Source organism: Streptopelia decaocto (assembly GCF_964273445.1).
Source record: "Streptopelia decaocto genome assembly, chromosome: 11".
In the NCBI taxonomy this organism is placed as follows: domain Eukaryota; kingdom Metazoa; phylum Chordata; class Aves; order Columbiformes; family Columbidae; genus Streptopelia; species Streptopelia decaocto.
Genome location: NC_138666.1, coordinates 12,151,593 through 12,423,308, shown reverse-complemented (window position 1 = coordinate 12,423,308; position 271,716 = coordinate 12,151,593). Strand labels below are relative to the sequence as shown.

At 53.1% G+C, this 271,716-nt stretch overlaps 18 protein-coding genes across 46 annotated transcripts in view; 11 read left to right on the top strand and 7 right to left on the bottom strand.

Annotated features, from left to right (window-relative positions):
- Positions 1-7,109, top strand: part of EDC4 (enhancer of mRNA decapping 4) — a 35,701-nt gene extending 28,592 nt beyond the window's left edge. The window contains exons 23-29 of the mRNA XM_082062438.1: positions 1-54; positions 787-902; positions 1,587-1,752; positions 2,253-2,439; positions 3,705-3,924; positions 4,623-4,786; positions 6,110-7,109. The exon at positions 1-54 is cut by the window's left edge and continues 102 nt beyond it. Coding sequence (XP_081918564.1) covers positions 1-54; positions 787-902; positions 1,587-1,752; positions 2,253-2,439; positions 3,705-3,924; positions 4,623-4,786; positions 6,110-6,302 — 1,100 coding nt within the window. The 3' untranslated portion in view covers positions 6,303-7,109. The remainder of the gene's footprint in view (positions 55-786; positions 903-1,586; positions 1,753-2,252; positions 2,440-3,704; positions 3,925-4,622; positions 4,787-6,109) is intronic.
- A 410-nt stretch (positions 7,110-7,519) lies between these two features.
- NRN1L (neuritin 1 like) lies at positions 7,520-10,424 on the top strand. The gene is made up of 3 exons (XM_082062619.1): positions 7,520-7,623; positions 9,772-9,931; positions 10,007-10,424. Exons 1-3 carry the CDS (start codon positions 7,566-7,568, stop codon positions 10,278-10,280), a joined length of 492 nt encoding a protein of 163 aa, XP_081918745.1. The 5' UTR covers positions 7,520-7,565; the 3' UTR covers positions 10,281-10,424.
- A 7,804-nt stretch (positions 10,425-18,228) lies between these two features.
- Positions 18,229-42,541, top strand: PSKH1 (protein serine kinase H1). Of its 2 annotated transcripts, none has more exons than XM_082062436.1 (3): positions 18,229-18,276; positions 19,662-21,237; positions 41,477-42,541. In XM_082062436.1, the coding sequence occupies exons 2-3, from the start codon at positions 20,293-20,295 to the stop codon at positions 41,792-41,794; spliced, it is 1,263 nt and encodes a 420-aa protein (XP_081918562.1). In that variant the 5' UTR covers positions 18,229-18,276; positions 19,662-20,292; the 3' UTR covers positions 41,795-42,541. The 2 variants fall into 2 exon arrangements, with proteins under 2 accessions (XP_081918562.1, XP_081918563.1); XM_082062437.1 differs by lacking the exon at positions 18,229-18,276 and adding an exon at positions 18,595-18,893.
- Positions 42,542-50,252: 7,711 nt separating this feature from the next.
- On the bottom strand, positions 50,253-60,201 carry EXOC3L1 (exocyst complex component 3 like 1). 2 transcript variants are annotated; one of them, XM_082062783.1, is made up of 14 exons: positions 59,448-60,201; positions 58,251-58,411; positions 57,137-57,356; positions 56,191-56,851; positions 55,911-56,028; positions 55,586-55,711; positions 55,377-55,477; positions 54,844-54,954; positions 54,572-54,701; positions 53,404-53,526; positions 52,912-53,067; positions 52,016-52,140; positions 51,328-51,500; positions 50,253-51,209 (listed from the first exon to the last, which is right to left on the bottom strand). In XM_082062783.1, the coding sequence occupies exons 1-14, from the start codon at positions 59,488-59,490 to the stop codon at positions 51,187-51,189; spliced, it is 2,271 nt and encodes a 756-aa protein (XP_081918909.1). In that variant the 5' UTR covers positions 59,491-60,201; the 3' UTR covers positions 50,253-51,186. The 2 variants fall into 2 exon arrangements, with proteins under 2 accessions (XP_081918909.1, XP_081918910.1); XM_082062784.1 differs by having other exon boundaries at positions 53,404-53,511.
- Positions 60,202-60,257: 56 nt separating this feature from the next.
- Positions 60,258-73,912, top strand: E2F4 (E2F transcription factor 4). The gene is made up of 10 exons (XM_082063221.1): positions 60,258-60,438; positions 62,252-62,361; positions 62,856-63,019; positions 63,522-63,563; positions 66,453-66,514; positions 66,871-67,156; positions 68,249-68,428; positions 69,157-69,204; positions 71,272-71,316; positions 71,653-73,912. Exons 1-10 carry the CDS (start codon positions 60,292-60,294, stop codon positions 71,766-71,768), a joined length of 1,200 nt encoding a protein of 399 aa, XP_081919347.1. The 5' UTR covers positions 60,258-60,291; the 3' UTR covers positions 71,769-73,912.
- A 231-nt stretch (positions 73,913-74,143) lies between these two features.
- On the top strand, positions 74,144-83,283 carry ELMO3 (engulfment and cell motility 3). 3 transcript variants are annotated; one of them, XM_082062677.1, is made up of 20 exons: positions 74,146-74,335; positions 74,407-74,447; positions 74,566-74,638; positions 74,714-74,809; positions 75,220-75,389; positions 76,240-76,339; positions 76,444-76,595; positions 77,451-77,529; positions 78,178-78,228; positions 78,588-78,710; positions 78,880-79,011; positions 79,285-79,389; positions 79,903-80,011; positions 80,234-80,370; positions 80,464-80,627; positions 80,733-80,845; positions 81,467-81,571; positions 81,721-81,803; positions 82,021-82,101; positions 82,283-83,283. In XM_082062677.1, exons 1-20 carry the CDS (start codon positions 74,258-74,260, stop codon positions 82,493-82,495), a joined length of 2,205 nt encoding a protein of 734 aa, XP_081918803.1. In that variant the 5' UTR covers positions 74,146-74,257; the 3' UTR covers positions 82,496-83,283. The 3 variants fall into 3 exon arrangements, with proteins under 3 accessions (XP_081918805.1, XP_081918803.1, XP_081918804.1); XM_082062678.1 differs by having other exon boundaries at positions 74,148-74,335; positions 74,714-74,764; XM_082062679.1 differs by lacking the exon at positions 81,467-81,571 and having other exon boundaries at positions 74,144-74,335.
- Positions 83,284-84,324: 1,041 nt separating this feature from the next.
- TMEM208 (transmembrane protein 208) lies at positions 84,325-89,751 on the top strand. The gene is made up of 6 exons (XM_082062999.1): positions 84,325-84,386; positions 84,471-84,566; positions 84,659-84,718; positions 84,873-85,009; positions 88,216-88,300; positions 89,298-89,751. The coding sequence occupies exons 1-6, from the start codon at positions 84,381-84,383 to the stop codon at positions 89,433-89,435; spliced, it is 522 nt and encodes a 173-aa protein (XP_081919125.1). The 5' UTR covers positions 84,325-84,380; the 3' UTR covers positions 89,436-89,751.
- A 131-nt stretch (positions 89,752-89,882) lies between these two features.
- On the bottom strand, positions 89,883-101,729 carry MATCAP1 (microtubule associated tyrosine carboxypeptidase 1). Its single transcript, XM_082062998.1, has 6 exons — positions 101,218-101,729; positions 98,322-98,465; positions 92,812-92,944; positions 91,917-92,222; positions 91,610-91,707; positions 89,883-91,148 (listed from the first exon to the last, which is right to left on the bottom strand). The coding sequence occupies exons 1-6, from the start codon at positions 101,653-101,655 to the stop codon at positions 90,984-90,986; spliced, it is 1,284 nt and encodes a 427-aa protein (XP_081919124.1). The 5' UTR covers positions 101,656-101,729; the 3' UTR covers positions 89,883-90,983.
- Positions 101,730-102,498: 769 nt separating this feature from the next.
- On the bottom strand, positions 102,499-109,842 carry LCAT (lecithin-cholesterol acyltransferase). Of its 2 annotated transcripts, XM_082062320.1 has the most exons (6): positions 109,605-109,841; positions 106,554-106,710; positions 105,995-106,110; positions 105,557-105,652; positions 105,055-105,279; positions 102,499-103,656 (listed from the first exon to the last, which is right to left on the bottom strand). In XM_082062320.1, the coding sequence occupies exons 1-6, from the start codon at positions 109,750-109,752 to the stop codon at positions 103,034-103,036; spliced, it is 1,365 nt and encodes a 454-aa protein (XP_081918446.1). In that variant the 5' UTR covers positions 109,753-109,841; the 3' UTR covers positions 102,499-103,033. The 2 variants fall into 2 exon arrangements, with proteins under 2 accessions (XP_081918446.1, XP_081918447.1); XM_082062321.1 differs by lacking the exon at positions 105,055-105,279 and having other exon boundaries at positions 109,605-109,842.
- A 13,852-nt stretch (positions 109,843-123,694) lies between these two features.
- LOC309444531 (C-signal-like) lies at positions 123,695-126,424 on the bottom strand (the record flags this gene model as incomplete). The annotated part of the gene is made up of 6 exons (XM_082062434.1): positions 123,695-124,340; positions 124,623-124,742; positions 125,090-125,248; positions 125,519-125,706; positions 125,885-125,936; positions 126,278-126,424. 6 exons carry the CDS (start codon positions 126,422-126,424, stop codon positions 124,236-124,238), a joined length of 771 nt encoding a protein of 256 aa, XP_081918560.1. The 3' UTR covers positions 123,695-124,235.
- Positions 126,425-131,953: 5,529 nt separating this feature from the next.
- LOC309444530 (C-signal-like) lies at positions 131,954-136,867 on the bottom strand. The gene is made up of 6 exons (XM_082062433.1): positions 136,636-136,867; positions 136,243-136,294; positions 135,877-136,064; positions 135,448-135,606; positions 134,981-135,100; positions 131,954-134,699 (listed from the first exon to the last, which is right to left on the bottom strand). The coding sequence occupies exons 1-6, from the start codon at positions 136,780-136,782 to the stop codon at positions 134,595-134,597; spliced, it is 771 nt and encodes a 256-aa protein (XP_081918559.1). The 5' UTR covers positions 136,783-136,867; the 3' UTR covers positions 131,954-134,594.
- A 4,164-nt stretch (positions 136,868-141,031) lies between these two features.
- Positions 141,032-146,853, top strand: LOC309444529 (C-signal-like). Its single transcript, XM_082062432.1, has 6 exons — positions 141,032-141,191; positions 143,330-143,381; positions 144,232-144,422; positions 145,280-145,438; positions 145,733-145,843; positions 146,555-146,853. The coding sequence occupies exons 1-6, from the start codon at positions 141,045-141,047 to the stop codon at positions 146,666-146,668; spliced, it is 774 nt and encodes a 257-aa protein (XP_081918558.1). The 5' UTR covers positions 141,032-141,044; the 3' UTR covers positions 146,669-146,853.
- A 2,104-nt stretch (positions 146,854-148,957) lies between these two features.
- On the top strand, positions 148,958-181,593 carry RIPOR1 (RHO family interacting cell polarization regulator 1). Of its 5 annotated transcripts, none has more exons than XM_082062406.1 (23): positions 148,958-149,128; positions 149,910-150,143; positions 168,789-168,915; positions 171,092-171,241; positions 171,557-171,635; positions 171,912-171,935; positions 172,527-172,580; positions 173,450-173,602; positions 173,689-173,752; positions 173,835-173,878; positions 174,071-174,196; positions 174,407-174,555; positions 174,770-174,899; positions 175,873-176,676; positions 176,889-177,028; positions 177,399-177,573; positions 177,735-177,870; positions 178,041-178,202; positions 178,342-178,500; positions 178,848-179,044; positions 179,125-179,208; positions 179,510-179,600; positions 180,626-181,593. In XM_082062406.1, exons 3-23 carry the CDS (start codon positions 168,815-168,817, stop codon positions 180,721-180,723), a joined length of 3,120 nt encoding a protein of 1,039 aa, XP_081918532.1. In that variant the 5' UTR covers positions 148,958-149,128; positions 149,910-150,143; positions 168,789-168,814; the 3' UTR covers positions 180,724-181,593. The 5 variants fall into 5 exon arrangements, with proteins under 5 accessions (XP_081918532.1, XP_081918533.1, XP_081918531.1 ...); XM_082062405.1 differs by lacking the exons at positions 148,958-149,128; positions 149,910-150,143 and adding exons at positions 157,307-157,429; positions 179,825-179,888; XM_082062407.1 differs by lacking the exons at positions 148,958-149,128; positions 149,910-150,143 and adding an exon at positions 152,784-152,803.
- A 5,938-nt stretch (positions 181,594-187,531) lies between these two features.
- CTCF (CCCTC-binding factor) lies at positions 187,532-220,782 on the top strand. Of its 17 annotated transcripts, none has more exons than XM_082062419.1 (15): positions 187,567-187,624; positions 191,127-191,276; positions 191,719-191,868; positions 195,890-196,002; positions 199,280-199,374; positions 208,887-209,667; positions 210,321-210,491; positions 211,348-211,481; positions 212,957-213,077; positions 213,899-214,048; positions 215,291-215,451; positions 215,865-216,047; positions 216,448-216,583; positions 218,021-218,191; positions 219,188-220,782. In XM_082062419.1, the coding sequence occupies exons 5-15, from the start codon at positions 199,321-199,323 to the stop codon at positions 219,367-219,369; spliced, it is 2,244 nt and encodes a 747-aa protein (XP_081918545.1). In that variant the 5' UTR covers positions 187,567-187,624; positions 191,127-191,276; positions 191,719-191,868; positions 195,890-196,002; positions 199,280-199,320; the 3' UTR covers positions 219,370-220,782. The 17 variants fall into 17 exon arrangements, with proteins under 17 accessions (XP_081918539.1, XP_081918545.1, XP_081918544.1 ...); XM_082062418.1 differs by having other exon boundaries at positions 199,247-199,374; XM_082062421.1 differs by lacking the exon at positions 191,719-191,868.
- A 3,899-nt stretch (positions 220,783-224,681) lies between these two features.
- On the top strand, positions 224,682-250,606 carry CARMIL2 (capping protein regulator and myosin 1 linker 2). Its single transcript, XM_082062402.1, has 40 exons — positions 224,682-224,770; positions 226,138-226,229; positions 226,353-226,403; positions 226,705-226,764; positions 228,031-228,152; positions 228,410-228,507; positions 229,045-229,115; positions 229,754-229,827; positions 230,749-230,824; positions 230,901-230,989; positions 231,353-231,447; positions 231,611-231,697; positions 231,934-232,043; positions 232,840-232,917; positions 233,193-233,269; positions 233,366-233,470; positions 233,719-233,788; positions 233,992-234,073; positions 235,812-235,908; positions 236,440-236,497; positions 237,025-237,197; positions 237,855-237,923; positions 238,253-238,346; positions 238,433-238,528; positions 239,312-239,440; positions 240,426-240,539; positions 240,681-240,856; positions 241,294-241,381; positions 241,825-241,941; positions 242,455-242,521; positions 243,550-243,824; positions 246,405-246,508; positions 246,932-247,337; positions 247,589-247,708; positions 248,036-248,072; positions 248,237-248,305; positions 248,566-248,880; positions 249,062-249,169; positions 249,701-249,811; positions 249,915-250,606. Exons 1-40 carry the CDS (start codon positions 224,731-224,733, stop codon positions 250,088-250,090), a joined length of 4,476 nt encoding a protein of 1,491 aa, XP_081918528.1. The 5' UTR covers positions 224,682-224,730; the 3' UTR covers positions 250,091-250,606.
- Positions 250,607-250,713: 107 nt separating this feature from the next.
- On the bottom strand, positions 250,714-259,467 carry ACD (ACD shelterin complex subunit and telomerase recruitment factor). Of its 4 annotated transcripts, none has more exons than XM_082062429.1 (14): positions 259,355-259,467; positions 258,704-258,833; positions 257,326-257,450; positions 256,704-256,794; positions 256,086-256,165; positions 255,844-255,888; positions 254,916-254,950; positions 254,372-254,535; positions 254,090-254,180; positions 253,855-253,935; positions 253,093-253,191; positions 251,882-252,561; positions 251,437-251,513; positions 250,714-251,236 (listed from the first exon to the last, which is right to left on the bottom strand). In XM_082062429.1, the coding sequence occupies exons 1-14, from the start codon at positions 259,435-259,437 to the stop codon at positions 251,173-251,175; spliced, it is 1,845 nt and encodes a 614-aa protein (XP_081918555.1). In that variant the 5' UTR covers positions 259,438-259,467; the 3' UTR covers positions 250,714-251,172. The 4 variants fall into 4 exon arrangements, with proteins under 4 accessions (XP_081918555.1, XP_081918553.1, XP_081918554.1 ...); XM_082062427.1 differs by having other exon boundaries at positions 259,337-259,460; XM_082062428.1 differs by having other exon boundaries at positions 254,090-254,177; positions 259,337-259,460.
- A 1,809-nt stretch (positions 259,468-261,276) lies between these two features.
- LOC309444528 (C-signal-like) lies at positions 261,277-263,286 on the top strand. The gene is made up of 6 exons (XM_082062431.1): positions 261,277-261,486; positions 261,829-261,880; positions 262,059-262,246; positions 262,528-262,686; positions 262,811-262,930; positions 263,159-263,286. The coding sequence occupies exons 1-6, from the start codon at positions 261,340-261,342 to the stop codon at positions 263,270-263,272; spliced, it is 780 nt and encodes a 259-aa protein (XP_081918557.1). The 5' UTR covers positions 261,277-261,339; the 3' UTR covers positions 263,273-263,286.
- Positions 263,287-264,035: 749 nt separating this feature from the next.
- Positions 264,036-269,612, bottom strand: LOC309444532 (C-signal-like; the record flags this gene model as incomplete). Its single annotated transcript, XM_082062435.1, has 6 exons — positions 269,345-269,612; positions 268,805-268,856; positions 265,683-265,870; positions 264,899-265,057; positions 264,481-264,591; positions 264,036-264,149 (listed from the first exon to the last, which is right to left on the bottom strand). The coding sequence occupies exons 1-6, from the start codon at positions 269,486-269,488 to the stop codon at positions 264,036-264,038; spliced, it is 768 nt and encodes a 255-aa protein (XP_081918561.1). The 5' UTR covers positions 269,489-269,612.
- Positions 269,613-271,716: the final 2,104 nt, after the last annotated feature.

The window sequence follows — 271,716 nt, the reverse complement described above, 5'->3', positions numbered from 1 at the left end:
GTAACCGCCTGGAGAGGACCGTTCGCGAGGAGATGAAGAAGACCGTACCCCAGTGTGAGTGGTGCTACCTCGGTTTTGAAGGTGGATCCCTACAGTTATCCCTGTGGGGATTGAAAGCATCCTGCCTCAAAGTGTTGGCACTGTGTGAAGTAGGAGTTAGGTTATGTGAGGTGCACTCATTGCACTTTAAACTGCTGTGGGACTCACTGTAAGGTGAGGAGTTGTGGTTGGGAAGAAGTGTGAGGCTCCCAGAGGGGATGCCTGTCCAGAGAGCGCGGTCTGACCTCCCATTGTAATCCATAAAGCTCCTGGGGTCTGTTTGGTGGATGAAGGCAAAAGACGCTATTGAGTTTGGAAATATTTAGACCTGACTGGAGCAAATTTAAACTTGTCTTTGCCCTTCCTTGGTGCACGGGTACCATCTGTGTAAGGAAACTTTCAAAGAAATGCTGGTGGGAAAGCCTTGTGCAGCCATTAGTGTCCACCATTCTGCTTGAGGCAGGGCTACCCACTGTTCCAGATCAGTTCAGCTATGACTTTGGGCAAGTCCTGAAAACATTCAAAGCTGAGATTCCACAGCCTCTCTGGTGACTTCCGGAGCTGTATCACCTTCCTGGCAAAAAGTTTCTCCTAATGTCCAGCCTTAGCTTTCCAAGCCAGAGCTTGTGACTGTTGTCTCTTGCTGTGTCCTATCCAAGAAGAGCTTGACTCCATCTTCTTTTTTGGCTTTTGAAGTGTGACTCCAGGCTTAAAGCTGCAACTTTGACATGTTTGTGTTGTGCCTAGGCATTTCCAAGAGCATGGACCCTGTTGCTGGCCAGCTAAGTAACACTATTACTGCCAAGCTCACTGCTGTTGAGGGGACACTGAAAGAGAGTATCACCAAGCTGGTGAAATCAAAGGTAAGGAGAACCAGCCTGTAGCTTTTCCTGGGGACACTGAGTTGTCACCTGCTTGAGTAGTGGCTCCTCATACCTCCTCCCCTCACCTGTATCTCCATGTAAGGTCAGTTTAGCTGCCAACAGTTAAAACTCTTTTCTGATTTCATCAGGAGAGTGAGCTTGTTGTGTACTCCGCTGCCTGCTTTGCCTCATTAGCCCTTTTTTTCATTTACCAAGTTGTTCATTTTCTACTAGAGCAGAGATTCTCAGTACAGCAGTGGTTTTTAGGGCCTGCTCAATCAACCAAGTGATGGAAGTTTGACTGGTTCTTCTGTGCTCCACTCTGTTCTCCATTTCTACATTGTTAGGGGGGAGAAGCTTGTTACCTTGGCAAGGGGCATGGTGGGTTGTAGGAGGGAAGCTGGAGAAGGGGAAAGGAGCTGTGCTTGTCTGTGCTGCCTTCCCTTGCTCTGCAGCTGAACTCCAGGGCAATGGTGAAGCTCTCGGGCAGCCCTTCACCAAGCGGGTGCTCTGACCCCTGGAGTCACAGTGCAGCCTGGTCAGCAGAAAGACTTGGGCTTCTAACACTGGGCTGTCCTTTTCTGGTGTGGGTGTGTTGCAGGGACCTACAGTGTTTGTTCACATCTTTATCCTGCAGCAGGCTGTTGTTAATTTTCTGGAATCTGTTCTGTGTGTGCTTGGAAGAACCTTACAGATAGTGTTGTGAGAGCAACGGCCGATACCCTGCAGGGGCCGATCCAGTCAGCTTACAGGGAAGCGTTTCAGAGCGTCGTGTTGCCGGCCTTTGAGAAGAGCTGCCAGTCCATGTTCCAGCAAATCAATGACACCTTCAAGCAGGGCACACAGGAATGTGAGTAGGTTTTCTCCAAGTTTTCTCTGCATTAGTGGCTGACAACAAGTGGGCCTTTTCTTAGGTTCATAAAATATTTTTAAATACAGATTTTTGACCTCTGCAGACTTTTGTTTTTCCCCAGAAATCTTCCTTCTGTTTCTTCATTGGCATTGAACTCCATCACTAATGCAGATCACAACTGACACTGTTTATGAAATAAAGTACCCTCATTCCCACCTTTATCTTGCCCTGAACAAACAGCACCTGTAAAGGTCTGTTGCAAGAGAGCTCATGGTTTTGTTGCTGTGTCATGTAATCCTGCGTGATGGGGAGGCTGAAGGCAGGGTTCCTAGGTTAGTGTAACACAGTCAAAACAAGGCTTGTGTATTCTTCACTTTCTCCTGCACTCGTATGCTGGCTCAGTAAACTATTCTCCTGGAGAACATGTAGAGCCTGTCAGCTGAATTTCTCTCTGCAGGTACCAGTGGCGCAAACATCCTCCTTTCTCGTTGTTGCAGATATCCAGCAGCTTGAGAATCACTTGAAGAACAAGAAGGTACGAGAACAGGAGGCCCGGGACCCGCTGCTGAATCAGCTTCGACAGCTCATCAGCACCTTCCAGAGCACCACCGAGCAGCTGGCTTCCACCATCGCAGCCAGCGTCCATGCTGAAGTGCAGCACCAGCTGCATATTATTGTGGGCAAGTAAGTTGGCAGCTGGGCTTGTGGAGAGAGATGTCAGTGGGAGGCATATGTGTGTAACAAAAACCTCTCCCTGCTTGTTGTGGAACAAGCCATTTGCTGCTGTAGGGCTGCTTGTTGGCTCTGTGCACAGTAGGACAAAGCTTGTGGGCTGGTGTAACTTGCCCTGTAGGGCACAAAATGAAAGACCACGGAAGGTTTCTAACAACCAGGTGTATCGCTGCTGCGTGTGGGAGCTCAGGGCCTGCTTTTCACACTGTCCTGTGTGCATGTTGCAGAGCAGAAGGACCTAAGGCAGCCCAAAAGCTCACTCAATTCTCACTAGCCTTCCTGTTCTGAAATATTCTTCTGGTCTTTGAGAGCTTTTCTTCTTTACTCTGTGTCCACTGGCACACCAACAGTTTCTGCAAGCTACTCTGTCCTCCCAGCTGCTCTGCAACAGCTTGTGTTTGGCCATTCTGGTTTCAAGATGGTGGTGCCTTCAGTATGTTCGCACCATGAAGCTGGTGGCAGGTTGCCAGGCTGGTCAGTGGTCACCTGTGGGGCAGAATGCCCCTGTCTATTTTAAGCCAGTAGAATGTATGTAAGAGCCCATTAGGGTCTTTGATGCATAGCAGACTTGCCAGGAATGCTACCAGTCTAAATTCTGGTCTCATTGCACGGGCCGTGTGTGCTCCCAGGGAAGTCCTGCTGTTCCGCCTGTGGTAGAGCAAGTTGGATGCTTTTTACCCTTTATAAATGGGGAAGATCCATCCCATGGGGGGAAAAGGTGTGACACACAACAGCAGAGCCTATGCTATGAACTGATCTTGTGTGGAGAAGTCAGCAGCTCAGTGGAAACTTGTTCTCATACTAAAGGTGTCATTTGCAGGCAAGGGAACTGCATCTAGCAGATCCGATGTAGAAAACTGGGTCCATTCAGGGCTGAACCTCAAGCTCAGTACCCATGCTTGTAAGCCAGAGACATTAAAGACTTAAAATGCTGTGCAATGAGAGACTTAGTTCCCACACTTTCCCACACAGAAACCCAATGTCTTCCACATGCACCCTGGGACATGTTGGTGTTGGCCACAGAGCTACCTCACGCAGCATATTTCTTGTGCCTGTGTCTCAGAGCAATTTGTATTAACTCTTTGGTAGCCACAGTGCAATAAGCAAGCAAGCCTGTGCATTCTCACTGGTACAAGCTTTGTGCAATGTTTTTCTTCAGCTCCTGATTTTCAGAGATGCCCATTTGTTGTGCTTTTTTTTTTTTTTCCTTTTTTTAGCTTGCAGGAATCTATTTTGGCCCAGGTGCAGAGAGTCATTAAAGGAGAAGTAAGCCTGGCCATGAAGGAGCAGCAAGCAGCTGTCACCTCGAGCATCGTCCAGGCAATGCGCTCTGCAGCCGGGACTCCAATCCCCTCCGCTCACTTGGATTTCCAGTCACAGCAAACTCACATCCTTCAGCTGCTCCAGCAGGGACACCTCAACCAAGCTTTCCAGCAGGTACCGAGGCTGCCTGGTAGTGTGCAGCGCTGCTTGTTGGGGAGTGGAGTGGGGGCAAAAGGTGCTCTTTGAGCTGGGGACATAATCCTACAACTCACACAGGAGTTGCTTGAGAAGACCTGTGGCAGCTCACTGCTCCAGGGATGCAGCTGGACTCTCATGCAGGTAGAGCCAGAGCTGTGCAAATCCCATTATTTCCTTGCTGGTGCCCTGTCAGGACAGTGTCACCGCTCCAGTAAACCAGAGTGTTTTGCCATCAGCGGTGGCACGTGGTGCACCCCTAAAGAGCAACAGCTCCATAAGCCTCTCCAGGCAGATCTACCAGCTGGGGCCTGACCTTGCCTTTGTCTTTGAATACATAGGCAGATCCATTTGAGCTGCTGCAGGCAAACTCCTCTGGGAATAACAGCAGTGCTGTCCCAGTGGGCTGGCAGGGGATGCAAACACGGCCCTGCTCTGTGCTGCCACCTGTAACCTGCACCCCTCTATCTGGTTGTGGTCTGTTCAGCTTAGAACAGGTGTCCTCTGAGCATAGACTGAGCCTAAACACAGTCCTGCTTGCAGGCACAGCAGGGTTTGCAGAGACCTTGACTTCCAGAGGAGGCTGGTGAGCTGTTGAGCTGCCCCAAGGCCGCTCTGTCCCATGTCCCTCACCTGCTGTTGTGTCCTCTGCATTTCTGGATGTATCTTCTTTGCAGGCTCTAACAGCAGCTGATCTCAACCTGGTCCTGTATGTCTGTGAGACCGTGGATACTCAGCAAGTATTTGGGCAGCATCCGTGCCCGCTGTCCCAGCCTGTGCTGCTCTCTCTCATTCAGCAGCTCTCCTCGGATCTGGGTACTCGTACAGAACTGAAGTTGAAGTGAGTATGATTAGAGCACCGGGTCTGAAAGTGTGCAGACCTGTTCTAAGCTCTGGCTTTAAATTCACTGCCTGGAAGTGGAATGTGGTGCTTTGATGAAGGTTGGAGCTTCTGTAGCCTGTTACTGGCTTGCAAACAACCGCTAGTGACTTGGAAAAAGATGTAGGCATTGCCACGGTAAGCTTTGCTGCCCAGAGGTTGTAGTAGAAGGGGTACCCAGCTGTAGGTGCTGTTACCTCCTGGATTGTAGTCTGTAAATGTTTGTGGTCTGTGCGGCAATCTCCTTAAGCCAAGGAACAATTCCCCTGTGGAAGCAGAAGGAGGGGCAGTGCCATGTTTCCCGAGCAGCTCACTATCTGGAGCAAATGCACTCTGTCCTCTGTTCTTAAGTTGTCACTGGACTTTGTTTCGGCAATTTCTCATCGTGACTACCAGACAGGTTCAGTGGGAGGTGGCAGCAGGAGCTACTGGAAGTAATGGGTTCAATGTTCTGAGCAAAGCTCCTGTGACAAAATAGTGACTGTGCTGATAGTTGCCATGAACATTTTTAGCGAGTGAGTCAAAACCCTTTATCTGCCCTAAAAAACTAACTTGTTGGGTACCTGCAGGTTTTGACTGTGGCTTGGATGGAAAATTACTTGAATTGAGTTTTTAACTCAACAATAGGGATAAAACAAGCTAGCAAAACTGAAAAAGAGCTTTAAGTTACAGATGAGCTGGTAACCTGAGTTAAAGTTGCTGCTATTAAGTTCAAGCTGGTCTTTTAGGGAAAACCATTTGCAGTGAGCATGTTGCAGTGCTCAGGCTGCGGTTTGAAAGTCTGTGGATGGTCTGAATTTCAGAACAGCTTGTTGGTAAAATTCTTCCTCTTCCCCCACCCCTTCCTGCATAGGTGAGAGGAGACCTTAAAGACATCCCTATGTGAAATAAGCCTCACTGCTGAGCATTTTTACTGTCTAATAAGTAACTAATTCTGCTTATGCTAAAAAGGCATCAAAGAAAATATCTACAGAGCTGTGACCAGGTGTGGCCTGTGGCCAAATGCCACCTCCAGCTCTGCAGGGAGCTCTGGCTGGTTGTTGGGCCTCTTGCTCCACGCAGCCAGGCTGTGTTGCACAGGTTGGGGGCTGCCCTTATGTGTTGAAGAAGGGAGCGGTGGGCTCTGCTGTGAGTCAGTAACGTTTATTTTCTGATGGTTGAACATACTGCAGTGAGTTTGGGTGGGTGGGGGAGCAGAATCGTGCACTTTCGGTGCTAAAATGAACTGAATCAGATTGGGATTGCAGGCTGGGTTTGGTTCTAACCCTGGTCTCTCTCCTTCAGTTACTTGGAGGAAGCAGTGATGCACCTGGACCACAGTGACCCCATCACCCGAGACCACATGGGGTCAGTCATGAACCAGGTGCGGCAGAAGCTCTTCCAGTTCCTCCAGGTGGAACCCCACAACACGCTGAGCAAGCCTGCCCGTCGCCTCATGATCATGCTCCAGGGCCTGGTCACCCCTGGCATGTCCTAGGAGGACCTGGCTATTTCGTGGGTTGCTCCGTGGAAGCCCACCCAGCAGATCCAGTAGTTACTAACCACGTATGGCTTGTGTTAAGAGCTCTTGCCAGGAAATCTATCAACATATGTGTGATGTCTCTAAGGCAAACGCCATCTGTGTATAGTTCCAAATAGTCACTGAACGCTCACTTGGCTTATTTTTCCTAAATAGCCTCTTTTTGAGAGAGTTAAGTCTCTTCTTCACCTGCCCATCCGTCCCTGAGGCCTGGCTGGCAGTCCAGGCCGCATTCAGCAGAAGCTCGTGGATTTCTTACCCTCTTAGTTCAGATTCTGCTGCTGTGAGCAGAGGAGAAGGGAGGTGTGTGCTGAGCCCTGAGCAAGGGGGCTGCCAGGGACACATGCTCCTTGTTGACCAGAAACTAGTACCTGTATCTTAGTCAAGGACTCAAAGTCACCCCTGGTGGGGTGAGTAGCTGGGAGGATGTTGGCTGAGCAGGGAGAAGGGGGTTCATTAACTTCAAATCTGCTCTGCACAATGCCCAGCCTGTTCTACAGGGTGCAGGCAGTTTTGGGCAGGGGGGGGAGTGTGTAGGTGCCACTGGAGTGACCCGAGGAGGGGCTCTGGGTGGGGATGGTCAGGCAGCACAAGCTGTGCCAGCCCCTGGGGCCATCGGTTCTGTTGTGTATCAGAGCATGCCCATGGTTCAGATGTTAGTTTTGATTTTACACCAGGGTTTTTCTTTTTATCTAAATTTTGAATTTTTTTTTTTTTTTGAAATAACATTAAGAACAATTCAATAAACTTTTTGAGAAAAAACATGGGGACTTGTGTCTGTTGTACCATGGAGGGAAGACTATGTAGCCTTTGGAACCAGACCTGGAGCACATTAAACCTATTCGTGGAATGCTCTGTGAGCTGGAGCCTCAGTCAAGGAGCTGGGATCCTCTCTTTTCCCAGGTCTTCCCCTGAGTCTCTGCTGGAGCTTTCCTGGGTGAGTCCAGGCAAGCGTATCACTTTTCCATCCTGGGAGAGCTGGGGGGGCTTTGCTCTAATTCTTTTCACAGCAAAAGCGTCTCCTGCTGCTGTTTCCCCCCGGCGCTGCGCGGTTTGGGCTTCAGCTCCGGGGCTCCTCCAGCAGCCGCGGGGGCGGGCGGGGAGGGCTCAGCCGGGGCTGGGAGTGGCGGGGGGCCGGGGTGGGGCTGGGGGCGGTGCGGCGGGGCCGGGGCTGCCGCTGGCGGCGGAGCACACGGAGCACACGGCGGCGGGGTCCGCATCATGGACTGCGGCTGCTGGCGGCTGCTGGGCGTCGTGTGGCCGCTGCTCCTGCACCTCGGTGAGTGTCGCCGGGGCGGCCGGGGAAACGGGACCCCGGGAGCCGCTCCGTGCCGGGGGCTGCGGGTCGGGCATCCCCGGGCTGTCCCCGCGAGGGGTGGGGGAGGTTGGCGGGTGGGAGCGGGACCTCCGGCTTCATTGCTCTCTAGCTGCGGGGAGCGGGGTGCCCGGTTGCCCCGAGGCTCGGCGATCCATCATCACCCCGTCCTGCAGTGCTGGGCAAGGAGGAAAGAGGCTTCGCAGCACTGCCCGCGGGTCCCTCTGCCCCGGCTGGGATGGTCCTCGGGTCCGGCTCTCCAGCCTGGAGCGCTGTCCCGAGTCAGCCCTGCCCGCCGACCCCCTGCCTGCCCTTCCTCACCTGGGGCTCGGAGGGTTCCCGCTGGGGAACGGTCGATCCTGCATCTTGTCACCGCCGATGTGCCACCTCCACGTTCTGCTCCTCCCGGAGCCAAGAGAAGACACCGTCCGGCTCCGGGCACAGTGCTGTCCAGCGACGTCCCTGCCCCAAAGAGGGATGCAGGAGCCTGGGGGCTAATCTGGTCTGGTGCTGCACAGAGGGTGGAGGACAGAGACCACCAGCCTGGGATAGTTTTCAGGCTTGGAGGGTGGGTGGTTCAGGCTCTTCCCCAGAAGCAGGACGGCTGCATCAGTGCTCACTTGGAGCCAGCGATGCTGTGCAGCACCCTGGAAACTCCCTCCCTGCGTTTTCCTCGGGGCTCTTGCTCTGCCCGAGCCAGGGACAGGCTTTTCCCACCTGGGTTTGTGGTGGGCTAGCAGAGGTGATTTGCTCTCCTGGCTTCTCCTCCCTGCCTGCCCTGCTCAGCCTCGCACCGAGGGAGCTGGGCGGAGGGGAGGGCTCACACTGGGTGCTGGAGCAGCCCGGGAGGTGGAAAATCAGCCTGTGGCAGGGACCAGCCAGCTGAGGGAAGGCATCTGCTGCTGTGACCAGTGAACGTGCCCATGGGCTGACTGGACATGTGCTTATTGCCTGGCTGGGTCAAAAGAGGAGCAACGGATCCAGCTTTCTCCATTGATACCTGCGGTATTTGTGACCCATGTGGCTGACATCAATTCAAGACTTTCCTCGGTGATATGGTCAAGGCGTTTCTTGTCACGAACACCCACCATGCTCCATGATGGGCTGAGGTTTGAGGCTTGCCCTGTTGTTAGTCTTGGCCAAAGCCACTTTACTCAAGGCCTTGTTCCAGGGGCACAGGCATGGGATGCCAGTGGCATGGCACACAGCTCCCTGGAGACATCCTGGCTGCCTTGGCAACTGCTTCTGAGGGCTTCTTCTTGCAGGGGACCCCTCCAGGACAGTCCTCATGCTTTTTTAGCATCCCAAAAATCTTGCAGCTCCTGTGACGTGCCCTGCAGGACCCCTGGGGCTGAGCCCAGTCAACCACACAGTGTTTCCCTGTGATCCAGCCACACACCAGCTCTTTCTGAGCTTCCCCCTGGCCATGGATGGCCCTTGTAGTGATCCCTAACACACCCTGTCACCCATCGGCTCATGGCCAGCACTGGGGTTCAGCCAGTCCTGGTGGTGCATCCCTTGTGGAGTAGAGCAGGGAACTGGAGATTCCCAGGGTGAAGCAGCTGGAGTTGCACGTGTGCCTCTTCCTTTCTGCTTTTCCATCCCCTTCTCCTTTTCCTTCGCCTTCCCTTTTTTCTTTCCTTTTCCCTTCCCTTTTCCCCCTCATCTTCCTCCTTCCCCCTTTCCCTTTCCTCCTTCCCCTTCCCTCGCACTGCAGGGCCTCCAGTTTGTCGAGTCTTTGCTTTTGTTTGGATTTTTTTTTTTCTGTTGTAGTCACAAATTAATCTTTGCTGTTAGGGGATAAAAGCCGAGACAGATGGCCCTGGGGAGCGCCCGGGAGGCTCGAGGTGAAGCGGCCGGCACACCGCTTGTCCCCTGCGGCTAAGGGCAGCATTGCTTGCGGGGTGATCACATTGTGCCATGTTGGACTCCCGGGCCAGGAGTTCACTCTGAGTGCCTGGGGAGAGGATGTTGGGGGCTCTGGTGGGATGTGGAAGGGGGTGTCAACCCCTCGCCACATTTTGGAACCCAGTGTCACTCCTGCCTGGTGACACCTGCCCCTGATGGTTGTTGGGGGGTCCGTGAGGGCTCAGCTCTGTTTCTCCCCCGCAGCTGCGAGCCAGGAGCCCGTCAGCATGGCATGGCAGTGTGACACCATCTACAAGGGCTTTGCCAGCTGCCTCATCAGCCTGGGGGACAGCATGGCCGAGAGCGTCAGGCAGCAGCGGGAGGAGGGCGGCGAGGAGGCGCAGGAGCTGGACACCATCTGCAAGTGAGTGTCCCCGTCTCTGGGGGAGCTGCCGGGACGGCCACCAGCGGTCCCCCTCACTCCTACCCTTCTCCCCAGGTCCTGGGACGACTTCCATGCCTGCGCCACCGAGGTGCTGTCAAACTGCCCCGAGGAAGCGGCCGCCATCTGGGAATCACTGCGCCAGGAATCCCGCAAGATCCAGTTCCAGGGGAACCTGCAGGAGCTGTGCAGCGCCCGGGGACGCCTGGCCAGCGCCCGCGGCTCGCCGGCCGCCGAAACCAACCAGGCCACGCTGCGCGGCTCGGCCACCCCCCCGCGGCCCCGGCTGCTGGCCCTGCTGGCCCTGCCGCTGCTGCTGCCGCGGCTCTAGCCCTGCCCGCCCACAGGGTGCCCAGCCGATGCCCCGTGGTCCCCAGGCACTGGCGCCCATGGTCCCCACCGAGCCCACTGGGCATCCCTGGCAGGGCACGGTCCCCTCCTGGAGCCCTTCAGATGGATTTATATTTATATTAAAAGACGCTTTTACATTTCTCCTGCCTCTCTGCCGTGGGATGCCCCTCACGCCCTTCCCAAGCTCCAGGTTTGCTCCGGGGACTGGAGGAGAGATGGTGCCTGGACCAGCCCCCAGGGAGGGTCACCGGGGGGGTCTGCGGCTCTGCGACCCCGGTGCATCCCCTGCAGCCACACCAGGCGGCCCATGGGACCCCAATAGCATCAGGGAGGGCAGTACTGGGGATTCCCACCGCCCTGCCATCACCTGACAGCTGCTTTTCAAGGCCAGGCATAAAGGACATTTCCTTTAGACATGGCTCAAATGGTTTATTTAGGAAAACATGGATAGCTTGTTCACTGATTAGCAACTCCAGCAGCATCAGACAATTTTCTGAATGAAATCCTATTTTCCATCACTTGTATTTTGATCCTGCTATATTCAGTCCTATTAATGGTAATGAAGGAAATTGCTGTTTGCAGGGAAGAGATGGGTGTTTTAGCTGAGATTATATAGGTGAAAAACCAGGGAACTGAAGCTGTCATCCAGATCCAAGTAGGACTTGTTGAAATTAAACCATGAAGGAGTTTAACTTACTTAAACTTACGTCTGTCGGTGGAAGACATTCTTATTCCCACCCCTGTTACTGTTACGCTGCAAACTTCAGATTTTTTTCCTAGCATGCTGTGGAGGGTTAAGATTGTGGGGTGACAATCAAATCCTGGCAGATGTATTGTTAACCCCCTCTCCCCCCCCACTTCCCCCTTTTTCCCCTCCCTCTCCCCCCTTCCCACTCAGGACAGGTGATCGGAAGGAAAAGAAGGACAGAGAGAAGAGAGTTGGAAAAATTAAAGATGTTTTACTAATGCTACTAATAAGAATAGAGAAAATAATACAAAATATACAAAACCCATCTTGAAAGTCTCAGCAACTGCAGAGCCGGCACCCGAAGTCCTGGATTAGACTCTGCAGCCAACTGGAGCTGGATTCAGTCTCTCACTAGGCTCAGTTCACAGGGATGACTCGCAAGGTCCTCTCCTAATGTCGGCCATAAGGAAAAAAGGGAAAAGGGACAAGGTCCTTGTGATCCCCCACTTTTATATGAAGTAATCACGTGAATGGAATGTTATACACAGTTGGTCAGTTTCTTAGTCACTTGTTTCTCGTTGACCCTCTCGCGAGATGTCCATCCATGCTTATCAATAAGTTTGCATTCCATTGCTAGGTTTACCAAAACATGGGTCTGGTTCTCCAGGAAAGTGTAGTTAATATGAAGGCTTTAGCTGACAGGCAGAATTCACTGAAAGAGAAACTTGTTTTTAACAAAACCAGGACACATGCTACAACCCGTTGCGGCAAACCAGTTCCCTTAGATGCAGATTGATGAGGTAACAACCTCCCCTCTCTCCATGGAGGAGCCACCTCCCCTTGTCCATCACCTAAAGGGACATTAAAATTGCAAATGGGCCACCCCATCTATTGCACAGATCAGCGGCTCCATGACAGTGAGTAGATCTGGCTTTAACTTGAGACACCATCCCATTTGGTAAAAGCAATGGCGCTCAACAGCCAAAATCCTCCGGCTGAAGTGTCACCATGTCCTGGGCCTGTGACGGCCCCATCTGCTGTGCAAGGCTCAGCTGCGAGCAGGAGTGATGAGAAAAGCAGCTCTGCGCTGTGAATAGTGAGTTGCTGCCATGTCTTTGATTCCTGGGGTGACTTCAAGGCTGTCCCAAAAACTTCCCCATGGCCGGTGACAGAGCACGGTGGTGGGTTTGGTCTTGGGAGGTGTTTGAACACCGGCCCATGTCTGGAAGCCTTCAGTGTGCAAGAATTTTCATTGTTGCTGTCCTCATCGAGCTGGGGAAAATTATTACTCTTTTCATTGCAGAACCTCTTCCTACGAGGTCTGGTCACGTAAACATGTGATCCCCAACCCCTGGGGTGTCACCGCGGCTGCCCTGGGCCAGGAGACGCTGCAGGGATTGCTGTATCGTGGCTCAGCCCAGGGGCTGGGCAGTCGCTGCTGATCCATGAGCTTTACAGGAGGACCCCGTATTTATTTCACGCTGCTTATTTCATCAGCCAGTGTAGACCTTGCTTGGGAGGGGGCACAAAACATTGCGTGGGGATGAGTGGGGACGGGTCACTGGCAGCCTTTTCTGGGGAATGTCACCCAACCCAGGGTGGGGACCCCCACGGGACACAACACCGTCCTAGCTCTCTTGGCCGGCAGCTGCCGCTCCCCATGTTTAACGCTGGTGCTGGGGGGATAATCCGCCGATTCTTTCCTTTCCAGTTCCTGACAATCCTGTGTTTAAGGATGAATTAGTGCTGAATCCCCACAGGGTGGCTAAGAGGATAAACGCTGGATGGGTCCAGCGCCCATCACCCCGCCGGCACCTCCGCAGGGCGGTGGGGGTGTTTGTCACTGCGACTGCTCCCCTTTGTCCTCCAGTGGGGTGGCAGGAGGTGGCTGGGGAGCTGGAGGGCCAGCCAAGCGGTGCTCTGCCAGGCCATCACCATAATGGTGACACCGGCGTGTACCAAACCACGCCACTTCGATCCAGCCCCGAGCTGGGGAGTGCTTGGGAAGATCCGCAAACACGCACCAGACATGCACACAGAAAGATGTCCCGCAAGTGTCCCACACCCTTGGCAATGTCACCATGTGTCCTGCACATACCAGTGCATGTCACCTCACGCAGCCCACACCCTTGGCTGTGCTATCACACACGTCCTGCAGCTGGAAGGCGTCACCATACATGACACCAGAGTATGTCACCGCACAGCCTGCTGACACTGACAGCTGTGGGGAGATGGGGATGAGGCTTGGGGACACTGGGCTTGGATGTGTGGGATGCTGCTGCTTAGTGGCACCCCATGGGCAAGGGTCAATAGCAAAGCAGTGCTCTAAACCCACTGTCACTGTGTCACCCCTAGTCCTCCTTCAAGGAGGTGCCCTCAAGGCAAGGACAGGCATGTTGACCCCCCGGAACGCTCACCAGGTGCTCTAAATTGGGACAAGCAGATGGTGTCTGTCCCCACATTGGGTTCAAGGGTTTGCAGCAAGGATTTGGGACAGTCCTGCAACTGTGTCCCGCTGTGGGAAGGGACAACATCCTCATTCCTGCCCCCAAAACAAAGAGCTGGCTCCCCACATGCTGGCCGGCGTCTTAAAGCAACTGCCCAGGCTGACACCTGCGGCAGCTGAAAGGAGGGACAGGGACCTGTGGCTGCCGACACTGGGCGCCTCTGAGCACCCGTCATGCTGTGAAAACCCATTGCTGCGGTTATGAAACTCCAGCGACCTACTTTACACTCCCCGCTTTTGTTCTTAATTCCCAGATATGGCCGCTCTCCAGATTTTGCCCATCAAGGCAAATTAATTGGAGTAGATCCTAATTTGCTCTCTGCTATTCTTTGGGCAGAAGATTAAATGCTCTGCAGACATTATCTCCCTTTCTCTTTTCTAAGAGACAAACCTGAATTATTAAAAAAAAAAAAAGGGGGATAAAGGAAGGCTGAGTGAGGTTGAGTTGACGTCTGAATTCACTTTTTGTAATCACAGAAGGGGCTGGGAAGGACCCTGTGTCCCCGGGCAGCTGGAACCAGATGGTGACACTATTCGGGGCAGCTGTGTGAGCGAGACAGCACACGTGGCACAGTGACATGAGGGCCAACCTCCCAGCCATGCCACCCACCGCCACATGATGGTTGAATCCTCCTGTCCTTTGCCCAGGGAAATTCCTGCCGGCAAAGGCACCAGCTGGGGAATGGCTGCTGGTCTGCAGGGACACACTTGGGTTTCTCCAACAGGATGGGCTGAAGCTGTGCCAGGGCCGCCGGTGGCAGTGGGACAGCTCCTTGCCCTCTCACGGTCCCCAGTGCCACTGTCCCAACCCCGTGCCCCTATGGAGGGGCACACCCAGGCACCAGCCGTGCCAGGCAGAACTGCCTCCAGCATCGTGGGGGCAGAGGGAGCATCAGAGCTGTGCATAGCCTGGAGGACACCGTGTCACAGGACTGGCTGCCGTCCGAGCTCATGCAGGGATTTCTGACAAGCCAAATGTCCAACTTTCCATAAGGAAACACCAAAAGGCAACCTCAATCCCCATCGATTGGACACAGCAGGAACAGCTGAGCCGGAGTCACCTCTGCTGCCGGGGCCATGCTCACCCCCCAGCCTGGCACCTGTCTCGCTCAGCTTTGGGGCTTTTTTTCTCCAGAGAGGCATATGGAAAGTTGGATTTCTATTTTTAAGCAGCTTTAATTGAACATCCTGAGCTCAGCCTTGCTGGGACAACCTTGAGCTCTGGCCCAGCATGGCCGCTGAGGCACGGGCTCACCGCCACGTGGGGCTGGGATGTGGCTGGGGGGAAATCCAGGTTTGCTGCTTCACTGCATGTCTGTTTGACGACAGACAAGAGATGTTGTTCTGCTCTGTCACCTTGCCACGGCCTGGTGCAGCAGGAAGCCCCGGGGTCCATGAACTGCCCTGTGCCCTGGATGTGCAGCAGTGTCCCAGGCAGCTTGGGGATGCTGGAGGTGGTGCTGGCCCTTCCCATCACTCCGCAGGGAATTACAGTTCGTTGCACTCCAGTGAGATGCTGGATTTGATGGCAGGCGAGTGCTGGATGCAAAGGGAGCTCCAGAGGTCTCTTCTCCAAGCTCCAGCTTAAGTGGGGTTCACCCTGGTGCTGAAGAAGCTGCTCCAAGCTGTCTCTGGGTGAGCCGCACATCTCCAAGGATGGAGAATTCTCCACCTCACTGGGTTCCCAACCTGCCTTTAGCAGCTTCCATGGGAGAAGCTGTGAGGAAGCAGCTGATGGGAGATGCAGAACACTATGGGGAACCTGTCCTTGCAGCGGGATGGTGGTTCCCAGGAGGGAGCAGCCAGGCTGCGGGGCCACCTCTGCTGCTGCCCCGCCATGGAGATCCCTGCCTCGATGGGCTGAATCCTTCCCACAGCACTGGATGGGCTGCGGTCCTGGGGGTCAGAGCTGGCAGATTTCTGAAAAGGGAAGTGAGGAGGAGCAGGGTGAGGCTCCTCTCTCATGAGAGCAACATCCTGGGAGGAAGGAGGCAGAACCAGGTGGAAGTCAATCAAGACACAAGAAGTTGACAGCCCATTCGGCAGCAGCCAGCAAAGCGAGCTGCTAGACCACGACCAAATACAGCGCTGCTGTATGAACACACCAAAAAACTGTTGTTAAAACCAGTGAGGCTTGGCTGGAGCGTTGCTGGTAGGAGCCCCGGCACCCAGAGCCCGGTGGGGCGAGAGGCTGCGGGACCTCCCCAGCACTCGGGGATTCATGTCCGACAACGGCACCCTCAGCTGCAAGATACTTATCCTGGTCATGAAACATTTCTTGTTGGAGAAATGACTCTGGGCTGAATAACAGGTTTCAGGGCTTAGCTGTGCCCAAACACAAATCAGGTGCCCAAACCCTCAGGCAGTGGATCACATAGATGAGAGGAGGGTTCCCCAAGGTCTCTGCCCGCTCTCAAGCTCCTTCACAGGTTTCACACTTCCCCGGACCTTCTGCAGTGAGTGACAGATCCTTCCTGGCCTCACCCGTGGGTAGTTTGCCAGGTGGATGTGTTTGTTTCACTCGGATGTCTGATGTGACGTTCTCTGGGCTCCCATGGGTCTCGGAGCATTACCACGGCATAAATAATACAAGAAAGAGCCGCTCTGATGGAAGTTCTCAGAAATCCATGGTTCTGGCCCAAGAGTTCGATATGTATTGGCTCTTAAACAGTTTTATCCTGACAATTAGCAGCGGTGATGGACCTGTAACTCCTCATTTGGTGTTCTCATGGGCCAGGCAGGAAGCAAAGCTGTGAGGAAGCAACTAATGGAAGATGCAAAACCCTGAGGGAAACCCGTCCTGGCAGAGCAGTTGTCTCTGTCCCAGCAGCTGTGGCCAAGGTGAGGCTGCCCAGAGCTGCACATCCAGCCGTAGCAACCAGGCTGATGAGGAGAGGTGCACACTTTGTAATTTGCTGGTGGCACCAAGCTGGGATGGCCTTGAGAAATGGCCTAAAATGACAGGATCAACATGAATGGAGACACGTGCAAGGTTTGACATGTTGGGTGCAGGCTAAGCCACCTCCCAGGGACACAGCGGGGGACGTGTGGCTGTGGAAATATGCCCAGAAAGAAAAAGTGGAGGTTATAGGGCTGAAAATGCACCAGCAGCACCATTAGTATGTGAAAAAACAAGAACAGGCTCATTTCCCTTGAAGGACACTGCACAAATCACCGAATCTGCTGAGTGCAGCCTGCACAGCTCCTTCTCAGACCCATCACACACTTCTGTGTCTCATCGTGAATTGCATGGAAAACGGACTGATGACAGTAGCATGCATCAGCAGGTATAACTTTTGTTACAGTAGGACTTAGCAAGCATTTTAAAGAGCAGAAGAGCCCAGGACTGTTAAAATAAGCCCAGCTATTTTAAACAAGCACGGTAGGAGTGTGAAAATAGCCCCTGTTCACTCGAACCGCATTGGGAATGACGCAACAGCCAGGCTGGAAAACAAGCCTGACAGTATCGTGTTTGTGTCTTCCCCGGAGAAAGAAGTGCTGCCAGCACCTCTGCAAGCAGGTGTCGTCCCTCGTCCCTCTGCTGTCGGGTCACCTAGGGCTGAAATGCCGAGTGTTTGGTTTAAGGATGGGGAAAGGGTGAGAGGAAGAAATTCCACCAGCAGTTACCAAGCAAGCCTGGAGGGTTTTGTGGCGCTTAGTAGCCAGGGAGAGCAGAAAGGAATGTGCCTCCTTATTCTGCTGTGCACAAGAACTCACCCGCAGGGACCGGATTTTCCCTGCCAAGGAAAGGGGCTGACTCTTCCGGGTGATTTCCTTGCAAAAGGAGCACTTTCCCCGAGCCCCGCAGCCCAGCAGGAGCTCTCGGCAGGAGCAGCTCTCCCAGGCACCGCTGTGGATCCGGTTGGGCTGTGTTTGGCTCTGAAAAGCAGGCAAATTGTCTCTCCTCAGGCTGTGGGTCACCATGGCTGCCCCACAGAGGCAGGAGTGTGGGGAGCGGGCATGCTGGGGCCATGCAGAGGCCTCTGCTCAGCCGTGGGGCTGTGGGCATCCAGGGCCCCGTGGGGATGAGGGGGATCCCAGTGTAAGGAGCCATTGAAGGAGGAATGTTCTTACAACCGATCTGGCACCTGACGCCAGAGGGGCTGGAAGGACTGAGAGACATCAGACTATGAATCCTTAATGTAAAACAAAGTCTCTTCGAACTAATTCCGGAGTGCAAACTGATTTCTGTATTTTAAAAAAGTTAATCTAGGGGAAGGGTGGCCAAAGAGCCAGGAATCCATATTTTAAATAGATCGATAAGGGGAAGGGGTTTGTTAGAATTAGATGAATTAAATATGTAAACAGAGGCAGGCGTCAGGTAGTCTGTAAACCCTGATGTACCCAACAAACGGGGAACAGGGGAGGGAATTTGCAGCTGGGATTTGGGGTGGATGTAAGCAGGGGCTTTTCGCCCTATTCCGTGTGCCTGCCTTTAGGTAGAACAACAACCGGTCTTGCAAAATCGTTAATAAAATATGCTTTGCTGAGAGATCCTGCCAGGGACTATTAAATTGGCAAGATGACTGTGTCCTACACCGGGACCTGGGGGGTCTCGGGGCTCGTGTGGCCAACTGAGGTCCCGGGGGCGGGGCGGGAGTTCGTGGCGGCCCCAGCAGGGGGCGGTAGAGCGCGGGACGGTAGAACCGCGCCCTCCTCGCCCCGCCCACCGCCACCTCCGCCAATCGCCGGCCGCGGTTTCCCAGCCCCACCCCTCCCCTCCCCGGCGCTTAGGGATGACGTCAGGAGGCGGTGCCGAGCCGCGGGCCGGAGCGGGCCCAGGTGAGTGCGGGACCGGCCGCTCCACCCCGGGCTGGGGGCAGCGCTTCCCTCCCTCCTCCTCACTCCCTCCCGGGCCGTTGGCGGCTCAGGCCCCCGGCTCGGCAGCCCCGTGGCCCGGGAGGCGCGGCGGGCTCCGGAGTCACAGCCCCGCTGGTGCCCGGGCCGCTGGGCCGCGGTGCGGGCGGGTCGGGGACGGAAGCCTGGCCGCGGCCCGGAGCGGCCCTTCGCCGGGCCCGTTCCGCTGGGGTGCGGTGCTTCCCTGACCGCGGGACGAGCTTCGGCACTGGCCCGGCCCTGGGGCCTCTCCCTGAGGGGAAAACTGGCTGTTTTGGGCCGGGTGATGAAAAACAATCAGAGTTTTGGAAACCCCGGTTGGTTCCACCGATTCTGGCCTGTTCCCGGCTCTGGCACAGCGGCCTGGAGTGCGGCAGCAGCCCGAGCCCCGGGGCTCCCCTTAGAAACCCCCCAAAGGCTTCCACTGCCCGTCAATACCAGGTGTATGTCAGGCAATAAGATGAACTTTAAACTTTATTAGTAAAACTAAAGAGATGGTGCTTTCAGGCCTCTTTTCCCCATTATGCTGTGTTGGCATAGGTGTGATCTGAAGATTGCCATGTGTGAGTATTTCTTATGCTGATATATTCAAATTTCCCTACTGGCATCTCATAGAAAAGTGAAATTAAGTATTTTCAAGTTGTGAGATGTTTAATTGGTGGTGAAGGGCCTCCTCGGCCTATGGTGGATTAGTCAGGTGGCCTGGAGACACCCCCAGGTGTGAAGCTGTTCAGGGCGTGATGTTTTTGTAGAGATGGAGGATGCTTCTGGATCAGCAGGGCTGAGGTGTTCCCTGCAGAACCATGGGATATAACATGCAGCGGGCACGTGTTGAAGCATAAACCCCGTGTTACTTCTCACCACTGCAGCTCAGGCTTTGTGTAAGGGTGGGACCTTTAACACAAGTGGTTCTCTTCATCTGGAATTACTCTAATAAATTATTGTTTGTAGATACTGTCATTCCATTTATCTGTTAACCGAATATGCTTTAAGGTACAATAACGCTGGCAAAAACTGTCTGTGTGAGGCATGAGTACAGGAATAGCTATGGGTTGGTTTGTTTGTTTTTGGCATGGTATTTCGATCTGAATGAACACCTAATTACAGGACAGCCCTTGGTGAAATTCAGATTTCAGTTAAGCTTTCTATGAAGTTGTTTTTCAGTTCTACTGCTCGTACCCTCGTATAAGTATGTCCCTTGTTTAAGCAGGTTTGTGCGTGGTTTGTGTGCTTGTCTTCATGGTACTACCAGGAGGTTTTACCTGAGAAGTTACTTTATTGATGTCTGATTTTGAAATTGAATCTTAACTTGGCTCTTGTTTTCTTTCCAGGTTGGATGTAGAGTCTAAACTTCTTGCAGGTGTCCCTCTAAAACATTTCTTGTTTGTCCACATCATTCTCCTGATGGAAGACCAGCTGAGGTTCCCTTTCTGCTGTTAGTGCTGAACAGTTGCTTGGAGAGGTAGTGAATGAGTGAAGATATGCTCAGTGATGGTAACGTGTATGATTACATTTCAGCTCTAATAGCTTTTCTGTAGCCTTCTGTGAAGACTCAGGCACCATATTGATGGGCTCTGAGCCAAAGAGTAGAAACCTAAAACTGCTTGGCTGGCTGCCAGAGCATGTATAGACAGTTTCTCTGTCTCCTTGCCAACACTATTATTTTAATCAGCACCTAAAGACTCGTCGAAGTGCAGCTGATTTGGTTCTGCTGGAATACAGTGTGAGGAGCAAGAGCTCCCTTTGCTCTAGTCTGGAGCAGCTGGTGGGAATTCCACTTTGTACACCCAGCTCCATGTGGGAAAAAGAGAAGTGCTACTCGGTACCTGAAGATGCGAAAGCAAGCAAAGCAGAGTCAGGACGTTAAGAGATGTCAAAGCCCACCTTGATTTCTTAGGGACGTGGTTGTTGCTGCCGCTGCCCTGGGAAAATGCCTTGACAGGGAATTAACACCAGTCAGTGATGGGCTGTGGGACAAGCAAAGTGCTTCCCGAGCCCCCCAAAGATGTGCAGCTGGACCTGGTCAAAAAAGTGGAACCTTACACAGGCCACAATGACATATATAAGCATTTCATCAAAGATGACTGTGGGACTATCATCAAAGCTGGCTCTCCTTCACCTCCGCGTCACGCAAACCCTTGTCCTGGCAACCACCTGCCTGCCCACGTGGACCAGCCTGAACCCCGCAAAAACAAAGTGGCTAAATACCGCGCCAAATTTGACCCCCGAGTGACGGCCAAGTACGACATTAAAGCTCTGATCGGGCGAGGGAGTTTTAGCCGCGTTGTGCGGGTGGAACACAAGGCCACGAAGCAGCCCTATGCAATCAAGATGATAGAGACAAAATACCGGGAGGGGAGGGAAGTGTGCGAGTCAGAGCTCAGCGTGCTACGGCGCGTTCGTCACACCAATATCATCCAGCTTATTGAGGTGTTTGAGACCCAGGACCGTGTGTACATGGTGATGGAATTAGCAACAGGAGGAGAACTGTTTGATAGAATCATCGCTAAAGGTTCCTTTACTGAGAGAGACGCTACACGTGTGCTGCAGATGGTGTTGGATGGTGTGAAGTACTTGCATACGTTGGGTATCACGCACCGGGACTTAAAACCAGAGAATCTGCTGTACTATCACCCAGGAACAGATTCCAAAATCATGATTACAGACTTTGGGCTGGCCAGTGCTCGGAAGAAGGGGGACGACTGCCTGATGAAAACCACATGTGGGACCCCAGAGTACATTGCTCCTGAGATCCTGGTCAGGAAGCCGTACACTAACTCTGTGGACATGTGGGCACTGGGTGTGATCTCGTACATTCTCCTGAGTGGCACTATGCCCTTTGAAGATGACAACCGCACACGCTTGTATCGGCAGATCCTGAAAGGAAAATACAGTTACTCAGGCGAGGTGAGTACGATGAAGGGTATGGTGAGGGGAAGGCAAAGAAGCAGCTCTGCCCAGGTGGGTCTTTGTGATGACCAGAAGCTGCCTGTCCTGTACCAGGTGGTAACTTTACCAGGGTTAAAAAAGAATATCTGTGATTCTGGGTTTTAAAATCCTTTCCTGTTTTCTGTCTACTTTCCAAAACTGCTTCCAGTGCAGCATAGTGAGCTCCTTTAAAAAATGTGTGTGTAAAGAAAGAAGAGATCTCTTCCTGTAGAGCTGGGATGCTTCTGGGTATCAACCCGGGGAGACATCAGCTCTGGTGAACTGTGGTTTGACGCTTCACTGTTGAAACTCGTGCTAGGGCGAGTGTTTGAAGTGTAGTGTGTACGTACCTACTCTGATTTCTGGTACAAATCCAAGTGTAGTCTGAAAAACACCTCTGCTGAAAGACAAGATTATGGCAGACAAAGGGACACTTACTTCTTAGATCTGGCAATGTGAGCATTTCTGGAATTGACCTGCATTGTCTCTTGAGCTTAGTATGACAAAATTGAGGGTTGAGGGATAATTTTCTTAGGTAACTCCGGGAAGAGGAATCTTGGGTAGATTTTAGGCAGAAGATGGGTACCCCTACCCTCCCAGAGCCCTGTCACTCAGCAGAATGGTGGGTGCCAGGCTGGCACAGCTCCTGCTGCTTTGCTTCTGGTCACGGTGGGAGATCTCAGTTACCAGCACAGCTGCCGAGTGTCAGCATAACCTCACTGAGAATCATGCTGATAGAAAGTGAGGGTATCCATATTTGCAAGTTGTGTTTTCTGCTTGTATCCCTCACTGAAAATATTAAAAAATGAAGCTTTTATAACTTCTTCTTCTTTAATAAGAGAGGAGAGGTCTAGATTACTGAATGCCATGACTTTGTGCGATGAAGCCCACTGGGAGAGTGTTAATGAATGGCTAAGTTTATGATTCTGAAACAACAGTAATATAACTGTCAAAAAAACTGAATAAATTAATGATTGTTCTCATGTTTTTAGATGTGACAGGTACGTTGGCATTTTAATGATGAATGGAAGGAGTATAAAATGTTATGTTTTTAAACATATTAGGCTGCTTAAGGATTGTGTTTAAAAAAAAAAACAATTACTCTCTGAAGGATTTTCAGAGGCGTCGGTACATCTTTTATACTTTAAAGTCATCAGGCCAGCTTGTGTTAATAGTTGGAATATCCAAGTTAGATGAAACTGAGGAATAATTGCATTTGCATAGGAGGCCACAGAGGAGAGCACTGGAACAGGCTGCCCAGGGAGGTTGTGGAGTCTCCTTCTCTGGAGACGTTCAAAACCTGCCTGGACATGTTCCTGTGCGACCTCACCTATGCGTTCCTGCTCCAGCAGGGGGATTGCACTAGATGATCTTTTGAGGTCCCTTCCAATCCCAAACATACTGTGATACTGTGAGAGTCTACATTTGACAGTGTAGTGAGTGTTGTTGATTCTTCCCGTGGCCACTTGTCAGTCCCCATTATGCAGAGGAGACACAAAACTCAGAAGTCATAAACCCCCAAATTTGGCACTTTCCAGACCGAGTGTTACTGCCTTCAGAACCTGCGGTGCTTGAGCGGTTTCCTGCTAGAAGTGTTTTATCAGCTGCTACCTTGAACTCCGAGCTTCAGCTGACTTTGGCAGCCTCTGCTGTTTTTGTTAACTTGCTGTGTTAATGAGATTTATTAACCAGTTGCAGAGTTTTAAGAATGCAATTGGGTTTTCCTAATGCAGAAATAGATTAATTACCAGCAACAATGTTATATCTGCAGGGTCACACTGAAAGGCAAAGCCCTGGTTACTTAGTTTACCTTAGTTTACCACAGGCAGTGGATACATTAGATTATTTTTCTTACATGAAAAGGCAGTGTTCTCTGGGGTAATTTAATTTGATGTCCTCTGGTTCTTGTGCCAGAACTGAATTATTTTGAGAAGTTTTGTGACTTCGTAGCAACTAGGGCCACTGGATGCTTGTAGGTTGTGTCCCCAAAGGTAGCACATGTGCCACACAGAAAGCATTAGATTTTATATTTTGAAAGTGACACTGCAGAAGCCTGAAGCATTTCACATACACAAATTTTGTAGTTCAGGAGCCTGTTAGGGATACAATGTGTGACATGAGTGATTGTTTTGGAAAGCTGTAGATGTTTTATTGCTTGGAAAGCAAATCTGCGTCAGCCAGTAGCCTGCATCTTTTGCCCAGATGATTTGTTTTTTTCCAGAGCCAGGGAAAACGGATGCTTTAATTTACTGGTGTAATTAAGCCTATGCCCCTAGACTGCAGACGAGTTTGACTGTAGTCAGATATTGGCAGGAGATGCATTAACAGGCTGCTTACTTTGTGAATAAATTCTTGGTGGAAACAATGTGATCCAGAGATGTAGAGGTGCCTGGCATGTTTCCCCACAATCTTGCCAGCTTTCATAAAGCCATCTTCTGGACTTAAAAATGCTTCCAAATTTCCAATGTTCACAGAAAATTGCTGTTCTTTTTTTGTGTTACACTCAAAGAAGTGGGAAGATGTCAGAAACGAGGCTGTTGATAAGTTTGTCAGACCAATGGGAATGGTAGGAGCTGTACATCCTGGTTTATTAGCAACAAGAATGGGCAGAATACTTGATGCCGCTGCAGAAAGTGTGTATCTCAGATGCAGGAGCAGAGATTTCACGGGAACGACTGCTTTTCTTTTCTGTAATGTGAACTTTGAAGATCTGAAATGGAAGAGGAAATGTTAAAAGATGCCTGTGAAGTAAAGTGCCAAGAGCTGGCAACTTGAGCTGGGCAGCTCAGACAAGTTTTGGTAGGAAAGGAGAGGACCGTCCTCCAAACCATGTTGCTGTGCTGTGTCACGCAGTGGCAGTGCCGTGAGTTTGCCGAGAATCGGCGCTGAGTCCCGCTTTTTAAAAGGTCTGGCCCCAAAACCCGGTCAGAGAGAACAAAGCTCTATTGAGAGAGGAATAAAAGCCAAGATGCACGCTGACCTGAGAAGTAGCTCCATCTTCTCGAAAAACAAGTGAGCTCATGTCCAGCTAATGTAATTGCTTTTCTGACTGGGACACTCTTACCGCCGCTCTCCTGCTCCTGGAGTGTGAGGTCTGTTTGAAGAGGCCATTAGCAGATCGATAGGAGAGGTCTCCCATAATAGCTAATTCAGGGACTGCTGACGTCACTGCTCTGATTACCTCTTGTATCTCCTTCTGTACTTTCTGATCTGCTCGGCATAATGGGTAGGGTGAGGAACGAAGAAAAGCCGGCTTTGTAACTTGGCATGCTTTTTTCTGAGCATCTCTGAGTACGGGTTATGTGGGCTGTTGAGGCTGCATTTGATGTAGCCGGCTACAAGTCACTCTTTCACTTGGTTTGTTATGACTCAATAAAAAGAAAATTTGGCAATATTTTAATACAAATCTTGGGGATAAAACTGATTTCTGGGGGTCTCTTTGTAGGTTGAAAAGTTGTCTGAGGAATAAAGCTGGAATTCCATTCACAGTATCCTTTGAATTTGAAAGTGCAGAAGTGAATATCAGAGCATTGTTACCCTGCTAAGACAGGCTTGCTCTGGTTCCATTTCAAAGCTTGTCCTTCTCTTGAATACTGGTACTTTAATGTTGCTTTACACACCTGGGACATTTGCTGGAAGTGAAAGATAATAAATGTGGATAAATTGGGAAAGTGAGCTAGGGGTTGTTCTGGTTTTGATACCTGATCTGGGCAAATATTTTCCCCTTGTGGTCTGTTTTCCTGGTCATAAAACAGAATCAGCTTTTTCTGCTCTTTTCACCGTGGGTGACACTGGTGGGTGCTGGTGTGGAAACATCTCTTAATCAGCTTAAAACCAAAAAGCTTGTTGATCAATGTGACTTAAGGAGAGACATGTTTGATATATGGGGGAACTTGGGCATTGCAGTTCTGTAGGAGCTCTGCAAGGGTCTCAGCAGCCATGTGGAGAGATGATCTGGTTTTGTGTGGCTTGCTTAGATTTTCCAGTGATGTTTAATAAAGTTCCTCACCAAAGGCTCTAGAAGGAATTTTGCAGCTCTAATGCGATTGTGGGCTTTGCATGGATCAGCAATCTGCTGAAGGTAAGCATGAAATTGAAATAGAGAGTTAGTTCCATGAGGAGGGAAAAAACAGTGAGGTCTGAAGGATCTGTTCCCTTCTGCCCAAAAGTGATCAAGACAAAGTTTGCTAACAAAGCTGCATGATCTCTGATGATACCAAGTCCTTCAGATGGTGAAAACGAGGGCTGTGGACCTCCTGGATGCAGGCTGCTGTGGGCCTTAGAAGTTTGCCTGCAAGGAGCAACTGGACAAATTCATGGAAGATAAATCAGTGGAGAGAATGATGCTGAAAAGTCAGAAGTATGGCTAAAGAGGTCTCTAATCCACACATTTTTGAGGCTTGAGAGCATGGAGAGTCTTAATTGTAACATAGGGACTGTTTTCTTGGCCTTTCCCTCTGTATCTGCTCTTGGCTGATGTTGGGGGCACCACACTGGCCTGGCTGGATCTTTGGTCTGGTAACTTCCAGCCCTGTTCGAGGTGCTGGTCTTTCCTTCTCTCATTTCATCCCTCAGTTGGGGCTTCATCCACTCCCAAGAGTTCTTGAGCTGAATATCAGGCAGCCTGCAGAGCAGACAGTGCTCCCAGCTTGTATGTGCAGCATCTGGGACACCTGGGGGTGTTCAGCCATCCCGTCGGACACTGACGGAGCAGGTACTGCATGTCTCGTGTGCTTTTGAGTTGTGCTTTGGTGACAGTGTTATTGTAACGGAGCATGAGAATCAGAAATCCATCCCAAGGCTTATCAACTCCCATGGGCTAATTTCATTTGCTGTATAATACTCCTTTGGAAAGGCTTGACATGTAAAAAGTGAGAAGGGTAAACATTTTCTATTAGACAGAAATGTTCTTGAACTCTTCAGTCACAACCCAGTGCTAGAGATCCCCTGTAGGTAGGTGAAAAAGCAGGCAGGGTATACAGACTGAGTGGTAATAAAAAGTGCATTTTGCAGATGATAAAATCAGTTTAAAATTCCCTTTCTCCTGCAGAATAGTTTGTTGTGTTGCTATTTTTTTTATTTTTGTCCTTGGGAGAAATGAGTCTGTTTTGACGTTATACATCTATAAAGGAAAATGTGTTGTGAATTGCATTCTGCTTGTGACTCTGCCCATCTCTGTTTGGTGACTCATCCAAATTTGAAGCATAAATGCAGAACCGATCTAGTCGTCCTGCCTGGCTGGCTTCTGCCTGGTGTCCTTAACATGATGCTTTCATTCTTTGCCAGCTCCCCTTGCTAGTTAGTGTTGCTGTTTAGAGTTCTGCTTACTTAATTTCTTTGCACTCCCAGCAGCATCCCAAGGTTCTGTTTTCCCTGTTGCTTCCACTGGCAGATGCGCAAGGGTGACGGCAGGTTTACCTTAGCGCGGTACCTATGCTGCCGTGTCCTCTCAGAGATGTTCCATGCAAAGCCACCACCTTCCTCTGGAAGTTCTCCCTTTGCTCTGTGCCTGGGAGGGTCCAGATGCAGCAGGACTCTTCTCTCCTGGGGACCCCGGCCAGTCCCGCTGACGATGGTGTTGCCCTCCCTGGCTACACCGGTCGGTCATTAGATGCCTTTGAGGCTTTTGCAAGACGTGGTCATCACCTTGGCCTCTGATCTTCCTGCCAGAAGACAGAACAGATTTCAAACCAGAAGGGTGGCAATTTTTTTCAGTCTTTTCCCTGGAGTCTGAGCGTCCCAAGCTGTTGAAATGTAAAATAATGAGGAAAATGGGCACAGGGAAGTTGAAGGCAAGGTTTTAAACCCCATTTGCGTGATTGTACAAGTCTCTGGGGCCATGTTTTAGCCTCCTTGGGGGAAGACAGACTTTTTTTCTTATAGCAGCTTCTATGTGTTTTTCCTCTGAGCCACATTAGATGGTAGAAGTGTTTTACAATAGTCCTGTTGTTAGAGAAATTAATGCATTTTTTTTTCTATTTTCCCACGTAAGGAAAAGTTGTTTTTTATATAAGTTGCTGATCCCTTTGCCTGGAAAAAAAAGAAAAAAAAAGAAAAAAATATCAATTTACAGAGGAATGTGCTTTTGCATTTCATACGGCTGTAAGAACGTAGTGATTTTTGAGCAGAACTACAAGAGTGTTGGCGAGATGCGGTCAGATGGCTCCCTGTTGAAAAGGGCACTATGCTCTGCTTTGAAGAGCTGAAGCACTTGAGCAGGATGAAAGTGTGCCTCTCCTAGCCTGGCACAAAACACCGAGGCCAGCCCTCTAAAAGTACTTCTCTTAGCTTCTGCTCTTTCTTTTCTTTTGATGCACCACTTGGTGGGTGTGAGGATGGTGGATTTGTGTTGCTCCATCTGTATCTGAGAGCTGAAGTGTTTGTCCAGATCTCTCCTGCTGCAGGAACGGACATCTTAGGCTCTCGGAAACATGATAATTAAAACCTGGATCATCTTCCAACCTCCTGCATGTACCAGTGACAATGGTCCTGCAAAACTTTAGTGTGCTGTGTTAGAAAACACTATTTGCAGGTAAAGAAAGACCTTATCCAGTAAAAGGGCTTTGAAACCAATGTATGCATTTAAAAATCAATTCACCTTTGCTTTGGATGCTTCTGGAGGTTTTTTTTTTAAAAAAAAAAGGGTTGTTTCCTCTGATGGAAATGGTGTGTCACGAGGCCCTTTCCCAAAATCATTCCTTTTGCTTTTTTACTTTTTTTTTTTTTGCTTTTTTACTATGTTCTTCATCTTAGGTTGCAAATCTGAGGGCAGGGTAAGCAAGGAGAGGGGTGATCTTTCTCTGCACACATCTTCCATTTCCATACAGCTACAGCCTGCAACACCCATTAAGAGCTGATATTTCACAGAATCGTGCATGTCATCAGGTCAGTGAATTTCCTGAGCCAGTGGCTTGCCGCAGGGTTGGCTGGGCTCTCCCGTAGTGTGGATTTGTGGTTTCTGTGGCTGGAAGCATCTATTGAAACAATGAGCTGGAGACACCACGTGCTTCACTGTGTGGCTGGTTTGTGCTGGAATGCTCGGATTTGCTCCGGTGTGTCAAGTGGAGGAGCCTGGGGTGGAAACTCTGCCTAAGGAAATGAAGTGGGCAGTGGATCTCCATGGAGAAGGGGATGGTGATTCTTTTTCACCAGTAGTTTCATTCACAGCCCCTTGTCCCTGGAGCTGCTCTCTGTACCAGTAACAGCTGCGCGTTCAAGGCAGGGTGAGGGGCAGCAGCTGAGCGTTTTGGTTATGATTTTGGGGTGAATGACTGGGTTTGGGAAAGTTGTGCACAGCGTATGGCACATAATTATTGCAAGGATAGAGGAAGGCAGGACTCACATCTGAGGGAAAGGAAGTTGTGATAATGCTGTGATTTGATACATTGTATTTTCATTCCTGCATTGCTGGGCCCTATAAAATCCTGTTAATGGCAGAATAGCATTTCTGCAGAATTAGGGATGTAGGGATAAAGGGACATTGGTAGGGTAGAAGAAGAATATTAAGCTGCCTTTGTGCGGACTATACATTATTAACAGAAAGGATTTGAACTATCAACTACCACTGATGTCTTTGACTCCTTTACAGTTCCCTAAAAATAGACTAAGCAGTTTCCTCTTTTACCTTTGGCTGGTTTAATCCTTTCTACCTGTGGCTCAGAGGTGTTCCCAATACCTTAGTGGAGCTATATTTTGAGTGGTGAGACATTCTGTTGCATGCTCGTTTCATTAGGACCAAGGTTCAGCAAGTGAGAATATATGTTAATTCTGCAATGGAAAGAGCTGTGATCTGTAAGAAACCAACTCTTACTTGCTGTGAGGATGGTTTAAGCTCGTCTGCACCCAGTGCTTCACTTGGGCTTGTAAATGAGCTTATGTTTCACTAAGGATGCAGGAGGACTGATGGCACCTTGCTGCCTTCTTGTATTTCCACCAGTGGGTGGGGTAGAAAAGTTGAGTCTCCTGCAAGACTGTGGGAGGGAGAAAGAGTAACTGCTTAACTGCAGCTCTGTGGGCTTTGGGAGGTGATCTCTGCAAACCTGGCCTGTTCTAAATACATCTTTCCTCTCTTCCCCTCCCTGTTGCTGGAGATGATCACCAAGGGGTGGGAGATGGTGCTTCTGAGTAAAGCTGGGTTTGAAGTTCAGCTGCTCCTGGAGTAGCGTTGAGCTGGGCGCAACCCTTGAGTGGGGTGTGAGGGCTTGTCTGGTTCTGTCATTGCTGTGACACCTGGGAGTTCATCACAGGTCGTGGGGTGAGTGGATGGGGGTAACATCTGAAACTGCTTCAGCTGCACTTGCTAGACCTGGTCTACTGAAGACCTGAGGCTGGTATGGCTCCAGAAGATCGTATGGAAATACAAAACTAGAACAGCTGTGTGACTCTAGAGACACAGGGAGCCCTGACTGACACCTGTAAAACATTTTCAAAGTGAGTTTTCAGGTGGGTGCACTCTGGAGAAAGCTACAGCATCTTTCTATCTCCCAGTGAGCACCAGACTGAAGTTTGGAAGAGCTGACACCAGGCCCTAGTTCCAGCTGCTGTCCCTACTGCAGGTTAAAAGCTAGTTTTAATTAATCAAAACTGAACTCTGCAGAGAAGGGCTGTGAACACGCATCTTGTTGCACATCATTTTGTGGCCTGTAATTGACTCTGCCATACAGCGAGGCTGTTTGACCTGACCTGGTGTATTTGGAACAACCTGATGTTTAAAGGTGTCTCAGATTTCCTCTGACGAAAATTTGGGACTTCTCTAGCAGTTGCAGGGTGCTCCTGCCCTGGGATGAGACAAAGGAGGAGTTAACTTCATACAAGGCTTAGGTAGGAAGTCAAGATTTGGATTTCGGATAGTTAAGATCTCTTGGGGGGTTTCTGTTGGTGCTGAGCTGGAGGGTTAAAAATGTGCTTCCTGAGCCTGGTGTTTTTCTTGGTATTGTCTTTATCTAATCCCTGAAATCCCTAAATCTGATGAGATTGCAATTGAAGCTTTCAGCCTGGTAGACACAAGGGAGCTGGGTTTGTTTTGAGCTGGAAGAGGTGGCTCAAACCAAGAGCCATGTGTCCGAGTTCCCTGGTTTGGAGCAGGAGCTTCAGGGCTGGTTCTGCTCCCTCCGTTCTCCCCACCCTGCTGCTTTGCCCTCCTGCTGCCCCGAGCAAGTGCCCAGATAGAAATCCCAGGCATGTTTTCCAATACGTTTGTTATTTAAATGGATACTTTTATGGATTTTCCTGAAAACTGAGCTTTTACTAATACACCAAATTAGTGTTGATTGGTGCAGTGGGAGCCGTGCAGATGAGTTGAGGAGAGGCAGAATGTTCTGCTGGTGGCTATTAAGAGATCCCTGCTGTTAATGCAGCATATGCCTGACTGCTGTGGACATATGTGTGTCTATAGCTTGTGAACTTCCATCAGTACGATACACCCTATGCATCAAATACACTCCGTGTTTCAGACACTTTGAGTGATTAACTGAAGAGTTTGATTTTTGTACCTAATGAAAGGTAGAACTGAGCTGTCTGAGAAGGAAAGTATTTGCATGTTTTCTACCTTTGTCCGTGTCTGAAGAATAATTTCTAAGGAATTCTTTCACGCTCTGATCACTTTGAGAATGGGTATGTAGCTCAGATGTAGGAAAGGTTTCTCATTATACCTGGGATGACTCAAAAGACTTTATATACTTTTATATCACATACTGATAGGAATGCCTGAGTGACAGTTTCTTATCCCTTTCCACTTAGTCCTCCATTATTTTTTGTTTGCTTTTAGCTTTACAAGCTTCGGGAATTCTTAGTGACATTCTTAAGCTACCTTTTTGCTCAAGAGGCTGATTTTGAAAAGATTAGGAAAACTAGCTTGGCTCTTGGATGAGAATGTAAAATAATTTCATGACATGCTCATCTTCCAAAATTCATAGGAGTTCCTGTACCTCCGGTGTTTGGCACAGGGGCCCGGCAAGGCTGGATCTGGCTTTGGAGGTATCTTTAGCTGGTTCATGGAAGTGTTCCATGGTCTCTGAAAAAACCCTGTTTGGAAATGCGTGGTAGCGCTTGGCAGCCTTGCTTTGGAAACCTTCCATGTGCGCTGGACGCGTGCCAAGCACGTGGAGCTCCTGAATAGCTGTTATGGGTTAATCCTGTGAATAAGTGTGATAAGCCGTACTTAACAAACGAGGATGGTGAATTAACCACATCTTCAGGCAAAGGAAAGGCAGGATTTGAAGTATTCCTTGTGTTCTGAAGCAGGGAGCCTTCTCCTCTCCCTGCCTCGCCGTCCTCTACATCAGCTGGTATCTGCGGTGGCGATGGGCAAGAAGTACTTTGAGAGAGGGGCTTTGGCACTAGGAGAAACTGTGCTTCCCCACTTCAGTGCTGCAAGTCATTTTGTCCTCAGCTGCCCTTCATGCTGAGCAAAACTTCTTTGCCTAGAAGCTCAGAAAATCATGTTCTCCAGTCTTTCTGGGGGCAGAAGCCAGCAGGCGGATTCTGCAAGTACAGCACTTCAACATCTGCCACAGGTGAAGCGGGGGGAGCACGGGGACCAAATCTTGGATATCCCCAAACCTATTGTGTTAGAATTAGTGTTTACTTACCAGTGGCTCATCAACAAAGCGGGATATGAAGTGAGAATGGTTCTCTAGATGTTGAAAGAGGTCCAGTGGTATTTGGGGCTGTATTGATTAACCCAGCTGAGGGAGGGGAGGGTATGTTCATTATATTTGCAGAGGACATTGAATTGGTGAAAGGGCTGCAAAGTGTGTTGAATTCCAGGTGGCCCTAACAAATCTGAGCAATTAATAGCAGGCGTGAATTTTTAAAAAATGAGAATAAGTTTATGCACAAAAACAGGTGAAAAATGGAAAATGGTGTTGGCTTCTCAGAAAAGGATCTGCCTATGAATCACAAATTATTATGTGAGAATGCAATATCACACTGGTGGAAAAAGACAAACGTACTGAGGTGTTTGAACAGAAAGACGGGCTGCGTGTGGTGTAATCCTGCTGTGTTTGGTGGTTGGTGCAGCTTGCCAAACTGAAGCTCCGACACTTCTGGGCAGTGGACGTCAAAAACACCGCAGGCCGAGCAGAGAGACTGAGCAGAAGATCAGCAAAAACAATGAGTCAAAAAACCACTGTCTCCAGAAGACTGGAACTTTTTTGACTGGCATAAAGAAGGTGTAGTCATAGTTTGCAAATATGCACAAGGCTGTTCTGAAGAGGAAAAGGAATAATCTCTTTTCCAGGTGATGGCAAACAGGAGCCTTAAATTGCACTTAGATTCACATTGGGCTTTTTACAACACTTTATTAGTGTCTCCTGAAAAAAATACCTACCAGGAGGATTGCTGAAGCTGTTTTGAAGAACAAGTTAGGCAGCCAGGAGTGATGCATCTGTGGTGGATCCTCAGGGACTGTGGGATGGATTGGACAATCCCTGGATGTTCCCTGCAGCCCTGTTTTTACCCTGATTTCCCAAGGAAACAAGGTTTATGGAACTGTGCCATCTGTCTTTTAGTCTCCCACAATTGACTTCTAAGGTCAACTTCAGCCACATCAGAGCAATGTGGAGAATTCAAAGGCCTGAAGTTCTGTGAATTTTATAAAAGTCAGTGGCTCAGTAGGAAAGAGAGCTAAATTCACATCCTTGCTGCAGGAAAGGTAATTAAATATCAGTCTAGATTTATCCAGAGAGCTGATTGACACGTGTTTATTTCTGAACCATTCATGGCACGGTTGACCCTGTGAAGCGTGTGGGCTGGAGCTCGGGCAGTGGAGTGTGTGGGAAGGAGGGATTTGCTGCTGCCATGCACAGGAGGTGACAGTACTGGCTGGGGACAGGGGGGAGAACACTGGGATCATAGAAACCTTGGTTACAGGAGCTGTTTGGGAATCTCTAATCCCATTCAGTTTGAGATGGGGCTGTTGCCAATATGAGAACCAGCTGGCTGTGACTTTGTCTTCCTGAGTCTTAAAAGGCTTCAAAGGTGGAGATCGCCCACCTCCCTGGTCACCCCTTCCAGGGCTGCACCACCCTTGCCACTGATTTTTGGTTTGATTTTTTTTTTTTTTCCTCTTTCCTCCCCCAAGTATTTCCTGATACAAACCTTCTAAGGTGCAGCTTCTCCCTGTTTGCTCTTGTATCACTTGTGTGACTCTGTAATCCTTGTAACTACTTTCAAATAGATGTAGTCTGCTATTAGGTTGCCCTTAGACTTCTCTTTGCCTCCTCTTCTCAAAGGCCGTGTGCCACAGAGCCCTGGCCAGCTTGGCAGCCCTCGCCTGGATCCTCTCCAAATCCTTCTGGAACTGGGGCATGGCCAGGCTCAGCAGTGGTGAGTGTGATTCCACATAGCAAACCGAAAACTTTTGATCTTCTTTTTGGAAAAAAATATGGTGTAGGAAAGGACAGAGTAGGATATAATAGAAAAAAAGAGATCACTCAGTATAAGGTAGTAGCTGTGAAATGAGGTATGTGTAAGGTGGAGATGTTTGAGTTGTCCTTGCAACTTGAGTGTTTCATTCCTGTGTGTGTGCAGTTTGGTGCAGTTTCAATGATATATTGTTGTTCAGCAGGATCTGTGTCTCCTTCACTGAATAGTTTGGGTGCTGAAAGAGGCTGAGAAGATATTAGAGAGAAATGTGGCAGGGTGGGATCCTTGCCTACCCAAACCAGTGCTTTCTGGGAGAGAAATTAGATTGGACCATACTGGCCTAACTTGGGCAGCACTTAAATACTTAAACCTGGGCTTTTAGGACATGCTGAGACAGAAGGGGCATTGCACCTCCTCTGACCTGTGCCTGATTCTGATTAAAATGGGAAGGGTGACTATAGGGAGGAAAGGCAAGTGGGGCAGGTGCTGCTGTTCTGCTGGAGCCTGGGCAGTGCTGGTGTCTCCGGCACACTCCTCACCACGTCCTACCCTTGGTGCTTGGCCTCGAGGGGGTTACAGGAGCCTCTGTGCTGGCCCGAGCAGCCGAGGAGAGCTGGTGCCATCCGGGGAGCAGGGCACGGTTGGACTAACAGCTAAGACTGTCTTAGGATTTACTCCCCCTTTTTCGTTCTCTTGTAAGCACCCAGGGCTTGTGGATCAACAGCTTGAAGCCCGCAGGAGGGGGGTTGTGTATGCAGAAGGTTATAAGCTTATCTGTTCATCCCCCCTGCTGCACTAATCAGTGTGATAAAAGATATTCTTCCTCCCTGGGGAAGATGTTTCCTCCCTATTGGGGCCACCATTTCGTAGTTAAACTGTTACTCTGAATTGGTACGTTGAAACACGTTAGCTTCAGTTCCAGTTCTCAGCCAATACATCTCTTAGGATAATAATTCAGAATGAGAGAACATAATTCAGATCAAATTTGAGTTTTCCTTTTGAGAATAAAAGCACTGAAGATGTCAGGATACTCAGGATTTTATGAACAGACTGGGAAGGGTATTTCCCAGTTTAGCTACTGCAAATACTGCTGTGACCTGGTGCTGTAACAAACACCTTTGGAAATTTCTGACTGTTTCCCCTCCTTGCCTTTTTGATGTCAGTCTCTAGCAATCTGTACTTGCTGATCTTGTCTTATCACCTGTACTCTTCTGAGTCCAGGTCTCTTGACCCTGAGCTTTCTCAATATACAGTTTCTCAGCCAAGGTGCTGGTTAGAGTCCCCTATGTTTAACTGTAACTTGCTGATACATTTTTAAGAGATGGATGTGAGGCGATCCAAGCTAAAATGTGGTTTTACCCCATTTTAACATGCCAGTTATCTCCCTAGGCATTGCGGTTAGAAGAGCCATCCCTGGCTGTAGAGAAAAGCTCTGTGTTTATTGTTTTGGTAGCTGCTGTAATTTTACTGCATGATTCTAGCTGAATACCCAATGCTTGTACAGGGAAAATCGGCTGGCTATTTCCATTCGAAAAGCTGGGTTATAGGAGTTCACAGCACCAGATGGCCACGCATACTTATAACGTTGTGGATTATTAAAGGGCTGTTGTATTTTCCTCTTTCATCTTTCCTTTATTCCTCCTCTCCACATCAACAAATTAATGCGGGGTGCTTGGGAATCTGTCCTGCGCAGACTTTAGCACATTATATCTTTTTGTTGGAAACTTTTTGTTCCAGCCCTTTTGAAGCGCTTGGTTTTGATCGCCTCTTTGCGACTGCTCGTGGGCTGAACGCTGCCCAGGACTGCGCAAACCTCTGTTACTGGAGCCCCAGCGCTGTCCCAGGCTGGTTCAGCATGTGGTGTCTCAGAGTTGCTGTCCCCAACCTGCTCCAAAAGATTGGAAAGTTGACGCTTTGTTTTCCGAAGTCGTGCAGGAACCTCCTAAATTAGACACAACTACCATGTTAGCGTGAATATGCGAAAGATGCAATGCAAAGAGTACTTGGGCACCTCTAATTTATTTTTAAAAACTAACAGCATGTCATTTGTCTACCACCAAAGACATCTGAATTTTAAAGTGCAGCTAGTCTGAAAAATGACAGAAGATAGAGAGATGTGCCTTGCCCTGCAACACCGTACAAATGTATTAGATTGAGTCATTTTTGGAGGAAAAAAAAAGCCTTTGCTGTTCATATTTGTGATACCTGGGTGCCATCTGTGTCCAGATTGACTTTCTTGTTAATGATTTTTAGTGGTCAGGTGTCTTCAGTGGAATTGCAAACAGCAGCAGTTGGTGAACATAGCGTGGAGATGTATATATAGGGACATGTACACAATTCCCAGCAGTGTCTATAGGATAGAGGGCAGCTCTTGCAAGCTCTGCATCCCACACAGGTTCTGAAGGCAAGAAAAGCTCATCATGATGTATATCATCAACATATAGAACAAACTCCTTTATGTTAAAAGTTCTGCCTGCCCAGGTCAGGGGTGGTCTTTGCAAGTTGTTGAATTTGTATCCGCATGGCTTCTTCGCACAGGGGAGTGTGTGTATCTGGGGGAAGATGCACTGCTGAGATCTAGAGACTTCTGATTAAAAAAAACCCATACTTGTGGGGGGAAAGTAACTTAGAAACATGAATACAATAGAAATAGAGGAACTAGTGTCCAGCAGGAAAATGGATCAGAAACACCTTCACCATGTATTTTAAGGTAAAAACAAGTAAAAATCAGCAGAAAATGGTCATCTTCATAGCGTGTTTGCAGTGCAGGCTTCGGTGACTGCCTGCCAGCAGCTACTCCCATTGCCGGCAGAGTAAAATCTGGGGACTCTGCCCTGGTACCTGAAACCAGCCTGTGCGTGCTGGCTCCCGCCCCCACCGGGGTTTGGTTTTGTTAGGCGAGAAAACTCACGTTGGTAACACAGGTCAGTGTTTTATTTCAGAGGTGCGCCCCGTCCCGGCGCCCCGGCTTCAGCTCTCAGCGAAACACGGGGGTTGGTTGTTCGAGCTGGAGAACAACATGGTGGTTGTTCCCCCCATGCTGGTGTGGACGGTGCCTCAATAGCTTTTATACCGATGTGAATAAAAAGCGGAGGCGGTGATGGATTTAATCACGGAGAGCCCAGTGCCGCATGCAATCCCCTCCTCTAAGGGACACTCATAGGAGGATCTCTTGCTTTTCCTCCTCCAGACTCAGAGCCCGAGTCTGAATAAAACACAGCACACTTGAGAGCTCTTTAAAGCTTTATAAGTGAGGCTGCTTTCTCCTGGGTTTGTTATCTAGAAGAGTTGAAATCGCAGGTTGGTGATGTGCCACATGTTTTATGCAGCTTAGTAGTTCAGGAGATGCTTTTGTAGGAAATGCTGGTGCACCTGGGAAGCAGCAGCTGACATTCCTGAGGGGCCAGAGCTACAAATCTGCACGGCCGGAGTTTCTCTTGTTGCTGTTAAGGCTGTAAGACAAGACTGTGGCAGTGGCTTCGTACTTGGTTCAAGTGCTGCTAATTCTGGCCTTTGCGCCTGTTGCTCACTTGAGTTGATGTAGCTGCTTCTGCAGCCACCTGGTGAATCACAACAGAGAGGAATTTGTCCCTGCAGCAGCGGGGTTAAAGGCAAGGCTGTCTGATGGGGTTTAGTTGATGTGATGTTTCATGGCCTCTGGATGGAGCCATTCTCTGTTTCTCCTTGGCGAATCTCCTCTAGGTCCCGTCAGCCCTGTCATGTCCAGTGCACCTCGTGTCCTGCGCTCGTGTCCTCCTTGCGGTTCCCCAAACACACCAGTGTCGACCTTCCTCAGCTCTTACACAAACTCCAGCTGCTGCCTTGCAGTATTAATTGGGAGGGTTCCTGAGGTTTTGCTGAGTTAAAACTGCCATATTGCCAACTGAAGCAAGGTTTCTGGAGACTGGATACATTTCTCCACGAACTGGGGTTGAAAATTGCAAAATTCATTCCTCTCAGTGCTTCAGCAGAATGTATCCTTTCCTATTTTTGAAGAAAAGGCTTCAGAGAAATAAAACCAAAGATGTGTTTGGTGCAGCAGATGAGACCTCCAGCTGTGTAAACAGATCAATGAAGTGATTTGTGTTTGCTGACCAGAAGAAAATCCTAATTGCAAGTGCTCCATATTCAATGTTTGTGGTGAAACTAGAGTAATTGGAATAATGAGAAATCCAATTTACTTTTGTTTGGAGTTTATTCTACTTTAGGTTTCATTAAACCAGACTGGTGCAATGCACAGACCTTGCAAGGCTCGGGCTGGTGATGTATTCGCTGTTTCTAGGTCTTCAAACTGATGTGTTCTTCATGGATTTCTTAAAATTCTAAATCATCACATTTTCCATCTTTTAATATGACTTGAAATGATTGAATTAATATTTTTCTTGGTGTCTAGAGGCTCGTTTCACCTCCCAGAATCTCTTGCTTCATGTTGCGCAGTTGACTGAACTTTGAACGTATCTGAACGGCAAAATGACTCTTGGGTTGCCTCTGTTTCCAGACCTGTGCAGTTACTGACACCTGCAAGAGGAAATAAATAATGCTTTCCTGAATGTCCTGGGGATGTATTTCCAAGAAAAGCATTGCTGTGTCAGCCCTCAAGTATTTTTCATTTAAATGCATCTCTTGCTTCTCTTTGGATTTAGGTGAAAAAGAGAGGATGGAGATCCTGGCATGGTTGTATCTCTGTGAGGGACAACATTCAGAAGGGTAAAGGATTTTAGATAGCTGGGGAGAAATACTGCAGGAAAAACAATAAGGCTGGAGTTGTGTGAATATGTTTTCTTCATTTGAGTGAGACAAAAGCTGTTTCAAGGCATCTAAGTCATCTTGATTGCTGGTAACAGTAATGAAGACAGTAGTAAAGAGTTCTTAGAGAGTTATTGCAGGGAGAGTAAAATTGTCACCAGCATTTAATAGCACTTTGAGTTATAATCGGTAAATTAGATAGACATATTGTTAGCTTAGGCGTCTCATTTGGAGAGTGGAAAATGAGTCCTCTGCGAAGAAAACTGAATGGGGTGAGCTCTGTGTCTGCGAGGAGGAGGGAAGAAGTGGTGGGAGGTTAATCGGGTGGGATTTCAACTGTATAAGTAGCTGATAACTTAAATGACTCAAAAAAAAAAAAAAAAAAGCTACAGAAAATAGTTCTTTAAAAGCTTTCGAAGGCAAGCCTGGTAAACTTAGAGGCAAAATCTCCAACTGCCAACAGACTAAACCATGCAAGTTGGTTCCCTTTGCTGCTATTTAACAAAGGAAGCTCCTTATCCAGAAGTCTGGTAGGAAATCTATAGGCTTGAAACGTGATTTATATCTCCCTATGGCAGAGGCAGGTTTGACTCTTTGGTTCTAATATTATAAATAACATAAAGGCTGAGCTCTTCGAAGCATCCCTAGTTCTGCAAAAACCCCCAGTGTGTTCAATTGCAGTTATTGTGATTTTACTACATTTCAAAAGATATTTTGCTATTTTAATTATCTTCTTTATAAACAAACATTTTAATGAGTCTCTGATCAAAGATTGTCCATGTTCTATTCTAACAAGCATCTGTTCTTTTCTTACCATTCCTTGTCAAGATGTGTTTCATCAGGTAAGAAGTGATTTAAGGCAGGTCCTGACAAACTAATTGTATTTGAAAGCAGTAGACAGAAAAGCTTGAATTGCGGGAAATTTTTTTTGTTAACTGATTTTGTTGAGGAAACACATTGGGGAGCGGATCATGGATGTGATTTCAAAGCGCAGAGGTGGTGTCTGATCCCCTGGAGAAGGCTGTGCTTCCTTCCCGAGCACTCTGGCTCTAAATACTCCCATTTCTATCCTGAATACCTTCAGGAACATTTATATTTTTTTATCCATGTGCAGGTATTTTCTTTATATCAAGTGGTTCATATCGTTTTCACTCTCTTCTCTTGCACAGTTGCTGCTGGTGATCATATATCCCACTTCAGCTAAGCTGAGCAAGCCAGACTGATTTAGTCATTGCTTGTAAAGTAAGACTTTCTGAACTCTGACCATCCTGGCGGCCGGTTCCTTAACTCAAGCTGGAGTTCACCCTTCCTGGCCGTACCACAGGCTGTCCAGGGCCAGGAGTGGTGCTGGAACGCTCAGAACATTACATTAGAAAAGGCCCCTGTGGATTAGCTCTCTCGCTGGTGCCTTTCAGTCTTTCGAAAGAGAAAATTGCTTTTGGTAGCCATAAATTTGCAGGCCTCAAAAAAATCAGGACATACCTTTTTTAAGACCTTTTGTACAAGAAAACGGCGTTAGATCTGACTGCGCGGTTGGTGGACCCCAAATTTTAAAGTAGCTGGGTTCTTTTCTTCCTCACCAAATGAAAAGAGGAATAAGACACAGAATAGCAGCCTTTCTCTTTTTTAGCCACACAGTTAACACCTGTGTGTTTGTGCATGGCCTTAATTATTGTATCGAAACATTCACTCTGTTGCATGAATGTACTCAGGCTTTTTTTAATGCTGCTTGGGATGTGGTCTCCATGTATTTGAAAAATTCAGCATTGGTGGTTTCAGGATGGGTGAGACCTCACGGTGGATTTTGCTGTGGTTTTCTTCCCAGCTTTGTCCACAGCCCAACCTTCAGTCATGCTCAAGGAAATGTTCTCACTCCTCACGTTACTGCAAATACGATATTTTGTCAGAAATTACACAATTCCAGTGTGCATGGCTGTAGGTGTTTGTCTCATAGGTTATTGTGGCTATACTTCAGTGTATGGGGGGGATATAGGAGGAATTCATTATAGGAGTAAATTAATTAATTTGGGCTTGTTTCTTTAAAACTAGTGTTTTGTAAAATAAATAAGTAAAATTCCTTCTTTTTTCTTTGGTAAGCATTCCTGAAAATTCCTTATCTAACATTTATATATATTCAGAATGTTTTATGGGGTTGTTTCCAGCCAGGCTGAGCTGGCTGTTCCAGGATTGACCCAGTAGCAACATCTCCCAGATTTCCACATCAGAGTGAGACCGAGCACCACAGCCAAAAAACCTTCCTAGGCTTGGCTTCAGGATTGATGCAGAGATTGATGCTTGTAGATGTGTGCCCTAAGATGAAGAGTCAGAAGAGATCCAGGGGTCTGGTGTCAGGACCCATCCTCTGTGAGTGACATGACCCGATTTGAGCAGTGGCAGCTTCATGGGGTACAAAGCACTTGGGCTGGGGAGGGTCTTCAGCAGGATACAGTCACTGTTTGTCATAGCTGTATGGGTCTGGAAGACAAGGTGAGAAGATGAGGTGGGAGGACTCAGGGCCAGCACCTGGAGCAGGATGTAAGTCCAGGAGCCTGTGTGTGTCCGTGGAGCATCAACTGCAGCAAGTGTGTGACCAAGGGTGTGACTGCTGGTGGAGATGGAGCCGGACAAGGGAGTGAAGGGACCTGGATGCTGGGGATGTCTCTGTGTGTCTGTTAAGGACAAGGGTGGGACCACAGGAGGATCTGGGGACCAGGGAAGTCCCAGCCAGCTGCTGGAGAGATGGTTGAGTCTGGGGGTTGACTGAGATCACGTGTATGTGTGTGTGCACACGTATGTAGGGGTCTGTAGGCATGAGGCACCTGGGAAGACTGGGATCCAGGCTCCCCTGCTGGATGGATCTGCACTGCACCTATGTACATGTAGACATTTCCCACTAATTCAGCCTCTCCTCTAACAGTGTCTTGAAGTAATTGTGTCTCCTTCTCCTTGGGCAGACGCTGTTAGTTACAACTTGGAAGATTTGAGGATGAAAGAGAGAGTGGAAGAAGCTGAATGCCCTGAAGCACCTTTTGGGGATGGGAGGAATGAATTAACCAGCAAAGCTGTGCCAGGACGGTTCATTCTAATTATCTCTTTTGTGTTTCAGCCATGGCCCAGTGTGTCCAACCTGGCCAAGGATTTCATTGATCGTCTGCTCACAGTGGACCCCAGTGACAGGATGACAGCCCTTCAGGCCCTGAAGCACCCGTGGGTGGTCAGCATGGCAGCCTCGTCCTCCATGAAGAACCTACACCGTTCCATCTCACAAAACCTTCTCAAGAGAGCGTCTTCCCGCTGCCAGAGCACCAAATCCGCGCAGTCCACCCGCTCCAGCCGCTCCACCAAATCCAACAAATCCCGACGGGTTCGGGAGCGGGAGCTGCGGGAGCTCAACCTGCGCTACCAGCAGCAGTACACTGGCTGAGCGCCGGCTGGGACCTGCCGGGTGGCTTTCCCAATGTCTTCTCTGCGGTGTAGGAACATCCAGGTTCCTCCCTCCCTCCCTCGAGGTGTCCCCCCCATCCATGAGGAGGTATGCCCCCCTGTGCAGAGGAAAGGGAACCTCGTGGTGGCCATCACACCCTGCGAGCTGTGCCACAGGAAACGGGGGAGCATTTGTGGGCTCAGAGTGCAGTTCAGAGCCTCAAGTCATACACAAATTAAGGAGCCACATGGGGAGAAGAGCTCTTTCTGTAGCCCAGGAGCTTGGTTGCTCATAGTTATTTATTAATTCCAGAGTGTTAAGTTTCTCTCACTTGCATATGAAAAAAAAAAAGAAATCACTTTATGTGTATGTACATCTGCGTATGTGTGTGCAATACACGTGTGGGTGTGTATATGTATTTTAGAATTACATATACACAAATTTTGAGCTGGTTTAGTCAGACTGTGGTCCCTTTGCAGTGAAGGAGGTATGAGTCACATGCAGTTAGAATTAGGATAGCTCTGACTCACTGGCGTGCTGCCCACCAGCTCTTCATCTCTGTACAGCTCCGAGGAGATGCCAGACAGCAGTTTTCCGTGACAACTGGGAAGCTGCGAGGTTTCCCCCGAGGGCTGCCATCCGCCTGATGACATCAAGGGTTTACTCAAGCTGTGCGAGAGCTGCCCTGCGAATTGGCAACACAGGATGAAGTGCTGCGAGCTCTGAGCTGGAGTTTGGTTCCTTTGATCTGGATGGGGTGGGTGCTCCTGAGGGAGGGGTGGGAAGAGGATCATGGTCCTGTAGAATTTAATGGTATGCAAAGGGTTGTCTTTAGCAAGGCAGGATTTTTAGAGGTTCTGTGCTGTCCCCCTTGAGTTGTCCTTCCCCTGTTTGCAGCAAGACCAGTGCCTACCATGCAGGGCTTGTTGTTGCTGTGACCTGGCCCTGTCATGTCTGTGACCAGACACACCTTGTGCCCTTCACACTAGTGTTACCGATCGTGTTGCTTCACTAAAACTTTGGGGGTTCCAGGTATTGCTCCTTGTCTGCAGGTTTTTGTGGGGCTCCTCTGCTTTGCGTGCCTGTTCTGCCCCAGTCTTGCTGTCCCTGCTCTGGGATGGTGAAGTGGTGGTGGGAGCCGTTGGGATGGCCACAAATGACTCCGTAGCATCAGAGTAGGGGCTTGAGCAGCAGAGATCCAATCCTGGAGAGTCAGCAGAGATAATACTCTAGAGACAGTGCAGAAAAACTTTAGAGCTGTTAGGTGTGACTTAAATCCAACAGGAAAAAGCTGCCTTTCAGGTCTTCTTGTGCTGGATGGGTGATGTGGGGGCCTCTTGTGAAGAACCTCTCAGGTGAGGTGTGTGCTGTAGGGCTGAGGTTTGTGCAAGCTTGCTGAGACATCTTCCCAGCTGGTCTGAGCAACAGAGTGGGGCTGTTGGCACAATCTCAGGGTGGATTTGGCTTCTTGTGATAGCAGAGCCAAGATCTGCAGTGACGGCGAATGCTGTTCTTTGAAGCTTTTCAGACAAAGCCGTACGGTTTGCTTCACGCTGGGTACTTGGGAAGTGCTGGCATAGCTCCGGGCTGGAAACGCAGGCTCTGCCAGCTCAATGGGCTGGCGAGCGTGGCCTTTCCGCCCAGGATTGATGTCTGTGCCGCTGTGTTTCGGTGCCAGCAAGGTTTTAAGTGGTTGGTCACATCTCCAGGGAGCTGTAACTGTACTGGCCGCAGCCCCTCATGGTCAGCAAACAGCAAAGCAGGGCAGCTGCAGTGGGAGAAGAGTTTTCTGTGCTAAGGAGTGGGGGGGAAGTAATTTCTAGGGGTGTGCTTCCCACCCCGAGGCTGGGCCAGGCCCTGACTGCTGTGAGCACAGCCCGGTGCACCCAGGCGGCCATGGGAATGTGGCAGAGGAAACCTGAGGGCAGCCAGTATGTTGCAGGGGTGAATTCTAAATCCTTGGCATGGTTTTGCATATTATTTTGAAAACTCCAAATCGTTTGCAGGCTGCCCTTTCTCTGAGTGGCCATCCTACCATATCATAGAATCATTTTGATTGGAAAAGACCTTTAAGATTGAGTCCAACCATTAACCCAACCCAGTCAAGTCCTTCTCTAAACCATGTCCCTAAGAACCTCATCTGCACATCTTTTAAACCCCTCTGGGAATGGTGCCTCCACCACTGCCCTGTGCCAATGCCCAACAATGCTTTCTGTGAAGAAATTTTTCCTAATATCCAATCTAAACCTGCCCTGGTGCAACTCGAGGCTGTTTCCTCTCATCCTGTCGCTAGTTACTTGCCCAACACTCTCCATGCTACAACCTCCACACACGGTCTTTCTTCCGTCACCATTAATGGATGCCACAGAATTACCAAAAATTGTTCTTTTCAACTCTGTGGACTGCAAAAAAAAGTTTCTTCAGCTTCTTTTGCTTTCTCATGTCGTTTTCTGTGGTTCTTTACCATGAACCATAAACCAGGTGGAATTTCTGTCAAAACAGGCAGCTCCATAAACAATTCAGTGCCCCTTGTATTACTGCCAACAGCTCTCCAAAAGCTGCAATGACTAAGACAAGAATTGACTGGAACTTTGTACTTCCCTTGTATGTTACACACTGGCAGGATGCTTTCTGGTTTTGAGCCATTATTCATAGAGTCTCCTGCATATGTGGAACATCGCACCCAGATGCTGTGATCTCTCTTACCTCCTGGTTCTTCCATGGCCCTCCCCAGATTACCTGGTGTGTTTATCCTCAAGACAGGTGGTTTTGCCTGTGCAAGGAGGTCAAACTGATTAACTGAGCCAAGACCTGTAGAACCCTTCCCTTTAACCACTAGACCATCACAATGTGCAGGAGTGTAGGTGTCTGCCCAGCCTGTTCCTTCGTGCCTTCTCCTGTGGGTGGGGGGTGGATGAAGGTGAAGAGGAGGTCAGGATGGTGAGCTCTGGTCTGACCAGGCTTATTTCTCCACCTTCACAAAGCAGAGCAAGAATCTTCTCATCTGGGACAATTTTTGCTTTGCTGCTCTTTTCAGCAATTACGTTTTCACCCACAAAAGTTAACTCATAGTGTGTTTGGGGTGGAATATGTTTTGGGAAGTGAGGTCTTGCTGTGTATGTTCTCCTAACAGTGTCAGTTTTCTGTGATAATGCTCTAATGGCTGGGGGGTGAATTGGCAGAAGGGAGGATCCTTCACACTCATGGGCGATGCTGGATAGCTGCTATGAGAGAATTGCACCAAAGAGGACCACATCCATCCCATAAGGGGCCTTGGCTTTTCTAGAAAAAGAACTGAAAAATCAATGTAAACATGAGGAACATCTTTATAGGCTTCCCTTCCATCATTTGATTGTGACTCTCCTGGCTCAATCCCTCTTCTTTTTCTAAATTCAGTGTTTGCAGGAACTCTCACATCCAGAACAATAACGTGTGGGCAGAGGCGAGACGAGCAGAGCTCCGACCAAGTGTCCCTTGGAGTCCTCAGTGATCTTCCTGTTTTCACTCTGTCTGAAAAACTGTGATGTCCAAACACTACATTGCAAGAACAATTCCTCAGGTGCTTTTACCCTTGCAATGGGGGCACGTTTTCAGCTGGGTCTGCTGGGAGGGGAACAGGCAAAGTGCTGGAATTTTGAGCCGTAGTTTAGGTGCCTTCAATCTGTCCTCTAAGAAGCTCTTCACTGTGAATTATCTCGATCATCTGTCTTCATATATATTCCACAGGAGTATGTCAGTGCTCAGTTTATCTTAAGTCTCAGGAGTTTACACTTTTCAAGTGTGCCTTGTTTGGGGATTTTAGAAGCTAAAATACCCAGATTTCTTTTTTTTCCTGCTCTTTTGTTTAATTGTTTAAATCCCCTTCTGTGGCTCTTCATGGTGGTTCTTAATTCAGCTCGTGGGGTTTTTTGGAAGGTTTCTGCTGGTACTGAATTAGCCAGGAGAATGCAGGTAACAAACGCATGTTCCAGACCATTGCTGAGTTGCAGTCTTTATATTAGCTGGGCTGCACATCTCAGAGTACTTTTGTTCACGCAATGAAAGCGAAGCTGGAATGACACCTAGTGGCAATTGTTGTGTGTCCTTGTCCAAGTACAGCCATCTGCTGGGTGCGTTCCCACTGTTCCTGGGCGAGATGCTCTGACAAAGAGGAATCTGGGTTTGCTGAGTGATGCTCCTGGACCACACCTGCAGTCCCAGCTGTTTAACAGCTCGCTCAATGGGACACTGTTTTCTCCTTTACTGATCCCAAAGAACAGCATCTGACCCCATGCAGGGGAGCGTGAGTCCACGTGCATGAACTGGAAGGGATGCTCAGTGCTGGGGAAAAGACACGTGCGGCCAACCCACCAGTGTCTCAAGGCGATGCTCACCAGCACCCTGCCTTGGGGAGACATCTCAGGGCTCACTAGGAGAAAGCAAAACCCAAAGACTCTGAGGTTGGAATCAGTAGGTTTGGGACTTTCTCCCACCTTGAGACATGATGGAGCAGCTCAGTGTGTTGCTTCCCAGCATATTCTGTTTCAGGGAAAAGCAATTTTAAGGAGTAGAGGGAATTATGGTTGGTAGTATTTTGGAACTTAGCTGTACTGTGTAAAATAATCCCCGTGTTTTGTCCCTGAGAGTTTGGCTGCTCTCTTGGGAAAGAGAACTATGGCTTTAAAGAATGTGGCCTGTTGATTCCTTGATTTCTTCTTTTTTTAATTTTTTTTTAAGGGTTATTGGAAATGAATGTGAAAAGGTCTTCCAGGAATAACATCAGGTGGTCTACATACTTGTGAAGCTTTGCATCCAGATTTTTGAGTATGTGATGTATTTTTCCATGCGTTTTGCTAAAACAGCAGTTACTTGTCCATGTTTGATTTACTTCCCACCCTTCTCAGGCTTCTAAAAACATTAATATGTCAACCCAGTGGTGGTAGAAACTCCCTTTCCTTCAATCCAGAAGAAGTCTGTGCTGTTTAACACTGAGATTGTGGTAACATCCAGATGCTTCTACCAGTTCCTGGACTGCGTTGTTCTTGGAAATGTGCAGCTGGACGTGGGGGACAGCTTTATGTGATGAGAGTCAGCCCAGGCAGAAGGGCTCTGACCTGCTGCTTCAGTAGCGATGTGGAAACCAGCTGCAGTGTAGGGCCTGCCTTACATATTTATTTTGGAAATTATAAACCCTCAAACTCTTAACTTCTTTGGAATTGGGGGATTTTCTTCTTTAAGGTCAGATATTTTCTCCTCTGCTAATTTCCATTCTTTCTCATACCCTGCTCCGTTTCTCAGTCCTGTTTACTACCCTGGTGTTTGGCTGAAGTACTGATACAGTCAACTTATATGTCATTCACAAATGGGAATGGGGTTGTGGTTGACTCGACTACTGGGCAGCAACTCTGGGTTTGGCTCTGCAGGAGCCGTGGTGAGTCCTGGGGCCAGGTAAGAGTGTCTGTATGGTGGGAGGGGGCTCGGAGGACCCTGTGGCACAGGCTCAGCTCAAAATGATCTTGTACAACATAGAAGGAGCGCCTGGCTGTTCCAGGCCTCTTATCAGACTGCATGAGGCCCATAGTCCTAGTTTAAGTGATGATGCTAAAGATTCAGACGGTTTGAGGCAGGGTAAACAAAAATCTCAATTATTTGACTTAATTTAGTTTTCTAAATGAAGCAAAGCAACACAGAGATTGGCTTTTTGGGGGCATCACACCCTCTGAAGGAGTCACAGTCTGTTCTCCAGCAGCAGTGTGAGCCCTGGGATTTGCAGGGATGGTGTTTGTGTCCCGGCCTCTCACCAGCTCGGTTTCATCCTGGAAAATACCACAAAGTGCCTGTACCACTGGGTGCCAGATGCCCAGCCCCAAGTTGCCTGCACCTCTCTTGGGAGGTTTTTGGTGCTTTTTTGTGACCACTCAGTCTCTCCTTGTTCAGCCTGGATTAGAAAAGCAGCTCTCAGGTGCTGCGGAGGCAGGTGCCTGCATGTCAGTTGTGCCTTACTGAGCAGTACATTTGCAAAAAATTTGAAAAAAAAAAATGTGAAGCAGCAGGGATGTGCAGTGGCAACAACATCATGGAGCTCGGTACCCTGCACACTTGGTGTCCCTGCGTGAGGGAGCTCTGCCTGCCTGGTGACACTTTTTCCTTCTCCTGCTGCGGTGACACTGTAGATCCCTCGTGTGTGACGGGCGAGCTCCTCGCTGCTGTTGCAGGTCACGTTGCACTGTGTTTGTCTGCTGAACGTGGGGGAGACCCACAGCCCCAACACGGCGCGTTGGACACGAGCAGCTCCTGCCAGCACACCCAGATGCTCTGAGCTTTCCTGTTGCCTTTCACTACGGAAAGACACCTCCCGGGAAGCTCTCGGGACCGGAGCTGTTCCGGCACTTGCTGTTATTTTTGGTCACCAAATTTCCGGTGCTGGGTTGGAACGGTTTGGAAGTAACTCTGGTTGCATCCTGTTCATCTCACAACGGGGCTGTTTTGAGAAGCCTCCAGTTCTGTGACTTGCCTTTTGAATCCTGTCTCTACACTAAGGGCTGTTGTAGGATGAGGTCTGAACCATTGTAATTAGTCTGTAATGTTACAATTAGAGTGTACAGAATTATTTATTTTGTGTACTCAGTCTGCTAAACATGTTAAATGTATTCTGTGTACCCCATCGCTCTGCTGTCGTTATTTCTGGCTGGCGGGCTGACTGCTGACAGGTGCCGCCTTCCCGGCTCTGAACCAGTAAATGCATCAAGAGCCAGGAGCTGCTCACCCCTCTGACATATTCTTGGAGCACAGCGGGAAGGTACTGAAGTGCCCCTAGAAGAGTTTCCTGGTTTCTTTAATGCAGCTGCCAGGCCAGGAGAGCTGGGATGCCCTTGGGGATGCTCTGGAGGAGTCAGGCGCTCAGTCTCTTGCTGCAAGGCAGGATTTGGGGGGTGAACAGACACTTTGGGACATTTTTTCAGCTGTCTTTGGCTGCAAGGTCCCTGGAAGTACCCTGGTATGCCCACAGCAGTGGGCGGCCGTGACGACCCAGTTCTCGTTGATCAAGGAGCCACCGCAGAAGTGGGATCCCAGACGGCTCTGGGGAGGAAAAAGGAACGAAGAGCTGGGCTGGGCAGGCTGGGCCCCCTCAAAACTGGGGACAGACAGAGTGTCACAGGTCCCCTTGGTGCCTGCCCACCTCACTGTGCCATGTCACTGCAGTGCTTATGGCACCAACCCTGCCTGGGGAGTGGGGAAGTGCCATACCTGCAGGGACACCGCATCGTACCCATTGATGATCCTCTCACTGTCATGCACCCAGGGGCTGATGATCGGCAGCCCACAGCCTGCAGAAGAGCCAGAGGGGCACAGGGGGGACCCTGACAGCTCAGGGCTCATGCCCGGGGGCTGTCTGTGCCAGCACGGGTGGCTTTGTGTCACCATCCCCAGGGTGCCCCGGTCCTGCTGTACCCTGAGGACCTCCCCACACCTGCAGGCAGCACTTACCTGAGACGGTGCTGGCAAGGGCGAGGCAGGCAACTGCCCACAGAAGCGCCATCCTGGGAAGACATGGCTGTGCCCCAGGGGCCACCAGCTTTATAGAGCAGCTGGGAACCGTGTGGCTCGTAGCCCAGCAGGGCAAGGTCACCCTCCTGCTTTCTGCCAGCTGCAGCAGTGATGACAGGCCACAGCTGGCACCTACCTTGCCCCATGCACGTGGCGATGTGGGAACATGCTGTCAAAAGGTACACTGGGGTGCTTGGGCTATCGCTGCAGTGAGTCGTGTCAGCTCTCATGGCAGCTGGTGGAGCTGGAGAGGGAGAGCACTGCGGGGCTGTGATGGGGGACACAGGGGCTGCTTGTGGGCACATGGCTGGGGTAGCAGTGGGGCCGGATGTGCTGGGACAGGCAGCCATGCCTGCGGTGTGGGAGGTCACCCTGTCCCCAGGCCCGTTTCAGAGCTGTTGGCACCAGGGCTGTTGTTTCCTGTGGCCATGAAGCCCCGGCCTCCGACAGCGCTGGTCACAGATGGATATTCCCAGGGCCACCCCTTGAACCACAGCCCTGGTGCAGGTGAGTGTGTCCCAGAGCGAGTGGGGCAGGTGGGGAGGGCGGACACCTTCCCAGACACCTTCCCAGGAGATAGCGTGGAGAGGTGGGCAAGCACAGCATGAGGACCAGGAGGACAGTGAGCAGCTGTGACTGACCCCTCCACCTGAGCATCCCCCCACCTCTGCTGCTGCCTGACCCCTCGCCCCAGGGCTGCATGCTGGGGAACAGCATGGTCCTCTCCAGCCTGGACACAGAGGGTACGTAGTGTCTCCACCATCCCCATGTCCCTGGGTGATGCTCCCGGGGTGGTACTGGGTGCGGGGAGCCATCCTTGGGGTGATGCTGAGCATGGGGATGGATTCCCCCCTATATCTGTGCCAGCCCCCTGCCCTCATCCCTGCCCCGACCCCACGGAGAGCGGAGCCTGGACACCAGTGAGTGATTGCAGAGCTCAGGCCTTTATTTCTGGCAGCAGTGCCACGCAGGGACAGCAGGATCCAGCCCACATGGCAGAGTGTGGAGCCTTCCCAGGGTGCTGGAGTGGTTGGACACAAGGATGGAGCACAGCAACAGGCTTTGCTTCTGATCTTGGTATGGCACCTGGGGAGGAGATGACCATCACCTCTGGACAGCAGCAGCGCATGGAGGGATAGCCAGGGCACAGGGTGGTGCTGCCCATCATGGAGGAACCTTGGGGCAGGAGAATGCTCAGCACACCAGACGCAACTCAGTTCATGCTCTCCAAGAGGCTCAAACGTCTTGGACTCCAGTCCTGTCTGGGGCCAGCAGTTGGGCAGGTCAGCAGAACTCAGAGCTGTCCCTTCACGCCAGCAGGAACAGAGTTGGCAGCACCAGCCAGGGCAGTGAGACCACCTTGTCCCTCCTCCTCCACGGCCGTGAGCCACGGTGAGCTGGCTGAGCTGCTCTCCACTGTCCGTGCGGGGCCCAGGCTGGTGCGGCAGCACCACCAGACCTCTGGGCTGAGCCAAAACAGAGCAAGACCTCCCATGGCTAAAACCCTCCTGCAAGCCCAGGTCTAGCAAGGCTCCGGTCTGCCCTGGAGCTGGGGTGGTAACAGACTCCATGGCCAGGACACACTGGTTCAGAGGGCTGTTTGGAGACTCAGGGAAACCCAAATATCTCTGCAGCCCCTGGAGATGTGGACTCACCCCAGCTGCAGAATCCTGTCCTTTGCTCTGTGGCTCCTCTTTCTCCTGCAGGCAATAGGCCAGGCCTGAGCAGCCTCAATTCCTGCCTTCGCAGGCCAGAAAAATCGCTATGGGTCGATTTTCTCCTGACACAGGTATCCCAGGACTGGTGCTCGCAGGGGACAGTCAGTTCAGCGAGGTAAGACCAGAGCAGGTTGGCACGTGTCCAGACTATCCCAACACAGGGCAAGGCACTGTGCATAGGAGATGCCACATGTCATTTCCACTCTCCTCAGAGATGTCCTGCATGGTCCGTACATCCGTGGGGACAGCAGGGAGCAGGCTATGGGGCGCAGCATCAGGCACACTTGCCCTTGCGAATGCAGAAAGGCAGCTCCGGCGCGGGGACCAGGATGGTGCTGAAGATGGGCCGGTAGCTCTCGGGCAGGACCTGGGGGTGCTGTGCCATCATTTCCAGCACCATGTGCCGCACCTCCTTGGAGACGTCACCCCGCAGATCCAGCAAGGTGGAGATGTGCTCGTCGCTGGGCAGAGAGCAAGAGGTGAGTCCGGGTGCTGCTGGCCCATGGCACCATCCACAGGGCTCATGTCCCAGAAACCTCCCATGATCCAGAAAAGCTGAGCTGAGGCCAGGGAAGAGCTGGTATTTCGCACCAGCCAACTTTAAAATTTGCTTGAAAATAACCCCACAAACCTTGTGAATTTGTTTTTGACATTTCATGGATTTCAGCTGACACTTATTTCCAATTTGGTGTGATTTCTCATGCTTTTTTTGGCCACCAAAGATGGGTGAATGCCACAGCACAACTGCTCTTTCCTTTATATCTTTGCCCTTGGGACTTTGCAAGAACCCCTTAAATCTGGAGCATGGGAGAATGAAACCTCAGGGAAGAGGAGGAAAAACCCAGGCTTCTGCCTGCTCTGCAGCATAACCTCAAAGGGTCCAGCCCAAACCTGGCACCCCTGGGTGGACTCACACCTACATACATACCTATATACATACCTACACCTCATAGGAGGGCAGAGCTGGGCTTCTTACCTGACATCGGGGTACTTGGTGGTGAAGCCCAGAACCTCCAGGCTGAGTAGGGCCGGGTCCTTGAGGCAGATCAGCTCCCGCAGGGCAAAAACGGCCTCCAGGCTCTGCTGGCTCCGGTCCAGACCCTGGGAGGGAGAGTGGCCGCATGTGAGACCGGGACAAGGCCGCGGCGGTGGCTGCTGAGACACAGCCTGGTCCTCAGTGCCCATGTGGGGACCTGGCTCCTTGCAGCTGGTGTCTTCCCATTCAGTGTGTCCCATTGTTCAGGGCCAGCTCACCCCAAGGTAAGCCAAGGCTCTGCAGCCTCACTGATCTGCGCTGGGCAGGGTGGATGGCCCCCCGAGCCACAGAATTACAGAATGGCTGGGTTGGAAGGGACCTCTGGAGACCATCCAGTCCAACCCACCTGCTAAAGCAGGTTCACCAGAGCAGATCACACAGGAATGTGTCCAGGCGTGTTTGAATGTCTCCAGAGAAGGAGACTCCACAACCTCTCTGGGCAGCCTGTGCCAGGGCTTTGGCACCCTCAGAGTAAAGAAGTTTCTCCTCATGTTTAGATGGAACTTCCTGTGCTTCAGTATGTGCCTGTTGCCCCTCATCCTATCGTTGGGCACCACTGAAAAGAGTCTGGTCTCAACCTCTTGACATCCACCCTTCAGATATTCATCAACATAGTTCCTCCCTAAGCCAATTCCTCCCATCTTGGCCTCACAGCTACCCAAGTGTAACAGCTCCATCTTGTTCATGGGCTGATGGACCCACCCCATCTGCTGCGGGCTGGAGGGGAGCAGGGGGATGACAGAGGGGAGCTCTGAGCTCCTCGCACAGACCTCGCCCTGTGATGCTCCCCACCCACAGCCCAGCCCGGCTCCCCATCGCACCCGGGCACCTCTTACCAGGCCACAGAAGAGCTCCCGGAGCTGCGTGGCGTCCTGCAGCAGGCGGTCGCAGAGCTGGCGCCGCTCCTCGTTGCTCTTGCACACCATCTTCTTCTGCATGAGCGCCCGCAGGTACTGGCTCGTCACCAGGAGCTCGCTCTCCGTCAGCAGGAGCTGGGCAGGGGAGAGCTGTTAGTGCCGGGCATCGCCTGGGTGTCGGACCCCAGTTGCCCATGGAAAGACAGAGGGGAAAGGGGCTGGATGCAACACCGTGCTGTGGGGACAACCTGCTGGGGAGCCCCTTGGCCAGAAGGGCAGAGAAGGTACCTGAATTTGGAGGGAAACCCTGAACATCTCTGCATGATGGTGTCCTCAGGGCTGCTCCAGAGGATATGGGCTCTCCAGCAAACCCAGCAGCGACTGCAGCGACTGCACCCCAGCTTGACACCCAACCGCCCAACCTCCTAACAGTCAAGCAGCTATTTGAAGGATGCCTCACAGCACCCCTACCATGAAGACGGGTTTCCTGACACGGGAGAAGTCCTTTGCGTACTTGTCAATCACTTCGCACATGCTGCTGACGAGCTGGGACCCGGAGAGCCACTTGCGGGAAGGCAGCTGCAGGCAGAGGGGCTGGAAGAAGCAGAGGAGCAGCGTAGGGCACCCCACATCGCATCGCTCTCGCAGCAGCTGTGGGGCAGGATGACACCCCCAGCGCTGCCCGTCCGCTGCCTGGCAGCAGGTCCGCTTTGCCTTGCAAAACCCCCAAGGCCCTGCTGCCAGCCAAAAGTCAGCATAAAAATACAGGAGTGGTCCAGATTAGGAAATTATGGAAATACACTGCAGCTGCTCCTCCTTGACACTCTGAAATTCACATTTTGGGGCTTTTTCTGGGTCATGATGCCCCATCGTGGGCAGCACCTGAGGTCTGGGCAGCAAGTTACTCTCTACACACTCACTTTCTGCTTGTCCTGCTGTGATTTGCTTTTTAATTTCCATTCCTCTCCACTTCCCTTGTGTAGACATAACATGTTTTTGACTGAGGGCTTTGACCTCCTCCTGCCCTGCTGTCCTTGCCCGCCTTCCTGCCTGCAGGCAGACATTCCCTCTCTGCTGGGGCCACAGTGGCCTCCACGCTGCCTGTGAGTGTTTCACCCTTTTTTAGCTGCTCCTTTGTTTATATGGCATTCAAGCCCTAAATAGCAATGCTGTTAATTATTCTAGATTTTTGGTTCAGACTCCAGGAAAGCTAAATTTGACTACACCGGCAGGAAAAAACTCGGGCAGTCATACATGGGCTTGTATCCTCTGCACGGATGTTGCCTCTCTCCTGTTGGTTTTCTGCCATGAAATAACCATAAAAAGGAGCATGAGGCAGCCCTGGGGGGCTGTGGCTCCCGGTCCCTGTCTGTTAGTGATTTGGGGGCCCAAACCATGTGCCCCAGTGATACAGGGTGGTGCTGGCTGGTGACAGACATGGGGTGAGCTGCGGGCGGTTTATCGAGGTCTGGGAGCCAAGCTGGCAGAGACGTCTGCAGGATGATAGGAGGCCACAGGGTACGTCGCGGGGATCCTGGGCAGGAATAAGCCCATGCCTGGGCGTGTAGCAGGGGGCTGGTCTTGCTGAGGCTGACTTTGCTGCAGCCCTGCCAGCTGCAGGGGCTGGGGACAAACATACCTGCAGGTCCAGGAGCAGCTCCTCCAGCAGCAGCTGGCAGGTTTTCTTCTGCGTCCTGTCTAGAGCAGCCTGGAGGGACGCGGGGACTTCTCTGCAGGCAGTGTCAGAGTGCAGGGAGGAGACAGAGGAGCTGCGAGAGAGAAGCAAGGGAGGGGACCAGTAGCCTGGGAAGCTTAGTGGGGACGTTGATCCCATAGGGGGATGGGGAAGATGTGGCTTCCTTGTGGGTGGTGGGGTTGTTACAACAGCTATGAGGTGCTGGTGGATGTTACCTGAGAGCCAGGTTGTTGTTGAGCATGGCCAGCAGGTAGGAGACATAGTACTTGGGGGTGGTACGGTCCTTCTGGTGCTCCTTCCCACATTGCACAAGGGCTTCCCGCAGGCTGCAACACAGCGAGTCAACAGTGATGGGTGGGCAGAGCCCTGGACATCTTACCACAAGGACCTGGAGCTGAGATGCAATTGGGGGCACATGAACCTCCCACAACCCTCACGGCTCACTCGGCTCCTTCCAGGTCCTGCTGCCAGCTGGAGAGTGACAAGTTGTTGGGGAGGGTGGGACAGTGGGACCCATTCTGGACCCCTCAGGAGAGCAGGGTCCAGAAGCATTTGGGACAGCAAGCCCAGGGAGCTGATGGCCCCAAGGGCTGAGACAGTAGCCCCATGGGTAGCCCCTGCTGAGCCTGCTGGGACCTGGATGAGTGCAGGGTTCCCCATGGCAGATCTCCACCATCAGCCTATGGTGCTCGGACAAGGGAACCCAGGCTCTGGGAAGATGGGCAGGGGTGCGAGGGCCTCCACTGACCGGCCCAGAAACACCTCCAGCTCCTCCAAGGCCATGTTGTAGACCTTCTGCTGCAAAGAGTCGGTGATCAAGGAGGCTACCTGGATATTCTCATTCAGCATCTGCAGAGGGAGAAGAGAGCAGAGGTAAGTTGGCGAGAGGCTGCAGGTCAAGACCCCCTTTTTGGGGGGCTCTCAGCATGGCCATGCCACATGGTTCTGGGGACCCACCTGCATGACAATGACAGGCAGAGCTGACTGGAAAAAGCCCTGATGGTCTGTCTCAGGTTCCTCTTCCCTGAACCACTCCTTGAACTCCACCTCCAGGGTCCTCTGCATCCACTCAAGCACGCTAGCCTGTGGGATGGACACCCACCACGCTCAGCCTCAGAAATCAGGTACCAACTCCCTGGAGACCCAACACACAGCACAGCAGCGAGTCCCAGGCCTTGTCCCACAGGCTCATGGTCTCCTGCTGCTGTCAGAGCAGTTGCCAACACAGTGGTGGCGGTTGGGTCCCCGTACCCATTGCACACGTGCTGTCCCACTCACCCACCTTGACTTTCACAACATATTTCCTCTCTGTCTGATCCACAAGCTCAGGAGACATCAAGGGACCCAGAGCAGAAACGTCCACTTCTGGGAGAAGGTCAGGGTGACCCATCATGTCTGGGCTGGAAGGCAGAGGTGGGACAGTCTTGGAAAACCTGTGTTTTCCAACAGTTCCTACCTCTCCCTCTGCCCTCCCAGTGGCCACTCCCAGGCAGCCAGAACTGCCTTCCCAACCCCCATGTGTGCTGGTGGACAACCCAGTGGGTGCTGGGGCTGCTGCTGACCTGGGGTACACACGAAGTGCCCACTCAAGGAGGAGGAAAAGTGCCTGTTTGTCCAGATCCTCTCGGAGGATGTCCTGGAGGTGGCTGGTGAGAGCCTGGTGGTATGTGGTGGTGCAGATGCTGAGGATGTTGTAGTGAGCTGGGACACACTGGACCATCAGGTCCTTCACCACAAGCAGATTGGACACGATGTCCTTCTGCAGTGCTGCCAGGTGCCTGGCCAGCCCTGACCCCTCAGCGTCCATGGGGGTGGCGCGGAAGTGGGCTCCTGTGATGGTCTCCTGAAGAACATGGTAAAACTTCTGCCTCCAGCCCTTTGGGCGGCCAGGGGGCAGGAAGGTGGCCTCTAGGAGCAGAGAATCATCTATTTTCTCCTCCCGCTCGATGATCCTTACAGCGGTGACAAAGAGAACTGGGTCATCGCGTACCAGCTGCAGGCTGCTGCCCACAATGTCCCACAGCTGCTTGGCCAGGCTCTCATTGAGCTCCTGTAGGCCACCGAAGTAGGACAGCACAGTCGCCTGGGCGCTGGAGAGCCCACGGAGGTGCAGCTGGGAGAGGATGTTGTCCCGGAGGTGCTCCATCATCATGAGCTCTGCATGGGCCTCCAGGAGGTTCTGCTCACAGAGGAGCTGCAGGGTGTGGGAAAAAACCTCGTGGACTGTGGGAGAGGGAGGAGAGATGCCAGGATTGAGTGTGGGGAGCAAAGGGGCTCAGCACAGGGGTCATAGTGAGGGAAAGGGTCTGAGATCTGGGGACACCATGCTGGATTTGGCCCTCGGGGGTGGTGGCATTTCCATCCACGGAGACTTTCCAAACCCAACCAGCAAAGCCAGAGCAAACTGCTTGAGCTTTGCTGCCAGCCCTGCATGGAGCCCAGGGGTGGACTGGAGTTCTCCCCAGTGCCTTCCGGCCCAAATCCATGAGGACTAGGCCACTGCCTTACCTGAGAAGAGCTGGGGCAGCACCTGGACCACCGAGGCCAGCTGCACGTGCTCTGCCATCAGTGCCCGCATCTGCTGGAGGCCCTGGAAGTGGCCTGTGCTGTCGAGCAGTGCCCAGCGCGCAGCCCCCAGGTCCTGGGACACGTTCCGCACCTCCCGGGCCGCCGACCGCAGCTGCTCCAGCCCCGCACTTACCCCCTCCAGGTAGGACTGGACAGTTGACTGGGGAGCAGAAGAGGACAGAGGGGCAGTGTGGAAGCTCTCAAAGGCTGGAGGACTCACACACCGTTTGACCCAGTCTTGCCAGGTCTCTCTTGCATGCACTCGCCCAGCCCCACAAAGTCACATCTGCCATCATACCAGCATATCTCCCATATCTTCCGCCATGACTCCATCCCACCAGACCCAAGCACACACAGCTTCAGGAAAGCCGCTCCAGCAGCGGGCATGGCTCACTGCATCCCCTTTGGGGTAAACTGAGTCACGGTGACTATTTATGGGGTGGGGGGCAATGGCTGCTGTGCAGGAGGTGGGAGCATCCCTTTGGGGTGACTAAGGCAGCAGGGTGAGCAGGAAACAGATGTCTGCTTTCCATTTTAAAAGTTTGTTTCGGCAATAACATTGCAGGCCAGAGGGTCCCCATGTGCCCCACAAGGCAGATTAATGGCATAAAACACCTCAGTGGCCATATGAACCCTCCTCCAAAATCCCTGAGGTGACATCACTTAAAAGAAGTTGCCTTCTGGACAATTCACCCACATTCAGGGTAGGTGAAACCATCTCCAAAATAATCAAAAGAAGGTTGGGGTGCTCAGGCTGATCGAATCTGGAGGTTAATCAATCATTCCTTGGGTGATGTAAAAAGGGCTGCCCTGAGGGGTGCACACAGGGCAACAGCCCTTATGGGGGTGTGTAGAGATGGAGTTTCTCCTGCGGGACCTGCAGGTGGGGGCAGATCTTTTACCAGATCTTTTCCACACAAAACAATTGCGTTTCTCCCACCGAGCACCAGCTGAAGGACAAGATTTTGCCGGAAGTGGGCACAAAGAGGACTAGAGGCAGAAGAGGGGACCCTGGCAGGGAACCCCGCTTTGAGAGGCTGTGGCAAACACCCACCTTCAGTCGGGACTGGATGGAGCTGTTCCTCTGCCTCTCTCGGTTCCGGTACTGCCCAAGCCCCTCCAGTTTCTCGGGGCGATAGAATACCCCTGAAGCCCATTTCAGAGCGGCTCCTCTCGCCAATTTCTCAGCCTTCTCTGCTTCTGGCCACTCCTCCTCTGGGGACGAAGCCGGGTGTTAAGGAGTGAAAAAAAGCGGGGCAGGAGGGGCCCCTGAGGCCAGCGGCAGGAAGCTGGTCGCCAGCGATGTCCAAGCACAGCCAGATGTGGGAAGCTGGACAGCATGGCAGCAAGTGAGTCCTTCCATGGGGAAGCCCCCAAGATGCCACTGCCACAGACTGGGGTTGTGACAGTGGCTGTGGCAGTGAGACGGCTGCCGGTGGAGCTGTCACCCAGCCTGGCAGCTCGGGCTGTCCCCCGCGCTGAGCACACATCCCCGTTGCTCCCATCCCAAACACAACGCTGGGTTGTCTGAGGGGGCTCTCATGGCACCTGGGGAACCCTCAGCAGGGCTGAGGCTTCAGCAGTGAGTCAGCAGCAGGGATGGAGAGGTGGCAGGTCCCGCGTTAAGGAGAGGCAGGCTGAGATCAGGCTGGGAGGCTCCTGCTCTCCCAAAGTCACCCATGCAGCTGGGGGGAATCAGGGTGTCCCCCTTGGCACAGCGTGCGAAGCCGTCCCACTGGCCTTCTGGCCAGCGCAGGGGGCTGAAAACCGGCACAGTTATCACATGCCAGCCCCCATCCCCAGCACCCGTTTCATAGAATCATTCTGGTTGGTAAAGACCCTCTAGATCACCGAGTCCAACCGATAACCCAACCCTGGCACTAACCCATGTCCCTGAGAACCTCATCTTCGAGTCTGTTCAGCCCCTTCAGGGGTTTCCTAGTTTCCCCACAGCAATTTCCCAGCTTGGGGCTCACCAGTCCCAAGCTCCTGCCATGTTGGGGACCCTGCCTGCACGGGCGCCCTCGGGGGGCGGGGAGATTCGAGGGGGGCAGCGATTTGGGGGATGAACAGCAGGTCAGGAGGCACAGCCGGGCTCGCACCCCCCGCAAAGAGCACAAAGCACCGGCCCTAGCACAGGGAAAAGCTAAAGCAGGGGGTGGGCAGCCCCCAAAACATGCAGCCAGCAGCATCATCCCTCCCCTGCCCAGCACCGCCGGCTCGCCGGGAGCGGCCGCCCCGTCCCCGTTACCTCTGGGGCTCGCAGCGCGCTCGCCCTCCGCAGACATGCCCATGGCGCCGGGGCCGGGCAGGGCAGCGCGGAGGAAGCCGCAGCCGCTTCCTCAGGCCGGAGCAGCCGCGTTCCTCAGGGCCCCATTGTGTTCCCGCAGCCGCGCTCAGGACGTCAGGGCCGGGGGGCGGAGGGGGTACACGGGGGAAGGTGTCGCGGCTGCCGCGGGGCTGGGCAGGGGAAATCGCGCCCTGCGTGTCCTCCCCGGCATCCCACGGACGCTCGGCTCCGCTGCAGCCCCCGCCCGTTCCCCAGCCCGGTCCCGGCGTGCCCCTGCCTGGCGGACACCGGCCCGGGCCGGCGCTTCCACCGTCCCCACCGCAGCGGGAGCCCGGCCGGGGGTGGAGCGGCTGGGACGGGGTGTCAGCGACAGCCGGACCCGAGGGCAGCGGGACGGACCCTGCTGGGCTGGACACGGGGTAGTGACATCCCCCCGCCACAAACCGCCTCCCGCGGGGGCGGGTCAGGGGGTTCATCCCCCGCACCGGGTGCTTTGGAGCGGACGAATGTAACGGGCAGCACCGAACAGCCCGGGCGGTGTGAGGGACGCCGGTGGTCACGCACGGGGTGCCAGCTTATTGTAACAGCTTCGCTACCACGGGACGGCGCGGGGCAGATACACACCCCACGTTCACCCGAGCTCCCGGGCTGGCAGCCGGGGCCCGACGGGCTCCCTGCGCCCGGTACCCGGAGGAGCGTCCGTTGGCTCCGCCACCGCCCCCCGCCCGCCCCTCCCGTCGTGCCCCGCGGGCCGGAAGCGGAAGCGCGGCGGGGTTGAGCCGGGGCCGGAGCCGGCGGCGGGCAGATGGCGGAGTGCGGGCCGCAGCCCCCCGGGGGTGGGAGCGGGGCTGCGGGGGCGCCCAGCCGGCACGAGAAGAGCCTGGGGCTGCTCACCACCAAGTTCGTGTCGCTGCTGCAGGAGGCCAAGGACGGCGTGCTCGACCTCAAGCTGGTGCGGGGGCTGCCGGCGGCTGGGGAGGGCCTGCGAGGTGGGGGGGCGGCTTCACCGTTCTGCGGGGAGACCGGCGCTTCGGGCGCTGGAGCGGGTGTGGTGCGGAATCGGGGCACAGCGGTGCCCGGTGCAGCAGGTGCAGGGCCCCCGGTTCCCTTGCCGCCCTCCGCCGCTCCCCTCCGGGCGGTTCCCCCCCGGCCGAGCTGTCCCGGCCGCTCCCCCGCCTCAGCGAACCTCGCCGGGTGTTTCAAGCCCCGTTTGGCCGCCTTGTCTTCTGCCTGCCCCACGCCCAGGTGCTGCTTGATCTCTTTTCAGTGGTGCCCAACAGTAGGATGAGGGGCAGCGGGCACAGACTGAAACAGGAGGTTCCATCTGAATATGAGGAATGAGGGGAAACTTCTTTACATTGAGGTGCCAGAGCCCTGGGACAGGCTGCCCAGAGAGGCTGTGGAGTGTCCTCTGGAGACATTCAAACACGCCTGGACACATTCCTGTGTGATCTGCTCTGGTGAACCTGCTTTAGCAGGTGGGTTGGACTGGATGATATCCAGAGGTCCTTTCCCACCCCAAGCAGTCTGTGATTCTGTGATCACCGGCACCATCATGATCCTGCCCTGTAAAGCCTCCAAGACCTATAGAAACAGATACCTATAGGAACTGTGCCTCTCTGCTGTGCTTTGGCCCTCTGGCCTGCAGCAGGGTGGGGGGTGCGGGCAGGTTCATCTCTGCCAAAGGTTGTCCCTGAAGCCCTGAGGCTGTGGAGAGGTGCCCTGTGAACGTGCCTTACTTCTGCGTTTTGAAGATCTTCACGTAAAAGGGGTATATAAAGCATGTAAACCTAGGCCTTTCCTATAGGTGAAGTTCCTTTGCTGTGGTTTTTACAAACACCTCTGACCCTTTGCAGGCAGCAGACAAGTGCCAGAAAGTCCTGAAGATGCAGGGCTGGAGGAATCTCCTGGCTGTCGGCATCTCCTGGCTGTCGGCTTCTGTCCTCCCCTGTACCAAACTGTTGTGTCTTTGGATTTGGGCAGAATACCAATAATTTCCTGCTTGAAATGTCTGTTGAGTGGGATTCATATTTGTTAGCGTGATTTGATCAGTTGTGTGGTGCAGGGTCTACTAAGTCCCATTACTGGTAGGCGAGAGGGAACATTGTTCCTGTGCTGAGCTGCTGTGTCTGCAGTGCCGCTGACATTGGTGCTCCTGGCTACACCAGTGTGCCGGTGTGTGCCGGTGCTCGGTTGCCATGTGGCAGTGGAAACAGTTGTGAGCAAGGCAGGGAAGTCCCTGGGCTGCTCAGGAGCTCCGCCTTACAGCTGTGGTTACTCCTCCCGGCGTGGTGTCTTTCAAACAGAGGAATCTGCCCCTTGAAAAGGTGTCAATTCTCTCTCAAGCGGCATCAGATCAGATTTAGAAAAGACCTTTAGAATGTCAGTTTCGGTAAACTGCTGTCAGTTGTACAGATGGCTCTCTGTGTTCCTCTTCCCATCTCTTTTGCCCCAAAGGAGCACTCAATTTTTAGGCTGCCAAACTAGTGTCTTCTAGCACTGCTTTACTGCTGAGGATTGGTGATTTTTGGACCCACCGCAAGCGAGATGGCTGAAATTTGGTTTGTGCTTAGTTGGGAGGTTGCTGGGTAAGAAAAGGAATGAAGTCGGGGCAGTGGCTTCTTTTCATGGTCGTAATGACATTGAGAACATGCCTTTGTAATTTGAGGCACTGGGAGAAGAGAGGTGTGAGACAGCGAGCAGACAGGCAGGAAAGAGCGAAACATGACTGAGAGTTTGGAGTTAAGTGTTTAACCTTTTTGCAGGCTGCCGATACCTTGGCTGTGCGTCAGAAGCGACGGATCTACGATATCACAAATGTCCTGGAAGGCATCGGGTTGATCGAGAAGAAATCCAAGAACAGTATCCAGTGGAAGTGAGTGACAGAGAAGATTTAAATTGTTCACAGGTCCCTTTTAGTCCTGGTCTAAATGACACTGGGGTTAAAACGCCCTGCTCAGAGCAAAATGCCTGGGCATTTTGTGCATGCCTGTACTTCCCCCAGCTGGGCTATGCTGATGGTAGTAATGAGGAAAGCTCAAGTACGTATGGCATGTCTCTTTTACAGCAGAGCTTTTATTTTGGTACAAACTAAATGTTTGCAGGGCCTTGGGCCAGAAAAGATGCTTCTAAAGGCAGTGGAGATGGGAAAGAGCCCTGCCAGTCTGTGGGTTGTAGGAAGATGTACCAAATGTTGCTGTACTGGAAGGTGGGGATCTAGAGCAGGTACAGATGAGGCTTTCTGGCCGATCTGCCCTTGATGTGTGACAGGGGTGGCAGTAAGGGGGAGTGACAACCTCCCTGAGAGGCTCGGGCTGGTCTGTGTGCCTGCAGAGGCTGATGCGTGTCCCTCCTTCTTACCTCTCCCAGAGGTGTGGGTCCTGGCTGCAACACACGTGAAATAGCTCACAAACTTATTGAGCTGAAGGCAGATATAGAGGACCTGGAGCAGCGGGAACAGGAGCTGGAGCAGCAGAAGATGTGGGTTCAGCAGAGCATCAAAAATGTGACAGAAGACGTGCAGAACAGTCGATATCCTTGGTGTGAACTGATGACTCTGTCTCTGTGTTTGCTTGGCGGGCTGGAGCACAGAGAGCTGAGGGCGGGGTGGGCACTGCCCTGCTCAGGGCACAGTGTGGTTGTTGGCGAGCTGGCGTTGCTGGAGGATCTGCACTGACAGGGGTAAGAGGCAGCACCTGCCTTTGAAATTTGGGTAACTGTCCAGCCTGGGAAACAGCTTTCTCAGCAGTGCCTGGCTTCTCTGGCTCTTTGAAGTAAAAACTACCATAATATTTACAGTGATGAGGAAAGTGCTTCTCCCCAAGCCACAGGTCCTGCTTTCTTGAGTGCAGAGATGCTCTTGTGGCCTGTCTCAGGGTGTCAGCTTTGAAGAATACGTGGCTTGCAGACCAGAGCGTGGCATGGAGGACCTTCTGGGAATGACATTTGTTGTGCTTGGGAAGGAAACACCAGGTGTCCTTTGAGTTCTCTGTCTTTGCAGGAAGTTGCAGCCTTTCTCCTTAACCTTGGAAACATTAGCATATGTGACACATGAAGATATCTGCAAGTGCTTCACAGGTGAGGAAATGGGGCTCCATTGTACAGATGTGACGCTGCTGTCCAGCCACTCTCCTCTCTCCAGGACAGAGGAGGCAGCACACCATGGGCTGCCCAACAGCATCAAGTTCAGTGTTGTGTGAGCTCTGATGCCATCCTGGCTTTGTGTACCCCCTGAGGCTTGCAGAGGTTCTTCGTTGGTTTGCTTGTGTTTTGGAACTGTGGTGCAGGCTGAATTTCAGCTCCTGTTTTTTCTCATTGACGACTATTGAACTCGCTTTCTCAAAAGTGAGTTAGGGCTTGAAGATTTCCATGCTCGGAGTCTTGTCAAATATGGATTTGTTGTTTGGATTCATAAAAAAAAGGCAAGAATACATGTTTAAAGGAATGTAGCTGCTACTCCTAAGGAAGTCTTTTTGTTGGATGTCACTACGTGGGTGTGAGTGCATTACATTAGAAGCTTTTGAGGGCTTAGGTAGGCAACGTTCTAATAATAGGAATCAAGTTTTATTGCATGGTAGAAATCTGGGTGTAAGCAGAGTATATAAAAAGCGGTCCCTTAGCTGCATCCTGCCTTCTACCAACAAGAGGGATGTAGTGAGTGCTAGAGGGAGGTAGTGAAGGGCAGGGCAGAAGAGAATACACGGCTTGCTGTGACCTCACTCCCTGTGGACTGCCTTCCTAAGGCTGTGAGGTGTCTGTATAAAAAGCCACATGTTCTGTCTCTGTGGGGCAAAACTGAAGAAAACCCACAGATGTCTCTGTTTCTTCTCTATTGCCAATTTTAATGATAACTGTAGGACTGAAAAAAAATAATCCCTGGTGGCCAGTGTGTAGTACAGCAGCTGGCAGGACATAAACTGTTCTTCTCAGCTGTGTCGGTGTGCGTTCACAGCTCCTCTCTGCTTCGGTGGACGCCTCACCTCTCCTGACCTTGTACAACCTGCATCTGTGTGCATGCAGCAGAGACTGAGGGTGTTTGTCCTGACCTCCCCCGAGCATGCCTCACCTCACCCTTCTCTCACTCTCTCCTCATATCTTCTCACGCTTCTCTTCATCAGCTCTTCTGTTTTTTGTCTTTGCCTCTGTGTGCGTTCCTTGTTCACCAGACTTTATACTGCTTGAGGACCTGCTGGTAACTTATGCATCACCACCCCCTCTGCTTTACTGAGTCTTTGTTCTTCTGATTTAAGCTCGGACTTTCTGGGGGCAGGGATTGGGTTTTCAGTTTGACAGTGCTTGGGGCCAGATAACTTTTAACAGTCTGGAAGAGTTTACTGGAGACCAGCAGACAGCTTATTGCTTGGTTGATTGGGTATTTTGCATATTATTGCACCTGTTTTTTGTAAACTGGTTTGTGTCTGAAGTCAGACCTTGCCAAAACGTACGGAGGTTAGATATTACTGAGGAGAGACCTGAATTCCTTCTAGAGCAGAGGCTTGATCCATGTTTTTTTTGTTGTCTCTTCAATTTTCCTGTATGAATATGCCTTACCTGACTTTTTTTCCCTCTCCTGAGTACCTGAGGCTTGCAGACGTTCTTTGTTGGATCTCTTGTGTTTTGGAACTGTGGTGGAAGCTGAATTTCAGCTCCTGGTTTTTCTGATTGACTGCTATTGAACTTGCTTTCTCAAAGTGAGTTAGGGCTGGAAGATTTCCGTTCTTGGAGTCTTGTCAAATATGGATTCATTATTTGGATTCATTTTAAAAAGTGGTAATATATTAACCTTTAGTGACCGGGAAACATAATTTTCCCATCTGTTGCTGTGATGCATTTTGCACTTGCAGAATCAAAAGGGAAGTGGGAACACCATACACTGGCTTGTAAAAGTATTTGGGATGTAGCTATCAAGGGAGATAGAAATTCAGCACCTATATTGTTAGAGCTTACCGGTCCCAAAGCTTGAGCTTCTGTCTTTGAGCTTTGTTATGCATTTTTAATGTCTTTTAACAATATTTTTCTTAAGTGCAGATTTGCTAAAAGAATCCATCTTTCTGACAAATCCTTTGGTGTTTTTAATCCCTGTACCTTTTCCTGATCTGACCTTTATTTGCCTGCCTGTAACTAAAGGGTGTTCCTCTCTGCTGTCCACTCTGTCTCATCACTCTGGGGAATGTCCTGTGTTAATTATGGTGTGAAGCTTAAAGCAGAATACCGGTGAAGTGTGAATACTAACCACACCAAAGCTTAAACATTCAAAGTGAAAGCTGCTGACTGCTCAGTTTGAATATGTCTAATGTTCACAGCAGTGGTGTTTCTCTCTTCACGTTTCTCTAAACCCAGATATGGAATGGAAGCTGCTGACCCATGACTGTTGCATTATTAGGGGCGCAGGTCTTAAGGAACTGCCAAACTTGTAAAGGAAAGATGCTGTCAGCCTGGCCCCCAGCCCCACGTGCGCTGGGCTCTCTGCGGGGTCCAGGACAACTAACGACAGGCAGCTCTTGCCAGCAGAGGTTGGGGAGTGTTGGTTTGGGGTGCTGGTACTCCAGCACAGGGTTCCTGCGCCTAGTTTGACACCATCTCTCCATTGACAGGCTCTTTGAGTTGTGCCCTCTTTTGTTTATGATTCACATCTAAAAGCTTGTGACAGCTGAATGAAGGATCCTCCCCTTAGAATTCAGATGTTCCTAAGAGTGAATTTAGGCCAGCCTTTCTGAGACAAAGAAAGGTTAGTCCTGCTAAGGATTCTGCTCAAAACCTTTAGGATTGCTTTGGGACAGACTTGGCAGGTTCTTTGTGCCCTGGGCAGTTGGCGCATTGGCAGCTGCACCACATATTTAGCAGTGCAGGAGGGTGTCAATGGCAAGGGGGCGCAAGAGATGGGGGGCTTTGAGGAGGGGCTCTTTGCCAGTGCTTAATTATCACCAGAACAGTGCCCACTGAGTGCTGACCAGTCTGTTTTCACAGGAGACACCCTCCTTGCAATTCGAGCCCCATCAGGTACACGTCTGGAGGTTCCCATCCCCGAGGTGAGTGATAAATGCGAGGTGAGTGATGAATGCGTGGGCAGAGAGGAGGAGTGTTTGCCAGTGTGGGCTGGGGGTTGTTGCTGGATTGACCAGGCTCGGAGCTGGCAGTCAGGGGTTTGATGGAGTTGGAGGAACCGGCAAACCCAAGAAAGGCTCCAGATGTTAAATAATTGCCAGGAAACTCTGATGTTTGGAAGTACGTGAGTAATGGCGGGAGCACCCTGGGGGAGGGTGGTCCTGGGCATCAGTGGAATTGTGTGTGGAACTGTCACAGCACATCTTCCCTCTGGGAAATTCCTGTTCTGTTTGAAAGGGGCATTTCATGTCTGGTTGTGTTTTGCTTTGACTTTTCTTAGGGCCTAAATGGTCAGAAGAAATATCAGATCCATCTGAAGAGCACAAGTGGTCCCATTGATGTTCTCTTAGTAAACAAAGATGCTTGGAGCTCTCCTCCTGTTGTACTACCTGTCCCTCCCCCCGAAGACCTCATTCAGTGCCAGGCAGTTGCACCCTCAAAACCGCAGATACCACCGCTCACCCACTTCCAGGAGGCATCAGTTCCCAGCAGCACCCAGCCCTCTACGCCGACACCCAGCAGCACGCAGGACCACAGCCCTCCCGCGCAGAAAGCCCCGAGCACAGGTGAGAGGGAGGTTCCAGGAGGCAGAAACAGGATGGTGACTGAGAAAGGGGAGCACATTCCTTGGCCTGGCTGGTCATGCAGCATCATCAGCTCCTGGCAAAGGGGACACCTCTCCCTTGCTGCAGTGAGCCTTTTCTTTTGTCTTGGTTAGTGGGATGGACTCGGTGTGCTTGTGGAAATAATACAGTTAGCTTATGGAGATTGAGGGGGCAGCGCTGGGGGAGACACTAATCATGCAGATTCATCCATTAGCTGAAGTTTGTAAAACAGTCTTCTCAAGTCTCCTGTTCACCTTGCAGCTTGAAAAAAGACTTGAAAAAATACCAGATTAGGTTGGTTGTAGCTTTGTCCAGTCAAACTTTGAAAGCCTCCAGCAGTGAAGATCACCATCTTCCTTGGTGAGCTCTTCCAGGGCTGCAGCATCCTCTCAGTGAATTCCATTTTCCTGATGTCTGGATCCCTTGAGCTTCATCTTGTACATGTTACGTCCTTGGGCACCACTGAGAAGTTCTTAATTTTTGTAACTGCCTTTCAGGTAGCTGCATGCTGCTGTTAGTTTGCCCTTAGGCTTCTCTTTGCCTGGCTGAACAAGCCCATCTCCCTCCACCCCTCCTGCAGGCCATGTGCCACAGACCCCTGGCCAGCTTGGTAGCTCTCAGCTGGATCTTTTCCATGTCTTCTGTGAACTGGAGGATGGCCAAAGCTGGACACAGAATTCCAAGCGCAGCCTTAACCCCAAGCAGGAGGATAGTAACTTCCCGCAGCGCACTGGCCACGCTTCTCCTGGTGTAGCTTACTTTGTGTTAACTGCTGTGAGAGTGTGCTCTTGGCTTATGTGCAGCCTGGCACCATCGAGACTGCTCTCCAGCAGAGCTGCAACAGGACCAGGGAGTGTTTACTGGGTGAAAGCAAGAAGCAGAGCTGCAGCAGGACCAGGGAGTTTTTACTGGGTGAAAGCAAGAAGCCTTCTTCCTATGAAGCTGTCTGTGCTCGGCCAGTGCTGCCAGTGACGGTTCAGTCTGTGCCACAGCTGCTTTGCTTTGGGGCTGGTGGGAGATGATGTTCTTGTGTGTGTCTGTGACCCTCTCCAGAATGCGGCGTCTCCACGGCAGAGTCCAAGAGCAGCAGTGACTTTGACCCCATCAGCAACGCGTCGGCGTCAGCTGGGTTAGATACCCAACCGCTCCAGTCCTCTGCATCGCTGGACAGCAGCTCCGTCCTACCCAGCCCCTCTACCTCCTTTGAGCCCATCAAGCCAGATCCCACAGGAAGTGAGTATGCACTCTGCTTTCCTCTGCTGCTCCAAGACTCTGCTGCTTGGAGCGAGGGAGAGGCTGCCGGCCTCTGAGGAAGGAGCTGAACTCAATTCTGCCTCTGCTCTCAGCCAGGCTTTGTGAGGGATGAGCAGGCAATTCCCTGCCAGGGTGCTGGGGAACCTGGAGAGAAGGTGACTGTGTCATGTCTAGTGTCCTACTGCTTTCTGTGATGTCAGTACTAGAAAATTTGCAAGGGACACTCACATGACACACATCTCTGCTGTTATACGTAGGATTATTCCCTTTCAGTCCCAGTCTTCATGTTGGAGTAGTCTTGATTGTGGAATTAGGCCTTTGGTGTGCGTGTAACTTATCGTATCCCCGTGGGCCTGTGCTGCCTCTCTAAGGGCCTGTCCTCACCCTGCATGAGGTAAACCAAGGTGGGGTACAGCAGCTGATGCCATGTGAGGCTTACACACAGGCAATAATTCCTCCAGAGCCACTGTCTGTGATAACATGTTCATGTCCTGGGGCTCCCACAGATCTATTTTAAAGTAGCCAAGTTTAAGTATTTTATTACTGCTCATTTCAGCAGAAATACATCACACAGGCTGTGGGAGCAGAATTTCTGGATGGCGTATGATGATTTGGGTGCATAAGGAGTACAGTAGGACAGCAGGTGATTGAAGCGTTTCAGACTCTTCACGTAACGATGCAAACCATGTGGTTGTTTGTATTTGCAGTACTGGAACTTCCCAAAGAGCTGTCAGAAATGTTTGATCCAACGAGAGGTATGTTCACTCCCTGACCACGGCTTTGTCCTGTGCCCATCTACACACAGAAGTGGAACACTTTTATTTGCTCCCTTTTGGATTATTTTGGGGATTTGGTTTTGTAAGGTGTTTGTGTTCATTGAGCTACTGGCTCTCTATTTGTAGTTAGACACTCTTAAAATCGCTGGTTTCTGTCTGTTTGTGAAGGTGAAGGACTTTGGTCTAACATAAGCCTAAACTTGGAAACTCTGGGGTTTTTTTTATCTGCACATTTATTTCCCTTCAATGCTGGTGTAATACTGCAGCGAGGCAGAGCTGAGCACACACAAGCACTTTTGTGGTGGTGACAGGATATGTACAACAGTCCCCAGTTCTGTGCTCTAGCAGGTGCTTTGTGAAAGCGCTGCCTCTGTTAAAAACCCCACAGTCCCCAGTGCACGTGTGCAACCGTCCAATCTGTGCTGGGAGCCCTGGAGAACACCCTTCCTTCCTCCTTGCTCAGCACCCGCTGCTGTAATGACCAAGTACCTCTGAAGAGTGAATTTGAATTTGCAATGTGAAACATAAACTGCTGCAAGGCCCCAGCCTGTGCAGAAGATCTAGTTTAACCCAAACTAGCTGCACTATGTGACTGTGTGGACACTACTATAAAGGAGATGTTTGCTGTCTGTGGCAATGTATCTTGTTTTATGTTGCCAGTTTGGAGGATGAAGATAGAGATCCAGGAGTGAAGGACAACGTAACGTGGCAAAGTCAGATTTTAACCGCGATCCACTACTGAATTCACACAAAAGCTGCGTTCTGCAAAATAGAGCCTACAGTTACTTAGGCAAAGCTGAGGACTGTAAAAAAAGCAACACCTCAGAGCTCAGAGAAATGAGCCTTGCAGCGTGTTCCCTGCAGCCTCTTCCATCCCTGTGTGAGCGCAGTAATGTTGCGCTGGCAGCTGCTTTAAGGCTGTACAGCTTAAGCTGCAAGAGCCTGGAGTTCTTAGTGTTTTGTATTGGAATTACTTTTTCTGCATGGTTTTCCCTGTCCTAAATGAGCAGCTAAAAACCGCTTGTTTTAAACTCAAATCCTGTATAAAAACTGAATTTCAACACACACATATACACACCCTGCTATATTCCCAGCCCCGATCTAAGAATGCAGGTTCTGCATTTAACTGCTATTTATTGAAGCTGGTATTAGTCCTGGCTAGTTGCTTGGTGTTGAAAATCCCTCATCTCATGGCACTGAATTAGGCATGTAGGTTCCTGTCCTTTAGGAACCAGCCTGCTGTGGATAAGCGTCTTGAAAATGGGCTGATCTGAGTTTATTTTGTGAAATCTTATTTCAAGTGTGGGTCAGGTCTCATCAACCCAGTTAGACTGAGTTAGATCTTAACTTGGTGAAGTGAGAGGGTTGGTTTCAAATGCTCGACTTCTTAAATAGAAGAGACAACACTAGAGGAAGGAATGACATTTCAGGGAGAATTAATGATTTTGGAGTTTTGTGTGGGCAGTAGAGGGAGAGCAGAGTTAATGGGCCGTGAAGGAAGGACAGGCAGAGCTCAGATGTTCGTTCTGTTTGGCAGTGGGCAAGCAGTGAATCTGCCAGGGAGTGGGGCTGGATTAGTGGGCTGAGGGGAACTGATTAGGGAGACAACTGGAGGTTCATTAGTTCTACTGCTCATTTGTTTTTTAATTTTTTCTCCTCTTCTGGCAAAGCTGGTGGGTAATTGAGGACCATGAATACGTCAGGCCTTACCAGCTCAGTTTCAGCTGCATGTTGAAGCGCTTCCTCTGGAGAAGCTTGGGGCACCAGCTCAGATGCCAGTGCAAGGGGAAGGCACAGCCAGAGATGATGGAGACTGGTGTGTGGTTGAGCTAAGCTGGCAGAAACCTGCACAATTTTTTTTATGGTGCTTGAATTGTCTGACACAGATTTCCCATCCTCCTTTGGCCACTGGCAGCTGCACACGCTGTGCCTTGGCCAGAGAACGGGTAACAAGGGTGAGGAGCACCCTGGGAAGGGTGGGACGCTGCAGAGGAACAGGCCAGGAAAGCAGAGTGCATTGCTTAACCATGCTTGTCTGTTCCCCAGAATGCATGAACTCGGAGCTGCTGGAAGAGCTGATGTCATCCGAAGGTGAGTCTTGGAGTCTCCCCCTCATGGTGTGGCCTTTCTGGGGGAGGAAAACAGTATTGTGTGACATTACCCACTTGACAGTCTTGTGACTGCAGGCTTGCCCTCATCCTTTCTGGGCTCTGGACACAGACTGTTCTCACTGTCCTGCCAGTCCCTGTGAGGTGTGAGGACCAGGAGAGCCTCTCTTCCCTACCACAAGGCTGATCTGAACAGCCTTCAGGGCTGTGACTGTGGGGTGGCCTCTGTGTGGCTCCGCAGCTCCGTGCCCACTGGCAGCACTTGGCTGGGGTGGGAGTGCAGAGTTTTGTAACCAACCATGGGCTTTTCTTTCCCCAGTGTTTGCTCCCTTGCTCCGCCTCTCCCCTCCACCTGGAGATCACGACTACATTTATAACCTGGATGAGAGCGAAGGCGTCTGTGACCTCTTTGACGTGCCTATCCTCAACCTCTGACTTCTCAGTGCGGCTGTGAGCCTCGTGAACACAGACCGTTTTGTAACTCTTTGGAAAGTGTCTATTTTTGGATTCCTTTTGTGCTAGAGCTCAATGAGTGAGCAATTCAGAGATGCTCTCATATGGACTCAGAACCAAGAGATGTGGACAATACAGGCTGGGAGCCTCCCCGTAGCTTCTTCTTCTGTTGCACGTGCAACTCGCTCTGCTGCATCTCTCTCTCCACTGGATCCAGGGCCTCAATTCAAGGGGTCTTGTGTTTTGAGTGTTCCCAGTTCACCCGTAGAGTTTGCCCACGTGCCTCTCTGAGCTTCTTCAAATCTGCATGCCTTGGTTTTTCCTGCACTCCTAGAGGCACTTTGCACCTCCTAGGTACCAGCTGCTACAAGGAGCCCTAATATTGTGGTCAGTTCACAAGCCTGGCCGTAGTTAGCTAGATTTTCTCAATGTGAGCAGTTCAGATTGGTGTGTTTATATTTCTGAAAGACAACGAGGAGAGGAGAAAAGAAAAATGGCACCAAAGTGTCCATTTCTGCCAGTGACTCCAGACCAAGTTAGTATGTTTTACAAGAAAAAGCACTTTTTCTAGCCAGCTGTGCCTCCTAGTGGGACTCGGGAGTCGAGCATCCCTAGTAGGACCCAGGAGCTGAGTGTTCACCTGTGTGTGCACCAGCAGCGATGCTGGCTTGGCATTCACCAGTCTGCTGATACACGAGCCCAGGTGCTCCAGCTCCTTGTACAGCAGCTGTGCTGTTTCTACAGGGCTAAAGAATAGGTGCCAGTATGTTTTTTGGGGTTTTTTTGTTGTTTTATTTTCCTGAGTGAGGAAATGTTTGAAAAGACTGCTCCAGCTGGTGCCTGTAAGGTACTCCAGGTACATCAGAGCCTGCTCATATTTGTGAATAGCTGTCTTCTCCAGCCATTGCACTTGAACCTTCAGCTCTCTAAAAGGCAACCAAGCAGTAACAACTCAGTAGTACTTTCTGTGACAAGTTACATAGGTGTTGTCAAAATAGTGCTTTCTCCCCCTCCCCTGCCTTTTTCTCTCTTAGTGTCTGCTCAGGATCAGGCTTTCTGTATATTTGAATTTGCTCCTCTGGTGTCCATACCCACACTCCCAGTTCCTGATCCTGTGGGCAGGTCGCTACCTAGTGTGATGCTTTCTCTGCATCATTTGTCCACAAGATTTTCTTCGCTGCTTTGTAATGGAAGGTCTGCTGTTGGGTTTATGATGATCAAGTGTTAGCAGTCTTCGACTCTGGAGTAAAATGCCCTGATGGATGTGTGTTGTACTTTGCAAGCCCCAACGTGGGTTTTTGGTCAGATCCTGTATCTGTGTGTCTTCAGTTTTGCACATCTTCCTGCTGACGTGGTGACAGCGGCCGTCCTGCCTCCCCTGCTCCGCAAACTGCCGAAGAGAGGGCCAGGCCAGGAGCACGGCCGGCTGCTGCAGCCGTCCATGTCGCCAGCTGGTGTTTAACGTCTCAACTTTAGCCGCTCGCTGCCTGTGAACCACACAACCAGCTGGAGCACCAGGACTAAGGGATGTAAAGTCACCAGTTCTTGGAACCTTGCAGAGGTGAAGAGGATGTGCTTGAGACCTACGTCCCCGAGGTGGCTCCTTGGGCCATCCTGCTCTGTGTGGGACTCTTCCAGAAGAGCCATTCCTGTCTGCGGCCCTAAAGCACCAGCGTCCTCTGTGGGAAAAGCGTGAAGAATTCAGGAGGAACAACAGGACATTGTCTGTTTCTGGTGCTGGCGAGACAGCCGTGGCACGGGACCCTGCCGGGGTGAACTGCCAGCCCGCACGCAGCCGGTCCCGAAATGTCCCCCCTTCGCATGGAAGCTGACCCAAAGCCCTCAGTCCTGTGTGCGTTAGGTGGGCTCCCTGGCTTTGGTGTAGCTCGAGCTCTTTGTGTACTGCCTGGCCCTTGCCCTCCTTCCAAGTATTTGTGTTCGCCACCAGTTAGTTAACCTTCAGAAAAGGATACCTAGAGAAAAATTTACAGTCGCAAATGAACTTTTGATTCATATATAAAGATTATTTTTATACTTTTTTTGCAAAAAGAGAAAATTGCCTGTAATATTTGTACAGTGTTCTCTGTCATGAATAAACAAAAAAACTTTCCAGTTTCCCACCCTTCCCCAGCCTGCGCCTCCTCTGTGCTGAGCCCGGAGGGACTGGGTGTCTCCGAAACGTGGGGTGCCGGCCATGCCCCCAGGGCCAGGCCCTTTCCTGGCGCAAGGCCCCATCCTTGCCGTGGAGGTGGGTCCTGCCAAACCTGCGTCAGCTCAGGTGAGGGGGCCGGGCCGGGCCTGCTCGGGGCTGGGTCCGGCACTGCCATTGAGTCCGGTGGCGGTGGCAGCGGCTGGGCCCTGGGGCCGGCGGCAGGGCCCCCCGGGAGGCGGGGAAGCGGCGGCAGCGACCCGGAACTGCGGCGGGGCAGGGAGCCGTGCTAAGCGGCGGTGACGGTGCCGTCGCGGGAGCCATGCCGCCGCCCAAGGACGTGGTGAAGATTGCCATCCAGATGGTGGGAGCCATCCCGCAGCTCATCGAGCTCCACCAGGTACCACCCGGCACCCCCAAACCCCTCCCCGCACCCCTCGCCGCAGCTCATGGCCGCTCTCTCGCTCGCAGACCAAGCCGCTCACCTCGGTGCTCAAGGACGTCTGCGATGCGTGAGTACCGCACCCGTTGCCCACCTCCTGTTTGTGACAGCCCATGACTGGGCCACTGCTGGCCTGGTGGTGACCAGCACTAGCCATACGGCGCTGTGACCAGTCCCTGTCGCCGCAGGTGGAGCCTGCCCAACGCCGAGCGCTACGCCCTGCAGTACGCGGATGGGCGGCAGACCTACATCACCGAGTCGGTGAGACGCCCCCCGAGCTCTCCCCAGCCCCCCGGCACAGTGCTCCCCAGCTGAGCAGTTCCTTTCTCCTTACAGAACCGCAGGGAGATTAAGAATGGGAGCATTTTACGGCTGACCACCTCTCCGGTACATCCCTCTGTGTCCCCGTCTCCTCCTCTGCCGCATGCTCTGGTGGGATGTCCCCCTGTGACGGGCGATGTGGTGCTCCGAGCCCTCTGCCGCTGCCTTCCTCAGCCACTTCTGGCTCCTGACGGCTCCTCTGGCCTCAGACCCAGCAGACTTGTCTCAGCCTTCATTCTCCCTCAGCACAGCTTGGGGGAGTTTGAAGAGAAACTAAATCATCTTTGGACACATGGGCCAACTCATCAAGTGTTCTGAGCGTTGTTCCAGCTTCACCTCCTCCCTCAGTTCCTCCTGCTCTCGGCTCTGGTGGCTCTGTCTCTCAGTCCAGCTCCTCACTGGGGCTGCTCTAGCCTGAGCCTCCTTCCAAAACTTGTGCTTAAGCTCTTCCAGCCTCTACTTCCAAGCTTTTTGCTGTCTTTCGATGAGCTGCTTTCACTTCAATCTTTCCTTCCTGGTAGGATCAAGAAGCAGAGAGGTTGTACAGTGGGATCCAGAGCAACAACTCGGATGTGAAGACTGACTCACTGAAGAAGCTTGCAAGCCTCTCCCAAGACGTTACCTTTGCTCAGGAATTCATCAACAGGAACGGCTTGAAACAAATCTTCTATATTGTGGAAGAAGGGAATGCGTGAGTATCAGGAGAGGACTTTCCTTGTGATTCTTGACTTTTCTTCTCCCTTGCTAATGCTGCATGAGCTCTAAGCTGGGTGTTGGAGTGGACTCTGTTCGTGTTCCTGGCGTGTTGATCCCTGTGCTGCACTGGCAGCAGGACGCATGGCTCTGCATGTTCCTTACCCGCAGGTACATGTCCCCACAGGCTGGCAGCTGGGGAAGGTCCCCAGGGCTCTGTGCTCCTGACTGCTCACAAGCGCGCCCAGACTTGAACCTCGCAGCCCTTTGCTGGCTGGGTCATCTGCTGCCCCATGGGTCTTGCTGCCAGGAAACCTCCTGTGGTGATGCCAGCCTCTGCTGCTGCTTGTTCCTGCCTCCCCAAATAACCCATCTGCCCTGCAGTGTTAGCTGTGAGAGATCTGCAGGCATCTTAAGAAAACCCGGGTGGCCAAATACTAGCACCTGCTTGACTCTGTCAGGATGTGATTGTGCATCTCCTCCAAACTCCTGCCTCACAGAGGATGTGGAGCCTAAAACCAGGCAGCGCAGCACAGTTTCTTGGAAGTAGGAGGAGGGATTTGGGGTGGCTTTGCTTTTCTGAGGGCTTGTCTGCAGTGATCTTTGTACCGTAGTAACACAGCTTTCCAGATACTGTTGAACTTCCCCTGCCTCAGCTTCCTGGGATGACTAAGCGAGGGTCCAATTTCTTACCCAACACTTTCTCTTTCCTTTCTTCTCCTGCTCACTGTTCTCTGATTCTCTGTTTCTAACTTACCCACCAATATGCACCTGTACCCCCATCTTCTGGTGGCAACTGTGGGGTATCTGGACCCATCCTCACTGTGTTTGCCCATCTGTTCCCCCAGGACAGGGGAAATGCTTGCTCACACCCTGAAGGCCTTCATGGAGCTGATGGAGCATGATTTTGTTTCCTGGGAGACTCTCAGCGCAGCCTTCATCAGGAAGGTAAGTGCCTCCTGCAGGCTCCACAGCCTGTGCTCTTGGGAGTCCTTGTTGTCCTCATCACCCAGGCTCGGCCTCCTGTCAACAGATGGTTTTGTGTCTCGTAGATAGTGAGTTACGTGAATATGAACGCAGTGGATGCATCTGTCCAGCAGCTCTCCTTGTCTATCTTGGAGAACATGGTGCCCACCAGTCGCCTCCTCTTTGAGCTAGTGAAAAAAGAAGTGACACTGGATCGTCTGCTTACCCACCTGCAGGTGTAAGTGGGGAGCCCAGAGCACCATTCACCCCATCCCAAGGCTGGAAGGGATTTCTCTGGGTTTTGCTGACTACACCCTCAGACACATGGTGCGAATTTTGGGGCTGGGACAGGAGTTGGACTCTATCATCCTTGTGGGTCCCTTCCAACTCAGGACATTCTATGATTTTATGACTATCCCTGGCACAACACTGTGCTGTCCCTTCCTAAATAACTTGTGGGAGATCAGCCTGTCTTGTCCCCGATGCCAGGAGTTGGAAACCACTCCATCTCCAGGTCAGATTCCTTCATGGATTCATTCATGCCAGCTTCATCCAGATATTTTGGTTCTCTAGCTGACCAGCACTTTTTCTGGCAGTAGCCATTCCTTCCCATTCCCCAGTGTATTTAAGAGCCATAGTCTGTTCCCTGCAACTTGGGGTGGTGGTATTGTACTGACCAAACAGAGTTTGTTAAGTTCCTCAGCTAAGGTGGGTTCTTCATTCCCTCTTCTTCCTCATACCTCTGCATTTCTTGAGTTTGGGGGTTTTCTTCCTTAGAAAATGGAGAGGCTTGTGCCCAGGGCTCCTGCCAGACAGGAGGCTGCTGCTCACCCTACGTTGTCCTCTGGCTCCAAAATGCTGCACCCAGGGGTGTGTGCAGAGCAATATCTGATTCATTCCTGGGTGCTTTGTGGTCACAGTTGCAGGGAGCACCCACCCTTGGCGCCGCTGGCAGCAGCTGTTCACTCCTGGCTCTGGCCTCTCTGGGTTCCCCAGCTCCATGCAGTGAAGCAGGGAGAGGAGTCTGCTTGGGGGGGCAAGACCATCCTCAGAACTGGGGACTGTGCCCATCTCACTCCTCCTCCTTCTGCAGGACAAATGCCCAGCTGCAGCTGAAGGCGATGGCCCTGCTCATTGCGCTGCTGCTGGCTGCCACCGACGCGGAGCGGCGGGTAAGGGGCCGCTTGCTGTCCACGGGCAGGGTGACGGCAGGGTGGTGGCATTGCAGATCCGAGCACCGTGGTGTCCCTGTCACAGAGATGCTCTGCTGTCTCACACCCTTTGGAGTAGTTTTGGGGGGATGCAAGATCTCAAAGGACAGGAGAAGTGTCACGGCTGGTGGTGGCACAGTAACCAAGATGGCCCAGCCCCAGTGCCTGGCACGTCTGGGCCATCATGGCTGGAGCCCAATGATGGGGTCTTGGGCAGCTGTGTCCTCCACAGTAGCGTTTGTGCTGTCTGGGTGGTGGGGCTGTGAGAAGTGGCTGCAGATGTTTCAAGTCAGTGTCCTCACTCTGACTCTTCTCCTTGACTGACACAACCTGTCCTGGCAGTCTGGTGGGGCAGGATCTTGTCTGAGCCCCTTTGGGGTGGGCTGGTCCTGGCTGCCAGGGCAGTGGAAGCTGGGGACAGGTCTCCAGCTCGTCGGTGTCAGAAGTGACTGGTGGTTCCAGACTGCTGGTTCCTTTCTGTCCCCACTCTGCCTGTGGCCCAAAGCCAGGCATAGCGGGGCAGCGGGTCTGCAGAGAGAACACTGGCTTTTTCTGGGAAATGGTGGTGTGCTGAGCTGGGGAATGTCTCACAGCCTCCCCCCTTCCTAGGACATGATGGACTACCTGAGGGAGAAGAACATCAGGCAGTTTATCCACAAGGTGAGGAGCTAGGGTTGTGCAATGGTCTGCTCTGCGCTTCATCCTCTGTCCTTCCTCCCCAGCCCCTGTCCCCTCAGCCCTTGGTGACCGTGCTTGGCCGCACTGCCTGTGTGCCCCACACCCCTTTCTTGATGCCTCCAGTGGGTGCTGCTGCTCTGGCACCCCTGTGCCCAGGGTTGCTCCCCTGGCTGCCTGCGGTTCAGCGCACCCAGCACTCGCCCAGCCTCGAGGGGAGCTGCTGGCTTCCTAAAGCCGCTTCAAGCAGCAGGACCTGCCCGGCTTTGGCTGCTTCGCCCTGGGCTTGGAGGAACCAGGAACAGCAGCCTGGGGGGAACCTGCTCACTCACGGTCTCCTGTAGAACATCATCCACAGCTCTGAGCCACTGGGGGATGAGATGGCCCATTACCTGTACGTGCTGCAGTCTGTCAGCCTCAACCTGTGCGAGCGCCGCATGAGGAGCTCCATGGATCCCTACTCACAGGTTAGAGTGCTCTCCTGACAAGCCTGGCCCTGCTCTCTTCCACCTCTGGGTGTAGAGGCAGGTGAAGGTTTGCCTTTGAGTGAACATTTGATTTAATTGTTGGTTTGTACTGGGAGAACCTGCTTGTGTGGGGCTCATCAGCATCCCTTCTTCTCTGCTTTCCCTCCAGGAGCAGCGGGAGCTCCTCCATTCTCTGCGCCAAACCGCCTTTGAGTCGGAGGGTGAGGTCCCTGCCAGCAACTTCAGCACCGAGCGCCGGCGATCCCTGTGCGCCAAGGAGTTCCGCAAGCTGGGCTTCACGGTGCGTCCTCTCTCCATCCCCTCCCCAGTCCCACGCTGCTTCTGTCACCAGCCTCAGCAGCACCTTCTGGTGGCTCCCCTAAGCCTGGTGTCCTTTTGATGTGATGGGCCACCGGGCAGAACCTCCCTTCTGCTCCCTCAGCACCGCTAAGCAGTGGGTGCTGTGGAGCTGCTGGGACTCAGAAGGCAAAAACCCCATGGGTGAGTCAGGAGGACTGTGCTGCTCGGAGAAGAAAGGAGCAGTTGCTGAATTGCATCCTTTGTGTCCTCCTAGAACAACAGCAACCCAGCAGAGGACTTCCGCCGTGCCCCGCCGGGACTCCTTGCCCTCGACAACATGGTGTATTTCGCCAGGCACACCCCCAGCGCCTACAGCAGGGTGCGTGCCCCCTCCCAGAGATGTGCTGGTGGATCTCCACCTTCTTTTCCTTTCCTTGTGACCTGTGCTTGGCCAAACTCACCTTTTGGGCAGGTGTCCTACTGTTGCACTGTTTCAGATGGAGCAAAGTCCTTCCTGGGGGTAGGAGCAGCCATTTGAGGCTGGTGGCACTGAAGGGTCCCCATAATTTTTAGTATTTTGCCCACAGCTTGGTTTCTAGGGTTGAGCAGATCTGGGCAGATCAGGAAAATTTGGGCAAAACCAGCCAGTGGCTGCAGAGCATGAGCCACGCTCCCCGTGCCGTGCCTGGGATCAGCTCCCGCACTGAGGCAGGGGAAGGATGCTGGGGCTGCTTTCTGGTGAAAGCTGACTCCTTCTGTGAGGGATGGCTTAACCTGGGGGAACACCTCGAGTAGGACGTTCAAGAGGAGTGTGACACATCTGAGCCCCACCATTTGCACATACTTTGCGTCCACGGCCCATGTAACATGATGCACTGGCCCTCTCCTCCAGTTTGTCCTCGAGAACAGCAGCCGGGAAGACAAACACGAATGTCCCTTTGCTCGAAGCAGCATCCAGCTCACCCTGATCCTCTGCGAGATCCTGCACATCGGAGAGCCGTGTATGTCTGTGCTCCAGCTTCTCCCTCTCCCTGCCCTGCTGCCTGCTGGCTGGCAGGAGCTGGGGACAAGCTGCCAGGGCTGCGGCTGTGACGCCACCAGGCTCTGGCATGGCCGACAGCAGGGGAAGGGAGGGAGGGCTGGGAAATGTCCTGGTTCTCCTGGACACTGAAACCCTCTGGAAAAAACGGGGAGTCTGGCATCATCTGTCCTTCTCACTGCAGGCTCGGAGACGGCTCAGGCCTTTTACCCTATGTTCTTCGGGCAGGATCATTTCTTTGAAGAGCTCTTCTGCATCTGCATCCAGCTGGTGAACAAGACCTGGAAGGAGATGCGTGCTACCCAGGAGGACTTTGACAAGGTGCGAGGGGATGCTCGACCAGTGGGCTGTGCACAAATTCAAGGGCTCTGGGGAATGTCACCAAGAGTGGGGGTGACGTCCTGTGCCCTGCAGGTGCTGCAGGTGGTGCGGGAGCAGATCACAAGGACCCTGTCCCTCAAGCCCACCTCCCTGGAGCTATTCAAGATCCGGGTGAACACGCTGAACTACAGTGAGATCCTGAAGCTGCGGCAGACAGAGCGGCTGCACCAGGAGGAGACACTGGCTGTACCTGTGCTGTGAGTGGGCTCTGGGGCTGTAGCAGGGGATACTGTGGGGCTGGGGGAGGTCGGCGAGCACCCACTGAAGTGGTTGAGCTCCTCTTCTGCTGGCTCTCACCCCAGGGAGCTGCGCGAGAGGCTGAAGCCGGAACTCCTGGAGCTGATCCGCCAGCAGCGCCTGCTGCACCTCTGCGAGGGCACCTTGTTCCGCAAGATCAGCAGCCGCCGCAGGCAGGGTGAGTGCCCGGTAGGGTCGCAGAGCCTTGTCCCCATAGAATCACAGACTGCATGGGCTTGGAAGGGACCTCTGGAGATCATCTAGTCTAACCCCCTGCTAAAGCAGGTTCACCAGAGCAGATCACACAGGATCGTGTCCAGGTGGGTTTTGAATGTCTTCAGAGAAGGAGACTCCACACCCTCTCTGGGCAGCCTGTCTCAGGGTTCTGGCGCCTTAAAGTAAATAAGTTTCTCCTCATGTTTAGACAGAACCTCATGTGTTTCAGTCTGTGCCCATTGCCCCTCATCCTATCGTTGGGCAACACTGAAAAGAGTCTGGTCCACCTTCTTGACACCTACACTTGAGATATTTATCAGCGTTGATAAGATCTGCTCTCAGCCTGCTCTTGTCCAGGCTGAGCAGACCCAGCTCCCTCAGCCCTTCCTTGTAAGAAAGATGTCCCCTCCACTAGAGAAGTCACAATGAGATTGTGAGGAGTAGCATTTTTGGCTGGTGTGGGCTCCCGCATGGGGTGGGAGCAAGTGGGGTGTGTGCTGGTGTGGGGGCAGCTCCATCCACCCAGGGAATGGGACATCAGCAGGGCAATGCTGATCACCTCCCGCTGGCCCTTCTGCCGCAGACAAGCTCTGGTACTGCCGCCTGTCACCCAACCACAAGGTGCTGCACTACGGTGATGTGGAGGAGGGGGTGCACTCTGCCCCCATCGAGAGCCTGCTGGAAAAAAGTAGGTGATGGGGAGAAAGAAGAGGGATGGGAAGGAGCAGGAAATGCTCTGCCCAAGTGGCAGGTGGCTGTGAGCTCGGGCTCTGAGTGCCAGGGACCTGGGGGAGAGGAGAAGAGAGCGGGTGCTCATGGCTCCTTGACTTGCGCCAGTTCCCGTGGTGGACATGAAGATGCTGCTGGTGGGAAAGGAGTGTCCACACACCAAGGAGAAGAGCTCCGGGAAGCAGAACAAGGTCAGCACCTCCCACCCCACTCTGCACAGCTGGTGGTGGTTTGTGGTGGTGGGTGGTGGTTTCATGGACTGTGGCAGGTTTTTGATGTGGTTTGAGACTGGAGACCTCTTGGGTCTTGTGGGGCGCAGAGACGGAGCAGGCAGCTCCTGCTTGGAAACCTGCCAGGCTGGGAAGAGCCTGGCTGAGCAGCCAGCTGCCCGCTGTGCTGTCCCTGCAGGACGTCCTGGAGCTGGCCTTCTCCCTCGTGTACGATGTGGAGGAATACTGCCTCAACTTCGTTGCCCCCACCCGCTATGAGGTGAGCCCTGAGGACTGACTGGGGAGGCACGTGGTGGCCGAGTGTCCTGGCCAGGGGACATCAGGCAGGGGAGGGAGTCATGTGTGTGTATGTCCCCGTGGTGGGAGCCACAGCGTGAGACAGGGGGGCTCTCAGTCTGCCCAGCGCTGGTGGCTGAGATGCCTGTGTTCTGTCTCCCCAGTTCTGCCTCTGGACGGATGGGCTGAACGTGCTCCTGGGCAAGGAGATGACAAGCGAGCGAATGCAGACAGACCTTGATGTTCTGCTGTCCATGGAGCTCAAGCTGCGGCTCCTGGACCTGGAGAACATCAGCATCCCCGACACCCCCCCTCCCATCCCAAAGCCCCCCAGCAATTTGAACTTCTGCTACGACTTCAGCCACGCAGAGCAGTGAGTTCCTCCCTGTGCCCTGTCCCCCCGCCAAAATCAAACCCCTTCCTCCACGCTCTGTCCTCCATCTCCTGCCCAAAGGGATGAGCTCAGGCGCTGCCTGTGCCTTGCACAACCTGGGGCGAGCTGCCACCCCTGCCCATATCCTGCCCTCCTGCGGGAGCCTGGGGATGATCCACAGAGCTTTCGGCTCCTCTGTGAGGGGGGTGACCCCTCCGTGGTGGTGCTGCCACCCCCTGCAGCCAGGCTTTGGGCAGGGAGGGCAAGAATGGGGGCAGGAATAAAGGTGTAGGGAGCACTACACAGGTACGAATCTGCACTGCCCGACTCTCCCTGCCAGCGTAGGGAATCCTTTCTGGACAAGAAGGGGTTTAGAAAAAGGATGAAATACCCTTTCTGCTCAGTTTGGTGAGCAGACAGCATCTCTAGAGCACATTGTGCCAGCCCAGCCAGGCCTCTTCTGCACTGAAAGGTTTTTGTGCTGAGCCCTGTGCTCCCCCCGTGTGCCCCCGCTTTGGGAACTGGGGTGTTTAGGGTACAAGCCGCCTCTCCCAGCACCGTTTCAGCTGGGCAGGGGCTGGTTGTGCCAGTCCTGGTGCCTTCCCCCGTCCCAGGCGGGTACTTGCACACTTCAAGCCCTGCTGCTGCACTACTGCACCACAAGCTACCTCCTGCCCGGCCCCCACCCGCTGCCCCACACCCCCTCGTGCCAACAGCTTCTCCTTGGGGGGCTGCAGTAAAATCTGCAGCTGCAGGTCGCCAGGGCTCCAACCGTGCCTCTGCCTCCCACCCACTGGGACAATAAACACTTGTGGGGAACTCGGGGCTGTCTCCTTTCCAAAGGTTTGGGGAAGGGGCCAATGTGAGTGGGAGCTTCAGCACAGAGTGCGAAGGAGCTGGGAGAGCCAGCAGGAAGGTTTAGTTCCTGCCGCTGGCAGGTGTGAAGTCAAGTCCCCTCCGAGGACGGCGGCTGTGGGGCTGCAGCTCAGGCTGTTTCCAGCCTGGGAAGGGTTCAGAGCGCTGCTCGTGGCCCCCGTGGCAGGCTGGACCGGCTCAGCTCCTGCAAGTGGGCCAGTGCCTCTTGGGCTTGGAGCTTGGAGAGCAGTGTCCTGGCCAGACAAAGGCTGTGACACAGAGAGATGAGGCTGGGACAGGTGGTTGCTGTGGGGCTGCTGCCATACAGGGCCAGGCTCTGCAGCCCCAGCTCTTGTCACATCCCCTGAACCACCAGGAGCCAGCGGAGCTGCTGAGGGAGTTAAGGGCGATGTGGCTTGGTGTTGGGTCAGCCACTTAGAATCACAGAATCACTGTGGCTGGAAGAGACCCTCAAGATCAGGTCCAACTGTTAACACTGGCACTAACCCATGTCCTTAAGAGCCTCGTCTACGTGTCTTTTAAACCCCTCCAGGGATGGTGACCCCACCACTGCCCTGGGCAGCCCATTCCAATGCCCGACAGCCCTTTCCTGTAAGACATTTTTCCTGATATCCAATCTGAACCTTCCCTGGCACAACTTGAGGAAATCGCTCATCCTTCATAGCCACGAAGGGCACCAGAAGTGCTGGGCTGCTGTAGGGCAGCGGGACTCAGAAGGGAGGGTCGAGCAGCTGCCCCCAGAGCCCCTGGGCTGGGTGAGGGGCTCAGGGTCCTGCACAAAGCCCCTGGATCCCGGCGGGGAAGATGAGGAAGGGGACTGGGGAGACACCGGGCCCGGGTGGGGCACCCAGGAGGAACCTCGGGAAGGGGACCTGGGCACCCCCGGGAAGGGGAACGGCGGAACGCCCGCCCAGACCCGCCCCCGCCTCAGGTAGGCCCCGCCCTTCCGGCCGTGCCACTTCGCATGTCACTTCCGGTGTGCGCCGGAAGCGGAGCGCGGAGCCGGCGCGGCCATGGCGGTGAGTGGCGGGGCCGGGGCGCGGGGGGGCGAGGCCGCCGGCCGCCTCTCTGGGCTCCGCTGACCGCCTCTCTTGGCTCCGCAGCCCAAGGGGAAGGCGGGCACCAAAGGCAAGAAGCAGATCTTCGAGGAGAACCGGGAGACACTGCGCTTCTACCTCCGCATCATCCTGGGGGCCTCCGTGAGTGCGGCCGGGCGGGCTCGGGGAGGTCCCGGCGGGGCGGACGGGCCCCGCAGGGCTGACGGCCGTGCCGCGCTGTGCTCTCTCCGCAGGCTGTCTACGCCGTGGTGAACCTGGTGATCTTCTACCCCGCCGCCTCCGCCTGGACGTGGGTGAGCGCCCGGCCCGCTGCGGGCACCGGCTCCGGGCCTGGCCGGCGGGAACCCGGGGCCTTTCCCGGTTGCTGCGACAGGCGAGCCCGGCGGGCCCCGCCGCTCCGCCCGCGGGTCGTGGCGTTTGCGGCTGGCAGCTCTTTCCTTGTTGCAGCTGGCGTTCGTCTTCAGCTTGGTGGTCTACGGCACCAGCTACCGGACCATGAACTCCATGGCAAAGCCGTCTTTCACAGACGATGGCAGCCTTGCCGACGGGGGAATTGACCTGAATATGGAGCAGGGGATGGCAGAGTGAGTGTCCACACCTGCACGAGTCCAGGTGAGCAGGACCTGCTGCCTGAGCGTGCACGCAGAGCCAGGAGAAAGCCAGGCCACAGCTCCCACCTTTGCTCGCCCACCGGTGAGGGCATGAGGGGAACTGGAAGCCTGTTGCCATTTTTTCCAAGAACGTACCTAAACGGTCATAGTTATCTGCATGCTCAGCCCGGTGCGCACTAGTCGCGAGCCGCCACGTGGGTCTGTCAGCCTGGAACAGTCACTGTCCCTAGGGCTGGGGTGCATGAGTAGGAGATTCCACATGGTTCAGTGGAGCAGGTTAGTGAAGGGACAGCACTGACACTGTGCACGCTTTGGGAACAGAGGAATTTATATTTTCTTTTCAAGTGCAGGCAGCTCTTGGCAGAGCAGAAGGGCATGTGCTGCCAGCCACCCCATCCTGGCTGCAAACTGCCTTGCACTGTTCCACACACTAAAAATCCTCCCCACTGTCCGAGGTGGTTCCTTTCACGTCCTCAGTTATTTCTGCCTCCTCTGTTTGTGCATTCCCCGTGTCTGTCTGCAGACAGTGCCAAGTGTTTGCCTGTCCAGTGTTTTTGGTGGTGCCGGTGGTGGTTCCTTGGTCAGGGAACAAACAACAGTAATTCTTGCAAAGCGCTTTTAAATAAAATAAGGAGGCAATGGTACAGAAACAGCATTTATTTCTGGGGCTCACTGTTGGAAAACACTAGTTACAGAAAACTTCCTGGCAGTCTTGGACACATCAGGCTTTGCTGTCCGTCCTCCCTGCCCTCAGCCTCCATCTGTTGGCCCAGCCTTTGCTGGGTTTCCACAGCATGTGCTCAGCAAGGTACCGGGGGTCTTTGGCGTACAATTTATGGTTTGACCCCATCTTTCACTTGCTGCCAGGCTTTTGAAGAAAGTCAGTAGGGCCTCTGCATCACGTCAAGTGTTCTAATGCTGAAAGTGCCATGTATTGGTGTATATATTCTTTCTTCACATAAGTCTTATTTCTGCAGCCAGAAGATGCCAGGGGATGCTATCAGCTGGCAGAGTGACTTGTACGTCACAGAACCTGCTGTCTCTGCACAGGATGAGCTCTTATCTGGGGCATTTGTTAGTGGAGTAGTAAATTTTATACCTGCAGCCAGAGTGCCTTAGGTGTCCGGTATGAGGGACAGCCAAGGGACAAGGTGGCCAGGAAGAGAGGAAGTTATTAGTTATTTCTAGTTGTTAGTTACTTCTAGTTAGTTATTTGTAGTTAGTTAGTTATTTCTAGTGCTTCAGACTCTCTTCATCCTATAACGACTTCTTTTTCCTGCGGGTCAGCCGAGCATTTTTCTCCCGTTTTGCACTGTTCTGACTCTCCTGAGTAGAACTGGGGGGGATGGAAAATATTTTGGATTCCTTTCTTGTGAAATGCGACATGGGACAGTGCAGTAAGGAAAATACTGAAGTTTGATGCTGTCTGGGGTATCCTCTTAGCTGTGGGAGGTGTGTAGGGCACCGAAGCAGAGTGAGTGCCCTGATAACTGCCCCGTGCACACGTGGGATGGTGCTGTCAAGGGCAGGGACTGAGAGGAGCTGGCACAGGGATCCTGCTGACCTGTGGAAAGGTGTCAGGTGCAGCTGTAGCACAGCTGTAGTCCTGCTTGTAGACATAGAACTTCCCTTCGTGCTGGGGCTCCGAGGTTTTTCTGCCTAAGCGATATGTCCTTGGAGTAAGTTTTATGACACGTTATAATTAACTGATACTTGTCTGAGGCACGGACTGCATGAAACACAATGCAGTGTGAAGGCAGAGCTGTAAAAGCAAAACCTGTACAGCTGCAATTCCCATCCTTACTCTGGACCTTTGTACCTGAGCCTGTGCAGAGCCCTCAGTGACCCTGAGAGTCTCATTAGTTTAACCCCATTTGTATGTGAATGCAAAGTGTTAACGAACACTCAGTAACACTCAGTACTCCTCCGGCTGACTGCTCAACATCAGTTTATCAGGTGAAGCCTCTAAATTGCCACTTTGGGGACCAGGAATCCACTCCAGGCTACCAATTCCTTTCAGAAAGCAGTGGATGTTTTTCTGTCACTCAGCTGACTGTGCCACAAGTCAGTTAGCGCAGGCTGTCATGGAGCTGCTTCTGGACAGCCACGAATCTGACGGCATTTCCCTCGTGCTGTCTGTAGCCGAACCAGATGCTGTGTGGTGCTTTGGGGCTGAGGAAAACCAGTCTTGCTGATCCCTGGGAGCGCTGGGTTCGGTGGGAGCTCTGCTGTCACCCCTTGGTGATGCATGAGGTTTCTGAACCTTGGCTGTTAGTGGAAGATGGTGTGGTGTCTTGAGTTGATGGTGGTGTTTCCAGCTTGAACCAGTTGTTTCTGGTCACTTTGTTTAGTGCAGTGGCGCCCAGAATGAGACAAGCTCTTTCATTACCCTTACGCTGTTTCATCACCACTCCCTCTGCCTCTGTTTTCTCTACCACATTCTCGGATGTGACTTGAATGTTTCTTATTCCAGCAGCTGACAATTTAATGGGAGTGAAGGAGCTGGTGGTTTTCTAACCCATTGTGGCACTCCCCATGGCTTGTGTTGCCAAACCAACAGCTATTTGTGTCTCCTGGGTGTCCGGTCCGGCCCGAGGGGGCTGGTTGAGGTTTGGGCAGCTTGTCCCTGTCCATAGTGGCTCTCAGCTCTGCCTCAGGCTGGTGTGGAAGATCCCACAGTTGGATAATGAGGAGCGGAGGGGGAGCTGTCTGGGTGTGCTTGTCCTTGTGGCACCCCAGCCCGTTGGTGACGGTGTGTGTCTGTCAGCTGGTGCAGTGGCACAGGAAGATCCCCGCTTCCCCACTTGCCACCAGCCGTGAGCTTTATAGATAAAGTACAGACTTTGTGCTGTGAGATGTGTTGCATCAGCGGGTGCTGGCACAGGCTGCCTGGGTGGTGGTTTTGCTGCTGATTTCCATCCTCCGGCATTCCTCAGCTTTCTCGGTGTCCTTTTCAGAGGGAGCCTGGCTCTTTAACTCAGCAGATTAAATTATTTTTTCTGTTTACTGTTCTGGCTCTTCCGCGTCTTTTGCGTGGCAAAGCGCAGCTGCAGGGACAGTCCCTGAGTTGGGCTGGGGGGCTCCCTGCAGGTGCTGCGGATGGGCTGTGTTGGCAGAGGAGCTGGTGTGTTTAGCAGGGGCTGGAATGGAACGTTCATGTTTTGCTTTTCTTCCTTCAGGCACCTCAAGGATGTGATCCTGCTGACAGCCATGGTCCAAGTGCTGAGCTGCTTCTCACTCTACGTCTGGTACTTCTGGCTCTTGGTAAGCCTCTGCAGTTTTCTTTGTTGTCCCTGTCTTCAGTACTAAGGACATCATTTATCTATTTCATTTCATAGCATCATGTTTTAGGCCAAAACTGTTTTCTGATTTTTTTTTTTAATCTCCCTGTCAAATCTTGTTAAAAATGAGGCCTTACAGGGAAAGAAGTCCTGATCCCTTTGAGTCAACTACACAAAAAATAGGCTGGCCTTGGCCTTTCTGGTCCTGTGAAAGGGCAATGAGAAACCTGAGGCACATCAAAGCCATCTTTGTGTGCGGAGCCTTTTTGTGACTGTGGCAAACAGACCGTGTTTGGTTTTCTGTCATTTACCAGCACAAACCAGGGCTGGGAACTGCTGGACACTCTGCCGCTTGGTAGATCAAACACTATGGGCTTTGATTTCTCCTGAACACACCAGACTTTCTACTCATGAGACATTTGTCATGTGCCTCCAGCTAAAACTGCTTTTTGCAGGAGGACAAAAAAATCTCCAGTTAGTTAAAAAATCCCACAGTTGCTTTGAGTATATCCCAAAAATGGATAAAAGATGATGATGGGAGCCTAGAAAGTTCTCTCATTTGAGTCCTTCCTCACAAGTTCTTTCTAGCTGAGCGGCCAGAGGGCAGCCTGGGCTCTGACTGGCCCCTGGAGACCATCTGGATCACTTGTTATTTTTTAAAATTCAGAAACGTGGGTGTGTTTTCTGAAGGAGGGAGGGGCAGGATGTCTGGGCAGTTGGATCTCTCTGGGTAATTCAGACCTGATGCTGGGATTTCTATAAATGAAGCCTGCGTGCTGTATACATATGAATGTTCCTAATCCATATGAAATCAGGCCATTTATTTTGGATGCCTGCCACTGCCTTTGATTTCTGCACAGCCTGTGATGCCCCCAATCCAGCCTGTAGAGATATTGCAGCTCCCTTGGCTCCCTCAGTAGCACCACCCCTGCCAGAGCTGTCCCCAAAGTGACCGCGTTTGTGCCACGCGTGTTTCGCAGGCTCCGGGGCGTGCGCTTTACCTCCTGTGGGTGAACATCCTGGGGCCCTGGTTTACAGCTGAGTCTTCGCCCGCCAGTCAAGAACCAAACGAGAAGAAGCAACGCCGACAGGAACGCCGCCAGATGAAACGCTTCTAGCCCTGGCTGAGGAGACAGATTGACGCTGTGTCTCATCTCCATGCTGTTATTTCATCAGGGATGCAACTGAAACCAACCCCAAACCATCGCAGTAGCTCTGGTACCCTCTCATTGCTGCCATTCCGCTACAAAGGCCGCAAGAGACTTTCCTTGGTTGGTTCTTGGCGCCAGTCAAGGCCTTGCTCTTTGGGATGATGAGGAGGGTGATGCTGGGATGTGTGTAAATAACCTTTTTAAAGCAGCGCTGTATCATGTTTGAGGTTGGGAGTTGCAATGTTGGAGGAAATGGTACATTAAAGAGCAGAGTCTGACCGTGCTGCAGTGTGTTTGTGCAGGGCTGCTTGCAGAGCGGGGCTGTTAGAAATACCAGCGTGTTCTTGGAGACCTGGACCAGAGGGAAGCAAAATCCCCCAAGACAAGTGGTCTCATCCCTTCCCAAGCTGCTCTGTGCTGCCCTGCCTGCCGCAGCATCTGCCACCAGCTGAGGGGCTGCAGCTGCCCTGCGAGATGGGGAGCGTGTGGCAGCTGGGGGGCTGAGAATAGGGCTGGCAGCCAACCTCAGAGCTGTTGGAATTGAGCCTGGGCTCTCTGGAGCCACAAATTGGCCTGTGCTACCTCTGCAGGAGCGCAGTGGGATGAAAGGCAACAGCTACAAGAAGCCAAAACTAAATTGTGCCTTTTTTTTTTTTTTTTTTTTCCCTTTTTCTTTTAAATCACCTCTCGCAGCTGGAGTGCCATGACTGCTGCAGAGACCATGTGTCAGAGACCAGGAGCAGCTCGGGGCAGCTTCTGCTTTTACCTACTTTGATTTATTAATGTTGTCCCTGCCCAGCGTGTTGTTTTACACACTCTGGTGACCCCTTCCTGCTCCTGACGCACCAGCTCGGAGCCACGCAGCTCCACTCAGTCGGTGTTAGTGGTGCCAGCCTGGCTTTTGACGCCATCCACAACCTTTTGCCCACACATTGTTTCCATTACATCACTTTTATTACACACTTTTTCCTAACATCAAGCCCCCTCCCCACGCTGCATCCTCCTGTATGTCAGAGCTGGGCAGAGCACCCATAGTTAGGGTGCAGAGCAATGGTTAATTGTGGGCAGATATTGAGGAGGGAGGGGGAAAGCAGAGATTGGGATTTGGGGAATTAAAGTCCTTCCCCACTCTGCTAGGAGCACACCATGGCACCCTAAGGACATCCCCCCAAAACTGCAACCCCCCCCCAGCCCAGCCTTCTGCTCCTCTGGGGGACCAGTGCATCTCCCCAGCTCTGCCCTCGCTCCCTCTGAACCCTCTTCTCCAGCTCCCCAAAGCCACGTGGAGCTGCACAGTGGTCCCCAAAATGCACAGGGGACGGTACAGGGGACACACATCGACACTAACCAGCCCGGCCCTCTTGGCCACGCTACCCTACACATGGTACATGCACAGCGGGCACGGGGCAGGAGGCCCACGCTCTGCCCTCCTCCAGGCTCCAGCCCCAATAAATATCCAATAAATGGCACCAGTTACAGCCGCAGGGCACTGGTTTTGGGGTGCGGGGATGCCCCTCAGTCAGGCAGCAGCTGCTCCAGCTCCTCCTCGTTCAGGCCATTGGTGGTGACAATGTGGTCTAGCTGCTTCATGTATCGCTCCAGGTCCTGCATGAAATGGGGAATGCGTGTCTTCTCCAGGACCCCAAATTTCTTCAGCCGATTCACATCTTCGTAGGAGACCTGATGGGAAGCAGGGAGACAGGGATCAGCATCCCCATCCAGAAATGGAGGGTTTTGGCCCGCCCTGCAGCCCACCCACCCCCTCTCCAAACCCCGCTCCTGCCTGCGGGGAGGTACAGGCAGAGCCACTCACGGAGGATTTGCAAGGATTTGTGTTTTCAGTCATTCTTCTGTGGCAGTGGTGGCAGGACCACTGTGGCCAAGGGCCAACAGAACCAAACCCATTGGATTACGCCTCCCCTCACAGGTCTCCCACAGGGGAGGCAGGACTGTCCCGTCCCTCCTCGCATCCCACCCAGCACAGCCTTTCCCTGCTGCACCGAGGCCTCTGAGTGCAGGGCCATGCAAAGAGCAGACAGGCAGCCAGCCAAGGGCTTGTTTTTTGGGAAAAAGTGGGACCAAGGGAGCCCACATGAGCTTTGGGATGGGGTAGGGCTCATCCACCTTCCCCCAGCCCTTACCTTTCCAAGAGCAGCCAGCAGCGGGAAGTCAATGGTCTGTCGATGGCGCAGGATGCGGAGAATCCCGTCCAGGTAGACCTGGTCCTTACTGAAACAGCCTGGAAGAGTGGGAGAGGATGGGGAGTGTGAGCCCAGCTCACCCACGTCTGCCCACCACAATAACCAAGGTGCTGGTGCTGGATTGGGGTGACGTGAGTGCACCAGGGCTCAGGTGTTGCTGGTGCCATGGCCAGGACTGTTTTTTCTTTTAAAAAAAGAAATACAGTCCCTTCCAAAACTCAGTGTCTCTTCCCTCCCCGAGTGGTACCTGGCTGTGAGGTGTCGGTCTGGCCCCGCTTTGCCCGCACACAGTATTCCCACCGCACACTGGCGTCCTGGACGTACTGCTCCAGGTCCTGGAAGAGGGCAGAGAAGGAGAGGCGGCTGGCGCGCTCGATGGTGTAGTAGAGCAGGGCTGCCCGCCAGAGGAAGGGCTGCTTGCGGAAGAGGACGCTGTGCAGGCTGGCCAAGCCTTCCTCGGTGGGGTTGGCGGGCTTCAGGCTGTACTGCTTGCGGCCCTCAGAGCTGTGCCAGGGCTGGCGGGTGTTGTTCACCCCCCGGATGTAGTGGGTGCCTGGGGAGGGGGGATGGGAGCGAGCGCTGTCAGCTGCAACCTCCAAAAAGCTCAAACCTCACCCCTCCCTGTGTCCCTGCGGTTGGGGCTGAGACCCAGCACCCATGGGTGCCAGCTCCAGCCTCAGCTTGAGATGCTGCCATGGGGTATGGTGACTCCACCACTGCCCTGGGCAGCCTGTTCCAGTGCCTGACAACCCTTTCTAGGAAGAAATTTTTCCTAATATCCAATCTAAACCTCCCCTCGTGCAACTTGATGCCACTTCCTTTTGTCCTATCGCTTGTTACTTGGGAGACCAACACCCTCCATGCTACAACCTCCTTGGAGGTCTTTAAAAGACACATAGATGAGGCTCTTAGGGACATGGTTTAATGAAAGAGTTAGGTTAACGGTTGGACTTGATCATCTTGAGGGCCTCTTCCATCCAAAATTATCCTATGATTCTGACATCTGCTTGCCCTAGTGCCCAGGTACATGGCTGGCTGCCCAACACCTCCTGCCCCACCTGCCGAGAGGGATCCAGGCAGCCTCAGCCCCTTCCCAAACCTGCCCAGGAGCACCCTCCGCGACGCCTCCTTGCCCCGCTGACCTATCTCGTGGCGCAGCATCCCCTCCAGCCAGTGCTGCCGGGCTCCGGCCAGGTTGATGGCCAGTGTTGGCCGGCTGTCCTCCACCATCATCACCGCCTGGGACAGGAGGTCGTCGGTGAGCTGCACCACCACCTGCCGAGGAAAAGGAGGGAAATGGCATCAGCGCTGCCGCGGGAGGAGATGGTCCATGAGGCCTTGGCTCTAAGTAGAGGCTGAGATGGTGGTGGGCGGTCAGAAAAAGCCACGGAGGCCGTGGGTGGCACCATCACCACCCTGTGCTCCCCAGAGAAAGCACAGGCAGCAGCAGCAGGCAGGAGGGCACTGCCAGTGCTGAGGGGGGACTGAGAGGAAACGGATGATCCCATGAGGGGGATAAAATAACTTCTTTAACCTTTTTACAGCCAGCAAACCTGAGCAGGCACCATGGTGGGGAGTAGGCAGCTCCTGAGCAGCCTGGCTCCACCATCTCCCCATTCTCCACCAGCTCTTTCCCATGGTCTCCCCATGATTTTATGGCCACATATGAAGGGCATCCTCTGGAGACCTGCTTGGTCCCACTCCCACATCCCCATTAGTGTGTGATAGCACAGTAAATTCAGTCATCAAATCAGCCCCACTGTAAACAAATGACAGCACCCACTTCGTTGCGGGTCCAACCTCTAGACCCCCCAATAAACATCCCACAAGGGAACAAAGGCTCTCACTCCATTTTCATGGACTCACCTGTGGATTCTCCCTTTCAAGGCTCCAAAACAAGAGCAGCAAGGATGGATCCGTGCCAACTCACCCTCACATACTGGCCACAATTCACAACAGCGATGGGCAACGCACGCACAGGACTGGAGAACATCTTCATACAGGAAAAGAACATCTATTTTGGGCAACGTGGCTATTGCAAGTGCTGGAGCCAAGACAGCTGCTCTACATTAATGTGAATTAATGTGCCAGCCAAGCAGCATTTTCTGGCCATCCGACTTCAGACCTGTAGCGACTTGGAGTCGCAGCATTGCTGGAGGAAACACGTGGCTCTGCTGCATCCCCGGGAGCTCTCGCATCCAAGGTTCAGCCACAGCAATACTTGGGACCTTCAGGCACATACCAATTTTAACTCAAAACCCTTCCCCCGTGTACATATGAACACTAAAACCCATCTATTATTTCACAGCTGGCAGTTTTCAGGATGAAAACTTGCACACACATTACTATGCGGCAATTCTTTTCTTTAAAAAAAGGAGAGGAGACCCAACAAGTTTGCTTTAATACAGATTTATTATTGTGCAAAGCTGTCTCTTAAAGCCGTAAGTGCAACACAACAGAGCAGGATCTACAACTAGGCAGGCGAACAGCATAGAAACACTGACAGCGCAATTACTTACCCGGATTAAAACACATCAGCGTGAAACAGAATCCATGTAACTTCGAGAAAAGACTTGCCAGTTCACTTCTGACTTGTGTACATCTCTCATAAGCAAATCAAAATAAATAACAGCAGTTTCGCTGCCCTCTGCCATGTCCAGCCATGGACATGGTGACCTGGGACAAACTGAGGTAGGGAACTGATCCAGACTAAAACTGATTTTATGCTTTAGAGTTAGTTTCAAGCAAGGTTCTCACATGGGTTGGGGCAATCCCAAGCACAAATACAAGCTGAGCAGAGAACGGGTTGAGAGGAGCCCTGGAGAGAAGGTTGATGAGAAGCTCAACACAACCCAGCAATGTGGGCTTGCAGCCCAGAAAACCAGCTGTGCCCTGGGCTGCATCCAAAGGAGCGTGGCCAGCAGGTTGCGGGAGGTGATTCTGCCCCTCTGCTCCACTCTAGCGAGACCCCACCTGTAGTGCTGGATCCAGCTCTGGGGTCCTCAGCACAAGAAGGACATTAACTTGTTGGAGAGGGCCCATGGGAGGGGCAAGAAGGTGATCAGAGGGCTGGAGCACCTCTGCTTCATAGCAGACAGGCTGAGAGAGTTGGTTGTTGTTCAGCCTGGAGGAGGCTCTGGGGAGCCTTGTAACAGCCTTCCAGTACCTAAAGGGGACCTACAAGAAAGCTGGAGCGGGACTTTTTACCAGGGCATGTAGCGATAGGACAAGGGGTAATGGCTTTAAATTGAAAGAGGGGAGATTTGGATTAGATACAAGGAAGATACAAGCCCTGGCACAGGCTGCCCAGAGAAGCTGTGGATGCCCCATCCCTTGGAATGTCCAAGGTCAGGCTGGATGGTGCTCCGAGCAACCTGCTGTAGTGGCAGGTGTCCCTACCCGAGGCAAGGGGGTTGGAACCTGGGTTGGCATTCCTGTCCAGAGAGGGATGAAGCCACAGCATTAATGATCCACTCACGCAATTCACTGTGAGCATCCAACAAGTCCAGCCAAATTGTGCAAAGACAGTCCCTCAATCTTCATCATCATGCCTGAACAGAAGGCAGACAGAACAGTCCAAACCCAAATCCTTTTATTTTTTTCCTATGTGATATCACCATGGGTAGGGTGAGAAAAGACAAATGCAGCAAACAGCTGGAAAACAAGAGGCAGCCAAGGATGCAGAGGATGCAATGCTTGGCACTGAAACGGGCTATTGCACAAGCCCTTTGTAGGTAAGGCAGCAAGAGCTGAAGATAGAAGCATTGCCTGGCATATGGCGTTTGGAGAAAGATTAAAGGACATGGAAAAAATCAGTTTGCAATAAGATGGGACACTGAATATGGAGGGGAGGGCGCAGCTGAAATAACCAGTCTGTGTTTTCAAGAATGATGGAAAACTCCAAGCAGCAACAACCCAGAACCTTCAGAGGAAGAACTGAGTCAGATAGAGCTCTGCTGATTTCTTCCCCTCTCTCATAGTGAAGAGAGGGTAAAGGCAACACAGTAACAGCAACACTCACCTCAATTACATGGAGTAGAAATTATTTTTCCCTGTACAAGAGCTCGATGGCATCAAGCAAAACAATTAGGAAGCAGATTTGGGACAAAGAAGCATCAGCAAGTGGTACAACCTGCCACGTGAGGTTTGCGATGGTTCATGGTCAGGTAGGCAAATTAAAGGCAGGAGTTTTGCAGACAGAAACGCACCATGACTTGGGAAGACACCGCGGCCTGGAGAAAAATGCTCTCTTTCTAAGCAGGATCCCCAGCACATCCTTGTGGTCCATGAAGCTTCTGCTCAGCTTTTGTGGATGCAATGATGGAGAAAGAGCCCCAGGAACCAAGGGATGACTGCTGGCACCACCAGGGCAGGGGCTCCTGCCTCTCCCCAGCTGCCTGTCTGTCTGCTCAGGACCTTGCACACCAAGAAAGCAGCAGCACTGAGCAGCTCCAGGGTGGAGAGGCACCACCGATGGGATCCCAGGAGATGCCAGCTAGCGCTGTTTAGGCTAACAACATTTCACAACTGCATGGACTTCCATGCAGCACTTACCAACAGGACTGAGAGCTCCTTTGCTGCAAGCTGGGAGCTTGCCAAAATCCGTATGGAGACCTCTGAGCTCTGGCAGCGTCGCCTTGGTCCTGAGCCAGAAGAAAAAGCGCAAAAGCTTCAGGATCTTCAGCTCAGACCGCAACAAAGCAGCTTTTCAAGACGCAAAGTTAATTATAGTGCAAACACTTACCCACAAGCGCGCCGCCCGCGGTGCCGGGAAGCGGGATCCTGCCTTTGCGGATGGGCGCTGGGGACAAAGGGCAGCGGCCCGCAGTGACGGCCACCGGCCTGGCCACGCTGCCCGCGGGCAGCACAAGCGGCTGCCACGTCGACGGGTCGGTCTCCTGGCTAACACCACCCTCTGCGGCACAGTTTCTTCCTTTTTTTTTTACTTTTTTTTGTTTGCTTGCTTGCTTGTTTGTTTTAGGAAAGCCATCACAATTAATACATAACAGGGAAACGAACGGCACAGCAGCACAGACAGGGCACAGCAGGTGAAAGTCAGGAATTGCAGATACAGGTGCAGGCAGAGAGACACACGTCTGAAACCACCCACTTCCCCGACAGCTCGTTGTTGTATTATCAGCGACACAGAAGTTTCAGCAAGTTTTTTGTCCTGTACGTGGAACAAGCTTTGCCAACATCGCTGTAGCAGGTGGCAACAAACAAACAAATGCTTTTAAAAGCGCTTATCAAAAGTTTTAGATAAAAGAGCTATGTATCTCACACTCGGATGTGTAAGCGTATTTGCTGAACCTTGCGTTCCCTTGAGCAAAGGGGAAAAACTGCCCAGGGCTGGAAGAAAGCCAGTTGTATGCCAATATGTAAGAAAAAAGATGGCTTTCTGCCCAGCCAGAGCTCAATTCCAGTTTAGATTAACAGAGAAGAGAAAAATAACTGAATTTAAGGAATAAAAATCAAGAGATAGACCACAACTAGCAAGTCCTAAGTGTGTGCCTGTAAGTGTGACTGGCCAGCTGCTCCGCTGGGTATTGGGACTGGTTCTGGGTACTAAGAGGAAGCTTAATTATAGCAAGAGCTCTGCAGATATCCTTTCTGACCCAAGCAAAGGCTTAGGAGGAGCAAAGTGCCAAATCCACATCCCAGGGACTCCCCTGGGAGGGATCATGACAAACCAAAGCAGGAACGCCGCCTGGCCAGGCAGGATCTGAGGGAACCAGTCGCTCCTGCAGGCATGAAATGTGCTGGGTACCACCGAGCAAGGTGATGCTTCAGAGAGATACTTGTGAATATCCCTGTTTGGGGATGGAGGTGAAAAATCAGGGCCAGGAGAAATCGTCTGGCCAAGAGGCAGCAGCGAGGAAGCTCCCGCAGCGCTGCGTGGCCACCTGCTCTGCAGCCAACAGCCGGAGGCAGCCCCGTGAGCCAAAAAACCCAAAGCCAGGTCCAGAAATCCTTCTCACCGCTTGCACCCTGGACAGTGGAAGTGTTTTGCCCACACATTGCTGGCATGAAGAGGAAAAAAAAAAATCCCCTTAACCAAAGGTGTGGGACATCCCACACCAGGTGCTGTTCGGGGCACAGAGGGATTAAGATTAACAGATTATGAACTCCCCCCCCACTGCCATCCCGCATTGCTGCCATCGTATCTTAACCACATAGTTCCCAGCCTTAAAACCCGAGCTTGGGGTTTCAAAGAGCCATAACCCGGCACATCCCACAGGACAACAGGAAATCTCTGCCCTTGACTTTGCCTTTGGACATATGAGCACAGGCAGCTGTTGGAGACATCTGTCATACCATGGCTAACAGCAGGAACTGAAGCCTCATGCACACAGCAAAAGGCTCCCTGCATGACCACATGGACAAGCAGCAGCTCCTCTCTCTCTTTCTCTCAAGCATAAAAAGGAGATATACACTGAAAAAACACATGGGAAACTGGTGAGGAACCAGCACTCACATCCTAACGCTGGGACACAGCAAGCGCAGCCAAACCAGAGATGAAAGGAGACCATGGCTCAGAGTAGTTAAGTTTCCTATTTGTACCCAAAACAGTTCTTAATCTGAGTCCTTTTTATCAGAAAATAAATATTTTGCAGCCGTATTTTACAAGAGATAAAACAGGGACTCGGATTACCTCTCCCACGCAGCCTTCCTTCTGCATGTACTTTCGGATCACAGACCAGATCTGGCACTTGCTCAGCAGCCTCCCGCCCGTGGCGACTTCGAAGCTCTCGTAGGTCCCATATTTCTCCAGGACAGTACGAATGATCCGGATCGCCTGTCACACGCAGAAACGAAACACGAGTGCTGACACCCTTCCCACTTATAAACACATCCTCAAAGAAAACCCAGCGGAGATAATCACTGGTAAAGCAAGACATGGTTTTGCAATATTTAAAAGAACAAGGGGACTGAGCCAGCTGGAGGTGGCCACCAGGACAGATGGATATGTAACGCACTGTGTCTTCCCAGGGGTAGCTGTGTGGGGCTTTTTGTGTTGTTGTTTTATAGGAGGTTTTTTGCCCTCTTTGTTTGTTTGTTTTGTTTGGGTTTTTTTGTTTTGTTTGCTGACCAATCAGGATTGTTTTTGCAGTGCCACAAGGTACCTCCTGCTGACAGTGGCAGAAAAAGGACCATTTCTTGCTCTCTCCTCCCAGGGGACCTAAAGGGCTGAGCCAAGACAAACCCAGCACAGCTGGTGCCCAGGAGTGGGATGACCAAAGGACATGCTCCCTGACGACCTCCAGCACATGTCCCGGCGAGCAAAATTCCGAAGATACCAAGTTTAGTTTCCTAAGAGGCTGCTGAGCATCCCCGAGCAGCCTGAAATCATGCACCCACTATATGCAGAGGGATAACAAATCCTCCAGCCCCAGCTCCGCAAGATGTTCCCTTAACAAATAGGGGACGTGATCGATATGAGGAGCCTCCATAGGGCTAGAAGAATCCTTTAGTTAATTTTATACTAAAAAAAATAAGCCCCCAAGCATGTGCAAAGCAGCTGGTGGAGCAGCAAACTGGAAGCGGGGAGCTCGTGTTGGTTTCTCTGCTCTTGTCCAAGGATGCTGGTTTAGCAAAATAGCTCCATGATTAATGCATGCTTTTAAAATAAAACCAGTTTATCGTTAATACTTGGCAAGGAAAAAGTTTCACAAAACAAAACAGACTGGAAGGAGGTTACTGCAGGGCACAAGAAAACGAACAGTGACGCAAATTCCATCCCATCGCACTGTCACTGAAGAACTAGGAAACACTGGTAGAAGCACTCAACACTTGCAAATGGTTTTAGGATCCAGGATGAGACGATTCACACTGCTTGTGAACACTTAATTTCATTCATTCAAAATAACGCACAGAAAAAAATAATCTCAATTATTCATTTTTTAACTATATTGTAAGTCAACTGTGCCAAAGGAGAAAGCAAGTGGGGAAATAGCTCTGAACAACTCATTCTAGCGCATTATTCGGAGAATGACACACACTTAAATGTGGAAAGAAAACATTGAAAAGCCAGCAAGGTCCTTCCAGAGGTCAGACAGTCTCCCCTGCAACAGCATTGCTGGCACCAGTTTATCTGGGGCAGAGGTACGGCAGGCACTGGAAATGACTAACTGCTCAGAAAGCTGTTTACAGAAAGAGCCTGAATCATCTGGATAATAATTCATGCAGAGATATAGGAAGTAATGCAAGAATAAGTAAACATTCAAAGAACAGTAAGTCGGCGAAGAAGCTGTTATTTGAAATAGCAGATGGAAGCTCCCAACTAGGAAGAGACGCCTCTGGTGTGCACGTCTGAATTTATTGTGAGAGTTATTCATCTGCTGCCTCAGACACAGCTAGAAGGGTCCCTGTGGCACAAAGGATGCTCTTGCCAGAGGCGGGATGCTCAACCTGAGGAGCAAACTGGTTTTGGGGAATCACCGGCCTCCTGGCTCCGAACCCAGAGCAAAGGGTCAGAACATTCCGGTCCTGCCAGGCTCTGCCTGTGCCCATGAAAAGGCTCGTTTGCAGGCAGAGCATCAGGCAGCTCCTGACTGTTTCCTCCTGTTTGAGCAGCCGGGTGCTGTTTGCTCACTGCCCTCCACACATTGTTATTACCGGTGCCAGAGAGCAAGTTGGGAATATGGCAGCAGTGTATGAGTGATGGAAACAGTTAAGTAAAATAATACCAACTCCTTAAGCAAAGCCTACACCAACTATTATAATTACTGACCACATTAGCTGATGGTTAAGGAGGCTGCCGCACCAGACAACCTTTAGGCCTCCCAGAAAACAAGCCAGACTTAACCACCAGCACATTCAGACTAATGTCCATTTCCCATGCTGTCATCCACTCACTTCAGCTCCTTGTCTGCTATTTCTACAGCAACAAGTGAAAAAAAAAATCACAGCAAGGTGTCCCTGATGGAGCATCAGCTCCCACCCACTGCTGTGCATCTGTGAGCAAGTGCTACTCTGAGGCTGGAAGCATCACCCAGCACCAGTATGACCATCGCCCACAACAACCACGTACTGGTCCTGTGAGCAGACCAAGAAACTAAAGAATTTAAGAAAGAACAGGGTGAGGGTGCTGAAGGCAGAATACAAAAGATGTCGAGTGGAGCAAGAGTAGCCCGGCAGCACAAGTTGAGAAGGAAAACACGCCAGGGGGCTTCATGTGGACCATGGACCAGCTCCTGGCTGGCTCAACCTGGGAACGGCCCCACCATGGTACACCCCTTGGACACCAAGCCGGTGACACTGTCCCACGTGAGGACACCCACAGTTTCACACCCGCCGCGTTATTGTCCTCACGGGCTGGGAAGAAGGTGGGGAGCGGGCGGTCAGGGGTCCTCCAGCTCCGCCTCCTCCCAGGCCGAGCATCCCTTCGAGAACCGCCCTGACGCGCATCCCTCGCCCGGGCGCAGCCGGCAGCGGTACCGGCAGCGGAATCAATCACGGCACCGGCCGCTGCCCGCCCCCCGCCCGCCGCGCGGGCAGGCGGCCACACCCAGGAGCGGGCAGCGCGTGACCCACCGGCCCCGCCTCACCTGAGCAACGAAGCGATCGGAGGCGGCTCCGTACTTATCCAGCACGGCGGCGGGCACCGGCTCGGCGTACTCGAACTGCGGGTCGTAGGCGAAGCTGGCGCGGAAGAACCGCTCCCGTTCCGCCTCCACGTTCCGGGGCCGCAGCGCCACGAGCAGGCAGGGGCTCCGCCGCCCGCCGCCGCCCTCGTCGCCCCCTCGCCCCCGCGCGATGTGGGGCAGGGAGGCGGCGGCGCGCATGCCCCCGCGCCCCCCCGCGCTTTCGCTCCGCCGCATCCCGGCGCCGGTTTCCGACAGGCGCCGGGTTCCCCGCGGGCAACGGGGCGCGGGTCCCGGTGCCGGTGGGGACGGGCAGGAGCAGAGCGGCGGGCCATGGCGGTGGGGCAGGCGCGGGGCGGCGCTGGCCCCCAGCCCCCCGGCCGCCCCCGGGTCCAGCACCATGGCCTCCAGCGCGGCGCCGGCACGTGGGCTGCGCCGGGGCGACCCCCGCGCTACCGGCCCCGGGCACGCGCCGCCCCCCGCCAATCGGCGCCGCGCCCTGCGAGCCAGAGCCAATGGGAGAGGAGCGTTTAGGGAGAGCCCCGCCCTTTTCTCCGGCGGTTGCGTTGCGCCCCGCCCCGCGCCGAGCGTGTGCTGCCGGCGGTGCGGAGCGGCGGGGGCGGAGCGCAGCGATCCGTAACGGCGGCTCGGGGCACCCGGGCGATGTCGGCGGCCCCGGTTGCATCCCCAGCCGCGCTCGCATCTCTGGTCCCAGTTGCATCACCGGTCCCAGTTGCATCACCAGTCCCGGTTGCATCGCCAATCTCATCTGCATCACCAGCCCCTGCTCCATCACCAGCCCTGATTGCACTGCTGCTTCAGCTGCATCGCCAACCCCAGCTGTGCCACTGATCCTGGTTGTGTGGCCACTCCCAGGTGCAGTGCCAAACCCGGTTGCGTTGCCATCCCATTTGCTTTGCCAGCCCCAGTTGCATCACCAAGGCAGTTGCACCGCCGAGCTGACTGCATCACCAGGCCCAGCTGTGTCACCAGCCCCAGCTGCATTGCCACCCTGGTTGTGTCACCAACCCCAATCACATTGTCACACTGATGGTGTTGCCAGCACCAGTCACATCGCCAGCTCCAGTTACATTGCCAACTCCAGTTGCATTGCCAACCTCAGTTGCATCACCAAGCATGTGGTTTTTCCCAAAGCCTTGGCTCCTGGGCTGCATCTGGGACCTCAGTTTTTGGTTAGGGCTGCCTTTACTGATCCTCTGCACAGGGACAAGACAGGCTGAGCACTCAGAAGCAAAGTGTGTTTATTATTTTGTAAATCTGCTGATTTCTAGTTGGTCTTGCCTGGGGAGCCTCACTTGCTGCCTGCACGCTGGTGTCTGGCAGAAGTGGTCTTGCAAGCCATACCTGCCATGCCATTCCCATGCCACCCCCATGAGCACCCCGGTAAGTAAGAGCCTGCACTCGTTACACAAGTTTCTCTGTCCCAAGTGAGCAGAGGCTACAGCACCGCAGCCTCCACAGCCTAAACACATGCCTAAACATGGCTTACTAGCAAGGAGGGCTTGCATGTATGCCAGAATTTGCAAGTGTGATGTTAATGAGCTAGCAGCGCAGTTAATTATCCACCCGCTAGTGGGAAGTGACAAGCCTCTGAAGTATAATTAATTGCTGTTCCCAAAAGAAAAACCAATCAGAGTGGAAGTGGGTGCCAGCCCATCCACCTGAGCTCTTGCTCCTTTTCCTTCCATACTCAGCTCCAAGTCCTTCATGGCAGTTTGTTGTGGATACCAGCATGGAGGGAAGGTGGCCCTCATTCCTTTCAGTTCTTTTTGGGCTCCCTAAGGACTTTCCGTCCAGGTAGGGTCTTTCCCCGCTTCCCTGCCTCTGGGCTGGATCTCATCTGCTGCAGCTCCCGCTGCTCCTGTGGGCTCCCCAGCAGGATTTCGTTGATGGAACTGAGCGTCAGGTTGCTGAAGACCATGTTGAGGTGATCGATGCCTCGCAGCTCCTGGACATGCACCTTTTGCTTTTGCTGATTGCGCCATCGCTTGCACAACTCTGAACTGCGTGTGCTGACAGTGTCATCCCCATCGCCATAAATCATGTCCACGGGGTCCTCGTAAGGGAAATGCTCGTCGTATATGTAAGTCTCCACAGTGGGGTAACCCGTGCCATAGAGGCAATATGTGTCCACCCCAGGAGGGGGTAAGTCCTTCAGTAAGTCCTTCATGTCCTCCCACATGTACCAGCCATCCTCCAAGTTGACATCGGTGAAGAAGCGCTGGTAGTCCCGGTAGGTGTAGTTGTAGGAGGGTGTGGAGATGAAAACGTGGGTCTCGGGCCAGGCCAGGCTTGTTGGAAACATCCAGGGGCTGGTGGTGGTCATGCGCTGCTCTTCACGGAGCTTGATGTTGGACATGAGTGGGATACCCTGATTGTCACCTGCAGGACACACAGGCAGTCATCAGAAACAGCACCAAAAAGTACCCTCGCAAATGGTGCCCCTTGAGTGGCTGCACTGGGATCAGCCCGTCCAGCAGTGGCTCCCAGCTGTTTCTGGGGTTTGGTTCAACCACAGATCTTCCTCTGCTTACCCCTGCCCTGCCTGCATCTTCTCCTCACCCCTTTGGCTGCAGATATCCAGAGCAACCTTCCAAACTCTTCTCTTCAGTATCACATCTCTAGCTGCTAGAAGGGGTGAGTGTGGACAAACCTGGATGTGTGATGGTCCTGATCAATCCCACCCTGGACTTTCTCTGCAACCCCAGCAACTCCACACCCTGCAGGGACAGGAGGGAGCTGAGCCCACTAAGGGTGCTGATAACAGGTGGCCAACCCACATGTTTCCTGCAAGCCTTGGCATTTTTAGTCTGTCTGGAGTCCTAAGACCACACAATGACCTCAGGTTACCTTAAAATGTCTCTGGCCCTTGTAGTAACAAAGAAAAATATGAAGAGGTGACCTAAGGGTGATGATGCAAGGGGCCAGCTGTTAAACTCTTCAAGCACATGATTTTAATTCCATGCATTTTTGGAGGCTCAGCTTGTGACTTGTAGATATTCTGGGCTGTCAGCATTAGGCAAGTGACTGTGGCTTTCTGGGCTGCAAAGAGACTAAAGAGGAACTTGGATGAAAGAAGATTAAAGCCTGAAGACCGCAGAGTTTGTGGGGGATGGGCTTTTAGATGTAGACACATCCAAGCAAGTGGCGCAGGAGAGCATGAGTGTCCCTTGGGTGGCCTCTACGTCCTCTGCTGCAGAAGGGCTGTGTGATTTGGAGTGAAGGTCCAGCAGCCTGCATGGATGGAGGTGATGCAGGTGTCTGGAGAGGCAGTGAGAAGGGGGTGAGCAGGCTCCAAACCTCTTCCCTGGCCCCACGATTTTTGGCTGAGCCCTTTTCTAGTCCAGTATGGGTGTTGCAGTATAGGTGCACCCTAGCCCAGGAGTCAGCCCTGGGCATGGTGCAGGCTGTGCTGCAGGCTGTCTGATGAGAGCTGGTGTGGAGGAAGGGGGATGGCCAGGCTGCAGGTGGACTTTTCTGGCAGCAGTTTTCCAGACACACAAGCCCACCAACCCCAATCATAGAAACCAGAGCATGTTCTGGGTCACTCTCCTGCTGCTGGGGCTGTGGCAGGAACCTCCATGGTGCTTTCTGCACCACCGGCTGCAGTGGGATGTAGCAGCATCAGCACCAGAGCATGAAAGCTGCCCCCACAGACCCCTTGTTTGTCTGTCCCCCACCTCTTCCACCACCACGTCCTGTCCCTGCCCACCACCACCCTTCCGTTTCTGCAGGAGGGAGAGAAAGCAAAGAGCTGGCTGCACACAAGGGGTCACCCACCAGATGCCAGGACACGCAGGGGCTTGACGGCCCCTCCCCACGGAGCACCCAGGGAGATGAAACCCCCAATGTACTGATCTTTCCAGGCTTGCGTCTGCTGTAGCAAGAAGTAGAGGACGTTCAGGTTGCCCATGCTGTGCCCGATGAGGAAGATGCGTCGCTGGTACTCATCGTGCATCTCCTCGATCAGTGCCTTCAGGTTCTGGAAATATTCAGGCTGCTCCTCTGTGGACAAGAGGGACACCAGGTCTTGGCCATCTCACTCATGGGTGCAGAGCTCCAGGGCTGACTCTTTGAGCCCTGACCAGAGAGAGCTGTGGGTGCAGAGGCCACAAGTGCCACCATGCATTCACATGAGAGCACCATGAATGGCTGAGTGACTGCCAACATGGGCAACTGTCCCTGTCCAGGGGTTCCTCTACACCATCTGGCTCACCCACCCCATGAGAGCCATCCTGCTTCCCTCCCTGTGTGGTGGTCTGGCCACAAACCCCAAACTTACGGGGCCCAACCCTCCAGTCGTAGGGGGCTGCACGAACTGTCTGATCCCTCACGTAGCCGTTGTTCACCAGGTTCTGCACCAGGGTGTGCAGGTAACCTACGGGCAGAGAGAACAGGCAGGAATTAGGTCTGTGGTCTTCTCCTGTCAACCTTTTTCCACCCTGATCCTGATCATGGTCACAATGTCCTGTGGTAAGCCCTGTCACTTGGTGGGTCCAGCCAGAGGTAACATCTCCATGCATCCCATATGTGCCGGGGTCAAGGATAGGGTGGTTCCTGCTGACACTCGAAGGCAGGGTGTCCGTGAGGTCAACGTCCTTCACTCACAGATGACCTGGGCTCTCCACAGAACTGGTTTCCCCTGGAGACATGGGAACCCCTCTCCACTTGCAGGGAGCCCGTGGGCTACCTGGACATCCCACCCCTCTTCTCCTCTCACCTGCCAGCTTGCTCTGATCCAGGTATTCCACGGAATAGGTCTTGCCGAAGCCAGGCACGCGGATGTGCACCCCAGGGGCATTGGACATTTTCCGAGAGGTTCGGTTGTAAACTACCCTGCGGAGACAGGGCAGAAAGTAGGAGAAGAGCCATGTCCCCAGGGGATGAGGTGGAGATCACAGGGCGGCAGCCTGGATCTTGGTGGCTGTTTCTAAGGCTTGTGTGGGTGAGGAGGTGGACTGGTGCCAAGCCAGCATTGCCCAGCATCTCAGGGCAGGAGGCTCTGATGGGCTGTGGCTGTCCCCTCGTCCTGCTGCCCTGGGCAGGGTGGCAGCTTCTCCAGTGGGTGCTGAGGACAGGCTGGCTGGCACGACCACATGGCAGGGACACGGGAAAAGGATGGGCACTCAGAACAGGAACCATCCAGAATGTGTTCCCAAACAGTTCCCTGGTGTTCCCGTGGTTTTCCACGTGTGCTGGGTCATGGCCGGGGGGGAGGAGAGGGGGAGGGAGATCCCTGGTAGGTCATTTCCCTGGGGAGCTCCTGGTGCGAGTGGTACCTCGTGTTATCGATCCAGCAGTCAACTCCCACTGGCAGAAAGGTGTTGAGGTTGAGCCAGATGGTGAAATAGTCCTCTGTTTTGCGGTAGCACATCCAGTTCACCACATCCGGCTTGTCCAGCTTTGCTTCCAGCTGGTTCCCGAGGCAACCAGGCACTGGTGGCACCACAGAAGGAGAGCAGAGCCAGTTACCGACCCCATCCCACTGGCCCAGGGCTTCCTCCAGCCCCTCAAGCAGGGCTCCCCTGGGGTTAGTGACACCAGGGGACCTGCTAGAAGAGCATCCCTGGAGAACAGCCTGCTCCATGCAGGAGTAAGAGCCTGGGAGCTGAGATGCAAGGTGAGCATGGAAGCAGAGATACAAATGCATCCTCGAGGATCCCCAAACTGCCTTTCCCACAGGGTGATCCCCAGAGGTGCCACCCTCAGCCCAAACCTGCTCATCCCCACCAGCACGAAGCATCCCAGATTATTGCCCCTGCCTGGCTGGGTTTCCATCCGCGCCTGGCTGCAGCCTGGGGAAAGGAGTCAGTGCTGCTCGGGGCTGCTCCCAGCTCTACCGCACCCCCAGCATCTTGTCCTGGGGTGGCAGGACAGCTCAGGGATGCGCAGAGTCCCCAGGGAGATGAAAGTCACCCCAGTGCTGGCACCCAAGGCCCATGTGCTGTTTTCCTGAACTTTAAACCCTCAGCACACACTCAACAAGGCCCCTGAAATGGCTTGGAGCTGAGCGGAACTGTACCCCGTGAGAATTCAGTGCAAATAGTTTGTACAGTAAACACAGCGTGGTTTTACGCAATTTCACTGTCTGTCACGTGTGACCTGGGCTCCTGTGATGGAGGGTAGCCATCCTCTGGGACTTCTGGCAGGGATGGGACACTCATCCCAGTGCCACCCTGGTATGTGTGCCTGTGCCAGGGGCAGATGCTGGGGAGAGCATTCCCAGCTGGTGTGCAGGAAATGCCAGCTCCTGGTGCCAATGCTGACCCTGAAGGCGAGGACAAGAGGTGAAGAGACTGCAGGGGACAGTGGCTGTGAGACTGGTAGGATAGGAGCACTGGGTGATGAACCCCATGGCCCCAGTGAGTCCAGGGACTGGCTTGAGGTGCATGAATGGGGACAACGTGGACCTTTAGTGCCGCTGCAGGCACTGTCTACTATGTGGCTTGTCACATGTCACACATAAGGACACCACGAGCTGTGTTGTGTCCTGCAGTCCCTATAGGTGCCTGTGCTGCTCTGGGATCTGGCGATGGGCTCTGCTGTGGCTGTGGGACCCCACAGGCACAGCAAAGTGGGAGCCACACTGCCTGGGGCAGGGGATGAAGGATGCACGAGGAGCACTTTTGACCTGAGAAGGATGACCCCATTTTTCCTTGTCCACACCAACCACAGGTGTCCCTGCACCCTGGGGTCCATGGCAGTTGGGGGAGCCACAGCACTGTCCCCATTGCATACATTGCATACCCCCATCCCACCCACCACAGCACCAGCTCCTGCAGTATGGCAGGGTCACAGCTGTAGCCTCCAAAAGCCTCATCCCATGCAAGAGGTGAAGGGAATGTAGTGGTTGCCTCCCTCAACCTGCTTCACAGCTTCCTCACCTCTGTGCCATCTCCCCAAGGATACAGGGAGTGTCTAATCCTGCCTTCAAAACACCTTATTGAGGATCAGACCAGTGGACCCAGGCATGGAGTGGGCAGAGATGACCTCCCCAGCCAACAAGAAGAGTGAGACCATGAGCTGCTCTATTGGCTCCTGGGAGTGCCAGGGCAGCTGAGAGTGCCGGTGCCCGGCTGGACCCCGCGGCACAGCCAACAGCCTCGGCACACAGCCCTGAGCTCTGCCTCCTTTTCCAGAGGACATTAGGTAATTATTAAGGGAGTTCCTGCGGAGGCAGAGGGGTTATCGGTGTCCCAAGGGCACTGGGGGATTCCAGAACGCCCGGCCCAAGGGGATGGGCTACATGCGGATGCTGAGCGGCACATGGGGCAGCCGGACCCAGCTGGGTGCTGGTACTGGGGCATGGGGAGATGCTCCAACCATTACAGGTCATCCTGAGAAAAGGCACCCAGTGACAGCCACTTGCGCCTTCTGGCCACCAGCATGGCCAAGAAGGACCTGCCACAGGGCACTACAGCTCTAGACCTGTCCCCTGCTCTTTGATGCCTCTGGGGAGGGAGTTGGCGGGATCAGCCCTTGGCATTGCAACAGGGAGGTTCTGCTTTTCCTCTTCTCTTTTTAAAGGGGAAATGGCTTAATTAAAAAAAAAAAAAAAAAAAAAAAAAAAAAAAAAAAAAAGAGAGAGAGAGAAGAAAAAAAAAGGAGGAAAAACACAGCTCTGCTCAGGAGAGGTCTCATGGCAAAACCCCAGCTTGAGTCCCCAGTGATGGCACGGGGACAAATGAACATAGGAGCTATGCAGGATGGTGGCTTCTGCTTCCACCTCCGTGAGATAATGCCCCAACCTCTCCTTTCATTGCCCTGAGCACCTCTGCCAAAGGCTCTCTCTCCTCTGTGCCATCCCCCAGGCAGGGCAGATGTTTGGTGGGATGTGAGATGGACGCCCCACTGCAGCAGCAGAGGATGACTTAACCATCACCAGGGAGTGGCAGAAGACACAGGACAGGGTGGGCTTTGGGGGACCAAGGAAGGGGTGGTGAGTGCTGGCCCATGGTACTGCGAGCAGCAGCCATGGGAAGAGGCAGACAAGGATGCTCTGCAGCCCCTGTCCCTCTGCCAGCAGAGCACCCCCTGAACCGAGCAAGCCCAAAAACACCCTCTGGGCCAGCTGTGAGATACTAGAACCCCATTTGCTTTCTGGGGTGCCCAGCCTGTCCCCCCAGTTCTGAACAGCTGTGGCCAAGCATCACCAGCCCTGCATCCCCAGCCTGGTTGATGGGAGGGAACCTGGGAGCCATGTGTCACCCCTGGGTTGATGGCTCCAACTGCAGACTGCAAAGGGCCACCTCAGCCAAGGGACACCGAGGGCACGACACCTGGGGGACCCACCCGTACCCTGCACGGTGCCAGTGCTGGCGTCACCTTACCGAGTACCACAGGCGGCGTGCTGTTGGTCGGGGGAGCTTCTGGGGTGCTGGTGGGTGGAAAGAGGACGTTGAAGAGCCAGAACTGGGACGTGGGCTGCAGGAGCAGCAACAGCGTCAGCAACACAACCCCGGTGCCGCTGCTCCCCATGGCAAGCTCGGCCAGGATCTTCCGGACGTCTCCAAGCAAAACAGCCTTTTATATTTTTTTACGCAAGTCCAGCCAAAGAGGCACCCGGGCTGCAGGGGAGGGGAGAGCTGCAAGGGGCTGGCCGTGATGGGGAGGAGGGACGGGGAGGGACGAAGGACTGGCCTTGGGGACATGCCATGCCCTGCAGTGCCCCCGGCCTCTCTGCACACCAAGAGCCCTGCCCGGGTGAGCCAGCAGAGTGGGAATGTAATCTTAGCAGATTCCCGGCGCCTTGATGTCCTTCTGCTGTGTGCTGGGGTTGTGACTGCCACACACGTCCCCCTGCACCAGACTCCCGGGATAACCCACGGGGCTGCGCAGCGCTGCCTGCTCCCTGCCTGGGTGGACACAGCACCTCTTTGCTCCTCCTGCCCTTGGCGGGGGGAGCTGGGGCTACTGACGTGGCCAGGTGGACCCCAAACATCTCAGCCCCCCTGTGACACTGAGTGAGTGCTGAACAAACTGATAGAGGAGACAAAGGGGTTGGATCTGGGATGTGGGGGCGTCCTCATCCCATTTCAGGGATGTCACCCTTGGGCTGAGCTCAGTTCACCAGAAGAGCACATGGGGCTCAGGAGAAGAAGGATCTGGGGATGCATCTCCATCATGCTCTTCTTGGCGGACAGAAGCCCAGGGACACCCTGGGAGCATGAACAAGAGAGATCAGAAATCTCTGCTTGTCCTGAGTCTTGCCACATCCTCTGCCTTTGTCAGGCTCTCTGCCTTGCAGCCCCTCACTTAGGGGGGGTGTCTACTTACCCCAAGGCTTATTATGGCATAATTAAACTTTTCTCCTTAAAATCACTTCTCTTGGCTTTCAGCCCGGTATGTTGAGCCCAGCAGTGCTGCCAGCACGGGGTGGGGGCTGGGGGCAGAGATGCAGGGGTTTTACAGCCACCCCTGCTTGCCCTCCCCGCCAGCACATCCCTGTGGCACTGACACTTTGCCATGGCACGTCCCTGTGCCAGGATCAGTCCCTGGCGGGTGGCTGGGCCAGCCCGTGGCCAAGAGCTGGGTGCTGAGCCTGGCGTGTACTGGCAGCCCCACCAGGGCAGTGTGGGGTGGAAGAGTCAATGTGAGTCCCCACCCTGTCCCTCTGGTGCCACAGTGAAGCAGGGTTCTTGCTGTGCATCTAAGACACCCCCTGAACCCCCAAATAGGAGCCTGGATAGCTCAGCTGGTAGAGCATCAGACTTTTAATCTGAGGGTCCAGGGTTCAAGCCCCTGTTCAGGCAAAGTGTTTATCCTTTAGGAGCCTGTGGGCAGAAACAGCATCATCCCTTTGGGGACTGCTGAGATGGGGATGAAGCTGTGGAGTGCCCAAACCAGCTCCCTCCTAGCACCTCCTTTTTCACAATCTCCATGAGGATAATGAAAGGTTTGGGGTATCTCTACCAGGTGGGAAGGTAGGCTCTTCTCAGTGGTGCCCAGTGTCAGGACCAGAGGCAATGGGCACAAAACGGAACACAGGAGGCTCTGTCTTAACATCAGGAGACACTTCTTCACTGGGAGGGTGACCAAACACTTGCACAGACTGCCCAGGGAGGTTGTGGAGTCTCCATCTGTGGAGGTGTTCAGCAGTCAACACGGTCATAGGGCAACAGCTCTGGGTGACCCTGCGACCATACGACCTCCAGAGATGCCTCCAACCTCAACCGTCCTATATTTCTCTTGATGGTCATCCCAAACCCACCCCAGCCAAAGCAGAGCTCTGTGTTGTTTCAAGGGAAGATGGTTCCTGTGAGAGCAGGGGTTGAAGCCACCCATGGGGCCACCACACTGCTTCAGCCAAGCCCTGGTTGCACTGTGTACGTGTATATACACTTCGGGATGTTTTTACAAACTAGGAACCCTTCTAACAGAAATATGAGTAATTTTGGATGGAAAATATCCTCTTTCGTATTTTGACTTTTTTTAACCTGAACATACATCAGTTACTCAAGCATGGTACATCCTTCTTCAGATAAACTTAGTGGCTGTATACCCCAAAGTGACATTCTGGGGAATTTAAAACAAACAAACAAACAAACAACAAAAACAAACAATGGAAAAGTTGTGTATTTCCTTGTGTTTCTGCTTCTCAGCTGTGCAAAAGTGGGACAGGTACTCCTGCTGCTAAAGGACAACTTATCTAGATGTTTGTGTTCTCTTCCTCCTGTGTCATCTTTAGAAGGGAAAACACTTTTTGAGCTTTCTCTGGGTAAGAAATATGTATGTTTAGTAAAAGAGTCAATGAAGATCAGAGGAGTGTGAAGTTGTGCAAGTTGTGCCCTATAAGCTGCAACTCCGAAAGGTAAATATATAATGAATTTTGCTCTCCATTTCCTGCTACGGATAAGGTAAGAAAAATATAATTTATTTAATGCGATAAAAATCCTCCCTCTCCCCTTCCCATGCACAAACCCTGCAGACACCTGAGCCTGGGCTCTGCCAGCCTCTGCCACCCCCAGTTACCCCTGTGGTGGTGAATAAATTGAGACCCCGCTGCTTGGGTAGTGTCTTCTCCACCCGCTGAGCCCCGAGGACGACCCCTGTGACATTTTACGCAGCTGGTTGCAATTTCTATTCTGAAAGCTGCCGTCCAGAGTGAGTTCTGCAATGCTGTCAGAAGAGGGCACCAAGACCAAGCAAACAGGGGGTCTCCACGGTCTGGGGGCTCCTGAAGAGTAAAGGCGACAGTTTAAAACGCTTCCTCAAGCGGAAGCACCTCCCGGTCCACCCCGGAGATCTCCACCTGCCTCTTGGTGCCCAGGAGACCTCTGGTGCCCAAGCCCGCAGTGTGTCAGTGTCATTCCTCAACGCTGATGGGTTTTTTCCTCTGGAAGTGCTGCAGCCAAAATCCTGTTCCCCAGGAGCTGGGACCGCTGACAGTGGGGCTTCATCAGCCTGATCTTCCTTCTTCTTCAGGTGGTGGCTGTGGCAGAGCCTTCCTACCCTACAGGGGTAGGCTGTTTCCCTATGATCGTGTTGACTGCTGAACACCTCCACAGATGGAGACTCCACAACCTCCCTGGGCAGTCTGTGCAAGTGTTTGGTCACCCTCCCAGTGAAAAAGTGTCTCCTGATGTTAAGACAGAGCCTCCTGTGTTCCATTTTGTGCTCGTTAGCTGTGTTTTGTGCTGTGTTCCTCTTGGCTCGTTAGCGCTGAGCCTGGGACATCAGGCTGCTGCCTCCCACTGCTTCTCACTCTGTGGGGCTGCCACAGCATCTTCTGGTCTCTTTTTTTGCAGAACTGGGAGGAAGGGTGAGGGAAAGGTGGGAAGCCAGGTGATTTCTTCTAAACTCTCAAGCTTTGCCTGAAAAATTGTGAAGCTGGAGTGCTTTCCCAGACATGTCACTGCAGCCCCACTGGAGAGACCCTGTGCAGTGACTCCATGTCGGGAAATCATTGTAGGTGTGAATCCAGTCACTTTTAGGAGCAGAGAGCACAGCAGAGCTTGTTGCTGCCTCTTGTTGCTGGCATCTTTGCAAACCACCCTCTTTGCAGATGCCTCCCTTCAATCTGACCTTTTTGTGCAGCAGCAAAAGCTGTTGCTGTGACTCGGATTCGAACCGAGGTTGCTGCGGCCACAACGCAGAGTACTGACCACTATACGATCACAGCAGAAGACATCCTGCCACACACCAGGACCACGGGAGGAAAGCGCCTGCACTGTCCCTTCTCCTGGCATGGGGAACCCCACATGGCCTGGGGAACAAAACCCCACTATTTTATTAAGGCAGCTACAAATGAACTTGGATGCTGCTGCTCGGAGCCTCAGCAATCTGGAACGGGGCCCTAAATTGTGCAAAATTCTGGCAATGCTGGGATGGCACCTGGAGACCGAGCGTGCTGCAAAGGACAACTCTGTGGAGGGGATATCGTGACATGGAGCCATCATGCAGTGGGGGGCAGCGTCACATTATAATACAGCAAATTTAGGCTTATAATACTTTCAGCTAAGTATAAGTTATACAAGAGGTGTGTAATTAGAGTAATTTTATGGAATTGTAAGTGCACAATGTAAAAAGTTTGTGGCAACTCAGTTTAAAATACAACAAATGGCATTAAGATCTCCACAGGGAACTGAGGGATGCTGTGGGAAGGCCCTGGACAGGGAGGTCCAGGTAACCTAGGATGTCCCCAGGGCCCTTCATCCAACATCCCCAGACCCCACTGTCACCTCCCTAGCTGGCCACAGTCTCTGCGGAGAAATCCCTCCCTGGCAGCATTGCTTTGGCATGGGGATCCTGGGGCAGCTTCTGGGAGGGCTCAGCCTTGTGGGGCTCCTTGGTTTGGGGTCTCTGTCCTTCAAGCTCATGTCTCCAGAGTCTGTGCTGACACTGAGGTCTGCCTTCCAGCCCTTGGTTTTCACCCAAACCCACGCTTCCAACTGCTTCTGTGACATTTTTAATTCTCCCCCATCCCATTTTTGCCCTCCGGTAGCCCAGCTAATGGAGTGTCAGTGCTGTCAATTCTTTCTTCCTCTAAGCTTTTTGCTCCTGCCTTGTTTGGAGAGGAAACCTCATTTTCTATCCTTTTTATGACTGGGTCTACACCACAGAGGTGTGAATGGATGGAACAAGATGGCCCCAGGGTAGAAATTGGCCAAGAGAGATGGATCCAAGGCTACTCTGATCCCCTCTTCTCTTGCTCTCCGTCACAGTGTTCTCCTCCCTTGGGCATGACAAAACAGCCTCACCTCTGGTGAGGATGGTGAGGGCCAGGAGTTTTTGCTCCCACAGCTGTCCTACTCCTGCCTTCCTCTCCCCTGGTGGTGCTTGCAGGCTCCCAAAACACCCCAGGTGCCCAAACAGGGACAAAAAAATGGTCCCATATACCCTGAATTGGGACCACCCTGTCTACATCCCACTCTGCCAAAGTGGGTGGGATGGTTGGGGTTCCCGTCTTCTTCATCCCTAGGTTAAAACACAACCTTTGTATTCATTATTGATGAAAAAAACACCTCTAAATTACTCCCAACTTTACACTTTCAAGGAGGTGCTTTGGTGACTCCAGAGCTGCTTTTGCTGTTGGACTTGGTGTGGGTCAGAGCTCCCTGCTCCATGTCCTGCGCAGCCCACAGCCGCCTGGGTAACATCCCTCCCCCTCCTCCCCCCCATCCCTCCACGTGCCAAAGGATTTGCAATGGGTGGTCCCTGGTTGCCCCAAGCCCTGCATGGAGCCCAGGGCCCCCATGTGCCCATGAGGTCCCTCACCCCACTCCATCAGCCCCATGGTGAGTCTCAGAGCACCCCTGGGAATCTCTGCTCAGAGTGGAGCACCCAGTGCCACGTGTTTCCCGTGGAAACATACACAGCACCAAGAGCTCATCCTGACTCCACATACTGGCTCAGAAGAAGGAGGACAGCCACCCAGAAGAGAGATGGAGACAAGATTTAATAGAAATATAGATGAGACAGTGATGGGGGGTGCTCTCCAGCTTCTGTCCCCTGCAGTGTGACCAGCAGGGCTGGCGCTGAGGATGATTTCTCCTGACACCTGTTTTCCCCCAGCCTGTCCGTAGGTGCCAAGAGTGTCACTGGATATGAAATGCTGCTTGGGGCTGACAGCTGTGCCTGGGGTGCTCCTGGTGACCTTCTGGGCCAGCCCCACTACTGGCACAGCCTCTGGATGTGGAGCTCCAGGGCCTCCTGCACCTTCTCCAGTAGGAACAGGTTCTCCAGCATCTCAGTGTAGATGGGGACAGCATTGGAGTGCAGCAGTGTGGGAGCTGGAGACAATATGGAGAGCAGTCATGGGAGCTTCCACATGGACATACCTTCACTTGGCCATGGAGGGGTGGCCCTATAGGGCTGGACACTCTTCAGGTCCTGGCAGGTTTCGGGAGGTGGCCGATGGCCACGTCTGCAGACTTCTCCATCATATTCATGTGTTCTCTGTTCTGCCAGAAGTCCAGATACCTTTCCCTTGGATCTCTGAGAATCATCTGCCGCCCAATGCTGTGGTGTTAAGAAGGAACAGTTTGACATTATTGCACAGAGAGGAGAGTGCAGAAATGCTACAGGTTCCGTTCAGACTGGATATTAAAGGATCTGCTTCCTCTCACATTTCTATACATTCCATCATGGGACACAGACCCTGGCATCTGAGGCAATGACAAGGTCCCCTGTGCAAGCAGCCTGGGGATGGGTTGGGCAAAGCATGAGACTTTGAACCAAAGAGGCATTGACCCATAGGGCTAGGTGTCTTGGTGTCTAGTGAGAAAACACTGGAGGAATCTTTCACCCACAACTTTCTGGTCCCATCTAGAAATTCTACTGGAGTGCTCAACAGCTGGACCTTACATGTCAGGGTTCCTCTTCCCAGGTGCCATCCTTCCAAGCCTGATACCCTCCCACAAGGGTGCCAGTGAGAGACCCCCTTCCCCTGAGTCCTGGTTGTGGAGGGAAGGGCACTGCAAGGGATGGGGAGACACCATCCATAGCTGGAGAGATTTACCAGACTAGCTGATTCTGATCGAAATTCCTCTGCCAATTCAGCTCTACTTTCTTTCTCCACTCTTTCCGACGGATGTGGTAAGTCTTCAGGAGTTGCAAGGTGTAGTTTGCTCGTGCAGAAAACTGGCTGCTACAGAAAGGGAAAAGTCTCTCTAACCTTCTGGCTGAGACTCTCCGGCCTCCTTCCTGCCTTCAACTTGGAGGCAGTTTGGGGCTGCCTGGTGTCAGGGTCTAAGCCAGGTCACAGGAAAGGGGAGGATGCCATACCCAGCGTCAGAGCTCAGGGTCTGAAGTCCTTCACACCTCGAGCATCTGGTGCTGCTCCTCAAGTTTCTCCAGTTGAGGTTGGTGAGCACATTCAGTCTGAGTAGCTCCCGTGGACTCTTCAGGTCCCTTTTCACCATGGCTTTGGTCAGGGAGGGAGCAGTCCTCTCCTCTTTCCCAGTCAGTGACAGTGGCGAGTGTGATGGAATCTCTGTCAGTGTTTCATGAGACCACCTAGTCTGCATTGGCACCAGAGGACGATTTTTAGGAAGCTTCGCACCTCCTTTGGGTGCTTTGAACATTCAGCAGTGGAGATGCCAGCGGCTATAGGGTCTGTGCAGGCCTCCAGCATGGTCTGTTCCACCCTCAGAAACCCCCATGAGATGAATGAGAGTCACCCCAACACAGCACTGGGGGTACATCAGTTCCCCACTGGCCCCATGCTCTTATGTTGATATCACTCATGACAAGGTAAATGAGGCGGGGGAATGGCTGTTTTTCAGAGAGGGAACCGTGAGGTAAAAATGTCCAGTGGGGCTGAGCAGGTCAGAGCACATCACTGAACCACAAAGATGGCTGAGCTGGAGGCCCTGAGGGCACCATTAGCCCTCAATAACCCTGCCCAGTATCCTCCAGGACCTTCACCCACATCCCATTTCAGCCCCTGCCAGAGCTGATCCAGACCCTGACCTGCAGACTGGTTTCCTGGTGTGACAGGGACATCCTCTTCTTGCTTCTGAAAATGGGAAGTGAGGTTTGAGGTCTGGCACTGAGAGTTTGCTTGTGCTTGCCAGCCTTCTCCTCCAACTCCTGAATTCTTGGCAGAAAGCTGCAATTACCCAAGAGGGTGAGCTGATATGAGTGGAGGAAGAAAACACTGAGTAGTAGCACCCACATGAGCCACAAACACCCACGTGTCGTCCCTGTCTTGAGAGAACAAAGAGAACAACAGTGACTTTTGCCACAATCAGAGCCTGGAGGACCTCCTTCTGTGAATGGCACTCTGGTGGCCAGACACTAAAGGCTATGTTTTGGGGGCACCTGCTGCAGGAGAAGGAGGAAGGGGAAAAGCCATGTTGGCAATTAGCTCTCTCTGGCACCCCTTCTGTGCCAGACAACCTCCTACAACCACCAGATTTGGAATTAAATCTGAGTCTTCCAGTTGGCTAAACCCAAGGTAGAAAGCAGTGAACACAGACACCACTCTGTCCTACTGGGGAAGGATGTTCTGAATTTCATTTTTCTGTGAAAAGTGGCTTCATTTTGACTGAAATGAGAAGAGGTTCACAGACATCAAAAGAGAAGGATAAAAATTTCCTCAGGTCTTGGAGTAATTCTTCACAGAAACATCAGTACTGTGAAAAATCTGAACAATCCTTCAGAGACAACACTGACACTGCGTACAAAGGGAGCAACTCATTCAAGAAATCCAAGAGCACAGGGTCACCCTTACCCATTTCTCCACAATGCTTACCTGCTAGGTGACTGTTTTTCTTTGCCTTTCTGCCCCTTTCCTTTCTTCAGGCCAGATAGTGTGGATGGAGACCGAGACCACCTTCTTCGAGACAGGAGGCATTCAGTAGAAGGACTCTCTGGAACTGTACAAGAGGAAGAGTCCTCAGAGAACATCTTTGGGGTTATTTAACAAGAATAACAGGGAAATCAGCTCCAGCATCTGATAAAACAATCCAGTTCCCTTGACACCATGATCTCAAAGATGTCTCACTCCCTAGGAGGTCTTTGGCACAGCTTAGTACCTTTTAAAAGTCATCTCTGGGCAATTTTTCTCCCCACTTTCAAGTGCACAGGATCTGTGGGACAGGTAGACCCCTCTACCTTGGCAGCTCAAGGCAGAGCTTTCTGAAATGAAGGAGCAGCTCGGAATATATATCAGGGTACAGGGCTCTGGGGAAAAGTTGGTTGCCATGAGGTCTTCCGTAGCAGGTGACTTGAGCTTTGCTGTATGCAGCAAACAACAAGAGATGCAGTCTTCCCTGCCAGGGCACCACTTTTTGTCCTTATCTTCAACCACCTACTGCTTGAGGACACACACATATATACACAAGCACCCATGCCCACCCCAGCCCCCTAGTCAAATGTGACATTACCGTTGGTCTCAATTTGCTTTTCACCCTCTTCCTCCTCCTTTTCCTTCTCTTTCTCCTTCTCCTTCTCCTCCTTTTTCTCCCTCTCCTCTTTTTCTTTCTCCTTCTCCTCCTTCTCTTTCTCCTCCTCCTCCTTCTCCTTGTCCTTGTCCTCCTTGTCCTTGTCCTTGTCCTTGTCCTTCTCCTTCTTCCTGTCTTCTGTTATCTTCAGAGGTCCTACAGAGGGACACTTCACAGTTTCTTTCTCAGAAGGAAATGTAAAATCAAACCTGGAAATGAAAGGGCACCAGATTGAAGACAGGACACCACATTCCTGTTGCATCTTCCATTAACAATGCAGTTATGGAGAGACTTGAGGAAGTCTCTCAAGGCTGCTACTTTCCAAAGTAGAATATGCAACGTCCTTGAGAGCTGTGTTAGGAAATGGAGTGACACAAGACCTCCATGACCTGGGAGCACACAAGAGGCCCCATCAGTCTGCTCCAGACTTCCCAGTCCCAACTCTGAAAAGGTTGATTCCCTCTCTGAAGACTGTCTCTTAGCTCTTCTTCCTGTTCATGGACATGGAGAACAGACTACTCTTTCTTTATCCAAATAGTCAAGGTTGGTTTTAATTCTAACACTGCCTAACAACTTCCTTACAGACCCTTTCACGTTCATGTCAGAGCATCTGTAATGCAGAACCACCACCCCTGTGGCCATTAAGCCCACTACTGAGCAGCCCCAGCTCAGGTCAAGGCTCTGAGGAAACCCACTCAAGCACACGAGGAGAAATCACTCCTCCTGTCCCCCAGGGATGCAAGAAGCAGGCATTTAGGGACACTTGGGACCTTTGAGTCTCACCAAAGGCGTGACTATGTCACAAAGACAGGACTTGTATGAATCTAATACCCACTCAGGAAAACTTTTCCTGTACAATCCATGTGCAGGAAATTCTGGGATCTTTCCATTTTGAAATTGTACCCAGAAGAAAGAGGTGAATCAAGGGAACCTTATGGAAAATGTTGTCCAAGTTCCTTAAACAACAAGAAGTGAACATACTGTGGCAAGACAAAGACACCACCAGGATCCACACGAAAATCAGGACTTTCTCCACCCAATACGACCAGATATCTCCTCCCTGGGGTCTGAAACAAAGACAAAAATATGTGAGAGCATTCCATGGACATTTTTACCTTGTTTATAAAGTCTTTCTTCTGCTCAGAGAAGACACAGCCACTCAGATATCCTATAACAAATTTTTCTTTGACTAACGTGAGTCCCTCAGCTTTTCAGGTAGAAGCTGCAGAGATCAGAGGTGAAAAGGAGCAAAGAAACTGCCATGAGCTGCCCCACGCAAGTGCCATCTCTCAGGTTCACAACACGAATATGGGGAACTGAAGCTGCTGCACCTGCTGCCCCAGCATCCCAAACGTGGTCCAAGGTGTTTCAAAAGCAGTAAGATCACCCCACAGCTGTTAAGACGCAGGGGAACTAAACCTCGACTCTCTGTGAGAGATGAAGTAGGATGGGACATGTAATAGGCAGGTTGCCATGTCTTGGACTCAGACAGCATCTACTTTTGAATCCATCAAAACCCCACCATTACAATTTCTAGGACAGACAGTGCGATGCTGAGATAGGTCTAACTATCTCTTGATCTAACTCTGTGTGACCCTTCCTGGATTCTTCTGCATCAACTAGACCACTGTGTAGGAGAACAGGACACTAGAGAGTTGGCACTGCTGTAGACCATGACTGCCACAGTGGCCATGGGGTTCCTAAAGGGTCAGCAGAAATTAATTCAGTCATCCTTTGACAGGTGTCCAGAAAGACAAGGTGTAGTACAAGGAAAGGAGCAACTTACACTGAGAAGGGCTTCCAGCAACTTGCCAGTGACATCCACACTGAGGAGAAAGTCCTCAAAAAATCTCATAGTGACGTCTCTGTTTCGTATGGAAAGAATGCCAATGGCCTTGAAGACAAAGTCCGTGTTCTGTCTTTTACAAGTAGCCCGAAAGAATGATGCTGCAGTCTCATACACACAACACTGTACGGTTGTAAAAGGTAGCTGGGCACACACGGAGAGCTCCTCACACCTCAGAGGGACAATGGTTACATCAGCTAGGGAACAGAACAAGAGGAACAAAACGTCACTTCTGCAGCAGGACAATGGCATAAGCTCCAAGCAGCCGCAGGCAGGACATTGTTCCAGCACAATCTATTGAATCCCATGCTAACAGCTCCCAGGAGTGCCTGGGGGATGAATATCGTGTGAGAGGGAGACAGGTGCAGATCCCATGGCAAAGTCCATGGCACTCGAGCACAACCATGCCCACAGCCGGTGCACTCCGGCTAAGTCTGCCAGACTCATGGAGAAGCCATGGAGGAGCAAACCGCAAGACCTGCACATCAACCTGTAGCATCTATCAGACCCCCTGCCCCTCATCCCCAGCAAGTGGCCCCACGGACATCCACTTGACGTTTCAGTCACCTGGAAGATGTGGTATGTGAAAGAGAAGAACCCCTCCAGACAGACCCAAGCTCTTCCTGCCCCACGGCATCATTCATGTCACACTGCAGCTGCACTGACGAGAACTCATGGCAGATACGACCATCCCCGAGTTCTTCCACAGATTCTTGTCCTTGTCTTCAGCTCTGGCCTGTCTACAAGTGGCTTGTACCCGCTTTGCTCTAGAAGGATCCTGTAAGAACCAGCAGGAGCTCTGGCCTTTGCCCTTACAAGTAGGTGCACATTGCCATGAAGGCAGAGCATGAGCTTTATCTGTTTCATTGATAAAAGCAGCTCCAATAATTACAGCCCAGGAGCAGTAGACCTAACATTGCATAATCGTGACTGATGTGGAGCCAAGCACGAGAGCAATTAAAGAAGAGATCCTCTAGGTGAAGGTGTATTGTTAAAAAAGGACACCCAAGGGGTCTTTCTGAGAAACTGCTCCTTGTTGGTCTGTCCAGCTTGAACAAGCCGAGGTGGCTCTCAGAGCTCTTTAGGCATTCAGTCATGCTTTAACAGTGGCTAGCATGGACCTCAAGGGTGGTGCAAGGACAAGCAAAGGTTTTAATCCATCTGCTTACCAGGAACGTCTTCTTTAGCATAGCTGAGGTTACATTCATCTGCAATCACCTTGGACATACGAAACACAGGTCTCCAAACAATCGAATCCTTGCTGTTCACAGTGCATGTGAAGTCTTTAAGAACATAGAATGTGCCGATTCCTAAGAGCTGGACACCCTGAGAACAGTGGAGGTAAAAAGAAGGAACAATTGTAAGCGTCCTGGAGAGGAAAACACTCAGCAGTGATTTGTCAGAGCATGGGGATGCTGCCTTGCGCCTTGCCCACCCCGAGCCTATGAAGACCAAGATGGGACAGAGACAAAGCACGTGCTCAAGGCCTTTTTTGCTCTTTGGTCCTCTGCTCAAGAAAGCTATTGGGAAAAGTAACAGCAGAGCCAACATCCCACCCCCAGATATAACTGGAGGAGTTTCCAATGACAAGGTGAAACCCTAAAAGAGGCACCAGGGTATGGTCTTCCCGTTCTGGTGGTGTCGATGAGAAATACTAGAAAGTGCTTAACACTTTCTTGTACTTTATCTGGACTTCCATTTTTATCGCAGGTGCCACAGAAGCTGGTCTGTGGCACCTTGGTCGACAGCAGTGTCCTGCTGGGTGACTGATTCTGCTTTCAGAGCGCAGAAGCGATGACAATCGATGGCAAAGCATTGTCCAGACAAGGCAAGCTCTCAGGGGTTCTTGAGGGGAGGAACAGGATGCAAGACCCACCCTCTCCTGTGCCAAGTGCTCTCTAATGCATTCAGACACGCTGTCCCAAATCATAAGGATCTCTGGAAAGCAAGAGAAAGATGTGTCACACTCGAGGTCAGCAAGCTCACAACCCTTCAGCACGCTCTTACCCGAGGAGATGGTGAGCCAGATTAAACGTATTGGCACCCCAATTGAGAACAGGTAAGGTGCTCCACATGACAAATGATGTGGAATAGTGGTGCACACCAGTGAGAGGATGCTGTGGTGCCCACGTAGGGCTCAGGGGTTCCGGGGACCCCCTGGTGTCTCCCCCGCAGGGACCCCTGTCAGCCCTCTCTGTGCTCATTGACAACCACGGCTGGGAGCTCTGGTGGGCAATCTCCTCTGCAGGGCAAGTTGCTGCCTTTGGTGGTAGGGACTTTGACCTGGGGAGTAGGCAGCAAGACAAGGGCAGAACAAGTCCTTGGGAAGAGGACCCAGGAATCCTGGCTGCCAAACTGATCCCTAGTCAGGAAGAGATAACCAGACAGGGCTCTTTTTGCACCCTTCAGCCCTGTCCAGCCTTCCCCCAAAACCCCCATGTTTCCACAGCTACATTCACAGCTAACGCTGCCTACAACATGCAGGAACCCCCTCTGCAAGCCTCACCGTTAGAAGTGAGATTCCTGAGCGTTGGGAATGCACCTGGGCCCAGGTTTTCCATCTTTGTCTGCCACCCCTCTCGGTTAACCCCTGTAGCAGGAGGATGAGAAGGAAACATCTCCTCCATGATCTCTGTCTCCTTCTCTGACTTCACCCAAGGGCCTCGAACTCTGTCCGGACATGGAATGTTCCACTGTGACCCCAGACAATGTCACAGAGATCCTGCCAGGTTTTGCCCTACAAGAGGGAGGGGAGATGTTTGGTGTGCTAATCCCACCTTGTTGCCCACTCCCAAGGAGAATGGGGAGGCACTGAGGTCCTTGGGGTTTGGTCCAGATGGGAGCTGACTTTGTGCACTCCAGATGTGCTGGTCAGCTGGTCGGTCCCAACTGCAGAGGCTGTGCCACCATTGCTGATGTGGGGCTGTGCACACAGAGACATTCCAGTTCCTGGGATACAGACAAGGCTTGGAGAACAATGCACAGAGCAGCATCCCTGCTCCTGGGACAACAGCTGGGCTCCAGGCCTCCTTTGTAGGGTTTCCCTTTGTGTGAGAGAGCAGCAGGAGCACAAGGAGCTCTGCCTGATGATGAGCCAACGGGGAGTTCTTAGGTTAGGATAAGGGAGAAGACTGGGATGGGCGTCACTGTAGTGGCTGTCTGCTATAGGCTGCCTGAGCAGGAGGAACGAGTGCATGAGGCCTTCTAGAGACAGCTGGAAGTAGCCCCATGTTTGCTGGTCCTCATGGGGTATTTTAACCAGCCTGGTCTCTGCTGGGGGGACAACGCAGCAGGACATAGGCAACCCAGGAGATTCCCAGAGGGCATCAGTGATAACTTTGTGACATAGGTCCTACTTATAAACAAGAAAGGGTTCACTGGGAGGGACAACTGATGCATCAGAAGGTTGTGCTGGCCTTCAGAGGGAGAGCTGTGGGATGAGCCTCTCTGTGCCTGGGGAAAAAGCCCTTCCAGGATGATGGCCAGGACCCCAGTCAGAGGAAATCAGACATCCAGACATACTTAGCTGAATTATATTGAGAAACAACTCTGAGAAGTTGTCTCAAAGCATCAGTGAAGACTCCCACAATGACAGTTGAAAAGGAGACCAAGAGGAAGGTTCAAACAGAGCTACTCATTGTTTACTGACACAAATTTATTTATTAAGACACAGGCATAGCTCGGTGCAGCATCAAAGGGACCTTCTGTCAGGATCTTGGGCTGACATCTCACCAGGGCACAACCTTCCCCTCCCAGCTCAAGAAGGTCCCGGTGTCCTTCTCAGAGAGGGAGGAGAGCAGCTTCAGCATCCCTTTCACACTCTCCTCCACCGTCTGCAGGGGCAGAAGGAGAAACACAGCCGTGTGTCAAAGGCCTGGCTGAGGTCTGCCCTGGAGCAGATCATTGCTCAGGGCTTGGGGCTCTCTGGAGTGAGCGAGGAGAGGCCGGCACAGGGCAAGAAGAATTCCCCATTTCTCATCCCCTCCCCTCATGTGCCCCCAGCTCAGAGCATCTGCCGCATTGCTCTCCCAGTGCCCAGCATGTCCAGGACTGCTCAGTCCTCTGCATTCCCAAATAAAGAAGTTCTTACAGAACTCAACCAAAAGCTTTCTTACTATTTGTGATCCTGGGCCCCCCATGTCCGTTTGTACCCAGCCAGGGTGGAGAGTGACGCAGAGGATGCCGTGTTCCCGGTACCCCAGGGACTGGCACTTGGTCAGCATGTTGAGAGCAGCCTGTGGGGAGACAGGGCAGGGATGGTGATGGGAGGGGAAGGGTGGCTGCGAGGGACATGTGCAGAGCCCGTGGCTGGGACAGGGAAGGGCAGGTGGAGCCAGCTCCCTGGGGCACACGATGCTGCTGCACTGTACCCATGTGGATGACCAGCCCAGGTGAAGGTCCCTCTGAGGTGGGACCTGGGTCCAGACACGGGAGCGTGCCATCAGAGGGACCCAATGGGTGGTGGGAGCTCAGGAGCTCAGTCACAGTGCAGAGAGGTGCAGGGACTGAGGGCGAGGTTGGAAGGCATGCAAGATCAGAGAGGAAAATACCTGGGCTCACACCCAGTGCAGCGTGGCCGTACCTTGCTGCAGCGATAGGAGACAGCCTGTGCCAGTTCCCATACATAGACTTCCTTGATGGAGCCCCCTATGCTGGATATGTTGACAATGGCTGCCTTGCTGCAGCTCAGCGCTGAGCCCGGGCTCCCCTGCGCAGCCTTCTTCAGCAAGGGCAGGAACGCCTGAGTGGAGAGAAGGGGAAGAAAGGAAATGGGGTTGTGCACAGGGAACAGGACAAGCTCTTTCCACAGTGGCAACATTAGCGCCAGCACTGGAGCATCCTCCCTCTCGTTCCCACTGCCCCAGCCCATCAGGCTCCAGCTCCAGAGCTCCAGCCCGTGGCTCCATGAGCTCCATTGACCACGAGCCCGTCAAGCACTGGAGCAGCAGCAGGACCCCCTCCCACCAGCCCTTTGTCCCCCAGCACAGCCCAGTTGGGGTGAGGGTCTCACCTGGCCCAGCAGCAGCGGCCCAGCGGTGTTGGTGGTGTAAACCTGGATCATGTCCTCCAGCGTCTCGCCATCAAGCGTGCTCATCTTGAGAATCGCAGCGTTGTTGATGAGGAGGTTCAGCCCTGAGCCCCCCAGCTGTTCCTCCACTCTGGCTGCAGCCGCCTTGATGCTGCTGGGGTCATTGACATCTGCAGAACACAGGGGAGGTGGGTGCCCGTGTCCCCATGCTGGCTTGGAGCCCCCCGTGTTCCCGGCACTGGGCTCCCAGGGTGTCTCAGCACCCAGGCCCTCGCCAGGGCTGTGGGAGCCGTGGTGCTGCGCAGAAAGGGGAACCGGGGCCAGGGACCCCCACCTCGGGGTACTTACCGAGTTGGGTGATCACCAGGTTGGGGTGCCTGGAGGCCAGATTCTGTAACTCCTGCAAAAGAGGGGACCACGTGGGCACGGAGAGGCAGGAGGGGCTGTGCAGAGGCTCAGCCTTTCCCAGGCAAACCCGTGTTGCTCCAGCTCGTCCCTGCACCGCCTGGCGCCCAGCACCCCGCTCTGGCTGCCCTGCTCCCATCAGAGGGGGCTGTGTGCCTCCTGCACACGCCACGAGCCACTGTCCCCTCTGCACATCCCACGCACAGCTGGTCCCACAGCTGTCCCAGCCCAGCTGCAGCTCCAGCCCTTTGCAAACCCCTCCCTGCTCAACCTGCTGCCCTGGCACCGAGTCCTCCCATCCCCCAGCACCACCCACCCCCCCCAGCCCAGCCCCACCTGTGCTCGCTGTCCCTTGGGGTCCCGACAAGCTGCAAAGACCCACTCAGGTGGCTTTGGCATCTGCAGGAACTGCCGGACAAACCCCAGGCCGATTCCCCGGTTGGCCCCAGTCACCAGAACGGAGCGGATGCTGAGCTCTCCCATATCGCTTCTCTTCCCTCTGCGCCAGTTTGCATTGTTTGATCGGCTCCCTAATGCTTCTTTATAGCATGTTCCACGTCCACCACACCCACTCAGAGCTTGCACAAACCATTGGCTCCGGCTACAACATCTCCAGCTCTTCTGACTCTCCAGGACACAGTTCCTGGCTGGGAACTGTTCCCTCATTACCAAAGTGCAAAGGTCATGTGGCTTTATCAGTCAAACTCTGCTGAGCACAGGAAACCTGGCCCCTTAATGCAGGCACTATGGGCCAGCTGGGCCAGGAGAGCCTGTTGTGGGTGAGCAGGGAGGGAGCAGCACGTGGGAGGGATGCAGGATGCCCCAGGGCTCAGGTGGGCTTCACAGCTTCACAAGCATCCCGTGGGCTGTTGGGCTTTCCACATTGTACCAGGTGGTGCCTCAGAGGGCCGTGAGCAGACGTCCTCTGCCTTCCTCTTGCCTCTTCCAAGCCAATGCCCATTCACTGGTTGTCCCGTGAAAGACTCATGGAGGAGATCAAACCCAGTGTGGTCACCTGGCAGAAGGAAATGGACCTACCTGGCCTGCACATCACATGTCTGCTGCTCAGGCACTCCAGCCCTTTGGGTGCAATCCTACGTTGAGTGGTCACTCAGCTCAGAAAGCACAGACAGCTCAGGTGCCCGGGATGTTCTCCTGCAAAGAGAAATGCCTTGGTGAAAGCCCCATTGTCCACATCCCCCAGAGCCATGGCGCACGGGCAGTTCTGCACTAGCGCCAGTGAAGCCCAGTGCTGCCCAACACCTCAAGTGAACATATCCCAGATTTGCAGCATGGGGAGTGGTACGTGTGCACATCGTGTGTTCCTGCTCCAGCGCAAGTGCAGACCTATCCCCAGAAACCTCCCGGCAAGCCTTATGACACAAATCACAGCAGAAAGCTCCTCCAGTTCATTTTTGCGAGCCTCCCAAGAGGCACATTCACAGTTTCTGCTGTGGTGGTGTTGAAATATCTCCACATACCTGCTTGAGAGAGAACTGAATTTTGCCCATCCCATCACAGCATCTCAGCATGAGATACTAGATCCACGGCAATGCTCCTATTTGTGGAGCCGCTGTTCTTTCTGTACCAGCATCCCACGACCCGTTCTTGCTTCGCTGGCCACCTAGTGCTGTGCTGTCCAGCTTCTCGGTGAGATATTCCTCTGTGGGAACACGGCTGCAGCAGCCGGCTCCTGCCCTCCTGTGCATCTGCAGCGTGTGTGTGGGAGCACATCACAGATCTTCCCTCTTCCTTGACTCTGACAAGTCTCGGCTTCTCCTTAAGCTCTACGCATTTCATTTTTTTCCCCATTTTCTTTCCTGGGGCCAATCAGCCCTACTTCTGCTTTTCTGATTCTCCACATTGGGTTGAGAGGTTTCTTTTGCCTGTGAATTCCCACCACTCATCAATCGTACAAAGCTCTGGCTATTCCAGCTGTCCAGCTCAGACCCATCTCCCTGAGAACCCTGACAATTCTCCCCACCTCAGCACAGCTCCCAGATTGCAGGACTGGTTTGCAGGCTCTCATGGATCAATTCAATAAGTTTTTCTATACATTTTACATTTTATGACCACAACTATAGTTGCCAGTATCTGCCATTTGCACGAGACCTCTGCTCCTCCAGCCTTCCACAGTTTTCTTCTAGGCGGAGGGTGAGGCCATCACACACAGCCTGTTAGAAACCTCTGCCCTGCCTCAGAACCAGATAGCATCAGCAACAAAGCATTAATGTTTTAGATCTCCTGTTTTTGCTGTGTCACCACCGGTTTGTAGCCTTCAGTGGTTCCGGAGTTGTATCTTTATCAGGTTGACTTTGCTCTGGGGCCACGTGCTGCATTGTTGATCGTTAGAGTTTAAACAAGCACTGCTTCTCCAGGAGCCAGAGTCCAACCTGGCACCAAGAGAGGGAGGAGCGATGGTCTACACCTTGAGATGAGCATTAAGGTCCTTCTGTTCACCCCTCTCCCGTAACTCCTGACAGCCGTATTTCACATGTGGATGTTTTCCACCCCACCACACTAGGAAAATTCAGAGCCAGTTTTCCAAGATGCTGTCGCATCTCCTCCGCTCTCCTTTGCTGAACGATCATGTGTGCTCACCTTCACCTGCATGTTGCACAAAGGGCAATGACGAGAACATTGAGAAACCTGCTTTTTTTCTGCCAGCTAGGGAAACGGGCAAATGGCCCAATTATCTTTAATACATTGAATCTACTATGTAAGGAAGAATAAGGATACTGCTATCTATCAAGGCTCTTTGTTTGCCATTGTATTCAGGGCTGGTTTGGGCCATGTCATCACATCTTAGTCACTTGATGAAGAATGAATACTGATGAAGGAACTGCTAATCGAGGGGTTGGGTGAGACTTACCCAGCCCTGTAACTGTGTTGTGAAGCCCGGCAGGTCATGGCCACCCTCCCTGACTTATTTTCATTTTGGCTGCAGAGCACTGGTGAAAGCCCATTGTGATGGGATGGTGCAGGGACTAAGAGTGAGAGCCTGAGCTCAAACATAGCTTTCTTAAAACCAAAATCTATGACCTTCCTCCTAAAACTGGCTGCTCAGTGCTGACAGCTCAGCCTCTCCACTGATAGGACCTGGACGTGTGACTGACACCCTAAGAAACACAACAACGTAAGATATGGGAGAAATTCTTAAGCCTGCACTGGGACTTGTTCCTCCGCAAGGATCATCTCAGCTTCACGTCCTGCGTCTGAGGGATGCAGGAGGATGGGATGTTATTGTGAGGGTCAAGTGGACCACACCAGGACTGGTGCATGGAGAGGTGGCTCTCACAGCGGGCCGTGAGGAGTCAGCAGAGACAGCAAAGCTGTGCCCACAGGACACCAGAGCTCACCAAGGCCCGGTGGGGGCTGAGGGCAGCAAACAGGTGGGACATTTGCATATTGATGCATTCAAGAGCTCCAAAACTCAGTAATATCAGATTCAAGCTTTACCAGTCAGTAGGATGTTACCAAGGCCTGTAAAGAAACTAAAGTACTTGGGTAAGCTTTGTGATTGTGGTGGGGTTTTTTTTGTTTTGTTTTGTGTGTTGGTTTGGTGTTTGTTTTTTTTTTTTTTTCCAATTGTTTGCATTTCTCTTTTTTACCTTCTGGAAGCCTCACAACATTTAACTAACAAGGGCTGACAATGCCTGGTTTTGTGGATGACTGAAGCACAAAAGTGAATCAAGCAAGGCCCCCGTGGGAAGTATCCAATAGCAGATGCTTAAAGCCCATCTCTTTTCATGGTTCACATTTATATTCTGAACAGCCAAACCAGGTGCATTTCTGGGCAGGCAATAAAGAGCAGCTGGGAAGGATTTGGTACCTCTCTGATAAATTGGGTTGATGGGTGTGAGAAATGCAGTTGTGATTCATGCTAAGATGTATAATGTTTACAGATACAACCAAATGAGGCATGGTTGACTTGGCAACTTGGGTTCCAGCCAATTCATCGTCATCAGCCAAAAAGGTAAAAAGTTCACTGTGACAAAGCTGAAGGAGCCTTCATCCAAAGGCCCTCAAAGACCCCTCCTCAAAATCACCAAGTGACACTGCGCAGGTGCAACAGGGGAGGGTCAGGGAGGAGACAATGAAAATGGTTATCTGAGACTCATTTTAACAAGAAGCGGGGAAAGGTTATGAATATGTATAGGCGTTCCTGGGGTTATTATGAATATGTAATACCTTACTGTATTTAAGCACACTTCTTATTGCTAGAAAGTGTGCGTGGTGGGCAGAGCGAATCCTCCACGCACCCAGCGCTGTTCTGCTTATGCTCTAATGAACACGTGTTTAAGGAATACACTTAAGGAATTGGATTAAACGTTGTTTATCCATAGAAAAAGCGTAAGTTTTTTATTTCAATGGGGGTATTTAGTTTTGGGTTTCCTTCCTTTCCTTCTCCCTATCTGGGGGAAAAATTGCATTGCTGTGCTGAAGATACCAACTCAGAAATACTGTAAGCCTTCTCCCCTGCACCCCAGCCTTGGGAAGAGGTGGGGGTCCCTGCAGCCCCCCAGCATCCCCCCGGGAGCCGTCGCTCCTTCCCGCGGGGATTCCGGGGCAGTCGGGGCCCCCAAGATGGGGGTGCGTTTGTACTGCATGTTAGCTGGGAGGGATAATGCATACACACACACACATATACACACACGCACGGCCCCATGGGTGGCTGGGAAGCCCTTCCCGGGCAGCCCGGGCCGGGGAGGCGGTACCGGGCCGGTTCCGCCCCGCTGGGGGCGGGCGGCGATGGCGGCGGGGCGGGCGCGCACGGTGCTGCTGACCGGCTGCAACCGCGGCATCGGGCTGGAGCTGGTGAAACAGCTGCTGGCGACACCGCGGCCACCCGCCTGGATCTTCGCGACATGTCGGGACCCCGAGGGGCCGCGGGCCCAGGTGAGAGCGGGGCGGGGATCGGGGCGGGCAGGTGCCGTTGGTTACACGCTCGAGTAACTTCACCAACGTGAAGAAAAGCATTGTGTTCGCAAGGGACGGCGGGTTTGCACCGGTGTGAAGGTCCTCTGAAGGTTTGCTGTGCAGAAGAAGCTGTGTCCCGTCCCCCCCAACCGTGCTGCTGGGAGATTTGAGGCTGCCTTGGCCATGTCCCAGCTGGCCCTCCCCTGCCAAACCTTTGCCCGTGGCCCATGGGCACGATGCCAGCTCGCGCAAAGTTTGGTCTGAGCAGGGTTGGACTTGGTGGTTGGGACTGGCTGAGCTGGGGGGATTTGCGGCAATGCTGCTCTGGACGGTTCTGTGATGTGTTACTGGTGTCCATAAAAGCTCGGAGTCCATTAGCGAGCGGAGCCTGAAGGCTGCGGTGGGATCCTCCCTCCCCTGCTTTCCACTGCACTGAAATGTGACTTTCACGTGTTGCTTCAGCAGGAAATCTCAGGAGCAAAGCATGGCCATGCTTCCAGCTTTCCTGAGGCCCAGCTTTGGTTTCCCGCTGCTTAGCTGACCCACTGAAGTAGCAGCATGCAGACATTTGCTCTCTGATAGATCCCACCTCCAGCTGATTGGTTTGCTGCATCTGCTCGCAGCTTGGCTGTGTGCAGGGCTCACACCTTAGGAAGTCCTCTGAATGGTTGTTGTGTGGTCACCGCCAGTGTTGTTCCGGCTCAGGAGTAATACCAGTGTGGTGAGAATCCACCCTGCCACCAGCCCGGGGTGCCCAAGCTGGTGAGACAAAACTATCTCGGGTCTCTTCGTTTTGCCCTGTTCTTCCCCCGACAACTTGCTGGTATCAGGCACTGATGAGATCAGAGGACATTTTGCAGGGCTGGGCTGGCACTGCTTTCCCCCAGGTGATCCTTGCACATTGCTCTCAACCATGGGATGCCTCTCTGAGCCTTGTCCGGCTACAGTAGGACAAGGGCAGCGTCTTCACGGTGTTGCTGCTTTGAAGACAAAGTCCCTGTTTCTGTCTTTTACAAGCAGCCCCAAAAATGATGCTGCAGTCTCATACACACAACACTGTACGGTTGTAAAAGGTAGCTGGGCACACACGGAGAGCTCCTCACACCTCAGAGGGACAATGGTTACATCAGCTAGGGAACAGAACAAGAGGAACAAAACGTCACTTCTGCAGCAGGACAATGGCATAAGCTCCAAGCAGCTGCAGGCAGGACATTGTTCCAGCACAGTCTTTTGAATCCCATGCTAACAGCTCCTGGGGGATGAATATCGTGTGAGAGGGAGACAGGTGCAGATCCCATGGCAAAGTCCATGGCACTCGAGCACAACCATGCCCACAGCCGGTGCACTCCGGCTAAGTCTGCCAGACTCATGGAGAAGCCATGGAGGAGCAAACTGCAAGGCCTGCACATCAACCTGTAGCATCTATCAGACCCCCTGCCCCTCATCCCCAGTAAGTGGCCCCACAGGCGTTTCAGTCACCTGGAAGATGTGGTATGTGAAAGAGAAGAACCCCTCCAGACACAGACCCAAGCTCTTCCTGCCCCACGGCATCATTCATGTCACACTGCAGCTGCACTGACCAGAACTCATGGCAGATACGACCATCCCTGAGTTCTTCCACAGATTCTTGTCCTTGTCTTCAGCTCTGGCCTGTCTACAAGTGGCTTGTACCCGCTTTGCTCTAGAAGGATCCTGTTAAGAACCAGCAGGAGCTCTGGCCTTTGCCCTCACAAGTAGGTGCACATTGCCATGAAGGCGGAGCATGAGCTTTATCTCAGTTTCATTGATAAAAGCAGCTCCAATAATTACAGCCCAGAAGCAGTAGACCTAACATTGCATAATCGTGACTGATGTGGAGCCAAGCACGAGAGCAATTAAAGAAGAGATCCTCTAGGTGAAGGTGTATTGTTAAAAAAGGACACCCAAGGGGTCTTTCTGAGAAACTGCTCCTTGTTGGTCTGTCCAGCTTGAACAAGCCGAGGTGGCTCTCAGAGCTCTTTAGGCATTCAGTCATGCTTTAACAGTGGCTAGCATGGACCTCAAGGGTGGTGCAAGGACAAGCAAAGCTTTTAATCCATCTGCTTACCAGGAACGTCTTCTTTAGCATAGCTGAGGTTGCATTCATCTGCAATCACCTTGGACATACGAAACACAGGTCTCCAAACAATCGAATCCTTGCTGTTCACAGTGCATGTGAAGTCTTTAAGAACATAGAATGTGCCGATTCCTAAGAGCTGGACGCCCTGAGAACAGTGGAGGTAAAAAGAAGGAACAATTGTAAGCATCCTGGAGAGGAAAACACTCAGCAGTGATTTGTCAGAGCATGGGGATGCTGCCTTGCGCCTTGCCCACCCCGAGCCTACGAAGACCAAGATGGGACAGAGACAAAGCACGTACTCGAGGCCTTTTTTGCTCTTTGGTCCTCTGCTCAAGAAAGCTATTGGGAAAAGTAACAGGAGAGCCAACATCCCACCCCCAGATATAACTGGAGGAGTTTCCAATGACAAGGTGAAACCCTAAGAGAGGCACCAGGGTGTGGTCTTCCCGTTCTGGTGGTGTCGATGAGAAATACTAGAAAGTGCTTAACACTTTCTTCTACTTTATCTGGACTTTCATTTTTATCGCAGGTGCCACAGAAGCTGGTCTGTGGCACCTTGGTCGACAGCAGTGTCCTGCTGGGTGACTGATTCTGCTTTCAGAGCGCAGAAGCGATGACAATCGATGGCAAAGCGTTGTCCATTCAAGGCAAGCTCTCAGGGGTTCTTGAGGGGAGGAACAGGATGCAAGACCCACCCTCTCCTGTGCCAAGTGCTCTCTAATGCATTCAGACACGCTGTCCCAAATCATAAGGATCTCTGGAAAGCAAGAGAAAGATGTGTCATACTCGAGGTCAGCAAGCTCACAACCCTTCAGCACGCTCTTACCCGAGGAGATGGTGAGCCAGATTAAACGTATTGGCACCCCAATTGAGAACAGGTAAGGTGCTCCACATGACAAATGATGTGGAATAGTGGTGCACACCAGTGAGAGGATGCTGTGGTGCCCACGGAGGGCTCAGGGGTTCCGGGGACCCCTTGGTGTCTCCCCCGCAGGGACCCCTGTCAGCCCTCTCTGTGCTCATTGACAGCCACGGCCGGGAGCTCTGGTGGGCGATCTCCTCTGCAGGGCAAGTCGCTGCCTGAGCAGGAGGAACGAGTGCATGAGGCCTTCTAGAGACAGCTAGAAGTAGGCCCATGTTTGCTGGTCCTCATGGGGTATTTTAACCAGCCTGGTCTCTGCTGGGGGGACAACGCAGCAGGACGTAGGCAACCCAGGAGATTCCCAGAGGGCATCAGTGATAACTTTGTGACATAGGTCCTACTTATAAACAAGAAAGGGTTCACTGGGAGGGACAACTGATGCATCAGAAGGTTGTGCTGGCCTTCAGAGGGAGAGCTGTGGGATGAGCCTCTCTGTGCCTGGGGAAAAAGCCCTTCCAGGATGATGGCCAGGACCCCAGTCAGAGGAAATCAGACATCCAGACATACTTAGCTGAATTATATTGAGAAACAACTCTGAGAAGTTGTCTCAAAGCATCAGTGAAGACTCCCACAATGACAGTTGAAAAGGAGACCAAGAGGAAGGTTCAAACAGAGCTACTCATTGTTTACTGACACAAATTTATTTATTAAGACACAGGCATAGCTCGGTGCAGCATCAAAGGGACCTTCTGTCAGGATCTTGGGCTGACATCTCACCAGGGCACAACCTTCCCCTCCCAGCTCAAGAAGGTCCCGGTGTCCTTCTCAGAGAGGGAGGAGAGCAGCTTCAGCATCCCTTTCACACTCTCCTCCACCGTCTGCAGGGGCAGAGGAGAAACACAGCCGTGTGTCAAAGGCTGGGCTGAGGTCTGCCCTGGAGCAGATCATTGCTCAGGGCTTGGGGCTCTCTGGAGTGAGCGAGGAGAGGCCGGCACAGGGCAAGAAGAATTCCCCATTTCTCATCCCCTCCCCTCATGTGCCCCCAGCTCAGAGCATCTGCCGCATTGCTCTCCCGGTGCCCAGCATGTCCAGGACTGCTCAGTCCTCTGCATTCCCAAATAAAGAAGTTCTTACAGAACTCAACCAAAAGCTTTCTTACTATTTGTGATCCTGGGCCCCCCATGTCCGTTTGTACCCAGCCAGGGTGGAGAGTGACGCAGAGGATGCCGTGTTCCCGGTACCCCAGGGACTGGCACTTGGTCAGCATGTTGAGAGCAGCCTGTGGGGAGACAGGGCAGGGATGGTGATGGGAGGGGAAGGGTGGCTGCGAGGGACATGTACAGAGCCCGTGGCTGGGACAGGGGAGGGCAGGTGGAGCCAGCTCCCTGGGGCACACGATGCTGCTGCACTGTACCCATGTGGATGACCAGCCCAGGTGAAGGTCCCTCTGAGGTGGGACCTGGGTCCAGACACGGGAGCGTGCCATCAGAGGGACCCAATGGGTGGTGGGAGCTCAGGAGCTCAGTCACAGTGCAGAGAGGTGCAGGGACTGAGGGCGAGGTTGGAAGGCATGCAAGATCAGAGAGGAAAATACCTGGGCTCACACCCAGTGCAGCGTGGCCGTACCTTGCTGCAGCGATAGGAGACAACTTGTCCCAGATTCCATACATAGACTTCCTCAATGGAGCCTGCAGAGCTGGACATGTTGACAATGGCCGCCCTGCTGCAGCTCAGCGCTGAGCCCGGGCTCCCCTGGGCAGCCTTCTTCAGCAAGGGCAGGAACGCCTGAGAGGAGAGAAGGGGAGGAAAGGAAATAGGGTTGTGCACAGAGAACAGGACAAGCTCCTTCCACAGTGGCAACATTAGCGCCAGCACTGGAGCATCCTCCCTCTCGTTCCCACTGCCCCAGCCCATCAGGCTTCAGCTCCTGAGCTCCAGCCTGTGGCTCCATGAGCTCCATTGACCATGAGCCCATCAAGCACTGGAGCAGCAGCAGGACCCCCTCCCACCAGCCCTTTGTCCCCCAGCACAGCCCAGCTGGGGTGAGGGTCTCACCTGGCCCAGCAGCAGCGGCCCAGCGGTGTTGGTGGTGTAAACCTGGATCATGTCCTCCAGCGTCTCGCCATCAAGCGTGCTCATCTTAGCAATCGCAGCGTTGTTGATGAGGAGGTTCAGCCCTGAGCCCCCCAGCTGTTCCTCCACTCTGGCTGCAGCCGCCTTGATGCTGTTGGGGTCAGCGACATCTGCAGAACACAGGGGAGGTGGGTGCCCGTGTCCCCATGCTGGCTTGGAGCCCCCCGTGTTCCCGGCACTGGGCTCCCAGGGTGTCTCGGCACCCGGGCCCTCACCAGGGCTGTGGGAGCCGTGGTGCTGCGCAGAAAGGGGAACCGGGGCCAGGGACCCCCACCTCGGGGTACTTACCGAGTTGGGTGATCACCAGGTTGGGGTGCCTGGAGGCCAGATTCTGTAACTCCTGCAAAAGAGGGGACCACGTGGGCACGGAGAGGCAGGAGGGGCTGTGCAGAGGCTCAGCCTTTCCCAGGCAAACCCGTGTTGCTCCAGCTCGTCCCTGCACCGCCTGGCGCCCAGCACCCTGCTCTGGCTGCCCTGCTCCCATCAGAGGGGGCTGTGTGCCTCCTGCACACGCCACGAGCCACTGTCCCCTCTGCACATCCCACGCACAGCTGGTCCCACAGCTGTCCCAGCCCAGCTGCAGCTCCAGCCCTTTGCAAACCCCTCCCTGCTCAACCTGCTGCCCTGGCACCGAGTCCTCCCATCCCCCAGCACCACCCACCCCCGCCAGCCCAGCCCCACCTGTGCTCGCTGTCCCTTGGGGTCCCGACAAGCTGCAAAGACCCACTCAGGTGGCTTTGGCATCTGCAGGAACTGCCGGACAAACCCCAGGCCGATTCCCCGGTTGGCCCCAGTCACCAGAACGGAGCGGATGCTGAGCTCTCCCATATCGCTTCTCTTCCCTCTGCTCCAGTTTGCATTGTTTGATCGGCTCCCTAATGCTTCTTTATAGCATGTTCCACGTCCACCACACCCACTCAGAGCTTGCACAAACCATTGGCTCCGGCTACAACATCTCCAGCTCTTCTGACTCTCCAGGACACAGTTCCTGGCTGGGAACTGTTCCCTCATTACCAAAGTGCAAAGGTCATGTGGCTTTATCAGTCAAACTCTGCTGAGCACAGGAAACCTGGCCCCTTAATGCAGGCACTATGGGCCAGCTGGGCCAGGAGAGCCTGTTGTGGGTGAGCAGGGAGGGAGCAGCACGTGGGAGGGATGCAGGATGCCCCAGGGCTCAGGTGGGCTTCACAGCTTCACAAGCATCCCGTGGGCTGTTGGGCTTTCCACATTGTACCAGGTGGTGCCTCAGAGGGCCGTGAGCAGACGTCCTCTGCCTTCCTCTTGCCTCTTCCAAGCCAATGCCCATTCACTGGTTGTCCCGTGAAAGACTCATGGAGGAGATCAAACCCAGTGTGGTCACCTGGCAGAAGGAAATGGACCTACCTGGCCTGCACATCACATGTCTGCTGCTCAGGCACTCCAGCCCTTTGGGTGCAATCCTACGTTGAGTGGCCACTCAGCTCAGAAAGCACAGACAGCTCAGGTGCCCGGGATGTTCTCCTGCAAAGAGAAATGCCTTGGTGAAAGCCCCATTGTCCACATCCCCCAGAGCCATGGCGCACGGGCAGTTCTGCACTAGCGCCAGTGAAGCCCAGTGCTGCCCAACACCTCAAGTGAACATATCCCAGATTTGCAGCATGGGGAGTGGTACGTGTGCACATCGTGTGTTCCTGCTCCAGCGCAAGTGCAGACCTATCCCCAGAAACCTCCCGGCAAGCCTTATGACACAAATCACAGCAGAAAGCTCCTCCAGTTCATTTTTGCGAGCCTCCCAAGAGGCACATTCACAGTTTCTGCTGTGGTGGTGTTGAAATATCTCCACATACCTGCTTGAGAGAGAACTGAATTTTGCCCATCCCATCACAGCATCTCAGCATGAGATACTAGATCCACGGCAATGCTCCTATTTGTGGAGCCGCTGTTCTTTCTGTACCAGCATCCCACGACCCGTTCTTGCTTCGCTGGCCACCTAGTGCTGTGCTGTCCAGCTTCTCGGTGAGATATTCCTCTGTGGGAACACGGCTGCAGCAGCCGGCTCCTGCCCTCCTGTGCATCTGCAGCGTGTGTGTGGGAGCACATCACAGATCTTCCCTCTTCCTTGACTCTGACAAGTCTCGGCCTCTCCTTAAGCTCTACGCATTTCATTTTTTTCCCCATTTTCTTTCCTGGGGCCAATCAGCCCTACTTCTGCTTTTCTGATTCTCCACATTGGGTTGAGAGGTTTCTTTTGCCTTGTGAATTCCCACCACTCATCAATCGTACAAAGCTCTGGCTATTCCAGCTGTCCAGCTCAGACCCATCTCCCTGAGAACCCTGACAATTCTCCCCACCTCAGCACAGCTCCCAGATTGCAGGACTGGTTTGCAGGCTCTCATGGATCAATTCAATAAGTTTTTCTATACATTTTACATTTTATGACCACAACTATAGTTGCCAGTATCTGCCATTTGCACGAGACCTCTGCTCCTCCAGCCTTCCACAGTTTTCTTCTAGGCGGAGGGTGAGGCCATCACACACAGCCTGTTAGAAACCTCTGCGCTGCCTCAGAACCAGATAGCATCAGCAACAAAGCATTAACGTTTTAGATCTCCTGTTTTTGCTGTGTCACCACCAGTTTGTAGCCTTCCGTGGTTCCGGAGTTGTATCTTTATCAGGTTGACTTTGCTCTGGGGCCACGTGCTGCATTGTTGATTGTTAGAGTTTAAACAAGCACTGCTTCTCCAGGAGCCAGAGTCCAACCTGGCACCAAGACAGGGAGGAGCGATGGTCTACACCTTGAGATGAGCATTAAGGTCCTTCTGTTCACCCCTCTCCTGTAACTCCTGACAGCCGTATTTCACATGTGGATGTTTTCCACCCCACCACACTAGGAAAATTCAGAGCCAGTTTTCCAAGATGCTGTCGCATCTCCTCCGCTCTCCTTTGCTGAACGATCATGTGTGCTCACCTTCACCTGCATGTTGCACAAAGGGCAATGACGAGAACATTGAGAAACCTGCTTTTTTTCTGCCAGCTAGGGAAATGGGCAAATGGCCCAATTATTTTTAATACATTTAATCTACTATGTAAGGAAGAATAAGGATACTGCTATCTATCAAGGCTCTTTGTTTGACATTGTATTCAGGGCTGGTTTGGGCCATGTCATCACATCTTAGTCACTTGATGAAGAATGAATACTGATGAAGGAACTGCTAATCGAGGGGTTGGGTGAGACTTACCCAGCCCTGTAACTGTGTTGTGAAGCCCGGCAGGTCATGGCCACCCTCCCTGACTCATTTTCATTTTGGCTGCAGAGCACTGGTGAAAGCCCATTGTGATGGGATGGTGCAGAGACTAAGGGTGAGAGCCTGAGCTCAAACACAGCTTTCTTAAAACCAAAATATATGACCTTCCTCCTAAAACTGGCTGCTCGTTGCTGACAGCTCAGCCTCTCCACTGATAGGACCTGGACATTGACTGACACCCTAAGAAACACAACAACGTAAGATATGGGAGAAATTCTTAAGCCTGCATTGGGACTTGTTCCTCCGCAAGGATCATCTCAGCTTCATGTCCTGCGTCTGAGGGATGCAGGAGGATGGGATGTTATTGTGAGGGTCAAGTGGACCACACCAGGACTGGTGCATGGAGAGGTGGCTCTCACAGCGGGCCGTGAGGAGTCAGCAGAGACAGCAAAGCTGTGCCCACAGGACACCAGAGCTCACCAAGGCCTGGTGGGGGCTGAGGGCAGCAAACAGGTGGGACATTTGCATATTGATGCATTCAAGAGCTCCAAAATTCAGTAATATCAGATTCAAGCTTTACCAGTCAGTAGGATGTTACCAAGGCCTGTAAAGAAACTAAAGCACTTGGGTAAGCTTTGTGATTGTGGTGGGTTTTTTTTTGTTTTGTGTGTTGGTTTGGTGTTTTTTTTTTTTTTTTTTTCCAATTGTTTGCATTTCTCTTTTTTACCTTCTGGAAGCCTCACAACATTTAACTAACAAGGGCTGACAATGCCCTGTTTTGTGGATGACTGAAGCACAAAAGTGAATCAAGCAAGGCCCCCATGGGAGGTATCCAATAGCAGATGCTTAAAGCCCATCTCTTTTCATGGTTCACATTTATATTCTGAACAGCCAAACCAGGTGCATTTCTGGGCAGGCAATAAAGAGCAGCTGGGAAGGATTTGGTACCTCCCTGATAAATTGGGTTGATGGGTGTGAGAAATGCAGTTGTGATTCATGCTAAGATGTATAATGTTTACAGATACAACCAAATGAGGCATGGTTGACTTGGCAACTTGGGTTCCAGCCAATTCATCGTCATCAGCCAAAAAGGTAAAAAGTTCACTGTGACAAAGCTGAAGGAGCCTTCATCCAAAGGCCCTCAAAGACCCCTCCTCAAAATCACCAAGTGACACTGCGCAGGCGCAACAGGGGAGGGTCAGGGAGGAGACAATGAAAATGGTTATCTGAGACTCATTTTAACAAGAAGCGGGGAAAGGTTATGAATATGTATAGGCGTTCCTGGGGTTATTATGAATATGTAATACCTTACTGTATTTAAGCACACTTCTTATTGCTAGAAAGTGTGCGTGGTGGGCAGAGCGAATCCTCCACCCACCCAGCGCTGTTCTGCTTATGCTCTAATGAACACGTGTTTAAGGAATACACTTAAGGAATTGGATTAAACGTTGTTTATCCATAGAAAAAGCGTAAGTTTTTTATTTCAATGGGGGTATTTAGTTTTGGGTTTCCTTCCTTTCCTTCTCCCTATCTGGGGGAAAAATTGCATTGCTGTGCTGAAGATACCAACTCAGAAATACTGTAAGCCTTCTCCCCTGCACCCCAGCCTTGGGAAGAGGTGGGGGTCCCTGCAGCCCCCCAGCATCCCTCCGGGAGCCGTCGCTCCTTCCCGCGGGGATTCCGGGGCAGTCGGGGCCCCCAAGATGGGGGTGCGTTTGTACTGCATGTTAGCTGGGAGGGATAATGCATACACACACACATATACACACACGCACGGCCCCATGGGTGGCTGGGAAGCCCTTCCCGGGCAGCCCGGGCCGGGGAGGCGGTACCGGGCCGGTTCCGCCCCGCTGGGGGCGGGCGGCGATGGCGGCGGGGCGGGCGCGCACGGTGCTGCTGACCGGCTGCAACCGCGGCATCGGGCTGGAGCTGGTGAAACAGCTGCTGGCGACACCGCGGCCACCCGCCTGGATCTTCGCGACATGTCGGGACCCCGAGGGGCCGCGGGCCCAGGTGAGAGCGGGGCGGGGATCGGGGCGGGCAGGTGCCGTTGGTTACACGCTCGAGTAACTTCACCAACGTGAAGAAAAGCATTGTGTTCGCAAGGGACGGCGGGTTTGCACCGGTGTGAAGGTCCTCTGAAGGTTTGCTGTGCAGTGGGTGCAGAAGAAGCTGTGTCCCGTCCCCCCCAACCGTGCTGCTGGGAGATTTGAGGCTGCCTTGGCCATGTCCCAGCTGGCCCTCCCCTGCCAAAGCTTTGCCCGTGGCCAGTGGGCACGATGCCAGCTCACGCAAAGTTTGGTCTGAGCAGGGTTGGACTTGGTGGTTGGGACTGGCTGAGCTGGGGGGATTTGCAGCAATGCTGCTCTGGACGGTTCTGTGATGTGTTACTGGTGTCCATAAAAGCTGGGCGTCCATTAGCGAGCAGAGCCTGAAAGCTGCGGTGGGATCCTCCCTCCCCTGCTTTCCACTGCACTGAAATGTGACTTTCACGTGTTGCTTCAGCAGGAAATCTCAGGAGCAAAGCATGGCCATGCTTCCAGCTTTCCTGAGGCCCAGCTTTGGTTTCCCGCTGCTTAGCTGACCCACTGAAATAGCAGCATGCAGACATTTGCTCTCTGATAGATCCCACCTCCAGCTGATTGGTTTGCTGCATCTGCTCGCAGCTTGGCTGTGTGCAGGGCTCACACCTTAGGAAGTCCTCTGAATGGTTGTTGTGTGGTCACCGCCAGTGTTGTTCCGGCTCAGGAGTAATACCAGTGTGGTGAGAATCCACCCTGCCACCAGCCCGGGGTGCCCAAGCTGGTGAGACAAAACTATCTTGGGTCTCTTCGTTTTGCCCTGTTCTTCCCCCGACAACTTGCTGGTATCAGGCACTGATAAGATCAGAGGACTTTTTGCAGGGCTGGGCTGGCACCACTTTCCCCTGGGTGATCCTTGCACATTGCTCTCAACCATGGGATGCCTCTCTGAGCCTTGTCCAGCCACAGCAGGACAAGGGCAGCGTCTTCACGGTGTTGCTGCTGAAGTCCATGACCACAGGAGACTGTGGACAGAGTGACTCTCCATCAGGCTTGTGCCACTGCAAGAGCCACATCGCTTCTTCTGCCCCTTTGTGCCTGGATCACGTGCTGGAGGGCGTGAGGCTACCTTATGCTTGGTGCAAGGCCATAGAGACTAGCAGCTGGGCAAAACAGGGGAGGAGAAGTGCCTGTTGGCAATCACAAACCGTTTAGATGGATTTTTCCGTAATTTCCTGAGCCCAGAGGGAATGTGGGAACATGGGGCACGGTGGGGAAGCCCGGAGGTGACTGAATGTGAACCACAGCCAGCAGCAGCAGCTCTCCTGCTCCACGTTCATAGGACAACTCCTAGGAGAAGTGTCACTTCACAAGAAGCCACTGATTTGTGTTTCCCCTGTAGCATTCTCTGTGGGATTGTTTGTAAGAGGTTTTTAGTTCTAAAAGTAATAGTTTTGGACACTTTGAATATAGTCTTTACATTTCTGTCATCTGAAACCTGCTATAGGTGAAAAAAGCTTAGAGCAAGAGCTGCTTGGAACTGTAGAGCGGAAAGTTTCAGCTTTTATCCCTTTTGGATTCTGAATCCTCTGCGTTTGGTGAAAATAATAAATAAAAAAAAGTGCAAAGTGCTTAATTTCGTTTGAGTAGGTGAGATGTAGTGTCCAGAGCAGAGTAGGTCCTGGGATTGGGCTGTTTGGATCCAGATGCAACTTCCCTAAACTTCAAGCCTGATGTTGGTGCTCACAGCCGTTCCTCCTCCATCTCACTTCCAGCAGCCTCTGGGAAACATTTTTGGCCGTATCTCCTGCCAGTTTACACCATTTACCCAGGTCCTTAATGGTTTGCTTTGCTGTGGCTCTGCCTGGTTTGTGTGCATAGACCCTTTGGGAGAGTGGCTGTAGTATCTTGCAGCTGTGGCTGTGTCACACTCCAAGGAGACAGATGCATGTTGCTTTGTGGACCCTAGAAGAGGCCTGAGAACCTCAGTAGGTCCCCAGTCCAGGCATTCACAGGCTCTGAGTAACATCCAGAATGTGTTTCCCTTAGGGTAGACCATTGCTGATGCCCCAGGATGATACTTGGCATCTCTTCTGGCTTGCGCTCACTGTTTCTTGTTTCTTTTTGTAGGAGCTGAGAGATCTGGCATCCAAACACCCAAACCTGGTTCTTGTAAAGCTGGGTAGGTACGCTCCACCTCTGAGCTAGTGAACTTGTGGCTGCTGGCCACACTCGCTGCAGTTCTTCTTCCCTCCCTGCCTTCAGGCTCTACATGGGAATCCAGTTCTTCAGACCTGCTTCAGGTCCTGCTGCCAAAAGCTCAGCTTTTCCAGACCGGTCTCAGCCCCAGTGCCCCATTCCCCAGAGCCTTCTTGCCCTGTGGCTGCAGGACCAGGAGGTTCTTGAGACCCATCCTGTGTGGCCTCCCTATCCCCCAGCCAAGTGACCACATCCTTGCTCTGCCACGCAGCTGAGCTGCCTTGATCTCAAATCCCAGGCAAGGCTAGGAGGGCTCCAGGAGGAAGGCAGCTCCCATGGAAATGCTTGTACAACTGACCCAGAGTCTGGGCAGGAGCCTTAGGGCCTTGCACAGCCATCCCACAGCAGGTCCCAGCACAGCCCCCGTGGGGACCGTTCCCCACTGCCGTGACTGCTCTGGGTTCTCCAGAGTTTGCTCAGGCCTGGACTTCATCCACTGACAGGACGCTGTGCCTGCTGGTCCCTGACACAGCTTGGGAGTCACAGCAGCGTTTTGCCACCGCAGGGCTGTCCCCAGGGTGGCTTTGCCCACTGAGCTGCCCCAGGGCAGGGTCCTTCAGCTGCTGGTGGAGGGGAACTGCGCGTGGTGGAGGAGGCAATTTTGGGAAGGGTTGGGGCTTTGGGTGCCGGGGTGCTCAGAGGTGGTTGCACAGCGCCATCTGGTGCCCACACATGGAAGGCCATGTGAGATGCATCGCTGTTCCTCATCATCTTAACCCCCCTCCTCTTCCAGGCCCCCCGCGGCTCTCAAACCCTGTTCTCTTCCACCACAGATATTTCGAATCCCTCGGCTATTACTGATGCAGCGAAGATCGTAGAGGGGAAGCTGGGCGGCTTGGGCTTGAACCTGCTAATCAACAATGCTGCCATCTACACCCCCACGGCGTCGCTGGCAACAGCAGATGCTGAAGATATGATAAGTGTGTACAAGACTAACACAGTGGGGCCAATGCTGATGGCCCAGGTATGGATGAAGCTCTGGGGATGGAGCTCACCATGCAGGGGGAATTTAGGCCAGTTTAAGGGTAGACTGGGCTGTCTGTGGTGACGATGGATACACTTCACCTTGTATCCTGTGTTCGGTTTTGGGTTCCTCACTACAAGAAAGACATTGAGGCACTGGTGTAAGTTCAGAGAGGGACAACAAAGATGGTGAAGTGTCTGGAGCACAAGTCTGATGAGGAATAGCTGAGGGAACTGGAGGGGTTCAGCCTGGAGAAAAGGAGGCTGAGGGGAGACCTTCTCGCTCTCCACTAGTACCTGAAAGGAGGTTGTAGCATGGAGGGTGTTGGTCTCTTCTTCCAAGTAATAAGTGATAGGACAAGAGGAAATGGCCTCAAGTTGTCTGTGAGGTTCAGATTCGATAGCAGGGAAAATTTCTTTCTGGAAAGGGTTATCGGGCATTGGAACAGGCTGCCTGGGGCAGTGGTGGAGTCACCATCCCTGGAGGGGTTTAAAAGATGTGTAGATAAGGTTCTTAGGGACATGGTGTAGTGTTAGTGTTGGGTTAATGGTTAGACCTGATGATCTTGAGGGTGTCTACCAACCAAAATGATTCTATGATTCTATCTCAGGGAGCTTTGCCAGGTTTCCTGGGGCAGTGCTGGGGCTGTGCTCCCAGCCCAGGCACCCTGTAGCCCCACTGCACTGTGCTGGGCTAACTAGGAGCAGGCAGGGCCATTGCAGCAAAACACCTGGGCTCTCTTGGCTTCCCACTGTTCCTCCTCATCCTCCCTGCCATAGGCAGGCAGGGTTGCAGTTGCCCTAAGTTGCAGTTGCTGGCTGAAGGCACAGGCATCTCACAAGGATGCTTTTCCCCAGGCGTTCCTGCCCCTGTTGAAGAAGGCTGCCAAGGAGAGCACAGAAGAGGGACTGAGTTGCAGCAAGGCAGCCATTATCAACATCTCCAGCATCATGGGGTCCATCCAGAAAACTCCTGAGTCCTTCTTCAAGCCGGTCATCTCCTACCGCTGCAGCAAGGTACAGAGACTGGGGACCTGCCCGTGCTCGTGAGCTCGGTGGCAGTTGGAGCTGCCCCTTGCCAGGGCAGCACCTGGGATTGTGAGATGGAGGGACTTATCCCTGCTGATCACTGCCCGAGCTCCCTGGCCATCTCCATGCCCAGCTGGTGCCCACCTAGGGGACACAGGTACTGTCTCTTGAAGACCTGGCATTGCTATTTCTTCCTTGCCATGTGGCAGGGATGGGAAAGGGAGTCTGAGGTATGGAGCTTTCTACTACCCGTGGCTGATCCTTCCTTCCTTCCTTCCCCAGGCTGCACTCAACATGCTCACCCAGTGCCAGGCTCTGACCTACGGGGCAGCCGGGATCCTCTGTGTGGCACTTCACCCCGGCTGGGTGAAAACCGACATGGGCACCCAGGAGGTGGGTTTTGGCTGAGCAAGTTGAGGTGGGGAACCCACAGGTGGGACCCGAGCCTTCAAGACAAACTTGCAGTGGCATGGGAGGTGCCTTGGGTGGCTGGGATGTCTCTCAGGAGGAGGGATCCGTGTGCGAATGAGTTGCCTCTCAGGCTGTGAGTTTACTGCATCTGTGCTGGGCCCCTGCAGACCATGTGGGTGCTCTCTGGGAAATAGCATCAGCACATGGCTGTGGTGAGCAGGAGGGACAAATGGCTTTGGGCAGCCTGGAGATGCGTAGAGAACCTGAATCCAACAAAGCAGGGAGGAGAGGAGCAACACCATCCCATCCTGTGCTGCCTTCCCCGAAGAGCTGCAGTTCCATGAGATCTCACCTCATTCTGCAAAATCTGTGGGTTTGGGGTGGTCCCTGCAACCCTGGAGTTTTGAGAAGGCTGCGTGTAGCATCATGCTTTCATCAGGGATCTTTTATGTGTCCTGTTGTTTTAAACCTGTAATTGGCTTCCCAGCCCAAGGCACCTCCATCCAAACCATCAGTTAGCATGCAGACACGCAACCATCCCCTGTACCAGACCCACTCCACCTTCTGTGGCTCTCCGCTTGGTCTGGGTGGAAGGAGCCCAGCTGCCAACATGCACAAGCTGAGTGGGTGCCGGTGGGGTGTCTGGGAATGCCGGTGGGGTCTCAGTCCTTCTCCTCACTTGTGCCCGTTTAGGCTGAGCTGACAGTGGACACAAGCGTGCAGGGGCTGCTGTCTGTACTGCCCATCCTCTCTGAGAAACACAGCGGGACCCTGCTCAACTGGAAAGGGCAAGCCATTCCTTGGTAACTGCTCTCTGTCCCTGTGAGGACACCTCACAGTGCCAGGGGGCTCACCAGGTGCCCCAAAACACCAGGATGCTCAGCTCTCTGGGGTCTGCAAGGGTCTTATTTGGGACTCCACTACTGGGTGTGCAGGGCAGCCTGTAATCTTTGCCTTCACCTTGCTAATAAATAAAGTCAATTAGTACTCGTGCCTTCTCCCAGCTGCAATGGCTGCACTGAGACTGACTCTGTCCTGGCCTGGAGCTGGCTCCATGGCCATCTGGCTCCATGGCCATCTGGCTCCATGTTTCTCCTTTCTGCCCATGTCATGTGCTGGATCCTATCACCGCTTGCAGGCAGCCTGTAGCGCCACCCCCCGCCTCCATTGCCAGCCCCGAGAGATGGACGCAGCTGCCCTGGGAATGTGAGGTGAAACGGGACTGCTGAAAGCTGGGACAAGCTCCATCTTCTTGGCTGGTGGTCTGCAGTGCTGATGACATGGGACAGTTGCCCACCTGCTGTGGCAGTGAGGTTTTGGCTGAGGCTGGCAAATCTGTATCTCCAGCCCTCTGGGAAGTGGGACATCACAGTGTGGGCAGGTCACCTGGGACGTGGGTGGCCTTGTGTGACCCAGTTGTGTCAAAAGTTGTGGGAAGAGAAATGGGAAGCTCTGCAGGTGAGGTCTGCTCTGGCATTACTAGAAGCCTAGGTGCTAGGGATGAGAACAAACCTCGAGGGGCTGCTGGACATTGAAGCACCATGAGCTTCAGCTAGTGGGAAGCCAAGTGCAGTGGCCTTCCCTTCGGGTGCTGGGACAACAGGTTGATTGCTGTGCCAGAGCCAAATGGCATCAGGTCAGTCAATCCCATTTTTCAAGCCAGTATGTCCCACCGTGGACCTCTGCAATTTGGAATCACCATTGGTGAGTGCTTTCCTTTCCCAAGTGAGGCCAGCTGCTCCCCAGTAGCCCATCCTGCCCCCCAAGACAAGGCTTATCCCAGGGACGTGCTGGCACTGAGCTGCCAGGGACTGCGCCAGTCCTGGTAACTTGGTGGCCAGGGATGCCCAAGAACCTTACGGTGCTCCAGGGCATGTGTTCCTCAAGAAGCCACAGTGAGATGGCAGAAGGGCAGGTCTCTCTCTCCAGTGCTTGCCAAGTGGTGTCGGCTTTTCCTTTGCACAAGTTTCCGGTGTTTGCGCTCATGCAGCTGATTATCTCCCTGTTTCCTCTTCTGCCTGATGTTTCCTGCCTTGCTTACTCCCTTTTGCTGGTTTTGCCCTTTGTGTCAGGCTTATCTTCCGGCTCTGGGCAGTGTCAGATCTCAGCGTCCCCCCTGCCCACCATGATGGCAATGCACAGACCTGAGCACCCTGCCCTGGGTCCTTCCCTTGGGCTGCAGCACAGGGAAATGCCAGCTCCCTGGGAGCATGGGCAAACTGGGACAGAGCAAGGATAGTTTAGGATACATCTGCTTTTTAGCAGCTGATCCATCTCTATTCTGAAGCTGGGGACCAGGTACCAATTGGACCTTGGGGAGCTGCTGGGTCCAGTAGTAGGGAGCATTTCAGGTACCCTTCACATAGGGGCTGCAAAAGGACACAGGGACACATCTGGGGACTTCCAGGGAGCATGGGTGGGAAGGTTGTCACCCAGAGCAGCTCAGACTGCCTCCACCAGCCCCTGTGGGGCCACAGTAGTATCTGGGGTAAACACAGAATCATAGAATAGTTTCAGTTGTAAGGGACCTTCAAAGCTTATCCAATCCAAACCCTGCCATGAGCAGGGACATCTTCACCAGGTCAGGTTGCTCAGAGCCCCGTCCAGCCTGGCCTGGGATGTCTCCAGGGAAGGGGCATCCACCACCTCTCTGGGCAACATGGGCCAATGTTTCACCACCCTCAGCATATCTCTCTGCTCTGGGGAGCTCAGCAGTTCTCCAGGCTCCAGGGATTGACTTCAGTGATGGGAAAGGCCCATATTTTCCAGGGTCTTTCACCAGCTGACACCTTTCAGACCAACAGCCACCAGAAAAGACTTGTTGCACCAGCAGCTGGTGTCAGACATGTCCATGGGTCAAGGCAGGAGTGGGGAGGACATGGAGAGTCCTGGCAGGACTTGCCAGAATCAGGCCAAGTGAGGGGCACCCCACCATGCTCAAGTGGGGCAAACAGAGCCCCCGTGACAGGCTCCAGGAGCAGGGCGGGGGCAGAAGAGGAGGCAGGGAACGGAAAAGGGCTGCTCCTGTGACACGGCTGCGGAGGTGGAGCAGGAGGCAGGTCACAAACAGGCAGCACACGAGGAAGCGCTGGGACACCAGCCCGTGTGGCCAGGGTGGCTGCAGCAGCTCCAGGTGCAGCAGGACCTTCACTGGCTGGGGAAGGACCAGGAGCAGAGGCAACCAGAACTGCAGGGACCTCATCAAGACCTGGAGATCCTCTCGGCAGGAGTCTCCTTCCAGCCAGAACAGCTCTTCATTCTGCCAAGGTGCGGGCACTGTCCATGGCATGGGGGGGACAGGGAAGCAGGATGGTCACAGTGGGGGCATCTCCGTGCTGGGTGGCACTGCAGTCCTGTGGCTCAGAGCCCCAGGTGACCATTGCCAGAGCCACCAGCAGTGGGGTAAACCAACGCTGGGAAGGCTGGATCATCTGGGCAACTGCAGCTCTCTGCAGGGTGCAATGCTGGGAGGGTCCCGGGGTTCAGGGCTGCCACCGAAGTACTGGGACCCCAGCCTGGGTGCATGAGAAATGTGGCTCAGGAGGAAGCAGGTCCTGGCCCCCGCAGCCCAAGAGCTGCCAAAGAAGCCAAGTGGGGCCAGCAGATAATGTGCCGAGGCTTCCTCTAGCACCGCCGCAGCTGCGGGGCCAGGGTTGCTCCGTCGCTATCTGACCCTGCAGAGCCCCATGAATCCCTTTTCCCTCTAGCTGGGTTATTGTTAGTGGGGAGGAAGCAGCTCACCAAGTTCCACCTCAAGCTTTTAACCCGCTGCTGCCTGACCTGCTGCTCGCTGCTCCCGTTGGCCAGAGCCAGGTAGGCTCCATGGCTGCCCTGGGAGGATGGTTTGGTTTGGCACCAGGAGCTTGCTGCAGCCTTTACCTCCTTGGGGACAAGCAGCACCCCCTGACAGGTCTTCCCCAAGCCCTGTTGTCTCGCACAGCCACCTTTGCAGAGGGCGGATACTGCCATTGTCATCTCTCAGTGTGGAGAGGTCCTGAAGTCTTCAGGTGCTGATGATTTCCTCCTTGTTCTTTCTTCCCTCTTTTAGCTGGTTGAATCCTGCCTGGTGCTTCCTTGGGAAGCCTCTCCGGTCTGCTATGGGGGGCACCATGGAAGTGGAAGCTTTACCAGCTTGGCACAGATTTAACCCAAATACCTAATAAAAGGTTTGGAGGAAATCCATCCTGGGGAAGAAAATTGCAGCACTTCACCAGCTTCATTTGATGAACTGGGGTTTAATCAAACCCCAGGGTCTCCAGAGGTGCTACCTGCTGCTCCCTGGGTAAGTGGAAACCAGATGGATATCTCAGCAATGTTCTCCATGTCGTCTTCTCATGCAACTGAACTCGGCCAAATTGTCCCCCACTTCTCATGTGGCAGGGAGGGGACCTCAGTGCCTTAGTGTCCTGCCAGCACTGGCCACATGGGACATATTTCCCAAGCATTAGTGTCCATGCAGGAGCAGAGGTAGGTCACCCAGCCGGGGAGCCTGCCAGGGTGATGCAGAGATGCTCCGGGCTCTCCTGCAAATGCATCACATATGTTCGTGTGCCCGTTGCACACCCTGGTGCTGCATGTGCACCCCCAGCATCAACCAGAGGTTTGCCTGGGCCAGCCTGCCCCATGCCCTGGGGACCTGACACAGCCAACACACGCGTGTCTTCCAAAAAAACCCATCTGGGAGCTCTACAAGCTGTGCAGTCGCCTGAACTCGGCTTAGGAGCATGCACACGTGGGTTGCAGCGAGGTGCTCGCCCTCCCTCCCACAGCCAAGGCTTCTCCCCACGCCTTTGTGCCCAGCGGTGCCCACAAAAGGGATGACACTGCCAGAGCGGGTCTTTGGCTGTGGGACCTGGTCCCGCTTTGAAGAGTCCTGATGGGGGATTTGGTGCAGGCAGGTCAGCCTCTCCCTGTCTGTCCCCTGGCACCAGCTGCGCCTGAATTTCCAGCTGTTGTAGAACAAGTTCCTGGGAGGCTGTACCCGGAGCCGGCATGGCACTGAGCTGCTCGCATGTCTGTCTGGTGTTTTGATGACACAGGGGGCTGTGGGGATGGGGTTAAGCTGCCCAGGGCATGCCCGGGGCTGGGGAAGCCTTCCTGCTGCTCTCCTGTGCAACAGGGCTTGCTAGAGGGGTTGTCCCCTCCGTCCTCCGCACATCAGCACCCAAATGCACCTGTGCAAACACAGTGAGAGGCACAGGGACTTCAGGGATGTCCCTGGGGACCAGCAGGTACCATCCCATCCTCTCCAGCCACCTGGTTTGTGTCCCAGCCTTTGCCTGGAATGCAGAGGCTGGACCTGAGTGGCCAGGATGCCTACTCAGGTGCCAGCCCTACTCCCCTGGAGCATCCTTCCACTCTTGTTTGCTCTAGGGAGAAGACTTGAGCTCCAGTGATGGCAAGAACAAGGATTCAGGCTCATTTTGATGAGCTCTCTCTCCCCTGTGTCCCTCTCCTTGGAGCCAGGGAAGTGACGCTGGGGAGGAACTTGGCTCCTCTTGTTTGTTATTACAGGATAAAGTTACCCTTTAAAGCAGAGCCAGTGCTGTCAGGGCTGCATACCATCCCAGAACATCGCTCCTTCCCAACGGTTCCAACACACTTCTTGTTATTGTGCTCGTGTGGAGCCAGCCCGCTCCCAGCCCTGGGCACAGCGAGGGGAATGCAGGTGGGGGGGACCCGAAATGGAGCCTCAAGGCTCTTTTCGCACTCTGGGAAAGCTGGAAGCAAAGGGAAAAGGTCTCTCTCTGGAGAGGGAGAGCTCTCCGGAATCTGGGATATGTGGGGTAGAAGGAGCAGAAGGTCCCCCAGGCAGGATGAGGCTGGAGGTATCTGCTGTCCCCCTGGAGAAGGGCCAGGGATGCTGCCCTCACTGCGGCTCAGCTGGGGACCCTCTTGAGGGGACAGACCACTGTTTTCCACTGGAGAAACTGCACCAGGCAGGGCAGTGGTATGGGGCTGGCACCCATCTTGCCACCCCACAAGTCCAGTGCTGGCTTGACCAGCAGCACAAGGTCCTGGGGTGGCACAAAAGAGGGCTGGCTTCCCCTTCGGGCCCTACCTCTGTCCCCAATGGTCCCAAATCCAGGACACCTCCCTCTCTTGTGAGCTGGCGCCCCAGGAGCCACCTCAGCACCCCAAGACTTTGCAGACATAGGCATTCCTCAGCAGCACCCCGGCCATCCCACCCACACTAGACCTTCTGAAAGGGGCTGGGGGCTTGTGGGGCTTGACTCCCCCCAAACATGCTGAGCTGTGACGTGCTTGTGGGGTGGAGGGGAAGGAAACCGGCCTGGTGGAGCCGAGCCAGGGAAAGCTTCCTGGCAGCCAGCTCCAGCCTCCAGTGCCGGCCGTGCTGCTGCAGATGGCTGGGAGCAGGATGGAAAGCCAATGGCTGTGCGAGCCCTTTCCAGCCCTGTGCCGGCAGGGAGGCAAACGCCAGCTGGTGACACAGCGCTGGGGCTCTGACACTGCCGCCCCGGCAGGGTGTTGGAGGGAAGCCTGACTCATCCCCGGCAGGAGAATCTGAGACGTGCAGATGTAAACAGAGCTGGCCCCAACGCGCCAAGGCATGTGACAGATACAGGAGAGACTGGCTGGAGCCACAGCCCGGGGCTGGTGGCATCAACACATGTGCTAGAGGCACATGAAAGGGGGCTTGACCTGCAGAGAGCCCACTGCCCTCAAGCTCAGGGGAGCATCACTTGGGTGGGGAGGAAGGGGCAGGATCCGGATTATCAGCATGTCCCCTCTCTCCCCGCACAGCAGCTTTAGCAACTAGTTTTACCCCTGGTCTGGCTGTTTGCCTGCTGTGACTTTTCTCCAGGGACACCCTTCTCATTGGGACCAGTTTGAACCAGCAGCTCAGGACAGGCAGAAGAGGCATGAGATGAGGGCAAAGCTCCTGAGATGCCATCTCGTGGTGCCAGCTTCAGGAGCAGAGTGAGTGCAGCTCATGGAGTCATGTTTCCCTGCATCTTCTCTTCCGCAGGGTTGGAGTGAGCAGAGAAGTGCCAGGCTGGGGTGCATGGAGGGTCACCAGGTGCCTGTTCCCATCCAGGGACCAGTTGTTCAGTTGTCTGATGCACTTGCTAGCACATGATTTCCCGTTGGGTTTATATGTGCCGTGCTGCAGGATCTGGGCTGGGAGAGCTGCAGGCCAACGGGGACAGGAGATGATTACAGCCACTTCCTATCCTTGCTTACCCCGTGCAGCTGGTTTCATTTCCTTAATCCCCATCCCAGCATTTTCTTTGTTGCTTTCTTTGTTGTTTTCTTTGGAGGGATCATTTGCTGAAGGCTGGTGCTTGCTGCAGGCAGCATTTTCATGCTCTGGGAGACCAACGTGGGTGCCCGCTGGCTGCTTCCCACGGAGCTGCTCTGTGCTTCTGGGTGCAGTGGGTGCTGCTCGCAGGGGAATGGGGACCCCACATCGGTCAGGGTAGGCGTGGGGTCCTCTGCGCTGCTTGGGGAGGACCACATTGGCATGTGTTTGCAAACAGCCCTGCCAAAGCACCTCCTGTTCCAAATTGCCTTTTCCTCTTGCATCCCCTGCGGCACCGGCGTGCTTGGCCTGGGCCAGCTTTGGGACAAGTTATTCCTGCAGCAGCCGACCCGCTGGGCTGAGCTTTACTGGGCGCAATGCCGAATCCCCAGGTTGCTGTTGCCGCACCGTGATCTGGCCATGTGTGTTGAGCGGGGCTGGTTGCTGGGCTTGTCCATGACCTCAGCTTTCCTGCTCTGTGTCAGATGGTCCCTGAGGGGGCTGCAGGAATCCTGTGAATCATGAATACTTTTGGAGTGATTCCTCTGGGGTGTGTGTGAGATGGTTCCTACCATGCTGAGGCAGGGACGGCTGCCTGTTTGCAGGAGGTGATGTGGTCCCAGGGGATGGGCAGCCTCTTAAGCTGAGCCAGGGTAGGGGTTGGAGGTGCTGCCTGCCACCTTCCCAGGGTGGAGAAGGAAGTTAGAGGGGAGAGCTGGGTGGTGGCTAGGGAGCCTGGATTAGTCCACAGTGTCCTTCAGCAGCTCCTTGCCCTCCTTGGCCCGTGCTGGGGCTGAAGCTCATGCAGTTGCAATCTGTGTGTTCTGGCTTTGGACTTGGGTCCCTGCTTGCCAGACAGACAGTCTGGGCAAGCTGATCGGCACCCAGCACCGGCCAATGCCGAGCAGGTTTGTGACCACTCTGAGGATGCCCTCACCTCTCCTCTTCTAGCCCTGCAGGCAGGCAAAGTGCCGGGACAGGCAGCTCTGCCCCATGGAGAGGGACAGGCTGGGTCAGGGCTGTGCCCGTGCCACTATGGACGGCCCTGAGCGCTCCGGGGAATGGTTCCCAGCAGAGCTCAGAGGACCTGCTGGCACAGCCTCTCCCCGCTGCCGGCCAGTTCCCAGCACGGCTGGGGCCCCGGTGAGTCAGCTGGAGCGGCGGCTCACGTCGCTCATGCTGCACCAGCTCTTCGCTTTTTCCCCAGTTGAGTTCCCCCAAAAATGTGCAGCTGGAGGGATGAGGAGCCTGGCGCCGGGATGCTCAACTCTGAGCCTGCAGAAGATTCTGCTGAGCCGAGGCACCTCGGCTGCTCCTGGGGACGATGACCAGGCTCTAAGTGTGCCCAGCACGCGTGGCTGTCCCGGCACAAGGCTTGAAGCCCTGGCCCACTTTTACTGCCTTGCTCCAACGCTGAGCAGGAATGCTGAGCACGCAGCAGTGGAGGGAGGCAGGCCTGGAGCCAACAGCTGGCCTCCTGCCCTCCAGAGAGAGGGGAGAGAGGAAGACGTGGCTCCAGGCCCAGCCTGCAGTGAGAAGTGCAATTTGGGCAGAGACCTGCGGCGCAGGGGTCCGCTGATGGCTCAGAACTTTCTCTGCATCGCAGCAGGCAGCTGCAGGCAGCTGGCATAGCCGGTTGCTGAAGCTGCCAGGGAGAGATGAATATACTGAGGGTGGTCCCAGGTCATCAGGCTCCAGCAAGGTGCGATCCTGTGCTGAGAGGTGCTGGGTGATGCCAGCTGGTGCTCAGACAGGGTGTCCTTGTGCTCGGGGACTCCTGCCTGCACCAGCACCTGGGGACTGCCGGGAAGCCTCCTTCAGTGGCTGGGCTCCAGGAGTATTTGTATCTGTGCTGGGAAGGTTAACCCCTGCCTGCCGGTGGGCATCGTCCCTCCTTAAAACCAGGAGGGGACTTTGCAAAGCAGGCAGGGGGGTGCTATGCGGACTCGGATGCCAAGCCTGCCTTTGCTTTTGTTTGCAAAGCTGGTCTGTGCCGAGCAAGCTCCCGGTGACCTAGAATAGCCGGTGTGGTGTGCCAGACTGAGCCTTGGCAGAGGGAGTGTTGAGCTCAACATCTCCAATCTGGCAGGGCAGGCAGGCATGTGGCTGCAGGCAGGAGTGCTGCAGGCAGCACCGCTGGCCCTGGCCTTGCCGCGGGCTCATCTCCTGATGTCTGCAGAGGGATACAGCTGCTCCCCATCTGCCAAGGGTTTAGAATGGTGTTTTACCTTGCAATGGTGGTGCACAGGTAAGCAAAATGTGGTGGTGTGGGTCAGTCCATCTACAGGCATCCCAAATCTTTACCAAGAGGGTGATCAAACTTTGGAACAGACTTCATAGAGAAGTAGTCAATGCTTCAAGCCTGTCTGTTTTTAAGAGACATTTGGATAATACCCTTAATAACATGATTTAACTTTTGGTCAGACTTGAGGTGGTCAGGCAGTTGGGCCAGATGATTGTTGTAGGTCACTTCCAACTGAAAATTTATCCTACCCTACCCTACCCTACCCTACCCTACCCTACCCTACCCTACCCTATCCCATCCCATTCCATCCCATTCCAAATGCTCAGTATCTGAAGACCCACCTTGCTGTGAAGGAGTGGGTAGGTGGTGACACCATCCACAGGGTGTGGGTGGGATCCAGCCCCCAACCCGATCCCCATGGGATGCTGGATCAGGTGATGACAGCGTAGCACGGTGGTGCTGAGCACACCTTGCACGTGGTGGGCCATCCTGATGGGACAAGGACCACGTGCCTCATGGTGCTGGGACAGGGGTTGATTGATCAGCCATCTGGCTTGATGGATCCACACATCCTCTCTACCTGTGTTAGCCCTTTGGTTTGGCTTTTCCCTGGTGGCTGCAGGACCTGCTGTCCTCTCTCCCATCTTTGCAGAACTTCTCCTTCCACATAACCAGGCCAGTCTGGAGAGATGAGCTGGGAGCTGGGACGCCCTGGTTCTTGCTGAGTGTCCTTGGCAGCAACGCTCCACTCCTTGGTGTGACCCCAGGAGAGCAACACTGGTGCAATGATTTCCTCATCGCTGATGTTGCCCTGCTGTGCTGAGCTCTGAGACCTGGAGATGGTCTAATTAGTGCTTTTGCATCACAGGGCTGGCTGGAGCGCTGCACTGTCTCGTCCTTGCATGGAGGATGTCTCACTGGGGCCACAAAGGCATCAGACCCATTTAAAACTGGGTCAATTCAACATGATCTAGGACAGGTAGGAGAAAGATGGGCTTGGGAGAAAGGAGAGGAGCGGGGTGCATTGCCTCAGCAGGCATGGTGCTGGAGAAGCATGGCTTCCTCCCTCCTCTCCACCCACAGCTTTGGGGATGCTCAGAGCTGTCAGGGTTTTGGACTTGGACTTGGACTGGCAGGGCAGGGTCTGACCAGGGCAGCCATAATGCTCCATGAGGAAGCCAGTGCCATGTAACGTCAGCATCTGTTAGGTGGCAGCCTGCGTTTGCACCAGGGCTGCCCATCCCGTAGCTGTGGATGCTGAGAACAGTCCTGCACTCCTTCCATATGGAGCCTGGAGGCTGGTGGGTGTGGGGTATGCGGGTCGGTGCCTGTGTTTTGCTCTCCCGTGGTGGACGTGCCATTTGGCTTAGGTCAGAGAATGGCTCCTGCTTGCAACAGCTAGGGTCAGGAGGTGGGGGGAAGGCAGAGTGAGGTGTTGGGTACCGCAGAGCTGGGAGCAAGGATGTCTCTGCCACCGACCAACTGCACAGCCTTGGTCATGTCACTTCACCGCCCAGAGATGCTGTCCCCGCCATCTCCGGGCTGTGCAACCTGCTCGGGGTGTTTCAGGGAATGTTGAAGCCCGGGGGGACTATCGTGGCCCTTGGTGGTTGGGGGAGCTACAGCCATTTGCTTTCCGGAGCGAGTTTCCCCCGGGGGCGAGTGCTGGCTGCCTGTACGGGCGGGGCTGGGAATGGGGCGCAGGCAACTTTCGGGGGAGACTGGCGGACCCCCGGGAGATGCCGATGCACCGGCGGGCTGGGGCGGTGTGGACGGGAGCCCCGCACGGCGGTGGCGGGGATGGCCGTGGCGGTCGCGGTCTCCTCGGGGAGGGAGGCGCTCCCGGGCCGTGTGGCCGCCATTGCCGCTGGCGGGGCCGTGGTTTCCTGCCGAAATCACATGGCTCCCGCGTTTCCATGGAGAGAGCCGGGGTGGGCGCTGCCAAGAGCCTGCACGAACTCCCCGCTTTGCTCCCCGTCCATGGGAGTGGAACAAAGGGGATGCACCGAGCCAGGCCCGCTCTCGCCCCGCGCCTCGTCCCCCGCCTCTCCTGGGACATGTGAGTGTCACCGGCACCTCCGCACCCCGGGCGACGCCGCCTGCCCCCGGGGAGACGCCGGTCACGGCGGGGGGGGATGAAGGGGAAGCGGGGTTGGTGGATTTAGCAGGGCTACACCCTTGGGGAGGGGGACGGACACGTCGCCTGCTAGCGACCTCGTCTGCCGCCCACCGCCCAGCCCCCGGGTGGGCCACCGAAGGGGCGCGGGGGGTGCCCGGTCACGGCGGGGACGCGGCCGAGGGGGCTCCGCTCCCCCGCCCCAGCGCCCCGCGGCTCCGCACCCCGCGGCAGGGCCGGGACCGGGGCCGGAGACACCCGGAGAAGGAACCGCCCGACTGCGGGATAGCAGGGCGGACACCACCCCAGAGCCACCCGGTCCCCTCCGGCGCCTGGTCGGGGTCCCTGGGCTCCTCCGGCCGCTGCTTCGCACCCGGCTCGGGGAGGGCGCCGGTTGTTTGACTCTGCGGAGGAGCCGGTGCCCGGCCCCGCTCCCCCGGGACGGGTACGGCAGGGAAGGGGAAGCTGCCCGTGGCCATACAGGGCCCTCCCCGAGCCGCTGCCGGGGCCGTGGGTCCCCGCCCCATCACACCCCTGCACCCAAGCAGGACCCCGGGGGGGTGCTCCCGAGGGACCTGGGTGCACCCTGTCAGCTGGGTGCTGCCTCCTCCTCCTCCTGGGTGACAGAGGGAGGAATGCTCGGAGGAATTAATGAGACAGATCTCGCTTTGTTGCTGGCCCGATCCTCCTATCTCCCAGCCCTCCCCAGCCTGCCAAGAAGTGCTCGGGAAGGCCTCGCGCCATTAACTCTTTCCCTGCGGCACCTCCAGCTGTCCCAGGGCTTGCAAACAGCCTCAGCGGTGTTTTACTCTTGCCAGATTCCCAAAGGAGGCTACTCAGGCGACCTGGAAGTCTTGGGTTTCCTAAAAATACTGTGTTGGCCAAGGGTCTATCTCTTGGCTGATGGCTGAGGAGCACCCTTGCTGCGTCCCCAGGGCAGGACTGGGACATGAGGCTATGACACCGCACAAATTCAGGCAGCACAGGGCTTGCTGCCGGTGGTGTTGCCTGCTCTCCGCTGGTGGAGGTCCCTGATGCATCGCTGCAGCCCCTCGGGCGGAGAGGAGCCGTGGTGGGAGCTGGCGTGGTGGTGGCAGAGCCCCTGTGGAGGACTCGTGGTGGAGTTGAGTGTGGGAATGCAGGCAGCGATGGGCAGGGCAGGGATGGGCAGCTGGTGAGGTGGGTGTTTGGAGTGCAACCAGGAGATGACCTGACCTGCAGTGGGGACAGGATAGGGGCATATCTTCCCAATCCTGGCACGAGGCTTCTGACCAGTGCTCCAGCTTTGCCCAGGAATCTGCAGCCTGGGTTGCTGCGGGGTGCCTGGGGTTGGCATCATCCGGTGGCTGCTGCTACCCTGAGAGGAGCTGGGCAGGGGCATGTGGACATCCCCTGGGGATGTCACTGTGCTGGGCTCCAGCCTGCACTGGTGACCAAGGCTCAGTGGGTTCCTTGAAGCTCCTACCATGGCTCTGACTTAAAGGACAGGACCTGGGAGACCCGTTGCAGGCACAAAGCTGGGATTTGGGGTCCCCAGGGGATGGTGAAGGCAGACCAAGCCCTGGCTTTGCGTGGGTTGAGGCCATTGCCAGGCTGGGACGAGCGCCGCGCCTCGTGCTTTGGGGTTATTTATAGGGCTGCCATTTATATCGCTTCTATTTCTGCTGCTATATGGGGATGATGTGAGGAAGCAAAGGGGGAGGGCTTGAGTCTCCTGCAGCCCTGGTGTCCGGATGCGGGGTGCCCAGCCCCTCTGGTGGTATTGGTGCCAGCCTGGCTGCGGGTAGAGCCTGACCTGGCACAAGGGCTGGTCCAGCCCTCGGATCATCAACCCTGCAGAAAAAAAACCTCCGCATATCATCTGCAGCATTGGGCTGCCAGGGTTTTTTGGAGCTGGCTTTGTTGGTTTCTGCAAAAGATAAAGTCAGAGGAGACGGCTGTTGCACTGTGGTGAGGGTGACCACCTGCCACTCTGGAACTGGGCCTGGTCTGGCCACAAGTCACTTGGCCATGCACCGTGGTTCTCCTTCAAGCCATGATGTTGGGACTTTTTGCCATAATTGTCATCTCCTGCCCGCTCCTAGCTCTCCCCATTGACCAGGAGCTCTTTGGCCCCTCACCAGGCTGGTGCTTACATACTGGCACTCATCTCCGCTCGCTCTGCACCTGCAGAGGCTGGTCTGTGCCCTTTCGCGCCATGTTTCCACCTGTGGTGACGTTCCCAGCTGTGCAAGGGTGTCCGTGTCCAGGGAGTGCTTGTCTAGGAACAACCTGAAGTAGCTTCTTCATCACCTTGGTCTTTGGTGCTGGTGGCACCAGGAGAGCGTGCTCCTGGGGTGGGTGGCTTCTCTGGGGACTGGGTGATGCTGGTGGGCACAGCCTCAGAGCTGGTGGTCCCAGGGCCAGCAGGGAGCAGCTGGGGAACCTCCCCAGGACTTGGTGCTGGCAGAACACGGGGTCCCTGGGATGCCAGTCCTGTGTCCCACAGAGGGCAGGGAAGTGGCAACGTCCTCCTGGGGTGTCTGAAGTTTTCTTCTGCCTGCACATGGACTGGCCATGGCTGTACGTGTGTGTCTGAGCACAGCTGCCTATGGAGGGGTTTGTTTGCATATTCAGCTGTTGTGGTTGGAGTGGGGATGCTCCGGACAACTCCCGAGGCCTGGTGAGAGGATGGCATGACAGGGACGCCCCCAACAAGGGTGCGGTTGGGATGTTATGCCCATGTCCCTGCTGTGTAGGAGCAGAGGCAGCTGCCGTGGCTGTTTGTGCTGAGCCAGCATGGTGAGCACCCAGGGAAGTGTCCTTTCCTGGTGGAGGTGACTGGTGGCTGTGAGGCTGTCCCCTTCACTGTGCCCCGTCCACAGCCAGGCCAGGGACAGAGATTCATTTAACTCAATTACCACCCAGGCCCTGGCAGTGTTGGCTCAGCTCGTGCCCTTCCTCTGCCCTCCCTTGGCAAGGTGTCCCTGTGCTGGCAAGCCCTGCCGGGTGCTGTGCAGGGTGCCACGAGGTGCTCGGAGATGTCTGACACCACATGCCCATGGCCTCCTCCGGCATCCTCCACCACCTTTTGAATGCTTGGCCCCCCTCCTACCTGCTCCTGGTGATCTCCTGGTGGGTGATGCCCAGGATGGTGCTGTGCCAGGCAGCTTGTCTGCACATCAGCTGCCCCGCAGCCCTTGGTGGGGCCACAGGCGGGGCTATGGAGAGCCAGAGTCCCTACAAGTGGCACAGCCTGGCAGTCACCCTTCTGTCAGGGAAGCCTGGATGTCCCTTCACTCTGTGTGGCGCTGGGACTCCACACAGCTTTAGCGTGGCTTTCTCGTTAACCTTTAATGAGAACAAACGAGCTGGCATGGGCCGTGGCTGCAGGCACGCTGCCTGGCCGTGCGCTGGGCATTGGCTCTGCAGGCTGCCAGCGCGGCAGAGGCTTTGCAGAGGGCTGGTCGTTCCCGGGGCGGTGCCGGGAGCGATGCTTTCCCATGGGGAGAAGCCACAAGCAGTGAAGAGCCGGGCAGTGGACCCCTGCCCACGGCAGCTGCCAGGTCAGGACTCTGCCTGTTGGTGAGGAGAGCTGAGGGGCACATCCTGGCTGGGCGAGGTAGCAGACGTGATCTTCATGCAAGTTCTTGAAGGCTGGCATGGAGGTGGGTCCCCCCGGGCCATGCTTTGCAGCATGCTGGGCTTCTGGCTCCCCTCCATGCCCATGGCACTGGCATGGAGGTTGCAGGCAGGTGGGAGACAAGACACCTCTGTTTGCCAGTGCTGGGGTGGTTTTTTTGCCAGATGCTGCTTGGGGACAGCCCAGTCTCACCAGCTCTTCCCCCATCTGCTCTCCCAATGGGGCTGGTGCTGTGTACCCACCCGGACACCAGGACAAGGGGGTGTCCTGGGACACAGTGCTCTTTGGTGACACCTCTGAAAGCTCCAGCTCACTGAGCTTGGCCGTGGCTGGCTCTGGACCCACATGTGTGTGTGCCCATGGTGGGGGAGCCATGCAACCCTACAAAGGAGCCCCATGTGCTTCTCCCCTGCAGTGTGCTTGTCCCATTGTGCAAAGGAACCAGCAAGGAGGGGACCAGCTCTGGGCTGGGGAAGCAGCCCCACAGGTGGCTCACCCTCTAGAGAGGGGGTTATCTGTGTCTGGGAGCCCCCCATATTTGTGAACACCCCCCCAAGGCTCTACCCCAATGCTTTTCCTCTTGAACCTGCCCTGACCTCGCTCTAAAAGCAGCACCAAACAGGAAAGGAGCCCGGGAGGGAGGTGTCTTTTCCTGCCTCGGTGACGTGGTGATGGCAGTCGGTCCCAGCCTGGATGGGCTGGCTGCTCCAGCCTCCTCTGTCGGAGCTGGGGTGTGGAGCTAGGCCCAGGTGCCCCAGGACCCATGCAGGGACCTACAGTGCTGGAAGGGAGGTCACGTCTGTGCCACAGGGTCCTCTGGTTGCTAAGGGCATCCCTGTGCTTTCTGCCAGGGAGTTGTGGGGCCGGGAGGTGCCACGGGGGTTGGCATGGAGGTCCGGCGGGTCTATGTCCCTGCCTCATGGGACCTGGACCCCTGTGGGGACCAGATGACACAAGTTAGGAACATCTGAGCAAGGAAACCCTCTTCCCAACAGGTGCTGGGTTTTGCAGGGTGCTCACAGGCATGCCACAGGACTCCCTGTGCCACCACCTCTTCTTCAGCCATGGGAAGTGCACAGCACAGCCATGGTGTTTTTATATATATATATATATATATAATTAAAAAGGCAGTGCAGAAGTGAGCAGCAGGGCTGGCGGCACAGCTCCCCGCAGTGATGTGAGTCTCGGCTGCTCACGGCTTTGTGCCTGCCTGCAGTGGAGCTGGCAGGGATGGGGGCAAGGGGCTGTGCACAGAGCATCCCCCCCTGGAGCAGGGACGGGCAGCAGCTTGGGGTCAGTGGTGTGTTCGGCAGGATGGTGTTTGCTGCTGGGCTCGTGGCCGGCCCTGGGTGCCAGAGGGATGGGGGTGTTGAGGGGAGCAGTCTCAGGGGGTGGCTCCATGAGGCTGGCGTGGCTCGCAGGGCTGGTGGGGACACTGTGGTGCCCAGAGAGGGGCTGGGGGGCAGGTTTGCACCACAGTGACCTGCAGTGTGGTTCCCTCCCCTGCCCCTGTGCCTCAGTTTCCCCAGGAGGGCAGTAGGGAGGGAAGGATGGGAACCAAACCGTGCTGTCCCTGCTGCTGGGGCAGGCGTTGCTGGTGGGATCTCCTCCTTCCAAGGGGGACGGCCGTCCTTCTGTCCTCCCGTCCTCCTGTCCCCAGCCCTTGAGTCACGGCGCTGGGCAGTGATGTCAGCCCTTGGGCAGGGGAAGTGTGGGAGGAGACTGCTGCCTGGGGGGAGCCCTCCGGCCCCCGCACACGGGCGGATGAACGGCTGGGTGAACGGGCGGCATGAGAGAGCCACAGCTGCCCGTGCTGCCCGGGACTCTGGCCTCAACGCGAGGGGGACGTGCTGCTGCAGCCCACCATGAACAGCAAACCGAAAGGTACTGAGCAGTGGCAGCACTGGGGCTTCCTGGCAAACGCTGTTAATTTGGGGACCCCCAGTTGTCTGAGGCTCCTGGGTGACATGGCCGGGCTCGTGAGAGGCTTTGCTGGGCAAGCGGCTTCCCTGGGAGGGGAACCAGGGGCACCAGAGACGCGGGTACCTGCCACCCGCAAGGGACACATTTGTGACCGTGATGTGCAGTGATGGGGTGTCAGGATGGGGTGTCTGTGGCAGGTTGGGACCCACCAGATGCCCAGCCTTGCTATTGCCCATGCTGAGACCCAGGCTCAGTGTCTCAAGGCAGGAGAGGTCCGTGGCTGCCCACCGCTCCCAGGCGATACAATCCTGATCCCGTGGCTTTCCTTGGCAAATTGATTTTCTCCCCCTCGTGCCCCCTTGTCTTGTCTGCGGCCATGCTAATGAGGGCAAACAGAGCCTGGCTTCATGTTGAACATCCCTGGCACCGTGACCCTAGGGGACCTGGGCAGAACTGGGGGTCCTGGGGCTGCTCTTGCGCACAGGGACCAAGTTGCTTGGGCAGGATTTGTTGGGGAAGCTACTGGGACCCCGCAGAGCATCCTGGAGATGAGGAGGGGGGTTAAGGTGGCGTGTGGGACCTTCACAAGGTTATGCCAACCCCAGCAGGATCATGCCAGAGCCCTGTCTTCTGCTCAGCACCTCCAAGAGGGGTCACAGCCCACTCAGGAGCAGGATCTGGTGACCCTGGCGGGGCTGTCGTTCCATCTAGGGGGGCATGGAGGTGATTTACCACTCCCAGGCCTCCAAAAATGTGGGGATCCTGGCTGGGTGTTTGGTCTTCACCTGTGGTGGTGGGATCCCACCTTCGCTGGGACCATGGTGGTCCTGGGCCGGTTCTCAGGAGCCGTCCTAAAAAACAGGTTGGGCTTGAGCTCAGCCAGGTGCTGGGGAACCCCCCGGCCCCAATAGTGGATTCCTCCCTCGGTCCCAGTTTGAGGCTCGCATCCTCCGCTGGCTGCAAACTGGGAGCCCAGGGGATGGGTGGTGGGGTGGGAGGCTGCAAGCCCCCACTGGGGAGCCAGCCAGGAGTATCTGCCTGTGCCCTGCCCTGCCCTGCCCTTCCTCGGGGACACTCCGCGGGGTAAATAAGCATTTCCTCCAATTCTTCCCATTCGCAGCTCCTTCCCTTTCCTGCCACCCTCCCACTCGGCCCAAGGAGCCAGCCGGCCTGCTGCGGCCACGAGGGCGGACACTGGGGTTGTGCCCCCACCACTGCAGAGCCGAGAGCACCCGGCACCCATCCAGCCCCCCAACACCATCCCCTGCTCCGACGGGGGCTGCAACCCCATGGCCAGGAGTTTCTCTCCCGAATGAGTCATAGGGACCCTGGATGCCATTCACTGACTCATACGACTCCCAAAAAATGCCAGTCCCCCTCTTTGCATGGGGGCAGGCAAGGTGGTCCTGTGTGCCTGGAGGAGAGGCAGAGCGTGGAGGTCAGGGAAGAGGCAGCTCCCAGGCTCCCTGTGACCAAGGCGGCATGGCATCCACCCCGCATGCTCCTCCTGTGTGCTGGGGAGGGATGAGGGGCAGCGGGAGGGAAGAGCTGCTCCAGCCCACGCTGGGAGCCGGCCAAGGGCTGTCCCGAGGCCGGAAGGGGCCGGGGGGGGGCCGGGGTATGGCCCTGGGTTCTGGCAGCGAGGACGCAGCTGTGCAAACAAGGATGCAGTGGCTCGGCTGGGGGGAGCTGGGTTCACAGGCTCTCAAGGTCGTCCCTGCTGTGTACCCAAGGGACATTCACCCAAGGGTGCCGGGGTGGGGGGCTCGTGCCGCTGGTGTGGGGTGGTGGGAACCCCCTGCTTGCCACTGACACCGCAGGCAGGATGGACTGGCCCGTGGCCACCATGCCATGCCCTTGTTGGGGGACACTGGTACCCGCTGTGCCTGGGGAGGTGGCTGCAGTGCCATCAGTGTGGGGGCCACAGCCCTGCCAGCGCCTCCTGGAGAAGCCCCTCGCGGGGTTGTGAGTGCTGCCCTCTGGGGTCAGGGGCGCTGGAGGGTGCTGGGTCGGGCACCCTGCACATTGCTGGCCTCCCGTGAGTGACGTTGCTGGGGATGGTGGTCAGAACACCCTCAGTGCCCATGTCTGCAGGCCTGGGGTTTGGGGGGAACCACTTTGGGGTGTCTCCAACCATGGCAGTGTTGATAAACCCGCTGGAGCGACCTGAGGCTGGTGTCTGAGTGTCGGAAACAGAAACCAGCTGGGACCAACCCAGCCGGTCGGACTGCCCCCTCCGCTGCTCCAACCAGCATTCTTGGGATCCCAATCATCTCCAGAGCACCAAGCGTTGAGAGAGGAGCCAGCGGCCGGGCGTGAGAGCCCCAGGGTGGGCTCCAGCACCCCCCGCTGTGCCCCCCACCCAGCAACTCACACCTGGCTGCTCTGCCCTCTTGGCCGCTGCCTGCGGGCAGCACTACCCAGGGACACACGGACAGACGGACAGACTCCCAGGATTGCGTTTCCTACACCAGGAGAGCTGCGGGCGGTCTGCGGCGCAGGCACGGCAAGGTGAAAAGCTTGGTCGGGTGGTGGCTTCATTAGCACTGCAGCCCTAATTAAGGGCAGGGGGCTGGCAGGGAATGGACTTTTAGGGCAGGATCTTCCGGGCAAGATGTCTGTGGCTCCTTCACAGGAGAGGGAGGGATGTGCTTGGGGTTCAGCCCGTGGCAGGGATACGAGTGTGCCAGTGCTCTGCCTGGTGCCGGTAAGCCTTGCACGGGGCTTGCTGCCCTGGGCGAGATGCAGTGGCCGGCTGCGCCATCCAAGCGTGCCCCGAGCGCTGCTCCCCACTGGGGCTGGCCGTGCCGCTGCGGTACCAGGTACCTCTTATCTCGGTAATGTCAGGAATGCACCATGCCGGGGCTTTTTCCTCCCCCGTGAGCCAAGCGTGCCAGGAGCGGAGACCCCCACACCCTGCCTGCCCTGCCTTGTGCAGGCAGCGCTGCCCTGCGGTACCTGGCTGGCTGCCTCCATGTGCCGGGCTCGAGCATCCCTGGGGCTCCCACAGAGCGGGAACATGATGTTCCCCTCCTCCTCGGAGGTTTGGGGTCCAGACACAGGAGCTGGGCTGCAGGGTGCCAGCCCAGGGGACGCAGGGTGCCACAGCAGACAGGCTGGAGCTGGCAGGACCTGGCAGTGCCTGGGGCCACGTGCTAGGCTGGTTGGCAGTGAGTGCTGGGACTGTACCATCCCTTGCTGCCGACTTCGGTCTGCACCCACTCTGCCACTGATTTGGCCTTGTGGTATGATGTACCGCAGGGGGATTTTGGGGTCAGCTGGGTCCCTTCTTGGGGTGCAGGGACATGGTCCTGTCAGCAGCTACCGCTCAGGGTACTGCTCCCTCTGCCAGTGCCAGAGCTCCAGGTGCCTTGGAGCATGACCCAGCGTGGTATAGGTGGCTGCTGGAGCCTCTCAGGGCTCTGAGTGAGTGGCTGGGGATCGCTCTAACCCTCCTGGGGAGTTGTGCTGGGGCATTGGTCCCCTGCAGCACCTCCAGCATCCTTCTCCCCCCTGGTACCCCCAGCATCCTTCTCTCCCCTGCAACACCCCAAGCATCCTCCTCCCCTGTAGCATCCCCAGCATCCTTCTCCCCTGCAGCACCCCCAGCACCCTTTTTCTCCAGGGCAGGCTCCTGTCTGTGTGTCCCTCCTTAGAAGCATGCCCTTAGACAGCAACGTGAGCTGGAGAAGGCTGTGCTGGCAGGGCCATGCTCACCCCATAGGAGCCCTGACCTGCCCCACACATGGGGAGCCCCATTGTAGGAGTGCTTTCCCTATAGATGAGCCACTGTAACACCCAGCTGGGGCAACAGGCACTGGTGCCATGGGCCTCACCCACTCAGTGGGGAGTAGATTAAAGAGCCCTGTAGAGGGTAATCTGCCCAGGCCCTGCAGGTCAGCCCGGCTACCAGGGATTACAGCTCCTCCTAATGAGCTTAATTGGGACAGCGTTGTCCTGGAAACCGGAGGGACTGGCACGGAGATAACACAGAGGTGGCGGGACCAGCAGAGCAGCTCCGTGGTTCTGGGCTGGGACTCGAGTACTAAGGGGAGACCAGATGGACCTGCTGTGTCCCAGCTCTGCTGGGATGGAGAGTATTGGCGGGGGCTGTCTCTGACTCCTGACGGCTCCGGCTCATCCCTGAGCGCCCAGGGAGGCAGCGGCGGTGGCAGCGGCGGTGGCAGCATGGCTGCAGGGTGGCGGGGAGCACAGCGCTGGGGAGAGCACACCCGCCAGCGGCCGAGCAGGTGTGTGCCGTGCGGGGTGGTTCGAGCTGGGCTCTGGGCTGTGTTGTGCTGAGGGCTGGAGTGGGGATGGTGACAGGACCCCCAGCAGTGCCTGTGTCCCTGTGCCGTTCCTGGTGCTTCTGGGGCTGGGGGCTCGCTGCCAGCTGTGCTGGGGGCAGGAGGAAACGTAGAGTGAACTCCCAAAGATGCGAGGAGGTGGCTCCGGCCCCATAGAATCGTAAAATAGTTTGGGTTGGAAGGGACCTTCAAAGCTCATCTAGTCCAATGCCCCTGCCATGAGCAGGGACATCTTCAAGCAGATCAGGTTGCTCAGAGCCCTGTCCAGCCTGGCCTGGGATGTCTCCAGGGATGTGACATCTGCCAGCTGGGGAAGCTGTGTGTCCCTAAGGCCCTGCCTGGCCTTTCTTGGCACAGCGTGTGACTGCTGGGGACTGTGTGGACTCATCCGCAGCAGCTCCTAACTCCCCATCCTGCAGCTTGGCTTTGGGTCCTGGTTGGGACAGGGGGACTGAGCTGGTGGCAGTGGTGGCCAGGGTGATGTGGAGCATCCAGCAGCCTCTGCCCAGCTCCTGTGGCTGCTTCGTGGGCTGGGGCTCCTTGGTGTGTTGGCAGGGACAGTAGGAGCCCCGGACTCCTCTGCTCTTGCTTTGTGCTGAGCCCTTGCCCAGGGCTGTAGTGATACTCCCTGTGACATGGGTTGGCAACTGGGTCTGGGTCCCGGGATTCAGAAATCTGCCCTGTCCTGGCTGGTATTGACTGCACCAGCCGTGGTGGGGACAGGCAGGTACCGGCAGTGGTTTTGAGGTTCCTGGTACCATCTCTGGCCCTGCCAGGAGCAGAGTCCAGGGCTGTGGCAGCCGTGGGGCGGACTTTCCAGGTTCCGGCAGGGAATGGCTCTGCCTTTCCTTCCCAGACACAGGGCTCCTGGCAAAGCCGGGGACTTTCCAAGACGCTTTGTTGTCCGTGGATTTCCCTCCTGGTTGCTGGAGCGAGCGGAAGTGAGCGTGGAGACAGCGAAGGGCCAGGCAGCCGGCTCCAGCCCCGCACCCTTCCTGCCCTGCCAGCGGGGTGGCACGGGGGATGGTGGGACGTGTGCTGGGACAAGATGGGGTTCAAGAGAAGGTGTCCGGGCTGGGGCACAGTGGAGGGATAGCCCTGGTCATGTCCAGGAAGGCACTGGGCACCAGCCCTTTCCTGTGGCTCCCAGGGAGCCAAGCTGGGGTGCATCCATCCGTCTGTCCCAGCTGGGTGCTGACAGTATCTGGAATCCTGCTTCACCCAGGGCAGGGCACTGATGCCATTGCTGGGGACAGCACAGGAGCTGTGTCCCCACTGCCTGGGCTGAGAGGGAGGGAAGGGTCCTGTCCCCTGGGTGCTGCGTCTGCCTCAGCCCATGGGTGCCCTGGTCACCTTGGTCCCTGGGTGCTGTTCCCATCCTGGCGGCAGCCCTGTTTGCGTGTGTCTCCCCACCCTGCTGCTGGTGACCCAGCTCTCTCGTTCCCTGCAGGGAGACCCTCCAGGTCACACTCAACGATGTCACTGTCTGTGCGCCCGCAGCGCCGAGTCCTTGTCACCAAGATCAATAGGAGCCAGTCCTTTGCTGGAGTGAACTCGTCAGGAGACCGGCCCTTCAGGTAAGAGATGGGTGCTGGTGCTGCCTGCTGCGAGGGATGAGGACAGAGATGGGGACACGCTTGGGTGTGGTGGCAGGATGTGCTGCACCTGCCAAGGCTCCTTCCCGACCCGCTGCCTGGCATCTCCCACAGGGACCTTTATGGTACCTGGGGCATGTTGTATGGGGACTGCAGGGATCATCGAGGGCATAGGGGAGACAGAGTCCATCACCCCACTCTCCTGCTGTGCCATGTCCCAGGCAGGGTGAGGGTCCCATGGCTGCTGCCACCAGAGCACAGAATCATAGAATCATAGAACAATTTGTGTTGGAAGGGACCTTCAAAGCTCACCCAGCCCAACCCCTGCCATGAGCAGGGACATCTTCACCAGATCAGGTTGCTCAGAGCCCCGTCCAGCCTGGCCTGGGATGTCTCCAGCGATGGGGCATCCCCCACCTCTCTGGGCAACCTGGGCCAGTGTTTCACCACCCTTATAAACAATTTCTTCCTCATGCCTGGCCCCTGAAGCCTAGCACAGAGGGGACAGGTGTAGCTCACCCTTGTGCTTCAGCCTGCTCCTGCGAGCTTCCTGGTGACCATCATGCTTAATGGGTGCAGTGAAGGAGCTGGGGTGGCTTTGAAGCTTGGTGTCTCAGCCACCTTGACATCCTGTGGCAGCTGGTTTCAGGTTTTGAGTGCTGGCATAAATCAAGATTTCCTCCAGGTCATTTCAAACCTGTGGCTGAAAGGTTTTATCGGCTGCCTGTCAGCTGTGCTGCATGGAGCAGCCGTTCCCTACTCACCCTCTCCAGCCGCTGGCAGTGTCACGGTCCCATCATACCCTTCCTCCTCCTCTCTGCTGAGCCTCACATCGGTGAGAACCGCCCCATGCCATGCTCATCCTTGCCACCCTCCTCCACACCATTCCACAATCCTGGCCACCCCCTTGCAGGTGGTTCTTGGGGACATGTTTGGGCTGCAGGACTATGGCATTTTAATGCTTTTAATCCATTTTCCTAGTGCCCAGCCAGGCTCCTTACCTCCCAGTGCACCCACCGGTGCCGGATGAGAGACATTTTTCAGCCGAGTGGCTGAGGAAAGTAGTGCCAAGCTGCTTTGCCAGGATGTGGGCACCTTCACAGGGCAGGCACAAGCCCAGCTAGACTCTCCCCATGCCTGGCAGCCAACCTCCAGCCCTGCTCAGCTCCTGTCCCCAGGTCTTGTCCAGCATCTGGGCCAAGTGACACGCTCCAGGCCACCAACATGTCACGATCTGGGGGTGTCAGAGAGGCTTGCCTGGGAACAGGAAAGAGGGAGGACTCTTGGGTGCCCGTGGCCAAGCAGCTGGTGGGGATATGCTTATGGGAGATGCCTTCAGGGGCCCTGGAAGACAGGAATGATGGTGGAAAGTCAGCACTTACCCATCACTGTGGCTTGGGAAGAAGCCAAGACATTCATTTTCCTATACCAATGATTCAGGGAAGTCTTTTGGCCGCTCCTGCAAAGAGTGGCACAGGATGGGAGGTCCGTCCCACGGCTGGGAACCGAGGACCCCAGGGTGTCTCCTGGGCACCGGTGGTGTGATGATGCTTTGGGAGGAGGAAGGGATGAGCCGGTTGGAGTGGGGCGTTGCTCACAAGGCTGGGGAGCGACTCCATTGCACAAGGCAGGAAGGGTGGTGTTCAGGTCTCGGGCGCTGGGTCGACATCCCTTCAGGTCAGCCGGGGGAGGTCCCTGAGGTGGCAGTGGGGATGGTGGAGGCAACAGGCAGACGGCAGCTCCGTACTGCAGGGTTAGTGACATCTGGAGAGGCGTAGGCACCAGCAAGGATGTCTCTGCCCCACGTTGCTGCACTGTGTGATGGGGTGACAGAGCTGCTTGTCCCTAGGATGCTCTCATGCTGTCACCCACTGGGATCCCTGCCTGTTCCTGGGAGCACACGGTGACAGGGCAGCAAGCCGATGGTGGCATGTGTCACCCTGCCACAGTGCCCAGACCACAGGGAACATCTCCATGCCCCTGGCAACACAGGGTGCTGGGGAGTCCTGGGACAGGCAGGTAGGTCTGGGTAGACCTGGCCTCCATCCCAGAGTTCCTTGTCTTGAGACAGGGTGCCCAGCAGGTTGGGGCACCCGGGAGGATCCCGGTGCTGTGTGCTGACCCCAACCACCCCTGGTTTACCTGCTTCTCTCCCCAGGAACCTCTCGCCCTTCACCCCCACTGTCTCCCGCAAGACTGGCTCCAGGGTCAGTAGGATGTTCTCAATGTCTCACAAATCCCCACCACCCAAGGTGCCTCAGCCCAACCGCCTGGACGAGGTGTATGAAGCTCTCAAGAAGGGCCTGACGTAAGTGCTGGGGCTCCCCGTGACTGGGTGTTTGGGGGCAGGGAGCCCCTGAGGGACACAGGGACAGCTGAACATGGGTTGGGGTTGGCAGCTCTGTGGTTTCACCAGGTGGGGACGTGCCAGTTCTCCTGAGCACAGTGCCTTGGGGTCCTGGAGCTGCATGGAGTCCTGCACCAGGGCACAGGTGGGCTCCCTTGCCCAGATGCTGGAGTGGGGATGCAGGGCCAGATATGCCGGGCTGGTTTGCGGGCTGTGTGTGGCAGGAGCCTTGGGCATGCTATTCCAGCCTGACCCCCATGATGTGGTTGCCCCCAGAGCCTACCTGGAGGTGCACCAGCTGGAACTGGAGAAGCTCAGCACTCAGATCCGGGAGTCCAAGAGGAATTCACGCCTGGTGAGTGCTGCTGGGACCTGACAGGAACCAGTGCTTTGGGGGTTCTGGGCACGGCTGGGGCAGTTCATGGTCCATCTGTGCCCCAGGGGCCAGCCCCGGCTCTGGTGTTGGGCTGCACAGGGCTCCTGTCCTACTGTCATGCACTCTCCAGCCCTGGCTGGGTGCTGCCTGTCCCTGCCGATGTGCTATGGGTGGTGGGTGTGCGAGGTGCTGGGTCTCCTTGGATGGGCAGAGCTGGCTTTGTGCTGCATCTTATCCCTCTCCTCTCTCCTCCAGGGCTTTCTCTACGATCTGGATAAGGTAAGCGGGAGCAGTGCCCTGTGCCCTTTGCCTCTGCCATCCTTGTGCCTGGGATGTGCTGCTGCTGGCCCCCTCTCTGCTTGTTCTGTCCACAGCACAGCAGAGCGCCTGCGGGGTGGGATCAGTGTTCTGTGAGCAGGGTGGGCAGGGTTTTGAGGTTCCTGGCACCATCTCTGGCCCTGCCAGGAGCAGAGGGCAGGGCTATGGCAGCTGTGGGGCTGGACACGTGCTGCCTGCACGGACTGGCAGGGCAGGGGGTGAAGCAGAGACAGGCAGGGGTTTGAAGCCTGCTTCTTTCAAATGAACTCTGTGGTTGGGGTGGCCTGGCCTAGCTCTGAGGCTGAGTGAAAAGCACCCCAGAGCATGGCCTGTCTCCTGGGGGACCCTCTGGAGCAGGGGAGGCTGGATGATGCTGCAGCACATGGGTGCAAGCACAGCCTCTGCTCCGCTGCCACCCTCCTCCTCCCAGGGTGCTGGTGACCGGGATGTGTCCCAGCCACAGCACAGGCACGCAGCAGGGCACATCCCGACCTGCGGCTCTGCTCCAGAGGGGTTGGGCTGCCACTCACTTCATCTCCTCTGCTTTTCCAGCAAGTGAAGTCAATCGAGCGCTTCCTGCGTCGCCTGGAGTTTCATGCTAGCAAGGTGAGAGCTGGGGAGTGGGCTGTCATGGAAGCACCCCAAAAGTCAATTTCGGCAGGCAACATGCTTCAAACAGATTTTATTCTAGCCAGAACCGTTTAGCAAAGAAAACCAAGTAGAAACGGGGTTTATCCAAAATTATTCAGCACTCTGGCAACATTTAAAACACGGGTTCTGATACCAGTCAAAGATATAATTACTGTACAACCACATAAGAATAATGGGGATGCCCTGCATGCGGGCACTCAGAAAAACAAGAGGCCTCTTTCACTCAAGGGTACCCCACAAAGAAATAATTGCTTGCCTGTGGTGGGCAGGGGCTCACTCAAGGATATATCCAGAAGAAAATGACTCACCAAGGGGAAGGTGAGGGCTCTCAACCCCAGGAAGTCTCCTTAGATGGCATCTCTGATCTCAGGGGAGGCCTCTGGCCTCAGACCTGTTGCTCTGAGACGACCATTCCAAGGGAGGGCTTCAGCAGGGGCCATGTTTCATGGTCTGGTCGGATCTGACTGTGGTCATTACCAGCTGGTCCAGAAGCTTCTCGGCTTCTCTTGGCCTAGACACCTCTTTGACTGAGGACCCTATTGACTGAGGGTCCCACCCCTCCTGCCTCTCTAGTTGACAAGTTGAATATGGCTGGAGTCACCATGCCCTGGGGTGGGGGGACTGTCCACACCTTGTCACCAAGGTGGGGACAGGCACAATGGGGCACAAAAGGTGCTAAAGAGCCATCAATTGCCCTACTGAAGGATTTCATCAGGAGATGTGGAACTGTCACATGGGTTCCCCTTGGGGCTCCCTGGGTGCAGCCCTGGGGCGGTCCTGCTGTCCCCTGCCCTGCCCCTCACCGCTGGGGCCTGTCCTTGCAGATCGATGAGCTCTACGAGGCTTATTGCATCCAGCGACGGCTCCGCGATGGAGCCCACAACATGGTCAAGGCTTACAGCACGGGCTCGCCAGGCAGCCGGGAGGCACGCGAGAGCCTGGCTGAGGCCAGCAAGGGCTACAAGGAATACACGGAGGTGAGGCAGCTGGCTGGGGTGGGCAGGCAGGGCACTGGGTCCCGTGGGTGGCTGCTGATGGGTGCCGTCTGTCTGTCTGTCCCCAGAACATGTGCCTGTTGGAGAATGAGCTGGAGAGCCAATTGGGCGAGTTCCACGTCCGGATGAAAGGTAATGTGTCCTGCTCCATCTCTGGCCTGCTGCCTGCCTGCCTGCCTGCCATCTTCTGACGCCCCTCTGCCTTCTCTTGCAGGACTGGCAGGCTTTGCCCGGCTCTGTGCTGGTGACCAGTATGAGGTTGGTGGGACCGTACGGGTTGGGATCTGCTCTTCTCCTGCCCTCTGGTCCTTGGGGTGCTGGCGGAGGGCGGGTGGGCATTGGTGCGGGTAGCAGTGGTGAGCGGGATGGGCCTATGCCCTGGGATGCGCAGGGAGCACCCACCACCCCAGTGCTGTCTGTTCCCCCATCCCCACATCTCTGCATCCTCAGATCTTCATGAAGTATGGGCGGCAGCGGTGGAAGCTGCGGGGACGCATCGAGGTGAACAGCAAGCAGGTGTGGGACAGCGAGGAAATGGTTTTCTTGCCCCTCGTCACTGAGTTCCTCTCCATAAAGGTACTGTGCAGAAGGGGGCAGGGATGGTGTGGGCCAGCTGCCACCCTGCATCTCAGCCAGGCTTTCCTCCAGGCCCTCATTTAAACCTGGCCCTCGCTGGGGTGGGAAGAGGCTGTCTGGTGGTAGTGGCATCCTGGCACACAGCAGGGATGCACACAGCAGATGAAGCCCACAGATTCATCTCATCCTCTCCTCTCTCTCCTTCTCCAGGTGACGGAGCTAAAGAGCCTGGCCAACCATGTTGTGGTGGGCAACGTGTCCTGCGAGACCAAGGACCTCTTTGCGGCTCTGCCCCAGGTAGTGGCTGTGGATATCAACGACTTGGGCACCCTCAAACTCAGCCTGGAGGTGACCTGGAAGTGAGTATCTCAGCAGGTGTTGCTGGTAACGCATGGCAGGGCTGGGGACACCTGACACAGTGTGGCAAGAGGTGGCCTGCCCTGAGCTCTCTCCCGTCCCCAAACTGGGCTGCATTATGGGAACCCAGAGCTGGACTGGACGGGGTCCTGGTGTCCTGCTCACTGCAGAGCAGGATTGAGCACACACCCCTCACCTCCCTGCTCTCCTCTCCAGCCCCTTCGACAAGGACGACCAGCCCTCAGCAGCGAGCAGCGTCAACAAGGCCTCCACGGTGAACAAGAGGTTCTCCACCTACAACCAGAGCCCGCCAGACACGCCGTCCCTGCGGGAACAGGCTTTCTATGTAAGTGTGGTGCTGGGCAGGGCTGCTCGGGCGAGGTGGCCCATGGAGGGGTCCATGCAGGGACATGCGCAGGCCACATCCCAGAGGGTGGCACAGCTTGGGTATGGGGTGGGCAGCTCCTCTCCAGCCATCTGGCCACGGCTTCCTGGTACCGGTGCCTGCTCCTCCTGCACTCACAGCTCCTCTTCTCTCTGCCCAAGAGCCCGGGGCGGGCGGCCGACAAGCACGGTTGGTCCTTACTGGACATCTTTCGGGAGACACTCTTCGAGAAGCTTTCTCAGAGCTGCTCCTGCAGCGACGTCTCCTCGGCCGAGCTCGGGAGATGGCCGCAGCAGGGCCGCGTAAGTGCGAGGGCTGGAGCCGGCCAGTAGCTTAGCCCCGCGCTGTGGCCATCCTGCAGTAGCCGTAGCCGCTCCTTGTCTCCTACTCACTAGCCCTCGCTGATGCCCAGAGGCCTGATCCTGCCAGGCCGGGGTCTGGCTGACCCTGAGGAGACAGTCCCCAGATGGGGCAGCTTGGGCTGCATGGGCTGGTCCCACTTCATCCGCATGCCCTCGTGCGAGAGCCAGGCACTAGTGAGTAGAAGGCTTGTCTGTGTCCCTACACTGGTGGTATTGGCGTGCTGTGCTGTGGCATTGGTGTGGTGCTGGAGTGATGGTGCTGGCGCAACAGTGCTGGCGTGGCACTGGTTCAGTAGTGGTGAACTAATGCTGTGACTTTGGTGTAATGGCCGGTGCTGCTCCCCATGAGCTGGTGCTGGGGCTGTGGCCTTCTTAGCCACAAGGGCACATTGCCGGCTCATGGTCAATCTGTTGTCCACCAGGACTCTCATGCCTTCCTCTGCAATGCTGCTTTCCAGCAGGTCAACCCCTAACCTGTACTGGTGCATGGGGTTGTTCCTCTCTAGGTGCAGGATCCTACACTTGCCTTTGCTGAATTTCATTAGGTTCATCTTCTTTTCCTCCCTCTCCAGAACATGCTGCGGCGCCAGGAGGAGCTGGAGAACGGCACAGCCTGGTCCATCTCCTCTGAGTCCTCGGATGACTCCTCCAGCCCCCAGCTGTCTGGCAGTGCCCGCCATGCCACACACAAGCCCATCGTGCAGCCTGAGGTGCAGGCGTGCGCCCCCGCCATCGAGATCTCCTTCTCCCAGCAGCCGGAGGAGGCTGGGGCTGGGCCTGGGGCTGGTGGCACCAGTGTTCCCCCAACTGGGAGCCAGCCGGAGGAGCCAGGCAGCCATAAGGAGACAGTGGCCAACGGGCATGTGCCCTACTCCCGGACTCTGAGCCACATCAGCGAGGCCAGTGTGGATGCCACAATGGAGACCAAGGCTGCGGAAAGCCCTTGGGAGCCCAGCGCAGAGGACACAGGGATGCAAGAGCAAGACACGGACTCCCTGCCTGGTGCCTCAGTGGCAGCTGTTGGAGCAGGACAGGACAGAGGGGCTGAGGCCAAGCCCCGTGCCGCTGCGGTGTGGGCCACCACCTGTGAGACGGAGGCCAGCAGGGCTGAGCCGGTGCAGAACCAGCAGCCAACGCAGGGTGGCTGTGGTACCGGGGTCCCCACAGTGCTGGCACAAGCTCCCGAGGAGGAGAGGCCTGTCCTGGCCCCGCCACTGCCTGCCGGCATCCCCGAAGTGCCGCGGGGGAAGGTGGTGGATTCGGGTCTGGAGGAGGCCATTGGCCTCCTGGGCTCAGCCCTAGAAGACTATCGGGGGCAGTTCCCAGAGCTGCAGCCCCTGGAACGGGAGCTCAAACGCCTGGAGGAGATGCTGCTGGTGAGGGGCTCTCAGCAGTGCCTGGGGACAATGGGGACAGGACCATCACTGATAGTGGTGCCTGAGGACAATGGGGAAAGGGCCATCCCTGATGGCAGTTCCTGGGATGATGGGGACAGGGCTATCCTTGCTGGCAGTGCCCAAGGACATGGGTGGTGGGGCTGTCTTGGCTGGTGAGCCAGGATCTGACCCTGCCGTGCCTTCCTCCACAGCAGAAGCAAGGCGTCTTCCTCAGCAGGGCCTCCAGCATCAGCCTGACGGTGGAGCATGCGCTGGAGAGCTTCAGCTTCCTCAACACCTCTGACATGGAGGACTCAGAGGGCTCCGAGGAGGAGCCTCTCCAAGATGAGAGGTGCACAGTGGGGCTGGCAGGATGGGGCAAGGGGCAGGATGTGGCCCTGAGAGAGTTGGGATGGGCGATGCCCAGCTCTCCCTGAGTGCCTGTGCACATCTAGAACAGCCCATCACAGCTCAGGGCAGGTCCAGCTCGAGAAGCAGCAGGATCTGGCCCTTCTGGTGGCACAATGCCACCCTGCATCTCTCCATGGGGGCTGGGCTGGGAGGCAGCTCCCATGCCCTGTGCCCACAGGACCTGCTCCTTTGCCCAGCCTTGATGCTGTGATACTGTAGGTCCTACAGAAACTCGTACCTTGTGGGTGGGGAAGGGTCAGGTCCAGGTTTCCCATGCTGACCTCCTGTCTTCATCTCTTCCTCACTTGCAGGAGGGCTGGCAGACCCCGGCGCGGCAGCAGGGCCCCTAGCACTGGAGAGACAGGGGCAGATGACATGGGCCTGTGCAGCGGCTCTGAGGCCAGTACCGACCCCCTGAGCACCGGCAACGAGTTCCTGGATAAGGCCCTGGTGCTTCACCTCAACAACTGCAACCGCTTGCTGCTGGTGAGTACGGGCTGAGTGTGGTGGCAGGAGATGTCCTGGGGAGGGAAGCCTTGGACTAGGATGAGGGTGCCCCCTCAAGGGGTGTCTTGCTGCAGCATGGAGGCTGTGGCGTGGTTGCTGAGCTCTGTCCCTGAGGTCCCTGGTGTGACTGTGCCTTGCAGAAGCTTGGCACCTTCGGTCCCCTGCGGTGCCAGGAGATGTACGCCCTGGACAGGCTGCTGCGGGAAGCTCAGGTGCTGGAGATCGTGTGCCAGCTGACGGAGGAGCGAGCGGGAGCAGCCAGCTCTGCTGCTGATGGTAAGGACATGCAGCCGAGAGGACTGTCCATGGCACCCCAGGGGATGTGCGGGGCCTGGTCCCCCCTTGTTTCCATGGCTGGGCAGGGAATGGCCGTGCCAGACAGAGGGCAGGTATCACCTGCCCGCTGCCGTGGCTGGTGGGAGGCTTAACAGTGTCTGTCCCCACAGTGGTACAGTTCTCGACACGGAAGGAGGGTGTGCTGCCCCTTTGGGACCACTGTGTGGAGGCACCCAACGTCTACACCTGCCCCGTGGAGCGGTTCCTGCAGGTGCTCAGCACCCAGTACGCAGCGCCCATCAGCGAGCGGCACCCTGGCCTGGCTGATACTGGTGAGCAAATGTGCAGGGGTGTTTGGGGAGAGTTGCCAGCCCCACTCAGTGACCATGAGTGGGGACCTGTGGGTGCCAGGAGCCCCACAGAGGGGTGGCCATAGCTGCTGTGCACCCTGACCCCAGCCCTGTCCCACAGTGTGTGTGAAACTGGTGGAGGACGTGCTGAATCGGCGGCTGCCCCGGCGGCCTGGCAGCACCCAGGGCGAGCAGGTCACCATCTTCCAGTACTGGAGCCACTTTGAGTCACTTGGCGCCCTGGTCCTCGACACCTACATGATGGAGCTGGCAGAGGAAGGTGGGTGCCCTCATGAGACCCTGGCATGGGGTGCCAGAGCATCACCTTAGGGTGCCACCAGTACCACCACAACCTGCCATGGAGTGAGCCACCCCTGGGGTGGGCCAGTAGGTGTGATCCAGTGCACAGCCCACTCCCATGCTGCCTTCCTGAGCACCCTGTCTCCTCGCTGTAGGTCCCCAGCATCTTGGTGTGGGTGCCCCAGCAGCTCCGTGCGTTGGCACCCTGTGTGGGGCCACCCCTGCTTGGTGTGGGGTGCCCAGGGATGGGTTCCCTGTGGCGGCAGGGGTGTGCGGGCAGTGCCACTGGGCTCCCCGCACCTCGGCTCAGCCGGCGGTTCCCCGCAGCGCTGCTGGCGCAGAACCTCAACTCAGACGACCAGGATGTGGTGTTGCGTGCCCTGAAGCGCGTGCCCGAGGGCCGCCTGAAGAAGGAGGGACTGAAGGCGCTGAGCCTGCTCCTTGTGGAAGGCAACAGCAAGGTGGTGAGCGCTGTGTCAGCCCAGCTCCGCAGCCTGGCAGAAAACCCCCGCTTCCGCCAACGGGTAGGTGCTGGGCAAGCCAAGGACAAGGTAGGCTGGTGCTGCAGTCCCTGGGGCTGCTGACCCCTCCCGTGTCCCCCCAGGCTCTCGTGTGCTACCTGGAGCAGCTGGAGGATGAGGAGGTGCAGACGCGCGTGGCAGGGTGTGCGGCGCTGGGCTGCCTGAAGGTGAGAGGGACGTGGGGAGGAGGTGGCAGGGCTGCATCTTCTAGAGGAAGAGGAATCACATGTAGTCAGCAAGTCCAGACACACCTGCACAGCCTTCTCCCAGGAGAGAGGAGCTGAGGGGGCCCCAAATGTGCCAGAGAACCCAGCAGGGACAAGGCAGGAAAGGAGATTGGAAGGGGACAGGATGAGGGACTTTCCTGCACCATAGGGCTGCAGTGCCCTGTGCTGCCTTCCCCTCTGGGCCGTGTCCCTGCTGCCAGTCCTGCCAGCCACACTCACCCCCTTGTCCCTTCTCCTGCAGGCCAAGGAGAGCATCGAGCAGCTGGTTTATCTGTGCCAAACAGACAAGGAGCCTGTGCGCGAGGCAGCCAAGCAGAGCCTGATGCTGTGCGGTGAGTGTCTCACTGCTTCCCTCTGCTCCTTCCCCACCCACGGCATCCTGAGCACTATCTCCTGTGGGAGTGGGGGTCCTGGGCTGGTCCCTGCCTACACTGTGCACTCTAGCTCATCGTGCCCCAAGCTCTGCTGGGCAAGAGCAAGCTGGCAGCGGGCAGCAAGGGCCAAGCATCCCGTGGCCACAGAGCACTGAGCCTGGTTATTATTTGTTATTTGCTAGATGGCACAGAGAGAACCATCTGAGTGGGTTTCTAGGCCTCCAGATCGTGGCAGCTGCTGCACAGGTTGGGACACGTGAGCCTTCCTTGTCATCCTGTCCCTGCTCCTGCCGCTTTGCTCACGAATGTCTCCGTCTTAGAGCCTGTCAGCCATGTCACGTTTTGGAGTCTGTGTGTCTTGGTTGTTCATAGAGCCCATCCCCATGGCACCCCGGCACATGTAGGCACCTTGTGTCCCATGTCCCAGCAGATTGTCCATGTCACCACCTCTTGCTGGGGATGGCTGCTGCGGGCAGATCTGTGTGTGGGGGTGCCGGGTGAAGATCTCAGAGCCAGCTTGTAGTGTGGATGTGTGCATCCCTGCGTGTGCCTGGGGGTTCTGGGGAAGCCCTTGGGATTCCCGTGCCAGTGCATGCAGATGTGCACAGCTGTTTGAGACACTGGAGCCAGCAAAGCCCCGAGTCTGGTCCCCTTTGCCCCGAGTTAGGCTCTCCACAAGCCAGCACTTTTGCATGCCAAATGTGGTGATCTTGCCCTGTGTGGGCACAGTAGGCAGCTGAAGAACAGGATTTGCAACATCTGAATCAGGAGCTCTGGGGGCTTTTTGAGCCAGATCCCAGCTGGGACCTGCCCAAGGGTGTGCTAAGGAGGACAAGAGAGGTCTCCACTCTGTGGCTGTAGCACACCAGCTCAGCTCTGCTGGGTGTTAGCCACGTTTCCCTGGAAAGGCTGGGGAAGGTGGCAGGGGATGAGCAGGGGACAGAACTGCAGCTTGGTTCACTGACCATGGTGTGTACTTGCAGGGGAAGATGGTAAATCAGCTCACCGGCGGCTGGAGGAGGCCCTGGACAGCCTCCCGAGGATCTTTGCACCAGCCAGCATGGCCAGTACAGCTTTCTGAGACAACACGCAAACCCACCCGCAATCCCTCGGGGGCAAAGGCACCGCTGGGCCACCCGGACTTGCACGGCCTGGGGCCAGCCAGGACCGGCATCTCCTGCACTGCAGTATTCCCCCCGCCGGCAGCTCGCCGTGGCCGCACACTGCCTTACGGAGCACCGCTTCGCCGGCCCCCGGCCCCACGGGGTGCCACGTACGCACCCCTGGGCAGGGGGGGCTCGCTGCAAATCCCACCTTCTGATTGCTATTTAAAATACACAGGGAGCCCACCCTTCCTGGCCCCCCTTGTCCACTACAGCTGCTGGGACCGCGGCGGCAGGGAGATGTTGGGATTTCTCTGCCTCCTCTTGCCTTCCTCTTGCTCGAGGGCACGTGCCCTGTCCTGGAAGGACCTGCACTTTGGAAACCACCACGCTGTTTCTTTCCAGGAGTTGCGTGGGCTGTGGGGACTGCTGCCCTTTGCCACCTGGAGGCCTCCAGGACTTAAATAAAATGAAATATGAGATATTAATATATTCTGCTGGCGTTTCTTCTTTCCAGCTCCACGTGCTCCTGTCCCTCCCCGGCTGTGGCTGTAGGGAGTGTAGCGAGATGTGGCCCCAGCTCAGAGCCTTTCCTGGTCTGTTGGGAAGTGCTGTGGAGGGCAGGGGCAGGAGGAGCGTCAGAGAGACAGACAGACGGATGGACAGAAGCTGCCACCTTTTTTTTTTGTTGTTGCTGTTTTATTTTATTTTTTATTTACAGATTTTTGCAGAAAAACAAAAGCAAAAAATTCTTTTCTATAAGGTCTCTATAAATCTATATATAATGTAATTACAGAGAACAACTAATTTTGATTTTAAACCAGAAATAAAAACAAACCTTTAATGAGCGATGGTGTCACTGTGCGGGTGTTTCTTTGGCTTTTGCAAGAGCTTTGCAGGAGTTGCTGAGAAGAGGGTGCCCAGCCCAGTGAGCCACCGAAACCAGGGCTGCCCCAGGAACAGCCCCACTTTCTACTGTCTACTGTGCCTGTGGTGGGAACACAGCATGGTGCCCAGCCCCAAACAAGGGTCCAGAAAGTTGGGGGATGAAGCTGAACTGTTTTTTTAATCCATCTCAATGATTTAGCACCTCTTGGTGCACGTCTTGTCACCAAGCCGTGACAAATCAAAGATTCACAGAATAGCTGAGGTGGGAATAGACCTTTGGAAATACTCATCCATTCCTTGCTGGTCAAAGCAGGGTCTACTAGAGCTCGGGTCCACATCTGATTAGGTTTTGAGTATCTTCAAGGACAGAGATGCCAGAACTTCATGGGCCAGCCTGTGTCAGTGCTTGACTATCCTCAGAGAAAAAGCTTTTCTGAAGCTAAACCCCTGTACTTCAGTTTTGGTTTGGTGCATTGGGCACCACTGAGGAGCATCCAACTCTGTCTTCTTTACCGCCCAGCCTTCATTTTTCCGAGTTAAACAGTCCCAGCTCTCTCAGCCTCTTCCTAAAGACAGCTGCTCCAATCCCTTAATCATGTTACTGGCCCTTACAGCCCCGGGAGGGGAGTGGGGAATAGGTTAGAGCCACAAAAGCAGAGACCCCCATGGCACTGCCCTGTGGCGCCACCGGCCGCTTGTGCCGAAACTGGGGATTTATGGCCCCCAGGACAAGCAGGGTCCGTTCATCAGTGCTTCCTGGGGTTTCTGAGCAAGTCCCAGCACGTTACAGCCTCCTTTTTCCTCAATTTAGCAGAGCCTTTTGGGCTGGCTCTGGCAGAATGCCACTACCACAGCCAGCCTGCAGCACCGTGCTCGCAACATCGTGGTGCATGGCATGTCCCCATGGGACACGCCGCAGCGTAACCACTTTGGGATGTGGTTTTATCTGCAGATGGGATTGTGGGAAGGGGGTAGCCAGTGGACGCTTTGCTGCATCGCTGCAAGCTTAGCCTTCTTCTACCTGCTGTGAGGGCTGGACAAGCCCCAGGAGGGAAGAGCAGTGTTTCTCCCGAAGCACTGCATTGCACTGTCAGCTGTAGGCAGCAAGAGATGTGGGTCCCAGCTGGCACATACAACTGTGGACAAGAGCACCCAAGAGGTGGAAAGTGGCCCAGACATCTTATACATTTGGTTTGGATTCTTCTTCCCCTGAATAACTCCTGGAAATAAAAAACAGCCCAGTGATCCAGTGGCCAGAGCCACAAATTCAATACACTCACCTACGTGGGTATCCTCCCCATGAGATCAGAGCAGGAAAGCAGCCTTCTGTCAAGGCAGGCAGGACAAAATGACTCTGCTCCTGGAACAGCAAGGAATAATCTCATTATTTCTGTGGCTTTAAGAACATCTGGGGAAAAACCTCCAAACAGATTAATTTAGGAATCTGTTGCCAAGCCCCTTTCTCTGAATAGGTCCGTGCCAGCATCACTGAAGACCTCTGCCCATGGATACTGCCGGGTCACCTGGAATTGCAGGATTGCTATTTTCACTGGAAGAAACTCAAAAAAACCCCAAAATCTTGGTTTTTTGTACAGCATTCAAAACATTCACTGCAGTTTGAATCCTGCTTGTTTTTTTTTTTTTTAAATTTGAGATCTGGGGTGGAGCAGGACAACAATCACAACAGGCAGCTGTTTGAAAGGACGCAGGGGACTCAGCTCTTTCCTCTGGGACTTGACGTCTCCCCCAGTCCTTGCGCAGGAACTGCACCACTTCGTGGGCTGAACTCCCCAGGAGCCGCTCTCACAGCACACATGGACAGATGCAGCACCGCAGAGCGCATTTTGTGGCGGCATGTTTGCTGTTTCAAAGGAGACAGTGTGCCAGCACCACGTTTGTCAGCCAAATCACTGTCAGTGCTTCAAACATCTCCCTCTCGTAGCGACGTGCTTGTGCTCAGCAGCTACTTGCTTTTCTTGTAGAAGCTGCAGCCCGTGGGAGGGTGTCTGTGTCACGGTTACATTACCCATGTGCTCCAGCTTGGGAAAGATGTTCCTTTTCCCCATCTACTGATTTTTTTAATTAAAGGGTGGCATATGGATTCTGGAGTGCTTTACTGTGTTGGTTTTTAACTGCTGGTCTCAGAGTAGCGTCCTGCGGAACCCCTGCAGACCATCAGCACAAAATAAGTGATCAGCCAACCTCACCTCCTCTTGCACAGCACCAGGTCTGGGGCAGCTGCCCAGGTTGTGACACCAAGAGTACCCACCAGCCAGAATGACCCCAAGCGGACACTGTCACTTTGAAGTCACAAGCTCTGATCAGCCTTCATGTAAGAAATGTCTTAAATCTTTATGCCAAGTCATTTTTAGCAGGTTGTACTTTGGGAATTTCCAGTTTAAGCAGCCTCAAAAGTTGGACCTCTCACCGTATCTCAGGCTTGTATGAAATAATGTTTCTAAGGCATTCACTAGGGCACTTTGAAATTATTTGAGCAGCTAAGTAGGCTGCGTTGAACCACAGCAAAGCAACAACCTCCTCATGATCTTCATGACATGTTCTTCACAGGGCTGTCAGGCACATATGTACAGGCTTGTTCTCCAGGGACCATTCCTAGGGTGACAGCTGGGGCCTCATTTCATACAGAGACCAAAGTGCACTCCGGGCAGACTCCAAAACTTAATTGAATGCTGGCTCTCCAGTTCCACTACTGTCTTCCTTAATGCTGAGGGAGGAGAGGGATGGTGACTCTTGAGGGCTTGTACAGCGTGAGGGGGACGGAAGCACGGAGCTAGGACCAGCAGGGAACGAGAGGGATGAGTTCACCTGGGGTCTCAGCAAGGTGGTCAGGAGCTCCTCAGCTTCAGTTCACACCATTCTGCTCCTGGGCAAGGTGTCTCTGGGAAAGGCCTTGCTCAGGCAACTGTTCTAGAAGGAGCATCTGCCTCTGGATGTCTAATTTGGACAGGCCTGGAGGCCGATTTTCAGGAGCACCCACAATCAGGACTGAAGCTGGGGGCTTGAATCCTCTGCAGATCAGCTCAAAAGCAGCTCCAAGTAAGAAACCCAAGATTGATAGGTCATACCCCCAGCACATGTTGGTGAATAGGTGGTGTGGGACACTTCTGGCAGAAGTCCAGGAATAGGTATTTGCTAGAACAACTTCTGTTTCCTAAGTAGAAACATTTCTACAACAAAAGCCAAGCGATCATTTGTCATAGCATGGCTACAAACAAAAGCAGGGGGATCATCAGCACTCGTTCACTTCCAGCCCCAGGTGAATGTTTAAAGGAGCATAAGAAGCTATTTTACACATAGATCATGCTCCTCTCCATTTTGATGCATGTCTGAACTAAGTTTTGAGCTTAAAGCAGGATTTATGGCTAGACACGAAAGATACACCATTCTCCCTAAAATTATAGCATGAGATGTGATGGGTTGACAGCTTAGAATAAATGTAAATGACTTTTTAAAAATTCACAGTACAGAATCTCGTTTCCCCAGAAATGTTCTTAGCAGATTATCCATGCCATACTGACTTAATATCCTCTTGCAACAACCTGCCTCGTGGACAAAGGGAAGGCAATCGATGTGGGGTTTCTTCTTTCATTTTAGCAAAGCATTTAATAGTCCAACAGGAGTTGGACTCGAAGATCCTCAGGAGTTCCTGCCAACTCAGGATCTTTTGTTCCTGTGATTTAGATTTCTCTGCAATGAAGACCCTAGAGGTCACAGTTGGAGGCTACACCCTGTCACCTTGTAATTAATTGTCACTTTTTGCCATTGCTTTGTAACTAATTATTTTCTCCTTCAGCCGAGGTTGAGGAAACAAAGCTGCATCCTCGTGACTCAACACAGCTTGTCCCCTCTGGCCGCTCAGTAAGTGACAGTTCACCCACTGTAATGAATTAATGGACTCAGCCTGGTGTCATAATCCTCAGAAGGGAACTCGGTCTCAGTTGTCCACAGCCTGGAAAGGAGTATCGGCACTCCCAGCGCTGCTGTCGGCACTGCCGCTGGTGCTCTGCTGCTTCTCAATGATGAGGAGAGCTGAGGCAGGAGAAACCTGTGAAGCAGGGTCAGGTGCTGATGTCCTCACTCACCACCACCTCCTCAGCACACAGCAGCCGGGCAGACCCTTCTTTCCACCACAGAGATCAACAGGACACCGACATTATTCGGACGAGGATTTAAGGGCACAATTTACACGTGAATATCTGCTACATTTGCCTGATGGTTCTGTCACTTGCTAAGCAGGTTGGGGTAAAGCTGAAGCTCTTGAACAGCTTTTGCTCTGCTCCCGCAGGGACATCTAAATAGGGAAAAACTTGGGGCAAGATTTTTAGTATCAGTTTCAACTGTGGCAGCTTTGTAACTCTTTAGTCCTTCCAGCATTAGTTTGTGTTGGGCTTTCTTCACATTTAGTCTTCTCTCTGAATTCCTGGTCTTACTATCATCCAGGGATTGATAAGTGAGCAAAGGGAGCCAGAAATGCAGCTTCCCTCCAATGTATCTTATCTTTGTACTACCAATATTTTAAACCGTTACTCTGGCTCCATTTTATGTGTTTTTATGGTAAGACGATAGAAAAAGGATGCAGCATGAGCTCACGGAAGTCTCCCCTCCTCTCAGCTTGCCTGTCAATCAGCTACAACTCTGCAACAACGCTACTGGAGATGAGAAAGTATGTTAAAGCCAGAAGATTCAGCAACACAGGAAACTGCAGCAAATGAAAGACACACGAGTGTCTGTGCTTTCACACATACCTTTACGCATCTCACTGCGGATGCCATGGCTGCTTCCACCTTTTGGGGGTGTAGGGATAAAGTTGTGGACAGAAAATGCTGTGGTGTCTGACTTCTGATGGGCAGGACCCAACCTTGTTAACTTCTCTAGGTGCTTCCTACTTAATACCTGGCACCACATTTGCCGTTCCTGCAGTGCTGAAGCTAAAGCGAGCAGTATAACCCATTCGATTATGAGCTTGGCAAGTCCAAGGTCCTTTAAAACATCAGTCAAATACTGTCTAATTCCAGTAACTTGTTGGGTGTTTATAAAACCACCCTAGAACTTTCCTAGAGATTAATTCACAACAGTATTGCTGACTCTGCTTCCAGCTCGAGAACCGATCTGGTCTTTCCACTGGCTAACCCGTCCTCAGCACATTTCCACGTGGGCGTTCCCTGTGGCCTCCTCCTCCTCCTCCTCAGGAGCTGTTTCCTCTGAAGCTGAGGCACAGCCTCCTGCTCTGGCGGGCCTGAAAGTTCCACTTAGATGAAGGAGGGAGTTTCATCTTAGGTGAAGCTTAGGAGAGGCGCGCAGACCACAGGTGTATGAGGGGGCACGAGGCCCGCAGAGCCTGCGGCTGGGGCACCGGGCCCCGGTGAGGCCCCGAGGCAGCAACCCCGCGGGGTTCCCAAGGCACACGTGGTCCCAGCCTGGATGTCCCGCAGGCGGTGCCGCCGCCCGACCGCCCCTCACAGCGGGCTCCGCCCTCCCGGAGCCCGGCGCGCTCCCCGAGGGCCGCGGGAAGGGGCCGCCCCGGCCGCGGTACCGGCCCCGCCTCACCCCGCCGGCCACGCCCCCAGTGCTGCGTGACGCACGGACGCAACGCACGCACGAGCGCGCGCGCCGGGCGACGCCGCAGCCCAGCGTTTGAAGTTGGCGCGCGATTCGCGCCCTCGCCCCGCCCGCCGCTCCCAGCCTGCCCCGCGCGGCCGCTTCCCCGCGCGCCCGGCCGTCCCTCCCCCCCAGCCCTCCCCGCTCCGGCCGCGGCCGCGGCAGCCGCGCTGGCGCACGCGCATTCCGCCCGCCCGCCGCCATTTTGTGTCCGAAGCGACTGTGGAGCGATTAAACCGCGAGCTGGTGCTGGGCGCTAGCGGCGGCCGCGGCGGGGCGGGCGGGGCGCGGCGGCTCCGCGGGGCCCGTGGGCGGCGCGGGGCGGCGGCGGGGCCCGGCGGCCGGAGCGAGCTCGGCGGGGTGCGGGCACAGGTAAGCGGCGGCGGGGGGTTTGCAGTCGCTTTCTCCGGCCTCTAGGTGTCACGATGGGGCTCCGGTTCGGCTGGGGCCCCGCAGCGGCCGCCGCCGGGGAAGCAGGGGGCTTTGTCTCCCTCTATCGTCCCCAGCGCGGCCGGCGCCTGGCCTGCCACCGCCGCCATTCCCCACAGCGCGGCGCTGGGCTGCGGGCCCGCCCGGGCCTCGCTTCCCACCGTCCCCGCCCGGGCCGCCGCCGGCCGGCCGGCCCCGACTCCATTTTCTTTTCCTTTGTCTCCTCCGCCGCGCCACCGGCGCTGATTACCGCCCCCTCCTCCCCGCCACGCGAGCGGCCGGCACCCCCCCCTTCCCTTCCCCTCCCGTCCCTTCCTCCTCCCCTCCCCCGCCCTCCCCGCCCCGCCGGGCCCGCTCCGCTCCCCACCCGCCGCTTCCCCCACCCCGCCACCCCCTCCGCCCTCCCGCCGGCTCCGCGCGAACCTCAGCGGGGCTCGGCCCGGCGCCCTCCACCCGCGGCTTCCCTCGCCGTCCGCTCGGCTCCCGCCCGCGGGGCGGCGGCGGCGGCTGCGTGTCCCGCTCCTGCCGGCCGCCGCCTCGCTGCGCTGGCGTGTGCTGCGGAGTGAGAGGCGCTGCGAGGCGCAGAGCGGGACTCGAGCTCCCTCTGCAAGGCAGGCTGAGCAGCGCCATGCAGCACCGGGACGCGGGCACGGCTGGGGGGCGCCCGCTCTCGCCGCGCTGCCCGGCCGCCAACCCCCCGCACCCCCCGCCTCGCTCAGCGCGGACGGCGGGGACCGCGGGCGTCCCCCCGCACCTCCCCTCTGCCCAGCCCTTCCCCTCCACCGGGGCCGCCACCGACCCGGCGACAAGTTGTGTCACTTGTTTCGACTCGGCCTGGGCTGCGGGCCCGCCGGCGCTCGGTGCGGGGCGGCCGCTCTCCGCAGCCCGGCGCTCGCTCGGGGATGGGCCTCAAAGCTCGTCCCAAACCGCGGGTTGATTCCCTCTCTTGCCTGGGTTTGTTCAGCCAGAGTGAGGGGCGGGGGGGGGGGAAGCACAAAACCCCATTCTTTCTGTGATGCAGAGGAGGAAATCGCACATGCTCCGTGTCCAAACAGTTTGCGTTTTGTTCTCTACGTCAACTTGAAATTTCTCCGGTAAATGTGTTTGTACGGTGTCTGATTTGGCCTTGTCTTAGTTTCGTGAAACGCCTTCGTTGCAGGGGTTTTGGCACGTTGTATGCATCCTTTTCTGGTCCGTGTAATCCTCAGGACTTGCCTACTGGTGAGAACGAGCTCCCTTTCCTGTTTGTGACTTCCTTTTTTTCCCCCAGTCTTTTCCCCCTTAAATAAACGCGTGGCTGTTCCTCACGTCTTGCCAGATACTGAATCCTGGTAATAAACTCCAGAGGTGTTATTAGAAGTATCTGAAATACTGTTTACCACTTCCATTATATGCATTTTTTGTTTCAGTGCAGGAAGTATGTAAATATTTTTCAAGTTCTCCAGTTTATTCTGCTTGTGCAGAGCCTGTTGAATTTGCAGGAGTCTGTTGGGTATAAGAAATAGCTCCATATTGTATTCAAGCTGTAGTTGTTACTTAAGCTATACCTAGCATTTTGCTTTACTAGGGAAGACATCATTAGGACTGAAGAAAGGAGTAATTTGAGCATAAAGGCAAAGCAATGCTTAATTTTTTTTTTTTTTTTTAGGTTGATTTCTTTTTCTGAACTTCAGTTTTGCTTTTTTGGATATATAGGGCTAGCTCAATTTGAATGTCCCCTGTACTTGTAGTATACATGAAAGGTATTGGGATGCACAGAATGGCTTCATAAACACTCTTGAAACTTCATGGGATATTTTTGAGGGTTAATGTCTAGCAAAAGGTGCAAAATTTTAGTTCCTATAGCTTCAAGTGACCCTGCAGCTGAAATAATACAGCAGGTGTCCAGTTTGGACAGAGCTGGGGGAGCTGTCACTACAGCGTTAAGGTTGCTGGCAGCTTGTGTCTGCAGCGTTACTGAGGGAAGGAGCTATTTCAAGAACTGCTTTTCGCATTAGCAGGCTGTATCTGGAATATGAACTGCAGCTAATTCGTGTGGATCGTTACCAGCTCTTGTGACTGCAGGTTGACACCCGCCTGAGACCACTGCTGTTGTCTTGAAAATACCAGAAGCTGACTCACATTATTATTGTGTGTATTCAGCATTTACCCAAAAAGTAGAATAATATGTGATTACTAACTTAAGAATTTCTGTCTAGAACCTATTCCAGAACTTAATTTCATCTCTTCCCCTTAGTACTTCATGTCCAAGAACTGCTTTTCTAAGGGAGGTTTTTAGAAGTCAGTTGTTGAGCACAATGGGGCTCGTCTGCTCTTTGAGAAGAGCCAGCCTGTTCCTTGCTCTTATCCCTCCTAGTTTGGCAGATGCCTCATCACTCGTAACAGTGAGCACTGTTGAGCTCTGACCTCTTGAGAGCTCTTCCTGCTCTGTCTAAACAGTTTTCTCGTATGCCAGCTATTTCAGATGGATTATCTGCATAAAAACTCCCTGATTTACTCATTCTGGCAACTCTTGCTTCTCTTACCTCTTCTTTACCAGAGTGGGAATGCTTGAGCATTAGGATCACAAATATTGCTTCTTTCTGTGCTTGTACGTGCTCTAGAAATACCTGTAACAAGGAACAGCCACGGCTGCTACCTGTACACGTGAAGGCACACGCTGACTGAACTTCTGGTGTTCAGCTTTCACAGTGGAGCTGAGAGAAACCAAAGCCTTAACTGGGTCGCTGTTTTGTTTGTGTTAACTTACTGAACTTCACTGATTTGTTTGCTTAACTTTAAACCACTGTTCATCCATTTGGCTCTAGTTCAGATGCCCAGTTCAGTCTCTGTTGTACAAAACCTTGAAATGTCAATACAATATCAAGCTCTACTGCTCTGCAGTGCTATGTGGTCTTAGAGACAAGCACAGATTCAAGAAATTTCCTTTTTCGTTGTTCAAAGGGTACATTTACTGCTCATAAAAGTGGTTCAGAACATGGCTTTATTTTTTTACATTTTTTGCTGAAACTTAGGAAGAATCTTTGTCCTATACTGACTGTAACTTAAGATTTTTATTTATTTTTTTTACTGCAGGATATTTGAATTTAATTTAAAATGCTCTGTTCTGCTTCTGTCCTGCTTCTTTCCAATAATCCATCATGCTTTGGGAGTTAAATGAGATATGCTTATTCTAGACATATTTTAATATGACAACTAAATAGTAGCTGCTTGCCCGAGTGATCTCGCTGTTTTCTGATAAACAAAAATAACCTTGAAGAGTAGAATAAATGTCAGGTGGATAGGAAGTTTTATTTTTCAGGTCGTGTGAACATTCAGGTAACTGTACACTAAACAATTCAATTTTGGCATCTAATATAAATTAAGGTGAAGTTCCCCTCATTTAGTATTACAAAGACTTGAAAACTATCAAGTCTTAATGTCTTTTCAATATGGTTTTTAACAGGTGAAATACAGAAGTAGTAGAGACAGCTCTCGAACTGTGCAGTTAACGTTGCTTAGAGAAGATCTGGGATAGAATGAAGAATTCCTGAAGAATTGTTCTTTAACTGACCCTACAGATGAAGTTGAGAGTCATAGATTTTACAGTTGCAAGGTAAAGGTTTGTTTTTAGAGATCCTTCAGTTCCAGCCTTCCCATGTTTTACTGTCAGCTACCTGAGGATTTTGGTTTGCTGTATGGAGCTGATATGGAGAGGCAAGGCCAGGTATGTTGAAAAGCATTTACAAGCAGTGCAGCGACCAGGTAGGATGTGCTGGCCAGGTAACTCAGGGGAAGCTGCTGTACTGATAGCAGGGCAGCAAGCTGTGCTGCAGGGTATTTTCTTTGCACCCTCTAGTTCAGGTGATATGCCCAGATACATATTTTGTCAGTCAGCTATTGGCATCATCTTATTTTTCTGTCATAGCAACAAACTCATTAAGTTTCTAGAGCTTCATGGGTTTCACTGAAAAGCTTCACTCAAATGTAAAGACACTGTGAACTAAGTTCAGCTTATACTGAAAAATCTTATTTTACCTCTCTTCTTTTTTCCCCAGAATCTAACAGTTTCTGTTGACATCATTGTACTTGTCAAATTCTAACAAAACAGAAGCCAAATCACAGATTGTTTGGAGCATGAACTATACCTTTGTCTGTATTAATATGCATCATGATTAGAAGCTTGTATGTGTCTCATACATCAGCAGGTAAAGTAGCTGTCTGTAGAGGAGGAAGTAACTTGGTCCAATTGTAGAAATAATATTACTTGCCTTAATTGGAATGTCAAAGTAATCCTTACCCCCTCTTTCAGATGTTTAGAATTAAGTTGCTATTCTGAAAGCTTCTGAAATTTCTCTATTTTTTTAAGGCAAAAAGGTAAAAAAAACACAAGACAAAACATAAACAAAAAATACCCCAGAAAACCCACCACGAAAGTACACTGGGGAGGTGAGTGAGGCGTCTGCCTTGACCAATGTTTTTTTTTCCACTTCTAACACTGGACTATCCCTAGCTGTACTATTGGAAGGACTGTTGTGTAGTTGATGCACTTTGGAACACTAGGGAAATTCCAGGAGGTTGGAAAGGTGCTGGTGTGTTAAAAGGAGATGGAGTGGATGACTGGCAGTTCATAATGTTGTGCTGCGCAGAGCTGCCTGAGCCACCTGAGGTATTTGATCGGCACTGCATGATGTTAATACGTATATAGTTTACATGTACTACCAGCTTTCACATTTGTTCTTAGTACAGGTTTTAGTTAACAAGGAGAGGAAAAAAAAGTATGTAATTCATCCTAGTAAATAAAGCTTGAATGAAATAATAGCTCATTAAATGTATTATTTGACTTTGTTAAAGGTATCTGTATATATTGAGGGCCTTACAGAATATAAAAATTAATACTGAATACCAGTAAGTGCCATTCAGTTCAGGATACCTCAGGAATAGTCTGGGTGTGTACAAGACTGAACGGTTTCCACGGATGTTCAGAAAAACTGGTAATTGCTTGTCACAGTTTGTTTTCATTACTGATTTCCTTGGTGCACAATGTCTGTTGATCTAAATCTTTGCATGATAAAACTGTGGTTCATGGAAAGGCAAATAGCACTAAGGCAGCCACCATGATTGCCAGGTGAAGTAGATCCAGTCAGATTCGTGTGCTAAGGCTGCTGTATGCGAAGCTGTACACCGGGGAACAAGGTGATTCAGCTGAATGTAAATCAAGGCATGTGGTCTCCTAGAAAGCACTGGCTGAGCTGCATTTTGGAGTCAGAGGGGCTAAACAGAGTTTCCAAGGTGATGCTGTGACAAAGAAGCTAGTGTAGTTTTCAGATGCATTAATGGAATAAGTAGAGATACATTCTTGCCCATGTGGGGTGGGCTGAAGTCATTACCAAAATATTGTGTATTTTTCTGGCATCAGCACTTAGGGAAAAAAAAAGTGCCAGAATTACTGTCTGCAAGGGAGATTAATCTCCAGTTTGATGGAGAGCTAAGAAGTAATGCCATGCAGTGAAGTGTTCAGAGTTTACTGTGCAGCTGCTTGACAAAACTGAGAGGTGACTTGATTAGTCCACAGGCATCTCTGGCAAGTAGTACTGCATATTAGTGAGCTTTTTTTTAATCTTGCAGACAAACACAATGAGAATTTGTAGCCAGATAAGTTTAAATTAAAAGAAAGTTTTTTGCAGTGAAGGTGATTAACCATTGGATTATGATATGAAGAGCAGTTGTGTATTTCTTAATGTCTTTGAATCAAGATTGTGGAAAAAAGTCACAATTCAGCCAGCTACAAGGTGCTGAACTTTTGTTTAGTGTATGTAGAGAACTGTAATTCATAAGAGATAAGACTCAGTGATCAAATGAGAAGTGATCATGTGAAAGAAAAAAGACGGGGAGAAGCTTTCACCACCTTCCATCTTTTTGAGCAGAGATAGATTTAGGACTTTTCCTTTAGAAATCTAGAACATGATCAAGGCAGTAAAATCTTCTGAACAGGAGAAAGTAAGCAGGTATTGATATATGTTGGAGGTGTGGAAGCGTATCAAAATAGAGCCCCATATATTTACTCCGAAAAAAAAAGTCCTTATCTGTGGCTACAGTATTAGTGAGCTGTTTGTAGGATAAATGTTACTCCCTTGCTGCTGGCTCCTGTTCAGCTTGCTATCTCCCAGGTAGCTGTAGGACCTTGTCAGCAGCGCTGCTGTCCTGCCAGTCAGTCCCAGTGCTCAGTGAGGGTGAAGCAAGGTGACTTTTATGGAATCAACTTCAGAAAATACAGTTTAGTAAAAGTGTTATTTATTTTATGTGTTATAAAATTATTTAATTGTATTTTATTTACTGCATTTATATGAACCGAGTGAAATTATTTTACATGCAGTGATCGTTTTAAAGTGGATGCTGAATAAAATACTGAATTAATCAGGAATGAAACTAGAGAGATTGAAGCTGCAGAAGAAGGAGCAAACAACGCTTAGTAATTACGTGCTATGATAATGCATCATGTGTGGAGACTTGACACAATTGTTTTGACACTTTCCGAGCTCTCCAGAAAGTTAGTGAGTAGCCTGATGGTGGACTAAGCATCTCCAGGTAGAGATTGCTGAAAGCTTTAAGTATTTTTCATGTATTGCATATGTTGAAAAGGTGGGAAGTGGGGAAATGTAAGCTTGAGAACAATCCCAGCTGCAGAGCTAACTTGCATATAATCCGCGTGCTCCTCTGGATGGTGATTTCAACAAAAGCACCTGATGCTTGAGTTTGGCAACTCTGGTTTCTCCTGGCTGTTTGTAAGATGGCAAATAGGGCAGCTCTGCTATTGCCACTTGTGCTTATTGCAGAAATTTGGTCTGTGTCCAGTCTGATTACGGTTCTGTGGTTCCTAGAATTCACACAAGGCCAACTTTGAGGTAGATGCAGTGAGTTTTGTGGTGATCCTGTACCTTGTAGAAGGAAGAACTGGGGGAAATCCACCACAACTGATGGAAAACCTCTTTTGGTAAGAGAGCCTGGAGACAGTGTAGGTTCAGAAGGGGATCAGCGGCTCCGAAGGCTCAGATCCCTGATCCTGTGGCTGGGTGTTGGGATGAGGGTGTTAAACCACAGACGTGACTGACTGCTCTCCCTGCACAATGTTTCCCATTTGAGCTTTTGGAGACAGACTGCTGGACTAGATGGACACTGATCTGTCTTTGCAGGGTATTATTTTAATGTTAGCATTAGAAAAAGGATTTCCACACACACCCCCCGCCTCCCCCAACCTATTGATAAAAGCTATATAAGTGAATTTACAGCTCTTGCTATGTTGGGAATAACTCCAAAGCATTTAGGGAAGTGAAAGCCATGGTTTCCCTGGAAAACTGAGTTGGCTTGTGTTGGGACTGTTGTGACCCCATTGCCTTCCACTCGTGTTCTGGCAATTGCATTGCCAGGTAATGACTTGGTCAGCTGAATTTGCTTCCTCTGTGTTTCCATCCATTCCCTCCCATCCCCACTCCCCACCCCCCAAAAAAAAAGTGGGGGCAACTAATATAAGTGGATGTGGAAAAACTGCAGCTCTGGGTTTGATTTAAGCCTTTGTGGAATCACATCTCAAAATATTTTTGGGTAAGTAGAGGCTTTCTGAAAAGTTGAGACCACAAATACTAATGGCAGCATTTAGATATCTGTGAACTTTTTTTAGTCTTTTGAAATAGAGTGGTAACCTGTGCTATATGTTTAGAATCACTGTCAAGGGAATTGAATTCTCCCATTTTTGTGATGAAAGAAACATCGTTGCTCTGGACTGGCTCCTGGAAGAGCTTTTGGCTACAGTGGAACCAGTAGTGATTTTTGGCGAATTATTTCACCTTCTTGTGTAGTTTCTGTGCCTACTTTTATTTTATTTGTGAAACTGTTTCCTTGCAGCTACCTATAACATCCAGAGATTTAAAATGAAAACTGGAAATGCTGCTGAATTAAAAATGACCCCCTGGTTTGGGTTGTACATACTTGACATAAATGTAACAATACTACATTTTAAAACAGGAGCTTTCTCCTATGTGCTGTTTACAGTGGAGGTGCAATATGAACTTTAGTTTTGCTTTCCCGCTATGTACTGTGAGAGAACCCATTAGAGGTACTTTAGGAGTGTTCAGATAACAGGTTGGAAAAAAATCAATTTTTTAAAGACTGGTAGTTTCAGTCAAAGTTTCAGGTCATTAAAAACTTTTTTCTTTTCTTTTCTTTTTGGAGGATGGAAGAAGTTAGTGTTTTCCAACATTCCTGCTGAGTATATAACTTACTGCCATTTCTGATCTTTGAAGAGAGATTTATCGCTTCCTGTGGCAATACTGAATACTCAAAAGGTACTCATTGATTACTTAATCCTTGCCTACCTTCCATATTAATGCATTCCTCTCCTTCCTGCTCAGGAATGACCACTGTTGACTCCTACCTACTCTGAGCTACTAGAGCATTATATGAGCCCACAGCAGTTTACACTTGGCTCCTGTAGTGTGTGTGGAAATAGTTTTGTCCTGTTGAAGCAGCTGCATCCTCTCCGTGTTCTACCAGTGTTTTGACCTACATGGAGAATAATTTGGCAGCTTCCATGACAGTATGATGGAGGAAACTATCAAATAGTCAGATGTCTGACTTACCTGACATGACATCTGTAATGTTTTTGAGACATCTGCTTTGAGTGGCTTGTGCAGACAAATCCTTAGGGATGTTTTCTCCAGCTCCACCAGATTCAAAGAAGGGAGATAGCATTGAATGTCTTGCTCTGTTATCAGTCTGGCTCTCCCTGCTTCAGATGTACTTGATCCAGTGCAGTTGTTGGTCAGTATGGTGTTTTAATACTTATTTATGTCCCAGAGCTGCATTTTCAAACAGACTGTCCACGTGCTGGCAGCCAGGGAGCCTCTCAGCCACCTCCTGGCACTCAAGATATAGCTTCTTGTTAAGATTCTAGAGAAAAGAGCACACTAGTTTCTATAAAGCCAGATTTTTCTTTTTCATTCACTTGCATTTACTCATTGTCCTGGGTTTTCTCCTGCAAATTAAAAAGAAAAATACATTAGGTCCTTTGCCAGCACTGCTTCCAGCTTCTCTGTAGGAAGTTCGTATAGGAGCCTTGTCCGATGTTGATCTTTGTACAGCCCTTCTTTTACTTCACTGGTTCAATCCTGGGGTCAGTGCAGGGCTGGCTTTCAAGTTAGATGATGATGTTTAGAGTTCTTTTTAGCAAATATTTTAAATAGCTGTAAGATTGGAGTTTCCACATCATCTCTGAGCAACCTGCTGCAATATTTGACCACTCTCGTTATTGCAGCTTGCCTGTTGCATCTTGTCCTTTCACTGTGTACCTCTGATAGTGTGGTTTCATCTTCTCTTTACCCTCCTGTTAGGTAGGTGAAGGCAGCAGCGAGGTCTTCCCTTGGCCTTCTCACAGGTAGCGGTGTCAGTCTGCTCTTGCAGGTCTTGTCCTTTAGAGCCACGTCATCGTTTTCGCAGTCCTCTAATGGGCTCTTTCCACTGTATGTCAGCATACTAAGCTCAAAAATGGACATGTGGAGCACTTAAACTTTCAGCTTATCCCTGTTTTCCTTCAAGCTTATAAAATCTTTCCCATATGTCAAAGATCTGATTGGAATGTAAATTTATGCAAGGTATTTTATGCCAGAAAATATGCTGGTTACTGTAACAGAAGTAGGCTGTCTTCCAGGAAAGGAGGACAGGAGTGGCTTTTCTTCTCCCTGGGACATTACCATGGAGTGGATCAGGACAACTGTGCCTTGCAATTTTGAAATATGCAGTGTTGGGAAGCTTTGCTCCTTATGTTGTACATGAGCAAGCTGATGTTCCTTAAGCAGTGTCTGAGCTGCTTACTTGAAAACTCCAGTGACTTGTTTACTTATGGAGAGTCTGTATAGGCCTTGTGAAAAGAGAACAGCGATGGTTGTGCTTTGTATTAACGTACCATCGGTTGTAATCCACACATATCCCTGTATCCCTGAATTTGTGTTGTCTATAGTGTGGAAAAGAAATACAATTATTATTGGTTTGCTTCTTTTTTGCTCTACTAGGAGATTGGGTGCAATATTTATTCAAAATGGATCCTTCCACTCGTTAAGTCATTTGCCAAGCAGAAGATTTGGTTTTGAAAATTGAAAGAAAACTATTTCTTGATGCAAAATTTCAGGAAAACCCAAGTTAGGATTAAAAAGTAGCAGTAGATAAAAAGATGCTTTCATTCCTTTAGGTGTGCTCAATTGAAGAGTCCTGGTGTGTTTTGCCAGGTGAAGAAACTTCTGAGATAATACAGTTCCAGGCAGGAGGTGTTTGTTGTGCATCAAGTGTCTTCTGAATTTAGAAGTCCTTCACTCTTAAGGCTTTTCTGTGTTAATCTACCAGTCACCTGTAACTGTTTTACATGCCAACCACCGCTGTGTGCAAGCTCTCACCAGCACAGAACCTGGCAAGGATGCAGCTTGTGTCAGCAGTCTTTGTGTGCCCTTAGCACCCTATGTATCCTCTGAGCATCCCCTTCGCTGGTCAGCAAATGCATGTAGCACAGGTGATTTTTACAGAGTAAGCATTAAATAAAAGGAGGTCGATTCCAAATGCTTTTTAGAAAAGCTTACTATCCCTGAGCATCCAGAGCTCCAACAAACTTCTTATCAGTAGTGCTCTGTGAAGCTGATAAACAATTAGAAATAGACTTGCCAAGGAAAAAATGAAGCCAGAACCCAGACTTGAGTGCCTTGTACTAAATAAATGACAGAAGAACCGGTGGGGGGGGGAAGTACTTAAATTCAAAGGGTGTAGAACTAGTGTGAAATTCAACACTCCTTGGACTGCATCACTGAGTGCGGCAATATGTGCCTTGCTTTAGAATTACTCCAGTGGAGTTGCTCACTATTCCCAGGGTTTCTAGGGTATATACACACTGAGGGCTGAACAGGATTACAGATGAGAAATAGTGTGCTGTTGTAAATATTTTAGTTGTGTAAATGTGGATATTTTAAGCCCTTAATTGATTAGGGTAACACTTTGCAAACCTTCAATAAGCTGAGGTTGCTCCTTCTCACAATAATAAGGTTAGAAGCCTGTTAGAGCTGATTTTGTTACTTTATTGATAGTGTTACTACATCAACAGTATGTAACAGGTTATATTTGCTCTAGTTTACATCCCTTTAATAATAAAAACTGCTTTTGTGTTGTGGTTTGGTATTCCAAAGCACAGCAGGAAAAAAGGACATCTGAAGTAGGCATAACCAGATCTAAAATGTCACATTGCACCCTTAATTTGACATGAGACATTACAGAGTTTTAGATTGTAGGAACCATAAATACTAAAGAGTTTGAGAACAGACAGAAGAGTTTGTAAAATGAGTTAATTCTTCCTGGTGAAAAGCATTAAAGCTGATAAAAATATTATTTTGGTGCTGTTTATGATTTAAGTGAAGGGATCCTCAAGCGGTTATCAATGCTGTTCTTAGACGTGTAGGACTACGCATTTTCCATTAAACAAGCATGAAACATTCAAACAGTGCTTTTTTTTTTTTTTCTCCCCCCCCTCTTCTCTTCCCTTTCTCTTTTATGTAGTTTCACTAGTACGACTCATCTGTTCTGTTCCAGAGTGTGTTCTGACATCAAGAGCTGCATGAAGAGTAGCCATCATGAAGAGAACAAATCAGTCCAGGCAGAAGTGCAGAAGCGTCAAGAACATAAATGTAAATTAAGGGGTTTTAAAGTGTGGTATGTGTTCCATGCTGAGGCAGTAGTTTCCTGAACACTTAAAAGTTACCCTGTGCTGGAAGAAACCCTCTTGCCATGCTTTTCTTTTGACTGGCCTGAGTGTTTGGGCACACCAGAGACCTGGTCTGGATGAAAATAAGTATCTTTTTGGCTGGGTGACTCGTGGCCTGGATTAGTTTCCTGACCAGTTAGATGCAGTCTTAGAAATGCTTGTGCTATCGTGAGGGATAGTTTGGGTGATGTGGGTGGGAACAAGCAGGCAGTTTAAAGGCAGGGATGGCTTCTCTGGCAGAGTTAGTGTGTCTGGAAATGAGGCCTTAGTTCTGGTGGAAAGGTTTCTTTTCCTCCAAGGTCAAGTACCTTTGTGGGATTTTTCTTTTTGCTTCTTCTGCTTTAACAGTTGATTGTAATGGCACTTCTAGGGCTTGATGTATGAGAATATTTGGAACATGAGTCCAAGTGAATTAGATACATGTATAAAGTGGGTTAAACTGCTTAAAACTTTAGCATGAGGACCTGTCTAGGGCTCACCTGGGTTTGATTCTGTTTACATTTGTTCTAGGCATTTATTAATTCAGATGAACTTTTCTGCAATCTGTGATTTAGGCTCCAGGAGTTTGTCTTGTCCATCACCCTTCTCCCATGGGTGTTTTCAAAACTCTCCTGGAATTTCCTGTCCCTGCTGCAACAACAGTAAGCTACACCTCTACATTTGGTAGCCTGACATTAACTACTGCTGACTTTTAGTTTTCCTTATATGCAGAAGGGTGTAATTTGTGAGCTGAGTAATAGTTACTGCTTGGGCAGCTGTTGTTCATGGCGTAGGACCCATGTTACCATCCCAGGGATGAGCATTTCCTGCTCCTCTGATTTGAAGCCTGAATTCCCTTCTCCAGGCAAAATATCACTAATTAATGAGTACTCATGCAAAGATAAAAGGGTAGTTGCTCCCGAAGGTTTGTTCTTGGATACTTGTTCATCTAGATGAAGCCTTAGAAGAAAACAAAATCCAAATACTTGTACCTTATTATGAAGTCACCAGAATGCCAGGAAACTTGTTGCACTGGTCTCTTTTCAGGTGTGGTACTGTCTGGTGTTGCTGTTTTGGTACCATGCAGCTCTGCATGAGATGGCCAAAGAATCCTGATCTGGTCAGCCTGATTTTGAAGAAACAACTTTTTTTTGCTCTTAGCAGTTTGTTAATAGCCTAAATAAAAGCCTGAATTAATGTGGGAGGCGGGGGGTGGGGGGAATGTCCACAAATACTTGTTGATAAAACTATTAGCCTTTTCCAGTATCTACCTGCAATATTAGACTTTTTGTCATAATGGATTTTACAGGCTGTTTTTAGCAGAATTCGTTTTCTGTTGTTCGTTGTATTTCATTCAAGTATTCTAGTGGTCTTTTGTGAGCTCCTTCATCACTGTTCTATTACAAGGAACTGTAAAAAGGAGGGACTGATTAGTTTTATGACCCAGCATCAGGTGAAAATGAATTCCTCTGTGACTGCTACTTTCAAAGTGTGACTCTTTCTCTATCTTACACCTAATAAAATTGTGTGTTTGTCCTTCTGAAATGAGCTGTTGGGTTAGAAAAATAGAATACCTTTCTTAATATATTTAAAATGGAAACATTAAAAACCAGGTTGATACAGAAATGTTTAATTTGCATTTTCTCGCTTTCACTAGAGAATTCTCTGGGTCACTATAGAACTAATGTCATCTAGTGAGACTGCACTAGCAGTTGTTGGAAGAAATAGGGAAAATATAAATCTAAAATTAAAGGAATGTTAGGAATGGAAGGATAAATTAAGGAAGAATGGAACAAAGTTTAAGAACAACAAAATTTACTAAAATTGACCCTAGTACCTTCTCAATAGAACTTTAATTCTCCAAATCTAAAGGGAAAACAAGGAGAAAATTCTTACTTCCAGAAATAAAGCTGCAAGGCTTCCACCAGACTGCTTTGTTCATTAAGGCTTACCACGTCAAGCTAAAAGTCAGTTCTAGCCCAAGTGACCTGAATGTGTTCGGGATTTTTTGTCAGTAACTGCAGTGGTCTCTATTATTATTGTCGTTGTTTCTCTTCACAATGCAAGTTTCAAGCAGTTGATGTTATTGCGTTATGCTTTCCCCTCCATTGTAGGCTGCAGCTTATTATGGCAGAATTAGCTTTATTAGTGCTGGGGAATGATGATTCTGGGGCCTTTTGCTGCTGTCAGGTGCAAGGATTAAGAGGGAGCTTGTTCTCCAAACAGCTGAGGAAAGATACAGAATTAAGTTTCCTTCTGTCTTGCTGGGAGACCCTGTATATATCTGCTCCCTTTTCATGTCTTACACATGTCTTCCCTTGGGTTCTTGATCCAAAGTAACTGGTTAATTTTATCCTGAGTAATTGCAGAAAATCACAGGTGTGCTACTCGCAGACTGAAAAATAGGGTTCAGTGCTGACTGAAGGCTCTTATTGCTTTGAATTATTTCATGGGACGTGATGAATGTTTGAAAGAGCTCTGCTATGATCCCTGGGCAGCAGCAGCATCCAGGAAGATTACTTTTGTAGGTTACAGAAAGAAAGGGGGGGAAAAAATAGAAGGGGAGGGGTGGGAAAGGCTGGAGGTAGTTGTAGAAGTGTCACAGGATGCGTTTTGATTCTAATTCTACGCCATGTTAGCTGTGGGTAATCAATGTCAGGGACATGGCTTGGCTGTGCTCTTGGGAGTTCAGAATGGTGAAAGGTAAAGATTACTTTTGATAACATCTGGCTGAAAGTGTGCTACCTTCACATAAGTGTATGTAAAAGGTAACTGGCTCACAATTAACCACGAATTTAATAAAGTAGTACTGTGTGTTTGATCACAGTTAAATGCTGCTGACCTTGAATAGGAAGGTGCCCACAAACTGGCCGTGACCCAGAAGGTTGCAGGATGCTTGAGAGGAAGCATTGTCACTGGTAGATGGCACAAAGTGGAGGGACACAGCTCAGTGTAGCCACCCAGCTTCTGGGACACAAGGGTCTTGATGCTGGGCTTTGCTCAGAGTTCTAAGTTGGCACTGCTGCTTCAGGTGCCCTGGCACTCTTAACCTGCTCCTTTCTGACTGTCTGCCCAAGCATTCGTGTGGAGTATTGGATTGGGAACTGAACATCTTCTAACATAATGAACTGTTTTTCCCTGCATTAGTTTTCAGCTGGAATTAGCTTGTGATTGAGTTCATTATGGTGACCAAATTATTCTGTCTATGCAAAGGAAGGCAAGAGGTGAGAGCAGCTCTTTTGGCAGCGGCGCTGTGTTTTCCTGTCTTATAGGGATTATGAAACCATTAGGCAAGTTAATAATCTGGTCTTCTGTCTGGTTAATGGGGAGAAAGGTGGGTTCCTCTAGATGGTAATTTAGTGTAGCGATCCACTTCAAAGCTTTGAATCACTGTCTGGAAGGTTGTGCTCTTCTCCCTGCCCTATTTAGGGAGGCCAGCCTTCCAGCCCAGACACCTCTGTTAGGTAAGCGCCAACAGGACTTCAAACGCTGCCAGTGCTGACTGGCTGCGCTCGATCCCTTTGCAGGGTCAGTACTTAAGGAAGCCATCCTTCTACAAACAACTACATGTTTACAATTGCAGCTGTCATTCCTGTAGCTTTTTTACAGATTTCTTAAGGCTTTTTCACCTTGTCAAATTCTGCTTGTGGGTGCCTGACCCTACAGAGAACTCTCCAAGCTCTTCTTCCTACCGCCATTCCAATTGTGTCAGGATTTTTTGCTTCTACTACCACACTGTGTGGAGAACAAGAATTGGCCTGCTTTGAGAAGAGGTTGCACGTACACCTAGTTCATGTCTGCAGTTTCTTGCCTGTCTAGGGGTACTACTGATATACTCAGGAGACTGGGAGCAATTGTAGTGAATAGTGAATAAGAGCAGTGCAGTGCTAGGAAAGACTGTGTTCAATGCTTTGTGTTTAACACATGTCTATTTGTCTTAAAAAAAGTTACATTAATGCCATGTTCATCTTGTACCAGGGAATCCCTGCTGCAGGAAATGCAAAGGCCTGTTAAGCTGCATTGTCTTTGACTGAGCCTAGTGGGAGGCTTTTCAGAAGAAAGATACGGCTGTTTCAGGATGGGGAAGAACGGCCAAGTGCTCCTGCAATTACCTCCCCTCTGCTAATGTCCTGAAAAACAGAGACACACTTATTGACTGCAAGCAGGAAAAAAAAATAATTAAAAAAAAAAAAAATGCTTGTTTGTCATTGGATGGAGCTTAAAAAAAAAAATCTTTCTCTTGCTTTAGGCAGAAATACTGCATAACTAGATTCTTAGGTGAGGTTTTTGCTTATTCCTTGTTCCAGCTTGCAAATGTTTACAGGATATGCAGAAGAAACATATGTCTCTCATGTTAACATCATCCTTTATTTCCCCTCCTGTATCATTTTTAATAAGTGGCTAATCAGTAAGTGTCAAAGCCAATTTTGGAGTGGGATGTGTACGTGGATTGACTTGAGTTCAAAGTCTGAATGTGGTGCATGGGGTTTTTTTGCTTGTAGTGGGGTAGCTGCTGATATTTTCATTATTTTATGAAAACCAAAGATTTATTGACAGCACATGGCTTCATTGTTTCTATTGATTTTTTTTTTTTTTTTTTCTTCAAGTGAACTGTATAATGTAGCACTAAGTCTGCTTTTCAATTGCTTTGAATGCCCCACAGTTTTTAAGAGACTGTATCTTGTTTGGCAAAAAATAAATATTTTGCTGTTATTTGGTCCGTGAAACTGTGTGAGTTTGATCACAGTTAAATGCTGCTGACCTTGAATAGGAAGGTGCCCACAAACTGGCCGTGACCCAGAAGGTTGCAGGATGCTTGAGAGGAAGCATTGTCACTGGTAGATGGCACAAAGTGGAGGGCCACAGCTCAGTGTAGCCACCCAGCTTCTGGGTGGGATGCAGTTCCAGGTTGTGGTGTGCGGGTTTTTTTTTTGGTGTGTGTTTGGTCTTTTGGTGTTTTTTGTTTTGTTGGTGGTGGTGGTTTGTTTTTTAAAGGTTGGCTGAGAGGCAGGTAAATGCCTTTTTGTGACAGCAGCTTTATTATAAATAGCCTGGCTAGAAAAACATGCAGTAGCACTAGCTGTCCTAATACATGAACATCTGTCTCTGAGTTTGTACTGTCTGCATTGACATCTAGAGTAAGTTGTCATTAATGCTTCTACAATTAAAATTTTGCAGGATTGCATTAATTGAATGCTCTGTGTCTCAGTCTTTTTGTGTTGGTGTGGTGACTTTTATCAGCCTTGCTGTACTGCAAGCAGTGTTACATCATGTTCCTGTCTATTAAGAGTTTATACCTTCAAGACAAATGCTTTGCTGGTTAGGTGTGAGGCTTTTGGAAGGGACCTGGAATGGCAAAATGCTGTGTTGCAGTTTGGCTGAGACCTCGTGTGCTGCAGTCGGTAGGGCTAGTTGGCTTTAAATTACTTTCTCTCAAGCAACCTTTTGATTCCTGTTACTGGAATAAGATGTTAGTTGTATCGTGTGCATACCCCATCTTATTTCTACTTGTTTCAGTTTTTTAGGTGAGCTGCTCATCAGCTATTTGAGAAAGCTTAGGTTTGTTGTTTGGACGTCACAACTCATTACCTGGCTAATTGGGTTGTGACAGTGCATTGAGCTGTTCGGTGATGCAGGGTGTCTCATTTGAGTTGGTAGAGCCCGTTGAGCGAGCATGTGTGTAAAGATGAGCTATTAAATTGGAGTTGTGGTGTTGAGTGCAGATGTTCTTTGCGCCTTCCTTGGTCACTCTCCTTTTTGAAGATCTTATCTTTCAGGTTTTTTCAGTCTTGATTTACTAAATCATCTTCTGTTAACCTCCTCCTTTGTTTTCCTTTTTAGATTCAGTCATTGTGGAACTAAGCTATTGGTATAAGGTACAGTAACTGGTAGGAAGAGAGCTGAAGATAAAAGCCAGAAATAAAAGGTTGGGAGAATGGTAAGACAAAATACGTTTAGCAGTTTTTATTCCTAGTGTTCTGCTGTAATGCTCTTAGTTGTAGCAAACGACACGTGTTCTCTGAAATATCAGAAATGTTTTCTCAGAACTTGCCTGGGTAATTTTTAGGAGTCTAAATGGGTAAAAAAGGTTGAGGAAGATCTGCTTCTATTAAAATCAGTGGAAATGGAAAATCCTCAGCAAGATGCAGGATCACATCCAGTGAGTTGGTAGTATCTTCTGGTGACCCCTCATAAATATAAAACTTTCCTCTAAAACCCTCTTTGTGAAAAAGGAGGATTACATTTAAAAAAAAATAGAGAAAGGAAAAAAGCTGCAAATTCTTTAAGACAGAATGATTGAGAAGTGAAATGGACAGGCAGCACAAAGCTCACCACAGCAGAGATGGAGAGTCTCTCCAGAGAGCTGGTTTAATAGGTGGGAGCCTGTACATTTTGCTTCCTTTTCTCTTTCAAGTTTAGAGACCATCCCTTGTTGCCCCAGTTGTAGAAGTATTTTTGTTCGAAAATCCACACTTCAGAAGAAATCTTGGTAGCATGATGAGATTTTTGAGCTGGCTTAGACATCTCTCGGGACTCCTGTATATTTCTTTATCTTTATGGTACATTATTAATATAACCTGTAGTGGTTTGTAGTTTTCTTCAAAATACTGTAACACTTCCCACGCTGGCAAGAGCCTGGTTTAAAAACAATAGTTTTCAAATTTATTTACTGATAAGAACAGGCTGTAGTGCGTAGCATGGAATAGGCAGGAGAAAATGTTCATCCGTGTGCTGAATTTTGAAGCGTGGGAGGTCTGAGTCAGGATGAACTGGAGGGCAGGGCGGGAGAACATCCCTCTGTGCTGCTGCAGAGCGTCTCGCTCACCGCTGGAGGACAGCTGTGCTTTTCTGGCCGTTGCTTTGGGGTCTGGCTTTCTCAGGTTACTCTAGGGTAAGAGAAAAGCATCTCTAAGATAGGAGAAGGAGCTGGAAGAAGTGTCTTAGTTTCTTGACTGGGTGGTTTTAAGAATCCTTGTAAAACTCCACACATGTTATGCCCTTCATTGTGAGCATCCTTTGAACAAAGTCTTGCCTGCCAGTGGTTATTTGGTCTCAGGGTAAGCCTGTGGTCCTCAACTGGCAAAACTTCTTGACCACGTGAACCATCTCCCAGAGCCTTCGTGTACGTGAGTGACCTGTTCCTTGGTGGACACAGGATTGTTCTGGGCTGTGACTCTGAGATGGTGCCTTCCTACCACTCTGGAGGACCTGCTTCTGCAGGATCCTGGAGGACACTGGCAAATCTTGGCTGTTTGGTTTGCTTTCAGGTGACTTAGGCAGGCTTGTTACCAACTTTGGTATTGGCATTTAATGTGAACGTCCTTTCTGAGAGTCCCTCCTCTGCTCAGAGCTGCCTGTGTTTGTATTGAGGTTGCTCACCTCTTCTGGTCCTCTACAAGGGACCAAAATGGAACTGCATTAGCTCTGCGGATGGACTCTTGCCATTTTTTCCCTCCATCTTAAATCTTTTGTTACCGATTTCCACACCCCCCCCCCATTTTGTTTAGCTCTTTCCTTCCTTCCTGTTCTTGTTCAGAGACTTTTGGTCACCTGAAAGTGCTTTTCCTTCTCTTTCTCTCTGCACATACTTGAGATAATTGAAAAACAGTTTGCTCCGATTGTTTCACAGTTGCTGTAGGCCAAAGACCAGCGCTCCGTTCTGATCGCCTGCTGGCTAGTGTTAAGTACTTACATCATCTTGTGTACTTCAGCTGTTTGTCCATATGGATTTGCTCTGACTTGAAAAGCTGACGGGTGGTAAAGGAAAGGAAAGGCCGGATCCCTGTAGGGAGTGCACATGAAGCCATATGTCAGTATTTCTGGTTATCTGGTGCCACCTGGAGACTGCTGCTGCCCACAACATCATGAATATCAGGACTGCATATTAATAGATGTCTGAGGTCTGAGCAGGCTGAAGAACAATATGAGCTGTATTGTTCTCACAACAGAAGTGCAGGGTGCTAGAAAAGGTGGTAAAAGCAAGGACTTGTATGTGTCTTATGATTCTTAAAGCTAATGAAGACTGACAGCTGTTTCATGCTTATGTATCTCAAAAATGAGTACACAAGATAAATGTAGGTATTTGAAAGTAGTGTGATGTGAGATTCAAGTGTTGAGCTGAGACAGGTTAAATAGGTTCTGTCAGCTGGTTTGAGAGACCAGTCAATCTACAAGAGAGACCAATTGAAAGACCAGTCAATTCACAAGTCTCTTATCAAATCTGGAATGGGAAGCTGAACTTAATCACAAGCTTTGTTAGGAAACAGTCATTTTTGTTACTTATTTCAGCAGTAAAATTGACCTTGGTAATTTCAACACTTAAGCAATGGGTATAATGCTTCTGTTTGTAATGTGTAAACCACCTGAAACAAAAGTAGACTTGCAAAATACTCCTTTACTATGATATTTATTATTTTCATCTGGGGAAAAGGATGTAGCTGCAAAATGACTTTCTTTTAGCTATTATTACTCTTGAAACAGCCTTGTTGCAGAATCAGAATACAGGAATTTCATATTATATCCGGAGTGTAGAGAAAAATGCTGGATCGTCTGAGGGGGAAGAAAAACTCAATTGGATGCATTTACAGACTTACAGTTAAGGCCCACCTAAATGCTGAGCTTCAGTATTATTATTTATGACTGTGTGGACAGATTTAACCGAGGTTCCATCAGAAATTATTCGGGTCCGCCAGGTCTGAGTCCACATCATTTAAATGGAAGCAAAATTTTACTTGACTCTGGTCTGCCTGCTGTGGCGCGTTTGGCCCGAGGAGGGCACCATGCATCGTCTGAAGTAGGAGCAGGAATTGAACTCCATGATGCTCACGAAAAATACACTTGACTAACTTGATTATGTCCTTTTTTGTTGTTCAGAGAAATTTAAACATCCAGGAAATAGTAGCTTCTTTGACATGAAACAAGCGAGGCTGAAGTTCTTGTGCTCAATTCTTAGTGCTTTTTCTTCCTGGAAAGGTTGTGCAGTTCTTAAATGTAATACTTTCTTGAAAGCTGAGTTTTTACTTTTAATGGTATGTCATTTTTGTACCTTTAAAATGTATAGCCAGAGATTGCCTCCAATATTGCTAAGCTATGTGAAGTGACTGAATGATCTCAATAAGGAATAATACCGCTCTACATCTTGCCTGTGGGATTTGTGGTCTTTGAGAAATGGGAACATGCGTATCACTTTATATCTCTCCTCCTTGCTTTCCTTCCTTTCCAAGAAACCTGTACAGTTGTCTGACTTCAGGCAGCATTCTGTGATTGCCTTGGTTTACACTGGTAACAGGTTAGGGGAGACCTAGAGTTCTCAAATCTGATTTCTCAATATGATCACAGTATGTTGCTGCTGTTGAGCTGGTTGGTTTCGCTTGGGCCACTTGTCCCTCTCTGGGGGTTGTGCAGTTGTTAAAATGCACTGGATGGTGTGCAGCATTAATTCTCTTTTCTTTACAGCAGGAAGCTGAAATGGAAGGTGAGGCAGTTGAAGCAATTGTGGAGGAATCAGAAACATTTATAAAGGGGAAAGAGAGAAAAACCTATCAAAGACGCCGTGAAGGTGGGCAGGAGGATGATGCTTGTCATATAGCACCAAACCAAGCAGATGGAGGGGAAGTAGTGCAGGATGTCAACAGTGGTGTGCAGATGGTGATGATGGAACAACTGGATCCAGCTATTCTCCAAATGAAGACTGAAGTAATAGAAGGTGCAGTGCCTCAAGAAACAGAGGCCACAGTGGATGATACACAGATCATAACACTTCAGGTTGTTAATATGGAAGAGCAGCCTATAAACCTTGGTGAGCTTCAACTGGTCCAAGTACCTGTACCAGTGACTGTACCTGTTGCTACCACATCTGTGGAAGAACTTCAGGGAGCTTATGAAAACGAGGTTTCCAAAGAGGAAGAACCCATGATCTGTCACACCCTCCCTCTACCGGAAGGCTTCCAGGTTGTGAAAGTGGGTGCAAATGGTGAGGTGGAGACACTGGAACAAGCTGAACTTCAGCCACAGGAAGATCCCAATTGGCAAAAAGATCCAGACTATCAGCCACCAGCCAAAAAAACAAAGAAAAACAAAAAGAGTAAACTTCGCTACACCGAGGAAGGCAAAGATGTGGATGTCTCTGTGTATGACTTTGAAGAGGAGCAGCAGGAGGGTTTATTGTCTGAGGTCAATGCAGAAAAGGTGGTGGGCAATATGAAACCACCAAAACCAACAAAAATCAAAAAGAAAGGTAAGCTCCCCATCTGCAAGTGAGTATTGCAAATGTATTTGTTATGATGGGACCTTGCAGTATGATTGAAGTGACTGAGTAGATGCAAGTGGGAGTAAAGCAGACATGCTTAATGTGACTTACTCTTTAAGAGTGCTCAGCTTTATTGTTTCTTGGGCAAACCTCTCATCTTCACCTAGGCTACAAAGGAGCTCATTTTCCTTGAGTGTGATGCTGTGGCATTAGTATTCCCATAGAACTACAATTGAAAAGGTTCTTCTCTTTGCTGTAATACATAAGAGTTTGTACATGTGGTTTACATGAGGAGCCAACATATAATTAGTTCTGTAGGTTTTTTTCTTACCAATTTCTGGGTAGGGTAGATGGTGCAAAATACAGCAATAGGTATGTTTGATTTTTCTAAAAGTGTAAATTGAGGAACCCTTTTTAGAGTGCAGAAGGAACATTGAGTGCTGGCACACTAATGAAAACTGAAGCCAAGCCAGCCATAGGCAACAACTGTTCCGAAGGATATGCAGTTGCATTTCATGGTACATGATGGCTCCTTGTAGTATTTACACCTTCAAGAATCTTCCCTATTGCCAGCTAATCTCTTAGGTTATGCAATTGACCACAGTACTGTCAAGAGTAAAGATTATTTCCTTCATGGCTAGGTGTAAAGAAGACATTCCAGTGTGAACTGTGCAGTTACACTTGTCCGCGTCGTTCCAACTTGGACCGCCACATGAAAAGCCACACTGACGAAAGACCACATAAGTGCCACCTCTGTGGCAGGGCCTTCCGGACAGTCACATTGCTGAGGAACCATCTCAACACTCACACAGGTACTCTTGCTTGTGCATGCACTGTTTTTGTAGGATATGTTCTGTCTTTAGAATAGATAGAAAACCAGGGTGGGTCTGTCTTGAACCTGTCCAGTTCTACTTACCAAACAAGCTAAAAAGGCAGAAACTTTGCAGTGCTGCTGCTCATTTCTCATTTGAACACAGTTTTCTTCATGGGCAGGTCAGGTGCACATCTTGTCATATATGTAGGTATATGAAATTACCTGATGCTATATAAAATGTTCCACTTGTCTTGAATATTAGTAGTTGTGTTCTAAGGTTTGTGGTTTTGGTGGTGCTCATGGAAAAATAACATGAGAACAAGGCTGGAGCTAAACGTAAAGGAGTTGAAAAACAGAAAGAAAAAAAAATCAAAACTCTAACCTCAAGGACTAGGTTATAAACCAGACCAATAAAACTTCTAGCTAGGAAATGTAGCACGTTTCTGTTGCTCCCTACTTAAATTTCTAGTGTAAAACTGAAGGTAACTGAACTGTAATTAACTGTAAGCTTGTTGTGACCTTTCTACTGGAAAAAAGTGTCCTTCATATTCCTTGTTTTCTCTGCATATTTATGTCTAACTGGGTGGTTTGAAAATTGTAAATAAGTGATACAAAAATAAGGTAGTCTGTTTCCTCATTGAAAGTATATTAATTATCTGAGATATTCAGTCCCTTATTTATACAGAAGTTGTGATTCTTATGTATTATTTGCTGTTCTAATCTTTCAGAACACAAAAGCAATGTTGCTAATTCACTTTAAAACAGACAAACAAAAAGCAAACCAATGACAAAAAAAAACCCATCCCTGTCACACATTTTATTTTGTCGCTTCCTGTTTTGCTGCAAACAATCAGGTACTCGCCCTCACAAGTGCCCAGACTGTGACATGGCCTTTGTGACCAGTGGAGAGTTGGTTCGGCATCGCCGCTACAAACACACCCATGAGAAACCATTCAAATGTTCGATGTGTGATTATGCCAGTGTGGAGGTATGTTGGTTAATTCTTGCAGTGCTGAATGCTTCCTTGTATACTTCAAAGCCTGTTCAGTATCTGTTAGAAACTCTGTTCTTAGGTATTTCCTCTTTGGCTGCTTGTTTAAAAGGCTCTGAGAAAAAAAAAAAAAAAAAGTTATAAATCAGTTCTGCTCTTGGAAGCAAATGGTGGGGTTTCCTCAGTTAATGAGAAAACAGTTTGAGCGCATTTATGCACAGAAATCCTAGGAGATCTCTGTTTCCTCTTTGGAGACAATAGTTGTCATAGTTTCTTAAATTATCTGGCCTGTAGGATGGTTGCAGGAGCTGTAGCCTGCTCCGTGTTGAAGGAGGCAGCCGTCTCCTGCTGCAGTGGGCTGTACTTTCAGACTAGAGCTACCCTCCCATTGTAGAAATGTGCATTCTACACATTGTCTGTTTATATAATTAAGGTGAATGTAGCCAAAACTAATGAATCTTTGCCTCAATATTGGTGAAAAGCAGCTCTGCTAGTATTGGGCAATTGTCTAATTTGCTCAAGCAAATTAAGCTTCCTTGAAGGCTCTGCCCTCTGCAGTATTGTTACTTAAGCTACAGGACAGCTTTTATATTGTGATAGGAAATTCGAGCAAGATGATGAACACCAGAATTTTAAAGAAATGAGATGTCTGCAGTGGAAGAAGGCTACAGTGGGAGCGCCTGAGCAGGGACTTGGGGCTTTTTTCCTCCCTGCACTTTGGCTGCAGCGCTGTAATTCCAGGCCCTGTGGTTCGAGTGATGAATAAATTGTGTTGCAGTGGTTTGCATAGGACAAATTAGGAAAGAATAATCAAGTTGGTCCTTATGTGAGGTCGTGCTGTGTTTTCTAGTTGGTGACTAAGCAGCTTGGTCAGGCTAGAGTAGAAGATGCCTTAACACTTGTGTTTGTTTGTGCTGACCTTTGAGCTGGGTTTGTACCTTAAAATAAAAGCAGAAAAGGAAAGGAATTAAGTCATCCTTTTGATTGTAGGACTATATTTTTATTCTTCTTAGGAAGAATTTGCTTTATCTTCTCCCTCTCAAAGTAACTGGAGAGAACCTAAGAAAGCACCCTGTGGAGAAAAATATACTATACGGTGGTCACTAACCCCCTGCAGTGTTCCTTGGATGTGTGCTTTCCCAGAATGCTTCCTTGCGTCTCTCCAGGGTGCTTTCAAATTTTAGTGTGTCTTCAGATGCTGAGGTGGTCAGTAACAGTAAGGTGAGCAAAAGACTAAATCAGGCTGCACTGAGTGTGGGAACAAGAATCAAGCAAGACTGGGAATGGGGTTGGGAGGTGAAGTAGAGTGGGCAGGAGCAAGTGGCTGTGGGCAGTGTGAGAGCAGCATTGAAACGTGCTTGTTTGTTTTAGTGGCAAGATTAAAAATGCCTTAAACTCTTGACTGATTTCTTGTGCTTTTGGCAGTCTGACCTGTTACCTGTGCTAACTTCAGTCTTGCTCTTGAATTGCAGGTTAGCAAATTGAAACGCCACATTCGTTCTCACACTGGAGAGCGCCCGTTCCAGTGCAGCTTGTGCAGCTATGCCAGCAGGGATACCTACAAACTGAAGAGGCACATGAGGACTCACTCTGGTATTGATGCTAGGTTTTTTTTATGTGGTGTTTGTGTTTTCATGTCAGAGTGCTGAGGCTGTGTACGATGTGTGCTAACACTTGAACAGCAAAGAAAATATTATTTTTGTAGCTTAATATAAAACCTCTATAAAGTCTATTGCTGAATAGAATGCACCATGATTTGACAGTGCTCAAACTCATAACCTGATAGTAATTACCGCACTGAGAAATGAGCTTGGAGGATTCTTATTTCCATTTTGACTGTGAGGTGATAAAATACAGACACATCCAGTACAAACAGAAGAAACTTCTGTTATCTGCGTTCCACTTCCAGTTTAAGGTTATAGCTGTTTACAGTTTTCTTGTGTGAGGGCAGTTGCAAAAGCACCTCACACATGTTTGTTTGTAAAGATCCTGAATTTTTTCTTCAATAGAATAGGGATGTTTCTCACCCAGAACATTACTGGAGTGTCCAATTAATCATATTGCTAAAAATGAAGGGAAAAAAATGCCCTTGCATGTATACATGAGCATTCAGAACCCTGTCCCCCCAAAAATATGGTGCTACTTCCTGTCTTTCAGCAGCCTGTGTGTAGGTCTTCCATGCATTTCTCAGAGTAAAGATAATTTAACGTGAGGCTCTTTGTAGAAAGATGCATACTGGAGCTAAAACTTCTAGAGAAAGAGACATTACTAAGGTCTTTGTAGAGTTGCTATTTCTATGAACTATAGTTGTCTGTTGCAAGTTTCTGGGAGGTTGTTTGGTTTGGGGTTTCGTGATGAGATTTCTTTTTAATAAAAGTACTTGTGCTATTCTTTTTTTCCTTCTGCTACTGAAGGAGAGAAGCCATATGAATGTTACATCTGCCATGCTCGCTTCACTCAGAGTGGTACCATGAAGATGCACATTTTGCAGAAGCACACGGAGAACGTGGCCAAATTTCACTGTCCTCACTGTGATACCGTTATAGCAAGAAAGAGTGACTTGGGTATGTGGCTGGTAATACACATTTTTAACTTACAACAGCTGCTGCAAACTGTAAGAATTTTCCGTTTCTTCTCATTATGTGAAAATGTAGTATGTTTTCCAAGCACATGAGACAAGCTACTGTTTTCAGGCCTATAGATGCAAGGCATTTCTTGAACTTGGACTGAGATTACAACTGTGAATGGGTTGCAGTCAGACAAACCAAAAGATCATTTGGTGTGACCTCTTGCACATTGGAGGCCATTAAGTTTCATGCTGAGATATTTTCATCAAGCTAAAAGGTTTGAATTAGAAGAAATAGTTTAATTTTCCAGGATGTGGAGCTGCGTGGCACAGACAGGGTAGGGTCACAAAAGCCTTGAGTACTTGCAGCAGGAGAGTCTTGATCTAGTGAGCAGTACCCAGCAGACAAGCTCTCTTTAATGTTCCATGAGAAGGTGAAAAATAATATTAGGCCCAGAGCAGCTGAGGAGAAGGAAGAAGCCACGATTTGGCAGAACTTTCTGTCTACAAACAGTATATCACCCAAGTAATGGGAAGGCAGGCTCCCTTCCAATAAAGACACATGTAAAGTGCTACAGAGAGAGGCAGTTTGAGGGGATGGCAGTCAGCTGATGTCAGGAGAAAATGAGCTGATTTACAACAGAGGAAAGCTGATGTTAGAAGAAAATTTCTTCATAGCTAATAATGCTTAGTCTACCCTGAGCTACCTCATGCAGCTGTGGTATGCCCTTAGTTGGAGGATTTTAAAGATGTGACTAAAATCTCTGTCAGGTATTATCTGCTTGGTATCCCTGTTGCCTTTTAGCACTGTCGCTCTGACTTCTAATCCTGCAGAAATTCCTGTTTTCCCCAGTGTATTACCTGGCTTCTGGCTGTATGCAGGCAATTCAGAGTAGTCTTAAACATAATGGTCCACAAGGTGCTTTAGTCTGACAACATACGTTATCAAATGCAAGTGTGCTGTATTGGCACAGATTGCAACTAATAACTGAATCTGGAATCCCATGGAAAAAACTTAATGGAGTTTTTTGGCAAGACTTTTCTGTCTATAAATTGTTCTGGTTGCTTTTATTATAATTACGAGTCTCTTAGGTTTTTAGTTGAATCCAAAATTAACTATTTCACTTTTCTGGATCAAGCTCAAGAGTATGTGGAGGGAAGATCGCTCAGGGGACTGTAGGCTAGTCTTTTGTGCTTGGAAAGCTGTGCTCATTAAAGCCTCTGATCCTTTTCCTCCTAGGTGTCCATTTGCGAAAGCAGCATTCCTACATCGAACAGGGCAAGAAGTGTCGCTATTGTGACGCTGTGTTTCATGAGCGGTATGCCCTCATACAGCATCAAAAGTCTCACAAGAATGAGAAGCGCTTCAAGTGTGACCAGTGCGATTATGCATGCAGACAGGTAAGCTGGTGAGACTGGCACCCTTCATGAGCATTAGAACAGGAGCTAAAAATATGAGGTGGAAATCTTAGCTGTTAAGTTTGACCAGCTGTCAAGATCAGATTAGCTCTGTAAATCTTTTGAAGGGTGTGAAGGAAAGTTCAGTAGCCTTTGCTTCTTGGTGTAGTGCTTCCCTGTATCTTGTAAGTCACAACCTTGATGTACCTGTGGGCAAAGGGATAAGAGCCCATATAGGAAGGAAATGGCTAGGACTGGATAATGCCATCAATCGATGTTCTTGAATTCCTGCGGAATCACCCTTCCCTTGCCACTAACGATAAAGTTTTGGCTTCCTTTTAGCTGAAAATCTGCTCTTCTGTATCCATATGTCTGAGTTCTCAAGTTGCTTTTCCTGTCTTGGTTGTCTGTGTCAGGAGCGGCACATGGTCATGCACAAAAGGACCCATACTGGAGAAAAGCCTTATGCCTGTAGCCATTGTGATAAAACCTTCCGTCAGAAACAACTCCTCGATATGCACTTCAAACGATACCACGATCCCAACTTTGTCCCTGCTGCCTTTGTCTGTTCCAAGTGTGGCAAAACATTCACTCGCAGGGTAAGGCAATACTCTGTTTCGAATTGCATGGTTTTGGTGTGGAATGAGGCTTTTAGCCGAGGGGAGCGTGTTTACCCAAAAGGAAAGATGGGTGAGGTACAGGGCACAAAACTGACCTGTTACATAGACCACTTCTTTCTGAGAGGAAAAAAGTGGGGAGGAGACCTGGTATAATTCAGAATTAGTACTAGCACATGTTAGCATTGCCATCATGAACAATGTGAAAATGCAACTATATGAATCAAAGTTAATGACATTTAAGCATTTCCCCTAAATAGTCTTCATTAAAGGAGACATAAGTTCCAGAAATGTGTTTGAAAATACAGAGCTAGAATATCTGAACTTAAATTCAATGCATGTTCTATTTTTTGTTGTGTTTTTTTTTAATTCCCTTGAGTAGAATACAATGGCCAGACATGCTGATAACTGCTCTGGCCTAGATGGTGGGGAAGGAGAGAATGGAGGAGAGACAAAGAAAGGCAAACGTGGCCGGAAGAGAAAGATGCGGTCTAAGAAAGAAGATTCCTCCGATAGTGGTAAGAAACAGTTCAGTACATTCTGAGACTTACAGGTCTGTGTTTCAGTGTATTTGCATGTGTGCTAGCATCAAGAAGAGGTCTTTGGAGAGGCTCTGACTGATGGACAACATGCCAGAAGATGGGTTAGGTGCAGTTTGTAACAGGGTGGTTACTGTCTGTAAGCTTCTCCAGAACAGGGAGATGACACAAGCTGTTGGGGCACATAGTGATGCTTTCACTGCGGTGTTATTTGTGAAGGAAAAACTCAGTCGTCCCTCCTGGGAGAGGGAAATCTTAGTCATGTCTTCAGCAGGAAAATCCAAGTAGAGTCACAAGACCAATCACTTCAAAGATGATTCTGCAAAAGGAGTGTTGCTGATTAGTCTCTTATCTGGAGTGCTTTTTGTAATTAGACAAGGGGTGTAGGTTGGGGGAACAGGGATCTCTCTGGCTAGAGAATGTGTATCTGAAACTCTTACATGTCAAGCGTGTTCTATAGGATGAGTATGGTCAAATGGCTTGTGCAAACCTTGATGGCAAAGACTCTATAAGAATAAACACTTAAACTCGTGCGCCATATTCAACTTGGGATTTTTGGGGTCTTGGACACAAGTCCCAGCATCTGGGAGCTGCTGCCCTGGTTTCCTGCATACTTAACAGAGAAGGACTCAGGTACTGCATTGCCCTTTCTTGAGGGCTGGGAGACTTGTTCTTGGCTCCCTCTTGGGTTCTTGTATTTCATAGAGATTGTGTAGTGGCTGCTACCACTATTTACATGTGACTGGCTCTTTTATTCTCTTGTGCCTCTATTTTACCACACTTACTCCTCTCCAAATCTCCTCAGCCCCTCCTGTAAATATCCTATGAGTAGTCCTGTGTGATCCCAAACTGCCTTTCCCCTGTGTCTCACCCCCAGCCAGCAATTCCCCCACGCGCCTTAGTCTGAAAGATGATCTGGAGAGCTGCTCATTGTGGCGGGTTTCACACCTGGGTGCTGGGGCTGATGGCTCTCCTGGGAGTGCCCCAAGCAAGATCTTTCCTCAGAGTCCTTGATTTGGGTTCCCACCTTCCATGGTGCACCCCTGTGCTCTTCTGGGTTGTGCAGGTGGGACTTTGATGGGCTGATGGCTCCTCTGATGGGGCTGGGAGTAGCCCAACAGTCTATTATTTGGTCCCTCTCCTGCCATTGTCTCTCTGAGCTCCTTTGTGGATGTGCAAGAGGTTTTATCATGTAACCTAATGTAATTATGTTTCCTTTTGCTTTCTGTTACCCCCCTAGTGTGGGGGTAACAGACTAACAGCCTGTGCTACCAGCTTCTCCACAAAGGCCTTGTTTGCCTCTTTCTTATGAGAGCTGACTCCTTTTGGATGAGGTTTTGATGGTGGTTCTCTGTAGATGGATGTGTTTTATTCTTGTTTAAACTGAAGACTTACCTGATAAACTGTTTCTTACAGAGGAAAATGCTGAACCAGATTTGGATGATAATGAAGATGAGGAGGAGACAGCAGTAGAAATTGAGGCTGAACCAGAAGTTGAGCAAGAGGAGGCTCCTGCACCACCTCCCAGTAAGAAAAGAAGAGGAAGACCACCAGGCAAAGCTGCCACCCAACCAAAACAATCCCAGTGTAAGTCATTAATTGAAGCTCATGTTACACTGCCTGCTTGAGCTGCTTTTTGCTTGGATTGGGCAGTTCTTGTGGGAGAACTGCTTCCCTCAAGTGAGCTTATTTAAAAAGTGGATAACTGTACTTTTTCTGCTTTGCTGAGACTCACTTTTTGCATGAAACTTGTTGCAAGGGTTTCCTGGTCACGAGGAAATGTAGGTAGCCACTTCAGACTGTGCTAAAAAGGAGAGTGTGTTATTTTTTTCTTTAGTATTATTCCATTTCATAAATGCGCAAACTGCTCACTTCTTTTTGCACAGTTCATGTACAGTTCATGGCAAAGCAGCTATTACTACAATCACCATGCTGTTCTTACCTGGGGAGACTTTTGTAGGTATTGCCACAAACAAATGTGCTGCAGCTCTGGAGGTCCAAACATAGCATCAGTGCATAGGTAGTTTTAACTCTACAGTTTTCTCTGTTAGACATCGGTAACTGCAAAGTCTTAAGTAAATAGATTCTAGGAACAAAGCAGGATGAGCAAATTTGTTTTTCCAAGGGGTAATAGCTTCCCAAGTGAGCTGCCTGTCTGCTCAGTGCTACAAGTGTAGCCTGTCTGCTTCCTAGAATTACAGCTTGTGGAAATGGTTTATGCTGAATTTGTCACTAGTGTCGCTGGATTCCTCTGAATTTGAAGTTTTGCCTTATAGCCATACATTTTGATTGATGACCAAAATGCATTGTTTGAATAATGTCTTAGTTCCAACATGCCTTTTGATACTGTTGTAGCATATAATCACACAGGGGCTAGGAAATAGATGCTTGGATGAACAAAGTGGGTTGGATTGCTTCTCACTACTGTGGGAATGTGAGTTGCGGATGGACCCACCTTCCCTTTCCATGGAAGAGTCTTCTAAGTATCTACCAAAAAGTTATCTGCAGAGCCATCAGGCCAGCTCTGGAACCACTAAAAAATTGGTCATTTTCCCCCCTCTCATTTGTTTTCTGCTCTTCTAGCTGCAGCAATCATTCAGGTTGAAGACCAGAACACTGGTGAAATTGAAAATATTATAGTTGAAGTAAAGAAAGAACCTGATGCAGAAACGGTAGAGGAAGAGGAGGAAGCTCAGCCTGCTGTAGTGGAAGCTCCCAACGGAGACCTCACTCCTGAGATGATTCTCAGCATGATGGACCGGTGATGGAGGAAGACCATGCTGGCTGACTGAACTGGCCTGGGCTGTGTTTAAGCGGCTCAAATCTATTTTTCCTTTTACCTTTTTTCTTGGCTTTGGGAAATGCATCATTTTAGACCATTTTACCAAACATACTGGGAAATAAAACTTCAAAATGATGTTAGAATGTGATTTAACTAGAACTTGCTGTTTTATGTTAGCATTACAGGATCATGGAACATTAGGAAATATTTTGGAGTCCTTGAGGGTTTCCTGTGAGATGCTTGATTTAGTTTTACTCTGAACTGCATTGTAAAGCTGGTCCAAGGGCCGTGTTTACATGCACCAAGTTTTAATATACACAAGTGGAAGCCTTGCCTAGAGTATGTGGTAAAGCACTCTGGACTTGCCCTTCCAGTTCCCAGAGTCCTCGAGCCTCCTTCTCTCAGTAGTGTTTTTAACTGTAAATGCAGACTTGGGAGGGTTCTAGACTTTTAAATTTTTTTTTTAAATTTTATTTTATTTTTGCTTTTCCCCACTGACTAGCTCCAGTTCCCCAAGTCGGCTGCACACGGTAGTTTTGGCATGCTCCAACTGGTTTCTGTCCTTAATATGCTTTGCTTTCTGCAAAGCATTTCTGTAATGGTCAAGCTTGTAAATAACTATTTTTTTTTTTTTTTTACATTTTAATCTTTTTCCATTAATTAAGAGGTATGCAAAAATGCGGTTTAAATAAACCCCGGTATTTTAATTCCTTTCAAACTAAGTGACAAGAGAATTGATGGAGTGTACATGTTGGAAAAGCTGTTGATAACCAATCACGTAGAGAAGAGACATACCCAGACTATTGCTTGCAGAACAAGAGAAACCCACATGTGAAATCTGGTTTTGAAGCACACAGAACTGGCATTTGAAACATGTATAAGTAACCTTCTTTTTTTGAGTTGTAATTTCACGACTACATTTTCTTTGCTCTATCTCGTAGTTGTATTTTGTGTTTATGAATCCTATGTTAAGGCAGAAGTGGTGACGTACAAGTGGGTCACTGCAGCCCTCAAAACCTGGGCCAGGAAATTTTAATAGGTCAGTAATTATACAATTTTGGATCTCTGATAAAGACAAAAAAGGAATAATGTGAAATACAAATGATGCCTGTATATGAACTGTCACATGTTAAAATATGTAAGCTTTTTATAGAGCCTCAGTCTTGCTGATTTCAAACAAATTTTTCTTCTATGTATCGCTTTTAAGAGAGCTATCAGTTTAGCTATCAGACTCTAGGTTGATGCATTTTTGTACTTAGCTGTACTGTGTGATATTTTTCATTATTTTAGGAAGCCAACATGGGAAAAAAATACTGTTATAAAATATGTAATGGGGTTTGAAAGCTGGGAAGGAGAATATACTGCTGTACAGCTAATAAATAATAATGGATTAATATGTGTGCTCACCGGCTGCTTTCTTGGTGTGTGTAATAACGGTGTGACTGAAGCTGCTCCTGCAGAAGGATGCTGCAGGCCCACCAGGGACCGGCTCCTCTCTCTGGGGATGTTCCCTCAACCCTGTGCCGAACGCAAGGTGTCTGTGACGTTAAATCGCAGTGTGCAGCTGGCGGCAGGTGAGTGTGAGTGTACACAAGTGTCACTGCTGGGGGAGCGTGCAGGAGAGGTGATGGGAGATGTGCTGGGCTGGCCGCTCGCGGAGGTCAGTGCGTACAGCTCGAGCGAGAAGTAACGCGGGAGTTGTTCGTTTTGTTCATTTTGGCTGCGAGTTTAAATAATTGTAGCTGATGGTTTAGAGAGCCGGAATATTAATTCCATTTCATTCTGAGAAGTGGGAGTGATACGTAGGTGGGGTTTTCATGCTGTGTTGTCTTAGTTACCTGTGAAAGCAGTTTAGAGCCAGCTGAGAGTAAGCGGTGATGTAACTCCAGCACACTGTAAGTTTAGGGTAGTACCTCGTACCACTGGCTTCAGAACAGCGGTTGCTGCCAACAGCATGATACTGCTTATTTAAAAAAAAAATCTTAAAAAGCATGAGAGTAGCTAGACTCAGTTTTCACTAGGTGTTGGGTGACTAGTTCCTGAGAGGATGATCCTTCTTAAACTTGCCAAGAAAAGCTGGAAGTGGATGCCAGGGATGCTGAGCAGGATGGAGGTGGGAGAGGGGAATGTCAGGGCTGCTGCTGCCAGGAGCCGGGTCTGGCTGCAGAAGTGGGTAAATCCTCAAGTGCTTTCTCAGTCGGACAATGAGCTTGTGTACTCACAAACCCAAAGATGCTTCAGAGGGAGGCAGTGCTCTGAAGATGTGGTTTTGCATGAGCCTAGAGCTTGGGAGGCTTTGTGCTGAGCTGGCAAGCAGGATGTCCTCAGGATCTGTAAGAAGCAGCACCAACCATCTGCTCAACCCACCGTGGACAAGTGGGGCATTAGCGATACTGCAGTGGCTTCATTTTAACTGGTGACCTGTGATGGTGCCCCAAGGAGCTGCGGTGTGTGCTCAGGCACCCGTGGTCTGCTGCAAGACCTCTGTGCGCAGCAGCTTGTGCCATTGTCCCCAGATCTGAGTGACCCCAAAGCATGTGCCACCAGGTCTGGAGTTCAGAGGAGCTGGAGCAAATGACTGAGTGTGGACAGCTTGATGGTGGGCTGAAAAGAGGAGAGCCTGAGAGGTGGATTTGTCCAAAGGCTACAGGTGTGGTTGCTCCTGAGTAGTCCTTGATCTGCTGGTGGTTTGATGCATTCCCTGGCAGCTCCTGCCTTGCTGGTCCCACCAGGCCTGGAGAAGTGAGGCTGATCTCCCAGGGGCCACTGGTAGCTTCTGTTGTGTTTATCTGAGGAAATGATTTCTAAGCAGCGTGGTTTAGTTAATGTAATAGATACGTGTAGTGTTGTGGCATGTAGAGTGGACCTGCTCTTTTATTGTGGGTTGCTTTTTGATCTTCCCCCAGAGACCCAAGCAAGGTTTTAGCGGGATGAGAGCAGTTGACCTGTGACTACCTCCCTTCTTTTTCCTCAGCCTGGTGTGTTACTTTGCGGTCTGCTCAGTTGACCTGGTTTCTTTGTGCCTGTTCAGTCAACAGTCCTGTTCTGCAGCCTGGTTTTTATTTGATTTGAGTGGGGGCTCCTGCCTCGGGCAGGTATCTCTGCTCGTCTGCCTCTCTTGCAGGCTTCTGCTTTGCCCTTGATGGAACTGCTCTGGAGAGGTGCAGAGCAACATCCCATCCTGTTCCTGAGGATGCAGCTCAAGCCTGAATGCGAACAGGGCGTCTCTGCTCAACCCCCGCGCTGTCGGTACTGGAAAAGCTGTGACCCATGTCCTGGACTGTGAGTGAAAAGCCAGGGCTGGCGTGGATCTGAGGAGCATCACTCCCTTCTATTGCTGGTGCTCAGGCTGCTGTCATGGGGACATGGAGGGTGGCAACAGGACAGAGAGGGGCTGAGACCGGCTCTGCGTGACTGCTGCAGCCTGACAAAGGCTGGTTTGGCTTCCAGCACTGAGAGCTCCCCCAGGTTAGAGGGACGACTCCTCTGACATGAATCAGCAGGGGGCTGAGCCACTGAGGGTGTCGGTGTCATACTCTGGTTTGTTGGAACAAACCGTGGGTTTTTCGCTTTGCTTCAGTGGAGGAAAAACTGACCTCTTGTACTCCTTTTTCCTCACATCATCGTAGCAGATGATTCTGCAGGTGCAAAGAGGACACAGGTAGATCAGGGGACAGCTCAGGGAGACCATGGCAGGGACACAGCTGTTGGCAGAGGTGGAGGAGACAGGGACACCCTTGGTAGAGCAGTTCGTGTTTCCCGAGCTGCCTGACTCCTGGAAGGTGGGCAGAATCCAGACCAGTGCTGACGTGACCGGGCTGGTTGACTAAACTGTCTTTTGCTACCCTAAACTCTGCTGGTGGGAGCAGCGCAAGAGCTGCAGGGAAATTGCTGGTCTGAGCTTGTATTTAAGAGCAGACTGAAACACGGGCCAGAGCTGGGCAAAATCCAAGGAGGACTTCAGCAGGCAGTTGGGCAAGTATGGTGGGCAACCAAGGTGGACAAGCAGGAAGGGAAAAAGGAAATGCACAGAAAGTACAAAGGGGGACAGGCTGCACAGGAGGAGCTTGCATGTGCAGGGGTGGTGTTGGAAGAGCCAAAACTCAGCTGGAATTGGCCTTGGAGAAGCATATAAGGACAAAAAGAACAGCTTCTGTATTAGCAAAGGTTTCAGCAGCAGGCAGACTTCGGAAAAATGCAGGCCTGCTCCTTAATGGAGTAGAGGGCTTAGTGCAAAGGATGTGGAAAAGACCAAGATGTACTCAATGCTGCTCTTGCCTTGATCTTTGGCTGGTGAGCTCTGTTTTCAGACCTCCCAGGGCTCAAGCCTAATGGCAGAGTCTGAGGGAAGCGTCTGAAGGTGCTGAGGAACCCAGCCAAGGTCATCACACACACTCATCTTTGAAAAGTCCTGTTGAGCTGAGGAGGTTCATGACGCCTGGAAAAAGGCTGATGTCCCACCTGTCTTCCAGAAGGGTAAGGAGGAAGATCAGGGGAGCTACCCCTTTGCATTCTCCAGAGAATCATTTTGGTCAGAAGAGATTCTTAAGATTGTATCCAACCGTAACCTAACTATAGCACTAAACCATGTCCCTGAGAACCTCATCTCCATGTCTTTTAAACCTCTCCAGAGATGGTGACTCCACCACTGCCCTGGGCAGCCTGTGCCAATGCCCAACAACCCTTTCTGGAAAGAAATTTTTCCTAATATCCAACCTGTCTTCCTCTGTCTTGCTCCTAGGGAACATGTTCTGCTGCACTGATGCTCGGTGTGCTCCAACATGTGGAAACCACTGGATAAATACCCTGCAGTGGGCATCAGCACCCCCTTACAGATGCCTGATGCAAGATGACGGGGCTGGGCAGATCTCCCGATGCTGGGAAGGGTAGAACTTTTCATGCTCACCACCCATCTTTAGGCAGAAATATGTCCCCATGACCAGCCTGGGGGGTGCTGTGGGGCAGAAAGAGGTCATGGACCCTCAACCCTTGAAGGCCGGATCCATGGGGAGATGCTGCTGCTCCTGGCGGGGAGCACCGGTGGGATGCCCTGCTGGCCCAGGTGAAGCCAGGCAGGAGGAGAAGGTCTGGGCAGGGATGTCTTCTCCTCCTGGTGGGCCGTGGGCGCCGTCGCTTTCATTTCTCTTCTCTTGCTCAGGCGGTAAATCTCGCCTGACGGGGCAGGAAGAGGCACCGAGTGCCGGGAGGGGGAGGAGGCACCGCGGCGGCAGCGCTGCCGGTTGGTAACCTCAGCGCTTCCTCCCGGCAGGGAGCCTTTCCCGCGGCACCCGAGGATGCTGCCCTGACACCTGCATCCCGGGTGGGTGACCCTGTGGTCCCAACCATGGCCGCATCCCCTGGAGGGATCCCCGCCGAACTACAAGGTAAGCATTGCCCGCTGCCGGGGCGCTGAGGCCACATGGAAGGTGCTGGTGCGGGGCCTGCTCGGCCATGGTTCGCTGTGCTGGGATTGGCAGAGCCACTTTTGGGTTCCTCAGCATCTGTGGTTCAGGGGGGATCTGAGCAGGGTGTGGGGGCTGCTCTTGCCCCACAAAACTCCCATACTTGAGGATGCTGCTCAGGCCAAAAGCATCCTCAGGTAACAGCCTGGCTCCTCCATGGCTCCTGCTGCCCCGTTTGTGGGTGCAGTTGGTGCTGCTCACTCCCATGGGTTTGAGGGTCCCCCAATCACTTGGGGTTTGCCGGCAGCTCCTTGGGGGTCACTGCCTGACACCCTGCCCTGGCTCCCGGCAGCACAGGGGATGCGTGAAACATCGCTGCTCCCAGCTTCCTTCATTTGATCGATAGAGCAGAAAGCCATGGAGGTCTCGGGGTCCTGTAGCCTCATCAGCCCCACCAAGGCTTACGGGGGCTTGGAAGGGGCTGGGTCGCTGTGTCCCCACAGCCCAAAGTCCTGGCTCTATCAGGGTGTGTTCTTGAGGGTGTTTGGCTCAAGTCACTGAACCCACAGGGCTCTTGATGTCATTGTGAAAACCTGGCTTGGTTTGCACGGCAATGAGCAGTTGCGATTCTTGTCCCGCTTCTCCGAGCGAGCGATGTGAATCGGGAGAGATGGGGAGACAGCACAGGGACGTGATGCTCAAGGCAGGAGGGAGCAGGCAGGAGCAATGCTTGTGGTGGTCTGTGGAGACATTGGAGTGACTGGTTTGCAAGTGCACGACCACCCATGCACATCATGGCCAAGAAAGTTCCCCAAAAAATGCAAAAGCAGAATATGTCCCTGACTGCACCGTGGGGAGGCAGGAATGGGGTGCTGAGGTGCTTCCCAGTGGTAAGTTGGGGAAGGAAGAGAAACCAGGACCCAGCTCCCAGTAAGTAGGGTTATTCTGAAGCTTGTGCAGCGTAAACCTGGCCTAGAGAGGCAAAATAGTTCACATTGGAATAAAATGATAGCTGTCCTAACAAAACTCAAAGCACACCCTGGAAAAAAGGCCCCAAAACTGAGCAGTGTGTGTGCCAAGGGGAAACTGGTGTCCCCAAAGCCCAGTGTTTGGTCAAGGCTGCAGAAGCTGATGAGGAGGTGGATTTATTGCCCAAGCAGCAAATGAGACCTGAAGCTGATGAAGAAGCATGTGGCTTAGCTGAGAGAGCAACCAGGGTCTGTCAGTTGGGTGTGGATGGACAGGAGTCAATCCAGGCAGGGATGGTGTCTCCAAGGCAGAAGGGCACGTGGGAGAGAACCAGGGGTGGCTTCAGCCAACTTGCTTCATGGGGATGTTGGTCTTTTCAGAGAGCATCAGTGCCTTCCTGGGGACAAAGAAGGTCCTCCTGGTGATGAGCATCCAGCTGCAGGTGAAATCCAAGTACTATGACTACATCTTGGTACGTGCAGAATCCAGCCTGATTCCTGCTTTCCCCAGGCAGCTGTTTCATGGCTGCAGCAGGGGACAGGGGTGGCTCGTGTGTCAGCCCTGTCCCCTGTGACACCAGTGTCCCTCTGTGTAGGTCCTGACGCCCTGGCGAGCCTACGTGCTGCCAGTGATGCTGCCGGTGAGGGTAAGTGCTGGGGACCCCGAGCTGCAGTAGTGCCCGTCGGCTCCCGGGACAGCATCGCTCAGGGACCTGGTGCACTGGGGGCAGACGTGGGTCAGCCGGATTAGCAGGTCTGGAAAGCCCTCAGGAGCAGGATGAGGAGGCAGATGGGGTGAAGAGGAGCGGGGTTTGGAGTCAGGGGGTTGACGAAGGCTGGAAGGGGGCATGGCCGGGCACTGTGTGGGGCAGGGTGGGAGCCGGGGCTCCCCCTTGGGCCGCCCTTCTCCACCAGCGCTGGGGCTGACCCAGCTCCTCTCACCCCCAGGTTCACAGCAGCTTCAGCTTCCTGGAGGTGAAGGAGATGACGGTGCAAGAGCCCAGCTTGGTGAGTGGCGCCAACGCCAGTGGTGAACCCAGCCTGGGCACCCACCCCACCTTGTGTCCATTTTCCCCCATGGAAAACCCCGTCCTAGAGCCCCACACATGGTCTGGGGGGGTGTCCTTGCTCCCAGTTGCACGTTGAGGGTTCACCAATGATGATCTGTGAGAGCTCTGCAGTGTACTTATCCCTTCACACGCTCTGAGGAAATCCTCTTGTAGCCCCACCTGGGGGGATCACCCTGGGGGGTGGAGGTGCAGGGGAGCACAGAGGGGTGCTGGGGGGACCAGGGGTGCCAGCGCCTTTTCTCCCACAGCTGCAGGCAGTGCCTGGACACGGCACTTCCCGCTTCGCAGGGACAAGGTGACAAACGGCTGCTGGCTTATCGAGGCAAAGCCAAATTTAGCAGGAAGGTGTTTTAAATCTCGTTAATCCTCTTAGAGCGAGGTGTGTGCATAGGGTAGATGCAGTGGGTGGGAGAGGAACGGGATGCCCTGGTTCAGATGTGACAGCTGAAACAGGGCTGTGGTCCTTGTTAACCTCTCATCTGACTTTTGCTCGTTAAAGCATCATCAGTGACCACGGCCCCAGCCTCTAAGTAGGATTTATGCTGCTTGGCAGGCTGCATGGCTGAGGTCCAGGAGAGAAATAAAGAGGAGATGGGTGGAGAGCAAGGGGCACCGGGTGCCAAAACCCTGTGGTGGAGCAGGGTGAGACATATGAGAGGGGTAGGAAAGCCCAGGGGTTATTAATGTGCAGGCAGGCCAGGCCCTGGGCGCCAGTGAAAGCTCCATCCTCATGCGGTGCCAGGAGATAATTGTCATCTCGCTCCCACGCCTCAATCAGCGTGTAATTAAATCAGGGAGCGTGTTGCCATGGGATTTTTTTTTTTTTTTTCTGGTAGGAACAGAAAGCTAAAAAAGCCTAAAAACCTGATTAGATAAATTCAGGGAGGAAACCTCTGTTCTCCAGCTGCGGCTGCTGCAGGCAGTTAAGGCTCCTCTCACCCCTACTGCTTTGGGCTGCTTTTGCATTAGCTTAGCTTGAGTTTTGGGGAGGTTTATGCTTTATTCTGGCACATTATTATCTCTTTAATGTATTTTATCTGAATTCCTGATGCTCGCAGCCTTCCCTGTGCTCACAGTGCTCTGGCTGGGTTTAAAAGCAGCGTCTGGGTGTTTGCAGAGAAAGCTGATGGGTATCACCATTGTGTCTGGGGCTTGGGGATGCTGCCAGGCTGCTCAGGCATCTCCCATCCTTTGGACCCTGCAGGTTGTCATAGAAACAGATGCAGTGTCTTATGCCTTCCGGTTCATGTCCTTCGATGATTTGGAGCAAGTTGTCATCCATGTCACCATGTCACTTAAGAAGGTCTTTCCAGACTCGTCCCCTGGGTAAGGGTCTTCTGCTCCTCAGGGGTACTCGTGTTGGTACCAGAGCAACCTCTTTTCTCACAAAAGGCCAAAATATGGAATGGCTTCACAATGCCCCTTTTAATGAGAAAAGAATGTACTGATGGAGGCTAGACCCTGCTTCCCGATTGCATCACACTTCTGGCCACCCCCACATGCAGGGATTGTAGTGAAGTGTGAAGTAGCGGGGATGGTCTTCTCCAAGCCCACCACCACGCACCCCTCTGGTCCTTTCCCAGGTTGCTGCTCAAGAACTCTCCCCCCAACCTGTACGAGAGGATCCGGCAGATCACGGACTCACTGGAGGAAATGCTGCAGAGTAGCCCTGGGCCCTGCGGTGAGTCAGGTTGGAGCACCCTGGGGACCACCACAACCCATCAACACCAGCTCTGCTGGGAGGGCACCCATGGTGGCCTAGGTGGGGAGGAACCCTGCTAGTGGGGTCTGTTCTCCACCTGCCCATGGGGCAGGAGCAGGTTTGAGGGGATGTAGCTCTCCAGAAAGGAGCAGGACAACTGTGGGATGAGGATGCTTGGTGTCCACCCATGAGAACGTGCAGCTGTGGATGCTTCCACCCATCTCATATGGCATTGCTGCAGAGCAGACTTTTCCTGTAGTCTGGTTTGGGGTAGAATTAGCTCTGTGATCATCATGCAGTGCACCTCACCTGGTATCTACATGGATCAAGCAAAGCAAACCACAGCCCCTTGACTTGTGTGATCGCTTTTGGACTGGCAGGAGAACATGCAGGACACTCTGGCCCCTTTAAGGAGGGGAGATCCCTCACCATCCCTCTCCAGCTTTCTGGCCTTCCCAAAGGTCTTCTCCACGTTCCTGTGGAAGGTCTACCACCAAGACTGCCTTCTCTTTGCAGGGGGGTTTTCAGAGACCTACGCCGCTCTGTGTGATTACAACGGCTTTGCCTTCCGCGAGGAGATCCAGTGGGTAAGCTGGTCTGTCCAAGGGAAAAGAGACAATGACAATGAGCCACCTGACAGGCAGGGAAGCAGGATGCTTGAAGGGCTTCTGGGGCTGAAGCATCCCAGGGACATCCTAGGGACGCCTCAGAGCTAGGAACTGCAGTTTTGCCTGGCTGGTGTACTCTGCTCCTTGGTGGGGTGGAAGCAAATCACAGGAGGGATGAGATGCCTTGAATGAGGCTGTTTCAGAGACCATAGTGTAAGGAGAACCCCTGGAAATCTGGGACCTTGCTGGGTGTCTCTATTTGAGGTGAAGCCTGCTGGGACCCAGCTACAGCAGAACTGGCTGTCCCTGTCTTCCTCTGCTGGGACACTGACTTCAGCCCACCTCTCCCCACACTCTCGTTCCCACCAGCCTGGGGTGCATTGCTGCCTTCTGGCCAGTCCCTGCAGAAGTGGTACAAGACCCACCAAGCCATCCCACCAATTTGGGACACACGCCTTGGCAGCCACAGCCCCAGGGAAGGTTTTAGGCTCAGGGTTTAGGCATGGGGCTCCCCAGGGTAGGATGCCCAAAGGTTCATCTCCCTCTAGCAGTGCCAGACACTCAGGTCCTCCCCAGGACCCAGGTGCCAGGTCTGATCCATGTGTCCATCTGGGCAGGATGTGGACAACATCTACCACAGCCAGGACTGCCGGGAGTTCAACCTGCTGGACTTCAGCCACCTGGAGAGCCGGTGAGTCCCCCGCTGTGCCGCCTGCATTGCCTCATGCCACACCAGCACTTGTCCCCATCTTCCCTGTCAACAGCAGGTTTGGTCCAACACACTTGTCTGCTCGTGTCAGAAGCTTTTATTGCTTTACACGCTCCAAGGGCACCACATCTGCAGCCTGACACTCCCCCGCACTAAACACAATGAGCCTCGTCCCATGGGGCGATGGCCTCGAGGGACCAGGCAACGTCCCCTCTTCATTTTTAACACTTAAATAAGCCCATGAGCTGCTTACGCAGGTGAAAATCAAACATCATGGCAGCTTCGGGCAGCTTGTGGCTGTCAGGTGTTTCCCTATGCAAAACAACCGGTGCTGCTTTGCCCCCTGAAACTTGGTGCTGCTCCCTACCAGCACCCCAAATGTCTGTTATAACCTCGTAGTGGGGTCATGAGCTCAGGCTGTGCTTGGAGTTGTCCCTGTGGGGCTCAGCCATGTCTCCATCCTGAGAAAGATGGAGCAAAGACTCAGGTCTGGAGGAAGTTGGGTGCTGGGCTGGGGCGTAATGAGTCAAAGCTCTGGGCTGAAAGTTTTGGGGAACAGAGGATCTGTATTCAGCTGACCAAAAGGGCAGATGGTTTTAGAGATTTCAGTGGACCGGAAAGCCAAAAAGAAACTTGTTTCTGCTTGAGCAAAACCTGTGTTGCTCTTTACATGAGAGCTCAGAATTAAAAAGAAAAACCGCAGAGGTTTTCACAGATGCATGCAAAAATTGTCATTAATTTTATTTTCCCTGAGGGAATAATCTGGAGAAGCTGAGCTGCTGTTTGTGGACCCCAGCCCTGCTCCACTGAACACTGTGTTGGGGCACCCTGAGGTTGGGTGTGTTGGGGCACACATTTGGGATCAGCCTAGCCCCTGACTCCCTCGTCCTTGTCGCCCTGCAGAGATGTGGCGCTGAGTGTCGCTGCCTTGTCCTTCAACCTGTGGTTCACTAAGCTCTCCTGCAAGGACTTCAGGCTGGTGAGTGCTGGTGCTGTGGTGCTGGACACACCGGAGGTAGCCAGGTTTCCAGAAGAGCTTTCTTCTCTCCCTCCAGAACCAGGAGATTTCAGAGCAACTGCTCTACATGCTCAGCAAATCAGTGATGCTGGAGGAACTGGTGCTGGAAAACAGCGGGTTGAAAGCGTAAGCAAAGTCATTGCAGGGACCTGGCACGGTGATGAGCCAGGTCTTGGCAGCCTAGTGTTGTTCCCCTCATGTGCATGGAGTTGGGGCATCCACGCACCCCTCTGCCAAAGGGTCTTGGTTCCCTATCCCCTCCACAGCATGGAGTTCACTGAGAGCAGAGATCTCCTGTAATCTGGAGGCCAGTGAGCATCACCCACCCTTGGAGATGCTCTGTTTTCTCTTGTTGGCTCCTCAAATGGAGCCAGCTCTGCCATGTGGACAGGAGCTGGTAGCATGTCCCCATAAGGCTATGGGGCTGCTGGCCATGTCTCCTGGAGGTGGCTGTACCTTGCCTCAGATGGGTGGCCCTTCTCCCTGCAGTGAATTTGCACAGAGGATGGCCCAGGCACTCAGCAACCATCCTGACTCTGTCCTGCACACCATCAACCTTGCTGGCAATCAGCTGGAAGACAGAGGTACCCAACTTCTGGGCTGGGATGAGTTTCCACCCGTGAAAACTGATCTTCAACTCCAGATCCCACCAGCAGCTGTCCTATGCCATGGGGGCTGTCTCTCACGGTGGGACAGACACCTGCCTGCACTGGCACAGCTGCTCAGGGCTCTCTGCTCTTTCATCAGGGATTGTTGCCTTTAGCCGGCATGTGGAGAAGTGTCCCAAGGGTCTGCAGAGCCTCAGCCTGGCCAGAACCATGCTCACAGCCAAAGGTACAGCCCCACATTCTGCTCCCTAGCCAGTCACAGTTGTGAGACTGGGCATGATGGTGCTTGAGGGACAAGCTGACACCAAAGGGGTGGCTGGAGGGGCTGCAGGGACAACCTGGAAAGACCATCTTCACAGATGGGATGTTTTGTTGCCCCAGCTGTAACAAAGTGCTCCTTCCTCTGCTCCACAGAGGAGGGGACCCATGGGTATCCATCTCTTCCCCCCTCTCCTCAAGCAGGAATGAGCACGTTGTGCAAGGCCCTTGCAGATAACAAAGCCACTGCATCTTCCCTCCGGCACTTGGACCTCTCTGGGAACCCCGGCACCCTGGCTGGAGATGACATAGTTGTGAGTGCCCAGGCTGTGATGGGGTGACACTATCTGGGCTCTGTCCCCTGCACAGGCTTGATGACTTCAGTCCCTTGGGGTCTGCCCTGCTTTGCAGCACTCCAGGGACAGGAAGGTCATGGCTATGAAACCTCCCCACTTACCCGGGAACTGGAGGATGTGCTGGGGATCACAGAATCACAGACTGCGTGGGGTTGGAAGGGACCTCTGGAGATAATCTAATCCAACCCCCTGCTAAAGCAGGTTCACCAGAGCAGATTGCACAGGAATGTGTCCAGGCGTGTTGAATGTCTCCAGAGAAGGAGACTCCACAACCTCTATGGGCAGCCTGTCCCAGGGCTCTGGCACCCTCAGAGTAAAGAAGTTTCTCCTCATATTCAGATGGAACCTCCTGTGCTTCAATCTCTGCCCATTGCCTGTCATTGTGTTGTTGGGCACCACTGAAAACAATCTGGTCCATCCTCTTGACACCCACCCTTGAGATACTTATAAACATGAATAAGATTTGCTCTGAGCCTGCTCTTCTCCAGGCTGAACAGACCCAGCTCCCTCAGTATTTTCTTGTCAGAAAGATGCTTCAGACCCCATATCAATGGCCTCATGGGAGGGTGGGAGATCCCACCTGGAACAAGGAGACATCCAAGGAGCAATTGGCATGGGACTGTGTCCCCCTGTGCAGGATTCATCCCTGTGTCCAGCAGGAGCAAGGCTGGAGCTGGGATTTCTGGGATGCTGGGTGTGAGGGTGGTGGTGGTCAGGCTCCTGGGTGAAGCTGCTGAGAAATCTCTGCCCACAGAACCTGCAGAGCCTCCTCCGCCAGTGCCGTGCACTCTCCCACCTCAGCCTGGCTGGCACGGACTGCCCTTTGGATGCTGTGAGTACCCAGATGGGGGGTCCTGGCAGCAAGTCCCTGCCCTCAACCTCCCTCCCGAACCTGTGCCATGCTGCTGGGAGGTGCTGCCACCCCATCCCAGCTGGGATGTGGTTGTGGAAACATGAGGAAGAAGGGAGCCCTAGCGCTGGGGCAGAACCCCCTGAGCAACCCCCACAGCTCATCCCATCCCAGTACCCATCCCTCCCTGGGCTGTGCAAGGGGCTGCAGCATCGGCTGAGTGGTCCTTGGCACAGCTTGCATCTCCACTCCGGTAGCTCTTTGGAGCCCTGATCCATGGATGCCACACCAGCCTCGTCCATCTGGATCTCTCCAAAAACATGTACTCCCACAAGTAAGTCCCTGAGATGGCTGCAAGGTGAGTGCAATACCCAGGCAGGCAGCCAGAGCTGGGTAGCAGATGATGCCATGTTGTACACGCTCTTTTCAGGAGGGTGAAAACCATCTCCCCAGACATCAAGGAGTTTTTCAGCCAGGCCTGTGCCCTCAGGCATGTGTCTCTGGCAGGTACCAAGCTGCCCACAGATGCTGTAAGGTGAGGTGGGGACTGATGGAGCTGTGAGTCTGCCAAGGGGGATGGATTTGGGGTGATCATGGTCAGGGGGGACCTCACTCAGGGCTTTGCATGTCAAGGGGGCTGGATGGGGCTGTGGGAAGCAGATATCTGCTTGCCTGAGGAAGGATGTCTTCCCCAGCATCCCCCTCCCCCTTTGCTTGGACCCTGGACACTGTGCTGGTGCCCCTGTTCCTCACAGCAATGGGTGACTTTGATGACTCTTCCAGGGCGTTGCTGCAAGGGCTGGTGGACAACAGTCACATCAGCGACCTGTGCCTGGATCTCAGCAGCTGCGAGGTGAGGGGCAAGCACCCATAGGTGTCGTCAGTCCATCCAGGGGGTCCCGTTGTGGCGGTTAAGGAGTGGCAGGGAGCTCAGTCCCTGTGTGGGATGGTCCATGTCCTCTCTGCTGTGGGGCTGGGTGACTTTCCCAAAAGCAGGATCCTGTTTGCAGGACTTGGCGCCTCCTCTTGTACTGAAGTCTTGCTGTTTCTTCCAAGCTGAGATCAGCGGGGGCCCAAGTCATCCAAGATCTCATCCCTGATGCCAGCTCCATCAGTGACCTGGACCTGTCTGACAATGGTAGGTTGCCTTTTCCCTGGGCGGGTGAGGACCTCCTCCCTCTGCAGGTCCAGGCACCAAAGGCAGTTTGGCAGAGGCCAGCTCGCTCCCAGCACCTCGTGAGCTTGTAGGAGTCCCCAGGGAGATGAGTAGGGTCTGCTGCTCTTGTCTGCCTCTTGACTGTGCTGGTAAATGCAGCATTTAATTGCACTTGTCACCTGTAAAAGTCCTTCGGCAGCAGCTGCAGCACTACAGGTGATGTCTCACAAGGATGAAGGCACCCAGCAGCCAGCAGGAGATTCCTACCTGAGAAATTACCACCTCATCAGGCTTTTATGGCTTGTTACACCCAAAACCAACTTCCCCCAAGGCAGGTAGTCCTCACATGCACTCTTCTCCCTCTACCTAGTATCCTTCCCAGTGTGCCAGGCCTCTTCCATCACCTTCCAGCACTGCATCCTGTGGCAGGCAGCAGTGGTGGCCCTTGCCTCTCCCCTCTTTCAGAGACAGCATCTCCAGCACAGGGTATGGGATGACTTCTTCCTCCCCTCCTGCTTCAGAACCTGCAAAAAATTTTCATTTCATATCTGTCTTGGCTGAAAACTCTTCAGCTCACTGAATCCAAAGTGGTTTCATGCTGCTAGCTTGGGGTCTGAAGCACTGGGAAGGTCTCCCTGGGCTGAAACTCTTTGCAGGTCTCTGAAGGAGTTTGCAGCCTCTGCTGCTCACCTTGTCCCACTGTGGCCTCCAAAGCCATAGGCAAGCAACCCAAATTACCACCAGCATCACTTCTACCAGCTCCTAATTTTCCCTAATAGACCCCAAACCTTAAAGCAGCCTTGCTAAGATCTCACAGCAGACCATGCAGCCCCTTGACAGTCAGGTGGCTCTGGGAAAGCTGACGTGGTTCGAAGTCTTTCAAAAACTTTTTCAGGCCACTGATGCTCCAAAAGCTCACTCTCTTACCCCAAATCTCTGGCCAACCTTTGCCAAAATGTGCTTCTGTTTTTGGCTTTCTTAGTTGAGCAGTTCCATGCAGGAAGGACAGTCCCATAGGTCATAGAATCATAGAATGTCCTGAGTTGGAAGGGACCCACAAGGATCATCGAGTCCAGCTCCTGTGTCTGCACAGGACAACCCCACAGTTCACATCATGTGTCTGAGGGTGTTGTCCAGTCTCTTCTTGAACACTGTCAGGTTTGGGGCTGTGACACCTCCCTAGGGAGCCTGTTCCAGTGCTCCACCACTCAGATGGGGCCTTAGTGCCTCTTATCCTTGGGTGGGAGAGCAGATCCCTGCCCGTGTCCCTGCCCTGTGGGAAGGACATCACCTTTGCTTGCCAGATTTCCCTGGGGATGCTGCAGCTGGGAGGACAGGAGTGCAGGCAGCTGCTTGCAAGCTGTGACAGTTCCTCCTGTGTTGTCCAGGGTGGCATGGAGGGCACTTCCCTATGGGATGGCAGAAAACAGGTGCCGTCTCTTGCTTCGTAAGTGCTCCCCTGGCTGAGCACAGCCTTGGCACCCCAAATAGCAGGAGTCCTCAGGGACTCACTCCTCAGGGGCCCCAGCTCTGTGCAGGTCATTGTTCTACCTGGGGAAGCATGAAGAGAAGGAAGCTTGGGACTTGTCCTGGGCATGTCTCTACCATCCCAGAGCTTGGTGGCTCTGCAGGTCTCCTTTTGGGGGGGACCACCCGTGATGGCACCTCTGTGGTCCAGACTGCTTAGAGCATCCCAGTAGGTGTCTCCCATCTCTCACAGGCTTTGACCCCGACATGGTGACACTGGTTCTCTCCATTGGCAGAAGCAAGTCCATTAGGCACGTCTCCCTGGGAAAAAACTTCAACATTAAATCCAAGTAAGTGCAAAGCTGCGGCACCTGGGCCAGGAGCCATCCTGGCACCACGCACCCACCTTGAGACTCTCTCCACATTTTGAAAGGCCATGGGCTGGCTGGGAATGCCAGGAATTACCTGCCCATCCTGCCTGCTCCAACCCAACGGGGAGCCTGGGGCTGGGGGTGACTGTCACCTGCTGCTGGAGCAGTCCCAGTGGGACCACAGGTACTGCAGGGACACGACAAGAGCCGTGAGGGAGAACAGAGCTCTGCCAGCTGCCCCTGCAGCCCCAGCAGATGCATAGATTGGATATTGGGAAAAAATTATTCACGGAGAGGGTTGTCAGACATTGGAAGAGGCTGCCCAGGGCAGTGGTGGAGTCACCATCCCTGCAGGGGTTTAAAAGACACATAGATGAGGTTCTTAGTTATGTGTTTTAGGGCCAGAGTTGTGTTAACAGTTGGACTCGATCTTGAGGGTCTATTCCAAGCAAAATGATTCTAAGTGGGCTGTGTGTGGGATGCGGATGTGACCCCCAGCCTCTCTCGCAGGGAGGGGCTGTTGGACGTCCTGCACCGCATCGTCCAGCTCACCCAGGAGGACGACTGTGTAAGTCCTGCTTGTCCTCAACTGTCCCCAACTTGTGCCCTTGGCGCTCCCCCTCCCCACTGTGCAGCATCCGTGCTGGGGTGCTGTCCAGATCCCTCCCAGCACAGACTGGGAGCAAATCTCCCTCCCACTGCTATTCAAGTTCCTCTGCTCTTATTTTCCTTCGTCTGAAGCAGATGCTCAGGCAGAGAAGCAAGAGCTGTTCCTGTTCATCTGGGAAAGTGGGAGCCTGTGTCTGGCTAAAGGCACAGAGGAGATGCTTGGTGTAACCTGGCTGCAGCCCAGCTTTCAAAAAAAACCCTCTTTCCTCCTCACTGCCTGCCAGGCATTTAAGCTAAATCCAGGGTGTCGCCTTAGCACCCGTTTTCCTCCTGTTTTTTAGGGAGTTCAGCATGACTTGGGCTCCACAAAGTCAGCACTGGGTACCCACAGCAACTCCCCGCCCAGGAATGGAGGCTGTGTTTGCAGGGGTGACACACATGCTGATGTGTCCTGGCCAACTCTCCCCTTCCTTGTCCCCTTTCCAGCCTCTCCAGTCCCTGTCCGTGGCTGAATCGCGCCTCAAACTGGGAACCAATGTCCTGCTGAGCGCCCTGGGCAGTAACACCAGTCTCATTGCTCTGGACATCAGCGGCAACGCCATGGGGGACACAGGGGCCAAGATGTTAGCCAAGGCTCTGCAGATCAACACGAAACTCAGGTAGCAGCAGCCCTTGTCACCCTGTGGGTGCCCTTTCCAGCTTGTGCTGGGTACCCCTGGTATGGTGGTCCTGGTTGTGATGCTGATGCCATCAGAGGAGGCTTATTGTGGCTCCTGGTGACCACGGATGTGGCCCTGGACCATTCCTGGCACATGGTCAGATGCCGTGACCGTATCTTGCTCTCATTGCAGTCATCTGGCAGGGGACATGTAACTCTTGCCAGTGCTTTGCCAGGCCCCCACACAGCCCAAGATGCTGTCCCTACCCTACACTCTGGCAGCAGTCCCTAAAAAGCCATCTTTTGACCAAATAGTGCATGCAAAGGCAAGGCAGGGATGCCTGCAGGGGATGAGGAATAGGGAAGGTTGTCCCAGGCAGGGCTGTTCCTCTTGGGGACATCTGCCACTGCCAGCAGGACGGTGCCTGCCTGACTATGTCCTCCCTACCCTTTGTTCCCTCCAGGTACCCACATACTCCTTTCAAAGTCCAAGTTTAGGTTTTGAATATTGACATTCAGATTTTTAACCCCATTTCCAGGCTTTCTGGTTCTTGGGGGTTGGCCTTGGGGCTCTCTTTTCCAGGCACCTGGCAGGTGGGCATCCACCTCAGGGCTGTGTGGATGCAGGCAGGGCTCACTCATGTCCTTCTCTTTCCAGGACTGTGGTTTGGGACAGGAACAACACAACTGCCCATGGGCTCCTGGAGGTGGCTCAAGCTTTGGAGAGGTAAGGATGGAGTAGCTTGGTCTTCCTGGCTTGTTACTGCTATGCAAAACAGCTTCCAGCATTAGGATGTCACTGTTCTCAGGGCCTCTTGTCCCATCAAAACAGCAAGTGCATCACACAATTGCATGCAGGTCCCAAGGGACTTGATCTAGAGCAACGTGCCACTCGTTTGGTAATGGCACCTTCATTACTGACCTCAGGGTCAGGCTCTGGCCCCCAGCACGCACAGGGAGGGGGATTTGCTGTTGTAGGAGATACCGTGATCTTTTCCCTCCTCATTAAAGATGGGTAGGAGTTTTCCACCTGTTGATCACACTGTTGTGTGGCAGGAATTACACCCTCAAGTCAATGCCCTTGCCCATGAGTGACGTGATGCAGGCGTACCGCAGCCACCCCGAGAAGACGGAGGAGGCGGTGCACAAGGTGAGGGGGACACATGGGCTGGTTGGGGTGGTGGGGCCGGGTGCCACCAACACTAGCAGCTGACAACAGCCTCCTGCCTGCCACAGCTCCAGTCCTGCCTGGCCAGGAACCAGCTCCGGCGCACGCTGCCCACCCAGACCTTTCGCCTGCAGCAAGGCATCCTCACCACCTCTTCTGAACAGGTTTGCTGGCCAATTGCTGCATGGGACTTGTGTGGCTGCCCCAAACAACACTGTATAGTTTGTGTGAGCTCTTGCAAGCAGGACAAACTCCTTTTCACCTTTTCTGAGTGGAGGGCAGAGCACTTCACAGGAAGGAGAGTGGGGCTGCGTGGAACAGAGATACCTGAGGAGCCCTCCTCATTGTTCCCTACAACTATGTGAAAAGAGGTTGTAGCATGTAGGGGGTTGGTCTCTTCTCCCAAGTAGTAAGTGATAGGACAAGACGAAGTGGCCTCAAGTTGTGCCAGGGGAAGTTCAGATTGGATATTGGGAAAAATTTCTTCCCTGAAAGGGTTGTTGGGCATTGGAACAGGCTGCCCAGGGCAGTGGTGGAGTCACCACCCCTGGAGGTGTTTAAAAGACCCATAGATGAGGTTCTCAGGGACATGGTTTAGTGCCAGAGTTGGGTTAATGGTGGCACTCAATGATCTTGAGGGTCTCTTGCAACCAAAATGATTCTCTGATCCATGCGTTTCATACATATGCAGCACTGGGATATCTTGCTACTACACTTCCCCATGCAGCATGTCCCCGACTCCCTGTACACGCTTGCAAGAAAATCCCTGCTGGAAGGCATCCCCAGTTATTAGGCAGGGATGTTCTGGGAGCTGTCACTGGCCTGTGCCCCCACTTGCCTGATCAGGCAGTGCCGGAACATCCTTCTCCGGGAAAAGTCACGGCAAGGAGGGGAACTGGCAGTGCTACTCCAGCATCGGTGCATGACGCAGCCTCTCTGCGCTCCAGATGGTGAATGAGATCTGCCTGAGCGTGCAGAAGCACGTCGACATCCTCAGCGCCTGCCCGGGCAGGGAGGCGGAGGTGGACATCCTCTGCGCCGAGGAGGCCATCAGGAACGCCAACCTCTCCGTCAGTGTGAGTCTGCCACGGAGGGAAACCCCTCACCCCCTCCTGACTTCATTTTGGGATCGAACTAGGTTATTGATTAGTTAATGACATAATTAACTGGCAGTTGGGGAGCATCAGAATCATCCATGCAACAGATGCACATCACGGGGCACTTGCAAAATGTTAAAGAACAGCTGCAAATTTCTGAATCCCCTTCTAGAATAAGGCCCAAAATGTTCTTAGTCCCTTCCCCACAAATGCACACAGCTGTGTGCACACCGTCCAGGAAGTGGGGATTACGAGGGCACCCCATTTTCAGCAAGGGCAGCCCCTGATCATGCAGCTCTCCTTTGGAGAGGTGGGTGCTCCAGCTTTAGGCATAACCCGTGGTTGCCCACACTGGTGAGAAATACTCCCCACATCCCTGGGCTGGTCCCTTCTTGGGGCATCCCCACTCTCAGCACCCCCAGCTGGATGCAGCCCAGTGATGAGGATGCTCCATCAGCCCATGACCAAGGCCACTGCATTGGCTGGGCAGCTCCTGACACTGTGAGCCCTGGTTTGATCATCCTGGTCCTACTTCTCTCTCCCCATCACACTTTCTCTTCCTTCTACACTTCTCTTTAGACCACCTTCTCCTTCTTTCTTCCCAAATTTATTAGCAGTCCCCTGGGTATTTATCTGGCTGAGATGGGATTTAAGAAGATGGTGCTGATGGTAGAAAGGTGGTGAAAGGGATAGGAAAGGATCTCCCCTGATGTGGACAGCAGCATGGCTGGGCATGGGGGGAAGGAGGCTCAGTGGGTGGTGGGGAGCAGTTGAGGGTCCAGCTGAGGGGACACAGGGACTGTGAGGGGCCAGGATGCCCAACCCTGGCCCAGTAAAGCCAGAAGGTCACTGGATCTCCTCAACTTATGCTGGCCATGCTCTTCCATGGGACAGCCACAGGAAGGATGGAAAGCAAGGATGAGGTGCCACGGGATGATCCATGCCATCTCTCTTCCCACGGCAGATCCTGCCCCTCTTGTATGAAGCAGGAAACACCCCATACCAGAATGGCAAGCTGCAGCACAAGCTGGAGTGTCTCACCGAAGAAGCATCGCAGATCTGCGGCCGGGAGATACAGGTGGACACTGCAGGGAGCTGCTGGTGGCACGAGATTCTTGTCAGCCTTGGCCCAAGGATGAGGGACATGGTGTCTCCTGGAAACCATGTGAATCCTGGTAGAAAAAACACCACAAACTCTTCTTTCTTCCTCAAACTTCAGGCGATCATGCAGGCAGTGCTGGACACGGCACACAGCCTGTGCCCAGACGTGGTGCAGAAGAGCAGAGTCAGGGACCAGCTGGTCAATGCCATGTCAGAGCGGATCTACCTCCAGGACCACCTCAACCTCAGCACTGTCCTGGACCAGATGATTAATGATGTCTTCAGCAAGCTGAAGTGGGTGATGTGCTATTTTTCCTTCTCACCCTGGGGTCAGATGGGGATTTTGGGGGCTCCTACCAATCACTCCCATCCCCACATGGTGGTGGTGTGATGGGTCCTGCTGCTACATTTTCCCAGCTGTGGCTTTGCTTCCTGCTCAGACCCAGTTTGGAGATGTCCCTGGGGAGCTGGGGAGTCCCAGGGGGGGATGTTCCTGAATGCACATCCCTGTGGCAGGCAGAGGGGAGCCCTGACCATCAATGGAGGGGTGCACTTGGCATCCTCCATCCCAGCCAGTGCCTCCTCCCATTCCTGCTCTGGCAATACACACCCAGTGAGCCAAAGCCCAGGACATGTTCTGGGTGACTCTCCAGGTGCCATGGCTGAGCATACATCTCCCAAGTGAGGCTTTGCCAGGGGGGTGGCCCTGACACCCCTCTCTCTGTTCCCAGTGAAATCAAGCTGTCTGTCACAGCCGCTGTGGCTGACTGCATCATGGATGCCGTGCTGGGAGAACTGACCATCGCCCAGTGCAAACTGGTGAGGGTTGGGGGATGCTAGAGCCTGTGGGATGGGGATGAGGATGCAAGGCTGGGATGCGGGATGGGGATCTGGCATTTCCTGGGCACCAGCCACTGCAGTGACCATGGGTTTGCTGTCTGGGAGGCAAGACAATTCCCACCTGGGCTGGTTTTCCTCCCAGGTTAATCCTCTCCCAGTGTAGTTATAGCAGATTTATCGTCCTGAGCGAAGTCCGGGAGCTGCTGTCTGGTGGGGGATGCTGGGGTGAAGCCGGGCACCGGCCGCTCATGCACCAGGGCAGGCGTGGGGCAGCTGTGCTGGGGCTGGCAGCCGGCTAATCAGCCCTAAATCCGCTCACAAATCCCGTCCGTGGGTAGAGAGCGGAGCAGCACGGAGTACACAGGGCGACCGGGTGCGCTTCAGACCCCGAGGATAATTTAAGCGCTTCCTAATGGTTTTAGGCAGAGAGCCTCCCCAGGCAAGGGCTCGACCTCCCGGCGCTGCTGCCGGAGCTGGCTGAGGATGATGCTGTCGTGCTGATGAGGGGCAGGAATCCTCCGGACCTCACAGCGGAGGAGGTAGGGTCTGACCCTGCTGTCACTGCGTGATGCCCGCGCTATAACTGTCTTTTATCCGCCTTACCGGATGATGCCAGGCTTAACGCTGCAGCCTCTCTGGGCACACACACCCCTGGCACCCCCCCAGGGCAGAGCTAAGGCAATTAGTGCTGGGAAATGGGACCATTGTTAGCCTGCCTGGCCAATGCTGCCTGCACTGCTGACACCAGGAGCAGGTCCTTGCGGTGGCCCAGGATAGTCCCAGCCACACATAGCCCCTCTGGCTGACCACCGCTTTGAGACCTGGGGTCCAGCACAATGTGGGGTCCCAACTAGGAAAGCATCCAATTTGGCATTGTGGGTGGTTTTGGTGTCGGACCAAGATGAGGGGGTGCAGCCCTGGGGCTCTGGGGGTGATGGAGGGATTGCACCCATCACTGGGTGAAACCTGGCTGGCTCTGGCTGCCAAGGGATGTCGCTCACTGTGGCCAGCTTGTCAGCACCGAAGCCGCCACCGTCATCCTCTCCTCGCAGTACAAGATGGCCCTGCGGAGGAAAAACAAGCATTTCAGGAGCATTCGGCCCACACCAACTGTGAGAAGTAAGGCCACCATGCGGGTTTCCCTTTGCTATGACTGGGTGTGGGCTGTCCCTGCTTTGCCAGGGGTGGGGGGCTCAAAGCAGTGACTGGGGGGGCTGCTGGGCAGAGCCATTTGCAGTGATGCTCCAGGCTGGAGGGGATCTAGCTCCATTGAAGAGCCCCTCCTGGTGCCACTGTACAGGTCTGCAGGCAAAGCTCACCTTGAGCTTGCTCTCATGCTGGTTTTGGGGGGCTGGGTGAGAGGGTGAATACCCTGAGCTCCCTCCCCATGTGGCTGGGCAGGGTTGGGAGGTTTGTCCATGACTCTGGATGCTGCAGCATCTCCCCCCAACCATCCCAGGGACCACCCCAGGCATGGACATCACCAACCCACCCAGCACCCCAGGGTCATGGCACAGGGGAGATGTTGCCCATGGGTGCTCCTGTTGCTGAGCTGGTGTTGTCCCACATAGCCCTGTGTGCCTTGGGGGGCCAGGATCTGGGGAGGCTGGGGACAATAAGCAGGTGATGGGTGACTTCTGTTTTTTATGGCTGTGGTACGTATTTGGCTTTGGATGAAGCAGAGCTTGCACTGGACCCCAGCACCTGTCACCCGGGTGTCCCCAGGGGACCTCTGATGTCTCTGAGCCCAGCAGCATCCTGACCCCCATCCAGCGGGTAACCGGGGAGGGGCAAAGACCTGCCTATTAAGCAAAACAGGGTGTGTTTGTGGGTGCTGCTTGCCAGACCAGCACTGGCAGAGCTTGTGCAGGCTGCAGGGGTCAACTTGGTCCCTGCTGGAGCATCCCTCCCCTGCACCCCCCCGTGCACTCAGACCTCCAAGGACCCTGCAAAGCCGCCGGCCCAGGGGCCACTGTGCGAGCTTTCACTCTCGGCAGCCACGGCCACACTCCCCTCCCCGTGGCGTGGCACGGCACAGCACAGCCAGCGCCCTGCCGACCCCGGGCGCGTGGGCAAAGGTGACGGTGACAACGATGAGGAGGCCTGGAGAGGCCAAGTGCCAACCGGAGTCCTCTAACCCCTTGTAGGTGTCTCGGAGCTGGAGCCAGCAGCGGGCAGGGACGCCAGCGGGCTCCGAGCTCACCGGGCGCCGCCGTCACTCAGCCCCGCCGCGCCGCCGGCACGCCCTGCCTCCACAAAGGATGCTGAGCCTGCGAGCGGCTCGCTCCCCGCCACGCAGCCTGTCACCACCGCCACCGGATCCCTTATGGACCTGCCGACCGCCGGCCAGAAGCTGGAGCATTGCACCAAAGCCAGGCCCCGGCCCAACCGCCGGCACAAGCAACCGCCCAGCAAGCCCAATGTAAGGAGGTGGAGGGGGGGATGGTTGACAAGGGGGTGGATTTGGGGTTTTTTCCCTTTTCTTCGCAATTGGGTGAATTATTGCAGTCGGTATTTGTTGCAAGGCAGGAAAATGAGATGCGTGCAGCTGCGGCTGGTTTATTATCCTGCATTTCAGCCGCTGCCGGAGCTTCCTCAGAGGAGGGGGGGTGCAGCCTGAAAGGATGGGCAGGGGGGCTGGCAGGGGGGGCAAGGAAATCATCCATCCCTTTTCCTGCTGCCTGCTGGGAGATGCTGAGCGGTAGGAGCCGACAGGGAGGCAGAGTGGGATAAAAAAGCCTGCAGAGTTTGGGGATAGAGGGCCGGCACCTTCAGCAATGGCTCCAGCTGCCTCTCTCCTGCGCCCAATTTGCTCTCCCCCATTCAAAACCCATTGGCCCCAAAGCACCGGCAGCTGCCGCAGCTCCCGGTGGTGCTGGTGGGGCTCTGCCAGCTGCGGTGGGGTGGGTTTCACCTCCCCCCCCACCAAAGGGCGAGTGGCTGGGGATCCTGCCTTCACAGCCCCCCTCCCAAAAGAAAAGTAACTTTTGGGTGCAGTCAGTGGAAAGTCTGGCTCTGACACTGTCCCCAGAGCCAGATCCTGCCAACATCACCTTGTCCCCATGCCACCGTGATGCAGCTGGATCCTTCCACCTGCTGGAAAGCCGTGGCTTGCACAGCTGTAGTGATGCTCACCCTGGGACTGTGGTGGGACCAGCGCTGCTGTGGGGCTGGAGGAGAAGCAGGAGCTGTTTCTTGCAGGCAGGGTGGATGCTGGAGCCTGGCAGGGGCCTGGAGGAGGCCATCACCTTGGCACATCTCTCTGCAGCAGGATGGGCATGCTCAGCACCCAGGGTTGGCCAAGCCTTGAGTTAAGATGGGCTTTGATGGATGTGATGTGACAGGGAAGGCAGATCTCGGATGGCTGGAATGGCTCCTGAGCAGCATCAATCCTGCTGTAATGAAAAGTCATTATGGATTGAAATGCCACTGATGGGGAAGTGCTTCCCCCTTGTCAATAGGAAGCCACCGGTGTGGTGCCATGTGCTGGGGAAAGGAAGGAGACACAGAGCAAGGCTCTGATTTGAACTGATTTGCCATGGGGACAGAATGGGTGGCCTTCATCCAGGCTGTGGTAGCACTCCAAGGTTGGACTTGAGGATGAGCACCAGCCTGAAGGATGGAGATGTGGGTCCCACCAGGAGTGTGTGTGTCCCTTCCTCAGGGCTCAGATGGAGGAAGCATCCCTGCCAAAGACTTCTCCCATGGGGATGGTGGGGTCAGGAAGCTGGCCCAGATCTAGGAGAGCTTTAGCAGGATTGGCCATTGCATGTCACCAAGGAGGGCCTGTTTTACACCTGTGTGTAATGAATGGATGCTGAGTGTGCGCAGATGCTGTGCTCCAGCCAGCAGCACCCCAGACATGGCACCCGGTGGGGTGCAGGGGGCTGGCAGCCAAGCTGCCCTGCCTGCGTGGGCAGGATGAGGGGCCGGCAGGAGCCCAGGGTGGGCTGGAGCTCCTGTTGCCCCAGGGATGCAGCAAAGTCAGAGCTGGGATGCAGCTTGATAGAATCATAAATCATTTTGGTTGGAAGAAACCATCAAGATCATCAAGTCCAATCGTAACCTAATTCTGGCACTAAATTGTGTCTCTAAGAACCTCATCTACACATCTTTTAAGCCCCTCCAGGGATGGTTACTCCACCACTTCCCTGGGCAGCCTGTTCCAGTGCTTTACAACCCTTTCAGGGAAGAAATTCTTCCTAATATTCAATCTAAACCTCCTCTGGCGTTACTTGAGGCCATTTCCTCTTGTCCTATCACTTGTTACTTGGAAGAAGAGACCAACCACCTCTGTGCTACCAACCTCCTTTCAGGTAGCTGTAGACAGCGATAAGACCTCCCCTCAGCCTCCTCTTCTCCAGGTTACAGCCCCAGTTCCCTCAGCTGCTCCTCATCAGACTTGTGCTCCAACCCCCTCACCAGCCTTGTCGCCTCCTCTGAACTCAATCCAGCACCTCAATGTCTTTCTTGTAGTGAGGGGCCCAAAACTGAACCCAGGATTTGAGGTGGGGTCCCACCAGTGCTGAGTACAGGGGGATGGTTGCTGCCCTGGTCCTGCTGGCCACACTATTCCTGATAGAAGCCAGGATGCTGTTGGCCTTTTTGGCCACCTGGGCACACTCCTGGCTTATATTCAGCCGGCTGTCAAACAACACCCCCAGATCCCTCTCTGCCAGGCAGCTTTCCAGCCACTCTTCCCCGAGCCTGTAGTGCTGCCTGGGGTTGTTGCAGCTCAAGTGCAGGACCCGGCACTTGGCCTTGTTAAACCTCATACAATTTGCCTCAGCCCAACGATCCAGCCGGTCCAGATCCCTCTGTAGAGCCTTTCTACCCTCTAGCAGATCAGCATCACGTGCTGACTTCTGTGCTGGGTACACAGCAGGACAGAGGGTGCCGGAACCCATTCTCCATAGACACCCACTTATAGGTGCACAGGCCGGGGTGTTTGTGCGTGGGTATCTTTGCCCCTCACTGGGCTGACAGCCATGTTTGCTTGCAGGTGCAGCCCGTGGCCTGCAAGAACAGCGAGGACAGGAGCATTACCCGTGTGGACGAGGGGCTGGACGACTTCTTTGCCAAGAGGCTCATCACAGAGGAGCTGCCGTAAGCACAGGGGGGTGGTCAGGGTCCTCTGCACCCACCCAGCACCCTGGCACACATCCAGGATTTCACCCGCCCTACAAACGCTGCTGGTTCCAGTGGTAAAGGGATGCTGGGGAAAACACCCCTCCTTATGGCAGGCACTCAGCACCACTCCAAGGGCAAGGCTGGTGGGAGAGGGTTGGGATACAGCTGTGGGGTGCAGGATGCAGGGGAGGCTCTGGGGTCTGTCCCATGGTGGGGAGCAATGGGGTAGCACCCATGAAGACCCACATTGGAAACAACTGCCTTTGCCAGGATGACATTATCTCAGCTGGGGTGTCTGGGGTCTAGATCCATCCTTTTGGAATGAGCAGGGGGGAAATGCAATCCCGAGCCCCTTGTCCCCCCAAAGCTCACCTTTCCCCATGTTCCATCTCTCCCCAGCTCCACGGCTCCAGAGACCTGCCTGGGATCTGCTCCTCTGGCCCCCTCTGGCTCTCGCACACTCAAGAAGAAAATCGGGAATTTTTTTGCCTTCAAGAAACCCAAATCCAGCCGGGGCTCACGGTGTGAGAAGGAGCCTGAGGGTGGCCCCGCCATCCCAAGGAGCAGGCGCTCGATGCTCAGTGACATTTTACGGGCCCCCAGCAAGGCGGGCGAGGCGGGCAAGCCGCTGAGTAAATCGGAGGAGGGGGGGCTTGCTGCCGAGCCCCGGGCAGAGCCTGAGCACTGCCAGACCCCTGACTCTGCCCGCAGGATCCGGCCCAAGTACTCCCGGGAGGGCAAATCCCAGTCGCTCATATTGCTGTCTGGGGAGGATGAGGATGCGCTGGGGGTCAGACATGACAAGGTAAGTGCTGCCACTGACCCTGCTGTTTGATTTGGCTGGTGGGTGCTGCTCCCAACCCAGGGTGCTGGTGGTGGGGTCAACCAGGGATGTGGAGACACCAGAGTGATGACTGAGGACATCCCGACTGGTTTGTGGCCATATGTTCATCTCCTGGGGGCACAGCTGGGGCTGGCAGTGTGGACCCGGGTGCCCCACAGGCAGGTGGGTGCTGTGGGTGCTGTGTCCCTGGCAGGACTGTGTCTGTCCCACAGAAGAGGCACCTGGAGAAGAGCGAGGGCGAGCTGCCCAGCTCCTTCGAGCAGCGCGTGCAGGTCATGCTCCACCGCATCGGTGTCACCAAGGCCCCGGCCACCGAAGGCAAGAAGCAACAGGTAAGGAGTGGCCCCAGTTTTGGGATGTATCCTGTACTAAAAGAGCAGATGGAGATGGTGGTCCATGGGATGGGGATCCCCCAGCCAGGACTGGCAGCACCCATCCCTGTGCCACCACTGCCTATGGCCTCTGTCCTGTCACCTAACCGTCTACAAAGGGACCAATATGTGAGCTCCTCTGCCGCTCAGTCTGTCCCTCATTCCCTGGCATGCACCCATCCCCTGCAGCCACCCCAGAGTCCAGCAACATGCTGTCCTCTGCCACCCACTGTCCCTCAGGGTGCTGCCACCCTGGCTCCCCATTACCAACTTTCTTTCCCCTTGCAGAGCAAAGACAATGAGATCAAGAAAGCTGGCTCAGACGGTGAGGGGCCGCATCCTCCCCACCCTGACCCCCACTTGGCTGGGTACTCATGCGGTGGGCACTGGCTCCCAGCTGCGGGTCCCACCACATCCCCTCTCGCTGGGTGCTGGTGGCACATGGCAGACCCCAGTGTGCTGATGCTGGCTGGTGGCTTGTGCTTGCAGGGGACATTGTGGACAGCTCTGCGGACTCCCCCCCTACTCTGAAGGCTCGCACGCACTCTGTGTCCACAGGTGGGTCACCGATGGGTTCCAGGAGGGTCACACAGGCTCTGTCCTCTCTGCTAGCACCAAACAGTGCTATATGGGGACTGGTGGGCATGGGCACCCAGGCAGGGTCTCACCCATGGGTGCCCAATCCTGGCGACAGCAGATGGAAACCCAGCCCCTTACCCCATCCCTGGGATGGCTGCAGCCTGGAACCTGGTGCCAAGAGCCATCCACTGGGGCTGTCACCACCAGGCACCCACAGCTCTGCCCTGCCTTCCCTGCAGATGCACCCTTCCGCAGCCCAGCCACTGCCATGGAGCCCAGCACTGGCCCAGCCGAGCCCCAGACAGCCTGGAAAGCCCTGGGACGGCAGCTGCCAGCTGAGCCGCAGGCCACCAGCTCTGACCAGCCTCAATGCTCCTTCGTCCTGGCCGAGCCTGGTGGGCTTATGGAGCCTGGGGTCCGGGAGGGCTGGAGCAGCAGCCTGCCGCGGACGGGGAGGAGCGTGCCAGCAGCTCTGCCACGGAGGGTCAGCCACGGTGGGGAGATGGTTGCTGGCAGCCCCCTGCCCACCCTGCCTGTACCGCCTGACACCGAAGGTAGGGATGTGCCAGCTGCCTAAAGGCTCCTCAATTCTGCTGCTGACAGGTTCTGTCCCCTTGGGGACCGAAGGCAGCAGGGACTCAAGCACCCAGCACTGGGTGCTGTTGCAGGGCTGCCAGGGGGTCAGGGTGCTGCAGGCATCCCCCTGCAAAGGCACCTTCCTGCTGCTTTTTCCAGACAACCGGTTGACACCACGGCTGGTGGCACCGCGGGGAATCAGCCGCCGAGCTGTGTCTGTCCACGAGGAGCAGCTCAGGGAGCCTGAATGCCCGGCAGAACTGGGAAGTAAGTGGGGGCTGGAGTGGGACCCCAAACCCCCCTTGTACCCCATGCTGGAGGAGACAGGTGGTGGCAGCTCACTTACATGGTGGTGCCACCTGTCTCAGCTGTCAGGTGCTGGGGTGATGTATGATGGTAATAATGGATGAAGGAGTAATAGTTTTCAAGTAAAGGAGGGGAGATTCAGGCCAAACGTGAGGAAGAAATTCTTTACACTGAGGGTGGTGAAACACTGTCCCAGGTTGCCCAGAGAGGTGGTGGATGCCCCATCCCCGGAGACATCCTAGGCCAGGCTGGACGGGGCTCTGAGCAACCTGAGCTGGGTGAAGGTGTCCCTGCTCGTGGCAGGGGTGGCACCGGATGAACTTTGAAGGTCCCTTCCAACCCCAACTATTCTATGATGGCACCCCTGCACTGGGACACTCCTGGGTGGGGGACTGGACACTGGGATGGGCTCTGGCAACAGCCAGGGTGCCTGGGCTTGCAGGCAGAGAGGCAGCAGGAGCTGTGACGGGGGACTGGGTTGTGTTTCCCCAGCCGGCACTGTCCCCATGCGCCTGCGGCGGTCACCTGTGTTCAGGCGAAAAACCAAGCATGACTCCCTCCCAGAGCCAGAGGAAGAGCCCACACTCTCCTCAGATGCTGCAGGTGAGACACGATGCTTCCTTTTCCTTCACAGCCCTGCTATAGAGGGTGTTGGGGCACAGAGGGTCCCCTCCCACACTCACCCCTGCACCCCTGCCCTCTCCAGGTGCCACGCCGCAGGACTGTCCCCACGCTGGGCTGGAAGAGCTGCAGGCTGGAGCAGGCACCAACAGCAAGCGGCCACAAGCCCCGGCACAAACTGTTGCGAATACACAAGACTCAGCAGCCGTAGACCAAAGATGCCTGGTGCCAGGCCGGGGGGAGCCAGCCCGGGGACAGTGAAGCCTCTGCATGCCGCTGCCCTTTTCCCCATAAAACCCTGCAAGCAAGTGTGCGGTGCCAGGGTGATTGGCAGCCCAGGTGCAGGGAGCAGAGCCGGGGCACAGGCTTGCTCTGTTCTGCGGCACCGGCTCATGATGGCATCGGTCACCTCTGGCTGCAGGGATGGCTGGGCCACCAGCGTCGCCCAGGAGGGCTGGGATGCTTAGGAACCACACCAGAGCCTTTGGGATGCACCTTCCCCATTGGCCTCTGCCACCCTAGGGTGCAGGAGGGGCAGCTGCTGATTTTTAGGCAGTGGCCATGCTGGCAGCCAGACATTTTTAGTAAGCGTTACAAGGGCCCTTCCGCCTCTCCAGCTCCTCAACCCGTGGGTACCGAGTCCAGCTCCCCCAAGATGCAGGCTTCCATCAGCAGGACCACGAGCCATGGCATTTCAGCACACAGCTCCGCAGCCCAGCTCCAGCCGCGCCGTCCCCGCAGCTCTCCTGAAAGCACCAGCGTCACCCCAACACCCCAGCGGCTTCCTCCCATGTCACCCTCTGCTCCAGACCAAATGCATTCCTTCCACAGATGTTTACGACAAAGCAACACCATGCTTTTTTTTTTTTTTCTTACAAGAGCTGTGTATTTAAAAAATATACAATTTTTATTTTTAATTTCTACAGCATAACCCTGCGGGATATTTTTTTGTAACAAACAGCGTGGGACCCTACCTAAACCCAATCAATAAAATGTCCAAACTCCTGTGCTGCCTTTAGAGTGGGGTTAAGGTTCTGGGGCCTCTGTCATCACTGCTGCCCCTGCTACGGTGACACCAGGTCACCTCTTGTCCCCACTTGCCAGGCCAGGGTATTTGGAAAGGATGGAGAGTGAGAGGTGGGAGATGCTGAGGGTGCTGGCCTTCAACAGATCATCTCCCCAACATTTCTGGAGCCAGGGTCTCTGCAGGCAGGCCAATCCATTCAGTGGTCCCCTTGGGGACAGGGGTCCTGGTGTTCCCCCCTGCTTTCCCTAACTCCTCTTCCCAGGTAGCTCTAAATTGTTTTTGCTGAATCGGCCAAGAACTGAAGTGTGGGCTGGGCTCAGGAGTCCAATTCTCCGTCTGTGAGGATCCAGCACGCCCATTTCAGCATTGCCTTTGAGATCCTGTGAAACCAGAGCAAGGGAACTGGAGTGAGAAGGGACCTGGCTGGGGACACTCTGCTGCACGGCGGGACAGCCCAGTGACAAGAGGTAAGGCACAGTTTGGGGACCCGCTGCAGGGATGCAAACAGTGATGCCTGCATCCCCTGGGAGCAGCCATGGGGGGGACAGGGGACAGCCCTACAAACCCATCACTCACTGACCTGACAGATCTTATCTGCTCGCAGAGCTCAGGGCTCGGCGGATCGTATTTGTACTGGTCCGGCTGCTTCTTCACATACTGCAGAAGCAAAGGGGAGGTTGAGGCTAGTCTGCCCAAAACACAGCCCCCTGCCAATGCAGCCCAAGACCCTCATCCACCAAGGGAAACCCCTGGATCTAACCCCTCAATCTTTTCCTCCTCTGTCAATCTTATTTTACTCAGAGAACTGGAAGATGCTCCAGTAGGTGTTGGTTCCCACCCAGCTCAGGCTCAACGTGGTGCCCCAGATCCTCCTTTGGGAGGGTTGGGGCCACCACCTACACTGACACCTGCCTCCAACTCCCCATCCCAACCAGCCAGGTGAGGAAAGGCCTTGGGGATGGACTCTAGAAGCAGGGGGACAGAGAGAACCCCCCAGGGGACCCCAGCAGCTGCTTAATCTTTACCGGCTCCAGAACTCTGCGCTTCTCTGGCTGTGAGCTGGGACCGCTCACTGGAGGTGCTCGCTCTTCCTCATCTTCTTCTTCCTCAGAAAGCTCCCTTCCAGGCTCCTTTCTGCTCTTCTTTGCACCCCGTGTGCTCACAAACTCCCCACTCCTGCCCGTGTCTCTCCCCCTGCCCCACGAGGCACCTTGGGGATGCTGCTGGTCATTTTCTAACACCAGCTTCCTCTTGGTGCCCCCAGCATCTCCTTCCTGGGTCTTGGCACGAGCTGGATCACGCTCCAACGTATCTGGAGGGAAATCTGTGCCACTGGAGTCTGCCTGCTCCCTGTGAGGTGTCCCTTCAGGCAGGGATTGCAAGCGGCTGCTGGGCAAGACAGGAAAAACTGGAGAAAGAGACGGCAGGGTGGCCAGAGAGCACCCTGATACCTGTGGGGCTGGAGCAGGGCAGGGGACAGTGCAGGCTGGCTCTGCAGCTGATGTTGCCTGGGTGGCGCTGGTCCCCACCAGGCTGGTGTTGTGGTAGGAGTGGAGCAGGGAGGGAGAGGAGGTCTGCACCGGCTCTGCCTGTGGCAAACGCTTGGGAGAGTCCTGGCTGCAAGGTTCCAGCAAGTCGGGGGTGTTGCTGTCAGCAGCCACATCTTGCTGGGGCTTTGGGGAAAGGTCGTGTTGAGAGGCCTTCTCTGAGAACAGAAAATGCACAGTCAGCTTGGGCAGGGCTGGTGGTGGGATGGTCAGGTTGGGCAGGAGAGCAGTGGGGCTGGAAGGATGCAGGCACAGGGCAAGGGGAATGCTGCAGTACTTGGTTTTGGCCAGGGGAAAGCAAGCCAGCATCCAGGGTGAGCTACATGGAGGGGACTCATATCTGTAAGTTGCTTATTAACATGGCACGTAATTTATTAGGTTAATATGCTTATAATAATCTCTAATACAATGATGTTTAACTCCTGTAGTTATGTTAACTTTTCACGAACTATAAATGGACCTTTAATAGGACATGCTACGGTAACTGGTGGCTGCACTAGCTTCTGCCCTGTGCGTCCTGTCTAGATGAGGTTCTTAGGGACATGGTTTAGAGGTGGACTTGACAGTGCTGGGTTAATGGTTGGACTCGATGATCTTAAAGGTTTTTTTCCAACCAAAGCAATTCTATGATTCTATGACTGCCTCCTGATGGTGAGGCAGGCTGGATGCCCTGGGGCACGGGGACTCACCCTCTGAAGATTCCAAGGTCAAAGATAGAGGGGGGAGCCTGTTCCAGGGGTTGTCCTGGGATCCTGCTGAGCTCTCCGACAAGGCTGTTGACTCGGCAGCTGCAATGATCAAGTCAGGGTGGGGGGGTTGATTCTGGCAAAGAAAGTAGCAGCCCCCTCCCAAACCTGCAGCGGCTACAAAGAACTGTGGATGGGGTCTCGGACAGAGACGGCGCTTGAAGGGAGGTCTGAGAGCCCTTTCCAACCAAAACTGGGACATGCTCCAGCCACATTCTCAGCCAGGCCCTGTGGCAGGCGGCGGAGAGGCAGACGCTGCCCAGAGCGCAGGTAGGTGGCAGGAAAACCTTCTCCAACACCCTGCACTGTCCAAGACAGCAGCTCACTTCATCTCCTCCTCTATGTGGAGGTACTTCTGCAGCAAAGCTTGGTGAGGCCAAGCCCAGTGAGGTGACACAAGCCTATGCTGAACCACAAGCCAGACAAGAGCCTGCACTCGGGCAGGTGACTCGAGCTCTGCGATGGCATCAAAGGGACAAAAGGTTCTGTTGTGCTCCCAGCACAAAAACCCAAAGCTGCTCAGCTTCAAGAGGCTGCAGGAATGGGGCCATTGCCTGCCTGCTCAAGAACAGGGCTGGGAGTCCTGGTCTCCCAAAGATTTGGCTATGCTGGTACCTCCTCTGCTCAATCCAAGAAGATGGTCTGAGTCAACTTCACAGGAAGCTACTAAGAAGCTGGATGGGGTGTGGAGGTTCCACTACTCACGGCTGACTTGGGATATGACACTTGAGTCACCTGGGACCATCCTTTCATCGCCACTCTTCCTGGGAGTTGCTTCACATGTGTCTGCAATGAAAGGGGCACTGTTAGTTGTGTCCCAGCACAGTGCACAGCCAGAGCAAAAGAAATCTTCTCCCCACCCCTGGGAGACCCTTATTTTACATTCTTGGACACTGAACTGCCCCCCTGCCTGTCCCACAGACAAAGCCACAACACTGACCTGCATTGGAAGCATCGCAAGGAACTGCCTCCTCCTCCTCAGGAGGGATCACCAGGGTGTTGGCTGGAACCCTGAAGACATCTGTGCCCTGCTGAAATGACACGTGACGTGGTTTTCCCTCAGCATTCCCACTCGAGGTGCTGGAGCCCACCCGTTGCTGGCAGCTGAACACCATCTCTCTCCTCAGCAAACCCTCAGCTCTGCCCACCACTCTTCCCCTTCCTTCTCCCCACCTTCCAGAACAGGGTCCCCACCACAAGCGGGCTCAGCAGCCAGACTGACCTCTTTTTTGCGCTCTTCCTCCCACTGAGTGATGGGAACCTCGTCCTTCCCCATTGCTGGGGTCTCCTTGGGCACCTGTAAATCCAAGCATTCCTCAGCCTTTTCCTTCAAAACCTCCAGCTGGTTCTGTCCAATGGCATCGATCAGCTGAGAGATGGATGGCTCTGGAGCGAGAACAAATGAGTATCAGTGGAGAAGACACCTTAAGCCAGGCAAGCCTCACTTGCAAATGCTTCTGCTCTCATGGCATGACTGTCATGTGCACTGAAACCTGCAGAAACAACTCAAAATTCTGCATTTCATCTGCTTCTGGAAACTTTCCTTTCTCCACACAGGCCCTGGAGCAGCAGTGTAAGCATGAGCACGCAACAGCCCACGCTGCTTTAGCTGTCAGCACCACCTCGTCTTGCTTTGGGCTTAACAACGTTGCCTTGTGAGATCTGGTCAGGTTTGTGCTACCTCTACCTAACACAGTCCAAGCCCAGGAGAGCCAGAAGCTCCCCCCAGGCAGCCAGAGCATCACATGCCCCCCACAACCCTTTACCTGAGCTGGGAGCATTCTTCAGAGTGAGACTCCTCCTGCAATAACCAAAGAGAAGACAAAGCCAGGTTAGGGCTCAGGCACACATGGGCCAGCAACCCTTTACAGCTCTCAGTCACAGATCAAGCACCCTGGCTTGTGGGAGAAGCAGATTCCCCAACAGGTGCAGGATCCAGCCACTGCTCAGTATCCCAGAAACTCTCATCAGCGAGCCCTGTTCCTGAAGATGGACCCATGGAGACCCCTGAGGATCTCCAGAGTTTGGGCTCTCAGTGTAGAGTGAATCACAGAATGGCTGGGTTGGAAGGGACCTCTGGAGATCATCTAGTGCAACCCACCTGCTACCGCAAGATCACCAGAGCAGGTCACACAAGGTCACGTCCAGGTGGGTTTTGAATGTCTCCAGAGGAGACTCCACAACCTCTCTTGGCAGCCTGTTCCAGGGCTCTGGCACCCTCAGACTAAAGAAGTTTCTCCTCACGTTCAGGTGGAACCTTCTGTTTCAGTCTGTGCCCATTGCCCCTCAACCTATTGTTGGGCACCACTGAAAACAATCTGGTCCATCCTCTTGGCACCCAGCCTTGATATATTTATCAGCATAAATAAGATCCCCTTAGAAGAAGAATGAGACGTGCAGGGTTTCACCCACTTGGCCATGCTGCCCTGCTAGAAGCAGTAACTTCTCCACGGATGTTTTCCACATAGCTCTGTCAACCCAGAGAAAGAGGTTGGGGATGGGGAGCTCTCTCTGTCACCAGGACCTCAGTTTCCATGGCCTGCTCAGCTCTGTCATGTCCCAGGGCAAGCAGTCCCACAGGTTAACCAGGAGCTGCCATAATGTGTGCTTGCCCTCACCAACCTGCTCTAACCCCACTCAGAGCCTCCATGGTGTCTGGGCATGTTCCCCAGCAATGGCCAGCCCCATACTTACAGCCAGAGTTCCTTTATCTTCTGCATCACAGAGGGCTCCTGGTTCCTGTGGCACGATAAAAGCCGGTTAATGACTCGCTCCACGTCCCCACCTTCCTTCACAGCTTGGTATGGAGACAATTCCTCTTGAAAAGAGTCCCCACCACAACCAGCTCACACCAGGACTCCCAGGGTCAGCACCACTCCGGGGAGACGAAGAAACCCCCCACAAAGCAAAGCCCCCGTCTGCCCCATGGGCCATACCCGTCAGATGATTCCAGCCTCTGCCTCTCCATGGGCAGCACGATGAACCGGTGTGCTGTGAGGTAAAGCTCGCAGTCCTCCTGTGGGGAACACGGAGCCCGTGAGGAACCTCTGCAGTCCCACCTCTGCTCCCGCCTCTCCCAGGGCCTGCAAGCACCCACACACCCACCCCAGCTCTGTCACCAACCCTCCCACTGAGGTGAGAGCCCCCTTGCAAAGGACAACGCCCTTCAACCTGGGGTTTGTACCCTTCTGCATCATCCTGAAGAGCCACAAGCCAGGCTTGGGCCAGCTCGAGGCCACAGGGGCACTCCTGAACCCCTGCAACCCAGAGCAGGCAGCTCTGCCGCCGCACAACAGCAGGAGATGACAGCAGGTGGCCCTGGGGGAGATGTGCCACATATCTGTGGAGGGCTCATGCCATCCCCAGTGCCCAGGCCAAGCCAAGCCAGCGTCACTGCCACACACCCCTCCAGGAGCTGCAGGTGAAGAAGAGAGAAGAAAGGCCATCCATCGTCCACCTCCAGCTCCTCGCCGCACGCCTGGGAGCAGCTCAAAACAGGCAGGAACCAAGGCAAGGTTAAGGAACAAGTTGCTTTCGTTCATCAGAGCACTTACCAGCCTGGCCTCCTCCCGGAAACACACTGTGTACTTCTGCAAGACGATAATTCTGCAAACAAGGCTGGAAAGCCTGAGCTGAATGTGAGTGCTAGAAAAAGAGCAGAGCAGGAACGTCTTGGAGAGATGAAGGATGGAGCTGGAATACCCACACACATGGTGGGCCTCCCCCAACAGCCATGCCAATCACCACGGCGCACCAGTACACATCCCAGCACAAGCGCTCCTGGTTCACGCAACTTATTCCTGCTGCTTACCCTTGGCTCTTTTAGCAGCACTCCCACCAGTCTAGGGGTGAACAAATGGGGAAACTGAGAAAAGCACTGAGGGAACAGCCCAGGCTACTGTGGTTAATGCTCCGGCTCCTCCCATGGCCTATTCAGTCCTTTCTAATCACATCTACATGGCATTGTAACTTCTGCCATCGACCCCTGCCCATCCCAGCCAGACAAAACTGGAGCACCAAGCACAGGCATTCCGGCTTCTTCTCCTTGCACACAGACTTTTCCCACCCTGTGATGGCTTTAGCTTAACACAACCTGAAACAAGACCAGGCGGGAGCCCCACTAGCAGCTGTGGGGAACCGCTGTCCCGGCCACAGCCGAGTCGCGGTGGAACCCACTTTTCCTCCGCCCGCAGAGCTTCAGATGTAATGACCACGCGGATGTAGTAGGAGCCATCTGAGACCTGTAGGACGGCATCTTGGAGGACCCCAGGATGGTCCGGAACGGTCGAGTCACTCAAAATCTGTCAAGAGATTGGGGAGGGGAGGAAAAAGAAACCTCATTTACAGACTTCCCTGCTGGATCTTCATCAGTACAGACACAAGCGATCTCCTGCTTGGGAGCACGGACTGGGCCAAGAAGTAGCAAACCAGTGGTTTTACCACCTCCATGTCCTCAGATGGGATAGGGAACAGGACCACAGGGCTTCCTCTTTTTCACTGTCATATTTTTTTCCCCATCTTATGTCTCCTTCCATTTAAATAATAACATCTATCTTTCTCTTTCCTTTTCCTGGCAGTAAGGAGATACCTGACTCGCCTCAAACATCTCATCCACAAAAGACATTAGGAGATTGCCAACAATAACGTTGTCCATGGTAGGATGCTGCTACAAGCACTCAAAGGCTGCAAGAGAACAGCAAACCAGAGCACTGGAGCTGGGTCTCTCCAGCATCCAGATCATGACCACAACCCATCAAAAAATGGGAACCGCATGCCCTGCCTGTGCAGGTCTCACATCTGCTTGTGCACCCGGTTGTCTCACAGCACTTTCATCTAACCCCGCTAAGTCCACAGCTGATGATCAGCAGCACTGACTCCACTTGGTTGTTTTCCTCCTGCTTCCTTCCCGCTGCCCAGCAGGCCCCAAACAGGCAAGAGTGCCCTGACTGAAGCTCTCTCCTGCCACGTGGGACAGATCAAATGTCAAAGACATTGTCAACACTGCACATAAAGCTCTCCAGGATCTACACAGGACCAAGTGTTGTGCCTCGGAGCCCCATGACCTGAATCACCACCAAAGAGGCTCTCCTAAAAGAGCCAGTATCCACAGGAGGACAAGCTCGTGGTCCCACCAAAGCTCATCACCAGGAAAGCTGGAGGAGGCTCCACACACCGCAGCAGGTTCTCCTTCTGCCTCCTGGTACCCACTGTCAGGCCCACCCATCAGCTGGCATGGTACAAGGAAGGGCAGGACACAGAGAGAGGGAGGAAGAAGGCAAGGTGGCCTACAAGTGCCAGGCTAGGGGAGAAGATGACTTTGGAGACTGCAAACTATTTGGACGAGAGCAGGGCACACCTTCCAGAGCTGCAAAAGTCAGCCAAGGCCACCAGAAATGGGCAAAGCAATATTCATCCACCCCCCAAAAAAAACAACAGGGACTTTGAGGAGGTTTGCCCACCCACAGCCAACAAATTGGGAACCACTGAACACTTTCAGGAATTTGGATTTCAGATGTTGTTGGTGCGTTGTAAGACAGCCCCTCTCGGTACCCACCCGCAGGACCTGCCCAGCCAGGAGATTCTCACTGGCATCCAGCTGCTCATAATTCACCAAGAGGTCGGCAATCCAAGGCTGCAGGATGTAGAGTTTAGGAGAAGCCATGTTCTTGTCTTCATACTCAAAACTATGGGAGAAGAAAGGAGGCACCAAATCAGAAGAGCAAGATGCAGCAAAGCTTCAGCATCCCGGGAACAGCTTTACACACCAAACACATCCACAGCCCCACGGGTGGCTCAAATCCAGCCCCAATCCCCTCGCTTCTCTGCATGGACACCCCAGCTAAGGGAGGAAGATGGGCTGCAGGTCCTGCAGCACCCCAGGCGTGATGAGGGGGGACATCAGGTCAGGTTGAGGGCATTTTTTTCCAACTCTTCCCATATTGTTTATTATGCCCCAATAATCATTTTCCTCCGCCCAGGACTTCGCCATCACTCTCTTAACTGTAAAAAGGGGAAGGGATCTCTCTCTGCTGGATAGGGGCCATGCAGAGGGGTTGGGACTGGCAGGGGTTTGGGGACAGGATGGGCTGGGGACAGCCAGGGTTGTGGTCAGGCAAGGGTTTGGGGACAGGCAGTCTGGGGTCAGCCAGGGCTGCCGTGCCGAACCCCCCCGATCACCCCCCCTCACCTGGGCCCCGGCACCGACCGCCGCCCCTCCGGCTGCTCCCGCCGGCCCCGCTGCTCCCCCGCGCCCGCCCCGCCGGGACAAGCGGCCGCCGCCGCCGCCATGGCCGCGGGACGCGAAGCGACAGCGGCCCGTGCCCCAGGAACAGGAAACGGGCCGCGCTGCCCGGGATCCGGGGCGGAGCGGCTGGCGGTGCCCGCCCGCGCCGGCCCTGGTTGCGTCGTCGTCACTCTTGTCCTCGTTTGTACCGTCCAGTCACATCCGCACCGCATTCCCAACCACATCCACATCCGTTGCCAGCCCCATCCACACACCGATCTCCAACCGCATCCACATCCATTCCCAGCCCCATCCACATACCTATGTCCAACCCCATGCCCATGTGCATCTCCATCTGCCTCCCCAGCCTGCACCGGGTTCCCCACTCACCTCCAGGCTTTCCCCAGGCACACACACACTTTTCCCTGTTGTTTGGTAGGTTTTCTGTCACTGGTTACCATTTGGTGGTTCTGCATGATGACAAACCATCACTGAAACATGACCTTGTTTTTGCATTATTTCCTCTAAGCAGCCCCAGATTCTCCCCAGGTGGTTGCCCATGGGAAGAAGCACCCTTCGGCGATGGGCTCGCACACACTTTGCCTCTTCTTGAGGCGTTAAAGCTGCTTACCTGCTTAAATCTGGCAAGCAAACCAGGAAATGCTCAGAAATGCTGAGGGGATGGCAAACGCCTCCTCCTCTGGCGCAGGGCAGGGCTGACACCAGGACGTGCAGCTTGTGGCTCAGTCTGGTCGGTGTCTTTACAGCTCCAGGCTGAGGTTGTGGCTGCACCAGTGGGCTTGAGTGAGCGCAGTGAAATGCCACGACAAGACCGATTAGTGCTACACAGGAGAGTAGACAGTAGGGTTTGTTTTTAAAGGAAAAAAACCTCATTTATTAGGATCTCTGCATTAGGTAGCACACACAGGGAGGATCAGATTTCCAGAACAGGAGGGCTGGTTACCGTACAGTTGCAAAGGTCCTTGTAGCAGCATCTCCAGCTGGAGCAGGTGAGACTCCCCAGGCTTACACCTACCTAGTCCTGCACAATCACCTGCCTGATCTGTTGTCATTAATTATCTTAAAATACTTACAAAACATCTCCTAACTATCTTATATATATCTTCTGCTATTACAAATTGTCTGTGCATGGTTTGGTCAATGCTGTAGCAGGAACCACCTGGGGAGGCTATGGGATACCCAGGTCCTCCCCATCAGCCCATGGAGACATGCAGGTGGTGCTCCTCCATTGACTTTAGACAGAGCAGGAGCTCCTGGGGATTCTTCAGGCCTGTCCTGAAGCTTCTGTATCCACCAGTTAGAGTTTTCTTTGGAGTTCAGTGTATCACCTCCATGCTGCTTGGTCTGCAACTGAAATACTAGAGCTGTTGTTAGAGCAGACCCTCAGGAAGGTGTTCCTCTGGGCAGTTCCGAAGGCTTCCAAGAAGTCCTTCGGGGTCAAGGGACACTCATCTGTCCTGGCTGCTTCACCTCTGGCTTTGGGGTTGCACAAATTATGTTCAACAAACTGTGCTGGACAGGGTCAATGAGTTAACCTTGGCCTGCCTGACCTCAGGTGAGGGCAGGGACAGAGCCTGGTGTCCCAAGAGGGAGGGCGGCAGTGGGAGAGGGCATCTTGGTGGAGGAAGCATGGTAGGACAGGCTCAGAAAACCAAGCAGCTTAGGTTTGGTGAAGCAGGGAAGGTACAAAGAACAGCTCTCCATACATCCAGCCCAGGGTGTTCCCTGCCTGGGTAGGACACTCAGCTCACTCTGTGTCATTCCTTGGCTGCCAAGAAAGCTGGATTGCGGGTATGGACCACAGCCAAGAGACTTGAGTGCAGGCAGAAAACGCCCTAGAGCCTTGGGCTGATGCAAGCCCTCGCGGGAAAATGCGAGATATAACCCAATAGCAAAAGGTACCTGAAGAGTCAGGGTGAGAGCACAGCAGTGGCAAACAGAGGGGCATGGCAGACCTTCATGTCCGCTCCGTTCTGGTGACTGGGGCCAACCGGGGAATCGGCCTGGGGTTTGTCCGGCAGTTCCTGCAGATGCCAAAGCCACCTGAGTGGGTCTTTGCAGCTTGTCGGGACCCCAAGGGACAGCGAGCACAGGTGGGGCTGGGCTGGGCTGGGTGGGTGGTGCTGGGGGATGGGAGGACTCGGTGCCAGGGCAGCAGGTTGAGCAGGGAGGGGGTTTGCAAAGGGCTGGAGCTGCAGCTGGGCTGGGACAGCTGTGGGACCAGCTGTGCGTGGGATGTGCAGAGGGGACAGTGGCTCGTGGCGTGTGCAGGAGGCACACAGCCCCATCTGATGGGAGCAGGGCAGCCAGAGCGGGGTGCTGGGCGCCAGGCGGTGCAGGGACGAGCTGGAGCAACACGGGTTTGCCTGGGAAAGGCTGAGCCTCTGCACAGCCCCTCCTGCCTCTCCGTGCCCACGTGGTCCCCTCTTTTGCAGGAGTTACAGAATCTGGCCTCCAGGCACCCCAACCTGGTGATCACCCAACTCGGTAAGTACCCCGAAGTGGGGGTCCCTGGCCCCGGTTCCCCTTTCTGCGCAGCACCACGGCTCCCACAGCCCTGGCGAGGGCCCGGGTGCTGAGACACCCTGGGAGCCCAGTGCCGGGAACACGGGGGGCTCCAAGCCAGCATGGGGACACGGGCACCCACCTCCCCTGTGTTCTGCAGATGTCGCTGACCCCAACAGCATCAAGGCGGCTGCAGCCAGAGTGGAGGAACAGCTGGGGGGCTCAGGGCTGAACCTCCTCATCAACAATGCTGCGATTGCCAAGATGAGCACGCTTGATGGCGAGACGCTGGAGGACATGATCCAGGTTTACACCACCAACACCGCTGGGCCGCTGCTGCTGGGCCAGGTGAGACCCTCACCCCAACTGGGCTGTGCTGGGGGACAAAGGGCTGGTGGGAGGGGGTCCTGCTGCTGCTCCAGTGCTTGATGGGCTCATGGTCAATGGAGCTCATGGAGCCACAGGCTGGAGCTCAGGAGCTGGAGCCTGATGGGCTGGGGCAGTGGGAACGAGAGGGAGGATGCTCCAGTGCCGGCGCTAATGTTAACACTGTGGAAGGAGCTTGTCCTGTTCTCTGTGCTACCTCTGTGCACAACCCTATTTCCTTTCCTCCCCTTCTCTCCTCTCAGGCGTTCCTGCCCTTGCTGAAGAAGGCTGCCCAGGGGAGCCCGGGCTCAGCGCTGAGCTGCAGCAAGGCGGCCATTGTCAATATATCCAGCTCTGCAGGCTCCATCGCTTCTCCTTTTGGTTGGGATAAGATGCAAGTTGTCTCCTATCGCTGCAGCAAGGTACTGCCAGGCTGTGCCAGGAATAGATCTGCTTCCCCTTCCCTGACCCAGCCATGAGGTCTGCACATGTCCCTCGCAGCCACCCTTCCCCTCCCATCACCATCCCTGCCCTGTCTCCCCACAGGCTGCTCTCAACATGCTGACCAAGTGCCAGTCCCTGGGGTACCGGGAACACGGCATCCTCTGCGTCGTTCTCCACCCTGGCTGGGTACAAACGGAGATGGGGAGCTCAAGTGGAGACACGGTAGGAGTTTCACCATGGCGGGTCCATCAGAGCCCTTGACCATGATCTCCCTGCCCTGTCCCCAGATATGCAATGCCCTCATCTCCTCAGCTCCCCGCCTGGCCCCTCTGCCCAGGACTAACAGCTTTCCCCTGCCCTTGAGCAGCTCCTTCCCCTGCCACTGGCTGCTCCAGGGCAGCCCTTAGCCAGGCCTTGGGCACAAGCTGCCTCTCCCGCTCTGTCCCACAGGCCCCTGTGACGGTGGACACCAGCGTGCAAGGGATGCTGAAGGTGCTCTCCTCCCTCTCTGAGAAGGACGCCAGCACCTTCCTGAATTGGAAAGGGAATGTCCTGCCCTGGTGAAATGCCAGCCCGACCTCCTGGCAGCAGGACCCTGTGCTCCCCCCTGCCCCATGTCCTCAATAAACCCCTGACTGAGAGCCACCAGCTCTGCTGTGCAGCCCCGCTCCTCATCCGGGGGTGTGGGCGTGCCCACTGCCATGTGCCCAATCCATGGCTGTCACAGGAGTCCCTGTGAGTGACAGTGTGCGGGTCCCATGGCACCATGACCACCTTTTGGAGACAACACCTCCAGGAGGCACCGGAGCCAGGGCAGAGCCACTCTACTGGGAGGTGAGAGAGAGGTTGTCTGAGCATCCATGGGGCTGGCAAACGTCCCAAGAACCTGCAGTGCCGGCTTTGCCCCTGCCTACCTGCAGGGCACTGAGGGCTCTGCTCAGTCTGGAGTGCCCAAGGGGCTGGGGGTCACAGGGACTGGCTGCGCTCTCCCCTCAGTCAGGGGATGCTTGGTCACAGGCAGGAAAGATGGACACGTGGTGCTCAGGCGGCACATGGGGAGCGGGTGGCAGACTCAGCAGGGTGTGCAGAGACAGAGCAGAGAGGCATCAGCTCCTGATGTTTACAGAGGTGGGGGGTACAGGGTGGCTGAAGAGCCACATGTGGGGTGGGGAAGGGCAGAGAAGCTACTTCCCATGCCTTTCCCCTCTCTCTGGCAGCCTGGGGCAGGCTGAGGGTGAGTGCAGCGGCCACACGAAGGGGTGAGCTGGCGAGTGGTAGGCTGCACAGTCAGCAAGAGGCGTCGTCCATCTGTCCGTCTGTCTGTCCATCACCAGGGCAAGCTGTTCCCTTCGCAGTCAAGGAAGGCTCCAGAGGCCTCCTGCGAGAGGCCGGCCAGCACACTCAGGATGCCCCGCACACTCTGCTCCACTGTCAGCGGCGCCTGCAGAAGAGGACCCGGTGCAGTGTCCCTGCCACGGGCTGTGGCCAGCATGGAAAGCAGCCAGACTTGGCCAGACTGGGGGAGCAGCACCCAGGGTGCTTGTGGGGGCATTTTTCCTTACTGCCACCCCCGTCCTCTCCGTGCTGGGCAAGGTGGGCAGGGCTGGCTATCCCATGCAGTTGGCACGTTGCAACTTGCTGCCTGTTCCCTGCCTGCTCTGCCCCAGGAGATGGTCCCAGCAGCCCACAGCATCACACAACATCCCCTGCCCTCCCTGAGAGATGGGGGTACAGCGGGGGACCTACTGGCCCTCCTCTGCACAGCCCAGTACCTTCTCCGTCCCCATGTCGGTTTTCACCCAGCCGGGATGGATGGCAGCGCACAAGATGCCCTGGTCTCGGAGCTCTGCAGCCATGCACCTTGTCATCATGTTCTGGGCAGCCTGGAAGAGGCACCACTGTGCCAGCATGACCCAGGGCATGGGTGGGCAGGATGGGGGACATTTCCAAGCCAGCAAATGGCTGTGAAGGTGGGAAATGGGACTTCGCTCTGGGGTAAAGCATCAACACAACCCACCTGAAGGGTCAGTCCTGTTTACTGCTGGTCTTGATCTCTGTGCTTATGCTTATGCTTGGGAGAACCTGACAGGGGGTGATGGGTGGCCTGGGGCAGGTGGGTCCCCCCATGGGCTTCCCTCCACAGACACAGGGCACAACAGAGCATTCCCAGCCTCTCCCCTGGCACCTCACCTTGCTGGCACGGTACGGGTACATGGGGGACTCCAACACGCCGAGGCACAGCCCGATGGAGCCCAGTTTGGTGGAGACATTGATGATCGCAGCCCTGCTGCAGCTCAGCCCCTCCTTCCCCATGCCCTTCGCTGCCTTGTCCAGGAGTGGCAGAAATTCCTGATGCAAAGACACCGATGCTCTGTCAATACATGACAAACCCCGAGCTTGAGGACTACCTTGGAGGTCTCTGTCACAGACCATGAACAAGCAGCTGGAAAGACACCCCCAGCAGAAAGAAGGGCGGGGGATGGGGAGGACACCCCAAGGATGGGCCAGGCTCCAGCCTTTCCCTTCCTCAGGGAAGGAGCAAGCTGGCACAGCCAGCCTGGGGCAGGCAGGAGCTCCAGCTGGCGGGGAGTGAAGCAGGAGACATTTAGATTGGATATTAAGAAAAATTTCTTCCTGGAATGTCAGGCATTGGAACGGGCTGCCCAGGGAAGTGGTGGAGTTACTATCCCTGGAGGGGTTTAAAAGATGCATAGATGAGGTTCTTAGGGACATGGTTTAGTGTCAGTGTTGGGTTAACGTTTGGACTAGATGATCTTGAAGGTCTTTTCCAACCAGAATGATTCTATGGGAGATGCTGGGGCTGGGCTGCCCCTCGGCAGAGGAGACCCACAGTCCTGGTCTTGCCCCCATCAGTCTGTCTCATACGAGAGAGCAAGAACCCACCCAGCTGAGAGCACCTTTGCCATGGGGAGCATCTCCCCAGGCAGGAGAAGCCCCAGATCTGCACACGCACCTTGGCAACCAGGATTGGCCCGACTGCGTTGATGGCAAAGATGGAGAGCATCTCTTGCAAATCCAGGGAGCGCAGCGTGCCGTGCGAGCTGACGCCTGCATTGTTGATGAGCAGGTTCAAGCCTTGGTCCTTCAGGTGAGACTCCACAGCCCGCACAGCCCCTTGGATGCTGGGCAAGTTCACTGTGTCTGCCAGGGCAAAAAGCAAAGTGGAGGAGAGCTCCAGAGAGTCACACAGTGTCTGCTGGAAACTCTGCAGTGGCTGGAAGGGCACGCTTTAAATCAAAAAGAAAGAACCAGGTTTAGGAGGTCAGGGTATGAAACACATTGAAATGAGCAGCCGTTTGTCCTCGCCTCTTGGTTTCACAGCCTTAGCTGAATCAAACCTGAGTTCAGTCCCTTCCTGGTCATCTGGAAGCTACTGGTAAGAAGAACATAGCTGTATTTGCTTTCTGTCCTCGAGGAACTGATGATTCCATGGGGGATGCTCAGTCCTTGCACACTGAGACTCCCAGTTTCATGCCCACCAGGAGCCAATGTAGTTGGATGGACACATTTTAAGAACAGACACCACCTTTGGGCTAACAACCCAACTACACTCTTTGAGTACTTCTGCATTGCACAGCAGCTATAGGGGCTGTTAACACAGGGGGACAAATTAATTTCATTTTTAAAAATGTGAAGATCTTTCCTGGTTGATATCTGTTCTGACATCATTTAGAGCTATTTTTACCTTTTTTAGCAATTTGTGCTTAAATTGATCTTCCACAGCACAAATTACCGCAGCTTTGCAGCCATTTGTATGCAAAAATCCTGCCTTTTTAAAAAATTATTATTATTATTTTCTTCTGTTTAGATTTTTGTTTTCTTCACATCGTTACTGATGAGTATTTGGAGCTGACAGATGAGCTGAGCACAGGTAATAGAAGATTGGGCATATAACCTGCAGTATTTGATCGCAGGCTCTGAGTCTGAACCTCCACAGCTGCTGCAGCCAGGCTGTGGGGACAACCGCCCTCCAGCAACAGCCAACCGCCCTCCAGCAACAGCCAACCGCCCTCCAGCAACAGCCGACCTCCCTGGAATGGTGCTAACAGGGGTGAGCACTTCCAGTGCCTTTTTCATCATTTAAATATTGTTATCTCTTTGAAAATCTGCTGTGCTTTAATTGAAGGATTTTTTGGCTAAAGCAATGCAAGCGGTATATTTTGTGCTCAGCTTTTGGATTTGCTTGTTAGGATGTGCATCCCCTACCAGCTGCTCACCCAACTGAAGTGGTTGTTGTTTATTTAAAAGAGGTTACCTGAACACCTTCAGGAACTGAAATGGGCCAGTTAGGCCAACATTAAACTTTGTATATTGCTTTTTAATAACCCAGCTACACTCCTGAGCCCTTAAGAACCATGAATATTCACGTGTATGGGCACGCTGGCGTGTGCCTTTGCCCCCCCAAGCACATTTCTGCACGCATTTCTTACAGGGATTAATCTGATGAGCTTGCTGGGCAGGGGTGGATCACAGAGCTGGATTTCTTTTTTGCAACACTTTGGCCTGAGTTGTTTTTCTGTTCTCATCCTTAGGCAAGACTGACTTAGCAAAGGTTTGCAAGGCTGAGGACTCCCTTCTTGCAGTGTTGTTTACGCTGCGGAGCAGCAGAAAAACCCATTTTCCTGGCATTTTTAACTATCCCAATGCCTTTATGGTGGTAAGCAAGTATTTGGGTAGCCTGGGGCTTGCACCACCTTCCTCTGTGCAGCATGGGACATCACAGAGGTGTCACAAAAACGTTTTGGGGGAATTTAATGAGAGAATCTGCTGTGGAGCTGCCGTACGTGAGGGGATGGAGCTTTGGGATTTGAGAGCTGCAGGACGTATCACGGGAGGCTGTTCAGTGACTTCTCTGTGGATAATGATCAAAAGGAGTTTGAAGCTCCATCACTCACCACGCGTGAGGGATCTTTCAGTTGCGTTGCTGAACGGTTAATTGCTCTGGTTGGTGTCATTGCTCCAAGAAGCCTGGAGCAGCTTCTCCTTTTAAAAAAATACTTCGTTATCGTTGGATTATCCAAAGCTTTTTAGCTTATTTTTGGGCTTTATTTATAGCCTGTTTTTTGGGGTGTATGTGTTTTAGTAAAGGTTGTTTATTCAGTGGTCAGCCCCTTGAGATGTCCTTTTTATTTTAGCCACACTTTGGTGAGCAAAGTGAGCACTGTCTTCTCATCACATGCTGCTGTTTGGGGCTCACAGGTAATTTTAATTATGCTACTTTTTATGACAGAGAAGGTGTTCTAATTTAATAATCTATTTAACAGTAAGAGAGAGATTTTCTGCCTCCTGTTAGTAAAGGCTAACTTCAGGAATGCCTTCTTTGCTCATAAATGCTAAAAATTTACTTGAACATTTTAGTTTATTTTAATAAATAAATAAGTAGAAACCAAAATGGTCTCTGCATTGCCTTGATTTAGTTTTCTTCTTACTGGCTCTAAGAAAAGACTCAAACTTATTTAAAAGCTCTGGTTGCTTCCTACGTCATTTATAATAGTGATGGCAATTCTGTGAAAACCCTTCCTTTAAATGCTTCTTTTGGGTTTGGATGGGTTTTTTACCAACTCATCATAAAAAAAGGAGGCTCCAAGCGGCCCCTGCCCTCTCAGACACTGCTGTCTGCTTTCTCAAGACACATGTTCAGGAAAACATGTTCCTCAGCCTGGTGATCCTTATCTCCACAGGCTTCACCCAGCGTTGCCCTCCCCACGGACCCCCCAGCCCTGACCAGCACCCTGGAAACTTCCCACCTGCAAATACCCCAGGGACAGGGCATTGACCACCTCTCTGAGCAACCTGTGCCAGTGTTTCACCACCCTCACTGTAGACAATTTCTTCCTTGTACCTAGTCTGAATCTCCCCTCTTTTAATTTAAAACCATCACTCCTTGTCCTATTGCAACAGGCATCTGGACGCCTGCCCAGATGTGTGACCAGATGTGCGCCCATCCCTCCCCGCCTGGCAGAGCTGGAGCTGCCTGGCTGCCAGCATTACGGCAGGCTGCCCGACAAAGCTGTCCCCAAAGCAAGGGGAAGGCTAGAAGCCATGTTGGGTGCAAGAAGGTAGATTGCTCCATACCTAGCTGGACCAGTTTGATGCTGGGGTGCTGGGCAGCTAATTCTCGCAGGGCCTGGAAACAAAGTGATGGAGCAAATGGAGGAGGTTAGATGGCACCAGTGGCACCCCTAGGTCTCCCACCCCTTCTCCCAGGTCACGCCAGCTGGAGCTGGGACAGGGTTGCTTTGCTTTCACTGGGGAAGGAAGGAGTGTGGGACCATTCCCAGCAGATGGGGCAGGAGAAGGGGTGCACTGGGATTGCACATTGCCCCCCTTCCTCGGCCATCCCAGCATGGCAAAGGGGTTGGCCGGCCATCAGCATGGCCAGGAGCAAGCGCCGAGGACACGGGCACCCTGTCTGCCCCTCCAGCCTCACCCAGCTGGATCAGGCACAGACATAACCGCGGGGCTTGGGGGGCCATGAGACCCTGCTGGAGCACCCCTACCCCTCGTGCCAGAGCACCCAGCCAGGGCCAGACCCAGCAGCACCCTGGCAGGGACCACAAATTCCCTTCGCCCGCCTGGCTCAGGACCATCCCCGTGCCCTGTGCCTGCACTCACCTTCCCTCTCGGACCCTCGGGGTCACGGCAGGTAGCAAAGATGTGCTGGGGGGGCTGGGGGCTGGCAGCGAGCTGCCTCACCAGCTCCAGCCCGATTCCGCGGTTGGAGCCCGTCACTAGGACGCTCCGAGCCAGCGCAGACATCTCTGCAGTCTCTGCGCCTGGTGGTGACACAAGCAGGATTGTCACCTGCTCGGCGTGAAGAGGAGCCAGGCACAGCCCAGGGTGTGGCTCTGGGCGCCCATGGGGACGGGGACAGTGCCAGCACCAGCCCTGGCCCCTCGCCTGCCCCCCAGCAGAGCCAGGATCCAGCGTGGACCAAGGGCTCCACAGCACACAGTACCACACATCTCCTGCATTACCTCCTCCCCCACCACTCAACTCCTCTGAAGCCCCAGCTCCCAGAGTCCCCACAACTGATGGAGAAGGGTCACCTCCACCACGAGCTTGGAAGAGCACTTGGAAACGCCACCAGGAAGCAGAAAACCAAGTCCAAATCTGGTTGTGGCCAGCGATCTCCCAGTTCAGGGGGGTGAGTTTGGGATCGTTGAGCCCAGGGATGCTAATGCAAAGCCCATCTTGGGAAGTGCAAGGAGGGCATTTCTGGCACTGGAAGCTCAACTCATGCCAATGCTTCACCCAGAGCACCCAGGAGCCAGCAGAGAAGACCCCCAGCTCCCTGCAGCCCTGTCCCCCCAAGCCCACAGCCACTGACCTTCTCCTTGCTGGATGCTCGCCAACCCAAGAGGTGCCTGCAAAGCCTAAGCTCCTGCAGCCCAGACCAGCCTGGGGATATGAATTTTTCGGAGGCAGGAGTGAGTAAGGTGCTTGTCACAGAGGCACCCCGAGGTTAATTTAAGGGACAACAGGGTCCAAAACAACTTTTATTAAACCGGGGAGAAACAGGGTTTTAGCACTCCAAAGTGACTTAAATAAAGGTTCGAGTATCAGTTGAGGAAAATTATTAAGGGGCAGCAACTAATACAACAGGCGGTCCGCAGTGGGCATGCACGTGGCTTCACTCAAAACAATGCCGGAGCCGGCCCTGAGTCCGAAACGAATACACACTTGCCTGAACATGGTGCGGGGTTATTTTAAAGAGATACACGTACTTACACATGTGGCGGCAAGGCAAGCGAGTCTCAGCCTCGGGGAGCGCGGGGCTCTCGGCGGCGGCAACTTGCTCGTGCTCCGAGAGACCCGCGACAATGGGTGGAGTCTCGACGAGAATCACGTTTTTATTGGCTGATCAGATCTGACTGTAGGCATTCTAGAAGCTTCTCTGCACCCCCACACTGGCTGTGGGTGCCCCTGAAGCCTCCAGACATCCCCCACACTGGCCGCAGGTGCCCAGGGGCTCAGTGGCGCCTACTGAAGGAGGGAGGGGGAGAGAGGGGGGTTTGCATTCTGCCACAGTGCTAAAAGAAACAAAGAGCTGCTATGTAAAAAGCTTCAGCTGAAAGGGAAGAATTGGGGCAACCTGAATTTAAGGTGGGGAGGAAATAAGAAGAGTAAAGTGGTGGGGATTGTTCTGTCACATCTGGGTGTGCCCTAAGGGACACATCTGTTGCCCAGCCTCGCTCAGCCCAGTGGAGGGGACAGAGCTGACTGTTCCCCAAGTATTTGACTGCTTCCAGGTCTGGCAATCACCAGGAAAATACTTGGGCCAGCAGCTGAGAGATGGTGAAGGGACTCCAGGTTTGGAAGATGTGCTTTCAGGTGACACAGAGCATGAAGCAGGGATGTTTCCTTCCATCTTCGTGGTCAGATAATGGCCTCATGAGAGATGAGCGTGCTGGGTGTGGATTTGGATGGTATCTGAGCTGCTGCAGCAGGAGTTATTGAGGGTGTAATCACCCATGTGAGCAATTGCACTGCGCAGACTTGCCCACCCCTGCTATCTGCAAGCACCATCCAGAGAAGAGTTCCCATCAGGAACCAACAAGACTGGAGTTTCCTCTTTTCCTTCCAGGCTCTTTGGGAAGGAGACAACAGACACAAGCGAAGAGGGGGCAGGACCAGGCATGGTGGGAATAGCTGCAGGTGAGCTGTGAAAGGCAACCAGCAAGCAACCTTTGGAAATAGCTGACTGATGGCAAGAGGCCAAGCAGGACAGCAGCACAGACACGCTCATGGCTCAGGAACCACAGCTTGGGGCCAAAAGGGATGTTCTGGGGAAGTGATGAGGCCAATCTACATGATCCCAATGCTGTGAAGGCACCTGGGGACCACTCAGGTTGGAGAGGACCTGGGAGGACTCTACTCCAAGCCCTGTCCAGAGGAGCAGGGTCAGCAATGACTTCAGATCACATTGCTTGAACCAGACCTCAAAGACCTCCAGGGAACCTGCAGTCTCTCTGGGCCACTGTTTC

Bases quoted from the DNA above. Each gene is read 5' to 3' on its own strand.
- EXOC3L1 (XM_082062783.1), bottom strand. From the start codon at position 59,490: ATGGGCATGTCTGCGGAGGGCGAGCGCGCTGCGAGCCCCAGAG. The intron at 53,527-54,571 runs GTATGTTTGTCC...TGCTTCTTCCAG, and splicing joins AGCTGCTCCTGGACCTGCAG to CCCCTCTGCCTGCAGCTGCC. The intron at 51,501-52,015 runs GTAAGAAGCCCA...CTCTCTGCCCAG, and splicing joins ACCAAGTACCCCGATGTCAG to CGACGAGCACATCTCCACCT.
- CARMIL2 (XM_082062402.1), top strand. From the start codon at position 224,731: ATGGCCGCATCCCCTGGAGGGATCCCCGCCGAACTACAAG. The intron at 230,990-231,352 runs GTAAGCAAAGTC...TTCTCCCTGCAG, and splicing joins GAAAACAGCGGGTTGAAAGC to TGAATTTGCACAGAGGATGG. The intron at 241,382-241,824 runs GTGAGGGTTGGG...TAATGGTTTTAG, and splicing joins CCATCGCCCAGTGCAAACTG to GCAGAGAGCCTCCCCAGGCA.
- LOC309444529 (XM_082062432.1), top strand. From the start codon at position 141,045: ATGGCGGCGGGGCGGGCGCGCACGGTGCTGCTGACCGGCTGCAACCGC. The intron at 141,192-143,329 runs GTGAGAGCGGGG...TTCTTTTTGTAG, and splicing joins CCGAGGGGCCGCGGGCCCAG to GAGCTGAGAGATCTGGCATC. The intron at 144,423-145,279 runs GTATGGATGAAG...GCTTTTCCCCAG, and splicing joins GGCCAATGCTGATGGCCCAG to GCGTTCCTGCCCCTGTTGAA.
- CTCF (XM_082062421.1), top strand. From the start codon at position 199,321: ATGAAGAGAACAAATCAGTCCAGGCAGAAGTGCAGAAGCGTCAAGAAC. The intron at 209,668-210,320 runs GTAAGCTCCCCA...CTTCATGGCTAG, and splicing joins AACAAAAATCAAAAAGAAAG to GTGTAAAGAAGACATTCCAG. The intron at 213,078-213,898 runs GTATTGATGCTA...CTGCTACTGAAG, and splicing joins GCACATGAGGACTCACTCTG to GAGAGAAGCCATATGAATGT.
- RIPOR1 (XM_082062403.1), top strand. From the start codon at position 157,351: ATGGGAGTGGAACAAAGGGGATGCACCGAGCCAGGCCCGCTCTCGCCC. The intron at 174,197-174,406 runs GTACTGTGCAGA...CTCCTTCTCCAG, and splicing joins CTGAGTTCCTCTCCATAAAG to GTGACGGAGCTAAAGAGCCT. The intron at 179,045-179,124 runs GTAGGTGCTGGG...GTGTCCCCCCAG, and splicing joins ACCCCCGCTTCCGCCAACGG to GCTCTCGTGTGCTACCTGGA.
- TMEM208 (XM_082062999.1), top strand. The intron at 84,719-84,872 runs GTGAGCGCCCGG...TCCTTGTTGCAG, and splicing joins CCGCCTCCGCCTGGACGTGG to CTGGCGTTCGTCTTCAGCTT. The intron at 85,010-88,215 runs GTGAGTGTCCAC...TTCTTCCTTCAG, and splicing joins ATGGAGCAGGGGATGGCAGA to GCACCTCAAGGATGTGATCC.
- E2F4 (XM_082063221.1), top strand. From the start codon at position 60,292: ATGGCGGAGTGCGGGCCGCAGCCCCCCGGGGGTGGGAGCGGGGCTGCG. The intron at 62,362-62,855 runs GTGAGTGACAGA...TACCTCTCCCAG, and splicing joins AAGAACAGTATCCAGTGGAA to AGGTGTGGGTCCTGGCTGCA. The intron at 69,205-71,271 runs GTATGTTCACTC...TCTGTTCCCCAG, and splicing joins AATGTTTGATCCAACGAGAG to AATGCATGAACTCGGAGCTG.
- ACD (XM_082062427.1), bottom strand. From the start codon at position 259,437: ATGGCGGCGGCGGCGGCCGCTTGTCCCGGCGGGGCGGGCGCGGGGGAG. The intron at 256,166-256,703 runs GTAAGTGCTCTG...TGTTCCCCACAG, and splicing joins TCCGGGAGGAGGCCAGGCTG to GAGGACTGCGAGCTTTACCT. The intron at 253,192-253,854 runs GTGAGTAGTGGA...TGATCATTGCAG, and splicing joins TGTCATATCCCAAGTCAGCC to CTGCCGAGTCAACAGCCTTG.
- PSKH1 (XM_082062436.1), top strand. From the start codon at position 20,293: ATGGGCTGTGGGACAAGCAAAGTGCTTCCCGAGCCCCCCAAAGATGTG. The intron at 21,238-41,476 runs GTGAGTACGATG...TTTGTGTTTCAG, and splicing joins AATACAGTTACTCAGGCGAG to CCATGGCCCAGTGTGTCCAA.
- ELMO3 (XM_082062677.1), top strand. From the start codon at position 74,258: ATGCCGCCGCCCAAGGACGTGGTGAAGATTGCCATCCAGATGGTGGGA. The intron at 77,530-78,177 runs GTAAGGGGCCGC...CCCCCTTCCTAG, and splicing joins CCACCGACGCGGAGCGGCGG to GACATGATGGACTACCTGAG. The intron at 78,711-78,879 runs GTTAGAGTGCTC...CTTTCCCTCCAG, and splicing joins CCATGGATCCCTACTCACAG to GAGCAGCGGGAGCTCCTCCA.
- LOC309444530 (XM_082062433.1), bottom strand. From the start codon at position 136,782: ATGGGAGAGCTCAGCATCCGCTCCGTTCTGGTGACTGGGGCCAACCGG. The intron at 136,295-136,635 runs GTGGGGCTGGGC...CCTCTTTTGCAG, and splicing joins CCAAGGGACAGCGAGCACAG to GAGTTACAGAATCTGGCCTC. The intron at 134,700-134,980 runs GTAAGAAAGCTT...CTGCCCCTGCAG, and splicing joins GGGGCCCAGGATCACAAATA to ACGGTGGAGGAGAGTGTGAA.
- LOC309444528 (XM_082062431.1), top strand. From the start codon at position 261,340: ATGGCAGACCTTCATGTCCGCTCCGTTCTGGTGACTGGGGCCAACCGG. The intron at 261,487-261,828 runs GTGGGGCTGGGC...CCTCTTTTGCAG, and splicing joins CCAAGGGACAGCGAGCACAG to GAGTTACAGAATCTGGCCTC. The intron at 262,247-262,527 runs GTGAGACCCTCA...CTCTCCTCTCAG, and splicing joins GGCCGCTGCTGCTGGGCCAG to GCGTTCCTGCCCTTGCTGAA.
- LCAT (XM_082062320.1), bottom strand. From the start codon at position 109,752: ATGGGGAGCAGCGGCACCGGGGTTGTGTTGCTGACGCTGTTGCTGCTC. The intron at 106,711-109,604 runs GTAAGGTGACGC...TGGTGCCACCAG, and splicing joins CACGCCGCCTGTGGTACTCG to TGCCTGGTTGCCTCGGGAAC. The intron at 105,653-105,994 runs GTGAGAGGAGAA...CTCTGCCCGTAG, and splicing joins GGATCAGAGCAAGCTGGCAG to GTTACCTGCACACCCTGGTG.
- NRN1L (XM_082062619.1), top strand. From the start codon at position 7,566: ATGGACTGCGGCTGCTGGCGGCTGCTGGGCGTCGTGTGGCCGCTGCTC. The intron at 7,624-9,771 runs GTGAGTGTCGCC...TCTCCCCCGCAG, and splicing joins GCCGCTGCTCCTGCACCTCG to CTGCGAGCCAGGAGCCCGTC. The intron at 9,932-10,006 runs GTGAGTGTCCCC...CCTTCTCCCCAG, and splicing joins GAGCTGGACACCATCTGCAA to GTCCTGGGACGACTTCCATG.
- MATCAP1 (XM_082062998.1), bottom strand. From the start codon at position 101,655: ATGGTGCTGGACCCGGGGGCGGCCGGGGGGCTGGGGGCCAGCGCCGCC. The intron at 92,223-92,811 runs GTCAGCGGGGCA...CCCCCTCCCCAG, and splicing joins GATGCTGCGCCACGAGATAG to GCACCCACTACATCCGGGGG. The intron at 91,149-91,609 runs GTAAGGGCTGGG...GCTTCCCATCAG, and splicing joins TGCTGGCTGCTCTTGGAAAG to GTCTCCTACGAAGATGTGAA.